The sequence below is a fragment of the Melospiza georgiana genome, chromosome 1 (genome assembly GCF_028018845.1).
Source record: "Melospiza georgiana isolate bMelGeo1 chromosome 1, bMelGeo1.pri, whole genome shotgun sequence".
Lineage (NCBI taxonomy): Eukaryota > Metazoa > Chordata > Aves > Passeriformes > Passerellidae > Melospiza > Melospiza georgiana.
The window spans coordinates 118974581-119262938 of NC_080430.1; the positions used below are offsets into that span (position 1 = coordinate 118974581).

The 288358-nt window shown below is 38.3% G+C and overlaps 1 long non-coding RNA gene across 3 annotated transcripts; it reads left to right on the forward strand.

Moving 5' to 3' along the window:
• The first annotated feature begins 2375 nt into the window (after nucleotides 1-2375).
• LOC131085547 (uncharacterized) lies at nucleotides 2376-182971 on the forward strand. Of its 3 annotated transcripts, XR_009114660.1 has the most exons (5): nucleotides 2376-2843; nucleotides 31458-31667; nucleotides 32885-33001; nucleotides 46282-46375; nucleotides 96834-100018. It is a non-coding gene; the product is annotated as an uncharacterized LOC131085547 (long non-coding RNA). The 3 variants fall into 3 exon arrangements; XR_009114661.1 differs by lacking the exons at nucleotides 46282-46375; nucleotides 96834-100018 and adding an exon at nucleotides 182768-182971; XR_009114662.1 differs by lacking the exon at nucleotides 46282-46375.
• Nucleotides 182972-288358: the final 105387 nt, after the last annotated feature.

Genomic DNA, 288358 nt, shown 5'->3' on the forward strand with positions numbered 1-288358 from the left:
TGGGTCCTTTATCAAGTAATTACTTGAGAAAATACTTTCTGAAATAAGGTAAAAGTGCTTAGGAATCCGGGTTTTCCTTCCAGGAACTTCTGTTCCCAGAGCAGGGGTGAGATGCTGCTGGGTATTACCTCTCATATTCTACAGATTTTACCCTGAGTATTCATGTTTCTTTTTTCTTCAGCTCAGGGTAGAGCCCTTTTGTAAGAGATTGAATTTCAAGAGTGTTGTAATTTACACAGATTATTTTACTGCCACTAAAAAGAGTTTATTATTTGTGAAAGAATATAACGGCTAGGATGGAAAGAGTCCTTTTTATACATTGTGGTCATTGATTGTTACCTGTGCAAGTGCTCATCTAGTTGTCAGCTTTGTCAGGCACCTCTGCTGCCTGTGTGCCAGCCTCTGCAGCAGAGTTCTGGCCCAGAGCTTTGCTACTTAACCAGCTCAGCAGCACTCCTGGACTGCTGCAGGTTTCTGACTCACAGCTGGATCACATCTGGGAAGTTCAAAGCAGGATCAGTTCACATCCACTGGGTAAGCAAACAAAAAGATGCATCTGACATAATCAATGTGTCTGCAATGGGGTTGAAAGGAGAAGATTTGCCTCAAATTCATGGATTAACAGCATTATAGGAAAGGAGGGGATAGGATTTTTGGTGCCTCAGGTGTTCTGTAGAACACTAAACATCCCCTAACCTTCATGCCATGGTTTCATGTCCATAATGTGGACTCTCCTTTATCTAGAAGGGGTGAGGAAATAAATTAATTGAGCATGCAAATACTGTTAAGTTTAACAAGCTTCTTTTGTTTCAGGCTTTCTGACACTTAGTTAATCCCAAATCAGGGTAATTATTCCAGCTCTGTAGGCAGAGTCTGGAAAAAATGCAAGAGAAGGTTTGAGAGGCTGTGTTCTCTCCCCTGTCTGAAAAAGCACAGAGAATAGGGTTGATGTCTGCTCCCATTAACTAATTGTATTCGTCTCCTACCCTCTTGCTTTCCAGTATCAAATACATTGAAGTGACAGGTTTAAATGTGCCAATTTTTTTCCCCTCTGTATTATCAGCAATTCTTGTATGAAAATTGCTCCTTCCAAGCCTTCAGTCTGGAAAGTACTACAAGTAATGCCAGTAAACCAGAAAGATTGTAGCAGCTGGGCCCAGCTTAAAGAAAGAAAGATCCAACTTCTTGCAAACATGAGAGTAAAAAGATTTAATCTGGAGGGAATGTAATACATACATCACTCTTATAACTGTGTCTTTGAGAACAAAAAATTCCATACAAGGAGCCATTATTTAATCTTTTTTTGGACATTCTGCAAAGCTTTTTTCCCTGATACTGGTATGCAGTATCTGCCTCTAAGAAGCTGATTAAGTAATGTATACTTGCAATCTAGATGAATAAAACCAGCCTGACATTCAATGGATATGGACTTTTATAGCAAAGAACCATCATTGTAAGCTGAAGGCATTTGAGAGGTTTGAAATGTGGAGCTGTCTTAATATAATTTGGGCAAATTTCACTTTGAATATTTCAAAAACCCTTTCAGATTTTCTTTTGTCAGATTAGGATTCGATATCTCCAAGTTAAATCTGACATGTTATAAGAATTATCTGTATTTAGATGGGTAGAATTTAAGGTGTGAGCCTAGTTTAGCAAAATGAGAGCAAAGCCATTTCAAGCTACGAGGTTGTTAGTAATAAAGTGTTTGTATGGCTTTACAAAAAATAAAATAAACTTCCCTCCTGTACGTAAATTAGCCTACCATCTCAGTAAAAATGAGCTGGGAAAAAGTAAAAAAGAAAAGAACAGTTGAAATGTAGAGGATGTTTTTATACTGGCAAGAATATGGGAAGACTGGAAATGTGATGGGTTTTGGCATGTTTCCTGGAGGAAGGGGATTGAGGTAGGTGACAGTGGGTGCAATCTTCAGGCAGAGTTAGGCTGAAGGTGTCAGTGGTACCCTGGCAGTTCAAGGAGAAGTTGTCTCTCAGCAGTTTAGATGCATCCTGTGTGAGAAGTGGACGTGGACGGTGTGGGACACCCAGCGCTCTCAGCTTTCACCGCCAGATGAGTGAGGTGACTATTTCGGTGTGTACATCTGTGCTGGGCTCAGACAGGGCTCCACAAATGCACCCACAACTCTGATGTGCAGAGCCAATAGGGAAGGGTTATGGCTGGTCCTGGGCGTGACAGAAGCTGCTTAATTTAGCGCCATGAGAACATCCCTGTGTGCGAGGGATAAATATAGCTGCCGGTCTGAGAGGCATCGGGTTCGGAGCACAAAGAAGACAAAGGCAATAGAGACAAATTCTGTGGCTAGTGTGGAAATATTCTCTGCTGTCATTCCATTGACCTCAGGCACCAAGTCTGCTTTCAGGGGGCACTGAGGGACTGTCACTCAGCCGTGTGTGCTTCTGCCAGGAAGCCCCGGAGAGGGGAGCGCTGCTGGGGGATGTCCCTGCTCAGCTGCCTGCCCCCACACACTCTGTGCCTGGGAGGTGCTTCCACTGACTGCGAAGTGCAGCACTGAGGGGTTTTGCTTTTCTCTTACATTGGCACCTCTGTGTTTTGACCGAGCACTGCAGATTTCTATTATCCTCCCTTTTTGTACATTACTGACAATAAATTATATCCTCCAGAGTTCTTTATTTGTGGGAGGGCAGATTCTGGGGTCTGCTTTTGCTTCTTTTGAGTGACCTGTTGACTTCTGTGGCTTGGAGTTAGGTCTCTGATGGAGTATTTGTTGCTAAACTTCCTACCAAGATGCTGAGAGGCAGACAAATCTTTGTCAGCTGTGTGACAAGACACCCTGATATTGCTGCTTTGCTGCTCACCCGTGCCAGGTAATGACCATTATCTGTCCCTGGGGCCTGGCAAAGTGCGATCTAGAATGCTTGCCAGAGGCAGTACAGCTCTCCAGCTTAGTTAATGTGTTGTGGAGTATTTTCTGTTTTAGCAGAAACATGTTCTCTCTCTGGGACTGTTCCCATAGCTCTGAAGTATTTGTTACAGTTGTTTTGTTAAAGATACAGTTGTTTCATGCAAAGTGGTCTGGCTTTGTAAGAATCAAAATCCACACCTATGCAGTTAAATACACATCAACCCAAAGCTGATTACAAAGATGATAAACCATCTTTAACGTTTTTTCATGATGTTACATGTAGCTGCAATGCAAACATGAAGGGGTGCTACTTATTCCAGCCTTGATAAGCAAGCATTGAATTGCACTTTGAGAAATTTGCTTTTGGATGAAGATTTTTTTTGACTCTTTAAAGCTGGCACGCTGTGTGATGTTGTGAAAATACCACATGTTCACTGACTGGGAAAGGAAAAAATAGTTTTTAAGAGGGATTTACAAATATAATGAAACTTCTAAGACATGACAGCAGAGGGAGCCATTGAGATTTGGTTTATTTGGTTCTGTTTAAAAAGGGAAAAAGGACTTCAAGCTATAGAGCAATATTCTCCTTCACATTTAATTGAATTAAAATGGGGAGAGGGGCGGGGGTGTTTCAATCCATGCTAGGTCAATCCATTTTACTCTAGTGCCACTTGTGGCATTGAGATACTTCCAGATATTTGATTATATTAACGTTCTGGGCACCTTCCTAAGGAAATTCTGGGAACACAACTGTGCAGCAAGCAATAACCTCAGTGTGTCAAATGCATGAAGCCCCCACTGGAATGTGCAGTGTTATTTATTAAAATCTGTACTATAAATCCGTGTTATTTTTAACCTGTGTCACTGGCCTCATTTTTTACATCTACTGATATTTCTTTCTACTGTTTTGTGTTTACTTCAGTCTGTATACTCCCATATGTTTGCACTGTGCCTGAAGCTGTGTGGGCTTTGCAAGAATGTTAACAGAAGTTCCCGAAGGCAAGCTATGTGTGCACAAAATGTTTTTCTGTATTTTCAGAAATCTTGTTAACTGATAGGCTGTGGCAATTGGCTAAGAAGAAAAATGAGTTTAAATTCTTATTATTGACTCTCCCCATTACCTGCTGGAAGCCACAACAAAGAAATGAGAGCTCACAGTGCTAGATGGTGTCTGCACAAACACCGCAGCACGTGGTCCCTGAATCAAAGGGTGCAGCACAAACTGTGGTGTGGGAGGAGAAGTGGAGGGGGGAAGATGAAGTGAGCTGCCTGTAGCAGATTGATGCCAGTTTGGGTTTTACTCCAGGCATCATAGCTGCTTTAAGCCAGAGCTAGGTGATAGTGCTTGTATTAGCACCTGTATTTGCCATCCCTGCTGCATTTAGTTTGCACCAGGACTCTGCCATCATGCAATACTTTTTTCAACATTGTTACCTAATGTTGAATAGCAGCAGCAGGAATTTCACATTACCCTTCATGATGATTCCCATGTAGTTACATCCTGAATGCACATCAGCCTCTATAAACAGCTATTTTTCTTCAGTTCACAGGTGTGGTGGGGTTTTTGTGTTTTGGAGGTTTCTGTTTGTTTGTTTTGAGGTTTTCTTGGTTATCGCTTTGTTTGTTGTTGTTGTTTTTCTTTTTTCTTGTGAAAACATCTAAGATGCAATGCTGATTCGATGTTTGAATCCTCCTCATGTACTTGAGGAGAGATTTTAATTTCATTCTTAGCTTAGTGTCTCGCCTTCACAATTGTTCTGGTGTACTTTCTAAAGCCACTGAATGCTCGCTGACAAACACAGATATTGGAATGGACCTTGGACCTCAACACACTTCTTTTTTTAAGCATTTGCCTATGTGGGCAGGGAGCAAGCAGATTTGTCCTCTTATCAAAGGATGCTGAAGGCTTTCAGTTTTGGATGTGAAGAGTGGAAACTGCTATGTCCCTTAAATGATGGTTCATAGCCATTTTTTCAGTGCACAAAATTCTGCATAGACCTGTAAGAGTTCAGTGCAGCTTACTTCTTTAATAACAATAGATTTAACTGGAGATTGTTAGGCATCTGTGGAAAGAGATTTAGCTGAAGACAAAAACGCACTTGGAACCAAAGGCTGTGTTCTCAATTTAGCAAACCTAGACTCTCACACAACTAACAAAAATGAGAATCCAGAGACTAAATTCAAGTGGAAGTGAGAGTTCATGGACATGCTAGATGCCCTAACTGCAGCTAGGCAGCTTTATATTGTTTTCATGCTAGCACTACTGCTTCTCTACTACCTGCAGAACTAGACCCATCACGAGCAGGGACAAATTTGCCAACCCCATCAGTTCTGTGTAGTGGCCACCTCCCTGCTTGTCAGCGCTGACACTAGTCCCAAAACATAGAAAATCAGATGGTTAGCTAAGCTTCCAGAGGTTTTATACATAATGTGAGCTCTTTGAAGTGCATTGTGTATTCACATCTGCTGCTTGCAACTTCCAGGTCCATGGGAAGCCTTTGTGGGGTAGATGAGACGAGGCATGAGCTGCTGCACAGAGGTGCTGCGAAAAGAGGAGTTTTGGAGTCTTAATCCTTCTCTGCTTTCTGGTCTCTGGCCTTAGAGAGTCCCTACAGCTGGGCTGCTCTTAGAGTGACCTGTGCCTCTGTGGTGCTGTGATGTGTTGCATCTGCATCTGGTCCTGCTCATACCAGTTTGTGAGGTGCATTCAAGTTCTTATCTCTTCCCTTAAGAGGTTAAATTCTTTGATAGCTGCTAATTGAGCTAAAGATCCACGAGAAGGGAAGAAATTCATACTTGCCAACAGGATTCCAATCACCTGAGATGTGTGTTGTTTGGTATGATATGGCACTCACAAAAAATGACTGCTTTCTTTAGACAGAAATAGAAATTCTTCTTATTTTGATGGGTGTATTAGTCCTTGGTCTAAACACCAAAATTATGCTTCTGGAAAGAAACCTTATACATAGTTAGAGCTCTGTAAAGAAAACACAAACAATTAAAAGCAAGATTCTCAGCACTTATAGAATCTTAAGTTACTGTAAGTATGGCACTGACTTAAAAATAAAAGCATAGACTTAGATTTTACCTGGACTTGGGTATTTCCTCGGAAATTGAAACATCAAAGCATGAACTTGTTCTTGCTTTTGAATTTTCAAAAAAAAATTAATTAACAACCAATAGCTTGTGATTTAGGCTTATCAAAATTTAGAGTAAAGCAGAATGAGTATCCTCTTAATTTTTTAAATTTAATAATTGCTACAGTTGTAACTTGATGGGATTTTGCACTGGACAGCAAAGAAGGAACAGTAAGCTCTTGTCCTTTTAAAGACTGATCCTTCTGAAATCTAATAGCAACAATTTATCTCCCTTAGCAGATTTTCCACTGCTGTTCATTCAAATGGATGTGCAAATGTCTGGGGACATTAGATTTTTGGTTTAAAAAATAATATTTTTTTTAACTGCACCCTAAGACACCGTTTGAATCAAAATTAAAAATTTGCATTATGTGTAGTAATTACATTTCAAATTCTATTAAACCAGCTAATTCTTCAATTGAGATTATAAATGTTTTACTTAAATGCATAATGCCTGAATTCAAGCATCTTTTTAGAAGTGTATTTTATTTTTTCAGAAGGTCACTGAGACCTTTTATGAGTCATTACAGATATTCCTAATCTCCTTAATGTTTTTATTTTGAAATTTTTCTGATGTTAATAAAATGAGGTTTGCAAAAGAAAAACTTTTTTTCCTTTTAATCTTATATTGTATGTTTGTGGCATTAGAGAGTGTTTTAAACTAAAACAACCTTCATACAATCCTTATGGTTTGTTTTTCACTCTTGCTCCCACTCACTCATTCAAATTATCCATTTATTTCATTTATTTCTGGAAGGTGGGCCATGTTTGTGTCTTCCAAGAAAAATTATGACCATCATTCTTTGTTTATGGATCCTTACAGTTGATTTGAAACAGCTCTTGAGTTTAAAATGCAGGTATCTATTAATCTGGTGTTATAGGAACTTAAAATTAATTTAAGCATGTAAGTTAAAAAGAAGAAAAAAATTAGGAGAAAAGAAGGCCAAGGACGTTGGATTGCTGTTTTTAAAAACATTTGGGTTAATACGAGAGTTTCCAGTATGTAGTATATTAACCTCTCTTTCACTTCAGTTTTGTTTCTATCATTCTTTCTTTTCTGCAATCCCATAATGACATTCTTAATTCCAAGACACAGCATCAAATGAAAGCAGGGGCGCCCTGCATGTCTGTCCACTGTAATTACTTAAAGATTGCTTTTGTTTTAGCGATGGGTTGACCTTCTGAAGTTCCAGCTGTCATGCAGTAATACACATGACAAGGAGGTATTATATGCTATAGCATCCTTCAGCTTCCCATGGGCACTTGTCCCTCCTGATTGCCATTCACATGTCTGGAGAGTTCTCAGTTACGGGTGCTGAAATGATGAAGTAGATGCAGAAACTCTGTCACTTCTTGCAAATGTAATGTCTGACCTTCATAGCTGTACTCTGCCATTGGGGACCAGAGATAAACAACTCATCCTCTTGGCACTTTTGTTCCTGTGGGCAGATGTGCACTCATGAGATCATCAGGTTGTAGTCACTCTATGAACTCTGACAACTTAACTGCTCATTCGGAAGGCTTTAAAAAGAAACAACAAACCAAACAAACAGCTGAGCAAACCAGCTTGTGGCCGTGCTTGTGACAATATTGCTTGGTGTCGCACACAGAAGTACCAGCCCACTCCACAGAATGGTCCCTCATGGAAGCACACACCTCTCTGTGTGTGAACAGTGGTCACTTGTTGTGGATATTGAGCTGTGGCTGGCTGTTAGGTGTTTGAAATAGATCTTCAGGCCTGAAACAGAATGTTCCTCTGGTGACTGGAGACCTGTGCTGCTCCTCAGGAAGGCTGAGAGCTCCCCTGCGCCAGTGATATCAAAGGTTACTATGCCTGCAACTACATTTCTCAGAGGTTATTACTCAGGCCATGTAATTTTTATATCCTACAACTTTAGTGCTATTAAGAGAGACTGATTGATTGTTACTTCAGGGGCAGTTGAATGAAGTTTGGATCTGTTCACTCTCCCAGAGTGCTGTTAGTTCATTATAGAAATATTTGCTTGTAACCAAGTTTGTATTAATTTGATTCATTCTGGCTTCAAAAATTTTTTTTTTTTTCAACTGGATAATTTATAGATATAAAACAAAGTATAAGAATGAAGTTCTCAGTCAAATGGCATTCAGTTGGCCAAGCACAATATGATACTATCTACCTTCAGAGATCTGTTTTCTTCCTCTGATTAACAACAAACAAGAGATCTAAACTAGTAACTCCTGAGGAGTTTATAATGCATTTCATATTAATTATTGCTGTTATACTTGTTGTGAGAGATATGTTATTTGCTTGAAAAAGGATATGGTTAATATGCAATTAGGATGGCTTCTTCCTGAATAGTTCATGTAGGGACCTTTTACTGTATAGTAAACCAATAATTTCCAAAAAGTGGGATAGAAGATCTCCTCTAGTAAATTGTATCATGTTAGATATCAGGTTATAGGGTTCAATGGACAGAGTAGGAGTTGACATGTCATGAGATGCTGTTTTTACATTAGATTTGAGATTATTACTTCAGTGATTTAGGCCTTAGATAAGCTCCTTTCTAGAATGGCAGCACCTCACAGTTTGGGGAGTGAGCTGATCCTTCTGAATGAAAGATGTTAGAAGTAAATAATCAACCAATAATCCACACTTGTTCTGATGCTGAAAAAGGGTTAAAGAATAATATATTTAATCCAGATAAGTCTTTTTAGTGTTTATTACACTTTTGAGTCTTGTTTTTCTATTAGGTATAGAGCTTGGGAGCCTGTGTGGGCAGCAAGTGAGACGGTGCTCTCCATTACACCCAAAAAAGTCCCTCAAAGTTTTAAGAAGAAAAAGAAACTGCACAAAAGAGGAGGAAAAAAATATAATGTAACATTTTCAAGTTTATATATTTTGAATATGGAAGATAATTTCTGAGTTCCAAGGCATGTTATTTATCACATTCAAATTGGAACTCAGGGGAACTTCAAAAGATACACTGCTTAAAATATTATTCAAAAGAAAGTGTAATAAAAAAATTGAAAGATTAGAAGTTAGTCACAAATAATCAGAAAAACAAGACTTTCCCCCAAAGCATATCTTTAAATATTAACTAGACTCACTTTTGATCTTCATGCTTAATTCAAATTCAGGATAGATTCCAGACCCAAACTGAAAGAAAGTGCTGATATTTTTCTCCCCTCATTTGCAAGATCTCTGCTCAATGCCATATTGCTTGTTTACTTCTCTATGATGTTTCATTTATCTAGTTATGTTCTATAACACACATGCTTTAATATTTTATAATGGAAACTGGGCTCCTGGGTAAAGAGAAGGCTTCATCTCTTGAGATTGCCTAGATCATAGGCCAAAAAAAAGAAAGCCATGCTTTCCTCTGACTTGAATGTGAATTAATACCTCAGATTTCATTTTGGCATCGACTACCCACTCTACATGCTATATGCTCTGTTTCCCTTGCTCACTCTCTGACTGTAGATCATCAGTGTTCATTTCAGCTCTTAGATTTTCTACTTCCCTCTTCATTTTAACTTCTCTAAAATCACTGGAAATCCTACCCGCTGTCATTTTATTTTCTAGTTCTGTTCTAGTTTCCATTTCCTGCTTCTTTCCTTTGTACTCCCTGCAAGCAACTCCCATGATCTCCTGATAATTTCTTTCTAGTTCCTAGCAGGGATAATACTGACTTTGACTACATACCCTTTGGAAATCCAGAGTAGTTTCAGCTTTTATTCCTCTGTCCCTTCTTTTATATATATATTTTTAAATTTTTTCAGAGACTGGTGTTATTTCTATACTTGTTAACTTACTCTCTGTTGTCAAACTGCTTTCTCCTCCCCAGTCACCCACCTGTGGGATATCTATTCAAGAATGGCCAACCATTAATTGAAGTCCCTAAAGGGTCTATATTTTAAATCTTTGCCTTTTTATAAATACAAATTTTTTCTTTTATTCATTCACATATCTATATAAAGATATGAGTAATATATTAAAAGAAGACAAACTATCCTTTCTGTTATATATCAACTATTATATATCAACTGTTCCACAATCCATTTTTATCTTCAAGGGAGCTCTGCTTCCTTACTTCCTTCAGATCTATAAAGGGCACTATATTTTTGGGTACTGTCTTTGCCTCTCCTGCATGTTACAGCCAATTGTTGCAATTTTTTCCTCTTATTTCCAATCCAATTGCACACATAACTTTTTCTAATTTGTTATGTTGTGTGTTATAACGTCTATTTTGGCATGGGAATTGCTGCCTTACTTTATTTGAATGTCCAGGACAGTTTCCAACTTTGTCAAGATTTTTTTCTTCCCCTAGGCCATTGCTAAGACTTTATCACTTCTTTAGCACATTGCACACAAACTCCATTTCACAGCTCCTTCCCAGCCTACCCATCACTTCTTCCACTGTGAGTGTACCAACTTCTTCCTCTGAAGTAACCTAAGGTGCTGATCTCTTTCTATTTTATAATTTAATTTTCTTAAAAAGACCATCACTCGCTTTTCATAGTGCCATCTTATCTCTGTACCCTCCTTCAAAATCTTTATTTTTCTGCCTTTTTACGGTTAGGTGATGTGACCAGAAATGCTTATGCTGACCAGAGGCAGGCAGCTCAAGCCTTAGTCCTACCCCCACCACAAGGTGAGGTTCAGCTGGCTGCTGCCTGCTCTGAAGGAGTCATCCGTGCCTGCTGCCCATGGCAAGGAATGAGGGCAACTTGCTGCATTCTGTGGTGAGAATCACACAGGCTGCTCAGAGAAACTTCTTGCTATTGCTGCCAGGATGATTCCCTGGGCAACTGATGGAGGAGATCCTCCATTTGTGATTTCTTCTTCTGTTATCTTGGAAACTTTGCAGGTTCCTATATTTTCCTACTGCTAAAAGGAGCCTGCTGCATAACCTAGATCTTGTTGTAGCATAAATAATATAGATGTGTCAATTTACAAATTAAAGCTTATAGAGTTATAGTTTACAGATTAATGATTACAGAACAAAGATTTGTTTGGTTTTTTTGCTCGTTTCCTTAGGCACAATCTTGTTCTATTGAAAAATTCTGAAGACTCATTAAATCACAAAATCTACATTCTTTCCTAAAAGAGCATCACTGCATTGGCAGTAAATAGTTTGCTATAATTGCTATTATTATTACTTTGTTCTATCTACAAAGTTTAATTTTTAATCCAAAAATTTAAAAAATTTTAACCGGTTCTAGACCTGTGAAAGATGCTCTGCTTTTGGGGCTGATGCCCGAGGTTTCAGAACTGAATGTTTTTCCTTCTCATCAGTTAATCCCAAATAAATGCACAGGAAAACTCACTGCTGGTGTTCCAATCTGTATTGATCAGCTGACCCACCGTTTGGCTGGGGAAAATGAAAAAGCATTCACACTGTCAATATTTTTGTGCAAACAGCGTAGAACTTTGGCCCTCAAAGAGGTGCAACGAAGGTTTGCTGAGGTGTCTGTGCACGGATTGCTGGGCCTGTCACCAAAGGCTCCTCTGGATTTCATGGAAAACCTAAACTGACTAGTGAGAGGAAGAAAATGATGTGGAGTACTGAATTAGCACGACACTTTTATTTTCGTTTCTTCTTTTGATTGCATAGATTAACTGTCAAACAAAAAAAGGAAAGTATTATCCAGTAGGTCAGTACTTTGTAAATGTCACTTGCAGGTTCCCACCAGAGTCAATGGAAGCTTTTGCATTGTCTTTAATGAAGGAACATTTAGGACTTGATTTTTCTTGTGGCAAGGCAAATCCTTCCTAAAAGGGAGCAGTAACATCAATCAGTGCTGCTGATGCTGCTGATGGAAGTGCTGTGCTTTCCAAGCTTGTGGTGTCTCCAGGGGAACACAGGTGCCTTGCTGCAGCTCTGGATCTTGCACATGCCTTGCTTCCAGCCTTAACACTTCACGGTTAAAAGTACTGCTGATGTTTTACTTACATTTTTCAGAATGAAATGCGTGCCTTGCTGTTTGCCGGCAGGTGGCAGTGGTGTAGGAATGTTAGGCATGACCAGCAAAAAACCCAAGGGCTTTGCTACGGCTGTTTCCAGGCTGCTGTGCACTCAGTTTCTTCCAGCTGCGAGGGGATTATGAGCATATTTCTCCTTGGTCTGCATAAGTTGATTCATCTCATCAGCACTTTCTGATCAATTGATACATTTTTGAAAGCGTGTTTCTGGCAATTGCTTTCTAGTGTGTGAAATGATACCATCTTGGGCATTGATGAAAATGGATGCTAATGAAATAAACAGAAGCACTTTTTACATGGCCCTTCCCTAGTGACACAGGAGCATTGGGCATTCAAGCGTTTTTCCCTCTCCCAAACGGCCAGGAGAACATTTTCTGATTTGTATATTTGTCTTTAAAAAAAATCTGTTTGCATCACAGTGCAGGATTTGAAATCGACTTGTTCTGGTAACTTTTGATTTCTAAGGAAGTGTGGCTCTGCATTTATCAGCAGTGGCTTGATTGGAGGGGGACAGAACGAGCTATTAACGCCTTGTTTGCAAGAGTGGGTGTGGGTCTTGCTTCCACCTGCAATTCTGACTCCAGAGCCTCCTCCTGCTCCGGTCGGGGCTGGAGGGGTGTGTGTTGGCACAGTGTGCTCTGCTGATGAGTCATGCCCTCCAATGCACAGATCCAGAGGTAAGTAAGTGTTTTGGTCTCACACTGAAACCCCCCTGCTCTCTAAATCTGCACTCTACAAGTTAACTGATGTTTGTATGTTAATTAAAAACGATTAAAATGCACCCAATGCAAGGCCAGCATTGTTTTCATTTTCCAAATGCCAGGCATCCCAATACCTTTTTTTGTGCTTGAGCCTTTTCAGGATTCAGAATATTGACTGTTTTTCTGCTTATGTCCCTGATAGTGGGTGAGATGCAAGACTGACAGAATAGGGTGCCTCACAAATTTGGCTGCTGCCTCTGCTCTTCTTTTTACTGAAGAGCTGGAGTCTGATATCATGGTGACACTCTTTTGTGTAACATTTCATAAATGAACCAGGCATTTCTCAAAAGCTCCTGAAGTCGGCAGCTGAACTTCACTATACCTGGTCAGGAGCTGGCTTCCCAGTGGATGGAGGAAAGAGGCAGGTTGTTGGCTCCAGTCATGACCAAGGTCATAAGAACATCCAAACAACTCCCAGAGGCTCTTGTGGTATTGTTGTGTAAAGAAGTTTGGAACTATTGGTCTCTAGACTTTTGGTGTAGGCTTTTTGGTCGGATGACTGAATTTAGGTGATACAGATTTCTACCACCGCTAGGATTTTGAGTGAGGAAAATTAACTTCTGTAGCTGTTTCTCATAGTCCTAGAACTTAGAAAAAGCAAAAAACAAAACTAAAAAAACCCAACCAACCAACAAGCCAACCAAAAAACCAAAAACAAAAACCCAAAACCAAACCAAAACAAATAAAAACCAAAACCAAAACAAAACCCCCCAACTAATTTGAGAAGGAATTTGAGGGTCAAACAGTTGTATAAGTAATTGAATGAAGTGGGATGTCTAGCACAGAATTTTTGGTTTGGAGGGAAGCATGAAAAAAGAGGAGAAACTGCTAACTGTAGATCAAGCATGTATTTCTCTGTAAAAACCCTAACCTGAACCTGTTTTCTGACTGAATTGTAGTAAGTATATAAATATAATTTGCTTTTTAGTATAATTAAATATGAAACAAAATGCTTCTGAGAGACTCCATACTAGCAATGAAAGCCCTAATTTTATTTAAGTTTTCTGTATTTTCCTTATTCCCTGGGTTGGCTTCTCATGGCAGTACAAATCATGGCACTGCTATGTGGCCACAAGATCTAAGCAAAGGGCAACCCACTGAGGGAATATTGAATCACTGGTCCCACTGCTTGCTGGCATCTGAAATGTAAGAATCTATGGTTGCTTCTGTTATTTTTAAACTTCTATCATGTTTAGACAGGCAGTGCTAAGTACCAGCTGACACAAAAATTCCTTTGGTCTTAAATTCAGAATCTTTTTCAGGAAAAGATGTTTTCATTATAATCTTTTTCTTTTACCTGAGGAGCAAGAGGGACCAGAAAGTCTATTTGAACTATCATTTATCAGCTAAAGCCAAACATGTAATTGCTTATGTATTGTGAATTTTATATAGGTCACTGACCTTTCCGGAATATGCAATAATTAGGATTTTCTACTTATTTTGGTGTTTCATCCAGGAGGCATGTGGAGCAATTCTTTCTTCTAGTTGGTAGCCTGCAGGACATTTTGTACTTCAAAATAATTGAAAATAGGTAGAAAAATGAGGAGTTGTCAAAGATTAAATTAGTTCTTAAAGGAAAAAAATTAATTCTCAAATACAAGTCGTGATTTGGTGGTTGTTTGTAAGTGCTGAGCACGCTGGGGTTCTGGGATGGGGATACAGAATATTACTGCAATACAAATAAAGGCTGCTTGCACTTTAATGATTTAACATAGTGCTCACAGGGCCAGTGAGCTGCATCAGTCAATGCTTTCTGTAAATACCCAAAACTGTTCATGTGAATAATCAACATGCTTATGTAGTTCCAATATTGTTTGCTTTGTACTATACCTTTTAATTTTTGATGATGCTGCCATTTTGAGAGCGGATTTATGTAGTGTATTACAGAGGAGGTGTGTTGTACTTAAGATGAAAATGGGCTCACCGTACCCAAAAATGAAATAAGAATTTTAGCATCGTTTCTCTGTTCTCCATTAAAACCTATCCATGAACAAAAAAGGAGGTACAAGTTTGCCCATGGAAGAATATGTGTGTCTCACAAGTATGCAAGCATGCTTAGTCCCCACTCCCATGAAGGGAATAGGGGTGGGGAGGCGGGTAGGGACTGTACTTTTTCTGTCTTCTTGGATGGAAATGATACTCAAAATTCAAATCCAAAGGAAAATGGCTAACAGGTGTAGAAAATTGGGGCAGTGGAGGGAAGAGTAATAACCTTTGTGACTGGTTTTGTGATTATTTCATCTCTGTCTGTGAGGAGCAGTGAGGTCTTACACTTTCCAAATCAGTGAGGGAGCCGGAGGGGGCTGATGCTGTGTGACTAGCAGAGCTGGGACAGGGAAGCAGGCAGGGGGGAAAATCTTAGTTGTTGTTGGAAGCATTAGCAAGCAGACTGTAAAAAGCATGGTGAAAAGAAATGGGTGGCATTGCAAATAAAGGCAGATGTGCTTGCAATGGAATGCAAATATTTGATGGACAAGAAGAGCCTTCACACCATCAGCACAGGGGTCACACTCTCCAGGATGCCACAGGGACAGGGCAACGTGCAGGCACCATCAGAAAGAGCTGCCAATTTCCTTTCTTGGTGTTGGGCAAAGTACCTGCAGACACCTGTTGGAATTTTGTTCTTGCCATGATGTTACAGCTGTGTGAGATATGCTCATGGTTTGTGAAGGAGAGGGGACTTTAGCAGACAGGTAATGTTGCTATGTACTTTGTGTCCTCTTGATGGAAACCAGATTTTAATGAACCCAGTGATGTTTGGGAATGTAATAAACTCTACTAGAATATGATTTTTATGATTACCAGAAATGCCATAACATTTCAAGGTACTAGCTTCTGTGGACAGATTTAAGTGATTGAAAAATCTTTGAGTAGAACAGATGTGAACACTGGAACCAAATGAGAGCATGTATTTCTCACATCTGTCCCTTTAATTTTCTGCATTTTTGTGACTCTGTCTGGAATTGTGGGATGCTATATCTGTCATATGCCAACAGATGGCAACATTATAAGTCCATTTTTAAAGACAGAAATAACCAACCTCTCAGCTGCTCCAAATTTAGTCAGAAAAAAAAAATTAATTGCATCTTTCTATGGATGTAAAATAATTTTGTGTGCCAGTTAAAACCCCATCAAACTACACAGAAAATCCTCACCAAACCCCCTCCCCCCAATCACAAGTACAGTTCCTTATTTTTTAATAATTCTTCCAACACCTCTTGTATTTCATTGTTTTGCATACTTTATATTAAATTTAATATTCAGTGTTGTTTGACCTGGTTTTATTACGTTACCCTTTCATGAGTATGTATGAAACAATGTTCAGTGATGTTTCCTAAGCCTTTTGAGATCCCAGAAGTAATAAAACTTTAACGTAGATAGATATCTCAGGTGTTTTCTATTGGTTTCCTTAATGTGTTTGTATAATATTTTATCAGAAGCAGCAACAGCACCACAGAAGTCACAGGGTGAATTCTCATTGTTTCACGTTATACAGAAATCTGATGAGACGAGCCATTGATCCTGCTAGCTTAAATATGAGGCTTTATAATAAATAATGCTGAATGGGATTCAGACGGAGCCCTCCCAGTTTCTGAACCGAGCGTTTGCTCGGCTGGCTGCAGCTCTCTCGCTCGCACCACTGAGCCGCGCACGCTGCACTGATGGGTTGGGAGGCTCATGGCAGCTTCTCCAGCCTGCTCAGCAATTCAGAGAGCGACTCCAGGGGGTGGCACAGCAGCGCTGGGTGATGAAATGAGGTGGAAAGTAAAGATACCTCAAGAGGAAGACCTTAAAGTGTTGTGGTAGAGGTGTAGCCTAATTGGGGAAAATCTTTGGGGGATCACCATCTTTCTTGAAATTGTGTCCCTGCTTCAGAGCTTATTGATTTTTTTTCCTGTGCATCCATAGTTTTAAAATGTATACTGTAGACCCAGCAGACGTGATCTTTAGTGTATTATTCTAATTTAACACATCTTCATTGAAACAAAATATTTTTCAGGTAAACATCCTTCATCTATTTTGTAAGAATACTATTCCTGGAAATTACATTTGTGAGCAATCTATCTACAGGGATAATCTGCATAAAATCCAAGGTGTAGGCAGTCAGAAATAGGGGCAGTACTGAGAGCAGGGGCAAGCTGCTGTAGATGGGGTAGGAGTGTTGCAGGTGGATCAGCTCCTCCAGGTAAACTTTATGTATTAATATAGGTACTGTTTCTTCATCTTCAGGTGGGCAGATGCACAGGAAAGGTGTTTGTTTGAGGTCACATGTTTTACCAAGAGATTCTGAACATTTATAAATGAAAAATCCTTTACAAATGTGGAAGATTATTGCCATTATACTGCCCATTATTATGATGTGTGTGTAAGTGTCAGCACCTACAGCACAGTATCCTTGAACTGAAGAGTTCAAAGAATGTAATCCAGGCAGGACTCTTGATTTTGCTACAAAGCAAAGACTAATGACACCACTGTTATTTGGCTTTAGGCCAAAACCTGTTGCATTTCATAATTAATTGGCTTGTTAGCTCATGAAGAAGAATGCATATAAGTTGTGCTAAATGGTGTCAAGTCACTCTTAGGAGGCAGCACACTCTACCTCAAGGGTCTGCTCTTGAACTGTGGAAAGTCTGTGGAAAAAGTACTGCATATTTTGGATGGTTTAGGGCATCTGTGATAGCATCTGCTTTTCTTCCTGATGATTCTTAAATCCAGTTTCCTTCAAATATGAAACCACCAGCAGAGAGACTGCCCAAACCATGTAGCTGGCTTTGTCAATGTATTGCACTTAGAAATTAGCTGTTTCACCCACAGTTTCTCAGTAGGAGCTATGGGAAGGAGCTGTGTGGTGCGTCCCACACCTCCTCTGGGCTCTACACTTCTGCCATGTCCCATTTATGAAATCTGAGATGATCCATTCCTATATTCCCCTCCTGTAGTCCAGTTCATTCCCATTAGGGGACCAACAAAGTCACCCTGCTTCTTTTGAGCTGATTATCCTTAAAGTTAATACCTGTAAGTGAGAAAGGATAGTGCCTCTGACTGTGTGCTTGAGGACTGGAAAGAGGAGAGCACCCAGATTCTCTGGCTTCATAAAAAATGTCCCGCAAGTGCCCATTTCTGGGCACGGGCTTATGTTTCTAGCATCTGAGGAAAAGTTGCTGTGTTTCACCAAAGAGCTCTCTCATTCCTTTATGTATTTAAAGAGCTGTGTCTTGGATTTTGTTTGAAAGTGTCAATTTAGAAGAGAGGCTGTGCCATAACCAAGGCTTACTGATGCTGCACTCCATGTGGGCTCTATCTATGACTGTTGAGCATCACAGGGCAACTTCTGGGCAGCCTGAGGAAACAACCAGCCCCTTGAAAAACCCACAGGTGCTGCAGCTGCTCAGAAAAGTATTGATCTCAACCTTGTGAGAGCAGTGGTTCAACTTCATCAAAAGCCTGTTTCTGATTTATTTCAGGAGCAGTACATTATTAGACCCCATGAAGTGTGGGATTTGGCCCTTTTAAAAAATAGCTGGAGCTACTGCTCTGTTTTGGGACAGGACCTGAGGAAACTTGCAATCTGTAAAGGACCAAAGGACATTGATTTATCCTGGCAGGTATCAAGAATGAGATCCTTCTCTGTGGCACCCTTCAAAAGACTTGCTGGGAGAATGTAACGAAAGGTTGCCTGTGAGGGAATAAATTGTGGGTGAGAACTGAGCTTTGTGGCATTTAATTTAGAAATTGCAGTGCCCAAAAATCCACTCTGCTCTGCTTATTAGATGTTTTACTACTATATTTTGTTAGTTTTGGTGGCTCCCTGGGCTCAAATATTGTGTGAACTTGAGGACAGAGGGATGAAGATAGATTTCTTGCTGCTGTGACATGGTATTTGCATATGGTGCACACTAAGGAGGAGCTACTGGTAAATCTGTGATGAAACTGCACCTGAATGTCTGAGTTGTACCAAAGAGACTTCCAGAGCTTGTATTTGGAACAGTCCAAATCAATTAGGTGACCCTTCATCAAGGCCCTTTTACTTGCAAGATTTCTCAGTTGCTACTTACCAGCCTCTCACTCATGACAGAAAGAAGGCATCTCATCAAAGTGTCCCAATAATATATATATATATATAAATATAAATAACACTGAGCTGCACCAATAGTCATGTGAAGAGACCTGCAAGCCATGATAGCAATGTCACCTCAACTTGCAGGATACAGACCGTAGATTTATGCAAGTATTTAATAGTGGCTTGCCAAGAGAATCGGTACTCTTTTCAAAAGGAATCTTTCTTCGTGTCTTTTGATATTTAAAGAGCTATAATTACAATGGCAAAGCTTTGAATTCTTTTTTTTCCCCCATCCTTTTTTACACATTAATTTATGGACCAATCCAACATTACAGACAAGCTAATGAAAGAACCACACACTGCCTTTATAATTTTTTCTTCTTTTTACAGTTTCACTTGTGTGGATGAATGCAAAGTAGTTAATGCTATAAATAAGTTTAATGATGTATCTCTTCTCTCAATTGCTGGTTGTTGATGCTGCAGTCCTGCATAATAGGAAAAGAAAAGAATTGGATTTAAGTCTTTGTCTCTTTCTTTCTCATGCTCCAGGTTCTTCCAGCTACTAAATACAAGTATTGCTCTCTTAGTTCTATTCTATATATTTAACGTTCTCAACATGATTACCTCATCACTTCCCTTCCACTCTCTATTTTGGTATTTTTAGCTTTGTAAAAATATTGAAATTACATAAGGCAATTTGCCTCTGCAAAATCAGCAAAATCTGGAAATCTCCTATGAAATGATGTCTTTTCAGCTGGTCAGGGTTGGTGGTGAGCAGCAGCAGGTATAAAGAGGGAGGAAATTCCCTTTGTGATACTTTTACTACTGCCTCATGCAGCATTCATGTGCTATCAGACATATTGTGGGGAAGCCTGGGACTAGCACTTTTCAGGACTGAGAGTGACATTCAGCCCTGAACAGCAAAGACTGTGATACTTCTAGGTCAAGGAGTTTAATAAAAATCTCCTGTCACCTAAACTGAGGAATGTCTGGATTGCCTTTTGGAGTCTTTCTTTTAGAGTTTCTTAGTTGGGGCGCAATCCCCTGCTAAGAGGACCACACAGCTTCCAGGTTATTTACTTTGCTCAGACTGGAGCATAGAAAATGCTGAAATTCGCCTTGAAACAAGGAAGGTAGGAGTTCTACTGTTCCTAATGGTTATGTGGAAAGCTATAAATAACTTGCATAAAACTAAAGTTAGCCTCACTAACTATAATGGTGTTGATAGGACATGTTGTGATCTCTATGCAGGGAAAAAAGTACTTTGATCAGACAGCCTACATGGATAACAAAGCAGTTGATCTCATCCATCTCACATTTTTGCAACAGATTTGGGCATGATTTACCTCTGATGGTCATCTTGGGTGCTAGGCAGTAATTGCCACATAAGAGACATCTGCCAAGTGAAAGGTCTAATTGTGCCCTTTTATCTAAAGAAGCAACAATACTGTAAAATATATTCCAGGATAACTTTGAAAGCAATGAGCTGTTTTCACAAAGGATTGCAAAAAAACAGATTGCCCAGGGACCTGCCTGTCTGTCTGCAATGCAGATGCAGTGGGATGACTGCATCTTGAAAGGTTCAGGAAGAATATAAACTTTGGGATTGGGGTTGCAAGATGCTGTGGAACCAGGGTGTAGCATCATGGCAAGTGAAATGGAACATGGTTCTTCAAGGACCTGGGCTGACAGAAATGAGCTCTGTCTCTTTAGACAGGCATCCCATCCGGTTCACTTGAGAGGCAAATAGATAGCTTGTGCTAATCTAGAGAGAGACTGCAAAATCCTGGACTGCCTTGGCTAGATTAAAAAATTTTTAGAAGTAGAAGGGGCCAATGAGTGAGACCTGAGACTCCTATCCTTGAAGAGGTCCAGGTGCATCCTGGAGACTACTCCCTGTTGTTATCCATATCCACACTCCCTCTTTTCTTTGTTCCATTGCTAATTATTTCTTCTTTTGTAGTGTGGGATAGCTTCTATGGCAAGGGTGGAGGATGTCTAGACGGTTGGCTTGGAGAGTGATATTCTGCATTTAACACATAAACCTGCAGAGTGAAAGCAACTCAGCATCACTGAGCAGTTTCACAAAATAAGGCTTGTTTTCTCTCCTGCTTTCTCACCCTACAATGTGTTAGAAATTAGAAGTGTTTTCTGTATTCTGTAAGGAAAGGAAGCAGATGCCTGGTCCCAGAATGGGTCCTGGACTGCTGATCATGGGTGAAGCATGGTACTAAAGACCATGCAATGGGCAGAGCTATTGAAGATGTAGTGGAATGCCCTTCATGGTCCTTGAATATACGTGTATATTTGATTCAGGATTCATGAACTACACATCTAAATACTAGCTGCCTTTTGTGGACCTGCCTTGAAAGGATGAAGCATGAAACAGAAAAATAAGAAGCCTGCCAAAAAAGCTGGTTGGATCCTGGAAAAATGCCAAAAGAAATCCCAGATTTCTTGACCTTCTTTGTACGTTGTTCAGACCCAAGATACTAGATGCTCTTGGCCAAACCCATCAAACTGTGAGTCCTTCTGACATTGATGAAATTCTAACAGAAAAGACTTAGAAGCGCTACAAGGTGACCAAGAAGGAAGATCCAGGGAGCTACAGACCAAACCTCACTTTGGTCCCTGGGAATGAGATGGAGAAGCTAATCCTGGAAACCATTTCCAGGCACATAAAGTATCAGAAAATCATCAGGCGTAGTCAGCATGGCTGACTTCTGACTTGATTGACTTGATAAACTTCTGTGATGAAGCAACTAGTCTGATGAAGCCTGGACTTCAGTGAGGCCTGTGACACCGTTAAGGTGTCTCATAGAGAAGCTGCTGCTGCATGGCCTGGGTGGTGAGGTGGATTGAAAACTGGCTGAATGTCTGGCCCAGAGGGGGGTGACCAGCAGTGCAGTGTCTCGTTGGAGGCCAGTGACTAGAGGTGATGCCCAGGTTTCAATACTGGCTCCAGTCACGTTGAACATTTTCTTTTGTTGTCTGGATAGTGGGGCTGCGTGCACCCTCAGCAAATTTGCTGATGGCACCAAACTGGCTGATAGGCTTCAGAATCATGATGACATCCAGAGGGACCTTGACAGGCTGGAGAAACGGGCCAACAGGAGCCTCGTGAAGTTCAACAAGGGGAAGTACAAACTCCTGCATGATGGGAAGAACAACGTCATGCATTGGTACATGCTGGAGGCCACCCAGCTAGAGAGCAGCTCGGCATGGTCTTGGTGGGCACCAGGCTGCGTGTGAGTCAGGAATGCACCCTTGCTGCAAAGAAAGGGAGTGATATCCTGTTAGGTCAAGCAATGTCAGCAGATGAGGGGAGATGATCCTGCCCTCTGCTCAGTGCTGGTGACCTGGAAGGCCAGGACACATCTGGGCTCCCTCAGTACAAGAGACACATGAACATACCAGAGAGAACTAACAAAGGCCCAAAGGATGGTGAAGAGATTTCTCATACGACGAAAGGCTGGGAGAGTGATGGCTGCTCAGCCTGGAGAAGGCTCAGGGGGATCCCATCTGAAGTGAAGGTGCAAAGAGGACGGAGCCAGGCTCTTCTTCTGCTGCCCCGTGCCAGGACCAGAGGCAATGGCCCAAACCACAATGTGGGAGGTTGCCTTTGAATATCAGGAAATACATTTTCATTGTGAGCGTGATGAAGCCCTGACATAGGTTGACACAAGAGGGGCTGTGGATTCTTCATTTATGGAAATATTCAGAAGCTGTCTGGACATAAGCCTGAGCAATGTGGCCCTGCTCAAGCACAGGAGTGCGACCAAATGTCCCCAGAAATCCCTTCCAACTTCAGTTGTGCTTTGATTCTGTGAAAACTTAAATGAACTCCTGAACAAGAATTTATTGAACAGTCTCCTGCTTTGGGAAAAAGGAGCATGTATTTAGACTGTTCTCAGGAGATGTAATTTTCCATCTAATATTTCCCCAGGTATTTTATGGTCTTATGTTGATAATTATAATAGTGATACTTAACTCTTTCTGTAAGTCCAAAATGTTTTGAAATTAGTGAAAATAATAAAAATAATAAAACAACTCTTTCTGGTGAAAAGCAACTTATGGTTTATTTGTCTGAGATTCTTCATACAAAATAGAAACTAGGGAAAGTTTTAATCTGCATAACTGTTATGTTAAATTGTACATTAATTTTTACATAGTGTTCAAACTACTCCTGCTGCAGCCAAGGAACAATGGGAAAGCAGGTAATTAAACACCTGCAGATTTTCATAGATTTTAATGGAAAAGTGTGTAGTCTGGCAGATAATGTGTCTCTTAAGCTGCGTAAGTAGACTATTTGAAGTACTGTTAAAGCAGCACTTTTATTGACATTTTGAACACTTTTTCCATCAATGCCATTACAGATTAATTATTTTCAATTTTCTTAAGTGCCAAAAGCCCCACATTAATCTACCTCAGTTCATGTGATAGAAAAAGAAAGCTCTGAAACTTCTACAACCCTCTAACAGTATGTTATGATAATTATTAAATATTTAATCTTACCTTTAAATTCATCTAGATCAGGTATCTGTTAATTTTTCATTACTGGGTGAGAATTTTTAATCAAAAATGTGAAAATTGGTGGCCTGTATGTGTTCTGCTAAACAAATGTTTCATGAATCATATTCAACAAAAACTTTCCCTGGCTTCTTATGATTTTCTTTTTAGAATGTCATCTTTTTTGTGGTGGAAAATGATGTAAATTTGAGAGCACTTTCTGAAGTGAAAAGCAAAGTAGTTTGGAAATTTTTTTGTAGCATTTTTTTTAAAGCAGCTTTAATAATTAGTCTTAAAGTCTGGAATCTTCTACATATTGAAAGGAACTAAGTGCCACAGTTCTATTGAAATTCAATTATATTCAGGAGCCTGGTCCTTCTATAATCACTTTAACGTATCAGTCAAAATTAAATTGATCAGTTGCAATAGCTGGTATGATAATTTAGGAGAATTTACTACCAGTAAATGCTATTTCAGGAACTGTCATCATGTTCCAAAGAGAAAAAAAATATTCAGTAATTGAAGAAAGTCTTGGATATATGAAAATGTGTTCATTTAGCTCAGATCTTGTCTTAGGTAGAGCTGAGTTTTTTCTAAGTTTTGTCCTGAATGGCATCCAATTTGTGATATTTCAGGCTTCTTATTAAAAGAAAAATTTCCTTGTTTTCTTTCTGTATAGCAGTGACAAACCCAGTGGTTTTTAAGGCAAAGGTGCCTGAGCTGGAGAGTGGAATGATGCTGTAAAAATTTACGTATTTAGTGGCTGACCTGGAATGAACAGGCTGTGCAGTGAAACTAGAAATATCTGCCCATATTTAAAGATCCAGCCAATTTTAAGGCAAGGCTTTGAAGACAGAAGAACTTACTGTGAAGCTACAAGGCTTCCTACTCCCCCTTGCTTACACTTCTGCACTTCCATGCTTTTGTTGAGGTCAGTTCAGAGATTTTTGAATGTCGCCATGCTGATGAAAGTGCAAAAGCATTGAAATTGCAGCGAGCAGTGAATGATGCAGTGAACTTCTCCCAGCTAGCTGGACAGACTCTCTGTCTTTGGATAATATACTGAGGATGGGAAAATTTGGGCCTTTTGCTGGTTCAAGCCAGATGTGACCCATTTCTTTGTGTCTCATAATTGTCCATGTGACAAACTTCCCACCCCTCTTCTATATCCCTCTCTGTATCCATCCAAATCTTAAGGGGAACTTGAGCTTGGCTATGGTTGTGAATGTCTAGTACCTCCAATTTTCATATGACCAGCTTGTGGCAAGCTGTGGGATAGCTGTCACCTTTGTGAGCTGGAGTGAGTATGCTCTGGGCTAATGCTATGCAAAACCTACCTGCTGCTTTTTGTGCTCTGCAGGGCCTGCAAAGAAGCGGGCAAACTTCCCAGCTCCAGGCTCCGGGATGGCGTGTCACACTAGAAATAAAGGTGAGATAGCCTGTGCCTGCTTGAGGTCTTAAAGATGCAAGCAGGGAGATTTGGGCAGAACAAAATGCCTTTGAAATGCCAGAAATCAGAAAGAGCTGTGCTGGCATTCTTGTCTTCCCCTTGGTTGTGCTATGCCACGGGAGCCTAAGCCTGGCAGCATGGGCTTGTCTGGGTAGTAACTCTTGAACTGGTGTCAGCTGTTGGCTTCAGCAGGCCCTGGGAGCCAGCAGCCTCTCCCACGTCAGTAGGCTCTCTCTGTGTGCCGGGAGCATATGGCACAGCTCCCCTCTGCTCCCCATCCATCCTGCCAGAGCTCAGCCCCGTCCGGGCTGCTCAGGAAAAGCTCACCTCAGGGAGAGCTCACCTCTGCTGCCCAGGGAAAGCTCATCTTAGGGAGAACCCACCTCCGCTGCTGAGGGAGAGTTCACCTCAGGGAGAGCTCAGATCCGCTGCTCAGGGAGAGCTCACCTCCGGGAGAACACACCTCAGGGAGAGCTCACCTCCGGGAGAGCTCACCTCAGGGAGAACACACCTCAGGGAGAGCTCACCTCCGCTGCTCAGCTCTTTCTGCATTTCGAGCTCCGCGCATTTAGGTTGTTTTGCCACTACTTCGGCAGCAAAGCGCAGAGAAAGAGTTAAATGAGTCGGGCAGCGCGTGTGTGACCGTGGGATTGCGGAAAGGCCTGGCTGCTCCGGCTGGCAGCAGCTGACAGGGGACTCGGGGGGTGCGGGGCTGCAGATGGCACCGCGCTACCACAGCCGCAGCACTGACGAGCGTTTGCTGCGGAAATCTCTCGCCCTTGCCACGGAGACTGACCTTGAAATGCTGCAGAATTCCTGGGCTGGATTTCTGTGTGCCCGTACCAAAAGCCGGCGCTGGCTGGAGGCGTTTGCTCGCTCTGCCGTGCAGCGGCGTGCATGGCGCTGTGGAAGGGGCTGCTGCAGACTGCCCGAGAGCTGCCCGTGCCGCAGGGCTGTCTGAGGGGATGTGTCTCATTGCACGAGTCCATTCCCAGCTGCGACTGCCAATGTGATATCGTTGCCTTGATATGTTTAAAGCTTGCTTTTATGCCTCTCGATATCTGTTCCTTGACCTTCTAAAATATATCCTAACTCTGAAGGTAGACAAATAGAGAGAGAGTGAGGGTGCTTGTTTCTGCCCACCAAAATGATCCCCCATCCTACTGTTTCTCTGCTTATAACCATTTATGTTTGTTTCTTATTAAGTAGCATAAAAAGTAAAATTGAAAAAACCCCAACAACAACAAACCAAGACCCACCAAATCCCCCACCAAACCCAAAATCAGGAAACATGTTAAAAAAGAAAAAAAAAAAAAAAAGCGCCACATTTATCACTTGGCAGCACATTATAACAAAGACAAAATTTCAAGTCTCTATTCCTTGGTGATTTATGATGCGCTCCCGTACAAACAACCAGGAGCAACTTCCAGGGGGAAGGCAAGGAGAACAGAGTCAACTCAGAAAACTGACTGATAAGACTTCATAGAAAATAAGTCTCAGGAAAATGTTTCTCAGGAGAGACAGCAGACCTTTAAAGAAGTTACTCTGAGGCTACAATTGAAAGTAGAGGAAGGCTAGAGAGTAAAAAAAGCAAGTATGTCGAACTCCTGAATACTTTGATGACCTTGAGCAGAAAAAGGACTTGGGTAGATTCAGAGAACAGACCAAGTTGCTAAACATAAGTATAGAACAATAAAGTTTACCTGAAAGGAAAAAGACAAGGTCAATTAATCAAGATGCATATTGCATAGACTGTAAAGAATAACAGGAGATTATGTTATTAGTAAGAAGACAGTCAAGGAAAAAAAATATCACTGTTCAAAACAGAGAGAAAGCTATAAAATGTGATGAAGTCTGAAACTCTGGAGTTCCTTGTTTTAGTTCTCACCAAAAAAAGATGTTGCTCAGATTATTAATACAGTTAACAAAAAAGAAGGATAAACCAGAAGTATTTTGCAGATTTCAAGAAAGTACTGGTTAAAGAGTATTCAGAAGAGTGATTCATTCAATTCAAAAGTATCTAACATTTATCCAGAGCTCCTTTAGAGTGCAAGATGAAGCAAGTCCCAAAAAGTGAAAGGTTACCTTTGAAATCTCATGAATAGTACTTGGGGTTTTAGAAGTTTGGAAAAGGACAAATAAAATTTCTGTTTTCAGAAGGCATGAAAAAGGAGCCTGTGGGAAAGAAACGAATGTAATTTCAATTCCTGGTAAAATAAACAAACAAGCAAACAAACAGAAATGATAATATAGCTATTTGCAAGATATTAATGAGATGCAATTGAATCATGATGAAGAGTTGTTGGAAACAATGTGCATAAATCAGTCTAATATCTTTCTATTAAAGTGACAGATATTCTGGGGAGAGAGAGAACCATAGATATTCTAACTTTCAGGATTCAAACTTCTAATGTTGACTTGCATGATGTTTAAAATTAAGCTGCAGATTCACATTCTGGGTAAAACTACTATATTGCAGGTGTAAACACTGAAAAATTGTGCTGACAGTAGTTTGTTTTCAAGATAGAACATTGTGTTTTGCATTGCTCTGGGGGCTTGTTTTGTTCCTGTCTTGCGTTTTAGCTAGCTGAATGTTTTAATTCGTTACGTGGCTAATGGAATGAAAAGTTTGTTTATTAAATCTGTAGATGACATCAAGGTGGGAAGACCTTGGAGGAGAGAATTAGAATAAGAAATGAGCTAAGAGAAAAAGTAAGATACAATTCAATTCTGCAAATTCTACTTTTAGGCATGTATAGTCAGCTGCCTAAATACAAGGGGAAGAACAAGCTCATCTATAGAAGAGGATCCACAGGTTGTAGTGGATGCAAATTGAATGACTCAAGCTGCTGTTGCAAAAAAATGCAAATGCACTGGGATTTATAAATCTTGTTTGCTAGATGTGGTCTTGCAAGATGAACAGTCTGTTGTTAGTTTTGGTCAGTGTGTCAACAACAACAACAATAATAGTACTAGTGGTAGTAAAGTAGTAGTAGTAGTAGTATCAGTGGTACAGTAGTAGTAGTAAAGCTGCTTGAGCGGGGTTAGAGTTCCAATTGGAACTTCCTGTATAGATCAAGGAAAAAATAATGATTTTAAATTACTACAAGGGATTTTTCAATTAAGACTCAAGGAAAACTACTAAGGATAGCAAAGCCCGGGCAGAAGCTTTCTTGAAAATCTGTAAGAACTTCTTGTAAAAGGCCTGTAAGATATTGGAAAGCTATCTGTCTGAAGCAGTACAGGACTCTCAGGCTAAGGGATGAACCAGATGAAGTCTGGAGGCCTTTTCCAGGCTTTCCTTTTCAAGTTTTTATATTTATTGCTTAAAAGAAGAAGGGAAAGAAAGACAGATGAGAGTTTTAGGGGCAGGCTTTTCCTCTCACAATATACTGCTATATCCAGTGTTTTTCCAGGAACTGTCTTAGAGTCATCTTACTTGGTCAGACTCCAAGGAATTGCCTCAGTTTCTTCTTGCTAATGAAAATTAACAGTTTCAATAAATGCCCTTAACCTTGACTTTTTATTGAGCAGGATATATTAGAATGGGCCTAAACTTAGGCTAATAGCAGCGGCAAAAAACCTTTGACACTGGGTCTTAGGTGCTGATAAGATTTATAGGTTTCTACTTATTTTTCTGGCTATAAAATAGGACTGAAGTTCCTGTCCCCTCATTGTGAGGCAAATATTGATTGTTGCCTATTATATATGTAGAATATTTTAGCAGGAGTCAATAAATATCAGACTTTTTCATCTCAACAGTAGGAATCTGGAGTAGAAAGGCAATGAATTATACTTGAGTTCCACACCAGACATTTTGGTGATGCTTACAAGCAGGAGAATTTCCCTTGTACGTCTAACATTTTTTCATGAATGGTTTGGATTTGTGTTTTTATTAAAACCATTTAGCATCTATCATTGTTGTTGCTGTGCTATCTTTAAGTGCTTTGTTGCAGAATAAGCCCATTAATATGGCTGTGTTTACAGCCTAACAGTTCAGCTGTAAGATTTGTAGAGACATTGTGGGTTAGATGTTTCTTTGCCTTTTATATATAAATAATAGATGATTTCTTTGAAAAGTACATTTCTTCTAATTTAATAGAAAATAATTCAGTAATTGAAAGAGCTCTGAATTGAATGCTATGTTGACAGGTTTGAGAAAACCATAGTAGACTTCAGGTGAAATAAATAAAGGTACACATATCTTCCATAATGCTTACCATTATTATTCTTATTAATAATACCACTACTCCCAGGAAATAGTATAAGACTTTTTTTTTCACCCACAGTCTGATACAACCAATTTCTACAGCCCTTTCTCTTATCTGGAAGAAATGTCATACAGAACAGCAGCCACACACCTTAAATTAGAGTCCAGTGAATGCGGTTATGTTAAGGAGTTATGAGAGACAGAGGTATTAATTTGTAGAAAGATAATTAAAGAGAATCTACATGCTGCATGTCATATCACAGCCCAGGCTCTCCCTTCTCTTCTACATTGCTGCTTTTCTGACAGAGGGCTCCTAATTTGGGGTTTTAGATGCCTGTAAGAATAGGTATCTCACCTGAGATAGAAGTATCTTCCCTTCAGAACAGGGAAAGATAGTGCCAATTGCTATTTTTAGGGCTGATCATACTAAAAGTCAGTATCCTGCCTTCAGTCCATTCCTGTTGTACTGGGTTCAGCCTGGGTAGAATTAATTGTTTTTCACAGTGGCTGGTATGGGGCTGTGTTTTGGATTTGTGCTGAGCACAGGGCTGATAATATAGAGATGCTTTTGTTGCTGCTGAGCAGAGCCAAGGCCTTTTCTGCTTTTTCTGCTGCCCTGTTGGTGAGGAGATTGGGGATGCCTGGGAGGGTTGGGAGGAGACACAGCTGGGACAGGTGACCCCAGCTGACCAAAGGGACATTCCAGAACACATGGCACCATGATCAGTATATAAAGGGGGGGCGGAGGGGGCGAGGAAGAAGGGGGAAGGAGGGACCTTTGGAGTGGTGATATTTGTCCTTCCAAGTCACTGTTAAATGTTATGGAGCCTTGCTGTCCTGGAGATGGCTGCACACCTGCCTGCCCATGGGAAGCACGGAATTAATCTCTTGTTTTGCTCTGCTTATTTGAGTAGTTTTGGCTTTGCCTATTAAACTGTCTTTATCTCAGCCCATTAGTTTTCCAGCTTTTACACTTCAAATTTGTTCTCTGATCCTGCTGGTTGTGGGAGTGAGTGAGTGGCTTTGTGGGGCTTGGTTGATGGCTGGACTGAAACCATGACACCAATCTAGACAGGGTTTTTTTTTTTCAGAAGACACAAATTATGGGCTGTTGATGTTAAATAAGCTCTGCTTTCATTTTTGCATGCATTTAGTAAACATTCAACTTGTGCATTTTTTCTCTTCTGTCCTAATCTGCATTTGATCCCCTCAAAGACTGGAAAGGAGAGGTGGGATGAGAACAGTTTCAGATTGTGCAAAATGCCAAGTGTGCTGCAGTGAAATGGTCACTAGAAGCATCCATGTGGGCATTGCTCACAAATCAAACTATTGCTTGTTTCTCAGTACCTGTAGAATATTTAAGCTGTGCATTTCTTGCCTTCATATTTATCTGCTACTGTGGCACAGGTCTTGTGCTTAGCTTCGATATGGAACGCAATTTGGAGAAAATAGGTAGAGGAATACACATCCTGTATGGTTGTTGCCTTTTCTTCATTTAATAATGTGGCCAGAATTGCTGCAGAGAGCTACTTTCTCTCTGATACTCAGTTTTTAAACCATGGTCAGAAAACAAGTTGCTGTGAGGCCCCATAGTGTATGGTCTCCCTGTAGGTCAGCTCGTGTGCGGTTAATGCCTGTCTGTGAACTGTTTAGTGCCTCTTCCACTGAGGGTAAGTTGCCTCACATGGGCCACAGGGTAAAAGATATACATTCTCAATCAGTGACTGAGAAGTAATTGGCAAAGACTGAATTTACATATAACTACTGACTTGTTCATAAAATAGTGGCACTCACCAGGTAGGCAATTTCATCAACAGAGTGACCACTGCATATTAAAGGCTTGATGAAGTCACAAATAGTCTGTGTGCCATAGAAATGGCACTTAAAATATGTTTATAGTCTTTCCTGGTTTTTTGTGGTCATAATCAGATGCTAGAACCGGAGGTGATTTTTCTGTATTTCTCTTTCTATTGGCACCATAAAGGCGAACAATAATTTTTTTACTGAACCTAGTCCAATGTAACTGACCTTGTCCATTATTTAATAGGACAGAAACAAAACACAAGACCATAGGCTCCTCATATTTAGTGCTTGAAAAGGATCCAGGCTATGTCAATTTCTCTAAGTAGTTGGATTCTTTACAGCCTTTTAAGAATAATGGCTGCATGACCCACTGTGTTGCATGTGCTGTGCTCATGCAGCTGAAGTATCATAACCTACTTCTTCAGGAGCATCCTATTGCTCTATACTGAAGTTGGGAATTTGGATACCTCAAGGAAAAGCATATGCAGAATTGCTGGGATTTTTTCCCAATAATCCATTTATTACTAAAATCAAGATTGCCATAGCTGCGTGTCAAGCAGGTGATGAGGCATATGGTTGAAAGAAAATGCACACGTACAGGTTTCTCCATGGCTTATTGGAGGCTCTTTCCAAACTATTAATGGGTCTAGCTTGTTGTTTTACTCCACTCTTTTTATTGACAGCTGGCCATTGTACAGACATGGGTGCCAAAATGATGAAAACAACAGGTGAAGGTGGTCTCCACATAGGAACAGGCAAGAGGAAGTCTGAATTACCTGGTTCTGCTCACATATCCAGGGGTGGTTTCTCAAGGCATGTTTTCATTGGAGAGCCTCTTCTACCCAGTGTGAGAGCTACAGGAGCTCTGGGTTGGACATCCAAACCTCACACAAGTGAGTATCTCAGGGCTGCAGGAGAACTCCCAGCATTTACCTCTTCCTTGCCCTGCAGCCTCTTCTATTTCCTGCTCAGGTGTTGCTCTGCTGACTTCAGTCAATCCCAAGCCATGGTTATAATTTCTTGGCCATCTAACTGTTAATTATGGTGGATGTTGCATCCCTGTGTGACTGTGAATTTTTTAAATAAGCCTATGAATACAGGCTCCGTGAGAAACAGGAGAATTTTTTATTACTGTGTGGTAATAACATGTAAACACATATGTAATTCTGAAAAAGGAAAAATAATGCCCCTGTGATAAGTTAGATTTTACTCCCAGTGCTACAAACTCGTCACTGAAAAATGTTTTATCAAGTAGGAAATATTAAAAAAATCAAAATGAAGCATAAAACAATTCTTCCTCTCTTTCATCCTTGTAATCTAAAACAAAACAAAAAAAAATTTAAGGGAAGGTGTCAAGTTAAAAAGGCACGGTCATTTGCATTCTTCTTGGAAGAGAGGAATATCTATAATAAAACTGCAGAAATTAGATTCTTGCTTTCTTTAAGAATTTTTTGTTGTATGAATCTCTCTTCATTATTTATATAATGTGATTTAGTATTTTATATCCATATAGGCAGTTTGGCCCTTGGCCCTACAAATTCGTATCTTTTATATCTTCCATGAGTCTCTTGAAACAATAGGATCTCAGCATTACTGATACAAGGAAATTTATTTAGCAGCAGAACATTCCATAGCTCCTGAAAATCATGGTATTGATTCAAAGTGGAAAAGGAATGTGTCTGCATTAAGCAGATTTAGTAGTCTGGGACTGCATTCTGTGACCTGTTTTCCTACACAGAATTCAGATAGAATATTCTACTTTAGCATTTTAAAGTAGCTGACTTTTTGCATTTGGGTAAGATAACTCAATACTAGAGAGTGAGAACTGAAATGTCAGTGGGAATGAAACTAAGCAGTGTATATCAGTCTTCTTCCCCTATGGATTGTAAGAAAAAATATTATTTTATTCACATTTGGATTTGTTTCATATTGTTTTTGTTGTACTGTTATCAGGACATGAATGATAATACAGCTTTTGAAATTTAATAAAAGATCTAACATCCTCGTAAAACAACTGCTGAATCTAGTAATTTTCCATTTGGCTTTGTGCAAACCTCACTTGCTGCTGTTGTTCTTTGTTGTTGGTTTTTTTTCTGTTCATTTTCCTCAGGCTTTCTAATGTTTTGAATGGCTGCTACGGGAGCTCTTTTGTGCTTGATCAATTCAAGGCTACTACTTTTCTTCCTGGGATCTGATTATTGACAGTCCTTTCTTGCTGGGCTCCCAGGTAACTTGACACCAGCTATACAGTGGGTCTGTCCCAAGGCATCATTTTAGGATACAAATCTCTAGTGACACTCCAGTGATTCAAAGGAGAGAGAGGATTAATCTGGCTGCAGTCTGGCCTGAGATTTTGCAATTACTGCAGACCTGCCTTAGGTAAAAGGCAGGTACAGGCTGTGTCACTGCAGTGCTAACACCTTTAATCCTTTCTAGAGGAAATGTATTTTTTTTCTATTTCTAGATTTTATTTTCCATATTAATTATTGGTCTTCTACATCTTTTGTGATAATTGTTAACATGTTCACTTTTGCCAAACCAGGAGTTAATATAATTGTGCAGGCAACTTCTAAAAATCTCTTGTTATAGTCAAAATTATTAATATTAATTCAACTCTCCTTTCTGCCTCCTAGATACTTCCCACAGTCCTGGAACCTCCATTTTTGATCTTAGATTTTTCCCTTTAAAAATCCAGTTATTGGGATGATTCTTTATGAGATTTTAGATGTGGGAGGGGTTAAATACTATTCAAAATTACAGCAAATTATCAATATCTACATCCATCCAAGCACGAGAACTGTAGCATGCTATTTTTGTTACTCCTGGTCATTATTTTCTCTGAACGAATACAGACTTTCAAGGGCAAAGAGGTAAAATTAGGTCATGAAACACAGAGGAGAAATTATACTACATGAAAGGAGGAAAACAAATCACAAAAATAAAAAGAAATCAAAAGGTATGGGGTGAAAACTACCCACAGTATATGTGAAAACAGTGTCAAAATCTTTGATAAAATAGAGCTGAAAGAACTGTGATTTTTTTTTCCAGGTGGCCATGTGAATTTGTCTATACAGCTTCGTTGTGGATTTTATCTGGTACCACCAGACTTCTTAACACTCTCAGTTCACTTGTGAGACTAAACAGTTCCTTCACTAGACAATGCTGCACTTTTTGTAAGAATCACATCATTCTCATTAATTTTAATGAGCATTTAATGCATCTCAAGTGTGTTATTTTTCCATCCTGAAATTTGTGACTGTTGAAGGGTTAGAAGCATGAATTTTTATTATTATTTGGCCTACACTGCACTGTAGAACTGACTGTTCCTGGCTAAGTGATGGAGCAGCCCTGAGTATGGAATATCCTTATTCCTTCTGAGTGAAGAATGAAAGGTCTGGCACATCTGTGCCTTAACACAGATTAATGAAATATACAATTTTAAGGCAGTCACAAGGCTTTTAAAGTGGTGTCTTCTTTGGTTTAACTAAGCATTAGAAATTCACAAGGAAACAAAGAAACTCAAGTTGTCAGAGGAGTATCATTGCCCTGTCAAAGCACCCAGTCCCATCTATGTTGTCTGTCTATTATGTGATATTTGCCTGAGTTTAGTTATTGTTATTTATTTTCATTTTAGAAAATAAGGCGTCTCTCTCTCTTATCTCATTCAGAGAATTCTACTGATAATATCAGTCTTTTCCCAGAAAGCTGACCACTTAATGAAAATAATTTAAGTTATACAGCTGGACTTCATACCTGTATATTAGCTTATATTGACTTGATTAAATTCTGTTTTTATATGTTTTCATTAGCAGAAATTCCTGCAAATAGAATAAAGAATTTTTAATTTGCCTCTTGCTTGATCAGGGTGTGCTGTTCTCCCCTTATATTCCCCATACTTCCTCTTCTTGATCAAATTCTTGTTGCTCAGACTAGCCAGCCAAAACCTAAATCCAATCAGCAATGCAGATTTTTAAAGTAGGGACTAATATTCCATGGTGGTGGAATCTTCCTTTATTGCCATTTACAGCTTAGACCTGAGGCTGATTAATTACTAATACAGGGTTATTTAATAGTGTGTTAATAAGTTACTCACTCTCAGAGAGGAGTTCAGAGATCCAGGAGGATATCTGTTTTCTGTGAAATATTGTCCCATTTAAGGAAATTAAATAGTAATATGCAGTTTAATTGCAACAACATAAAGGAATATAGAGGAATGAAATTCGAGCATGAAATAATTATTTGGTTTGTGGGGTTGTTTTTAGTCTTATGACTGTTGTAATTAAATTGTCCAGCACTCTCATTGCATATGTCCTTGTTTTTCTGGCACTCTTCACTAGCCTGAGTACTTTGCAGGTTCAAGGTTTGTTAGACAGGTGAAAAAGAAAGTTTCCCTAATGGTTTGTTGCCACTGGGATCCTACTTTATCAGCTCTGACTGTGAGAGACCTCTGTAATAAAAGCCCAACACTTATGACTGTACTATGCAGTAAGGTCAGAGTTCACTAATGCATGTGTTGAGTCTTGTACCGAGCCAGTACTTATTCAATAGTTCCAAAGCAGTGAAAAGTAAGGGTTTTTTTCATATGGGAATTTTTATTTTTCATTAAGGATAGCTCATTGCTGACATTATAGCTATCTCAGTGTGGTGAGGTTTCCCAGCTAACATGCCCTGAACAGCTCTGTAGTTGCCAAGGGTCAAGGTTGGGTTTAAATAGTTGTTTGTATAAAATCCGTAGTCACAGGTGATTTTGAGGATATGTTTTCCAGGTAATTGGGAAGTACTGATTTGTTCCTCTAACATTTTCTTGTGAATGTTCTGATAAACAATATACCCTTGTTTGCAAGGCTGATGCTCAGATGCAAATGAGTACAGAAAGAGAATTCTCTTTGTACTGAATGCAGCAGTCACAGCCAAAGATTATAAAGAATCAATTGGCTGAATTACAGTTACAGAAAACATTTGTTGAATAGTTTCAATTAAGGAGCAGTCTTGTGAGAATCAAAGTTGCTTGGCATTTGAGCAGTGGCTATATTAGTTCAGCTAGGTCCAAGTGGTTACACTGAAGTCCACAGTGGTTTTCCATACATCTCAAATTTGATGTCTCCCCTGACCCTAATTGTGATGTAGTTTGAGGGGCTGAAGGAAGGTTTTAGGGCTCATGTGAGCTCTGATGCTGTAGGGTAAGAAGAACCTCATCTCCACAGCACAGTGAGAAGCTGTAGGATCCAAGCTGCTGTTGCTGCAGCAAACTTGGTTTTGCACCTTGCAGACAAATGGACTTTGCTTGCTGTGGCAGGACTGCTTCTGGGAGAGGGGTCCACATGTGACCACCCAGCAGCACTCCTGGGGTCACCCAGTGCTGGTGGTGAGAGTGTGGGGACAGAGGGTGGGAAGGTCCGTGGGGGAAGAGGGCAATTTCCAGTACCTTCTCTTCCTAGCATGGAGCAGCATAAATTAGATGCAAATTCTAGTACAAAAACTGTACTGCGAATTTAAACTGATTATAATCACAAGATAGAGGTTGGGCTACAGGTCTTTCTAGCCTAATACTCTGTCTCTAGCAGTCAGTGAGGGCAGATACTTAGGGGAGTGTATAGGAACATAAATAGCGATCCTTCCCCTGCTAAAACCTTTCAACAGTCAGTGATTTAGGGATTATCCAGTTCAGCACTCTGCTCAGCAAAAGAATAAAATATCTAGGAAGATCCCATATTTTGAACATCTGTACAGCCTTTGTGGAAAGAGAGAGATTAATTTTGTTCCATGAGAGGTCAGTTCAGGCAAAGCATTAGAGTTTGTCATGTTCGAGAGTGAGAGACTGGGCAATAAATAACTCATTGCTGTTTGATATTTACAATACAGCAAGGTGTAAGTTTTGCAAGGGAGAGAGGTCTGCTATTTTGGGCTGTATGTACACAGCTAGTAGAGAAATCTGTCCCTCTTTCTGGCCTGAGGTATTTTAACATTCCCAGCACTTATCATCAACTGATCGATCTCCAGTCAATCGCAACAGAAGATGCAGAAAATCAGAGCATGATCATTCAAATAAGGACCCATCATAAACCTGCCTTCTCTAGTGAAATAGCAGGAGAAAGATGAAGGGGAGAGATACTTCTATCATTTGTGACAGTCATAGCTATTTGCAAGTGCTTTAATGTTGTGTGCTATAGCTTCAAACACAGAGTGAAAGCTTGGTGCAAAGCACTCTTGCAGCCATCACTCTGTAAGATGCAATTGATAGGAGATGTTATAGGAGACACGTGGATGTGTAGTTTCTGCTCTTTTGTTCTCTTTGCTTGCACATGTGTGGGAAGCTAAGTATTTTTCAAGCTTAGGGAGAAATGGCTGCATTGCAGTCAATGAGAGTTAAATCCCAGCTTTATTGAAATCAGTGGTTAAATCCAGCATGTAGGAAGTTGAGTTTAAAAAAAAAAAAGAGCAGAAATCCAATTTGAGATTTCTTATTACTAACCTTGTGCAAATATAATTCTTCTATATGAATTATCTTCATATCATGTCAAAAGCGAGAGAGTATTGGAATAGTTTTCCCTCAGAGCTCAGTCAGTGTTTTTCCATCAGCTGAATTTTATCATTGTCACTGATATATTTTTCATCCAGGATTTTTCTTCACCAGAGTCTGATAATTATGCTGACTGGTTTGTTGACTATTTCCATGGAGAGCTAGTCTAAGAGCACTGTTATTCTTCTCACTTGCAACTGCAGCATATATTGAACCTGTAAAGGAAATACTGGTGGGTTAAACTAATGTTTCTGTGTAGGGGCTAAGAGAGGAAAATTTGGACCAAGACTTTAACTCTTTCTAGGATATTTGGAGTTCAGATTCACAAGTAAATTGGAACAGTGCTTTGGGGCTTGGGATGCATATTGGAACCAACCTTGTAATATCTTGCCTTGATAAGCTGGGTAGTGTTAAGGCAATATGGACTTGCAGGAGGAACAGCAGTCACTGAGTCACTGAATGCTTGTAGCTTTGACTCCTGGAGGTAAGATCCTGCCATCCTGACTGACCTTCTGGTGACATTGCACAGTTTGGGAAGCAGAATGGCTAATGCTGTTGGGAACTGACACTGTTGTGCTTAAGGAAAGTAAGAGATGATTTCCATGTCAAGTTTTCCTTGAAGTTTCTCTGCCTTCTGAGGCTACTGCCCTTATTATCCCTACCTAGTGGTTTTGTGTATTTTGAGCTCTTTTATTACTCTATTTTTTTACCCAGGCATCTTATTTTTTGCTGAGTATTAAGGACTGCTAGATGCCAAATATTAAGGACACTAATTATTAGGCAGGTAGTATGATAAAACAATAGGAAAATTATTTGTAAGAGAACATGAAGTAATTCAGTTAAGAATAAAAGCTTTAGAGTGGGTGAGCACTAAAATGTTAGTGGATGTGTAGTGATTCATCTGCCTACTTTTAACAGCTGCCATTTAAATTGAATTTAAATACTGTAAACAAAACTCTTTTTGTGGTGTGCTTGGAACTGTGATACAGCTGCAAAGTTCCAGAGGAAAATGCTGCATTGCAGCTCTCCTGTTTCGCAGCAAATCTCTGCTGGCATGTAACATGCGGAGGAGGAGCTTCAACACAAGCAGGCTGTTTTCAGCTTCATTATGCAGATAAGGCATCTCTGTCATCCACATTATAAAAACATCTTTAACTTCCTTTGGGGATGGAGGAGAAAGACAGTAAGGGAGGAATGGGGGAAAAAATAAGAGGTCAGACAGCTTACACACCAATTTCCCCTGGTATTGCTGTTTCAGGGTTTCTCAAAGTGCACTGGTTTTGCCTTTGTACAGATCCAACTGATTTTGACACACACATTGTTTAGTTTCACCTCTTGCTTATCACTGGGATTTAATATTAGATGTTGTGGCAGTGCTCTGAGTGAGTCTGAAAGGAGTATTCTGGGATGCTTTAGCCAACAGGCAGCCCTTCCTTCACTGAATGCTGTGATTCATGTCTGGTTGCTGACACCAGGGAAAGTGAAGACCTTCCAAATAACCTTGAAAGAAAGCTGGCTGACAGCCTCCACATGCTTTTAAATAAGCGGGAAGGGTGTGTGTGTATAAAAAAAGGAGGAGGGATTTAGGAGAACCATATCTACAGCACTCATGTTTAGTACCTTGCCTCCTGAAGAAAACTCCTTGGTTGTCTGTAGCTTCTTGCTGTTTTTTAGGGCAAGAAGGTAAAGCAAATGGTTCAGGCAGTGCCAGACTGAGAGCAGGCCACTCTGTGAATGGTCTCAGAGAACAGATTTACTTAAATGGGACGATTTAGGGCTGTGTCACACCAGGTGAAAAATGGGATTTGGGGAAGAGTTTTGCAATCCTCTTAGCAGGACCCTTCAAAATTTCAGAGGGTAAAGCATCAGGAACCTGCAGGACAAGGAGTAATGTAGGAACTCACAAGCTCCTATCCTACTCAACAGAGACTAAGCTGATTATCCCTTCCAGCAAGAGCAGATTGAAAATGAAAACAGGAGAGCTACTATAAGGCTTTTTAACACACTATATGTTAACAGAGAATATTCTGTTTCCTTCCAGAAAGCTTAAGGTATCTTAAAAAGGTACACAGAAATCTGCCTCCATCGATTTCAGCAAAGAATGGACTGAAAAATTAAACCCTTTCTTTTTGGAGAGGGTAGTAAAGGAAATGGGAATGGAAAGCTTTTATTAAAAAAATCAGCAGCAGCAACAACAACAACATGAAAAACTTACAAAAAAAAACACCACTACCAAACCAAACTGCAAAACCAGTAACACAGTACTGCTGTTTCACAGCTATATTTTCAACCTTGTCATATGTTTTCCCCTCTCCCAGGATAATTTCTCTAATTTGAGTAGAATTAGGAAGGCAATGTATCCTGAAAGAGACAGTTTTTCATGCAGAAAGAAAAAATCAGCAGAAAACAGTTTCTAAAGGTAGGGGGAGGAATTTGCACACAGAGCTTTTGTTCTTGCCTGTTTTGCAGCCCATGCCTTTTGCTGGCCCATGAAGTTCAGCCCTCGCATTTGAAGCCTGATGCTGAATCCATTACAGGGCTCTGGTGAGCCTGCAATAAATTCTAGTCATTCCTAAGAGGATGCTCACGGCTCAGTTAACAAGGTTGAAGTTGCCTGGCCCCGGGCTACATCTCCTATTTTGGGGTGGGAATACTTTGGTTGAAAGGTTGAAAACACTTTTTTTCCTTCTCTTGTCTCTTAACTTTTCATCAAGGATGCATCATTTTTGCTACAGTATTAAAATATTTACAGAATTGTTGGAAAACAGAAGAACCGTTCAGACAAAATATTCATAAACTTCCCCCATAGATTCTGCATCCAAAACTGCTTCTAACAGTGCATGAATTAATTAAAGTACCTGTCCTATTGTTTTTTTAAGTATTTGTCATTGCTGAAGTGCTTCTGCTGTTGAAACAGTAGGTCTGAAAAAACCAAGAGTACAATTATACAATATGGGTATTGTTTTTAGATTAAAAATATGGAAAGAAACTATACTTCAGCCCTCTTGAGAATCAGTCTGAGTGCTATAATTTGGATACAGATCTTGAGTCCTTCAAGCTTTTTACATTTACCATGTAGGAACAGCATTTCTTATCCTTCATCATGGAACTCACTCCTTGTTCAGATAAAAACTGAACTATTTTCTAGAATAGGACAAGAATTGGCAAAAAAATATCTGTGTGTAGAATACTTTCATGTGAAAAATCTGGTTTGGCAAACATGTCGTGTTTGGTAATTGAATGCAGGAGGCAGCAAATACAGTTAATGGCTTACTAGTGTTCAGGAAAGCTGCACGGAGAAAAAGGTGTACATTGTTCCCAGAGGTGATGAATGTCTTTTGCTTGAGTGATTTCTTTGCTGTAAATGTAAGTGCAGGTGAGATGAAACTATTTGTAAGTTTGTGATAAACTTGTAGAATTTTCTTGACAAAAAACCCCAGAGAGAAATAAAAAAATTGAAAAGTTTTTCACCTTTTTCAATGATTTTCCACTTCCCAAGTAAAACTTGGCCATTTTGGCATCATCTGAAACAACTTCTTTTTACATTTTAAATTTAGCCAAGAAGCCAATTGTCAGCTTTTCCATGTTCCTTTAATTGATCCCCATCTGGTAGTACATGTTCTTTGCCAGGAAAGAAGACTGAGAACATTGAAAAGTCTCCAGACTTTGTTTTGCTGCAGAGGTCACTTGTTACTTGAGACATTACTGTTTTCACACTCAAAAGTATTAGATTATTTAATTATCAATAGTAAGAACAAAATGATTCTCATAAAATTTAATGTGAATTTTAAACATATTAAGTTTTAAAACATAGATCTCTTTAAGACATCTTTAACTGTTCAGCTTCTCTGTTCAGCTTCTCTATTTGCTTTTTGCCAAGCAAATAGCTCTTCAGAATTTTCCTTATGGTCAGACAAATCCAGTTCCTGGTGATTAGTTTCCTAATGTTTTGCAAATTCTCTCTGTGTTGTCTATTACTGAAGGTGCAGAAGGCAGGACAGAAGGGTGGTACAACTGGGAGTAACATCAGAGCTTGAAAGAAAACTGATCTTCAAGATGCATTTTGTACCTTGAAGCATCATTTTCTGAGGAGGTGTGGGTCTTTAAGTGTCACAACATAAAGCTGTGGAAATGACAGAAGGAAAACTTAAAAGAGAAGCAATAGATATGATGACTGGACTGAAAGCTTTTGTAAGCTGTTTTAGAAAAAAAAATGCCAAGTTGTTGTCACTTGGTGAATGGATGCGATAGACAAATAATGCCAGTTTGATGTGCTTTTTAGAAGACCTAGAATTGGGAAATCTCAACTCACTAAATTCTTTTCTGATAAAAAATCTCTCAGCTGGCTGTCCTCACTTGCTATGGAAAAGTTAAGAAAACCAAGTATTGTATCTTCTACTGAATTGACAACTTAGCTTAAAACGTTTTTTTTTCACATTCATATTTGTATTTAAACATGCCAAAGCTGCATTTTCTTACTTCCTGTAGTCTGTTCCACATTCCAGTTTTTCTTGTCTACTATCTAGTTACTACCAATGCTATAGTCTTGAATCAAGTGAACAGTTTTTACAGGTCCTGAACCCACAGCTTGGCTTCTTCTAGTCACAGATACCATTTGAAAAACACTGAATTGAAGGAGGAGCTTCAAATGTATTCAATCTTCACCAGATGCTACTTGTGTGGAAGGCAATGGTAGAATTCACAGGAAAAATTGTTGTCTGTGAGACCAACCCAAATGAAGTGCTCTCTGAAAATCTGCCTTCCTGAAATCCAATTCCCATATAAATAAAGTTGAAAACAAGAGCATGAGGGAGATCTGATCCCCTCCCTAGCAAACTAATGTCAGAAACACAGAGCTGAAAGGTCAGGAGGTTTAGAAGTCCACCTCTTATCCATCTTTGAGAAATGGAATTAATTTAACTAAGTAGAAACTGATTGATGAAGTGAGCAAAAGTAAAAGGAAAGAATTTCCAACCTGTCATGTTCTGTTGCAAAAATGTGATCACAATGGCGTGTCTCAGCACAACTGAACTGCAAAACAGAAGCGCAAAATGCTCTGGGTTGGAAGGGACCTTAAAGTTTGTCCCATTCCAACCCCCTCTGCCATAGGCAGGGACACCTCCCAGTAGACCAGGTTGCTCAAAGTCCCCTCCAACCTGGTATTGAACACTGCCATGTTTGGGGCATCCTCTGTTTTTCCGGACAATGTGTTTGAGTGCCTTACCACCCCCACAGTAAATAATTTTTTCCTAACATCTAATCTAAACTTACTCTCCTTCAATTTGAAGCCATTCCTCCTGATCTTGTCACTACAGTTCCTGATTGTCTCTCAGGCTTCCCTGTAGGCCCCCTTCAGATACTGGAACTCTGTTATGAGGATTCCAAACAAACTTCTCTTCTCCAGGTGGAACAGCCCCAACTTCCTCAGCCTAACTATGAAACCATCCACTATGCAAACTGACAGTGCAAAATAACCAAATACATAGCACAGGTGCAAAATAATGAAAATATATTTTAAAAGTGAATAAAGTAGACAAGTCACATTTGAAAACATATTGCTCTTTGCATCATGCATTGGCAACATCTTGTGGTCTTTGAAAGTAGCTTCTCACTTCGAGATAGGGATTTTCTTCAGTATTAGGTAAATAGAAAAAGTCTTAAATATTGGCTAAGGAACTGAGAATAATATACTAGTATTTTAATTAGTGTAGCTAGATCAGTGCTGGTCACAGTGGAATATTAAATATTGGAAATCAATAAAGTAGATGTATATATAGTATGCTTTTGCAGTAATGACTAATACCTGACTTCTCTGCATGCCTACATTCACTTCAGCAAATAATACTGGGTTTAATGGTGATAAACATGTAGTATGAACTGGCTGGCTTAATTAAAACTGTTGGGATAGAAAAGCTTAAGGCTGTGTGAGGACTTAGTCAGGCTTATAGCAGGTTCCATGAAAGTTTGTGCCTGATCATTGTAAAGCCCCAAAACACATGCCACCACTCAAAGCAAGGCAAGGTGTAAGCCAACGTTTCAAGGTGCCACACAACCATCTGTGACAAAACCACCTGCAGCTCTAGATAAAAACAGGGACTGCAGGGGGCTGGGATCAGACCAGGATAGCAGCTGCAGAGCCCCAAGTGTCTGGGGAGGTGGCAAACTCTGGCTCTGGCCGCTGCCTCCCGGAAAGGCTGATCTTTCCCTAGGCCAGCATATTGTCTAGGAAGGGCGCTACATGGAGAAGTTGCGTTCCTACTACCTGTGAGTATGACATAAATTGAAGAATGGAAAAAATGAATTTTGTCTTACCCTGCTGAGGAGCTTTGGGCCAGTCCTGATTTGCCCTTGTCCTCCTGTCTGTTCCCTGTTGTCACAGCATAAGGGCTCTTCACAAGAGCTAATAAATTTTCGCTTCCAGAAAGATATTTTTAGGGAGCTGAGGCACATCAGGACATTCTGAAATGAAGCACAGTGGAATTTTCACTGATTTCAAACTCAGACACGTTCAAGCAGATTCAGAGTCACTGTTACAAGTCCTCTCCTTGACCTAAAGCACTTGCAAAAACTGTGCCAGAACCAGGAATCTGGGCTCTTTAAATATATAAAGACATGGATGAAACCATGCTGCTGAAGTATCCATTGTCAGAAGAATGTGTAGCCAGTATTCATCTGTGGTTTTTGTGAAGTATGACAGTTTTAACTAGGGAAAAATGTTTTCTAGCTGACTTCATAGTTGCATTTTCCAAATGAAATATTAAGATGTTTCCCTAAAAAGTGTCTCTAATTTTTCATGTAAAAAGGAATTTCAGTTTAGTTTTTACAGACCTGTGTAGCAGAAACTCACTGTGCTGTTTCCCTAACACATTAAATTAAGTATATTGAACTTAATAATGGTCATTATTTTGGGCAGCCTACATAATGGAAAAAAATCCAAGGAGAGCACAACCAATTGTTTCCTTTCTGTTGATTAAGTAATGTTTTACCATGTTATATTTTTAAACTATTATATGCTCAGGGTGTTTCACTCTAATGTAAGCCTTTATTAAATTATGCAATTTAATAATTTTCTTTTGCTTTGATCAAACACACTTCCTCTAAGTTTTGGAATGAAATACTTTTGTAGTTAATCTGTGTAGTCTTTCAGTCTACCAGATTATAATGTACAAAAAATAGACTTCTACCAGATTCTCTCAGACTATGTTTTCAGATGTTATGAGTCCCCTGACTCTCAATATCACTGTAAATACAAAATTAAGATAAATTAAAAAAGAAAAAAAAGAGAAATGAGCAGCTGTAGTTATGCTGAAATAACATGTTTACCTAAATTAGATCAAAAATATATTTAAAAGAATTCTCTGAAACAATAGTGCAAGAAAGAGGAAGTATGTATTATTTGGGAAGAGGAGAATGCTGGCGAAATGAGGTATCACAGACCTTGATGGTGTCCAAAGGCTTTTGTGTTGAAGTCCTTCAGAGGACACCTGTGCTGATCTTTTCTGAGTGGCTGCAGACCAAGTAAGGATTGGATCTGATGGCTTTAACTCCCTGTCTGGCATTATCCTTTTGCCAGGGAGTCAAGGTAAGGTGCTATTTCTGCAAACACATCCTCAGCATGCAACATCCCAAAGCCAATGTGAAGGCAGCACTGCAGATACATGGTATTGATCAAAAATTTATGCCATCACTTGCATCACTATTTTTAAAACACTTTGGAATTAAGCAAGAATTTTAGAGTTCAGAGTAAACCACAATCACTTCTCTCCTTACCCTGCCTTCCCTTCCCATCAGCTCCTTGTTTCAGTCCCATTCAGACAAGAAGATCAATTATTTGGTTTCTACTTAGAAAAGCAAGGAGTTTGTCCTTCAGGACAGCTTTTGTTCTAAGTTGCTTGGATTGGAATAGCTGCTCACCTGCATTTGTGAAAGCTTTTTCACTGCTAACTGTCTGCTAAGAAAGTATTCTCTGGGCATATTAATTTTATTTCAGCTCTACCTGAAAGCTGTGAAGCTTTAAAACACTTTGCAGAAAACAAAGTGAAGGTATTACTTCCATATAAGACAGATACAGCTATACTGAAACTAGTCACATGAAATAGCCACTGGATTCATCCATATGGAACCTTTTTGGTAACTGCTTTGTACTGGATCTCTGCAGATGTGCCCAGCTCAAACAGAATGTACTATTTCTTAAGAATTGAGGAAAAATCCCTAAAAACCTCCCTTGACAGAGATTTTCAAGGAAGAGTATTAGCATTGGGATAAAACAAGGTCTCTCACATCTCCTTCCTTCCTAAGCAATCACTGCAGTCTTTAAACAAAAGATCACAGTAAAATGCGGTATTTTATGGTGCTGTTCTCCACAGCCACAAGAGGGAGTTTGAAGAACGCAATCTGCTTCCCACTTCCAGCCTGAGCCTTCCCCTCTGCACATGGCATGTTAGAAGTATCATGAAACCAGTGATTTCCCAAAATGACTGAAATTTTCAGTCATTTTTCAAATGACTCCTTCAGTCACTCATTTGGTAAAATGACTAAAAGTTTCGTGTGCTCTACAAAGTGACTGACGTGCTGCAAATTCCGCCAGACTGTTTGACTGCTTCACCCAGTAACAGGCATATTGTGAAAAGGGATGTTATTGGATAAGGATCCTTTGCTTTTTTCTGCACTGGCTGCTGGGGATGACTCTGGATTTTGAAGGTAGGTTCAGAAATGAACTTTCCAAAAAGTATGAGAAGTGTCCAAAGTGCTTGATATAAAGGAAAAACATAGTACAGTTATCGCTGAGATCATAAAGGCAAGCCAAGATCCCAAACTCAATTCAAGACTTGAACACTACTTGCTTGTAAAGTAAGTTTGAAAAAACAGGTTGTTTTTTTTTCTCTCTCTCCTTTTCTCTCTCTTTTCTTTCTTCGTTGCTTTTTCTTTCTGCTCTCATGGTAATTTGTCTCTTCTTTGGTTATGGAATTTTCCTCCACTGCTCATAGGTATGAAATTCTATGGCTGGTGACAAGAAGCAGCTAATCAAAACCACTGGACTAAAGAAGCATTTCCTACATACTGTGTGAACGTTGAAGAGAGGTATGATAAGTAAGAATTGTTACCTGTCCTTGTTATAAAGCATTTATCATCTGAATATGCAAACACCAAAAGACAGACTGCTGAGCTCTTGAGATTTTTCTGTTTTGGGTGTTAAAATCCTTGACTAATGGCCTTGCTATAAAACTGACCATTAGAGCAATGAATACTCATCAGAGGCCAGGCTGACTTTATTGGTCTGCAAGCTTCATCTCAAGGCAATTTTAAGGATGTAATGGTGTATCAAGACCACCTTCTTAGATTTTGTATTCTCTGAGTCTTTACCTCACAGGGAACCAGAAACAGCCTTTCAGTTTTTCAGTATTTTTCTCCTACTTGGCAATTCTTGGTTGGGTCTTGGTAACCCTACTTGGTTGGGTTGCAGAGTGGTGAAAGAACTGAAATTGCTGCTGAAGTCATCCAATAAATGAAGCTTCTGTAGCCTCCACTTGTTTTGGTGTATGGAAAAGCAAAATATCCACAAATTCAGGGGTGTCTCAAAGGGTATGATAAGCAAATGGTCTTGGCATGGATGTCAGACAATATTCATGGAACTAGACTGTGTGGACCCACTTTGCCCAGTTCTCAAAGCACCACCCAGCAATCTGAAATAAACTTCACACTGTATGCAGCTTGTTTCTGTACCAATCCCAAATGTGGGCATCACTCTGCCTTTCTTTCTACTATCAGGGCTCATCACCCCCCTCCACAGTCAGCAGAATCTGTAATTTATATTCAGTGCTCTTTCTGATGCCCCACATCCCCAGCAGACACACTGCTCCCCATGCCTGATACAGTGCTAGGCAATCAAATGGGAAGCACTGCTAAACTAAACTAAAGGTCAGACCAATTCCTGTAGCTCAAGCTGTCTCAGAATGGATTCATCCAGATCCACCAAACTCTCCACCCACCAATACCCATGAGCTAGCTGGTTCTTCGCTTTTAAGGCACCTTGCCAGCCACTTCCTGCACAATCTTGCCCACGTGCTGCCCTCTGCCCTTGTCAGCTGCTCTGGCCAGCAGGAAGGAGCCTGGGCAGAGCTGGCTTTGCAGGCAGGACTCTCAGTAAAGCACGGTCTTCAGAGGGAGGAAAACACTGAAAAGCAAAATGGAGAAAATACTGATACATAAAATACTGTTACAGTCGTGTTAGTTATGAAGACAAGTTCAGTTCTGGCATGAAGACAAGTTCAGTTCTGGCATGTGAGACTGGAAGATTTCAGGAATAAATGTAGACATCTGTATGGCTTTAGAAGTAAATAAATTACTCATGTGTTGTCTTTTTAAGCTAATTCTTGTCATAAGATATCAGGTATTTCACATGGTGCACCCCTACTTGCATCCCAAACTTCATTAAAGGTGTGAAATTTTCTCTTATTTCACAGAATAACTGAATGAAACAGCCATTTTATGAAATGGCTGAAATTTTTAATCATTTCCTGAAATGACTGGTTTCAAAATATGGCTGTAACATATACAACTCTGGAGTCACCCATTTCAGTTTCAGCAACATATACTTCCCAGGAAGGCACATGGAACAGAAATATTACCATAGCTTCATTTTATGCAGGGCTGAGAGGGGAGAAAAGGAAAAGAAGCATGTGTTTTAAACCCATTAAGACATTTTGAGCTGTGCAAAGTGAAAATTGTTCTTTAATAATACAATATAACATGTCCTAAATTGGATTATAATGTACACCCCCTTTGCAGTGTATAGGTAACTATAAGTTGCCTTTCTGGAAGGAACTTGATTTAGAGTGAAATAGTTTAGAATAAAATGAATCATCCAAGTTGGGCAGTTTTTTTCATGCAGTCCTGTGTCTTTTGTAAAAAATAGCTTTGATGCTTTTTTTTTTTTTTGCATTACACTCTATCATAGGATTGTAAAAACCAGGTCCTCCACCTCTAATGTTTCCCCCCACACTCCCACCTTGCTGTTTTCTTGAAATATCTCATGGGTCAGATGTGAGTCTCATAGCTGCAGCCTATCCAACCTTTCCATTAACACCCCTGTTCCTTGCCTTTTACCTACAGTCTGCACATTTTTAGTTCTTTTGCTTTGGTATTAAATAAGCATTCCACAATTCCACAGAATACTACTAGCTCTTAGCCCCATTTTTCCTGTTTTTCCTGTTCCTTTTTAGAAAACTTAATTGTTGCCTTTTAAACTTGCAGGTTAGAGCAGCAGGGCACAGAATTGCAGTTCATCATAGGTATTGTATTGATGCTGATGCCTAAGTTGCCTGACATGGGATATCACAGACTAGCAAGGGTTCATTATTTCATTTGTATTTGACACATGACCTTGAAAAATGTTATAACTATGGCAATTTGAGAGTTTGCCTGTCATTTAATATGCACAGTCCCCTTTCTCTGCTTTTCTTTTTTCTTTTCACCATAAATTTTTTGTCCCTAAGGAAAAAAAAAATCAGATACATGTTATCTGAATTTCATTACTACTGAAAGGTGATATCTCAAAATTGTATGTTATGGAAATCTTATAAACCAAGAGAAAGATGTCTGTGGAAAGAGCACTCAAGTTCTGTTAGGGAAAAAAAAAAACCAAACCAAAACAAGAAAAGATACAACAAGGAAAACCCCACAGTAAACTACAATTTTCAAAAATGCTTAAGGATGCTAAACACCGGATGTTAAACACCCGATTTTTTGACTGTTCACCTGGAGACATTCTCAGAGGGTCTAACCCAGAATTATTGTGGATTTCCACCACTCTATACACAGATATCTTGCAGGTGCATGTCTGGGAAGCACTGAAGATGTAGTACCCAAAATAATTAGTCACTACTGAAATTTTTGGCCTTAGGCAAATGCTTCAAAAACAACTCTCCTGCTTCCATCAACGTTTTCTGAGTGGATCTGTGTTCAGAAGGGTGTTAGCAGGAAACAAACATGGTATGTGGTTTTGCAGGGATATTTGAATTAAACTGTTTTGTGGCCTTTTGAAGCTCTTTAGGAGTCATTGTATGAGGAAGCAGTTGCAGTGATAACAGCTACCAGGCAATAGGAGCAATAAACAGATTGTGAGCCGCCCATTGGCTGCACGATGCTTCCATGAACCATTTGCAGATTAATGTTTATTGACAAGTAAATCTGCAAAGCTTTGGATCTTTCAGTGAATTATTTTCAAACAAAAGAAGCAGCTAAATATGTCCAACTATTTGGAAGAAATTTAACACTGTTAGTTGCTTAGTTGAGCATAAATTTCAAGTATGAGAATGTATGACTGCCTTACACTGGTTCGTTCTGAATTTGCTGTCTTGTTGAGGATCTGTCAGAAAGCATAAAGTTTTTTGCAAAGTGCATCTAAAAGGTAAGTCAACTTGTTCAAAAATACATGGGAAGGAGAGTTGTAGCTGAAAAATCGTTTTGTACATTCAACATGATGAGTCATAAAATAACTTTAAATACCATAAAACACCTTTAAATACCATAAAACATAAAATATTTCCAAAAATGCATACAGCAGGTGAACCCAGAGCTGTTTCCTTTTCCAGAGAGAAGAATGAGCAATGAGATATAGAAAAAGTAAAGAATAATTTACAGTCTGCTTTGATGGATGCTTGTCCTTGGTATAAAGTGGGCATTAGAAAAAAAGCAGCAACGCTTTGTTTTTCACTCCTTGTAACACAGGAACTCTGCCATGAAGGAGCTGTAACCCTGGCTGTGTACCTTACTGATTTCCTGGTACCATTCTCTCCTGTCACCTCTCAATGTCCCTTTCCAGGCTGAATCCGAGCCAATGTCACACCAGTTAATGCACACGTTCATGTGCCTTTCCCTTTTTTACAGATTTTTATGATCTTAACATTGTGACTGTTTCTTCTACATTATATACATCCTTGGAAAATACTTCATTTCAACAGATGGCCATAAGGGATTTCATAAAGAAAACATGCCAGATCAGGAATAAGTTTTAAAGAATGATAGCCAAGAATAAAGTAATTGTTGTTGACTGAGTCTGAGCAATCTAGGCTTTTTACAAATTACACCTTCTCATAAAGAACTAAATGGAATAGGGATGAGGAAGTATGTTTAAATGTATATGCCATTGAGGGATTTAATTCTGCCAAACTTCTTATTTTGAATGGACTCTGAGAGGTTAGCAAACAATCCTTTAATTTCATTAGCCTGGCACTTTGAACACTGGATAAAGTTGGTTTATTTATTGCTTACATTTAAACCATTTTTATCTCCAGATAATGGGATATTTTTCTCTGTGAAAGTAATAAACTTTTCATTATGATTTGCTGTTTCATACTGGTCATTATTTCTCTGCCCAAACTTGGGCTGCAATGCAATGTATTATCCATAACAGGAGCTCCTGGCTTCACCTGGAACTTGTGGCAATTTCACAGGGTGATGAAGAAATTTTTAAACTTAGGTGGTTTATATCTGAAGTGATAGTTATTGTCATTTGACAGATTTTCTTGTCTAGTTTTTGGGTTTGGGTTTGTATTCTTTCCTTCCCTAAAGCCCTAAACAACTGCTGTAGTATGGAATTATATGTATATAATTTGCACTTATTATTTATAAGACAGCAAGACCAGAAATTATACATTGTATTTTGTTGTTGTTGCTGTAGAAAAATCTGCATAAGCATGGGAAATATCCTGAAGGCATTATTAAGATCCAGTAAGAAAATGGTGTTTTGTTCTCTGGAAAATTCTGTTTCATCAGGAAAAAAAAGACCTTGGTCAGCAAGCTTATGTTTGTGTAATGTGAGTTAACATCTCATGGAGAAAATAGGATCTTTTCCCGCACAAAAATAATCAAAACTTAACAATTTGACTGATCCCAGAAAATGTTTGTTCAGTGTTCTTAAGTTTTGTGAATACTCTTTACAAACTCTGATCCCCCTACAAAATATTAAATGTCTTTTCATGGTGTTTTTTTTTTTTTCTTCTCTCTCCGTTTTGCTTAACCCTTTTAATAAGGATTCCCTATTTTGGTTTCAGGTTGCCTTTATTTCACTCTGTATCTACCTCCTATAAGCATTGTTACAACAACTGTCTGTGTCAGTGAATCACAGATCTGTGTGTTCTCCATGCCTCAGTTATCCTTGCTTTATAAGTGTCTTCCCAATGTTATTGCTCCTGCTCACACTCACACAGGTACATCCCTTCCTAGTCCTGTCACTGTGGAAAATATCAAGGTCCTTTCCATTTTGTACATTTGGTTTTGGGCTGAGCCTGCCTACAGAGTCCTCTAGTCCATCTTTTAACCATATGTATCTGCTGCAGAACATCTTCAAGCTACATCTTTTCCTTGTCCATCACAAATGGGCACAAACTGTACTCTTCTCCAGACCTTTACATGATAATTACTGCAAAATCTTTTCCCTTTGGTACTTGCAGCTGCCAGTTTGGCCTTCCTATGGCCTTTTAAAATTCTGCTGCAAAGATAAAGAAGAATGCCTGAAGAAGAGTACCTCAAGGTCCAGGAGGAACCCTCATGCATACACACCTTTGCAGAGAGGTAGTATGCTTTCTGAACATTCAGTTAAAGAATAAAAAAGCCCTGAATCAAAGTGGAGACCTCAGTGATTCTGGAGCATAATGCTTTGTTGTGGTGAAAACATATCAAGTACAGTCAGCTGAGAAGCTGATTTTCACAGGGCAATGGAGACAAACTGACATGTTCATTCTCACCCAACAACAACCCCAAGCTGAAATGTGCTATAACAAAGAGCCTGAGACAGCCTTCCTGCCCAAGGACCTTTCCATTGCAGAGGAAACAATTTAATTCTCTTTTTTGGAAGACTCTGTGCTCCTCTGTCAGAAAACAGAGTGGACAAGGTATTTTGTGAACACAAGGCTACTGTTTGTACCTGTCTGGACTGGGGGGAGGAAGCCCTGAAATTCCCCCAGACCGTCTATAGGAATCAGCACATGGGTGCCAGAGGGCTCCATAGGGAGCACAGCCCTCTTACACTGCTCCATGGCAAAAGAAATGACTGTACACTCTAAATGCCTTTAGGCATTTGCATTTTCAGAGCCTTGGAGTGTGATTTATTATATTTACATGCAAGGCAAAGTAAAGAACAATACAAAAAAGCTAAGAGCTAAGAAGTGGGGGAGAGCTGTTGTCTGCCTGGCATGTTTTCACAGAAGCTGCCTCCCTTCTTGCTTATAGACTGAAATAACCCTTGCAGCTACTGATTTGTGGATGTGTTTTAGGCTTGGGTCAGAGAGCATGCATGATACCCTGGGGCCTGAATCTGCCTGTGTGCTCCTCAGTACTGAGGCTTGTGATCTTGCCCCTTAGGTACAGCTGATGTTAAACCAAGCATGATTGTTAAAAACGAGAGTCTCTCCTCCACCCAAACCCACCACGGTGGTAGGTTAGGCTACAGTTGTGCTTAATCCTGCACCAGCACAGCAAAGACCTGGAAACCTCTAGAGGTGATGGGAGCAGCAATGCTTAGCTCGGGACAAAAATTAGAAATGTCCTACAGCAGATCTGTCACAACAGAGAGAGTTTCAAGTCTGTTTGCTTCCCATCTTCACATCTCTTCCCCTCCAGCAGTTTGTTCCTCCCTTCTTGGTCCCTTCCTGCAGCCAAAGGGGGTTGTGTGCCGTCTGCTGCCTGCTCCCCTAGCACTCTAGTGGCAGTGCTTCTGCAGAAGCTCTGTGCAAAATTACTCACCTCCAGAGAATCTAATTACTGTAAATTATGTTACACACTCAGAGTAACCTAATGATTTTAGAGATGGCCACTATAGTTCTGGATTTTAAAGTCACGGCAGCAGTTTGAGAGATGAATAATTTCCTTTCTCTCTGAGTACAGGTTCAGCTCTGTGCCATTTAGCATGTTTCCATTCTGCGTAAGCTGACCACACTTCCCAGGGAAGTCACAGCAGCAGCCTGACTGAGTTCAAGATGTTTTGGACAATACTCTTGGGCACATGGTGTGACTCTTGGGGATGAAGCTGCAGGGCCAGGAGTTGGACTCAATGATCCTTGAGAGTCCCTTCCAACTCAGCATTGTGATTCTGTGGCTTCTGAGACCAGAATAGTTTAGTTCCCATATTATTTGCAGGAAAGTTGTTTGTTCAGGATAAGCCACAGAGCTCTTCACAGTGAGATACTCCACCACTGTCAGCACCTCACTGTGCCTCTTGCTCTTCATTTATGTACTCTCAACACTGGTGCACTGCTGCATAAAGCCATAACTGTTATATATATGGTGCTCAGACCCCCCTCCATTTCAGTGTGAATACATAGAACATAACCTGACTGCACTCTAGCAGGGGCTAGAAACTCGCCTATGGAAGTCAGCACTCAATCTTCCAAGAGACCTGCTCTGAACAAAGCCTAGAGGTGTTTCCTTAAAGCGTGAGACAAGAATTGAGCTCATTTAACAACTTTGAATTCCATCACGATCCCTCTTTGTGAGAAAGACACAATATATCTCTTTCATTACACGAGTTGGATTTGTAATTTGTAAACCTATACTTCTGTTTTTCTCAAACTGTAGAGGCAGATAAAGCATTGATTTCAGATGACAGAGCTAATAAATGCACAGTTTGTTGGAATCATATCTATTTACTTCTTTATTTAGGCAGTTTAGACTAACTTAAATTAGTGTTTACTGCTTTTCTCCTCTCCTGACAAGTAGCAGGATGACAAGAGCTTGTGTTCAGGCTATTCATAGTAGAACACTTTCATATCTGTCAGGTTTTTCTCCGCCTTCTTATGACATAATGGTATCATGAAGAAATACCAGTGATCCATTATTTGTTTTTAATAGTAAATCCAGTCCAATGCTTCTAAATGGAAATTTTACATGAATAACTGTCCAGTTGGCAGCAATTTGTCATTGAGCTGAAATTATGCATGGCTTTCTCAGATGCTGTAGTCAGTTTTTGATCTGGGGAGCTCTTGGATGTGCCTTTGTGATAATCCGGCAGATAATTTCATTTAATTATTACATACATTTACAACTGAAAAATATATTTAGGTATTGGTGCCTATGTTGCTGCTTTCCCCTACCACATTTACAGAAATGATTAATGCTGGCAGCTGTTTAAAGTGGCTATTTTCCTGGCTCCTGTTGGCCTTGGAAAAACAGCAGGAGTTTTATGGCATATCTTCAGACTCCTACCCTAGGAAATGCTGTGTAACCCAGTGTCCTCAGTCTATGCTATATTCCTTGTTTCTTTCCAGCCTATAAAATAATGTATGAAATGCAGTGCAGTTAGCTATCTGCAATTCATAAACTTGCAAAAATGTTTAGTTCATCTTGAAGTATCCTAAGCTGTGACATAAAAAAGAAAATCTCAGACCAGTAGCGCCCTTGCATGTGATTTGTGTGCCTGCCCCAGCTGCTCAATGCACTGGAGTTTCTCTGGGCAAAGCTGCTGTCTTGGCTCTCTTAAGGCAAAATGTCAGGCAGTCTCCCCACCTTCTCCCTTCTGAATTTGATAAGAATATTTTTTTTTTTTTTTGGTCTTTTTAGGTGATAATCATTGGAATCCCTATGATAGCCTATGACACCACAGCTGTTGCCAATTCCACTTTCTGAGTTTATGCAAGCCCTGTGGGGCTCTGATGAGGGAACATTTTGAAGCCAGAAAGAATTACCCTGTGTGCATTTGGATCTCAATACATGTTTTTAATATATATCTTTTTACAAGATATATCTTACAAAATATATCTTTATTGTTGGAGCAACGAGGAGAAGAGTGGGAAAATTATCTGTTTTGGGGTAATTTATAGTTTTTCCCTACTATTTAATGAAAAGCACAAAAGTCTTCACATGCTTAGAATAAAGCCAATAGTCTCAATTTTTTTTCTCCATTTTGAACAAGAATGACACACTCTTTCATTTACATCTGTGGTGTCTGAGTTGGCCTTCAACTCCTTTGCCTCAGTCCTAAAAGATACTTACATATCACAATCTTGTATCAAATAGAATTTCTCAAGTTGCCTTCTTTAAGGGAAAGAGTAGATCAAGAGAAGGAAAACAACTGGTGGGAGGAAGAAAGTGTTACAGGAAGTGAAATGCAAATTACAGGCAACTGAAAGAAAAATGCTAACCCATTCCATGTCCTGCTTAAAAGTTGCTGTTGGACTTGGTTTTGTTTCTTTTTTTCTCCTTAAGGATGATCTGTAATGTTCCATTCTGTCCTCAGCTGAATCTTTCCTGTCGAGGTTAAAAAAAAATTCCTAGAATTTATAGACACAAAAACAATTTTCTTCTCAAATCCCTCAGAAGTTCAATAAGCTCAGCCCTTGATTCACAGGGGATATTTTCCAGACCTAATGATATTTATAGCATAGGTACAGAGATGAAGCTGAGGCTGTAAGTTGACTCTATCTGGCTGAAGAAAAAAAAATACACTGTGATCTCCTCTTTTTTCTTTCCCCCCCAAAGTGTGGCATCTGTAATGTAATAAATATACTGTGAATACTATGTGCCTTTTGACTGAGGAATGGAGGTATGTAACCATTTTTAATGTTCTGTAGGAGTGGCCAGTTACCAAGCATGAAAGCATCGGCCAAAGGCTTGCAGCAGATCTATAGCTCCTCTCTGGCACTGCGGGCTCATATTGCTGAAGAACACAAACAGATAACATTAGGATGAAGGAAATAACTCAATTTACTTGTTAGGAATGAAATTAAAAAGACAGTTCAGGAGCTGAAAGCTGTACTCCATGAAAAAGATGAATGAATGTCTTGTAGAAATTTTGTAGGAGGAGACAAAATACCTCCTACGAAAAGAAGGCAGTGCATTATAGGGTTTTCTGGCCAGCTTCTAACACCTTATGTTTCTTAAACCATTGAGGTTTTTTTTTTACACCTAGTTTAAAAAATGGTGCAAGAATTCAAGCTTTGGAATAGGCTAGCTTTTTCAGACCTGAGAGTAGTATAGTTAATTTTCCAACTGGGCCTCTACTGTAACTTGGTGAGAGTTTGTATTTATTTTTTTGCTTACAGAAGAAAATTGGTTTAAATAGAAAACCATATGTCAATTTTACTCTTAATCCTTTTAATAAGGATTCCCTAATTTTGGGAATTTCCCTAATTTCCTTAATTTCTCCATCACTATGATGATTATTTATTTAAGATTTAAGATTTATTTAGATTTATTAAGATTATTTAAGATTTATATAGTTATTTAATATTTATATAGTTATATAGTTGGAAAAAACAAACAGGATTTTATGCCCATAAACCCTATTTCAGGTCTGAAATAAAAACAGTTATCTTCAAAGCTAAATACACATGAAGCAGGGTTATTTTGAGTTAACTTTGGTTGCTAATCTTTTGGAAAATCTTAGAAGAAAATTTTTAGCTGAAATTTCAGTTCTTCCTATGAAATTCCTGAGTGTTATTTCTCATGAAATTATGAAATCTCAAATCTGAAGCACATAAAGTGAAAAGAATTTCTGTACTGTTGTGAGGAAAGATAGGCCTGATATATTTCATCCTTTTATTTGTCTACTTTGATCAGGATTAAGGGACCTTGTTCATTTAGTCTTAATTCCTTCCAGAGACACACTACAAATGCTGAGCACAAAAATATATGGGAGTGAATGAGCGGTTGAGCTGTCAGTGTATGAATGGAATTAGACCAGTAAAGGAAAGCACTGGCTGGGTATTATCTTCCAAAAGCTACGAAGTGGAGGAAGAGAAAACAGTGCTGAAGGCTCTGAGGCTGTTTGTGACTCTCCCTAGTAGAAAGTGAGGCTTGCATGGTCCGTGAAAGACTGAGAAGAGTCTGTCATCAAGTCTAACCCGAGGACTTGTGACTCAGCAGAAGGACCTGCTCTGCTGGTCTTGACTAACTCATTGTTTCAGCATTTGAATCTAATACGTGCCTTCTCACAGCATTTGGACGAGACAAATATAGTCCCCATTCTCTGGACAAAGGAATAAGAACCAAGATGATTCCCTTCCCTCAGGCAAAACATTCCACTTTGTGATATCTGAAAATGCAGAAGTACCAAAATATCTGTCCTCATGTTTTTGTGATTTGGTATACAACTTTCCACACTTGTGGTGTGAATACATGTGTGCTGGATTTTGCTGGAATGTGGAATGTGTTCCCTCCCTACAGTAGTAGATGCTCCCTGGTCTCTTTTCTCATCCGTAGGCTCCAGGCTCTCAACAACACATAAAAAAGGGAACATGACATTTTCCTGCTTCTGCTACCTTGGCATGGATGATCTGTACCAAAGAAATTGTCATTCCAAAGGCTTTTTGTTAACGTTGCTAATGTAGCAAGTAATTTTTATGCCTATTAAACAGCAAAAATCTTGTAAATTCAAAATTTACAGAGTTCTTAAGAAGCCCTAGGTGACTTCTGACTTAAAGGAAAGACCCTGTTGCTGAAGCTCCACTGTTCACATATTCTTTACTTGAAAACCTCTTTTCCCCCTCATAAGACAGACACATAATTCAACACTTCTAGAGTGTGAAGATTCAGTTTTACAAGGCAACAAAGAGGTAGTTTATTTTGTGGCACCTTATTATCAAAGCTTTATAATTACCTGGTGGTATCTAAAATTCTCTATCCTCAGGTTTCACAAAGAAACACCAAAAATCCCTCACAAAACCAAACTCAATCAGGTTTTCCATTGAGATCTGGAATGGAAAAAAAAAAAAAAAACCTTCATAGTTTTCCCTTTTTGATGTCTGTAAGTTTTAGCTTTCATATTTTCCAGATTCTGTACTGCATTAGTACATAACTCTGAACTTCATATCAAGTGTTAGCAAGTTCTCTTCACAGTTTAGTTAGACAAAACAATCCTTTTCCAGCCTGAGAACAAAGGACACAGTTGCAGCTTCAGGCCCAAAAAATGTAAACAATGGTGAATTGAGGAGAGCAATCTGGGAGTATGGGGCTTCATAACCTGAAGCTGTAATTGGACAAAATTAACCCCAATATGTAAATGGACCAAAATTTATGAAAGTGTGAAAACTCATGACCTGTCGTTCATCCTGGGTGGAGCCATGGCCAGGCTCTTGTGCTGCCCAAGGTGTATCCTTTGAAGGCCTTTTTAATAAATACCTACTTTATTCCTTTAGCACTGTCTAGCCTGTGTTCTAGGTAGCCTCTTAAGCCATCATTATATCTGGGGAATGGAAGTGAAGATATCTTAGAAACAGCAATTTTGCAATAGACATTTTGTTATTGTCCAGTGTGTATTCTTGGCTGAAGTACGTCTTCCTTTTGTTTTTCAGTCATGTGTTCTTACAATCCACAAAGCAAATAAACATCTGAAGGTGTCTTTAGTGCAACTCAATCTGTCTGAATAGAATGATTGAAAAGGAATATGTTTTTGTATGGGGCAAAAAGCAGACTGACTCTTACCTAAAAATAAACTAAAATTTACCAAACTCTTACCGAAATAAACTAAACTCAGTTAACAGAAGATAACCATAAAGCACTCACAAAACCTTACACTAACTGAGTTTATTATTTATATAAATTTAAGAGGAGAGAAATGACCCTCTCTTTAAGTCGTATTTGCCAAATTTCTGATCAGATTAATTGGTACAGTAATTCTGCAAAGCACATCAATATAATTAGCAAAAATAAAATGTAAACAATATGTTAAATAGTGAACAAGCATTAGTAAATATTTTAAAGACTGAAAAATAAAACAAATATTGTATTTGGGATTAGCACTTTAAACAATGAAGCCACACAAGAAAATTGGTGGTCTTTGATGAAATTGTGATTTCATTGGACCAATGATTTTGCAAGCAGGGTCTATGCATCATAGCAAGAAAAAAGAACTCTGTAAGGAACTTGTTTTGATTTGAGACATTTTCAGAGGGCTATTTTAATTTAATTAATGAAAAATCATAGGTTAATTGCCTTCTGCTTTAATGTGAGGGTATTATGCATGCAGGCATATTTTATTTATATCTTGACTGTTTGATGTACACAATCAATTCAAAAAGGGATAATGAAGAAGTGTTCCACCCTGTGTGGAATAATAATTAGAGATTCTAGCGCAGGTTTTTTTTAATTAATTGTGCAGTTCTGTAAACATGTTTGACATAATGCTGAGAAAAGCATTTGTCAAATTTTGCTATTCGTCTCTCTTCTTCTTCTTCTTCTTCTTCCCATGCCTTTTACCCCCATCCTTTTTCCCTTGTAGTCAAAATACCTCACATGGCACTAACCCTCACTGCCTCAGCAACAGTCTGTCTTTGTAGGAAGGCTGTAGATTAGTCAACCTGGCATTGAGGAAAAGCTGCCCTTTGAAGAGCTGATGTTATGGGAAGTATGTATATTTATAACAGCAGTGTTAAAGTCTATGGGCTTTGGGAAGGTCTGGGAAAGATACTGATCTATAATAAGGTGCTGTATCCTATAACAGCAACCAGGATGTATTGGGCAGAGCAGTCCCTGGGGCAACAGGAATACCAGATCTTCCAAGCTGAGGCCAAGCAAGCCCTCTGTAGGACACTGCTAACAGCATGTTTGTCTTGCTGAAGGTAAAATGAGCATTGACAGGATAAATCCAGACACCTGATCTTGAGAATTATGAGTTCTCCATAAAGGTCTTTTTTCCTGACATACTTTTAAAAGACAGAAGGTAGAGACAAAGCAACAAAATGAGGACAAAGAAAACAACGTCCAAGTCTCCAGTTCTCTTGAACCATGTAGGGATGAGGGGAGCTGCTGAATTCATTGGTCCCAGAACATGTTGGAAAGTGGCAAAAGAGTACTTGAGCTCACGTGGACACGTACATATGTACACTCACCCTTCCCTTGGTAGCTGGGAATTGTGAGACCAGGAAATGGTGCCTGACCTCAGCAACTCTTCAGCGGTCTTCTTCTGAAAGTGTGCAGTGGAAGGATTACTTCCAATACCAAAGTTGTAGCATGTCTGGATACTTGGGACTGTACTCAGACCTGCACTCAGCAAGGTGAACCTGCACCTCAAATCCTGTTTTCAGTTTTGAGCCTCTCACTACAGACATTGAGGAGCTGGAGAATGTCCAGAGAAAGGAAATGGAGCTGGTGAAAGGTCTGGAGGACAAGTGTGATGGGAGCATCTGAGGGAGCTGGACTTGTTTAGCCTGCAAAAAAAAGAAGCTGAAAGGGCGCCTTATCCATCTCTACAACATCCTGGAAGTTGTTTGCCGCTAGGTGGGGGTCAGTCTCTTCTTGCAGGTAATAATGGCAGGACAAGAATAAATGGTCCCAAGTTGTGCCAGGGGAGGTTTAGATTTGATATTAGGAAAAATTTCTTTACTGAATGTGGGGTCAGGCATTGGAACAGGCTGCACAAGGAAGTGGTGGAATCACTGTCACCGTGTGTGGGAGTGTTCAGAAATGTGTGGATGTGGCATCTGGGAATATGGTTTAGTGGTTAACATGGTGATTCTGGATTAACAATTGGATTTCATCATCTCAGAGGTTTTTTCCCAACCTTAATGATTCTGTGGTTCTATGATACTTAGATCTACGGAGAAATGAAGATTCCTAGAAATAGTTGTCTTCACTTGGAGCCTCCTCTGCCTCCCTGACATCCTCACTGTTTGAAGGCTGAATTAATTGACATTGCCCTTGGGAAAGTTTATCATGAAACAGAGGTCTTTGCTGGTTTTTTGGTGACTGCATTGTGTAGCAATATGATGGCAAAGAGGTTTCCATGGGTTTCTGATTCCACAGTTGTATGTATACACATTCATGCGGACTCAGTCTTCCCTCTATTATCTGCGAGGAAAGAGAAGATAAACAATCTTAGGTTTGTCTGTTCCACTGCTTGATAGACCCACTAGTGGGAGCAGGCAGTCAAAGTATCTTATATGTAGAGGACATGGATGTTGAGATCACAGGCGACTTGCAAACCGCTGTTCTTTTTTCCCAACAGAAAATATATGTATTGTTTGATTTTTTCATTTTGTTTCAACACAGCATAATCAATTCCTCATACACAATGAGCTTCTTTTAAGTACTCAGATCCCAGAGGAAGATCTCCTGGTTTCATATGGCTTTTCTTGGAATAATCTTAGTCCTCACAATAAAATAGTAAAGTCTTGTTAATTCATATTTAGTAGGCTATTGTATTTGAAAGATTTCAGATGCCATAAATAAAGGCTTATCTTGGATTTCTATCTTACATTTATAAGGAAATATCTAAAGCTTTTTATGGAACTGAAGTTTGAAAAATCACTTGAACTAGTGTAATTCAAAGGCTAGACCACTCTTTTGTCCTATGGATAAACAAAGTAAAACATGTTAAATAAACATTATTGGTGAGAAAATCTTATATAAATCTATCAATATTAAATCCCTAGCAATGGGTATTTGTAGGGGAGTTTTGGATGGAGCATGATCATCTGCTATTTTTTGGCTTTAGTTCAATGATACTTCCCTGAAAAAGCAACAAATGATGAATATATGGCTAAAGCAACATGTTAATCAGAAAGGGTTCATGAGAACTAGAGCTCATGCATTCCTTCAGATGAAAAGAGCCAAGAGTTCATCTCAATACAGAGATAATAAAGATGTTGATCAGATTTTTTTTCTGTGTTTCTAGCTCTGCAATTAGAACCATGGGTTTCCTTGAAATTGCTGTCAGGTAAATTAAAGAAGACTGCATATCCATTAAATAATTATTTCAGTATTCTACATTTGAGTTTCTTGAATTTCTGACTGTGTACAATTTACATGATTCTTGCACCTGATCCTTACTGACCTGTATTCTAATGATGCAAATATGAATTTCTCAGCCATGTCCTCCCAGGCCTAATAATTTCCTCTAATAACATAAGTTACCCCCTAAAATTTTAATTATCCATTTTGCCATTGGTAAAATTTCCAAGAGTTCAAGTGAGGCCCATTACTGAACATAAAGACAGATCACTGTTCAGCCACCCCCAAAGGATCTGAGTTATTACTTACTTGGATATAAAATCATCTAACCTAAAATTATACAAAATTATTTCTCTATCAAGTTCTTTAGCTGAAATGTGGTATCTATTTTTGGAGGATTTGCTATCTTGGTTTAAATAAATGGCAAAAAAAAAAAAAACCAAACCAACCTCCAGGTAACTTTTCTCAATTGTTGTTTTTCTTCATTTTAAAATTACCTTAGATGTTATTTCAATACTGCATTGATTTGGCAGAAGTGACCAAGCTCAACCTCTTGCTGTATTTTCTTCTCCTTAGATAAATAAATTTACTAGGTCTGAAACCTATGTCCTCTTTGAGTAATTACATGATCATATTTCTTCTGAGTAACACACACTAAAGAGTGTACGTCAGTTTCTCACAGTGATCAAAATTTTCCATGAAACAGTTCTTGGAGCTTTCCTTTTACATTCACATTCTCACATATGATAAACTTAGAAGGCATTACCAGTTAGAGGATTTTACTAATTATATCACTGTGGTATAAACCACTCTCACTTTCTAACTGATGTTCCCTTGCTCCTTCAGTCAAAGACCGTATCCTCTCCTGCAGTGAAGCACCTTGTTGGTTGTCCTGACCCCAAAGTCCTTTCCTTAACTGCTTTTCTTTCTTATAAATACCATCTATAATCCTGATTCTTAGATTTCATTTTTTTAAAATGCATATTGCTAAAATAAGCCAGTTTTCTCTTTGAAACTTATCTATTATTTTTAACTACTCCATGGATTTTTATACTATAAAAATCCATGGAGATTTTATAAACTACTGCCAAGATTTTCCTCTTGACTGTGGAATATAGCCCTGGACAAAGAAAAGGTTACTGACTGGAAATATCACCAGAAGATGATGCTTCTATTTTTAAAGATTTGTAGATTTACCACTTTTTAGTCCATTTAATCTGTTCCAGATAATGCCCATAAGAAAAACCAGAAAATAAAATGTTTATCTGAAACTCAGAGAGCTTCTAATTTCATCAGAATTGAGCAAGACTGTGTCAGCAGGTTTTTAGAAGCTAACATACATCTATCCATAGAGAAATCTTAGCCAGCCAAATTCAGAGTTTCATCAAAAAATGATACAAACTTCATCTGACAGCACCTTTTTTCTCCATCATACACAGGCATACAACATAAAACTTATTCTCACACAAAGTTTAATAGATGCTTCTGCTGTTTATGCACAATTACTGAAAATATTAGCACATTGGTGTAGTATTATGCTTCATCTTGTAATATTGTATGAACCTAAATGACAACTCCAATGCCAATCACATGGATAGTGTTTGATTTTGGTAATTAGCAATTTTGGTAATAAGAGAGGGGTAAGCAGAGATAGAGTAAAAACCCCCAAATCCAAAAATAAAACCAAAACACATTGCCCTGAAGTGGGTTAGTTGTTTCTGTAGGAGACAACAGAAGTACCAGGAACAAGCCCAGGAAAAACTTTAAAATGCAGCTTTCTGGGGACTGTCTAGCAAGAGGAGAGCAGAAAAAGTCCCTGAGCTGGCTGGGCTGTGTTTGAGGCCTGTGGATTGATGGGTTTGCAAACCCCTCTGAGGGGAAGGTGTTGTGAGCTGTCCCAGCTCTGGTAATTAGATAGGTTCAGCAGCCTTTATGAGTGGCTTACGTTTACTGATTAATGTTCCACTTGTGCACAGATGTGATTTAGCTTTCTGCTGAATAAACACAACATGGGGATGGAAAGGTGATAACTGCCATACTCAGCAAAAAAGAAGGAGCCTATAAATATGCCAGTGGGTCAATAGAAGTGATTTCATTCTGCCTTCACAAGACTGCTGATGAAGTCTGACAGGGAGCTCTACTTCATTAATGCATCACAATGGTGAAGAAAGCCTGAAGGGCAAAAAGAGCCACCTGCAGCAGATTGGAGCCTGGGCTGCAGCTGTCAGAGAACAGCCAGGGAGAAATGAAAAGGGCTGCAACAAGGAAATAAAGAGGATATCATAGGCGGATAGGGTGTGTTTTCACTCCTGCCTGAAACGGCTGATAGGGGAGGCACAGTGCTCAGGGCACTGACTGCAGATGAAGCTGTACTGCTGATCAGAAACAATTCATGCAGGAAGCCCTGGCAGTGTGAAGGATGTTTTGGGTAAGGCACTGGACAGAAAGCTCTAAGTCTAAGGGTGGGTAAATGCAGCTTAATGATTTATTAAGAAATGAGTGTTTATTGAAGAAAAAAATGCTCATGTCACAACAACAAAAAAATTAATACATTTGTGAGAAAGCACTGGGAAAAGTACCAGATAGGCAGTATATAGGAAATGCTGTTACTTGCTCTGTTTCTGAAGGTCTTCCCATGAGCTGCTGCTCATGGCTGGTGTCTCTGCTGCCTTCCCAGCCTCTGAAACTGCAATTCCTGCCTGTCTGAAAGGAGTATGTTGCTGAATAAACAAACCAGTGCAGAGGGTGAAAAAGAGGAAAAAAAAATAAGGATGTAATTGCCCTCCACTAAAAATAAGCTCCCCAAAAGCCATCCATGGACCTGGTTGGAATTGCACAGTGGTGACTTATCACAGGACATGAGAATAATCCCATGGTCACCAGGAGCTATTGAACCTCCTCAACCTAGAACTGTAGGTCAGCACCCACAGGGAAGCCCATGAAAAGGTTCCTTCACTTTGTGGTGTGCTGGGTGGGAAGTGTGGAAATGAACAAATAAGGACAAAAGTTCAGCCATACCTCTGAACTTTGGTCTGACTCATTCACATCTGCCCTGATGTTTTCATATTGTCACAAAGTCTGATCATTACAAAGCCCCAAAACCAGCCCAAAACAGTCTGATTTTCCTGAGATCAGTATTAAACCCAACATTGCCTCTGTCTGCATACCCATTTCCTGCTCCTTGCAGCTGGATCCTGGTTTTAACCGCTGGCCTTACCTGAATCACAAGAGAATCATCTATGCTCTACTTGTTAGGTGTCTGCTTTATTTTGTTGAATTTTTTATTTATTCCCCTATTGTGTTCTTATCCTGTGTGCATGGTGCCAACAAGGAGGTATAGAAAGATTGCTTACTGATCCTTTTGAATGCTTTCAGAAAATCCAAAGATTTCTTTTTCTCCTTTTACCCTGCTGGGCAGTCTTTCTCCATCACTATGGTTTCTACACAGATAATTATTACTTACAGACAGAAGTAAATTACTTACTTTCACTAACTGAAAAGATCTGAACTTTCCACAATGTGTTTCAAAATTATTTTTTCCATCTCCAACACTTGTAACCAGACAGAAGCAAAAGCTGAATCTATCACCTGTGGTACTTCCAATTTTACACAGAAAAATGCCACTCTTGTTACACTGGATTTTAAATGAGATGGTCTGCTACAAAGCTGACTTCCTGAGGTGAAAGAGAAAATCCTTAATATAAAGATATTATAATAGAGAGGAGGCCATTGAATATATTTTTGTAGAAGCCACAGCTTGGGAGATTAAAATTAGAGGCACTTAGAAAAATGCTTATAATCCTCAGAGGGCAGAGATCAGTACTATACAGTTCTGAATCCTCCCCAGCTGACTGTTCCTCACTCAGCTATTCAGTGACTAATGACATATTCAGATGACACAGCTTGAGCTGCAAACACTTATGAGGATGGTGCAGTCAAGAAAATGAACTTAGGAAAGCTAAAAACAGATGAAGAGCAGCCGCCAGGCATGAGGATCTGCCATTTCTTTTGTGGGAGGGAGGAATTAGCTCTCTTTGCAGGGGCATCACTCCCTGGTTTGCTATTGGGGTAGGTCTTTGTAAGGGAGAGAGCTGAAGCCTCTCCCTGAACATGGATTGTTAGGTCTCACCTGTAAGTGAGGCCACCCTAGGTCATGGTAGGAGGGAGTTTGCAATGGGGCTTGTGCCCCACAGAGCAATTCACAGAGCCTCCAGCAATGACGCTGCCTTTTCTGAAGTCTCCTGGGCTTAGGAGAAGGACTGGGTCATATCCTTGACCTCTCTTTCCTTTAAGATCTCACAAGGTCGTGGGGATCCAGGCATATGGAGCCATCCACACACATGGAAAAGATATGGCAGGGAGAGCCAGTGACACAACGGGCGCCCATTCTCTTGTGTGAGTCTTGTGTGGCAAACTAGATGGGAGTGGCTCTCTCTGTTCCTCCATATTAGTCCAAGTGTTTTCCCTTAAAATTCTTTTTGAGGAATGTCTCTCTCCATGGAGCTTCCTGGGTCTGGGATACATGCAGAAATCCTTGGCAGTGTAAAGCAGCATAGTTGAGATTCATATGGACAATAATGGAGTTAATCTGTCTGGCAGCTTCAGTCATCTTTAGCAGCCTTCAAAATAAACATTTTGGACCACAAAAAAAATTGATCAAAAAGCAGCAAACTAAGTTAAGTTACAGAAACCATCAATGACCAAATAATGTCACAAGTCTGGCATCTGGCTTAAGCAGTTGCTCTACAAAGGCTGCTGTCATGGAGATGCAATTGATCAGTCATTCTGCTCTCAGCTTATACCCAGAAAACAACCCAAACACCAGATCCCACCAGCTGCCAAAGCAACCAGGCTTTCCAGTGGGGCAAACACCTTGTGTGCAGTGCAGGAAGCAGCATTCCTGTTCCTGTGCTCTGAGGATGATATCTTACTTCAGCTCACAGCTTGGTGTGAGGGTTGTGCATGCCTGTGCTTAAAGAGCTGCATATTGCTGACCTTGAGGGGCTGTGTCTTCTCAGACCTCTCTCCCATCAAAGCACGAGAATTCTCTAGCCTTGCCTGGAATAGACACGTGACACACATATTGCATTCAGATACTGATGTCTCAAAATACAAACTGCATCCATTGACATTATTTGGCCCCCTGTGAGAAGTGAAAAACCCCAAGACACTGTTCTGGAGGCTCAGTGCAGCATATCAGCATTCCCAGCTGGATTTGAGCTTATGGGTCCCAGGGGCATCAAGTCAATACTCTAAAGTAGGAGCATTAGAGCTAAGTGCCACATTGGCTGCTGCTGCAAAGCCTCGTGTAAGGATTACACCTCAGTCTGCAAGGTACAAAAAATGTTTGGTTTCTGAGTCTATTAATATACAATAAGGATATGGTATAATTAATATAGTTTTGATTTTCCAATCACTCCACATTACTAATAAGAATGCAAAGTTATTACTCCAAAAACCTTCGTAACAAATGGCCATTTTCACTGATTAAAAATGGAGTTTGTGTTTTAAATGATATTTATGGTTTTACTGAAATTAATAACTATTAGATTATTGAGCTACAAGATAATTAAGAAAAGTGGTTTTAGTTAAACACACTTCAGAAGCTACCTCAGGGAGATGTCCTTTAGTTTAGTTTTTGATCTTTTTTTTACATCTAGAATTATTGTACCCACTAGCAGACTAAAAAATGAAATTTTTTTTTGTTTTAATTCAAAAAATCTGAGCATTCCTGATGATTATTCCTCTTGAGGTGTGTTGAGGTTAAGTAATAACCTCTGTATTGTAAATTCTTTTGTAATTTGAAATATCCTTGCAAAGGTATTTTCATTCACTCACTAAAAATTAAAAGTTGATGTACGATAGAAAATGAAGCTAAATCTCTTGGCCAAATTTTGCACATGAATATTGATGTTAACCCACTCTCTGTTGATTTAGAACTGTTTTAAGATTTTTAATTTTAGCCTTCACAAGTATATATGTAAATTAGTACATTACAAAGCTGCATACAATTTGAATGCATTCTTCTTATTGCTGTACTTGTAGAGAACTCAATTCAATTGCTTGTACCTGAAGTTTAAAAAAAATTTGAATTGCTTAATGAAGACTATTTTGGTACTAAACCTGAAAGGGAAATTTTTCTTTGACTTGGACTTGCACGAGGATTTTTCAAACTTCAGAGCAGCAGGAGAAGCTGTCCCAGAGTGATCAAGCACCAATTTTGATTGTTAAGCCCTCAAAGTGCATTTTGTGATTGGTGCGGGAAATTATAGGAACACTGGAATACCACTCTCAGAGGGTATGTCCTTCTCATTTTTCTACCCCATTTTGTGACAGCTTTGAATACAGAACTGTGGGCATTAACAGGTGTTTTGGTTTTTTGTCTTGCATGCAACAGCTGCGCAGTATCCAAAATTTACTGGACCTTCTCTGTAGGGCCAAGTCGTTCCATTGTTTACATGAGATTTTCTGCCATAAAGAACTGGTAGGTGATAGAACTTTTTCATGAATTTCTGGAAAATTTGAAGTCTTCCAATATCATGCCTCATCTGGGGAAGATTACTAGAGTGCCAGGAAAGAAATTTGTTTTTCCAGTAAACTTCAGTGGCAGGGAAGGCTGTCCCAATGAAGAACGCTGAATGTGCATGAAGTCACAAGGGTGCATTTTTCAGCTGAAGTGCTTGTCATGTTGGTCCTGTGATATTCAAGGTCCAGCTTCCAGGCTTTTAGGTCAGGTAATTTCTCCTTCATACCCATGGGGTTAGTGACTACTCAGCTGTAGGGCCTGTAGGCCCGTGGCCTTGGTTGTTCTCTTGAAGCTGCCTCTTTCCTTGATATTGAGGCAACAAAGCATCTGCTCTGAACAGAGTTAATAAATGTGTCAGGGAGAAGTTGAGGGCATCTCAAGTGAAACTGTTATTTCTTTATCTTATTTTAGAATATAGTCAATAGATATCATCACGTTTTCCTCATTAAGTGCTTCCTCATTTACAGGCTATCGGTTTCCTATCCAATCTTGGAGACAAACAGTATCAAATATCAAATGATCTTGAAGTTCACAATTAGGTAGAGTGAAAATGCTGGAAATGGGAAGACCCTCAATAATTCCATGGCATCAGAAAATTAAATTTCTGCAATAACAAATTAGGATATAATGAGGTCACATTAGAGGAATAAGAGGCCCAGATGCCTCAATGATTTAATCTGTCTCTTCCTGTAGGCCTGCACCTAATTTTAATGGATATTTTGATAGATAACATATTTGGCTCAAAATAGGTCTTTAAAGACAGTTGTGAGTGTATTATATTTTAAAGATGCTATGATAGAAATTCATTTCATTAACTGCCTGATAAGAAAGAATAACTCTACAAATGTACTGGTATCAGCCTGACTGTTATGACCCATCTGCTCTTATTGAGTGAAGTGACAGTAATATATCTTTATTGGTCTCTTCCTTGAATGCTTTAGAGGCTCATTTTCTTTGTCTAATGAAAAGCCAAGTGACACTAATGAAACAGGTATTGCATATGCCTGAACTTCAGCAGAGAAAACAGACCATCAAGTGAAGGGCTCTGTAAAGAAAATAATCAGGTGTAGATATATAAGTGAGTGCAAAAAAAGAAAAAAAGAGAGAAAAACAACAGTCATAGCAAGAATGTATATTTATTTATTTATTTATTTTCTATTAATCAAATATGGGCTTTAGTCTAATGGCAAAGACTATAAGAAATTCTGAAACAGAAATTTGTTGCCCTTTTGATGAGAGTTATTTTTCAGTTGGAGAAAAATAGATCTTGTCCACAGTTTATTTATTTATGTCATAGCTCAGAAGCCTTTCCCTAGCTACTGTGCTATTACCTGAGGGCGAAACATAAGCAGATTTGTTCTGAGTGCTCTCAGGTGGGGTGAGGTAGCCTGTCTCATTTTTGCCTGATTGTTTTCCATCCTGATGTAGTGAAACAGTGCTCATCACTCTGATATTCAGCTTGTTGCTGTGTAATTTTCCTGCCATTCCCAAGTCCACATTTTATCTCATGGCACACTTCAGCTACAGGCTTTCAAATATATTTCCTTTTAACAAAAATGGTAATGATGCAGCAGACATGCAGATACACCAAGTTTAGGTAGTTCACAAAAAATAGAGCATTTTGCCTGCCTTCTGAAGGGACATGAACTTCAGATGTGTATCTGCTGAGACATCTGCTGAGCCTCTCTTCCCATGCATATGAACCTGTCATTTCTCAGAAGAAAATTCAAAAGTGGCTAAGGGCAGTCAAAATGAGACTTGTTTTAAGAATAAATTTTGTTGTAGTCTATCAAAGGCTTTGAAAATAAGCTCTGACTTGACTTCAGGGAGAAATAAATAGACCAGAGCAGATGAATAATATTAGTTGGAGCTCTTCTCTTCTTTGGAATACTTTGTCTGAACTATACAATGGTTCAAACCTTTGTATCATGACTAGCATTTCTTCAGATAGTAAAGACCTAATAATGGCACCATGAAAAAAGAATATCATGGTCTCCTAAAAAAACAATGAATGTTTTCTGTAGCTGACATTTGAGAATTTAAAAAAATTCTTCTCTAAATGTCCTCTTAACCTTGGTAATCTGTGAATTTTATTTACTGCAAAAAAATTTAGAATTTTCCAAATTATTTAGATCTTTTTCCTCTATCTAAATTCACATGGCCTAGATCAATTCCTTGTCCATGTAGTGGGGATTGATGTCACTGGTTCTTAACTGTCCATGTAGAAATTTCAGAAATTTACAGGTATACAAATATCTCTGAAGAAAACAAAAGATGTTACCTGGAAAGATTGGTGAAGCTTCACAGCCAGGAAATACCCAGTTAAAGTATCCTACAGTCTTGTATCTGCCAGCTGTGCTCATACACTACAATAAAGACACGTGATTCTCAACAATATTTATTCATTCTTTTGTGAGTGGTCCCATATGTCAGTTAATGCTTAATATCCAAAAGCTGCACTGAACATAAATATATTCCTTTTTCTGAGTCTTTAATCTGATTCTGATATCTGTGTCTTTGTAGATATTGATGAATTTACTTATACAATGAATTTACTTATACTTATTCAGCCAGATAATAGGATGTTGTCTCAGATTTACAAATTGGCAACAAAGCCATTGACACTAAAACCAAAATTGTCCCATATCAGTTCATTTTTAGAGGCTACTTTTCAAGAATAGAGCCTGGTTTTTTTTCTGTGCATTTTGCTGCCTTTTATGTGCTCAAGGCACAGTTCATATCAAACTTTTGCAATTATGAGTTCAATACTTCAGCTGTTTCAGACTGGGCACTCAGAAAATGAAACAGGAGTGATCACAGAGAAAGAGTTTCCACAAATGCTATGATCAGTATCACACAGAAAACTATGATTTAGACAGAGACAAAAATCAGAGATGAAGATGATAGTCCAGGGACTTAATCAGGAAGATAGTTTCTCTTCTGGAAATTTTCATCCTGTTTCACGTAGTAAATTCTGTTCTTAGAAACCAGGCAGAATGGGAGTCCTTCTCATAACTGTCCACTCCACTCTGATACATCCTCAGGCCATAATCTGTCCGGTAAATTGCACAAGGCAGGAGTACTGCAGATGAACACACTGTGTTTATCATAGAAAATCATACAACCAAGTGTACTCTGATAATGGATATGTGCCTGTGCAGGCTGTAGGTTATCTATAGACATGGTTTGAGGCATTTCATAATACTGAGCTCTTTGTCATGCAAACTTCCCAGTAGTGCAGTGGTTCGCTTTGTTGTTGGGTTTTTGGGTTTTTTTCGTCTTAAAAACTGTTTTCCAATTTAAAAAAAAAAAATTTATCTTCTGCAATCACTTTATTCATTTCCCTCTCTCAGAATCAGCAGGAACTTTTTGTAGAAAAACAGAGTTGGGTTCATTCTTTGAGCTATCAGTAGCCCTAGACCATGAATTTAAGTGTTTACCTAGTTTATTCCTCTTCCATTTTTCTTATTTATACTAGATAGACAATTTAATCGGATTCAGAGTCCAATAGCAAGCTCCAAAATGGGCCAGCTGGCAGTATTAAATGCAAAATATAGTTGAAATAAAGGGCACAGTAGGAGGAATATCCTTAAGAATCTGATTTTAGGAGTTGCTTCTGACAAGGAAGTTGCACTCACTTTGATCCTTTCAGCGCCTTCAACAGGCACATGATTCTGCAATTTGTTGTGGCAGCAGAAAAATGACATCCTATGTCAAACACTGCAAGCCTAATTCTGTCATTACTAGCTCACAAAAGCTAATAAAAAATTCAATATTTGAACACTAATGGCAACATTGAAAACAAGTTTACGATCACAGGCTTGTCTCCCTATACTGCTACTGCCTCAAATTATTTTCCTATTCATTGAGATGGAAGTTGCAGCTGAGGACAGGCTTGTAATGTAGTGGGCATTGCTGCTTAGCATGCGAACTTCTTGGACCCTCAAACTGAAGGAAAAAAAGGGAATAACTTTCCTTAGTTTATTAGTTATTTTGCTATTTTGTTATCTCTTTGATTTTGAATCCAGTGTGTACATACTTAAAGTCCCAGACATCCTTCTCAACCAACATTGTTTCTGGTAGAAATTCTTCCTTCATATTTCATTGTATTCCAGATCAGAAACTCTACTTTGAACATCTTGTCTTTGATGCTTGTGAAGCTTGTCATTCATATCTTAGTGATGTGAAATGAAGTTGACAGAATTACATACATGCTTGGGTATGTGCCTGAGTGTGCTGCTTATTTGCCCTGATATCATGTTCATGTTTAGTTAGTGAATTTGCCTTATCTCTTTAGCTCTTTGGTACCTGATTACCCATTCTTGACTTTGTATTGTCTTGAAGGAAGAATTTTTCTCTCTATACGCCGTCTTGATGACATTTAATCCATTCTGGAGCTCCCAATATGTGTGGTCACTGCTTTCTGCTTCCTTGCTCGAGTACGCAGTAGAGACATATCTGATCTGATCTCATCTGTACAACATCTGTACAACAACTCCTCTGCATTTTGATGCATACAGGACTTAACCTTCAGACTTCTGCACAGAAAGTGTGACTAAATCCTACCAACTTGAACTTCAGGCAGAATATACCCATCCCTTTAAACAGCCTGGAACTGCACTTCTTATGGTAGAAGAAACATCCTTTAATTTGATTTCTGAGCATTAGCTTTTTAACTGCATTGTTCAGAAGAGAAATAGACAGCAACAATATGAACAGCCAAAACAATCACTATCAGACCAGTAAAGTGTGACAGCTACTCTCTGTGATCTCTCACTGCTTTATGGGAATAGAAGCACACAATCATCCAGTGCACATATTGTATATTAACCGAGGAGATATTTTTTGAACAAAAACAGCATTCCCAGTATGTGTTTGCACCTCATTATATCTAGGAATGAAGCCACATACCCTGTTAGAGCTGCATCTGCTACAAAATGCAACAGCTTGTCAGCTTTCTGGTTGCTGTGTGTGCTTCAGTCTGGTGCTCTTCTGTCTGTGTTGGACTCATCTAAGGCTCTCAGCCTTGTCAGTTCCTCTGTGGGATGAAATAGAACTGCATAAGAATTTTTACTTTCTGCCCCTCCAGCTGGGAATTTCAAGGAAATTATATTGGACTGGGTAAGAAAAGTAAGACACCCTCAAAACCTTCCTGATTTAGAAAGAAAATGAGATCATTACTGCACAAAGGTTCACAGAACCCTGTCTGCACTGCAGTGTGGCTCCCTTCCAGCAGAAATCAAGGAGGAGGATGCAGGAGCATTCCCTAATCCAAGCCAATGCCAGGATATGCCCACAGAAATGGGATCCTAGAGAAGTTCCTGAGTCTGTCAGTTTAGGTGTGACTATGGTAAAGCTCCATCCCTATGACACTTGTCCCAAAAGGCAAAGATTGCCCTCTGGCCCCCACACTAATGACCCAGATAGTCACACTAATAATGAGGTTGGGCAGCATCTCTGGGGACTTTTAAATCCCGCCCTGTGCTCAAAGCAGGGTCAGCTACACCAGGTTGCTTAGAATTTGGCAAAGAGGGGTTTTGGATAACTCCAACGATGAAGACTTGACAACTTGCCTGGACAACCTGTGCTTTTTGATCACTCTTACAGCAAAAACCAAGTTTACTTTCAATGTTTAAATTTGCTGTTGCCTCTTATCTTTCCACTGCTGCTGTATTACTCCTCTGGAAGACACTGAGTGGTTATTCTCCCGTGAGTACCAGGGTGTGCAAAGCACTTTTCTGAAGAAGACTCACATGTTACTTACTGATCGTGTTTCTGTAACAAATAGCTGTGACAAGTTTGCTCATATGGCTCCTTTACCCATCCCAAGTCAGTTTCACGGATCCCTATTTCTCTCTCATGTACAGAACAGCTCCACTCTTCACCATCCTTCCCAAAGAGCCTTCATTCAGGCACTGCATTGTTCCAGTCATGTGAGCTGTCTCACCACATCTCCATGATTCCAGTGAGACCTGTACAACCTTGTAAATCCTACACCTGCACACAGACCTCTTAATCTTCCTGTTTTCTCCCCATCCTGCATGTATTAGTGCACAGGCACTGAGAGGCACTCAATAATGCTGATTTCCCCCCAATTTCTTCCATATTCTGTAGGTACTTCCTTCCCTGTATGCATGTACTTGGGCTGAACTCCCTTCTGCCCTGTTTTGATGATTAAATTTCCACATCTCTCTGCACTCTTTGATATCAAACCAGTCCACCTCTTCCAGTAGACAATGTCATCATGACCCTCATCACTCCTAGTTTAAAACCCTTACCAGATTGGCCAGCTTGTTGGTGAAGATTCCCTGCCTCATCAGGTGTCCTGTCTTTTCATGCCAGTTCTTGAAGATACCAGATCCTAGAATTCAAATCCCTGTTTTCAATCCCAGTTGGGCAAACATTTGTTAACGCACAGAATTATGGAATCCATCTAATCTTCCCTGGGTTCTCCTTCTCTAGCAGGTCCAAGGGACACCAAAGAATGTCTGTAGCCCTGACCCTCAATCTAGAGCCCTGCAATCACTCTTGGCATAATTCAGACTTCGTCTGTGCTGTAGGCAATGCTATAGGTAGTGTCCATGTAGAAGAACAGTGGGACTTCTAGCATGAGAACCAGATAAGCCTCCACAGTGTCCCATATCCAAGCCCCTAGTAAATGTCCAAACTCCCTGGACACCAGATCAGGGCAGCAAGGGTGCCTTTGTGGCCCACTGCTGTCCCTAGCACTTCCCTTGGTGCTTCCATCAAAGCATCACCAGCTTTGGTCATACCACTGAGATAGTGTTGGGACTTTGTGAAAACTCCACTAAGGTCCAGGAGACCTCTTTCCTCACCTCTGATGCCACACAGATGCTCACCAGTGCCCACCACCAGGCATCCCTGCAGCCCAGAGCTGAAATTTGAGAGCCAGGTCTTACCCGCAGGAGCTCAAGATGAGCTAGAAGATTAAAGTTTGTGTCTTCATACATGCTCACACTATAACAGACCCCAGCCACCTCTTCTGTACACACTTACAGCAGAAGATGTAATTTAAACGAATAAAGCCCTTTCAGATTGCCACACAGATAAGGAGGGTATTTTTGTCCCTAATATGAAGAGCTTGAACAATTGGAAATACATAATCTAGCTAAAAAGTTGTGGGTTTTCTTTTTTTACTCTCTAGAGAATGACTCTATTAGCTGTCTTCAACTCCTGGTATGTAAAACTGCAGATAATATAGTGGATCATTGGTGTTTTCTGACAGATGTGTGGTTTTATCCAGTCATGTTTATTAAAATGCTTAAATGTTTTGATTAGATTAATTGAAATACAACACCAAAATAAACTTGAAAATATTTCCACAAAGCAGGGTGTTATATAAAACTGTCAAAAAGTGAGTTGGCATTGTACTGATTTTTGCAGGAGGACAAGTACAAGTATTTATTTTGAAGCTGATAGAATACAGAAGGATCAGAAAGATGATTTTATTCTCCTCTGCAGACCTCCTTCCAGGTTCCTAAGTCTCTCACAAAGCAGATGTCATTCAAAATAGAAAACCACTAAAAAAAAGAATCAGCACTCTTAAAGAATTCTGCTATTCTTTATTCCCATTTGCTAGTAGAAAATATGTGTCTTGAATGCTAATTACATATTATTTTATGAAGGCAGAGGACTTCATGAGGCAGATAAGAAACAAGCTGCACAAAAGCACCATGGGATAACCTCTTTGCTTCCAGTGGCTGGTGTTTTTCTGTAATCTCTTCATATTACTGCAGCTGTTATTTAGCCATCAGAAGCTTAAATGACACACAAGAAGCCTCAGGAAGAGGGCTCAGTTCAACAAAATTCTATATTTAGTCTTTTTGGTAAAACTGCCAGTATAAGCATTAGGAGCACTAAAATTCTCAGTTTCCGAACCTCTGATTTTGCAGGATGATGGCAAAGAAAGGCAAAGTAATCCAGTCTGCTCACCAAAGAGGTGCCTCTCATCTATGTTATAGCTAGTCTCTACTGAAAAGCTTTTCCATTGACTTCATAAGACTTTGATAGGAGCCTTCAATGGAAAGTGCAGAGGAATAACTGGATGACTTCCCAAGTGCTGCTCTGGAGCAGTGGATGTGTAATTGCTCTGAAAAACATATGATAGCCAAATTTCACTAAGAGACCACACTAATCCTTTTATACTACAGACTGACTTAACATCTTTGTGCCTAAAATTAGGAACCGAACCACCTATTCTCTCTGGTTTTGGGCCCTTTTCTATGAATTGTTAAAGAAACAAGAATTGCATATGTCCTTGTCAAAGCTGATACTTGTCTGATGATATCTCTGAGGTGGCTGGAGTTGCAAAGGGGAAATATCCTTCCAGCTGCAAAATCAATTCACAAGAATGTGCTGGGGCCTCTTGAGGCTAGATGATAGTTTAGGTAAGCTCTATGAGCTGTGTTTTCCTGCAGTAGTGCCAGCAGAATTGCACTGATGCAGAGTTGTCTCTTTGTTTGCTGCACACTTCCAGACACTGAAGATGAGCAAAAATTAGGACCTCTGAGAACATGAGAGTTGGCTGCTATTTCCATGCTGTCATTTTAAAGCAATACTCAACACAACTGCAGCAGTGGTGCCATTTTATAAAAGATGTCATTTAACACTAGACTTACCCCAGAGTCACAGAGTCCCAAGTACCCAAGAGTCCACTTGCTGCTAAAAATTCTCTTAGTGAAGAGAAACAGCAGTTTGTACAGCTCTAGATCTCATCAGTGAAATAAGTTTCATTGAATTTCTTTCAGTACATACCAAGTGTGCATAGGGGAAAGAGATGCACAGATCCCTCACCTGGGGAGCAGAGTTACTTTAACCTTATATCCCAGCCACAGCCCTGACAAGCTTGTCTAGCTTTCCTCACTTACCACATTGAGTGCAATTGGAATCAAACCTGATCATTCCCAAGGGCTGTTGCCCACAACACACTGCTCAGGTTAAACAGCTCACAACTTTGGTTTTCAAAGGCTTTATGTTTCTCAAAGTCAGTAAAGGGAAGATATATCACCAGGTAAACTAAACATTGAATTCATTACAAATTCCTGTTGAACCCTGTGATAATCCCTAGTAGCTATGAAATGAGTGGTACACGTTCTAGGTCCTTATTCCTCATCTGGTCTTTTCTCTTTGTAAAACAAAATGTGTAGGCTGGAAAGCATACATGTAGATTTGTTTCAGCACAGAGGAGTGACATGGGATACACAAGAAAATGTTCTCAAACCACTTATGGGTGTACTGTAGAGCTTGGTGTGGACTTTTTATTCGGTTTAGTGAGGAAGCACACCAAGAATATGTTGAAACTTCTGTCATTATGTCGCTGCATTGTAGCATGTCAAGAAAATTAATAATGTTGGTTTGGAAGATGTTCCTAAAGACAGCATGTGTCTTAGATAACTAAAACTAGCCTCTTTGATTTTATACCTACTGTCAAATACATCCCAAAACATGTTTTTTTGCCAATGGTAGAAAATCTTCACATGGTACTTCTTTGCTGGTTGACCCAACATAGGCTCCTGTTAAAAAATTATAACCCTTGAAGTCAATTCCCTGGAGAGTCCCCAAAGCATTTCCTGAATAATAATGATGCAATAGTTTCCTACCTATTGATGACTGTCCCAGAGCACCTCTGAACAAATGCTCCCATTCCCTGAAAGCTGCTCAAGTACCAGGATGCTGCTATAAATGGCTGAAATGTGATGCAGTTTCCCCTTCAACTTCCTCCAGATCAGCCTAATGGGGATTAAGAGCCATTAAAGGCTCTTTGCAGCATATGCAGTTGCTATTGATCAGTTGTTTTAGCCAATGATCTGATTACAACCATCTTCTCTTCACAGTGCTTTACTGGCAGAAAGGAACATACAAACATACAATAAGAGGTGAAGAATGAAGGTACCAGACCTTCCTGTATGTGCTAAAAATTTGTTTATTTGTTAAAAAGAAATATTGCCATTGTTTTTTCCCATGAGTAAAAGTTGCTATCAGCAAGCCAGTTTGAAACAAAGTAATTTATACCTGTAGAGCTCAGGGGGTTTGTCTTGCCAAAGCGTGGTGCAGTACATTTTGCATTTGCTGCTGAATGGAGGCAGAGCTTAAATGAGATGATTTTGGTAAATGCTTTCCTGCCATTTCACTGCTACAAAGTTTAGGAAAACTTCTGAGAACTGATTCCTGCTCCCTTGGAGTGACAAAGCTCCCTGTGCTAAGTCAGACTTCTAACCCCGTGGCTTTTCAAACAAAATGTGTTACCTTCTTGGACCATTTCTTAAAAGAAGCCAGAGGTAACTGTGCTACATAGAACCCAACAGTGGACTCAAAAACATTTGGACCAACATTTGTACTCTGAAAGCAGGTGCTGATTGAGCCCTGTGAAGGGTAGTGTGGGGAGCACTATGCCAAAGTTCTGACTCTTCTGGGACTGAGCCTCACAGGTTTGTGGAGGCTGTGAAGACTGTGGAGAATGCGCAGAGGCAGATATGAAATAGTCAAAGTCTCATGAGGGAAGGTGAAGCTGAGCAGAGCCTGTCTGGAGAGAAATTATTTAGTGTCAGCACTCAGTCTCACCCAAGTTCTGGTTTTGGTGCCTCTGTTCTTGTAATAGTTTGAGCAATCATCCTCTGAATGATTTCTCTGGCAAGGTGAAGAGGGAAGAAAGGACACTGAATTGCAAAGCCGGAGACAAAAGAAATTCCTGGAAACTGGATCTGAAGAAATCTGAAGATCCTTTGCGGTCCCAGAATTTATTTTGCAGTATTAGATGGCTCTTGGGGAAGAGATTAGGCTTTATTTGTGTGATTGTGACTGTCTTTTATGTAATAGGGCAGAGTAGGGGTAGCATGTTGGCTCTCCTATTCAAAGCAGCAGAACTGCTGACAACCCCTGTTTCAGCATGCAAATTGGCATTAAGTTTAAGAGAATTGATTTAGTAGCTCACACAGATTATTTGAGATGGCACAGGGTTACTTTGCTTTTTGTGACTGGACAGGAAATACAATACAGCTATTTATGCCTTCCTGAGAACATAAATAATACTCCACTAAAAAAAGTCACAAATTAGTTTGACTATGTTGTGTCACTACCTAGATGGGCCCTAGTAGCCTCTTGGGAGAAAGTCCAGAGTAGGGAGATGTGTAAATACCATCCATAAAGTACCAGTACTTACAAAACTACAGTATGAGTAAGTCCAGGACAGAAATGAGATACCTGCCTGACAGTGAAAGGATTTGTTAGAGACTGAATGTGGGTATTGAAACAAGTTGAAGAGCAGTGTCTTCCTTTTTGACCACTGCAATAATTTGGCCTTGATTACTAGAAAGGGTTGGGTGTGTCTTGTGTTTCTCTTAATTTCAAGAAATCCATCCCAGCACAGCTGTTACTCCCTAAAGGACTGCAGAGTTCTCCCTGTGCAGAGGACAGTGTCCTGCTTTAGAAACATGAGCATGAGCAGAAAATGATGCTCACCCACCTTTGGAAGTCCCATCATTTATTGTCAACTGAATGATTCCTTGTAGCATTTTGATTTTTTTAGAAAGGAAAAAACCTCATGGGAAAAATAATTGATCTAATTCCCTGGCACCCTGGTAGAGCAGGTTACAGGCATTTTCTGAGCCCTGATTGGAACAAGTTGTTTCCTGTATGTACAACGTAGATATTGATAGAATTTCATCAGGCCTTTATCTGATTCTTGATTCTCTTTGTAGCAGTTCCCACCTGCATACTTTAGTTGTGATAAATCACCAGTTTTGCTTAACTAAAGCTTCAGTGTCCTAGAAGCTTGACTGAAGCAGGCAACACCAGAAAGCATGCTTCCATGAAATGTCCTCAGAACCCAGTAGATTAGGTTTATTTTCTTCCTAGAGCAGGGGAATTCCATGCAGGCTTGAACTGCTGCAGGTATTCCTGCAGCACACAGACCTCCCAAGAGAAAGAGCAGGGAGCATCAGTGTCCTTGTGGACTGCCACTGGGCTAGAGGCATAACTCCTCAAGAGAAGCAATTGGTTACCCTTGACCTCAGCACAGCAGTGAGCCAAGGGCTGTCAGGAACTCCTGCTGTCTGAGAGGCTGCTGGCACAAAAACTTTCCTCCACCTTGACACATGGTGAAAAGGTGCAGCTGGAGGGAGCTGTCATGAGGATCAGGAGGAGAAGAACACAAGTGACTAGGCTGAGGGAAATTGTGGAGGGCTCTTGCAAACACAGCAAGTGTTTGGAAGGGGAGTGTACTGTTGTAGACCTCTGTGTGGGAGGGAAACAAAGCCCTGTGTGCTATCAAGGGTTCAGGTGATGAGACACAGGAAGAGTGAAGGGGGGATGTGATGCTTCCTCTAGGGTTTTCAGCATAGCTTGAGGGAACCAGGACAGTTACACTGATATGAGACATAAAAGACTTACTCCAGTAAGTTCATCTTCCAAGGCAAATATCCAACACTAGCAGAAAGAATTATTGAATTGTAAGACACCGCTCCTCTAGTCAATTGCTGCTACCTACCTAATTGCTGGGGCTCTGCCTACTTTTCCCTCTTCACTGCCTTGATTTCAGGCACTCCTACAGCATCTGCTTATTTTGTATTTGCATCTGAATCTTATATATTAGGACCATAATAAGCAAACCGTTCTGCCATGCTGACTTGCCTCACTTGCTGCACTTAGGTCACGTGCAGGGCTGCCAACAGCTACTTGCTGTAAAAAGCTAATAGTCCTTCATGTGCCATGAGAGGAATGACAGGAACACAGCCTAAACTCTGCACTGCTTGCACTACCCTTTGATGAAATTATGCCCTGACACCAGGATGGGGAGACCATTTTTGCCTTGTTGCAGTCATTGCTCACCACAGTGAAGGGCAGAATTTTTCACTGTCAATCAGTCATTTTACTTCTGACCTTGAAAATCTGCAATGCTGCCTACTGTTTTGAAAGTGAAAATCATGATTTTAATGACAGAGTTATTTTGCTAATCTTTTAATAGTGCCTGGCAGGATCCTTGTGCTGTTTTATTGTCTTTTCTTAGAATTCTTGGCTCAGAATGGACTATGATTTTCATGATTTTATATGGAAATACGATCTAAGTCCAAGCTGTCTGCTATTTCCTCAGAGAGACAACTTCTATCTCACTACCTTCTTCACTTATTTCATTGGAACTCTGTTACTCAGATTGTGGTCAAGTTATTTCTGTCAGAGGTGATAAAAAATGTGAGTTTCTTCACATATGCCCTTTTTGTTTTGTTACATATTGCAACCCTGCAATTTCTGTCTTAATGCAAGCAAATTTCCAATCCTGGAGTCTCTTGAGCTATCAACAAATTTTGGTTGTTAAGCCTTTCCACTTTTAGAAAGTTGGAATACAAATACTTGAGTTTACCCTAGGTGAAGCATCTGGGGCAGTTATGTCTCATCTAATGCTTAATGGTCCAATTGCTTGGTAGACCCATTCATAATTCATCAGGCATCTGATTAAACGTAGTTTAGTCTGACTCATGTGATCCTGTTTGCAGCTAATTTAAAGGCAGAAAATCATACTGGCACCACTTGCCAGCATATGCCAGGGATGTAGAATGAACTCTCTCCTGATTAAAATACGAACCCTTTTATATAGTTCTATATTCCAAAAATTGCAAATTCCTTTTTTTTCTGGGATAGCAGACATTTCTGTTCATGCTGATAATTGTTTCTTCTTTCCCTTCCTTTTTGCATTTTTTCTTTCTTTGAAACCTGCAAGAAAGGGTTATAATGTAAATCCTCCATTTACATCTATTTCATATGCAGTGAACTACACAATAGATTTACAGGTTCAAGGCTGGGCATGTAAAGGTGACTTGGACAAGTGATAAAAATAATTTCTGTTCTTGAATGTGATGCAAAATACAACAGAAGTACATTCTATTAGTATTCCTCATTTGTTTTCCAGTCATAGCTCAGTGTTAGACCTTATTGAGCAACTTGGTTTAGTGTGAGGAGTCTCTGCCTATGGCAGAAGGGTTGGAACCAGATGATCTTTAAGATCCCTTCTAACCCAAACCATTCAATGATTCTCAGGTCATTTCCCTGGCTTTGTAGCAAGTTGATTGTAGCTTTTAGAAAATGTTAAGTGACTGCAGAGCAGTGCTGTTTTACCATTTATATAATGATGATCTTTATTTCTTTAATAACATAACACAGGAAGAATCCTAACCAGTATATATATCTCTTGAAAAGTTATACAAAATGGGATAACTGACAAAATATTGGAGTGAAATAGCAACTAGTGTCAGCTTCAGAAAAAGAAAATGAAGAGCAAATCTGGCAATTAATAGTATGAACATTTAATTGCCAGCTATCATATTAAATGAAAATGTAATAGTTTTATATAGCCTCACAAGGAGAGTCACCCATAAATAATTGTATTCATAAGGAAATAATTCTTATAGGTAAATGTGATGACCTTTTCATAAAAGGTTAAAGGTTGGATGTGTTGGGGGAATTCACTGTATGTTAATATGGAGCCATCAAATCTGGTCTTCGGTAAAGTCTGAATTTTGTGGTTGAAACAGGAAATCAACTTCTTTTTGTTTGAAAATTATACTTTATTTTTCATTTATGAGCATGAAATACTATTTCAGAGAATTCCCAAGTAGATTCACTAATTAGAGTTAAAGAATCATTTTTAAATTCCCTTTAAGGAAAGACATATCAAATCTTTCTTTGTTGTCCTGAGGGATCTTGATAACACAGACTCCTCAAATTCTCTACAGAAATAAAAGCCACTAGAATATTATGCACATACTCCATTTGAAGATTTCCTTAGGAGCAATGATATCTCCACATTCATAAATCATTTTTGCCTATCATAAGGTTAGCACATAAAATATTCAGAAAAACTAGCAAGAAATTACTGCCTTTCAAACAGCTGCCATTTCCCATTGTTCACAAGCATATGACCAGAGTTAGAACGAAGAAGAGGTGAGCATCTCCACCAGTTTTAGCCTAACAAGTCTGGGGTAATTTGTGTTCATTCTCATTGAATGTGCTGCCCAGCAATGGGTTCTAAACCATACTGTTTTGCAATTATTATTAGAGATCATGCCATTTACAATTATTATTAGAGATCAGATGATGAAGGTAGACTTCCATATTACTGTGTCTTGAGAAAAAGCCAATAACTTTTTAGAGTATGGATTAAGAAAATAACAAGAATGAGTGGATGGAGGTCCGTAAGGGCTGGAGGCAGGGAGGGAGAGAGGAAGAAAGACAGAGAAGAGTGTACAATCCATATATTGATGGTACTGCAGCACAAATGCTTCAGTCATCCTTAGTGGTTTGACATGCACATTTACTGGGGAAATGAATGAATGGAGTCCTGTGCTAGCTGAGAAAGAGGATCTCTTTGGGAGGAGAACTAGCTGGTTAGACTTATCCTGTGATAAAAAGGTGGGACAAGTGGGACTGAGTATTTCCACTGCTGATTGAATGCCAGTAGCTGTAGCTGTATACCAGGCTGAATAAAGGAAAAATAAATGCTTCACTGCCATTTTTTTAATTTCAAAGCAGAACTCAGTTTCGTGTGTGTTCTGTGTTCCTTTCAGTAGCTCTTTGAGACTGGTTGTAAAACAAATGTTTGAACATGCAGATGTTAATGGAAAACGAATTCTGGATAGCTAGATAACAAAAGAGGTGTGATTCAATGGAAACAAGACTTATTTAATTTTGCATCAGACACCTCTGTGGGTGGCTTGGGAGAAGGACATTCTCCAGTGAGAGAGCAGAAAAGGTAGCACATGACAGTGGCATCCAGCTCTGTAAAGGAACACCACAATACATGTGGAAAAGCAATCAATAATCTGAAATGTGCTTCTACAACATATATTCTACTTTTTCTAATAAAATACAGTGTTGCTTGGACTCACTTCTTGGATAGTTTGTCTTCTAATGACAGTTTTTACCTTCCACTTTTTCCACGGAAATATCAATCTTTTGTTCGTACAGCTTCTTTCTCAGCCTGCCAGCCAGCGCCTCTGGAAGGATAGCTTCGTGCTGCTGCATTTGCTTCTTTGTGTGGAAAGAAAGTGATTTGCTTTTTGTATGCTATTTATAGAGAGCTTCTCCACAGAGATGACATCCCCTCCCCCCTCCATGGCTCTGAGCATCCTCGTACTGCAGCTACCCACCACCTGATGTCCTATTTTCTCATTGGCTCGAGCTGTTCCCAAACCTTGTGACTCCTGTGAGCTAACGCCCAGCTGTACCGGCTCTGAGTCTCCTGCAGTGAGGCATAATCTTCACTTTCACTTCTATCATTTGTCCTTAATGTGCCAAGGCATCTGAACAAGTGCTTGCATTCATTCCCAGAGACCCCTGTCCCAGGTTAAGCCCACAGGTCACCATGGAAATTGATGCATTCCTCGTCTTGCTGGGGTGGTAAGCAGCTCTATTACGAGATCATCATAACTTGCTGCAGGACTGTAACTCATCTCATCACACCTGAGACAGAGATCTTATATTCAGATGACCTTTTATTTCCTGAAATTGCAAGTGCTGTCTCACCCTACATCTGTTGTTCAACTAAAAGTCAGGCGACCGATTAACTTTCTCGATGGGATTTCCCTGTGATTATAAAGCCAGGTGACTGTGACAAGGTCACCAGGAAAACCAGCCTTGTGATTTCAAGCTTGACAAAAACTTGGCAGGAAATGCAGATGAGAGAAAGGTCACACTCAGGCAATGATATCCTTAAATATCAGAGACTGAGCTCAGAAATTTTTTTCAGACCATCAGAAGGGTTCATGAAATATGTCTGTTTGTTCATTCCTCCAGGAGACCCTCTCTGTTCTTACATCTCAGTGTGTTATGATAAATAATTCATTGCCTTCCCAATAGCCTTGATAAAACTGCTTCCTTAACCATATGAGGAGTACATTTCAAAAAGAGAACAAGCAGAGCACAGAGATGGAAATTAACCCCAGGACCGCCAGCCTCCATTAGCAATAATGGTGTCTGACAATTTCGGGGTTAAATGAGAAGTAGGTGCCTTTTTACTGAGTTCTGCTCTTTGTTCTTGCTTTAGTGTGTGTCATTGTGGAGACTGTCATGTAAGGTTAATGACAGCCTCTCATTACCCTTGTCAAATATGTAATAATGTGGCCCAACAACAGGGCTGAATGGCTCCTGCTTGTCAGACCCCTATGTTTTGCCTAGCAGATGGTCACTGTGTTTGGAGAGGCCCTCAGATCCATCAGTGCTATCCTGAACACGTGTGTGAGGGAGGCATTTTTCCCTGATGGGACACTTCATGGATGGAATACTAATTTGGCACAGCAAGACAAATGAGGATTTATTTATTTTTGTTCCTGATAAAAATATGTTGTGTTCCAGGGAGGAAAGGGGAGGGAGAGAGAGGCAAACCCCCATTTCTGTTGCTGCCAGCCCCTCTTTCATTGTCTGACTCCTTACACTGTCAAAATTGCTGCATGGTATGCCTTATGCTAAAAATATGGGCTCTTCAGCTACAGAATAAATGGGCATGGAAATTCAGGCTTTGGTCAACTTTTGATTCGGTATTTTAAAATCCAACTCCTATTCTTCTGCCTCTGAAAGAGGAGTGGTTGCTTATTCACTGCAATCTTTAGAGAGGCATCATGTTAACATATCCCCTTGATATTGCCTCCCTAGTTATTAGGATTAAATATTTATATTGTGGTAGCTGACCCTCCTGTATGCAAACAGAAAATATCTGTCCCTTCTCAAGGGAACATGAGCCTCTTTAGCATGAGGCTGGTGCTGTGGAAGGCAGTGGTTTGCATTTTTAGCTGTATCAGTAGTCTGCTCTGAAAGTTGGTATCAGCCTTTGGCCATGCACCCATATCTATTAAACATAGAGCCCTTTGCAGCAGAAACTTACTCTCTCCAGAGTCTTGGGCTGGGGCTGCCCCAGACAGGAACAGAGTTTTATGTGGTTCTAGTTTTTAAATTATTACTTCCCTTTCTTCAGCAAACATTTTAGCTTTTTTTTTTTTTTCTCTTTTTCCCCCATTTTTTTTGCATAAAGATAGTGCAAAGTGATTAATATCATCTTTCCCCATTTGGGGAACCTTGCAGTAATGGAACTCGATTGTTCTTTGTTGAAAATGCCTAATATGAGCAGACTGCACAGCCATAAAATAATGCTTTATCTGATGTGGTTACGTATAATTCGTCTACATCAAGGAGTGGGATTGATGTGACTAAAATTAGAGTGGTTATAATGGTGCAAATGTTCTTAATGTAGACAATACCTCAGTCTGCAGAACAAGAAAAATTTGTTCTAAAAAGAATAATCAGCTCTATTTGTTTCAGAGGGATGTTAACTCTGAAACTTAAATATAGCACTGCAGAAATCAACATGGTTAACTACTTCACTCCTAAACCATATAATGTAGATAATCTCTATCACAAAGAGCTTTTTTATTTTCCTAAGAAGTAGATTCAAAAAGCAGAGTACAAAAATAACGGTGGGAAAATGCACCAGTTGCTTTATGTCATTTTGTATTACAATTAATAAAGCCCTCCACCAAATTTTAGTTACTACCATCAAAGTAATGCAGATTTCAGCAGCCAGGCCAGCTTGTTGCAGAGTTCATATAATCAAGTCTGCTCTGGTCCAAGAAAGAAAATAGAAAAAAAAATAATTATCCTCTGTTTCCCAATCAAAAGATATTAAAAATTCACATGTAAAATGCTAATCAGTTCAGAAGTGTAAAGAAAACAAGGTAGAAAAACTACTTCAGGAATGTCCAGGGGTCTTTCCGGGAGGTTTAATCGATTCACTAAGTCATCATTTTCAAATCTCTTTGATACTAATTCTTTTTAGCAATAAAGTGATTAATTTTCCGTCCATAAATGATTCTGGTAAAGATGAGATCCAAAAGTGCAGGCCTAAAGTGGTAAAGCACATACAGCTTAGTCATCTCATCCTTTGGGGCTGTGAGTGTGCATCTGAGAGACTGAGAAGGACTTTTTTCCATTGCCAGCCTGACAGCAGGCTTTAAAAAAAAATTCTGCAGTCAGCAGACTTTGGTACTTTTTTAAAAAGACATTTACTGTGAATATTACTCAAGTTGGCAGAGTTCCCTTTCCTCTCTACCACTTTTCTCTTACTGAAAGAGCAAAGAAATGGGACAGTTGTGGTTATTAGGTAATTCAGGAGACACCTGCTTCTTGATACTGATGGTTTTCCTCCCAGAAAGGATCCTAAGAATAGAAGATAAGAAATCATGTGAAGCTACTGGGGCTTCCTGAGGGAAAACAAATGAGGACTAGAAAGGTTGCAGCCTGTGAGTCAGCTTTCTATCGTGCCCACACACATGGTGATGCCCTGTGCCCTAAGGGAATGGGGTACCAGAAAAAATAATTGTTCCTATGTAGTACGTCCACCTTCTTAAGTAGACCAGTGAAATACAAAAGTGCAGGCCAAGCCTGCTAATTAGTATATGTAAAGGTGGTAAAGGAGCAAAATTATGTAAATCAAGATGGCAATTAAAGTCAGAGACATCCTCAGCAAGTATCTCTGAAATTAGCAGATATGTAATGAAGTCAACAGCCATCTCTGCTGATTTTATCAGATGGCACCTTCTAAGGCAAAGCAAGGCAAAATGAGCATGGAATCTAAGACTCTCCTCTTTTTTATAAACCCATTTCTAATGCACATTGCAGATTAAGCTTGGAATGTTTGTGTCTCAACAGTCACTTTGCTAATGCAGAGGAGTTCATGACTTTACAAAATCCTGAGAAATAGACAACACTCACGTGGGACCCATATTTTAAAATGAAAGCTCCCTGAATTATACGTAAGAACACAAACCTGACAACACACAAATTTTTTAGCTGACCAGGAGAAGTGGTGAGCACAGCAGCATGTCAACAAAAGCCCAGGCAAACAGTGTTATTTTTCTTTTCTATCAAGTATTAGTAAGAATTGGATTGCTAAAGCATTGCTTTCTCCAGAGAATGAGAGAGAATGATAAGAAGGCAGAAACGATGCAGGAGTGGCAAAAATAAAGTGTAGAGGAAAGCAGGGTAGCTCCTAAGCTCCCAGGCTGAAGGATGGGGTAGAAAGCAGGGTCTTACCAGCCCTTCTGGCACAGAATTAGAGTGGCATCTAAATGTAATTCCAGCAATGCAGAGCAGTCTGACTTCAGTATTGAGATGCACAGCTGGTCACTCCAAGGTAATTAAAATGAATTGGCTGAAGTTGTTTATTTGAAGGAAGCAGGAGGGGAAGTTCTCCTTTTTAGGAATTCGGGTAAGGTTTGCCTCTGCCTGGGAAAGGTGGGGGGATTGATCTGACAGATAGAATATATTATAGTTCACTGTTTCAAGGGTATTGATATGCTGGAGCAGACCACATAACCTGGAGCTACACAGATTATTTTTTTTCCTAAACTGCCTGTCTTCTGAGTATGACATGAGAAAGGCATCAAATTATTTGAGTGTCAATAAGCTAGACTACATATTTATGGGCAGTGAACAAAATATTTTCTGAAGGGTTAGCTCCCTGCACCCTTACAAAGTCTGATGATGAAAACTTTTCCCAGATAACTAAAGCTTACATTTTGAAAAATAAAAAGTTTTGTTTGCTTCTTAACTGTCATTTAATTATGGCTGAGAACAGCAAAGTAATTTGTAAAGGCACAGAGCACTTTTTTTTTGAAGGAACGGGCAAATTTAAGACTCTACTGTACAGCAGCACAGGAAAAAGAGCAATGCAATCTTCTCTATTTGGAATGGCCATGATTTAATTGGCTCCTACTGATCCCTTACTAATTAAAAAATATTGTAGGCTCTTTGAAGCCTTCATTGCTTCCTGTCTGAAAACAAGCTTGTCAATCTTGCCCCCTTTCTGCATTATCATACAGTGAGTATAAAGATTTTAAGAAGTCTTTGTGTTTCTTCCCTCCTGTGCTTATCCCAGAATCCCAGAGCAGCTAGGAATTAGAAGAAGTAGTGCTTCCCAGGTTGCACGTGATTTTTCCAACAGCACCATAGAGCTACAGGCTTTCCCAGTGCCTGTTTTTGAGTATCAAATCCAAGTTTTGTGTATTTGGGATGATTTCACTCACCAGAACTTGATAGACAAAAAAAAAAAGGCAAAAAAGTGCAAAAAAATAGCAGGCCTCTGCCATTCCTAATGAGAACCAATTAAAAACAAAATTCAAATTCACAGCTCTATTTCCTTGTGTGACCTTCGTGTCAGGCGACTGCAAATGGTCATGGTCCCTGGGAAAAATGACAGACTGAGGAAAGTGACTGAACAAAAGAGACACATCTGTCTGCTGTTGGTAGGAAGAAGGCACACAGCCCATCCCCTGCTGATGGTCCTCATGGTGCACCACAGCTTCTCTCAGAGGCAGACAGAAGCAGCATAAACAAGTCTGACTTTCCCTGAACTGCTTCCTAAGTCAGGATGCCCTCTCCTCTGGGAGGAGCTCTGATATGGCTTGTGTGCCAGCTAAACCATTTGGCTCAAACAGTGATGTTGGTACCTCAGTACCTGCATTTGGTTGGGTTTGGGGTTTTTTATGCTCTTAATATTTTGAGTTTTCACAAAATCTCTGCTATGTGTGTGCTTTTTCTGGAAAATATGGATAAGCAAGATATCTATCTGTACAGACAGTTTTTATTTTAATTCCCCTGCTACTGGTAAATTTGATTAGGAGAAAAAAAGATGCTGAACAAATATTTTAAAAATCTGCCAGCTGATTAAATCACACTTTCTCCCTATCTTCTTGGCAGATGAGGTTGACTTGGGCATCATTTTAAATCTTCTAGTTTAGATTATGATCTTTCAAATGGCATTAGGCTTGCTTTGATGTTCTGTGTGAGTACAGGACAAAAGCCTGGGAATTAAATGATTGCACACATTGCAGCATCATAATAAAATAGCTTCAGACTCCAACCAAAAGGTAGCAAATGGATCTTTCCCCGAAATGCTCACGTTTCTTCATTGAATCATGTCACTCATTCTCCCAGAAAAAAAGTAAAAGTGCTCACGGCCTCAAATTAATTTTTTTTTTTTTAACAGGGCTGGGAGTGGTGTCTGGGTCTGCTTTTCTTATCAGTTTCTGGCACTGTTTTAAATTACTATTTTGAGATACACGGGAAAGCTTTGCTTTCAGAAGTTGAAATTTTACCCTTTTTCCTATGGTTGTGCAATTCTGGAGTCATGTAGGAACAAACTTCAGGTATGTAAATCATTAATGGGTCAAACTTTCCCCACTAAAAATTTTCCATCACAGGGATTTTCTTGGTCTGTTGGAAGATAGCTGCTGTGTGAAGTCATGATATTTGTCAGGCCAGATATATTTGAGAACAAAATGAAATTAAGAGGGTTTACTAAACTGTTGCCCATCTGCTGAGCTATAGTAATTTTCCATTCTTGGCCCATTCCAGTTGTGAGATAATATGGTTTAGCATTAACCCCTTTCAATTAACTTTAAATTGAAAGTTCAATTAAGTCGCATCACTTTACACCTGGGATGGGCTAACTGAACACTCACAGCCATCCACCAGTGATTCCAGGAGCTCAGCCTGCAGACAACAGGCTGACAAACTCCTCAAACATGGGCATGCACTCAGGAACCCTATGTCACCCTCATGAATGACCTTGAAGTGTCACTATAGGACACGAAAGAACACAAGCGCACACCGCTGCTCTCAAGGTGAAGAAAAAAAGGGAAGTTTATTTTCTGACTTCAATATTTATAGTTTTCCAAAAGTGACAGTGGTTGGAGGGTGACAGTGCCACTTCTCCAATGACACTGGATAAACCAACAGTCCATCGAATTTCTCCTCCTCCATAAAAGAATGCAAAACAATGAGTTATTTACAGAAAGTGTGTGAGAAAGTTCGTTACAAGAATGTAAACATCAGATGGCTTAGAAAATCTTAAAAAATCAGGGTGACACTGAAGACTGTTTCTTTGATGAAGAAGTCACAGTGTCCTGTTTGGAGCCAGGGATAAGGACAAGGCATAATCGTGACAATTGTTGCTGCTGCTGAGCTTCCAGGGAGCACATTTCTGACCCAGCTGTAGGATTCCTGTGGTCTGGTGCACCTAATCCCTGACTATTTCCATAGCAGCTCTGGAGGTCATCAGAGCCTGGCTAAATTAATCTGAGAGGAGAGATGCAAAATCTGGTCAGCTTCATGAGCAAATCTAAACTTTTCACAGCCCCTTATGGAGAACCCCAGAGAATCCATATTGTTTGTGACTGTTCTAATCAGGCTTCTTTGGAGGTTGTAAAAGTGTTACAGTTCCATTCTCTGATTTTCTTCACATTAAGATAAAATTATGTGCAAACTTTCATGCCCGTGGTTCATTGATTGCAAGCTGATAAAACAGAATGAATATAATCTGTAAATGACAGTAAATATATCAGTAAGACATTTTATCTTTAAGTAAGATATTTTTCCCCCTTTAAATACATTTCTGTGTCATTCTGAAAGTCTCTAGTTATTGATTCATACTTTGACTGGAAGAAATTGCTGTGGATAAGGTGAAGAATAGAACAAAATTGAAGAAGAAATATAAGAAAATTAGAGGAGGAAAGTAAGGGAGGCAATTTAGAGAATCAGGTTACTTAAAGGAATAATTTTAAGAGAAAAGCAAATAACATGTTTTTACTGGCTGCCAAATATGAATTTAATCCAGAAAAAAAAAGTTGTTAGAAACAAAGAAATATGTATTTTAGTTTGTTTTTTTTTCCTGTTAACCACCACAATATGCTTTGAATATGACTGCAGTCCTCCCTAATGTGAAGCATACAGTGATAAAATCTCTTGGAAGTGATTCAAACCCTTGAGAAAACAATTGACAATGCTAGAGTTCAGCACCTTAAAGTAACAGAAATCCAAACAACCCGAACCTTGCGAAACCGGGTTATAGCTCCTATAAGCTTGTCCAGTGAAAGAGATTTCGTTTTGAGTCACGCATCAAAGCTGTTTTGAGATATGTTGTATGTAAACATAGGCTTGTGTTTCAGCTGGTGTAATGTGTTTCAGCCTGTGAATTGGTGGTGGTGGTGGTGGTGGTCTCTGCAGCACCTGGAGCCCATGGAAATGCCTTAACAGGCGCCATCCAGGCGAGGGCAGTGAGGCACAGAAACGCTGCTGTGCACATTGCTGCGCGCTGTGCTGCAGTTCGCTGGCGGCTTGCTTGATAACTGGCAGGGAATTCAGTCCAAAATTGACAAGATTCATGTCTTGTGCAATGCTTGGACAGCAGGGTCCTGTCCGCTCCTCTCCTCTGCCAAGCAGCCTGGCACGGAGAGCCGAGTGCAGATGGAGCGGCACAGCTCACCTGGGTGCTCCAGACACTCATATCTGCAGTCTTACTGAACTCTATTTGTCTTTTTGCTGGTATTTTCCCAGACTAAAAGCTGGAATTTAAAGCACTGCAGCCTTTACTTCAGTCTCCTTGACAGCATAAAAAAAAAGAGGATAAGTATCACTTTGCAAGGGACAGTTGCATTTTATAAGAACAGGATATAAGTGATCATGTAGTAATAGTGTTAATTTATCACAACATGGTCTTAAGAAAAATAACACAATTTATATACCAAAAACAGTCTAAGCAGTTTGAAACATTATACCTTTATAGATATTCTTTATATTGTGTGGATCTACTTTTTCACTGTTTCTTACCTGTGTATTTGGCCCTGCATGTGGCCAAAATAAAAAAAAATTAAAATTAAGGGCTCGTTCCAAAGAGAATAGCAAAGTTAGAGACAGAAAGAAGTTGGCACAGGATAACTTAGTGAATTGGCAATGGGACTTGGAGCTTTCAGTCTGTCTGAACCTTGCTGATGGGAACTGCACAAATGGCTAATAGGGATAAATGGTTTGTGCTCCTCATGAAGAAGTGGAAAAACTGCAGAGTGCTGGAATATGTGGCGTTTTCTGAGGAAGAGCTGGAAGCAGGAAAAAAGGACAGGTTTGTGGAAATAAAGTAAAGAGAGAGATGGTGAAAATGAGATTATCAATGATGATACAAGGAACCATAGCTGCCTCTGCTGGGTTTTCTTTGTCTCATGTTCACTGAACAAAAGATTATTTAAAATGAAAAAGTTGATTTAAATGCCAACTTTCTTTTGATCAATGCAATAATTATCAGCACTGGGTGGGTTAATGGTTAAATATGAATAGTTTCCCTGGACAATTAGAAGGTGAGAGTGTTTAGAGCTAATTGCCAAAATATTTTGTGACCAATAAAATCCTATGGAATAGTTTTGTTTAAATAGGCAATACAGACTGCTACACTTCCCAAGCTTCAAGGTAACTTTAGTTTGTATTTGCTGTAAGCTTTGGTTCAGGCCTATCTGTTGTGATCGTTTTATTTATCCTTTTTCTGAATGTTTTACTTGTTGACAATTTGAATTTTAGGCTTCATGACATTCATATTGTAGCCATGATAGGTAAATAATTTAGATCCTGTAATCATCAATATTGTGACTTATTTTAGTGTTTTGGAGACATGCACTTTTGAAGGCTAGGGCAGTAAAAAAAAGACATTGCTTTGCAACATATATTGATCACAAGTATGTAATAACATCTCTGACTCTGAGGACATTGCTGCTTGCAGTCAAAACCACAGTTTGCTTTTAGCCTTATGCAAACAGCCTATTTAGCTGGCAGGTGAATTGGTCACTGCCCCTCTTTTTGCTCCTTAGCTTCTCAGTGCAGTGTATTAACCTCATGAAGATGTTAAAACAATGTTGATTTCAATTTAAACAAAAAAAAAAAAAGCTTCAGGGAAAATTTTCCAACTTGCAATCTTCTTACCTAAGCTGATGAGAGAAGTCCACAAAGTTTGGGGAGACTGGAAAAGAAAATTACCTGTCCTAAGGGAAAAAATAGTCCTAATTCCTGGTGCAGACACTGCTCCTAGAGCCTAAAGTCAGCTTTACTTCCCCTGTAGAAACTGTGCCAGTTTCTAAGGGAAATAAAAATCATGCAGTAGAGCACAAATGTGCCCTGAAATTTAAGGACTATATGCATTGACCTTTAAGGAACAGGCACACAATGGAAGAACCTACCTACCAAGAGGCAATTATAAACCGCCTGGGATCCGGGGGGAATTCAGCTGTGGTTTCCTGCCTGTCCCTCTCCTCTCTTGGAAGCTGCCATATTTTGCAGCACGACCCTGACAGGGAACACTGTAGGGAGGTGCAGAGGGGCTGAGCTGAATTGTTGCTGTGGTGCCACAAATAAGAAATCTGCAGCTCAGTCGCTGCCACTGCCTGGTGCTTTTTCACTGCATGTAATAAAGAGAATTTTCTTGTCCTCTCAGTAAATTGCTCACTGAAGCTCTGACTCTTCCTGGATTTTGTTGATACTGATGTGTCTGATCCTTCTGAAGCTAGTTACACCCCAGTCTGGGAGAATAAAAGTTTCCAGCATGCCGATTACAGCAGGTTGTGTGTGGAAGAGAAGGGCAACAGAGCAGCACTGCAACCTCTTGGGAGTGAGCGGAGTGATGGCAGGGGTGGGGGCTTCCTCAGAAGGAGGGATGGGCAGGCTATCCTGCCAGGACCTTTCTGCACATATCTGGGGCTGCTTAGTGATGCATCTTGCCAGCCAGTCCCTGTCCTTGTCCCAGTTCTTGGCAGCCTGCTGGCAATGTCTGAGCCAGGGTCATGTCTGCTGAAGCACATGAGCCTTCCTGCACTCAGAGAGGTGAGCTCTGAGCACACATCACACCCAGGTGACTTGATTTAACCTTTATTTGTTCCACAACGCTTTGTTGCAGGGGGTACACCTGGCAACGCCTCTCTTTCATTTTATTCTGGGACAAGTGCAACCTTGCAATGTGTGCTTCATGTTGCCTTTCTTTTTCACAGTTTTAAAATAAGTTCATCAGTTATGTACACAGTCAAACAACTTAGGAATAATTTTGGTATCTTCCTCTGTAAGGTTGTATCCTGTAATTATTTTTTAGAATTATTTTCCTTGTGCATTACAAATCAGAGATTACATGCACTGTTTACATTAATTTACAGACTGGATTTGAGTTTATATTCCCTTAAATGTCACTGTAATTGCATTTCTTTAGCAGTCACACACACACCGTATCCATTCGAATCTGTTACCTGTTCCACTCTGGGCAAAAAAGAAGGGAAGAGATTTAACAAGGAGAGCTGTAATTTTCCTAACAGGGCAGAAATCAGCCAATTGGGAGCCCTTTCCCAGCAGACACTGACAAGACAGCAGAGTAGTCTCTCCTCAGGTGAAGGCAGCAGTCGCACCCCTCGCTGGCGCTACGGCGTGTCAGTGCAGGGGAGGATGGCGAGCTGGAGGCTGCCAGCCTCCCCTATTTATAGCAGCGGGAGCTTCGGGGTGTGAGGCAAGCTGTTTTTAACACAGTGGCATTTTCTTCTGTTTAATCATGGAATGGCATAATTTTTAGAAAGCCATTATTCTTTGTAGAAAAGTTAGGCTTCTTTGCCTCGTTAAATAATAGGTGCTTGTGAATTAAAAAAAAAAAAAAAAAAAATCACTTCTCCGAGACTTCAGATGTTTTAAAGGCCATTATTTTGTCTGGAAAATGTAGAAAGGAAAATCAATATATAGCATCAAAGACAAAGAGGAAAAATGCAATGAGACACATCAGTTTAGCTCCTGCTCTCTTTCCCTTTTTGGTCATTTTGCTGTGCTGCCAAGCAGAGCAGAAGACATCCCATGCCCAGGGAAAAGCAAAGGAACTTGCTTAGACTGAAGCAGCGCTTGCAAAATCTGAGTCTTGCAAGCAAAGTAGTAGATTGGTTTGTTGTAGCAGGTTGGCTTACAGTTCACAAGGACTTATTCCTTTTCTACCTTCCCCCTCATACTTTCTCATGTAATTTTTACAGAGATAACTGAGCACTCAGACAGAAGTATAGCAGGGCTTTGTCTCTCCAAAATAGAATTTAAATAATTCCCACTGAGTCACACAGTTATACAGAGATGCCTGTTAGTCTATACATGGTGTTCATCAATTATTAGGGAAGAAGGGCAGAAAATGTCCAGTGAAGGACTTCTCCTGTTTTGACACTGGTAGATGCCATGAACTTCCAGAGTCACTTTATCTTTGTGTCACACAGAAAGGTGATCAAAAGACATTGGAAATGCATCAACCCAAACTTAACTTGAAAGGAGGCATTACTTCTGTAGATTTTAGTATAATGAATATCCAGAGCTTATTTTAATTCTTGCTGCACAATAGAATTCATACAAGTAAAATAAAAAATTTAAAAACGAAAAAGCTTTTGCAGTATTTGAGCAATTAGATGTTTGTACATAATTTGTACATTTAGAATTGTTCATACTTTTTTTTTTCCTTCTTGCCCACAGAAAGGAGAAAAAAAGCAACAGACATGGAGTAAACAGGTGAAAGAACATGGTTTGACCTTAAGGGTAGAGCATGAGTGACATGAAAGGAGGAAGGAATGACTCACATGAGCATGAAGATGGATGAGTTTGCCACTGGTTTAATATTACCCGTGCAGCCCTAACGCAGGCATAGGACAGACCTCCATGTATCAGATCAACTTCACAGACTGCTGGAAAAACTGATGCTGACTTTCAGAAAGGTTCTGAATTCAGTGAGAACATGACTAGGCCATGTGGGACTGGCAGAAGGAGCCAGAGGTCATGTGGGCTGCCAAAATGTTGGAAGCACCAAACTTCGTTTTCTGTTTTCGGGAGCTGCATCTGCTAAAGCCTTCCCTTGTGACCTTGACCTTGGACTACGTCTGAGCTTTGAGACCCAGGAACACTGCAGGATTTTTAGCTTATATGTTGGATATGGTCATGTCTTAGCTGCATATCTGGGTTAGTCCTTGGTGTGATATGTTCTCCTACCAGTTCCCATTTCCAAAAACTGGAGGACAGGTTTAGCCACATTGTGGCTTCACAGATCACTTTGGTGGCAGCCTAAATCAGCTTTTTTTGCTTTGGTTCTCAATAGAAAAAATAAAAATACAAAATAGAAATTATAATTTTCAACTTTGGATAGGCCAGTGCCATTCCTTAATAATTAAGCAGTAAACACAACTACTTCATAATCCCAAAGTGCTAATCTTAATAATTTTGTATAAATACATAAATAGGTAAGGGGGTCATGAAATCCCACTATGTTGAAGCCAAGATATGGGCAGTTACCTCAGCAAAACCCAGACATATATTAGAGTCTATCTTCCTCCAAAATCTCTTCCTCCCTCCAGCCTGCCCCAAGAAGAGATCCATGAAGCCAACAGCGCCTTTAAGTACTTGGATCTATGTAACTACAAGCAGCAGCTTTGTCATGAACAGGGCTGTGAAATATGGACTGTGAGATACAAATTAGGGGCCAAATCATAAGGACTTATTAATGTTTTCAACATTGGCTGTCTGAGCCAAGAAAAATATCTCTGAAGTCCCCCTAACAGTCCTCCTCTGTAAAGACTTCCTCATTTTAGCTCCTTGCTTTTCTTTGCAGAAACAACTTCCACTCCTGGTACACTCTCTCATCCATTAATGAAAAAAGTAATGCATCTTTAGGTTGCTGCCGTGACTTGGCCTTAGGCCCCTTAATATAATGTACCCAAGGCCTTAATTAATTTGTAAAACTGTACAGAAGATGATGTCCCAAAAACCTTTGTAGAGTCAAGTCAAAATCCTGTACTTATCAAAGCAGAAATATTGAATCAGGGCCAAGTGTAATATATTTGCATCCTTTCCAGAAAATGAAATGTTTTTGAGGAGAACAAAGTGCTCTTAGATGTGTTACAGGTTTATGAAGTGATATTGTGCTCAAATTTCAAAATTACCACTTGCATAAGTCAATTTCAATAAGAAAAATGAAATTTCATACTTGGGGGTTAACACAGACCTTTTCTCTCAGGGCCTTTTGCTAATGCTGTCTAAGTCTAAAAACATCTGCCATTGACTTCAGCTGCAACACGATGGCAGAGCTCCCTATTGCAAAGGAACTTCGGTAGCTATTTGGGGTTTTACCAATAGAGGGCTCTATTGGTTTGATTTAAATCACGAAGAAGGGGGAGCCAGACTTTTTTTGGAGAGGGTGGTGAGGTTGCTAGAGTAAATCCTATAACCTATATAAAAGTGGAGTCAGCTGAAGTGCATTGAAAGAAATGCCTAAAGGGACATCGTTTAGGTGTTACTCTATCTGTTTTGTTGTTGGTTTGTTTTGGTGTTTTGAGATACTGATGCTGGGGGACTTGCTTATCTGCTTTTGGAAAGGCACAGTCCAGAGCACTGTGAGGTATTTTAGGAATAAGGCTATATTAGCAGTGTGATAATTTTAAATGACCTGAAATGTTTAGAACCTACCAAAAATAAAATTTTATGACTGTAACTTCTTTACCAAATATTTTTTAGTCATATTTGCCCTTACAACATATATTTTAAGCATAACACAAAGATAGATGTGCATGTTAGTGAAAAAATGAAAATCTGTGTTAATAAATACAAAGTGACTTAAGGGAAAATATTTTCTTTCCTAGCTAGTTAGAGTTTTTATAATATCCCACTTAAGATTGAACATATTACTGGCTCAGCTGTAGGAGGCCATAAAAATAAAGCGAAAAATAACCTAGAGTCTTTTGGGGTGTTTAACTACTATCAAGTAGTGCCTAACCTCTCTCACTAAACAAGGTCTTCATGCCCTGACTCACCTCTTCACTGCCACAATAGGCATTCCCATTTCACTTTTTAGTTATTGTTCCCCATTTCTCAGTGACTGGAATGATGCTGGTCTCCCAGCATATCTTGCTTTCACAGGTTAGACAGACTGCAGTGGAAATGTTCCACAAAGCACTGTAGACGAAATTCACCGTTATTTTAATGGGGACAGCATGGGAATGAAGAAATGAAACAGTGCTAACAAACATGCTTGCGGATGCATGATGGCAAGCACACACATCTGCATATAAATATTATATATGCATATCTTTTTAATGGGAGACTGTGATTGTTAGGTGTGCTTGCCTAAACACGAACTCTACAGCTAACCAAGCAAAAAACCCCCTCTACACAAACGTGTGTTTACATACATACATACATAAGAAAAATATATATCCGGTGTATCATTTCAATGCGTATGAAAACAGTGCACTGAAGTTCATTTTATTGTCAAGCATAGTTTAAATTCCATTTTTATGCAATGGTGCAGTGACAAGCTTCCTATAAAATAAATATGGGCCGCAAATGAAAATAGTTTAGCTTGCTGGTCTTACATTTTTTTTTTTAGTAATGAATACAGACTTCAACTTGTGAAAATATAAAATGATCCTGCTTTCAGTATAAATGTCCCTCAAAAAATCAATTCCAATTTCATCTTTGTTTTAGTAAAAAAAATGAAAGAACAAAAAGATCAGGACTATAAATAATGACTACCTGTGGTTTTCATAAATAAATATCTCTAAAGCAGTGGAAAGCTGTAGAAATGCATGGATATTTTATTTTCTCCTGCTTCATGAATTTGTTGTGTTGCAGGAATGTGTATAAATAGATATCTAGATGTGGTGCAGATTCAGATTCAGCCATTTTCTCCAAATAAAAACATATGTTTCCCTCTTGATGTTGTTTTTTGTCCTTTGGAATCCATTAACACATTAATAATGGAAAGTCTGCAGTAATGTATGGTCTACCTATGAGGTTTTATAAAAAATCTCATAAATATGAATCTATAGGTACAAGAAAGCTGTATACGCTCATGCCCATGTCATAAATCATCCATCCTTTGTTAAAAAAATAAAATGGAGGTGGGGGAGGAGCAGGGAGTGATGATTTTCTCACTGGAACCATTTCATCTTATCTAGGGAGAGTTAAGAAATACTGCTGTGGATGCTTACCTAGATATTTTCACAATGTCATGTCCCATTCACTGTTCCTCAATACGAAGGATGTTTTCCTTCTCTATAATTTTCAGGAAGGGAAAATCTTGTTCTGCTTTCTAGCCTTGTAAGAGAGAAATGACAGCCTTTCCCCACCTCCAGGTTACAACTTTAACTCATAATCCCCCCATCCCAAGGAAATGAGTAGATAACATGTTATGTGCAATGTGAACTGATTTGAGATGTTTTCAGTTTAGTGTCTCCAGTCAGGAGAAATGGATACAGCTCAATTGTTTCAATAACTGCATATGTGTTTTTATTCTGGGGTCCATGCTATGTTTGCTTAGAGAAAGAAAAATGTACTGACCAAACTTGCATATGCACCAATGAACAGAGTGGAAACTGCATTAGTGCAGTAACTGCATCTCATGGAGGTAACATTATCTAAAAAGAAGTAAAAGAAAAACAGCTTAGAAACCAATAGCTTAGCTATTGGTGCTAGAGTATCTGGCTTTTGAAAGTATCACACTGGAAATACTGGAATGCTACAGCATTTTATTCTTCTCTTTCTTCAGGGCATATTGGTACAGCCAGCACTTTATTCCTGAGAAAATATTAATATTAAATGGATTGCTAGATTTAAAGGTACTGATGACTAATATACTGTTATTCTGTCCTCCCTCACTCCTCTATAATCAACAAAGCATGCACAACAGTGGAGTGTTTCACAGTAATTTTTGGTGATGTTTTGCCTTGCTTGATTTGAAAGTATTTCTGAGGGGGATAAATAAACTTGCCACCAAACTCTCCCTTCTATTTGCCTTGCTAATGTTCCAGAGAGTAGTTCACTGCAAGATGTGAAACAAGGAATGCAGTAGATTGGGATGCTTCAGTGGGAAAAAATTTGCAGCTCACTGGCTTCATCTCCCATCTGTATTATTAGCACCGTATAGATTTAATAATTAGGTGATTGAAGACATTTTGATGATGGAGCGGTTTCTATGATCTGCAAAAGAAAGCATCTGTTTTCCTCATGTACCAATTAATTATTTATACAGCAGAAAATACAGTAGACTACCTTGAGGATGAGCAGGTTGGATGTTTGTGCACAAACAGCAAGGCCTGGCCTGGAAATTATGTCATTCTGACCTTCAAAGTCTCTAAAATTATTATTTTTCAGGCACGCAGTAAACAAACAGTACTCTCTTCTGTCTTCACTTCCACCTTACTGTTTGCCCTCCTGTCCTCACAGAGTGCCTGTCAGCTTAAACATCACCTTTCCTTTTATTTTCCATTTCCTGTCTATGTGTTTTATTAGCACCTTTTTCTATTTTACAATCCACACTGATTCGACATCAGCTTCATCCCTCATAAGCTCTACTGTTGAGACTAGGCAGAGCTATGCATTGTGGGAAATATGCAAAAACACCCAAACCTCTTTTTTTCATGATTGTCAGGCGTGGATTCATTTTGGGAAATATATATTTCCAGAGGCTAGGACTTACCAAAGTTTGCAAATCAAAGAAAAGCAGATCCTTGGATCTCACAAAATGTGTTGCTTTGTATTATGACAATGGTGTTCACATGCCTGACATCCTCATAATAATATTAAGCCCTTTTTTTTTCTAGCATTATGTACTTTATACATTTGTATAAATGTCACAGCTTGTAATCACTTCCTTTGTCATCGACGATTAATCTAAAAAAATCGAATAATTCACTGCCCCTTGCCATTTACATATCGCCTGCTACCATCTGTTCTTCTCAGCAGCAGTAAATGATGGGTAATTAACTCAGTGCCTTTGTCTTTCCCTTGCTGAATGTCTGACACATATAGATTTTCCTCTGTGTGTGTGTGTGTCTGCACGCGTGTCTGCGCGCGCGTGCGTGTGTGTGTAGGAAAAGGAGAGGGGGATAGGAACAACAGAGAGAAAAAAAAAAAGCAAAAGATGCTGTAAGCCTGACCTGAGGAGAAAAAAAAAAAAGTAAGTACAAAAACATTTGCAAAGGAGAAACAGGACAGAAATGTTGGGGCTGTGAAGGGACTCTGTCACGTGGCCTTTTACTCACTTAATGTCAAAAGAAAGTGGGACCCGGCTGCAGACAATAGCAGCCCTGCGCATGCAAGTACCCTTTTCTAAAGCTGTAAGGTCAAGGTCAAGATGCAGCAGCGAGACAAAGCTTCATATGTTCCTCTTGTCAGCCTGGGTGCAAAGGGGGAAGATGAAAATGAGGCCAAATGGAGGGAATACACAATGCCATTTGGCTCCTGGACTGGAAGCCAGAAGGTTCACAATGTGTCATATTGAAACTATGATATAGTGGCTCTGCATATTGCGTCCTTAGACAAGTGAGCATGAGGCAATATGCAGTGAAAAATTAAAAAAAGAGAAAAGCAATATTCAAAGAGCTTTTTGCCCTTCCTGCTAAACCCTGCAGGCCACCCTGCCCCCAGCTGTGGAAGGGCCAGAAAAGAAAGCATTCCCTCGGCATCATAGGAAATATGACATGATAGCCTAAGCAGCATCCTCTGGCATGTCTCTTTGATATTGCTTATAAGGAAAGAGACAAAAAAACCCCTGAAAATGGTTCAAAATACTTTTTAGTGAAGGTTTTTAAGCTGGAGAAAGCATAACAATGTGTCTCGACTACCGTTAAATGACTGTTTATTTACATGTATTTGTTATAATTTATTTGTCCTTAGGTAGTATCTGGAAGCCTCCTTCAGGATTGAGGGCCGCATTGTGCTAGGCACTGTAAACCCTGTAATACGACATAGTGTTGTCACTCACAACATCCTCAGGGGCTGGCCAATGCTGAGTGAGATGTGCAGTGTCTTTCATTAAAAGAAAAACAAAAAAGGGAAGAAGAAAAGTTATTTTTTAATGGGATCCTGTTAATCCCAAGGGAGTTACATTGCCTAGATGGAGCTTCATGCCAACTCAGTTATTCTACTTATGTTATCTCTATGCCACATGTTACCGTGTGTCAAGCTTTGGATTTTTAAACACGGGAGAAACAACAGTTGGAAATAATTTCCCTATGATTCAAGACTTGCTCTTCCCAGCACTCTCCCAGGGATTTTTTCAAGCCTTTTCAAGCAAGGCCATGACATGGGTAACATCTCTTGCTGATTTTACACAAACTTTTTTGAATGGTTTTACATCTCTTCAGTTTCCTTCTATTCCAAATAACCACATCATTTTACTCAAATCTGATTCCCATATCACTGTATACTTCCCAAATGAAATTCCCTGCATATGCAATGGTATTGGAAAGTGACTCACTCTTGTTGAGATATCTTAGTTTGTGTAATAATTTTAATTATATTTAATCTGAATGAAAGATAATTATTTGATCCATCAGCTTCAGAGCTGGGTAGTGGCAAGTGATGTGATGGAATGTGAATAGTAGTACTTGTGAAAGTCCAAGCAGCACCTACACTGCTAGTCCAGCTAGAGTTTCTTTCATGAAAGTTTCCCTGACCTAATAAAAAATATTCACTTACAATTGACACTGGTCACTTCCAGATTCTCTAGGGGAAATAGTGGTGCTGCTATTATTGCCTCTCATTAGATTTCCTTTCAGGCTACAAACTACAGAAATTTCTAATATTTTATTTCCTGGATTTCCTCTAGCTAAAGTAGGGGGGATGTTCAAGTTAGATGACTGAATGCAGCCAACGTGGAACCACAAGGAATTGGCAAATCACCTCAAAAGGTCTACAGGAATATAAGGGCAACAAAAGTAAAAGAAGATAACTAGCAAGGTCCTACCTCATTAGATTAGGTATGAAAATTATAATTTAAGATGATTAGAAATATCCTATTGCTATCAGTGGGATGAGAGTTTTTGCCTTGCTTGTAGTGCATGGTGACTTGTACTCATAAGTTTTGAAATATAAGAGGTCAATGAATATTAATAATTAGTATTTCTATTTTTTATTGAAATGGTGTCTAGCAGCCTTGATTGCTGTCCAGGAAATCAGTGAGGAAAACACCAAAAAATTTTACCTTGTTCCAAAATCCATAATGGCTAAGAGGCAACAGGGGCCATAGGTTGTCAAAAAGTGATGTGAGACAGAGGAGCGTGGGGATAGAGGATAATAAAGACAGTAGTGGCACAAAAGGCAATTATATCAATCAGCACAGCCCTTCTCCCTGCTACCTTTTGTGTGTGGCAATAAAAGAGTGCTTAAAGGAGCGAAATTATGAGGATTTTCTGTTTGTGTGAAGCACATTCCAAGTAAGCTAAAAAGAGGGAGAATCCAGGAAGACAGTAAGCATGAAAACCTTCTAAGAAAATTAATTTGGTGCTGAAGACCATCACCGTGTGTTGATTGGAAGAAAGTGTATCCACTTTCATTGAATGAAAAATGACAGGGTGGCCAGGGCACAGGCTGTGAAAGACTTGGAAGAGAATAGAAGAGAGCCATGAATGATGACATGGATAAAGGGAAACTGGTGGAGGGATGAGGAAAAAAAATAGAAAGAAAAGAAAACAAAGAAGGATACAGCCTCTCTGTTACTGAAGACAAGATGAGACTGAGTAGCACAAAAGAATAAAGTGAGAGATGAGAATGACTTAAAGAATAGGAAACTTCTGGATGTCAAGTTAAAAGTTGAGTGATGTCCATTAGGAAGTGTAATAATCTGCAGCATATGGTGGAAGGATACTTAGCTAGACTTAGACAAACAAGAAAAAACATGATGCAGGCAATAATCTTGTATCGTCTGGAAGATGCACTGGATGGTTGAGATCTTTTCCATCTCCTAATATCTCTGCTACTTGTACAATCTGTACTTTAAGGCAGTGCATTTATACTGTAAAAATGCAGAAGCACACATTGACTTTTTAAGAGACCATGTAACATAGAAAAATACTTTAAAAATCTTTGCATATGAGAGGAATTTCCAAAATCTTTGTGTGTATATACACACATATGTATATATTTCTTTATACAGTCATATATGTACCATTGAATTCCTCTGTTATGTAAGAAGTAGATGTTTCCACTGTATTCAAACCAGGCTTCATTTGCAATATTAGTGTGAAACGAGAAAAATTTAAAATTTAACATTTTTACATAAGTTATGTCATTAAAAGACAATAATTTTAAAAATACTTAACTGAAAACCCTATTTGCTAGTATATGTGTTTGCAACTGTGTAGTTATCAGATTTAAATCTTAGTTTCAAAGCTTCTATCAAGTGAAAGTATAGAGTATGTTTATGTTTTAAAATAAATTATATATAGAACTAATGCAGACAGCATTTCTCCTTCCATTTTTACTACAGATTCCTTATCTGCAGTGCAAATTTCTAATGCATAGCTTGTATTCCACTAGCAACAGAGATCTGCTTTTTGCCTCACAGATGACAGTTCTGACTCCAGTCTTGTGATGTATTCAAATTTTTGGAGGGCTTACTTCCTGAGGCTGTACTCCCATTGTTGATGTAAGTACACTGTGTACATATGGAAAAATGAATGGATGGCTGAGCACAGGGACTTGGACATATGCACATTCTTGATATTGCCTGAACTAGGCAGAGTGTGACTTCATAGACTTGATGTCTGGTTTTTGTTGAGTACTAAAACAGAAGCTTTTTTACTTGTATCACTCACACTCACACATATTGTCACCACACTGGAAACTCTGTTATGGCTTTCTAAAGCTGATATATTCATAGTGATGTGACGTTCAGTGAATTGTTATTCAAGTATATTTGGGAACATCATATTTTTGCTGAAAAATGAGGAAGCTATATTGTATTAAAGCAGAAAATTGTTAAAGCTTCTGGAATTGGGAAATGAATTAGAGAAAGAAAACAACCCTTCTCTTGTAGGGAGCAATACTTTACTTTATGCAGTAGGTCCCTAAGGAAGATTTTTGATGACCTGAAGATTTTAACTGAATGAAAGAGTTGATGATCAAGACCAATGGGCTTCAGCCCAAGACTTACAAGTCCAGGTGTCCCCTAGGTTCTTTGTACACCAGTAGAGAGCTTGGTCTTGGAGTGCGCAGGCTGGGCCATTACAAAAAAGTTTGAGTTAATTTTTCTCAAGCATTATATTGCCTCAGCCAAAAAAACATTCTTGCTTAATAGAATTGTGAGGGGATCTTCACAAGCTCTCTTTCTGTGTACTACAGATAGATGTTTTCAAGAATGTTTCTTAAGATCTCTCATTAAAAAAAAACAATTGCAAGTTACACCTAGTAAAAAAGGTTAAAATCAAATATAAATAGTTAAAGAATGAAAAAGGTACTGATGTCTTGCCACCATTTGATAAAAACAAAGCATTTTAATTGATATGTTCACTGTATCATTCACTCTTGTGGTGCTCTTTGACATTTCAAACATAGATGTTTGAACCTCAAGCATTTAATGGACCTGGCCTACTGTTTTGTATTGATCCACCTCATTGCAAATCACTGGTGATGCTCTTTACTCCCTCCCTGTAAAATGAAAAGAAATCAAATCAAAGTGTCCTAAACTTGTTGATTCAAAGCTGTTTCATCTATCAGTATAGAAAAATTCTATCAGTATAGAACAATAGGTTAACAGTCTTTTTCATAGTTTTTCTTTTGCAATCTGAATTGAAATGGTCTGGCTTAAAGTAACCTGGATCTCAGTCATAAAAGCAGTATGCTGCCAGAGTGGCAAATCCAGAATTTATCACTCATGTATATTTCATCTGCACTTGCCTTTATTATTCTTTAGTGCTCAGAGATAAGAGCCCATGGCATTGCTAGGATATCTGAGAACTGTTTGGCCAGTAAATCTGTGGCAAGTCAGCTTCGGGATTTAGGAGCCAAATTTTTGATACCCTATGATTAAAAAAAAAAAAATAAAAAAAAAATAGTGGCCTCTGAAGGAAAGAAATGTTATACATTTTTTTCCTGTATTCCCTTTTGCTGAATAGTTTGAGCTTTACCTTTACATTTTCACCTTTGACTCCTCACAAAAATGGAGATGTGTTTTCTTAGTCTAAAGAGAATCTTCTAAAGCTCTGAACTTATTTAGGTCCTTCTGTATGTATGAAGAGATATTGAGATATCATAATGCAGCCTGTCCAAGAACTGAAGCCCCATGAGAGATTGTTTACCTGATCTTTTCTGCTTGGCTAGGACAGTGAGTTCATAAATAGTCTCAGTCCTTATCTAATTCAGGATTGTCATTTATATCCTCATTTGACTTTACAATCCTACTGTTCTGTGTGAGATATTGCTTAAACTTTAATCTCAGGAGGGGAAAAAAGGAATTGTAGCATTCCACTATCAATTATTTTTGAAAGACCTGTAGGTTGCCACAGTCTCGAGGTTGAAGATCTTGAAACATTTGGGGAGAAATCTTACCTAAAAATAATTTAAGTACAAAACTGAATCTAGCTGGACACAATGAGAAGTCTAACAAAAACACTAATCCTTGTAAGATAAAGGAAGGTAAGACATAAGATTTTAACTTTGCCTAAGATTTCTTATACCTATTTTTTTTTCCTGTTACAGGAATGTTTAAAATATTTTTAAATATTCTAATTTTTCTAAATTTTCAGAATTACTCCTCATTGCATTAATATGCCATGAGGAGTAAGTCTGAAATTAGTCTACTAGCAAATGACAAAGCTCTTCTGAAAGTTAAAATAATCTGAAAGAACAGAGAGAAAAATCAGAGCACACTGCAATAAAAGTTGGACCCCAGTCAGTGCCAGACTGCCAACTGTTAATAAATTATGTCTTTGGTCTGTCGTATTTGAGATGTTGAACTAAAATGTCAGTAAGAGTGCTCATATGCTGCTATTTGATGCTGAAGACTCATTATTAAAGACAGGTTGTCTATTAAAAATTTCTTCCCTTCTTGTCTTACTTCATGCTTAACCAAACGGATGTATGTCTTTCAACACAGCTGTCCTGGACCACTCACATGAATAAGTCAGGATCTCTATAAACTTCTGCTGCGTCTGAGGATATGATACTTGTAGGGAACATGGCTAAGAAGTGTGGGAAGTAACTAGAAGAACTGAGGAAACTTATTTCAATATCTATTGAAAGAATAGTTTGGCTTTCGTAACCCACATGTAACTGCATTATTAAGCTCTTGGATAGTCTCATGGGAATTCAAAGATGCATCTACCAATTTAATCAGAGCAACAAATATGTAGAGGAAAATCACAAAATAATTTTTCTGCTTGTTGGTGCAGAGAAAATCTTTGCTTCTGAAATCTTAACTGAACACATTGTTTAGAAATTTTTGTCAGGCAGACAGTGTGGCAATAGAAAAGGCAGAGAGTATTATCAGTATATTTTTCAGCATCATAAAGCAGTAGGAAAATAGTCAAGAATGAAATAAGTGTCTTTCCATAGAGTTGGCGAGAAGATTACAAGAAAACATTAGTCAGAAAATACTGACCCATGAAGTCAACCTGAAAGTTGAATAGAAATTGAACTAGAAGTTCTAAAAATTTCCAGATGTTGTCATGGTTGGAGTCACAGAACATGGTGGTACTCCTAATATTTTGGTTTCAAGTAACAATTTGCAAGGTCTCAGTTTTCTGCTTCTCCGTATCCGATCATGCTTGTATACGTGCCCCGGGGAACTTCAGGATGTTAATGAGTGTAAGTTTTAGGTTATTCCCAGCAAAGAGTCTTGTACTAAATGTCCTGAAAGCTTGAGCTGGCATCTCAAATACATTTATTGAGTACTTATAACTCTTGTCTTACACAACAGAATTTTTTCTTTCCATCTATGCCTTTCAGTTCAGTTTGGACTACCGGCGCTCAGTTTTAGGCATTACCCTCTTCCTGTTAAATCTCACATCAGAACGCCAGAAGTGACCAGTCTATCTTCAGGGGAGGAAACTCATTACTGAAGAAAAAAAAAAAACCAAAAAAAAACCTAAGAAAAGTATTTTAATATAGTTTTACAAAGCAATAAGAAAGGAATCAAAATATCACTACCGAACACCTGCAAACATTGTTATATCCACTGACTTGCAGGAGCTGATACCGTGGCACTCTTGTGGTGTCATCCATGTACTATTTGCTTTGTCCAGCACTGACTGAATATAAGGCACTGACTGTCTTCTGTGTTTCTGTATCATGATCCATTTTACTTTAATAAGTTGATAATCTCTTATTTCTCAGTTTGAAATGTCTTGACAATAGAGATTTTTTTTAATCAGTGAGTAATATTTTTTCCTAAAGTGGCTTATGGAAAAATTACTTTTAAGACCGCGAGGAGAGGTTGTTACTGGTGGAACCCAGACCTAGATTCTGTGGCTGCCATGGAGATAGAAAGTGGGTATCTGGGCCTTGCTTTCATGTTTGGAACCAATATTCTTTGAAAGAAATATTGACTTTCAAATGAGTTTTATCCCTTGTGATTTTCAACACTTTTATTTGAGAAACTTGTAACTACCTCATATGTTAGGTTTGTACCTGAAAAACTAGTTAAAGCATGCAAACGTGTCAAGCAATAGTGTTTTGCTTGTCCTTAAATATGTGAATATGTTTAGCTTTGGATAAGGCATGAAAAAACTTCCCTGGAACAAAATTAAAAGCAATCCCTGTTTTTAGGGCAAGTACAGTCTAATTAACAAATTCTGTCAATACTCAGTATGGCTTTTAGACTTGCTTCAATTAGGTTATCTGTATCCTTGCAATTTTTAGTTGATATTATCCATAATCCTGCAATGTTACATTGCAAGGTACGCCTTGGGTCTCCTAGAATTCTGATGCTTTTTATTTGTCCAACAATACTCAAATCTTAAAAGTGAAGAAAAAGAAGGACAACTCTGTGTGACATTCTCTGATGTAAAATGCAGCACGTTTTGTGCTGCAGCCATGTCCTTAAAAATTTATCATATACTGTCCCACCAGGAGATGCCTGATTACTGGGGCAATAGCTTCATTTGTAAGCATCTCCTTTGGCAGCCCAGGAAAGGACAGCCAACTAACTGACAGCAGCATAGCATTTAAGTCATGGCTCTGGTGCAGAATTGAATATAGAAGAGAAGGAATGACTAGCTATTGAACTGCAGTAGAGAAATGATTTGTGCTGCCTGCTGTTATATAAAGCCTACTATGCACAATAAGAGCTGTTTCGTTCCCCTAGATTTTAGGTTTACAGCTCACCACAGTGTTGGTAGAACATAACATACTGGCAAGCTTTTTCTTTCTTATGGCTTGGGCAATTATTTGGCATTGATTTTCTTAAAGTTTTGTCTTGCATGTCAGCTTTTTGTTGGCAAACTTTGCAGAAGAGTTTGAGCGAGTCAGTAAGATTTGAGCATACAGATGAGATCAGTACTTGGCTCGTGCTGGAAATGGATGAGATGGAAATAACAAAAATGGAGCTTTCAACCCTCCCCTCCAGACACACACCCACAGAGGGAGTGATGGACATGCATTTGATTTATTTGAATTTATTCTGTTCCCTGATAAAAATCTCACACTTCTTAACCTTTCCATCTACTCTGCATATTATAACCAAAATACTCTGAATTGGCTCTACATGATGAGGCTGCTTTCTCATTTGCATTTTTTAAGTAGTGACTCTGCTCTTGCACAAAACCAGATGACCAGTTATGCTGAAGTGATATAATAGCATTATGTTGTGCTGAATTAAACAACGGAGCCTAATTATCTGTGATTTAGCTGAGTACTTTATGAGGTATTTTCAACCACACAGAAAAAGTGTGAAGTACCACTGCACAGATTTGGAAGCAGTTTTCAGGTTTATTGTCTAGGTGAGAGTGACATAATACACAAAACTGTGAGGAATCCTAAACTATTGCCTACACACTGTTTTATTGTGTGATGATTGCAATTGGAACCATTTTCTGGTTATCCTGTTCTCTATTTTGAATAGTTCAGGAAGTGCTATTCATGGTATTATGTAAATCAAGAAGACACTTTACTAAATTGGCATTAGTAGAAAATAAAGATCATCCCCTTAAAATCTGATTATGTTATTCTTACCAGATAGTCTTATTCATATGCAAGTAGGAAGAATATTTCCATGGCCTTTTATAACGATTTAGAAAGTATTTCTAAGAAGTTAAAAGTACTCTAAGTGAGCATTTTTGTCTTCTCTTGGATATGTATTGCCCTCTTTATAAGTTAATCTTTAAAACCAGGGTGTCTAAATTTAGACATATGACACAGAAAGCTATGTTTAATGTAGTATTTAAAGTTGGCAGAGATACAGACACCTGAGTTTCAGGCATTGCATTTGAAAATTGTTCCTTCTATCTATAGGTACAATAACTCCTGAGGATGTTAACAGAGCTGTACCTGGGCCTATCAAGAGAGCTGCACTGCCTTTCTTTATTGTGGTCCAATCTTGGCTTCTCAGGTGCATTCAGAAAGCTGTAGGTTCATCTTGCTTTTTGTAATGAGCCTAGTGGGCAGGGTAGTGTGATTTGAACTCACAGAGGGCATTCCTGACAGAGTTCAAATATCTTACAGTTTTTAGACAAAGATTCTTCTTTAAAGTCAGTTGGAGAACTGAATAGATCACATGAAAGGTGGCCTTTATGGTTCAAGTATACAATGCTGCACCAAACAGAGGCCCTGTGAGAAGAAGAGAGAAGCTGAAGTGATGCACCTACTCTCCTGAGGAGAGAGTTTCAAACACTTGCTCATGAAAATAGTCCATTCCTGTAACGACACTTACCTCAGTGCCTAACAGTCACTCACATGAATATGACTGCAGGAACGACCCAGATTTTTTATTTTAAGGCAATTGTCATAGGATATTTGGGTCTGTGTCATAATAAAGGTCCTTTGAGCTGGGTCAGCCTCTGAGTTGACATGTGGTGTAGGTGAATACCCTGTGGAAAGACCTGTTTGCAAGTCAGCTCTTTGGAAATTCCCAGTAGGATGGCCAAGTAGGATGGCACTAGTAGGTCACAAACCAGCTTTGCAGTAAGGGGTCTCAGTTTGGCCATGACCTCTGCATGCATCACCTTGAACAGATGCCAGCCTCCTTCTGCACTTTTGGCATGATCTTAGAAACTTTGCTATCGTGTAGTCTTGTGGTCATATACAATAATCCACTGAGAACCTGGAGACAACAAGAATGATCAGGATGCAACATCCTGATCCATCAGGAGTTGAACTCAGGACCAGTTTTAACCACAGAGCAGCCCAATAGACACCCAGATTACTTCCTTCAAGCCAAACCTTGGAGCTCAGATGGCTTGACCTACCTCTGTGGCTTTTGCCAAAGTCAGACACAAGAGTCTTGTGACCCATTTACATGAGGAAAGAGTAAAAAGAGTAAAGATAGAAAGAGTAAAAGTATAGAAGTTCTTTCAGAAACAGAACCAGGAGATGGTGACAGGTAATTGTGCCTCTTTCCCAAAGCATTTTCCCTTGTGAAATTTTTTGTGGATTTTTCCTTACCTTTCCTCTTCACTATGTATACGAGATTCCTCAGAGAGGTGGTGGGGAGAAGGTATATCCTTAGAGGGATGCAGAACATTTTCAGAGTTTTCAGAGCATAAAAATGTACTCAAATCCCACAGCTTCTCTGTGAAAAACAGTTGTGCAATTCTCTTGGTATATTTGGAAAGCATGTCTGTCTGCTTTTAGCAACAGACTCATAGCTTTCCAGTGTAGATTTTCTCTTTAACAAACCTAATTTATAGTCTTATCTCAGTGTTTCCAAAAAACCAATTTCTGGTTGAAAAGTATGATTCAAAGATCAGACTGAACACTCATTTATCATTAATACATTTAGATTAAGAAGGAAAAAATATTCTAGTGGACTTCCGAATAGTATACCCCAGGCAACAAAAGTAAATTGTTTTAAGATAGATTTTAGAAAGTTTATGAAAGCGCATGACCATATAGTCATGCAGACAAAGGCAAAACAAGAACAAATATAAACAAAATGCCAAGGGCATAACTTACCTGGATCCCAGATGACACTTCACTTACATTGATGAATGACTAGAAAAATACCAAGAACAAGATGGACTTCCTTTCATTTTCCTACTATCCATATATTTTGTATATTGTTTTGTGTTAAAGATCTATATGATTTGTTCCTATTCCCCTTTGTCTACTAAAAAATAAATGTCTAAAAGTCAACCCATTTGCAAGTATGGAAGCAAAAAGTTTTTGTCTTTTTTTCTTCCAGTGATTTTCTTCATTCTGACCTTTTACTTGATAGCAATTGGGCCCATTGCTTCTTCAGGGCATTGTTGATCTTCCAGATATCATAGATCTGCTGCTCTTTTTTTTCTGACACCATTCAAATTGCCATAGACTCTTTGCTCACCTTTCTGCATACAATCCCACTGAACTAAGCCATATTTGTCCCATTATCTTGTCTTCTCCCAGGTCATAATAGGGTAAATCCAAGTTTATGAGGAACCCACCATTGTCCTCACACTGGCAAGACATGTTCTTGCTGTTTATAGCTGATCCAGTTTTGGCGCAGTCACTTCATATCAAAACTGAGGCAGCTGCAGCTACTTATGAAATCTAGCAAATGTTTTAATTGGATGGATACTATTGCTAACAGAGATACAGGATAATTTTCAAACTTTTGATTTTGAATTGCTAAAGAGGGTATGTCAGAAAAATCCCAATGATAATAATTTCAACTATAGGCCTCAAGACCATTCATTTATCCATTATGGAGTGACTGCAGTGATCAGCTGGGGGCAGTAATGGCAACTCACTCGCTCTGCAGGTTTATCTGGCACTCTGCTGTTTCATAGAAGCACAAACATATTACAAAGTAGATAAAGTTTAACTGTGCAGATTAAAGATCACACGTACCAGTGGCTTCCCTTTGAGACAACCAAAACAAACAAGAAAATAAAATTTTCAGCGACTTATCTGCTGTTTAAATAATAACTGTCTTCTATGCAAGACATAAATAAATGTACATTTGTGAATATTGTCTGAATACACTTTTGTACCAGTTGCTGAATGCTTTGGTCCTTTACAGCTGGTGGGTAATGGGCAGTATCTCACATTATCTGTTAAACTAATCCTGGACTTCTGGTGAAAAATCAGCAGAGAAAACACAACAGAAAAGAGATGGATTATATTTTGTCCAACTCATGATTTTTCTACAAGGTATTAAACTGTTGTCCCAGACAACCACTTTTTTCCTGTCTAAATACATTGCATAGTACAAGCACAGTGACTTCTTATAAAAGAGACTAAAAGCAGGCAGTGAGCACTGGCATTCTGATACTCTGTCTCACTGCAGGTGCTCTTCCAATGTGTGATTGCGCAAGCACAACACACTCATAGGGACTTACACTGCTCTGCTGCCTCAGTCGTGCAGAACTGGTGCATGCTTGGTCCCAGACCTGGCTTGGGTGGCTCAGGGGGAAGGAAGGAGTCTGGTGGCTGTCTGCCCTTGCTGCCTGGGTTCAGGGTCTGTTCTGCCCCTGCCATGTACAGTTTGATGGCAGGAGTGAGCCAACAGAGTATGGCACTGTACTGGAAAAGAGCCTGGGAAAGGGGGGCAGTGCACCAAAAGGCCTTGTCTGTGTTGTCTGTCTTCAAAATGGAAAGAGAGGGTAGTTAGTCTGTCTGAGCAGATGGAAAGTCCCATATCCAACCCAGTGAAAACTACATTTCGTATTGTAGGCACTTGCAGGCCTCACTGCCAACAGCATTGGCAGTGTTGGGGTTACCATTACATGAACACCCTGGTTGTGTCTTCAGCTGACATTTCATAGAATCATAGAGCAGTTTGGGCTGGAAGGGACCTTAAAGTTTATCTAGCTCCAAACCCCTGCCATGGGCAGGGACACTTTCCACTAACCAGGTTTCCCAAGGCCCCATCCAACCTGGCCTTGAACACTAACAGGAGTGGGACACACTCAGACTCTCTGGGAAACCCCTCCCAATGTCTCACCACCCTCTCAGGGAAAAATTTCTTCCTAATACATAACCCAAATCTATCCTCCTTCAGTTTAAAGTCATTGCCCCTTCTTCTATCACTACATGCCTTGTAAACAGTCCCTCTCCAAGTCTCTTGTAGTCCCTTATGGTACTGGAGGGCTGTTATAAGGTCTCGAGACCCTTCTCTTTTCTAAGCTGAGACCTCAGCTCCCTGAGCCATCCCTCATAGGTGAGGTGCTTCAGGCATCTAATCATCTTTGGCGCCTTCCTCTAGACTCATTCCAACATGTCCACTTCCCTCTCATGTTGGAATGAGTCCAGAGCAGCTCTCCACAGGGGTGTCACCAAAGCAGAGTAGACAGGGAGAATCACCTCCCTTGAAACCCTCAGTGTGAATCACATGCTCCAAATTTACTGCAATGCAAGTGTGACAGGGCACTCTGGGCACTGTGGTCTCCCTGGGGAGCAGTGGGGGCTCTCTGGGGTGCCATGGCAGGCCCCGGCAGCCCATCCCATATCATTCCAGTCAGGAGCAGGAAAACTGGGAGGCACCAGGGAAGCCCAGCCCTGAACATCTCCCTGGGGATGGGCTGAGGCTGGGACAGGGTGGTTGGTCTGTGGGTTGGGGTATGGATCAGGCCCAGTGAGGATAACCAGGGTCAGACATGGCCCTGGGGATGTGCAGACAGGGCCCTGAAGATGAGGAAGGTGCTCACAAGCTGAGGTACCCATGGATATGCCCCTGTTGCAGGTCAGGGATATGTGTGGGAAATTAGGCTCCACAAAACAGCCTTGGGGTGCAGGGCAGAGATTTTTGGGAGTTTTGACAGCTGCAGTTTTGACACTGAACTCTTGTTGCAGGGGGTTGACTGGCTGCCAAGGGCCCTGACAACAATTCTGTCCTGCTTCAGAAAGATAATGTGGCACTCCAAGCTCAGAGACATCCAGATATCCTGTGCCTTAATGGTGGGTAGGGAAAAAATGTGTGTGGGGAATAAAAATCCACCTATGGTAAATACACTGTCCTTTGATAAGACCATCTGCCATTCCTTTAATTCCTCTATTTCTATGTAGACCGTTATTCGAAATGAGGATAAATATATAAAATAATATTCTTTTGTTTGCAATGACATACTTGTAATATGTGTCATTGCAATGTTAGGAAGGACAGTGTAACAGCTATAGTAATATCAGAGAAAGTGATACAAGAGTAAGCATCTTTTTTAAAAAAAGGTCATTATAGTTAAAAAAAAAAAATCAAGTTTTTTCTCATTTCCTTCAAACCACTGTGACCCTGTTATTGCTCTCACTAAATTTCAGCCCATTATAGATTTACTCCGATTGTCCTTTGTGGCTATGCTGCATTCATCCAAGCTATCAATTTTATTCTTTGTCAGGCAAAAGAGAAGCAGAGCTTTCATGTCCTTCTGGCATTCTTAAACTCAATCATATTTAAGATGCATAATTCTGTTGTTTTAGGAACTTGCTGTTCTTCACATTCTGAACTATCTCTGTCAAAGTTTCTATGCATGAAATGATAGGAAATCTTTAAAAACTCAGTAAGGTTCCAAAACAAAAACAAAAGTGAGAAATGTGGAATTTCACAGCAAAATCAAAACCATAAGGAGATTCATGGGCATTTTCCTGAACCATACACCTTAGATACAGCAATTTTGTCATAATTTTATCTTTGTAACAATGAAATTGTGGCATTACCAGGAAGAAAATAAAAAATGAATAATCTTGTGGTCAGGCACAGCATATAAGGTTTTAGTTTTGCTTGAGTCAGAAAAGTTATTTTTATTTTATACTTATTTATAGGGTTTTTTCTTTGACTTTCTTTTCCTTTTAACAACAAAAATCCCTATCTCTGCTCTCATCTGGGATAATAATCTGAAATTAATATTTTATTCTAAAAATTAGGTAGCAAAGTCTTTATAACCAAACTATTGTTTTCTTAAACTAATCTTTTGCATATTTTTATTAAACTGAAGCAATTATGGATTTTTTGTTCTCTGATGTCATGGTGAGCACTTAATGTCTGTCATTTACTGCTTGACTATTGGTTCAGCTCCATCCCACAATACTCTTTGTTTGCCTTGGGTGAGCATAGGAAACCATTCCAAACCAAATACCTGCCTGAGAAAATTTAAAAATTAAGTGAACATATAGACTCCCCTATGCAGAGCTGAAATTAAGTTTCTGTGAGCATCTGTACCAGGACAGGCCTTAAGTGCTTTATCAAGGCTTGTCAATGAAGCCCATTGTACAAGAAGCAAATGTGCAGAAGGTGTGAAGGATGAATAGAGTAAACCAAGCCAGTCCACCTATAAATATTCCTATATCGTGTCTGCATGTTTCATTGAGCTCTGCTTGATCACACATGTTTAGTGGAGAAGTGGGGATATTAAATGTCATCATTTCTGCGAGCCAGACTTTGCCTGAGAAAGGAAAACAACAAAGATACAGAGCAAGCTTTCCTCATTTTTTTTTTTTTTATTAAAACATTCTTTAATTAAATGCATTTTGGGGGAAAAAAAATTCCTTACATCACTGAATTGAATGTCTGAGCACTATTAGGAATGTCCTTGTGAATGCCTAATTCTTCACTAGTGCCCACTATCTCAAACCGTCCAAGAGGAAGTCCTGGCAGTGCAGGTTGTTTGCTGGGTTCTGTGATTCCTCCAGAGTCTGCTTAGTCAGAGCCCTAAATATTCTGTTTGGCAATGACTACTGTATTTGTACTTAAAGTCAGATTGTGGTCATAGCTCCTTTAAAAATTTCAGCCCCAGATCCTTTCATGTGACAAATAATTTGCTGAAGGCAGAGGGGACAGGGTGTCCTGAGCTGGGAGCACAGTCCCCCGACAGGCTGCTCTGGCTCCAGGGAATTTAGGGAAAAGGAAGAATCCTCTTGACTTTGATGTTTTGGATGTGGTTGGTCATGTTTACATCTATTGAACCAAATAATTTCTTGTGGTGCAGCTAATCAAGTTATTGGTGATCAGCAATCAGGCTGCATGAGGTGAATTAAGGACACAATTTTTCCTGACCTATTTAAAGGAGTGCCAACATTGCAGTACAAGATTGATTTATTAAAGCAGAGGAAAAAATACAGTCTCTTTAAAATTAAAACTGGCATGTTTGTTTCTAAATTATTAGCTATAGTACAGCAAGCTGCAAAGAGATGGTAGGGTGTTGCTGCAGGATATGTAAGCCTCAATAAAAAGAACACATCTGTAATTTCACAAAGTATCTGAGATCATTCAACCTATAAACTGTATTTTTGAGAGGCAATTTAAACTGCCTACAAATAAAAGAGTAAGGCAATCACTATTATCTCCCTAGAAAAAAGTACATGTTTAAGCAAATAGTGAAGATGCACTTCAATCTGTTGGTTTTGGGTTTTTTTGCACAAGCCTTAATAATGAAATATTTGTCCTTTTCCATAAAAGTAGTAGAATGCATTATTTTTCATACACATCCCTTCCTGCTCTTGTTTTTTCTTATTTTTTTAGGTAATGAAAACTCTTCAATACAAAGACATTAAAGGTTGACATAGAAGATTTCTTGATGACACAGTTGTTAATACCATAAATTCAGCAGCTTGCCTTACCCATTTTAAGTTATATATAGAAAATGAGTGTCTGTCTGCCTCTAAATTATCCATACTGAAAATTAACAATTCTACACCTTTTAAAATGCTTTTTCTTATTCCTACATGCTTCCTGTGATTATTTTCTCTCCATATCAGCATTCCATTATTTATTTCCTCCCTGGAGGGATGGTAATACTAATTCATAAAATGAATTTTTTTAAAAAAATGCTGTGATATGCTAAACTGCCAAGTAAAAGAGCTGCAGAATGCAACAACCAAGAAGAATTTTTGAGAAACATGCTGGAACTCCCTTAGAAACAATACAGTGCTTGGTTTTATATTCAGGAACTGGTATAACAGTCTACTTTGCATTCGTGGGTTTTTTTTAACATTATCTGAGCAGCCTAAGGACCAGCTTACTGAAAGAGAAATATCTAGACCAAAAATATTTCATACCCATCACTAGCAATAACTAAAAATAAACTTCCACATATACACATCCTTATGCCAGATTTTCCTGCACTTGGTTTAAAAAAATACTCCCTATGTAGGGAACTGAGTTTTGAAATGCCTTTCAAACTAAATTTGGGGATTTGAATTGTACAAATTTATCTCACTCTTTACATTTCCCAAAATATTTTTTTTTCCAGCCCTGAGCGCTCTCTGTTAAATTTAGCCACATTTTGACAGTTAGACAGTGTTGCAGGGGGAATGCTGTGGGGTCTCTTTTTGGGAATACAGAGTTCTCTACATTTCAGTTGTAGCAGAAATATTTTCAGTCTATTTTACATGAGGCTCACTATAGAATTTGCAGTAACACTCCCCCCCAGGATCTGAACAGTGACTTCATAGCTCTCTGCACATCTTGTTCATTTGGTGGGGATTGTCACCAGATCAGCTGAAGTGAAAAGAAAGGACAGTTATATTCTGAATCTTCTTGGCTGTTTTCTTGTTCTTAGTCTTCTCTTCTACACACAAGAAGAAGAAAACATTGTCCTTGTCAAATGATAATTGAGGCACAATTGGTGACTTGTATGTTTGTCAACATAAGCAAGATCAAATGATTGCTCAGCAGGAAGAAGCCACAGGAAATCCAATGATTTTTGGCTAATTAGGAAAATAATAATAATGTCTGCCTAATGATTACCTTGTACTGGGTTGTGGCCTTTTATCAGGCAGCTGCAGACTACTGCTTTGAAGGGAACCAATGGTTTTCTTTGAAACTGGTGTCATGGACTTGGAGAATTTGTGACAAATCTTCTGAGACTTATTGCTTCTTTGTGTAGTTGCTATAATTGGGAAGAAAAATGAGCCTGTTTCTAAATGTATAAATCGGAAAGTACTTTCTCTCCAGATTTTATTTGGAAAGATTTTTAAACTAGTGGAGGTGTGTGTGCAAATAAGTGTATGTAATAATTTCCACAAGGATGAATGAATCTTTAGGTCAACTAAAACATACAAAAATGATTTATCTATGTTGGGGTTTTTTTTCACTTCGTAACAGCAATAATAAGAAGACGGAGGCTTATGTTCTATACAGTTTTATTGTAAAAATAAAAATCAGGAAAACATTGGGAGTGACGTGAGAAAGAAACGTAACAGTTTGGAGCTTGTGTTTTGTATTTTGGTTTCCCCTCACGTGGATTTCCAGAGCTCTGCTGGAGAAACTGGTTGGTCATGGCTTGAAAGATGAAAATTTCACTGGGTAAAGAAAGAGTGGCTGGATGGCTGGGCCCAGAGAGTGATTACATGGAGTTGCATCCAGCTGGCAGAGAAGTGCTCCCCAGGGCTCAGTCTTGGGACCAGCTCTGTTTAATATCTTTATCAGTGATCAGGACAATGAGATTGAGTGCACCCTCAATCAATTTGCAGATGACTCCAGGTTGGTAGGAGTGTTCTGGATCTGCTGGAGAACAGGAAGGCTCTGCAGAGGGATGTGGACAGGCTGGATTGACAGACCAAGGCCAATTGTATGAGATCCAGCAAGGCAACGAGCTCCAGGCTCTGAGCGTGGGTCACAACAAGTTTGGACAAGAGTGGCTGGAAAATTTCCCAGTGGAAAAGGCCCTGGATGTGTTGGCTGACTAGTGAGTCAGCATGTGCCTTGGAGACCAAGGCAGCCCATGGCATCCTGACTTGGATCAGGAATAGTGTGGCCAGCAGGACCAGGCAGTGATTGTCCCCCTGTACTCGACAGTGCTGAGGCTGCACCTCAAATCCTGCGTTCAGTTTTGGGCCCCTCACTAGACAGAAAGAGATTGGGGTGATGGAGCATGTCCAGAGAAGGGCAATGGATCTAGAGAGAGGTCTGGATCACAGATCTCACGAGGAGCAGCTGAGGGAGCTGCAATTGTTTAGCCTGTAGAAAAGAAGGCTCAGGGAGAACTTATCTTCACTACAGCTACCTGAACAGAGGTTGAGGCCAGGTGGGAGTGGGCCTCTTCTCCTGAATAGGAAGAAACTACAATAGGAAAGGGTTGCACCAGGGGAGGGATAGGTTGGATATGAGAAAATTTTCTTCACTGGGAAAAATTGCCACAAATTGAAGCAGGCTTCCCAGGGAAGTGACAAAGCCATCATCCCTGGAGGTAATTAAAAGACCTGTAGATGTGGTACTTAGGGACATGGCTTAGTGGTGGACTTGGCAACATTAAGTTACCAGTTGCACTAGATCATCTTGAACATCTTTTCCAACCTAAATGATTTTATTGTTCTGATTTGCGTATATTTGCCTGCTGGGTTAATCATGGCTAAATTGCTAAACTTGACAATTTTTCCAGAGTTGCAAACACCAGACAGACTATGCTTTGGGAAATATGGGCCACATATTGCCTCTCAAAAGCTGATTCATTGGCAAAGCAACAAGAACACTGATTCAACACCCTGTGGTTTCCACACCATTGATGCTCTGCCTACCCCTGCCACTGTCAGCATGGCACATTGCATTCAGCAAATGGCAGGCACTGTCTTGGTGCACCATGGATTGAATCTGGTTCGCTTTGTAAAAGATGTTTACCACACAGCTGGTGGAAATTAGCTTTAATCTGGCAATGTTAAGTCAAGAAAGCCCAAAGACTGAGTCAACTGTGGCATGGTACAGGTCAGACCTAAGTATGTTTAACAGAAGCCTGTGGAGCCAAGAGCAAACTGCCTGCCTAAACTGCACCACCAGTTTCATTCTTAATGGACAAAAATTTCTCTGCCTAAAACCCAGATACTGCCTCCTTACTCTAGGATTCTAAACAAAATTGTCTGATTTGAGAAGTGTTGAATATCTGCAGCTCCTACTGAAGTTATTTGGCCTCAATAAATAAATTAAAGCTCAGAAAACTGTAAGCTGATGCTAACTGACCCATACACTGGAGCCAGAATTCATGGGCAGTTGCTACACCACGACTGACTATAGCCATGGGTATCTGTCTCTCAGTGTCAGGAGCACTAAAACTCTCTCCATTAGTTAAATACAGCCCTAAGGGTGAATAATGGAAAGATGTTGTCACAGATAATGAGTGGAAGTAGACAAGTCAGCACATTTCAGCAGTAATGCCAGCGACTAGGTGAGTTCAGCAAAGGATGCCACTGTAAGGTCTAAGCCAAAGGGTCTTCATGTTCCTTTTATTTCTTCCATTTTATTTATCATTATTGTCCAAATTCAGGTCTTCCACTAAAGCTGGGGTGGGGGGGAGGGCAGGGCAAAGCTTGTCTTTGAAGCTTTGAAAGTTTCCCACCTCTGAGTAGATCCAACCTTGTGGTGTTGTCTTGCATGACATTACTCTTTGGATGACATTCACTGTTTCTTGTGCCAGAAAAGGGTTGTGATGCCTTTTTCAGACTAGAAATGAAACAACACACACTTTCCACATAATATTAATGCAGGAGGTAATATAAAAGTGGATCTTCATTGGAGCTTCAGGGGCTGTTGTGAAAGAATAACATGGGGGTACGCCAAAGCCTACCCCCATAGGAGTGAATACAGTTTTGTAAGTTAGGAAAATTAGCATCGTTGACAAAAAGCACCAGTTAAGAAGACAAGTGGTGATGCAATTTCCCCCCCAGGTCACACCCTTTTACTGGACCCCCCTCTTGGTACTATCTGTACTTAGTTTATGAAAATATGTCTCAAAGAGTTGTTATCAACCTTGCTAGCCAGGGAGAACCAAGACAGGATAGGGGCCCTACAGATAGATTTGTCTTTCTGCCTAGGGAAAGGGCATGGAAAATTACTGGGAAAACTAGCCACTAATACAACAGGCTACAAATATATGTATAAAGAATACAGAGAATATATAAGGAAAAAAGGCAAAAAACAAAATGGCATCAGTTGGGTATGCAGAGGGACAAGCTGTACATATGTGTGTCAATATTTAGCTCCTATCATTAGTGTTGCAATTTTTGGAAGAGATCTCCTTCAGCTGAAGTGTTTGGATTATTCTGGGTCAGGAGAAAGTCACAATGATGTTTACTACCTAATTATCTGCTCTGTCTTTGCAGAGCAAAGGTTTGTCACTGACTTTATTTGGTGCCATGGCACAAGGAGTCACATTCATTTCTATCCTGCAAGGACATTCTCTCTTCAGGTTGAGAGGAGGGCATGATCATTTGTGTGTCATCAGCAGAGGCAATGGGCATCACAGTGTCCTTTTACCATGTGGTGCTAGACATGATCATCTCAGATGGCTACTAGGTAATAGATGATGGATGCAAACTACCTGAGAGCATAAACTCCAGTCAACAGTTCCACACAGAGCTCTCAAAATGCCACAGAAGTAGTTGAAATCGAAGCAGTTCTCCAGCAAACCTTATTCCATCTAAACATTAGGTCAATAGGAAAACTGCATATTGTGATGTCCTTGCATACTGTGGGCTCTCCTTCCCTCCCTGAAAACCTCTTTTCCTAGCTCTATTTGCTGGGTAGGAATCATCCAAGTTCTAGTGGAAAGGCAGTGTCAAATCCCACTGCTATGCCAGGCCAGGCAGCTTCAGAATGATCCAGGCGTCTGTAGATGACTTTTCTATGAAAACACGATTTGATTCATGAGCCATTGCCCATAACTTAGCAATAACTTTAGCAACCAGGTTTATTTTCTCCTACAGTCACAAAAAGGAGTGTACAGGTAGCTGAAAGGGAGATAGAGTGATCCCTCAAATGCGCTGCCTTTTTCACTGCAGCCAGTGAAATTGGTCACCTACTAGAGCAGGGAGGGCCTGCAGGTCTGTGCAGAGCATGCAGTGAGAAGTCAGAGAGTGCCTGGTGAGCTGGCTCTTCATACCAGTTTCTTGCTGGTATCAGATGAGCTGAATCTTGCCAAACCATGAAGCACATCTCTGCAGAGAGGACACCTCACTAAAAGCGATATGCTGGACATTTTCTACTCATTTATTGTTAGATTAAAAAGGACCCTGAAAAATGCTTCTTACTGAATTGTATTGCACCTGTGGATGAATGCCAGGTCATTTCTGGGTTAGACTGAGAAAATGTGCTGTGTTCATATAAGAAATGAATAGAACAAATATAAGATGTTGAATTCTGCTGGGCCTCGAGTTATTTTTTCTTCCCTGTACTTATTTAATCCACAAGTTACAAATGTATGATTGATGTCCTGCAAATGAGCTATGACTTGACATTACTTATTTATTTTATTTAAAATTTTTATTAAGTTGAATAACCCTACTGAGGTCACAGTCTTGTTTCAGAGTCGACCTGGATGAAACAGAAGTGAAAATTTCACTCAAATTTCCATAAATTCTGATACATGGAAACACCAGCATTAAATTTTAACAATTGTGTTTCCACAGGCTTTTAAAATGCTGCTAGCATTTCCTTTAAAATAATTAGGTCATGTTGCATGAATTACAGTTCTGCATCACTGTTACATATTTTTCTTCTGTCATAGATAATTTCAATCCTGCCTGGTGTATGATTTCCTTTTTAAACTGCACTTGCTTCTCTTTCATCCAGATGTGCAACCAGATACTCAGGTACAACATGTAAAATCACAGACTGTGCAGCAATAGGCTTATGTTGATTTCTTAAGATACTTCATCTCATGTGTTAGATGGGTTTAGGATTTTATAAAACACTTGATATGCACCTACTGTGGCTGCAATACCTTCCTGTTAGAGCCCTGCTCTTTTCTTATCCCTGCTCTTTTCTTAACTCCTACCTTTATTGCTTAAGCACTCACCTTGTTATTATCCATAGAATTGAACCTTTATCTGTCAAAGATGGAGGTAGATATTTCTTTTACCAGTGCAGCTCTTCAAGTCTGTAAAATTAAGCACATGAATAAGGACTGAAGCTGTAAATAATCAGCTTTTCAAGACAGAGAATTGCTATGCATTGTATACACACAGTAAATAGCCTATCTGTTCTTTGTTGTTGAATATAATGCAATAATGTGAACACATAGAATCAGAATTACAGCCTGAATTACTAACTTACACTCTGGTTAAAAAAAAAGAAGGTTCACGTTTTTGGATTTGAATGAGGAGTATGAAGGTTCTAAATCAATATTTAACATAATCTGATTTTTTTCTACCTTTGCCTTAAAAAAATTGAAAATTTAACTTTTTATTTCCCAAGTAACAGCACAAAAATATTTATTCAGTATATTTCACTGGGCTCTTTCCATCCAGTAGATTTTACTATTGTTCTGCAGCTTTGGCAGATCATGAAAACTTATTTCAAAACGTTTTTAAAAAGACCTGCTTTGTTTTTGAAAATGTCTTTCATTTTTTCCCAGGTGCTCTTAGCAGGCAGCATGGGGTTAAGGCGAGCCTGAAAACTGCACAGTCTTCAATAAAAAAGTGTTTGAGTGAGCTTTCTGCTCTACATTTCACTGCCTGTATTTGGAGGTGCTGCATTGGTTTTGACAGCATTGACACTGGTCTGTCTCAGACAACTCTGGTTCATTGCCTTGCATATTCACAGACAAAAACCACAGAGATCGTTATATTCAATGAAATATTGATAGGGTTTTTTTCTGCCTTCAAAAGGCAATAACAAAATGGTGGCACAAAAGAATTCTCCAGTCAAATATATTCTGTGCTTAAAATGCATTATTAAAAACCTCTGAAACAAAATGACCACATGATGTTTTAGCTCAAGAGGGATGTCCACAAGTGTTTAATAAAAAAGGCAAGATTACAGAATTTGGCTCAAAGTCATGAGGAAAAAAATTAAAATCGATAACACATGATCTAATGCAAACCAAAATCATTAAGTGCAATAGGCTTCTTTAAAATGCAAAAAATAATTTATGGAAGACCAGACAAGGCAAAAAGCCACTACACATTGTTAATATCAGCTTTTGGGATTACAGATTTTATCTGCTGCCTGGAAAGCTAATCTTTTAACAGAAGTGTTGGTTTCATTTTTACAAAGAAAAATTTCTTGAAGAAATTAAGTTTTTATTAGCATTTAGAAGGGAAGACTATATTGTATTTTATAAGCCTGAATGGTTTGTAACATTGTTTCTGATGTATTATTCCATTATTGTTTATGTGCTTTGATTAGCACAAGCAAAACCATAGAGTCTTGCTGCGTGTGTCTCTCCAGGCTGGTTGGCCAAGTGCAGGTACCAGTTTACTTCTACCTTTCCATTTCTCCAAAGTTGCAGACTGATCTGAATGGAACTATTTGGGGTAGAAATCCCTTTATTTTGGGATTGGGATGATTATGGCCTTTATTTTTCTGGCTTACAAGATAAAAAGATCTTATACATTTTCTGTCCCCCCAAACACCCTTGATGGTCCCAATACTTTGAATATCTCATGCTCCCTCAGACAGTTTCTTGTGCACTGCCTTTGGAAAAGTTCCTCCCAGTAAGATCCAGCCAGGGCCATGCTCCCCCACGCCCTTTCCTGCTCCTCCAAAAGGAATCCTTGGTTTGCTGATGCCATCATTCTTCTAGAACTGGATATCATCTGTGACTTACAACCTATATGACTGAAATTTGTGCCAGTGTTTAAAAGTAAAGCCATATGCTTCCCATCATTTGGATGGATGCAAGCAGTGCAAGGAAGAAGAGATTTTTAAGTCCATGGAAAGGCACATGATACCTCTATAAATCAATGAGTCTGTGACATACTCCCCAAACTGTTTCTTCTTGCTACCTTTTCTGTAATAATATGTTTCCTTTAATTTCCTTTGGAAACATGGATATCAGGATACTTGTAGCTGATTCAAAATACCAAATGTATGCAGTGGACAAATTCCAGCAGCAATAAGATTCGTGTGGTGCTTTAGAACACTATTAATTAAGTGTCACACCATCTCAAGACGTAGATGGCAGCATCTTAATTTAGCACATGGGAAACAGCCAGAAAAAGGTGGCTGGCTTTCCACTGCACAAGCCAACAAACAGCACTAGTATTGGAGCTTTTCTGTTGGTGTCAACTTGCTAGACTTGCCACTGTCTTAAAAGGACAGTCTTTGCTCACCTACCTCTTCATTTGCTTCTACACATTGCTTCTGTACATGCTCCAAAACCTCTGATGAGAGGCTGCATAACACCAGCTACATGTCCCCACCTAGAGCCAAATTCAGTTTTGCAGATGTAAATCTGGAGCAACTTTCCTGATATTAACACGTCTGGGGCAACTCACTGAGGTGTAAATAAGAACTGTGTGCAAGACATTTTATTAACATAAAATGTCACAAGGGGACACTGGTCATTGAGATACATTTTTTTCAAACACGTTATTTTGCTTTGCAGTTTGCAAAGGACGCAAATGCCAGTTCACACTGACACAGTTTTTTTACCCAAAGCAAAGGCAGTCTTTTCAAGGACAATGGCTTCAGTTCTCTTCTCAGTGTAAAAGGCATAAGCAGACATTTCCTATTATGAGTAAAAGGAATTATGCAGAGTGAATATCCTATGCACCAACATTAAAATTTCTAACCGATGAGAAGAACGATGGGTGTGCTTCTATTTGTAACACAAAATGATCAGAACAAAAGTCAAAGCTGTAATGCATTCACTTACTTAAAAATGTGTATTGTTATACAAGGCAATTAAAGAGTTTCAGACTATTCTCTGTGTGATCTGCCTTTCAGATGAGACCTCAAATTGAAGCATTTGATTATGAAAGCTCAAGTGGCAGTTATCATTAGAGGAGTTAACCCTAATATGCTCTCCAAATTCTAAATGAGTTGATCATGTTCTCTCTTCCTAGGTTCTCCATGGCTTTTATATGTTAAGATATTCTTCTTTCCCTTTCCTAAAACTGTTCTGAAAGTATTACTCATACCATATGGCTACCTTGCATATCCATTTTGGTAGCAAGTGAAGTGAGTAACCTTTTTATAAAGCCTGTAAATTATTTTAAGAAAATAGACCATTTGATATGCATAACATGTGCTTCTCATCTACCTTGACAGAGAAATCATTAAATAAGAAATCACTTTTATCTATGGATTGATAGGGATAAAACTTTTGCTTGGGAGAAGATTCCAACATCATCATCCTCAACAAAAAAACAACAACAATAACAATACATATTGAGAGAAGGATTCCTTTCGTGCATACCAAAAGCACACCACACTCCCTTCAGGTTTCACAAAAATGAGCTGCACTGATTCTCAAAAATTAGACAAATTATGTTGCTTTGAGGGATAAACAAGGATCCTTGGAACTATTGGCAATTAAAAAAATTTTTGATTGTGTAGTAATTATATTTACCGATACTCTTTTCCACCTTTCTAGTAAGTACTATTTGTACTCACTAAAATGGCACAGCATCTGTGGTGGGACTTGTTTCTTCCTATGAGTACTCTATTTAGCATACTAAGCAAAATCAATATTTGTGAGAGAGGTAAAAAGGTTAAAACAATAGCAGGAGCAATACCTTTCTAGCCTCATTAGCTAAAATTAACTTCAAAGGTTTTAAGAAGTAACAAATAAACACATCTGCAAAACATTGGTTTTAATTTGCTTGTGGTTTAAAAATGAACATTGCTTGAGTTACTGTATATTCTGTGATGCATGCAAACATAGTCATTGATTCAATTCTCATTAATGGCAGAAAGAGAAATTACTGTCCTGTTAAATGTACAGAATTTAGTGATGACTACTGGCATTTATAAAATTGCTGTTTTGCCAAATTCTATATTCATTTTTCCCTTTGAAATCTCAACAGTATTTTTATACATAAAGTGCACTTGGAATGTCTTCACTACTGAAAATCTGACTGTGGGAAAAAGCACACAGTAACAAAAAAGAAGAGAGAAATAAATTTTAATAAACATTTATTCCCAGGGACATATGTATGTACTGTAAATACACCACAGTAGTATCAAAGCAAATCTTCTTTTGAACTGAAGAATGCAAATTCAGTTTAGCTTAGTTCCATATCATTTTCTGGTAATCTTAACAATATATTATTTTCAAAGTTAAGCTAGGTGTGCTCTGTCCTTGTTTCTACCTGAAAACTGGGTCTTACTAATGATTCCAAACTTCCTAGCTGTCAACATTTTTACAAGGTCTGAAACATATTTTCAAGTTTATTAATAAGTTAGCCTGGGAAAATAATCTTATGTGAATAGGGGTAGTTTTTGATAATTTGTGACTGATGATCTTTTTCAACAGCTGGTGCCATGTTCTGCCATCCAATAATAAACACAAGTAGCTTTGTTTTTAGTCTAGGGAGGATATATTTGGGTACCTTAGTGCTGAACTTGGCTAGTAATTCAGCGTGCCTTCTCAGTGAGCAACAAAGTATTTAAAAAATCATTTAGGGTCCACATCTGATCCTTCTGGTGTCAGTCATATAAGTTTAATTATTGCTGGCTGGAGCTGGGTCAGGCTGATGTTACATACAGAACTAAGTTCCTCCCTATGAGTCAGCTTGTCTGCCTAGATTATATTTATTGTCCCCTTGGTACTTTCCCTTACAGTGTTGAACTATTCCTTGTATCTATTGATCCTTTCTTTCATAGATCCATTGATTTTCAGTTTCATCATTTTACAGTACAAGGGATAATGATCACTTCTGGGTCATTCCAAATTATTATTACCTTGGGTGGGTTTTTTTGTTGTAGTTTTGGGGTTTTTTTTGGTTAATTTTTCATCTCTGTTATAGGTTATATAAGATGTTTATATGTGGAAAAATTGAGTTCAGAGTTTTCCACATTAGGAAAAAAGTTTACTATTATTTATGCCTTGCTCTGTTAGTATGTGCAAAACATGGTCTAACAAGAAGGATCCCTTGGAAGGTAAATTTATGTGTGTTTTCAGAGAGGAAGAGCTGTGGCACATGACAGCAAGATGAGAAGGTCATGGAACAGTCAAAGAGTAGTAAGTAAAAGACCCTTAAAAATGAGGGTTCAGGGAAAATTACCCTGAGCATTCATGAGTATCTCCTAAAATGTAAGATCTACTCTTGGCTCTCATCTCCAGGATGAAGAGAATAACTTTCTTCTTTTCAAGGTAGTTTTAAATTCCCATCTCTTGGCTTTGCTGCTGGAAGAAGTCCCCGGGGGTTTTGCATTTTGGCAGGAAATATGCCTTTTGTAAGCCCTAACACCTCTTATGCACTCCTCCATTATTTGTGTGTAGTTCTGTTCACACACCTTTGAAGCAGTGTCAGTACGAATAAAGAAATACCTTGTCAAGCTCTTGACTATTATTTTCTTCACTCCCTTTATTACACTGCATAATTTTTAAAAAAAGCTAGTCTGGGGTTTAACTCACCGTGTTTTGCAATCCTTAAAGTTAACTTAGCTAATAGATATCTCCTGATCATAGTCCATCAGCTGTCTCTAGCTGCTACTTAGGGGTAGGGTGGTTCACGCTCCTGAAATGCTTCCTTACTGTACACTGGCTGTAGAGGAAAAAGGTGATCAACTCTTTGATGGCCACGATGGCCAATGGCAGAAGAGATAAAAGCATTGTGGTTTTTTCCATGACTCACGGTGAAGAAGAAATATCCTTTAAATCAAGCTTGGCCTCAACTTTTTTTTTCAGGTAAATTCCAGAGACATTTATATGGCAAGTAAACAGGCAGTAGGAATCAAGAGCTTTGGATTTTTTTTTATAGAAGTTGTAAGTGGATAAAACTTTTCAGGTGTTGCTTTAGAAAGATTACCTCTCAGACAATCTCTCATACTACTGTCAACAGAGAAAACAAGTTAAAAGCTTGAGTTAAATGGTTTGTACATAACACATGTCCTTTTGAATAACTGAGCTTGAATCCATTTGAATCAACAATACTATCTGTCATAAGGAACTACAGTTTTCAATATCAAAGCATCTTGAATAAAAGCCATTACTCCTTTTAAAATAAAAAGTGATTTAATTTCTGCTCTTAGCAGCAGAACTCCTACTGTTAACTTTACATTTCCTTGCCATGCCTTTTTTGTGCATATTTCTTTGCAACACTTTGCAGCAGCTGTGGCTAAGTAGCATCCCTTCCTAGATGATTCAGTAAGACCAGAGGGCAGAGAGCCCTGGGCATTGCATACATTTCCAGTTTTGCCCCACATGCAAACTTCCTTTAGGTGTCAGCTCAAGACATGCCACCACATTGTGGTTCTGTTGTTTGAATGCTTTGCTTCCATTTGGCTTATTTTACATGTATGAATTCAACAGGGAAAAGTCTGAGAAGGAAAAAAAAAGAGTTTCTGTCAATTCCACTAAATGCAAATGAAAAATTGCTGTTAAATCAGAAGTAACTGCTCTTACTGTGTGACTGTGACTATTTGCCTTTGTCTCCCTATGTGTTTTGGTCTGCAGCCATTAATAGCTTGGACTCCATGAAGCAATAGAAAAGGGGAGTGTGTCAGAGCAGCAGGCCAAAATTAAATTACAGCAACCTCACGCTTTGCATTAAAATCTCCTCTAAGCAATGGAGGCTTGTAATCGTCCGGATTTTCCTTAAAGACAATGGCCCTCCATGCAACTGGCTACACTCAGTTAATTCATGCTGTCAGCTTCCTTTATTGGCTGTGGGGAATGCAATATTGATTCTTGAACTCAAAAGCAGCACAAAGAGCCACTAGTGCATGGTCAAAATGCAGCAATAAAGAGCTGGCAGCTTGAGAAAAGCAGCCATTCCGTTGCACAAACAAGGTCAATTAGAGGACAGTGCAGCATAATATAAATAGCATTAGCAGCCCTCTTCAACCATGATGAGACCATGCTGGGAAGATGACAATAAATAAAATAGGGTTTAATGGAGAGTAAACACAAAAGCATTTAATGTAATTTAATTTAAAATGTTGCATCCCTTTAAAAGTACCATCAATTAAAAAATAGTTATCTTCAAAGACCATTCTTTTCAGGTAAATACCTATATAAATTAATTATGTACATATCTAGCATTGAAAGGGAACTTATTGTTTAATAAATGGTTAATTCTTAAATAACAACTCTGTGATGTTATGTCTCTTAGTTTTTATTAATAAAAATCTTTCAGTGTCATTTGAGGGCAAAAATAGGACAAAAGTGTAACTGCATTTTTAGTTCAGAAGTTAAAAATCTTGCAAAGGAGCCTTATGTTTTTCTTTAAGATCTTACAATTATTATCTTTTTGATGAGACACTTTTTCTTACTATTTTGCCAGCTCAGAATTAATTCCAAGTGTAATATGCATCATTCTGCTAACATATAGAGTACTCTAAGTGAATTAGGCTTTAAAAATAGCTTATGGGCCTCAGACAAGCTGCTGAGAAGCCTAGATTGTATAAGGAAGCTGAAAAAGTTTCAAAACTATTTAGTTGTTTAAACAGCAATAGAAGCATGTGTTTCAAAGCCCTGTTAAATTAATGAATGTGCCAAAAGCCAACAAAAGAGTTAGGTTTACAGTTCTGGTTTATTTCTGCATCCTTACAAATTTTTTTGGCAGTACAAGTATGTTTCCTCACTTTCTTGATTTTCTGAAGCCTTCCCATTGACTTTGAGTGTACTTACATAACTGGAAGCAATTTGGTTAAGACATGTGATGAAGGTTGTGCATGAAGCCATCATCATCATCATCATCATTTGTGTCAAATGGTACCTAACATATAGAACTGTCTTGTACCTGCACAGAGCAACAGCTATATAATCCTACATGCAGTATGCTTAAAAACTTTTAGGAGGGATAGAAGTAGCAAAGTTTTCACAGAATAATCACAGAATAAACTAGGTTGGAAAAGACCTTTGAGATCATCGAGTGGTTTTTCCTTGCAAAACAAAAGGGTATTCCAAATTGTTCTATGTGAAATTCCTTCCTACATTATCCGTGGAATCAGTAGGACTCCTTGCCTCAGAGAGCAAAAGAAATGCCCTCTGGACTGACAGCCAGTATGGGAACTTTTCTTTCAGCTATTAGGTAGAACAATAATTAGAATGCTGCTTTTATTTCTAAGAGATTGAAATATCAATAAAACTTGGGGGTAGTGAGGAAAGGAGTAAAAATTAGCTTCCTACAATTTCTGCTGTCTAGGAAGCACAAGGTAAAGGATTCTTATCATAATATATCCTGGTCTGGTACTTCACTTTCTTGGGAAGTGCAGCTCTCCCTCGGCATTTTTTTGAAGTTGCTGACTTTTTCCAGACAAGGTAAGCCAGCAGACAAAGACAATGGAAACAAGACAAACAGTAATAAAATGCAAGAAGTATTTATGAATCTTTTGTCACAAAAAAACCTAATTATCCAGGATTTTTTTTTGTTCTTTATTCTAGAGCCAAAACAGATTATAAAGAACATTATCAGGTAAATAAATGCATCCAGCAATTTGTGACCAATTAGCTGCTAGCTTTCTTCACCTTGGTTAGGGACAAGTGCATTTTTACTTCTCCTTAGCCCCTTTTCCCTTCAAGTAAGTAAGCAAGTAGACTTTTTTGTCATTTGTTCCTTTTCTGGAAGACAAGACTGACAGTGCAATAGAAATCATAGATTTTAATAAGAGTTTTTGAAGCATGACTGGCTGGAAAGTTTTCTGCATCTTTTAGAAGACATCTTTAAGAGAAATCAATGCATTCTGGAGGAAATTCAGATAACTTATCTGTATATTGCCTAAGCCAAAGCAATAATAGTTGTAGCTAGATTTGTAGGAAGTGGTAGCATTTTTAGTTTGGTATTGCATTATCTGTACTTTCTATTGATTTCTCGTCATGATGCTCAAGAATTACGGAGACCAAAAAAATTTTCCTTTGCACACTTCAGTAATTTTATAAATATATTTCTCTGTTTCTGACTTTAGAAATGCAAAACATTTTATCACAAATGTAGAGGAAAGCAGAGTGTTTCTATGAGCTCCTTGGTATTTAGGAAAATCATGTGAGACAATGTGTCTTGCTTCCTCATACAAGGTAATTATGTTTTACTGATAGCAAAATATTTCTTTCATCCTTCATTTCCTTCTTGCTCATGATTTCTATCCCAGTGTCCCATAAAAATCTATAAATATATCATGGGCTGTAATTATCTCTGAAACATGCACTGGGAGACTTCTAACTTCTGGTGTGAAACTTCTAGAGGTTTACTTTTAACTCATTGGAAGGCACATAGACAGATTAATAAATCTAGTGTTCAGAAACCTCAATTCAAAAAAATTAAAGTAATAATACCATTAATGTTTTCAAACACTTTCTTTTCTTCCCAATACCACTAAGCATCAATTCCCTTTGGGAATGAACTTATTTCCTTCTTCTTCTTCTTCTTTTGGTGATGTGATAAATATCCTCTGAAAAGCAGCAGGTGTTCCACTGCTGATTCTGTATTAATATCTTGTTAGCTAATTCTGGAGAAATATAAGTACTTTTTAAACTTTACTTTTATTTTCAAAATAGGCCTCAGGCATAGATTTTTAAATTCTAAAAAGTTTACCTTCTGTAAATAGGGGGGATAATAGTTGAGAGAGGAATGCAAAGAGATTGAAAGTGGGAACTTCTGACTACAGATTTTGCACCTCACAAGCAGATGAGTGTAAAGGAGAGAAGGATGCTGAATAGTCTAAGAGCCAGGAGACAACTTGGAAAAAGGCAAGTGTTGAGATAATAATATGTTCCTCAGAAATTCAGAAAGCTGCAGGTTTTGATTCAGCTCAAACTAGGAAAGTCTTTTTCCAGGTCTCAAAATGGAAGCAAATGATTTGACAACATACTCCAGAGACAGGAAGAGGAAAAAAAGCTCAATATAAAAATGACAAATCTGTTCTCATTCTTTATTTGTGTAAATTCTAGGGTGTAGAGATGGAGTGTGGCTCTAGGTCCAAGTCTTTCTACAGCCTCACTATGGGGAGATCAAGAAGCAAGAATATAAACAATTCTCATTCTTCTGGGCCATACAAGAGAAGTATAAGGCCATATGGGGCCTCTTCATCCAAACATGTAAAGGAAATAAAAACTGGAAGCAGAATTTGCAAAACAATGATTCTATATGTTACCAAAAGAGACCAGCCTTTGAAATATGTACAAGGGAACATGCAAAAAAAAACTGGGAATGGAGTATATTATATTTTTTATGAAAAGGAAGTAACAGTTGAGATTGTGAAGGTTTTAGATGTTGGGAATTGAGAAGATAGCAAACCCAAGACTCATAACTATGCATTTAGTTATGCAGTATGCAGAGGATATCCCAACTCTAAAGAGAGCCATCATAGCATAAAAGTTTTCATAGGCGCATTTAAAACTGGGTAAATTTTCAGAAAATATTTTATCATGAGCCAACAAGCTGTACAAGATGCATGAATAGAGAGCTTTATGCTTGTCTCAAAGATCTTGTTTGAGGCTTTTATGTTCAAGGAGAGGGAAATACTTGACACTTTATAAACTAAAGTCCTCTCTGTATTCACCCTTAAGAGGCAGAAGAACAGAGTAGTCTAAAATTAGTAGTACACAATCCATTTGTAATATTACTCGAAGAATGGACAGAGGACACTTAAAATGAGTTTGAAGAGTCCAGGTTCTTCAATATTTAAAAACATTTTGCATCTATTTTTTTTTCTCAAGTATCCTTGTTAGATTCCAAATGATACTTTTGTAAAATATATGTTAATGGTTCTGTTCTTCCTGTGGGCTCTTCCTAAAATCTTTCCATCTCAAAAGCTCTTTTATTTTTTGTTTTTTTGCTTGTTTGTTTGGGTTTTTTAGCTGCTTGTACATAAACATTTAGATATAAAAAGAGTCTGCAGTAGGTAAAAGCATTTTGATAATGACAGAAATAAATCTAGTGAGAAATATGCCAATAAGATGATGAACAAATAAACTTCTTAGTAATTTGAATACTGTTTCTTTTGGAAATTTATAACACATTTAGCTCAATAAGATAAAAATAAAAGTCTTGTATAATGTGTTGATTCTTCTTCAAAAATAGATGAAAAGGGGGAAATATTTACCTGTGGGGTTTTTTACATGCTTGTTCTGAACTGATGGTAAAAACAGAATGACAGCTCATTCCAAGTGACCAATCTTGGTACTCTCATGTGTTTAAATCTTGTATTCTGAAAAAACACCCGAGAAGCTTTAGTATCTCTCAGTACCACTTCAGAGTCCTGTAAATAACTTCTCTTTTCCTCCTTTCTCTGCCAAGAGCAATGGCTTCATTTCTACCCCTGTTTGAAAATATTAAATTTAAAAAAGGGGTTTAGGAAAGAAAAAGAAAACAAAAATATCACAATATTCTATGTTAGCTCATATAATAGTCAGTATTTTAGATACCAGACTAGCATGTTCTCTCACTAGAGAAATTTTTTGGACCCATAATGCTTTCCCACCTCTTCAGTAAAAATTTTAAAGACAAATTTTCCTGACACTTTTTCAGTTGCTGAAATTCCCAGGATTCTTTTCAAATCATATTGTTGCTGTTTAGAAGAAAATTTAAATATTTAAAATCACAACATCTGGGAATCAGGATGTTATCAAGGCAATAATTTCCATGGTTTATATTTCCTGGCAGATACTGCACTCCACTCTGAGACAGCATAGACTTCATGAGATTATCCATGAATATATAAGCAATCAGGTAATGCATGCAGTTTATCTAAAGCTGGTCAAACAACACGATATTAAAGAGGAATATCTGTTATAGTTTAATCTAACGGCATGCCTCAATAGTTGTTGGACGGGAAGTGAAAGAAGCAGTGCTGTTAAAGCCCAAAGCATCCCGTTATTGGACAAATAATATATAAGTGGAATGCATTATTATGATTATAAATAGGTCATTTCCAAAGGAAACACACTCCATGCAGACGGGAATAACAAATCATGTGTAAAAAGAAATGACCTTTAACGGAACAAAGAGCAGTAAATAAAAGAGACTGCATGAGACTTCTCTCTGCTGGGAGAAGGAGCAGCCCTTGTTTGCCAGGGTGCTTCTGGGGTAGTTACCTGTCTCCTGCCTGTTAGTTTGACTGCATCCACTCGGCTGCAATTTGCAGTGCATGCAGACTGTCCATGGAATGTGAAGGTTAGGAAGGGCATACGAAAGGACTGAATATCCAATTATTGCCTCCAGCTGTTTATCACTGCTGAGTCTAAAAAGAGAATGGACGGGATTTAAAGCAATATAAGAGAATCCAAGGCACCCTCAAACCCATTAAGCAGAGATAATAAAGATGATTCATAAATGGTGCTGTGCAAATCATCCTTCAGACAGGGGTTTAAGCAGTTGTTTTGGGGATATTCAGCCTCAGGAAGTAAAAGAAAGATGATTTTACTTCACCAAAATAGCTGGAATTATAAACTGGTAATGTGTGTTAGGATATAAACTGAAAGTTAATTATTTTATTTTTTCCTGACTCTCTCAATCCAAAGTTGTATTCTCACCTAGTGATACATGGAGGGGATGGTTACCACTGTTGCCAAGAATGAAGACCTAAAGACCTTCTCCATTCAACAAAAAATTGCAACATTCTGTATAGAAATGTTTTTAAACAAACAGCCATAAAACCCCAGGAAGGATTTGGTAGGAAATGTAAGATGAGAATGCAGAATGAGAGCGAATTTATGAAGATTTATCATCTGCTTTCAAATTAGCCTTTCATTTAACATTCAGTGAGTCAGTATATGAATGCTGCCCGAAACACTGAATTTAAACAAGAATTTGGTCTTAATGCAGAAATTAGTACCGTAACCAGCCACAAAATGAATGTTGACTGATCACTCCACCACTGAATACATCTTCCAAAAGGGCTTATCTGCATATGTTTTATCTCAAAAGTTGCACAAAAGACATCCTTCTCAAAATAGGACCAGTCTGAAATCAGCACATCAAAAATTCAGTGCCATGTAGCCACTCTGAATTTTAGGCTTGGAACTGCAATTGCAGTGCCAGTAAAAGGACCAGAAAGCTTTTGGCAAGAGCTTTCCAGTTTTGGTTCATATGCAAAACCCGTAAAACATTATTTGACTTGAAATGTTTAGAGAAAATATAACAGTTTCCTACAGTGGAATTTTTTTGTATGAAATCACATGTCTATTAATGCATTTATTTACCTATATATATTCTCATCTGAAGTGATCCAAAGGGTTCAGATTTCATTTTTTTTCCTAATACTCCTGCCCACAGAAAATAGCCTGTTGTAGCTACGGTATTAATTCAATACAATCCATTTTTATTTTCAATTTCAAATCATTATTTTAAAAAATCATTAAGGAATATTGAACTCATGAAAGCCTGGGTTTATTGCCCTGGAACTGATGTTCTCTAGAAAGAAAGCAGCCTTTGTGTCAGTAATAGCAGACCAAGGATTCATCACCGCTGTGAACATCCTTTGGCCACCGTGTGAATATTTCTGGTTTATATCCACCTTAATCTGTCAGGTTGTGACCAAGATAAAGGATGCCAATATTATTAATTGTTTCTGAACCAACAACATTAGTACAGTTGAAGAGGTCTGTTTATATGAGCCACTAAGTAGTGCATGAAACAGGGTATGAGTTATCTTCAGCCTTGGAACTTCCATATCAGTTTTGATTATCTGCAAAAATGCAGTCCACAGTTTAATGCTCTGGTAGTTTTATTTTTCTTTCTGCTTCTGTTATATAGCTTTTCTGTATTCTTGTCTCTTGGACTGAAAGCAACAGCAATTGGAAGCTTCCTTGCGTAAGAAACTCTTGACTCTGTCTGTGGAGATGAATTACAAAGGGTTCTTAAAACTATAAAACCAGAATGAATATGTACAAGGAGTATACCGCTAAATATTCAAGCTCTCATATCCATTCGTAACAACTAATGCCACAGAAAAAGATGTTGCAGTTTCAGACCTAGAATTTCCTGTGGCATTGATGTAGCAAAGATGTTGACAGATGGATTTGTAAGCCTGCAACACATGAAAGCAGTGAATAAAATATCAAACATGTAGAGGAGGTACAACGTGAATTCATTGCCTCCTTTCTAATACACAAGAGAACATTCAATAAGGTTAAAATTAAAGTTACAGATTTTTTTTCACCATATGAATACTGTGAAACCCATTGCCACTAGATGTTATCAAGATCAAGAATTCAGAAAAATTAAGAAAGGAATCAAACTTTGTAAGTAGAGCAGTCCAGTCCAGTGTCAGCCTAATTAGCTATAAGCATGTGATATAATGAGGGTTAAACCTTACACTTTGAGATAAAAGCAGTCTTGGTTCTGTTATTAATTAGGAAGAGACTTAGGGTATAAGGCAGATAACTTTCATGAGCCTGCTGCAGGATTTTTAAAATTCCCTCTGGACTGCTAAGTGTTTCCAAATCATATACTACAACAGGTGGAAATTATTCTGACCCAGGATGGCAAGTCACATTTTTTTTCACCTACATAAGTAAACTTTTTGTTTAAAAAAAAAGAAGCCCATGATATTATCATATTTGGCCTTTAAGCTTAAATGAAATGAAGTAATTCCTAGTAAGAATGGCCCAGCTGCAGAAAATAGAATAATCTTAATTTTAGGAAGTTCTGATTTTATAATCTCAAAGTAAAATAAATATTTATCTGCAGATATAGTCATTAATTTCTCAGTGTTTTCAAGCAAAAATCCCATTTAATAATGAAAAAAAAAATAAAACAACCCCAAACACACAATTGCTGACTTTTTTATTATTCCTTTGATTTTAACTCTATGAATCTTGTAACCAGCTCATTAAGATAATGGCACTAATCATACTCATCTGAATATGTGTTGTCCTCTTTGATGTGCTTAGCAATATGCTGCTCTGTATGAAATTAAATAGTAGCACTAACACCCACAATAAGAAGAAAAAAGTGATTGTATGAGAAAGATTTCCTTAATAGCTATAACTGTTTGTGAAGGCTAAAATTTCCCCAGAAAGTTATGAAAAAGGTCACAGCTCCCCTCATTTATTTAATTCCATGAACACAGCCTTTTATTCAGGAGTTTGCCTGCAGTCAAAGCTAATTATTACCACCATATTACATAATTTTTCCTACATGGTATGTAGATGAGTAAATGTGTTGTAAACAACAATCATGCTCCAGGATGCTCATAGCATGAGTGAGGAAATGAGCAGTTACCTTTCAAATCTCATTTCTAGAAGATGCTGTAAATTAAGATCAGGGAGAAATAATGCTTCTGAATCTTTGAACTCAGCTATTAGACTTTTATTGTCTTTACTAATTTCAAAAGTAAACCTGACTCATCATTCCTATTACAGATCTATGGTTACGTGATTGAAGGTTAATGATTTCACAGGCATATTTCATGGTCTCAGGACTCATCCAAGATCTTCCTAATGACAGGATTCAGCATCTCTGTCCATGGGCCCACCAGACAGCACTTCCAAGGGACAGCAAAGCCCTCTGAAAACCAAGAGACAAGTATTCATTTATTTTGATCTCGAGCCATTATTTTCACAACTGCAAGACAGTGCATTAGAAAGACTTTTTCAGTTACAACATAGAAACTTTATTCTTCAAAAAATACGAGAACCATGGCTTTATTTAACAACTGACATTAATAGTTGCTTACCTTCAAGCACTTAAGCAGTTATTGATTGCTGTAGTATTTCTCACATGCTTCAGGTTAAGCTCCAGCTTAAGTGCTTTTACAGATAAGAAAAAAATTACTCAGTGTCTTGCATGACTGAAGAGTAAATTTTAGGCAAGGAAAGAGCTTGCTAATCTTCTTTTCTCTCTAAACTTTAAAATATGTTTTTTAGGGAACCACTGTGGTTCCTATTTATTTTATCATATTCTTTCACTAATATTTTATTGGAAATTACTTTGTGTGCTGCTGAAACCTTTCTATCACATGGTTCCTCTGCATACCCTCATGGTTTAAAAAGACACTTTCAGTTTTTGCTTTAAGCTAGAATTCAATAAATGTAAGAGAGTATCATTGCCCTGAATTGCATCCCTCATCCTTAATAAAGAGTATAGTGTGACTTCAAAAGTAAATCCGGTAATTATTTCACTGTGTAAAATCTGGTATTTTGAAATTTTTTTACATTTGTTCCAGCCTTTCTTGGTTTTTTTTTTTTTTTTTTCCCAAGTGACAGTAAAATAATTCAAAATCTTGAGTTTTCATATCTATTGAAATAACTATGTTTCCATTGCTTTTAGGAACACAGCTTGCAATTAAAAGAATTAAAGATTATTCTATCAAGCTGTCATGCTTATGTAGGCTACTGGCATCCTTAAATAACTTCTAAATGGATAATGGAGTACAGTGACTTTATTAGTTGCCACAACTGTGGTTTGAAGGAATCTGAAAGACCATCTCGAGAGTTCTTCCTGGAAGTTAAATTGGCCCTTGAGACTTATGACTAGAGAACTGTTTCCAACTTTAGTGTGAACCCCATGATTATCCAAAGTAGCTACAGAAGTAGAGGATCTCCAAAGTGAGCAAGGGAAACAGAAAGCAAGGGATGGTCCAAATTATTGAGCTATTCTCTTCTCCCATAACTGCCCTGGTCTCTGAAATACACCACCTGAAATCATATTGCCCCATCCCTGGAAACATTCAAACTCAGTTTGGATGGGCTTCTGAGCAACCAGATTTAGTTAAAGATGTTGCTGCTCATTGTGTGGGGGTTGGACTGAATGGTTTTTAAAGATTCCTTCTGAACCAAGCCATTCTACGAATCTGTGATACAGACTAACTGCATACTGAGAGACAGATTGGTCAAGGCATTTTATCCTTTTATTCTGCCTGATGCCTTTGTTGGCTCAGTGTAGTAGGGAAATGCCTTCTGGCTGTGCTGCATTCCTTTACTGTAGGCCTGTGAATGTCCAAAACCACCCTAGGAAAATTTTAGGAAACTTATACATGACAGTTACTTGGTTTTTTTTCCTTTCATCTTTTATAGTTTCTGCAAAGTTAGAAATTGAGGGGAGGAAAACTTAAACAAATATGGAATATATTAATATATTCTTGCTTGGAAGAATGTGTAATATTAATATCACCTTCAGTCCTTTGAAATGTTTTCTAAAAGTAATAGATATTTCAGTCAAAGATATTTTATTTCAGAACCACAAAATCAGATAATTATGAGTTCTTTATACAAATCTCTTTACTGCTGCTCTTTATTAGAGTGCTGTTATAAGTGTGTTTCTGTGAGTGTGTAAGGAATCCCATTAGTTTTCCTAGTGTTTCCTCTAAAATAGTAGTTTTTTATATCTACATTTTAATATTAGTTCCATGCTTGCACATTGGTATTAACTTTTCCAACCAATTATAGAGCAATGATATCCAGAGTTCTTACTTTTTGCTAGATTTAGTGATAGATGAGAAGTACTTTAGTCAAGAACTTGTGTGGAAGCTAAATGATTCATTGCATATACGTCCTTCTAAAGTTTAGTTTTGATAATTAATTAATGTACGTATTTTAATGTATACCAAAATTGTATGCTTTTTCTGTGAAACTCTTCCTCTTAATTTCCTGGGATTTTATATCTTCTATCAGTAGATCTCCTGTTAATGCTAGTTTAACTGTAATCTGTAATCAGTGCATTATTGCTAGTACAAATTACTGGAAATATGGAGGGGGTTACATTTTAATGTGGAGGGGGTTACATTTTAATGTGAGTCTTTCTTGTTATATTAAATATACAATAAGTTTTGAACAAATGGAGTATCCAGCAAAAAGATTATATTAATGTGTAGGCAAGGCTGAGTATTTTGAGAATTTTTTTTGAGATTGAGACTGAGAAAAAAAATCAATTTGAGATTGTAGTATATGAGAATAAAAACCCCAGTATTTTAAAGAGGAAAATACTTGCTGTCTTTAAATCTGGCATTACACATTTAATAAATTGAAGGACATGGTTCTTAGAAGAAAATCAGATTTTGTGAGGTTGTGACAGATAATGTAAAGCACAAGAGAGGACTTCCAGTAGCTCATGCTGGAACTACTGGTACATATTTTATTCCATCCAGTCTGATGGTGGAATGTCTGTTCCACATTTCATCTTTCCATTTCCTCCTATCTCTGCCCACTCACTACTGCAGATGTGGAGATAATGCTCTAAATGTTGCCATTATATGGGGCAATCTCTCTACTCTGCCTTGTGGCAGTGCTGTGAGAGTAAATGGTTACAAAAATATACTTCACAAAGACAAAAAAGTTTTTAAGTCAAATCATTTAAATTAGGATGACCAATGCTAAACGGTGTAAAATTGTTTTTATGCTTGTGACATTTTATGGTATACAATATCACTAGAATGGAGTAAAAACCAAGAGTGTACCTGAAAATAATATCAATACTGAGGATATTGACTTAAGTGTCAAAATTGTAATGGAAATGTGATTTGGCATGCTGTTTGTCAATCTAGGTACACTTTGTACTTTCCTCACTGACCGTATTTAAAATTGTTACCAAGTTAATAAAAAAAAATCTAGTTACCAAGAGGTTTATTGCTTAACTGCATGGATGAGAACAGGTCAGATTGGCAAACATCCAATGTCCCAAGCATGTTAGAAAATGCCCATTTTACCAAGTCTTTAAAAGCTTATGTGCTGTGTCCATGCATGTGCTCCTAATACCTGTATGTCTGAAGTTCAATTAGAAAAATACCTACAGAAATACAAAGTTATAGCACTTTGCCCACCCTGATGTGCATTTGATAAAGGCTGGTGTTGTTAAAAGCCAATGTACATAAATATACAGTGTATTAATAAAATAATGTTTAGGATTTGAGCCTTAAAAATAATTTCTTTGTGTCCTGTAGGTACAAAAAATAAAAACAACCAATGTCTACAATGCAGCTATGAAGGTGGAATCAATGCTTCACTGTTATTTGCCTGTAATTGGCTTTGAGCATCACAATGCACATGTAATTGGGTCTGTACTTGTATTCTTCAAGGATTCTGTGCTATTTCTACTTGAACCCATTTTTGATATGGTTCAGCTCAGCAGTGCCAGCTACCTCTTGTTATGCAGTTGAAAAACTGTGGCCATTAAAAATAGGATACGGTGTGATTTTGTTTTGCAGCACTGCATGGAAAATCAGTTGCTGTTCACAACAGCTCTGTGGTTGGTTGATTTAAAGCAGGAGGGCGACTTCAAATTGACAAGCAGACAGTTCATGAAAAAGGATATTGTATCTTTAAGGCTTTCTGACTGATTGTGTTTAACTGCACTGCTCAGCAGGCAGTAATTAGGCAGTAGCTTTGCTGAGAAACTTAAAGCAGAGGCTGTGTTGCTCTGTGCTCTTAAATTAAAAAAATAAAAATAAAAGAAAGAAAAGAAAATATGGATTTGAACAAATGGGATTTTTACTGGTTTTTAGCCAGTGTGGGAGCAAACAGAAAGCAGACCCCTAGAGGCTCCTAAAGTTATCTTTCCATGCAGATAGTCTCTAGGGAGCTGTGGTGCTTGAGAAAGGAGGCAATGAGAACCATTATAGAAGCACATGACACTATTGCTGAAGGTCAGAGAGGTATTGGAATAAAAGAGAAGCTGCTGATACAAAATGACATGACTGCTGCATCTTCTGGACAAGTTCACAATTTTGATTGGAATGTAGCTGGAACACATCATGAATGTGATTAATAAATAAAAGTACATAATAATGATGATGGCTGAACCAGCGCTTCCCCAGGCTGCTGCAGAGCACGAAAGAGTGGGAATCTAAGATAAAAGGCAGCAAACAAAATACATAGTTAATGCTACTGCCTAAGGAGAGTTTGGTTTGAAAATGCTATTGTAGTTTTGTGGAGTGGACACAGCAGTGCACAGTTGCAAACACTGAATGCAGAAATGAATTTTCAACCTTCTCCTCATGAGTGTTATTGTAAAGTAACAAATTGTGGAGGGGAGTAAGAGAAAGTAAAGGTACTTTTTTACCACAAATAACATAGGAATTTCATGGAAGCACTTTCTGCTGTCACACCTACATTTTCTATTGCTGCTGGTTGTGCTTGGACATGTCATCCTTTCAGAGCAAACCAGACTGACAAGATTCAGGGTTCTGCAGCCATTGATATATACTACAACCTCTTCAACTATATTTTTAAAAATCTAGTTCATTTGTTTATATGATGGGATTATGCTGCTGTAAAATGAAATTATCCATTAACAGGATAAATTAAGCCTATATTTTGATTTAGCATCAGGTAGTAGATATTGTAAAAGGGTCACATTTTAAGTATGATGAGCTCTATTTTCGCTGCATAGCTTCCGTTTCTGAGGTCTGGAAAATGTCTTTTGATGACTATGGCTCTGATTCTGACTAGAACTGCTCTATATAGTTCTGACATTGGTTCTGATAACTTTGAGTGATTAAAGTCAGTCTCCTTCAACAAACTCTCTGGTTTGGCATATCTTTTTTATTTTATCTTCTTCGTTCACATGTTAATGAAAAAGTAAATTAGCATGTAAGTTGGTAAGAATGCTGCACTGAGCAACATGCATTTTCACAAGACCATTGTCCTGAGGTTTGCAGTTTCTTAAAAAGGTTTGATCTGAGTAAATTAGGAAAGCTTATCAGAATTCTCTGACTGAATGTTTATAAGAGCCAGAATGGCTTTCCAATTATGGCTAGGCTTGCAACAGCAAGAGGGATTCAATGCCACTGCCTAAAATTCACCCACCTTTATTTCCTGTTCTCAAGGTCAATGTGTTTTGTGTACTTCCTAGATGCTCTTTGAAACTGGGATACCAAGAACATCAGGGATTAAATTTGCAAAGTATTTTTTTCCTAAGTGAGGCTAATTTACTGTCAGTTAATGCCAGGTGTTTTTTTCCCCTGTTATTTAGTTCTTCAAAACTGTAGCTCTATAGAACAATATTCACAGGGGCTTAACATAGGGAGGAAAATTATTACTTTAAGTAAAATGAGTAATTTTTACATCACATTTTCTAATTCTGGTTTTAAGCATAAAAACAGTGGTTTCTTTTTCAGCAAAAGGTTTTAGTAGAATTTCAGATAGCATATAATGCAAAACAATAATTGCATACCTAATGTGAAAAACCTACAGGCAAAAAGGGTCCTGCTTGGTGCTTCTAGCTTTTTCTGTGGTGTTTCTATATCTACATTTTAAGGCAATGCCTGTTGATGTCCATCTTCCCTTGGAATCTTCTGGGGCCTATGAAGTGTCTGTCTTTTAATCTGATTGTAAAATATTGCCTCAGCTCGTTACCACAAATTTGAAAATCAATTTTTATATCTTGCTAAAACTACGGACATCTCATTTATTTCTATGGTTATTCTACCAAGAACAAACAACTCAAAGTGAAGAGCCTTTCTCTCTTCCCCACCTACTTGTGCACGTGTGCCTGGACACAGATGCACACAGTATACATATATGTGTGTATACATGTTGGCATGTACATACATTTCTGCTTATGCAATATTTCTGTAGGAAAGAATACAACAGCTGAAACTCATGCATGCTTTTCTAAAGTCATCAGAGATTCATAAAATGGTTACATGCCTTTTCTGACCTGGATGGTTTTTGACTTTATCCTAAAGTTTTTTTGAGTGGTGTGTGTAATGTACTATTATTTGTTGTTTAATTTTGTCACCTGGTAAACCCTCTGTTTTTTTCAGATGGGAGTCCACACTGATGGAAATTTGTTTTTCCATAAGTTGTTTCAGGGTCTCCAAATCAGTTCAGCTTCAATGATGTCCTTATGAGGGCTGATTATTATGCTCTATTCCAGGCTGAAATAATTGTGCACCTGGCCACCTGCTTCTGCCTTTTCCAGCACCTTTCTGAGGACAGCTCTGGAGCACTCAGTGGGGGCCGGAGCAGAATCCTACCGAGGTGTCCACACACTCTTCTTGTGGGAAGGAACAGACTTTGCCAGTGAATTTCAAAGCTGTTTAATTAAGCATTCCTCCTTTCTAAGAATAATAGCCTTTAACAGCCCACATTTTCAACAGCAGCCAACATATAATCTCTGTAAGGTAACAAAAATATCTGCTAGTCATAATTTAAACCCGGCAATGGCATTCTAACCAGTTTTAAAATTTAAATTAGCAAACCACTGATTAATCGCAATGATAAGTCAACTCTAAACTAGATGAAGAAACTTGAATACTCTGACAATAATATATGGGTACCAATTTCAAAGTAAGGTGCAAATATAGCCATTTTGGATTAATGTATATTTCTCAAAATGTAACAGGATTAATTTAATTCATTTCATGGCGTTTGTGGCTTTTAAAAATTATTTTAGTGAATTACTATAGATACTGTATCGTATTCTTTTAATTAATCTTTTATTTAAAGAAAAGTTTTCATCTAAGATACTAAAGAAGAACATTATAAACATGCTCAGGCAAAAGTTAATAGATTTGGAGTTTAATTGTAATGTTCTGTTAAGCATTTTAATGGAAAACCTGATGACCCAATTATACAGCAAAAGCGGAAAATCAGAACACACTATCTGGATTTGAATTTAAAAATGCTGAGATGCATAATACATAGGAGTTTGATATCTATTCTACTTCTTGTCAAGAAGGTAAAAAATTATCAAGAATTAACAGACAGCAGAAATCAGACCCTGGAAAAGAGCTAGGCATTCTGGAGAGGAATATAAATTATAGTTTAACTTGGAATAGCACCCTGCATTTCCATGCAATGCAGAATCAGTATTTTCTTTAATTTTCTTGCATTGACATCCCATTCTTTATGTACTAACACTATTCATAGTGGCATCAGCAAGATCTTCTTCCCAGGGTTAATCCTCCCCACTATTGAAAGATAGCTATAGTATTATATAGTTTAAGAGAGATTTTCCATGATAACTGTAGCTCAGTCAGAAGCTAGGTGTTTCTCTTACCTTGAAAATCTTCCCTTTCCATCTTAGATGTGGTTTCCAAACTGAGGTCCTAATGGGCTATTGGTGAGGCTGGAAAGAATAAAAGAGTGGCTTACAGAACTATAGTATTTTAATAATTTTTTCAATTACAAAAAGTAAATCTAATAATTTACTAGTCTTAACTTGAACCTATAATAAACCCAAAAGTCTACTCTACTAGGACAAAAAGTTTGAGAATGACTGCAGTGTTCATCTATTTTGTCCTCTAGAAGAGCAGATACAAATAAAATTTGCTATTCAGTATGTCACAGAAAATACTGCAAAATGGTGTTTCATTCAGTAAGAGGCACTTTGGGTCCCTAATTTTGAAAGCAAAAGCAATGAAAATGGGACTGTGCAGATGTAATTATTCATGAAAAATGAAGTTGCTATGCAAAGTCCTTAAGAAAAGTACCTCAGGCACTTAAAAACTGAGTAAATATGCAGACATGTGACACCATGAAATTATCAACTGCACTTAATGCCTCAAAAGAGATGACTTTGAGGGTATCTGAGCTGCTACCAAACCGTACCAAACAGAAGGCTGGGGCAGAGATCTTTATTAGCCTGCTGGTGTTTACTTTTTAGCTACCCAAGCCTTGATTTTACTGCCTCTACACACAGACATGTTGATCACTAAGTAAAAGTGAATGCCAAGCATGCCACAACTACAGCTAGCCTCTGGATTGTAAATTGGTTGCTTTATTTTACTTGAATAGTGTACAAAAATCTGTATCATATTTACTATATTATCAGCACAAACCCCATTAATTTATATCTAACCTCATACAATCTTCATTTCTTGCCAATTTCATGGGGCTATGGTAGACCATGGACATGCCAATATTGATTTCATCTTCATTATGGTCTGCATCATCAAGTGCAGATGCTTAAAAATTCATTAACTCAACAATCCAGGTTGTAGCAGGACTCTTGAGGGACCAATGCCGTGGTAGCAGCTGACTGGAAAGCTGGATTTTCCTTAGGAGAAGCTGAGAGAGTTAATTTGTGGCCTTCAAATGTATAATCATTCTTAAAAGCCAAGCCATATTCCGAAGTGTCTTTTACATAACTTTTTGTACACAAGTTATAGGGAAAAAAAGTTTTCTGGAGGATTGGCTGCTCTAGATTTGGTTCTGATCATTCAGAGAGGACTAAGTGCAAATGTGGGGGCTGAAGGCAAAGTGGCAGAGGCAAAGCAATGAAAGAGTTCAAGATCTTTAAGGAAAGGAGACACATGACCCTGTAATATAAAAGTAGTGCAATTCAAACAGAAGCCCTTAATAGTTGCAGAGAAAGATGAGGCGTACAGATAAAGAAAAAAAAAATCTGTAAGAAAATGAATTCCTGTAAAAAATTAGTATTAATTACTCCAGTACAGAGGAAGAGTGGGAACTACACTGAGACCAATCTTGTAAAATTATCAGCTCTTTGGTAAAAATCTAAAATAAAGAATTTAGAAAGTATGAAGTAGTTCAAATGACTGTAGATGAATATGAAAAAATAGCAGAAGGTATTGAGACAAATTCAGAAGTGTCAAGGGACAAACAAAGAATCTTTTCACAAGAAACATGAAAGGTGAGAAGAAAGCAGTTTTAGTAGGAGCAAGACAAGGAAAATTAAGACCATTACTTCACAGAGATTGAAAAACTGAAACTATTTTACATAGTTAATTTCTGCTTATGTCTACACTATAAATTCTGTGACCAGACAACAAGTTAATACTAACACCAAGGAAAGTTATGAAATCTCGGGCTAAGACAACCATTTAGAAACATACTAACGTAACACAGACATTTTCAAATGCCTGGGTGCAATGAATTTCCTACTACACATGTAGCTAAAGCAATGCTTTACAAGTGTTTTCAGAGGGATGGTTCAGAAGAATTGAGGCCATATGTAAAGACTATGACAACAAGGTAAAAAGAGGGTCAAGAAACTACAATAGCCAGCTTCACTTCTCTGTGAGAGATGGTCTCACATAATGAAACAAATTATTTATGGGCACATCAAAGTATATAAAAAGGTGTGCAGTCAGCATGGTTCAAAGACAAACTGTGTCACACCAGTTCAGCTACAGTCCTGGGCAGTGTACTGGATATAAGAGAAACAGCAGACATTACTGCTCTTGACTTAAATAAATGCTGTGTCAGGCATCTCATAAGGAAGCTAGATGAAACTCTTTGACTCCATAAATGTGCAAAACTGATCAAAAATTATTTTGACTACTTACCAGTTTGGTACTACTCCACATTTTCATTATTAATCTGGAAGATGCATAATATAGAAGTTTGCTTATTAAATTTATAGGGAACACTACTGTGGGAGTGGCTGCAAGCATGCCAGAGATGGAATTAGAACTTAAATTGATCTGAAGAAATCAGCTGGAAAGAAATGAACGCTTTTCAGTAAACAGGAATACATAAATCTGCTCTCAGACATGATGAACTGAATAGGAAATAGGAAGCAATAGACTAGGCTTCAGATATGTAGAAAAAACCTGGGAGACATAATGGGTCACAAACTGAGTATGAGTCACCAGTGTCATGATACAGTGAAAACAGCAAATACTGTACTAGTGTACATAGTGGCAAATTAAAGAGAGTAAAGTGGAAAACATAATCAATAATTAATTAGCTGAACAAGAGCATTCGTTTTTAATAAATATTTAGAAGGATGCATAGAACTATCATGCTGCATTACTGTACATCCAAGAATTTACTTAATATGAAATTCAAAGCACCTTAGGTAATAAACTTCAAATAGTACAATCTGTCAAATAAGCACAGCATCATGTGCTGGTTTATTTCCAATTCTGCTGGGTGCTGAACAATTTTCCTGAAAGATGTTCAATCCTCTCAGTTGTTACTAACTCAGCATTTGGCATATTTAAAGTGAGTTTCTTTTTATTTCACTTCATACACAGTAAGGCTTTACAATACTGTCTCTTGGCCTTTGGCCACCAGCACAGAATGGAGCTCTTTGTTCTTTATTGGTTCATAAGGCCAAAGTACGAAAAATAGAGTTAAGTAGATGGCCTATCTTGTGCTGAGAAAAAAAGATCAATATATCTGCTTATAAGTTCTGAAAGATGTGCTTGCTTTTTACTTTGAGCATGTAAATCAACTAAAATCAATGTTCCATGCAAAATTTTGGAAAAAAGTCCTTTTTATTTTTTTTAAGATAGACAATTTTCATTAAACCAAAAGTTTTAGTAGAATAACTAGAACAAAAATCCCTTAAGCAGACCAATTTTCATGCTTGAAGATAAGTATGTGCTGAAGTGCCATGCTGAACAGGAAGACGATTACTATGAGAAGAGCAGTAAAATCTTAAACTGAACTTTATGAATGGACTGCTGGAGAAGAATGCTAAATTTGCAAATGTAAATACAATGTCACATGACTGAAAAGAAAATTGTTGGGTTCTGTGACTGGCTCTGTCACAGATTTACATAACAATGTATAAGTCACTTAATCTCCTTTAGTTTCTCCATCTGTACAATAACACCAGTTCTGGGGCAGTGTTGTGAGACTTAGTTAATTGCACAGAAATTATTTAAAGATTTTTCAGTGAAAAGCTGTATTGATGCTTTCAAAAACGTGACCCGTTTTAAGCTAATGATTGTCTTTTCTCTCCCCATAGAAACAACACAAGCCAAAGAAGCAATTCTTTTTTGACTGGCACTTGATACCCAACTAAATTTTGAAGAAGCATAAAGAATTTTCACACGCCAGATACTCTGGGTCCAGAGGAGGGTGTAAGAGAAGGAAAGGAAGAAAAAAAGAGAGAAAAATCTTTTCCCTTTTGGTCTTCCTGGGATGGCAGAATTTGGTAAAGCAGAGGTACATGCACACAGAAGGGAAGGCTGTCCAGATGTGAGCTTCCCCCTTTCCCTGACTTTAACTGCTGAGTCAGTGGAGCAGACCTAATGCTGCTGGTCAAATGTCCAACTTCCAGTAGGGGTGAAGAGTTGCCATGGTTGCAGAGCAAACAGGAAGGAATCAAATGGGGGAGAGCAAGGGGATGGGTAGGTAGGAAATGAATCCACCTAAGAAGCAATAATAATCCAAGTAAAGGGGCACTCCTGTAGAGTGTTTTGTCAAAACAACAAAGACCGAATTTTCCAACAAAAATTATTTTAAATATTTTGCTTGAGCACCTTTATTAATTATGCTGCCATTCTGCCTGCTGCTATAATAATAGTTTTACAGTCCTTTCATTCTAAAATGCTCTCTTAACTCCTGGCTGAGGACAGATGAATGTTGATGGCAAGGAGAATAGAAATGAAGAACTGACATTAATGAAGATTCAAAATGCATGCATGAATGACAAAGCTTTATCTGTACAACCACAAGAAACTGGGAAGGGTCTAGAAGAGCAAACATCCCAAGCAAAACCTTCTCCCTTGTTTGTACCAAATATTATAATATGCTTGTATGTATTAATACACAAAAAACAGCAAGTGGACACAGTTGTGAGAATACAGCAAGATACCATGGTGACAGGAGACTTCATAAAAACCCAAACAGATAGCAAAGGGCTCCTGAATGTAATGAGCCTCATGGCTGATTAGGCAGAGAGACCACACTGTGCAAGAATGAGGCCTAAAGCAGAGAACAGCCTGAAAGGAAGCCATGAGAGAGAGAGAGAGAGAGGGAGAGAGAGAGGGAGAGATGTGGGAGAGAGGGAGAGGGACTTGGAAGAATGAGATAAGTAGACTTATAGCTAGAGAGAAAGGCAGAAAGGGATCTGTAGGGCTTGAAGGAGAAGGAGTTTGGTATGTGGCAGACAATAGAGGGCTTAGAAAGGAGCAGTTAGCCTTGGGCCCTCAAAGAGTCCCAAGAGCCCAGGGAAAAAGACTTAAACAAGGAAATGTTCATGTGGTAAAGGCATTGGGGGAGCAAGAAGAGAGGCAGTAGGGCAGCTGCAGGTGATGACTGCAAAAGGGGAAAATGCGTATTGGAGAGGCAGCATGAATATATGGGCACAGATTAGAGCTGCCAAAGGCTTCTGCTATGGGTATGCAGTTCCTGTGTTTGGACTCCTTGCAAAAGAGTGCAATTTCTATCTTCCTCTTAAAAGAAGAGCCAAAAGGATTTTTGGTGAACACTATTTATCTGCCTCTCAAGTGCCTGTCTCTTAGTCTTAGGTTCATAGTAGTTGTCTCTTCTTTATGGGTGGGTTTTGAATCTCATTTGGATGTTTTACATGAAGTTAGGGTGAGAATGATCATAATTCTTATTAACTATGCAAGTTACTGTATGTTTTTAGTTTTAAAGGCTCAGAGGTGAAATCCAATCTGAAGTGCAAGGGTTGTATGACAAATATGTCTCCCTCATTTTATGCCTGGCAACTGACAGTGGGTCAATAACATCCAACAGCTCTAAAACTGAAAATTTCATTCATCACATGAGTTTAATCTCACTTAAGCAGGCTGCCTCACCTTCCTACACACATATAGACAGGTGAGACATTTGAGCATCCTGAACCCTCCTTTCCCTTCGGTTATCCTCAGACCGTGGCTCCTTGCTTGTAGCAGAAGTGGGATAATTTGTTCAGAGGTACACATCTTTTTTTAATGTACTGCACAAAAAAGAGGATGATTTTAGCCTCATGCAAACATCACCCCACACAGAGGCCTTCCCATACACAAACAAATCTGGCACAAAATGAACTACAGCCTTAGCCACTGCAACTTGAGTCAATTGCCAATTACAGAAAGATGCAAGACTCATGGGTAAATCTCCTGTCTTTATTTAGTTACTCTAATAAGAGTGAAAACTTGGAATTTAATTTTGTTCCCTTTTCCCTGAGTCTCATTATAAAACTACAGCAATTCATTGATTTTCACAATTTTATCCCACTACTGATGTTGGTGCAAGTGCTGTACTTCACCAGAACAAATACACTGGGTAATTCTAATTAAAAATTAATTTACTTTCCATGAAAACTCTTAATATAAACTTCTATAAATACTGATATTTTTATAATGTAGATGTTTAGGAAAATCTCAGTGATCACAGGTTTAAAAATCCCACTCAGAGTCCATGTAGTTAATGGTTGCATTTCTTTTGCTTTGTATTGCCATAATATAAATTTGAAGTGGAACTCAGAGTTGTCCAAAACCTGGCAGAATGCAGGAATTTGTTGACAAAGACATCAAAGTTGCAGTTAGGTATTCAGCCAAGCTATAGGGTCAATAGTCGGAAAATTTTCATGTTCCAAAACTGCAGGTCAAGGCAGCAGCTGGCCACAGAAAAATAAAAATTACTAATGATTTAATCAGACACAGCAGAAGATTTAAAGAAGATGAAATTTGAACATTAGCTTCCTATCTGAATGTCTTTTTGTAGGAGAGGACTTCTCTCTTTAGCTGAACTTTTCCCTCCTTTGACTATGAAATCCTTTCAAATAATGAATGGTGTAAAATAATAGCTGGACTGAATCCACGTAGCTGAGGAAAAAAAAAAATCATTCTTTGTACTTTGAACATTGGCTTCTCTAAATCAATTTTTGAATAACAACCCAGACAACCCCCCATAGGTCTGTATCATCTTTAGGAGTTCTATTCAATACAGCTGGTAAGGGAGGAGAGGGAAAGTCACGCCATGGTCTCTATGACATGACATCACAGCAGACAAGGTTCTTCCCTGAGGAGTTTGTAGTACAAAGCCAATTCAACCAGCTACTGGAGCTAAAGACTTGAAGTGATGGGAGTATGCTCATACTAATATTCCTGCAGTTGGAAAAGTACTTTGTACAAAACACCATACATATTCATAAGCAAAAAATCTTTGCTAAAGCAATTTCAGATAAGTAGCTTTAGCTAGCCTCAGCTAACTTCTAAAAACAACTTCAAACTTTGTGTCTGTAAACTCAACACCTTTGAAAAAGAGTAAATATGCTGTCAAGAGATTCTGTGTAATTGTCAGTGGCTGTGATAATCTAACATTTATGACTAATCTATCCAATTTGTTTCTACCCTTGATTTTTCCCTTTACTTTGTTCTTGCACATGTATATACCAATTTTAAGGTGTTTCTCTTTAATTATGTAGGAAATATTTTGAAATCTAGAAATTCTCCTGAAAAGGAAGTTATTACATAGATTCTAGACATTTTCTTTTAAGTTGTGATGGCACAAAAATGCTGCTTTTAGCAGCAATGATGTGCATTGTCCCTTAGGTGCCAGACAGGTACTGGCTATTAGGTATTCTTCATTTGTGTAAATGTGAGACCAGCTTTTATATTTCTTAGAAGAGTCTGATATTTAGATGGAAAAAAAATTGCTTGGTACAGGCTTTTTTCAGTAGCTTATGAAATAATATTTAGATATGTTAAAAAAGGTTTATATTGGGTAACAAATATAATCCTGTAGCGCTAGACTGTGTGTATGATAAATGCTGAATGATGTTTTTATAAACGATGAATTACCTGATAGTTAGTAATTAATTGGATAATTCATCCATTAATTATTGATTGATTGATTTATTGATTAATTTCTTTATTCAAGTTAATTTTAATGGACTCATTTCCAGTACTAAATGTCTGAAAATGAAGGTCAGTGGGACTTTGTGTGTCCAGCGCCATAATCTGGTGCCCCATTGTCACAAAGGCAATGTCACCAAGAGCACCATGGGAGGTCCAATTTCACCTGCAAGATGGAAGTGATCCTGAAGTCCTGTATATTTCTTTGAAGGACTGTTGTTATTCGCCTTAAAGCAGATGGGAAAGGAATGATCAAGTCAGTGAAGAAATATGGGACTGCTGGGGGGTGTGGGTGGTTCAAGCTGTGAGCCATGCTCACTGCCCACATCAGCACACTGCTGGACACTGCTGGACACGCTCTCACGCTGCTGTCACCTGGACTGTGTGACAATTACACAGCATAGCCATGAGCAACTGAGTTGGAAAGGTAGATACCGTGCAAGGTCTCCAGCTTGTGTAAATTGGCAAAGCTCCATTGAACTTAGCTGAGGATCTGGCCCTGTGCATTGTCATATTATTTGGAAATGCTAAATTGCGTAAATATTCATATTCTCCGCTGTCTGGTTTTTATTTTGATCTAGCCGAACATATTAAACCTTATAAATTACGTATTAATATACCAGTTAGTGGATTTTTAAAATTATCTGATTAAATTTTCTCTTTTGCTGCTTAGCTTGTTTTGCAGAAAATCTGGTTTCTCCATGGCAGTAGAAAAATAAGAGTTGAACAGAAGGGTCCTTGAAAATATAGTAGAAATCTGAAACCTTTATATAGAATGACACTGCTCACTTTCTTTTATGCTAGTTCTTACATATAAATGCAAATGTACATCTCATTCATTGTTGTATGTAATGTGATTTAGCTCAAATTGACTGGAAGTTGTGGAAGTCTGATTTAGAATTGAATATGTAGATTACAGCTAATTACACAATGTGAGTCTTTTAGAGCATGGGAATATATTTTAAATTCTCAGCTTTTTCCTGAATTCAGAATGAAAAGTACATAACTTTGAGCTGAAAAGTTCTATGGCCTGACCATTGCACAGTGATATGAATATGCAGTGATACTTTTTCACTGGTTTCTTTGTTTTTATTTTGTTGTTATTTTTTTTTTTAGCTGTAGCCCATAAAGTCAGCTCCAGACAGGAAAATTGAATTATTAGCTGAAATCTCATATGAGCTGTGTTGCGGTCATTTCTCTGAGAAGACAGAAGCTTGCAAGGTAAAATTCAGCTAAAGAAGCAAAAGTGTGAATGTTTCCCTTCCCTTTTCTTATTGACTTTATGAATTAATCCTAGCTTACTTGTTTCAATTGGCATTGACATATTTTTGAATACTATTAGCATAGCAATCAGGCCTGTTCTCAGGGTCATTTAATGGTGTGTTGATTTCCAAAATAAATAGATATGCAGTGTGAAGGGTGAGCTGCCACTTTGTGAGAGCTTTGCTGATCTAAACTAAAAGTCAGTTCTAATTGAAAACTGTACTAGAAGGAGGGTTAGGGAAGCAGTGAAACCCTGCAGTCCCTTTTAGGTTTCATGGGCCTGTGATAGAAGATACAGGATGAGGAGGGAAATTGGTATATTATATGCCAAAGTAAGCAAAAGCATTAACTTAGACTAAAATAACCATATCAAAATAGAGTGGTTTTATTACTTTCATTATAACTAATTTTCTCCTGGATTATTCTTCCTTTATGGAAGTCACCTGAGGAAATCTTGACTTCCTGTGAGTTCCCAATGAACACAGTTGTAATTCCAGCATTGAATCCAACTCTCCACTCAATCACCCAGTGGCACGTTAGGCCATTTCTAGACTGAAGGCCACTGAAAAGATTACAAATATTCCCATTTAGTTTAATGGATTTTTTAATAGATTTCTAATGACCAAACAGTACAATGTTTTCCATATTCTGTTAATAACACTTAAGTCTTTCAAGAGAATCTTATATTCTCACTGAGAGACATTTCCAGAGCACTGCTGTAGCATCCCATATCCAGGACTGTGTGGCAAACAGCCAAGTTTGCCACGGTTTTCTCTATTTTCCTAGTTGGATTTTTTCTTCAAACAAATGAGAAAGTTCCGTGAAGGCATTAAAGAAAGTTAAGATTGCAGATTAAAATAGTTTATATTTTATCCTATTAAAACCTCTACCCTCTATCCAGTGCTGTGTTTCTTCCTTCTTTCCCTTCCTGTCCTGTAAGGGTTAACAATTGAGGCCTGTCTATAGCTCATTTCTATAGTAACAGCAAGACTGAGACTTTTTTATGGGCACCTAATAATTAGAAAGTGCTAGAAGGTATAACAATATAATGAATCAAAACTGATAGACTTGTGGGTTTCCATAGAAACATGTATAATTATGATAATCGGTCCCTGGCGTACCCTCAGAATCGTATACATTCAGTTAAATGCAATAAACATTAGGCACTATTTAGTGAGCTGTGATGCAGATTAACAGTGTGAGATACAGGGAGACTATGAATAAAATTGCTGTACAGTTTATCTCAAACTAATTTCCCAGATTGCTTTAATAGATGTGCTATGTGGATGTGAAGAACTGAAAGTGTATTTTTGTTAGTGGTAAAGCTAACAAAGATAATATTTCATAAAGTGGCTGACTGTTAATTTTGATGCAGATCAAAATGTACTATGGCATGTTATTGCATGGGAGATCACTAAATCCACTGAGAAAATGACATGGTGGGGCTCAGCTGAATTATTTATTTTTTGGATATGATATGGGGATATTTGGGTTTCCTGTGCTCCCCTTGGCTTGCTGGCATATTTCTTTCTTTGCTTGACTCACATTTTAGAAATATGTTTGCTGTTCCTTCTGGTCTAATTCTAACTCTATTCTTCAAAGCAAACAAATTTCAAGTGACTTCACATACAGCTGCTCAGCATTGCAAGAATTGTATTCTTAGCTTCCCATACAATGTTGTTGTGTTTTTTTTTTTTTTTGGTTATTTGATTTACGAGTAAAAAGGGAATTACAATTCTGTGTTAGCCTTTTCAGGGCCATTTAGAACTGCTTGTAGCCGTGCATTGGTTATAAAAATATTTAGATGCCAGCACTCCAAGTAAAATCTATTTATAGAGACCTACAGGTACATTATATTTGAGACACAGTGTTGATGGTCATGTTAGAACGTGCCCTGTGCATTAGGAGACTCATCTGGGCACTCCTGTGTAGGCCACAGAAACTACAGAAGTATTTAACTGTATTTAAATGTTTCTTAATTCTCTTCTTTGAAGGCTCAAGTTTTACTTGAAGGATGAATTTGGCTTGATGTAGTTCCTTTGCGAAAGACAAGTTTTGCCCTAATGAGTACTTTGTTTAAAAATATTCATTTCAGAATGCGAGAAAATCTTTGGTGATACAGCTGTTGTATATTAAGAACCCAGATACTCAGTTATCTGACATCATAACTTTAGGATTGGAGTTGATGCCCATAAAAATGTATATTTATCTTAAATGCACTCTATACCCTATGAAATTTCAGGGAAAACTGTTTCTCAAAAAATCCCTCCACTTTCAAAATGAATCAGTTTGGCCTCCTGTGTTTTTGGATTTTTTTCACTGTTAATCTAGATTGACTCAGTTACAATAGTGGTTAATTTATTGATTAATCTGGGATTAATCTGTTGATTCAGTTCTGAAGACTTGGGTTCCCAGGAATCCCATGTGGTGACCAAGGATTCTGGGGCAGCTCACACACTATTAAGCTCAAAACTCTTATTTTGAACATAAGGCTGCCTCTTTGTTAGTCCTCAGGTACTTGTCTCTGCTAAAAAGTAAAGCCTTTTATCAAAATTGTTTCCACATCTGGTTTCCCCCTTGCTTTACTGCTTTCCTGGCACTAAAATGCCAGAAGCTGACAGGGGTTCAGAAAGCTATTAGACAAATTCATGGAAGAAAATCTATCAAAGGCTACTAAACATAGAGATAACACCTCTGGGTTGGAATGTCCCTGAGCTGTGGATTTCTGGTGGCTGAAAGCATATACCCAGGGAGCATCACTGCATGTCTTGCTCTTATATTCCTCCCTAGGCATTTGCTATTGGCCACTGTTAAACACAAGATACCTGGGTTAGATAAACCCTTCATGTAACCCAGAACAGCCATTGTTACATTCTCATGTAAAAATACTTGACTGCTAACACTGATGCGATAAAACATTTTCAAAACCTTTCTAGAAAATATAATAACAACATGCACTGCAAAATCTTTTTAGTTTCTCCTTTTTTTCCTTTTTTTCTTTTTTTTTTTTTTAGAAAGAGGAACATGATTTATTGCTGACATTCTGTCACCTTGAAGCTGTAAAATCAGTTTTTCCTTCCTCTTGCACCCTGTGTGGATGGCCACTGGCTGGGGGAAATATTCTGGAAACTGAAATGTTGAAGTTACAGGGGTATTTCCAGTTATCCCAGTCTATTTCCTTTGCTTTCTTCATGCCAGGATGAGTGCTGCTCTTCTTTTAACATGTTCAGTAAAATAAGAGGTAAATTCAGGCCTCGCACATTTAGTTCAATGTTGGGTTCCACATCCACTGGCAAGCGCAACCCTGGGACTGGGTCAGCCAGGAGCATGGCAATAAATAACAGATATAAGATAAATAAAACTGGAGTACTCCAAAATTAAAGTTTAATAAAGGGAACCAAAAGGCGCTAACAATAAATGCGCATTGAAAAACATGAGCTGTACACAGTAAGGAGCTGCTCACACAGGCCATGAAATGAGGCAAGCACAAACTTATATAGAGGGCAGGGAACCAGTAAAAAAAAGAGAAACAGAAAACATGCCTCATATAGAACACAATACTAAGCAATCAGAAAGCAGGATTCATAACATAACCTTATATGGAATAACTTAATCTGCATAACTGTGCCCGTCGTTCCTTTCTCCTTACCCTAACTCCAGGGAATGCCTGGAGCCTATGGTGTACCCTTCCAGGGCATGGCCTTTGTAGGCTCATGGGTCTCCACAGTTCAACCCATTTTTCAGAGGGGTGCTGTACATTTTTATAAGTATTTTATAAACTGGACTGCTCACTGTCCTATCCATGTCCAAGACCCTCCCAAATTCAAAAAGGAGTATGAGTGCCTTGGCACAGCTGACCAGGTAGGTAGGAACACTGTTCAAGCCCTGTTCTTACTCTGTTGGAAGGACAATGCCAGGACAGAGCCTCTCGACTCCCTGCCACTGGGCTCTTCAAGGACATATATTGCAACCTCCAGCATTCCTCATACATTGCCATTTTGATAAGGAGCTCAGGCAAGTTGATGCTGCTAGCTTGGGCAGGGGCTGGATGCTTTTGACTCACCTGGAAGAACAACAGGCTCTGCCAGTGTTCAAAGAGTATCAGGTGTCAAACCCTGATCACATGTGCCGCTGCAGACGTGGGAGGGAAATGAGGCACACAGGAAGAAAGTCCTGCATGTTTAGCACAGCTGAGAGCAGCTGCTCATATTAGCATTCTTTAACAAATTTGTTTTTCAAAGCTGCATCTCTGTTTTCATGTCTGTACCTTTGTGTCTGTCCCACGAGCTAGCCCATGCTGCTGATGGCTACTGACCTTTTATAGGCTGTGTGCTCCTCAGGGCCTCCCAGAGACCCTGTGTGCTTATGGAGAGCTGTGCAGAAAGGGCTTTTTGTCTCTGTGGAGGGTTACACCTGCTACTGAAGCCTAAAGAATAAATAAGTCATCTTCATCATAATATTATCCCGTGCACTTGCTGATCTTGCAGAGCTGCAGCCATAGTTGAACACACAATCAAAAGGAGGGTTTTTTTTAGAAATTGGTCCATGAGAGCCTGCCAGTGGGTGGAGGATCCTGTTTAATGATTAAGTCTGCTCCAGTGACTGGCCTCCAGCTGGCAGACACAGCAATAACCCCTTCAGTTGTGTTTCTGCTTGTTCTGTGATAACGTAAAACAAAGGTCTCCTCTAGGGGGAAGTTTTCTGTCACTTTCTGAATTAAATTTATTTTAGGCTCCTCGTACACATTGGTTCTTGACTTTCACCTCCTTCCTGTTGCTAGATTTCTTTGTGCTGGCAAGCATCATGTTCCCCTGTGACTTCTTTTGTCATGGCAGAGTGAACTCTTTCTCACAGGCTCACACAGACTGTTCATAGACATATTTTCATTTTGCTTCTTTGTGAGTCAAGAACTCCCTACAGCTCCACTTCTTGTTGCTCTTTCCTTCTTCTTTCCCTTCTTTCTGCTGACATTGATTACCTTTGCATGAGCATGCATTTCTAACTAGTTTATCACATATGTATAGCTACTGACTAAAATTTTCATAATTTCATAAATACAAATATTAGTTTTTCACTGCTAAGTAAAAAAAAAGTTCAACTCATTGTTTAAATGAATAGAACTGGAATGACAGGCAAATTTGTATACAAATACATTATATTTCAATTTTCATTCTTACTTGTATTTATCAGTTAATATTATTTTATTTATCATTTGTCTATGTTGACAAGTAGTTCCAGACACCCACAAATCTTAGAGCCGAAAAAAATTTCATATCTAGGAAATTATGCATTTCCTTTCTTGTAAAATTATAGAAAAAAATATTTTTTCTAGTGTAAGCTATTTTTACATAGATTTCACCTTAGAGTTTTGTAGGAGAAGTTCTGAAATTTATATTTTTTACATTTTGCTTAACTGGAGATAATTCAGGAACTATAGTTTCTACCAGATTCAGGTTGTTCAGGAAGTGCTTGGGATTATGATTGCATATGGCTGGCCATATTGTCTCACTGCTTGTCTTAGCTTGAAAAATAATATAGTAACTGCCTAACCTTAAAATTCCTTTTCTTGTGTTGGGCAATGCTAAACTGTTTTCCCTTTCATTATAGCATAAGTTCCCTCTTCACACTAAGAAAGGCTATGATGCTGGATATGTAGTGACACTGTAATTTTTGTACATGGAAGACAGAGAAGACGTTAGCAAATACTCTATTCTTCCTGATTTAACTACAACATTCAGGTAAAATAGGCTTAAGTCTGATGTGTCCTACCTGAAGAAAGGTTCTTGCCTTCATCCCATAGGATATGAAGTGGCCCTTAGTGCTTAGTCATTGGTGTGCACTTCTTTATTTTCTGGTTTATCCCATCTTTCTTCAAGGATGGGATAGCTCAGAAGGAAGGGAGAGCTCATAAATAGTCTGATTCTAGCCCAGGAGTTTTAAAAGCTTTCCTGCTTTCATAGGTTTAACTCTCTGAGCTCAGGTAGGGAAGACCTGTGCTGACCGGACAGTTTAACCACCAGGCCTGCAGGTTGCGGCTGCACATTCTCGTGAATCCTACGAGAGGCAGCAAGGCGGCAATGAAATTGCCATTTCCTAAACCACCAGCTTGAAAATCTCAAGGGATACCCAGAGACTGGGAGACAGGTTTTTGTCTGAGCACAGAGCAGGTCATTACAGTTTCAAAACGCTCTGAGTGATAACCTGTAATGGGTGACATGCAGGAAATATTACAGAAGGATTTACAAAAATAGTGTCACTGGGATTTTGGCAAGAAGTGTAAGAATATGCAAGCTAAATATGAGAAAAGCAAATGGCCTTACAGAGAGTCATGAGACTCTGAATGTGTGACACTGGAATGCCTGACACAGAGACACATCCAGCCCTCAAAGAAGTGAAATTGCCCCCTTATATTCCCATTAAAGCACAGGAATTTCAATATTCTTGTATGAGTGTACAAACTCCTGTTTACATGGACACATGCAGAACCTATCCATTTTCTGTCCAATTTCACTGTTTGTAACTTTTGTTTAACTAAGATAAGATAGTATAGTAAAATAGATTGTTTTGCCTGTCTGCCAATTTAAAAAAATCTTTGCAAATTTTAAAAGAAAACAAATCTATCAAATGTTTTAAAACATATAATTTACTTTCTCTTTTAGTCTCAAAAATTAGTTTTATCATGTTGCAAACATTTCTTGTACCATGACAAAAGACAATTTTTTTTTTCATTCATGAAAGCCTCAAATTTATTAATTTTAAACTATATTCTTGAATTACCAACATTTTTAATGACAGTTTTAAAAAATAGATATGTAGCTTTCCTAGTTCACACCAGAAGTTTTACTTATTGTATTCTAGGAAATATGTACAGCAAGATACTTAAATACAATTGCCATGGTAAATTTAGGCATTGTATTAAATAAAACCATATAGTTGAGCTGTAATTATTATAATAGTATAGTAAATATAGAGATAATAACTTGCAGCTATTATTCAATATGACTACTGTAGTCTTACTATTATTAGGACTGATTTACTATAGGTTTAATAAACTTAGAATAGTGACAGTGCTTTCAGTATAATAACTATAGATCAGTTGCATTTTTAGGCTGAGATCTGGAGATCTATTATTCAGTAATATTTCTTGAGATGAAAATATAAAGAGAACAACCATTAAAAATAAAACTCAAATGTGATTTAAAATAAGATTTTACTCTTTGCTGTATTTGTACAGTTATATAGAGCAAGAAAAAAAATTATTTCCGATAAAAATGAAATAAATCTCTTGATTTCTTTTTGTTTTTAAAATGTGGGAGCAAAGATCTCTTTCCTGTTTAAAAGTTAATTGAGTTTGCCTTACCATCCTCTTACAGATACTAAATTCTCAAAATTTTATAAAGAACATGCGTAGTACATAACTTATTCTTCTTATTTTTCCATAGAGTTCACTAGCTCAAAGGGAAGCTTCTTGGGAAAGTGTAGTTTGCTTTCCAACTCTTTTGCAATATACTGTGTATATTTGTAGCTCCTTCAGGCTGCTTATTGTTCATAGGTGAGATGTTCACCCTCCCATAGGGTTTTTGCCTTGTGATCCACTTCCAAGGGTGGTACCAGATAATGCCATGTGGGATTTCCTTGTGTCATTCCATAAACATGGTGACATAAATGGGTAGCACTGATATTCTTACAGAGCTGGGTCCTTTGTCCTCACGCTAGGCTGCTACTCAGACCTGTCTTTTCCCAATAACAGTGCTTCAGACCGGTCTTTTCCCAATAACAGTGAGAAGGGATCATCCTATCTCCGAATAGTTACCTTTAGATCAGAGGTTACATGGGGTCAGAGCTAGAGGAAGAACCCCTCTGCAGCCTGAACACACACTGTCAGAATTCCACATGTGGGTCCCTGTTTGCTGTGTTCCAAAATCTACATTTACCTGGGGATTAGCACAGTTAGGGACTTTACACTGGGCTCAATAAGGAATTAAGATGGCCTAGTTGAACACTAGACTGCTCTAGTGACAGGGTGCAGCATAGAATTATTCCTCTGAATTTCCTCTACTTCCCAGGCTTTATCTTTAAAAACAATCCAGATCTCAACCTCACAAGTAGCTGTTTCTCCATTTGTAATAAATGGCTAGAATTTTATATTAAGTGTTTGTATTAATTCAATATGCCAGTCCTACTTATGCATAAGAAAAAGACAATTGAAATGTGAATGAGTGCCACAAAAGGCTATCAAGGTGATTTCCTAGAGCTTGGCATTACCCTATAATGCTCACTGTTGCAATTTTCACATTTCTGTTGTGTAATCACTGACACTTTCCTCACAATCACATGTCAACAATTCATCAACATGACAATTAGCAAAAAGACAGAGAGAAAAGGCCTGCAACTATTGGTTATTTCAAGACCACATGAAGTTTCTAAGCACTAGGTAATAGTTGCAAGCATCAACAATGGCCATCTTCTTGTATTTCTGTATTTGAATGCACACAGCTCAAACAATCAAGGCAATTTCAGGTGTAGAATATTTTGCTCAATGTAGTGGTTGGCAGCCTGTACATTCAGTGCAAACATCCCCAAAGCTGACACCCCTTCTGTGTGAGTGGATGCGTCAGCAGGTGTGAATTTGTGTGTGACCCACTCACTGTGGTTTCATCAAATACAAAGTAAAATACGGGAAAAAAAAATTCTAAGGCTCTTGTCTTTCTGAAAACCTCACCAGACTTCAGTAAAGACTTTACTGTTTGGCAGGGAAGGTGTGCTTCTGTAGTGGCTACCTCATATCCAGGGGACACATTGCACAGATACTTTCGTGCTTAAATGCATTCACGCTAGAAAGGAATTTTCCTAGAAATGAATGCTTAGCTTAGGAACAGACCTGGTCCCAGCACACAATTTTTGTTTTCCCGAGCAGCAGATGATAGCATTACACAGCTGGGCAATGGTCCTTTTACACAAAAAATGGAGTTTTAGCTAGGTTTAGTGACTTGTCTTGGCTACCTCAATAGCTAAAGGAAAAAGCAGTTACCTCCAAAGCATCTTACTGCTCTTGGGAGCAAATCTTAGGATGCACAGACTAATGTGAAGTGGAATTGATCCAGGCCAAGGAGAGTAAGATAAAGGAAATCAAATTAGCACCAAATAAATTAAAGAAATTAAACCAATTACAAGCATTATGGTAATGATGAAGCCTTTTAATTATTCATTTCACCACATATTTTGCATCTTATATAGATCAGGCAAAGACACTGTTGAACCTCGCATCTATCTGTAGATCTTGGCTGGTGTGCTCTGAGACCCTTTGAAAGAGAATTAAAACAGTTAAATACTTCTTTGAATTCTTGTTTTGGACACATATACTATAAACCTTTATATTTAATATTTAATTCAACATACAGAACAACACAAATTGAAGTATCTTCACTGTTCTCGTACCTCAGCTAAGAAGAGTCATCAGCTAATGTTAAACCCTAAATCTCATCTTTGTCAACAGTGTTTCAGAGAAGGAGAAAATAATGAAATTTACCAGGTAAATTCTTCAAAGCAACCTTTCCAAATCACTTCAGCCAAAGAACAGCTGTACGGTCCAGGAATCTGTCTGAGAACTGAATTGGTCATAAACAGAACAAAAGAAAAATTTAAATGAAAGGGGAGAGGAAGAGATTAATAAAGCCAAAGAAAAATGTTGGAATAGGCAGGAGATTATGGGGGTTTTTTAATTGTACTTTTTACCTTCTCTGCTCAACCAGATCAAACTGATAGAGAAGATTTAACCTTAGAAGTATGAAATTCAAGTATTAACTCTATTTGAAAGTTTGAAATTAATATCTTCTTGAGGTTTACATATCTCTGTTTAATAAAGAACAAAGTTTGAGCATACAATATCTGTCTGGAAAAGGAGGACCTGAATTGGCCTTTTGGGAAATGACATCATTCACTTCACTGATTGTTATGCCAATTCTGTTTCAAAGTACTAAGTCCCTGAGTACTCAGAGACCAGCATAAAACTATTAAATTGAAATAACTCTTACTTCAGAACCTTTTAAGTTCAGTGAGTTTATTCATTCTGGATTTAACACAGAGGTTTTTGCTCACACTAAGTTTATGGAAATATTGTGTTCTTGCTAAATAGAAAGCAATGATTATTGAAATTTTTATCAACCTTCTACTGTTGCACAAATAGATTTTAATAATTTAATTTCTCTTTTCTAAAGAGACAGCCTATTTTCGATGTGAGCTGGATTTCATTTTGATTATCTATTTCTACAACAATGCAAGTCCATGATCAAACTGGAATCCTACTTGCCAACATATTTAGTTAAAATTGTTAAGTTAGTTTAAATGTGACCATTTTATGTAAAGGTAATGCATGCAATTGCAAAATCAAGTTTGGCTTGTAGGTTCATTTTTATTCATAACTACATGCAGGAAACAAAAAACAACCAAAGCAACACATAGTTCAAAAAGAATTTGTAGCACCAACAAAATGCTTTCACCTTACATATATTCTGTATAAATCAGATTTTAATACAATTTTAATATGGTTTTCAATATATGCCAGCACTTTTCCTGATGAAATAAAAAAAGAGAATTATTTCTTTCTTTATAGCTGAATTACTTTTATTCACTAATAAATACACCCCTTACTAATTGAATTTTCTTGCTAAATTTGTGTTAGCATTCCAAGCTTAAGAACACAGAGGTGGTATAAGGAAAAGAGAAAGACATAAGAGTGAAAACCAAAGAGATAAAGTACCAGGAAAATAATTTGGAAACATTTGGCAGAGTAAAAGCATCTTCTTTATTGATTCCTACTGCATCCAGGGACATAGAACAGGGAAAATATTCCTTGTTGAAAAAAAGAATTATTCCAGAAAGGAAACATCTACATTCATAAACAGTTTCTTCTTTGGCTATGAAAAAGTTACAAATTCTTAAATTTGAGCAAACTGATTGTATCAGAAAGAATAAAACTAAGGATGAAAGCTGTGAGATCATATCTCTGGCATGTAAGAATGGATGAAATAATTAGGATGCCCTTAGGAATAGAAATGGTCAGAACAAATTAAAACAGGATCTGAAACAGAATTCAGAGAAAAGGAAATAAATCCAGAGTTATTACAGAGACTCACTGAATTGTTTGGAGGTGACCATTAAGTTTCACTGGAGATCTGTGTGAGAGAAAGATGTTATTTTTCAAACAAATTTAAGTTATTCTTAATTAGCACACTAATCACACCCCAGCCCCCCAAAAAAACAACCCAAAATCCAAACCTTTCCCCCAAAAAATGCAGTAAGGCAGTAAGTAATGCAGAAGACAGAACCTAAAATATTGGAGTTCTGTACAATAAATTTGTATCAAGTAGTTATACAGGTAAAGAAAAATTATGAAGTTTTGTAATAAAGAGGTTTTCATTACTTTTATTTTTAAATAAAGAAGGTAACTTTTAAAGAAGAAAGGTGTACTCCACACAAAGTGCAGATTATTTTATATGAAATGGTAACACAGAGCAAGAGAGATGGCGTGGCCTGTGAATGGTGGGCTCGTACATGTTGAGCAGAGAGATGCATTCATTCAGGAGAGAGCTTAGAGCCAATACCCAGCTCATAAGCCCCAGCCCCAGAGGTAACACAGAGACATGTTCTTAAAAAAGCTGCATCCCAGAACTGTGGGGAACATGAAGATAAGGGGCTTCTAAAGAGATGAAGTGTAGGTGTTATGAGCAAAGTTTCAGAAACAAAGAACTTTCCTCAGAAGCACATTTGAATAAGCTTTTTCTGAGTAGCTGAAACAAACAACAAACAAACAAACAAAAGGATAAGACAGAAGCCACAAAAAATATTACACTAGGGATAAATATGACTTAACTTATTGATGGAAGATTAACTGACAATAAAATGTAGCTCTATCTTATTTGTAAGTCTTCTTTTCTTTTTGTTTGCAGTGGGTCTTAGCTAGAAATGTATTTTTATTCTTAGGATCAGTTTTTAAACAAGGCTATATGAGTTTATAAATTTCTCTTCACCATTGCCTGAAATTTCATCTTTAAGTTGAAGCAAATCATACAGATCATCAGCCTGTACCATCCAAGTCAATGCAAAAATTCCTGTGTGCTCACGTGGTAACAGTGCTTGTTTTCAAATGTGAGCAAATCAGTACCTTTACCAAATGTTATCATCATACAAGGAAGCTGCTGTATAACATGAATTATACAAAATCCAGTTATCTTTCAGTACAAAATTATACAAAACCAGTTATCTTTCAGGACATGTTCCAGTCTCCCAGTTGTGAACCTCTGCAATTTGCTGGCTCACTTTGCACATAGCAGTTTACACCTGCAGTTTAAGCCCTCTGCCATGATCCAACAGATATGAGTTCCATGTTTGAAAGTGTCAAGGCATCTCTCCTCCTTTTCCCTGTGAGGCTGGAGCCACAGTTTAGTGTGCAATAAGCATTCCCTGCAGTATCCTTCCATATGAAAAGAACAATAGAGTCTGGCTTTGTGGCTCAAGAAGAATAAAACTCCAGCTAATTCAGTAGTTCACATGCTTTTTTTTGTCCTATGCTTCCAACATGTAATTAACTCAGACAACAGAAAATTCAAACACAACAAGCCCAATCAACACAAGCTATTTACAGCAACACCACAAGGAAATTCTGCTGAAGTTGGATCCCGTGAACTGACATTGTTACTGAAATTCCAGTAGAAGCAGCTTTCACTCATGAATTCTCTTCAGAAAAAGATAAGGAGATACCAGGCAAAGGACACAATCCATTGTAGATGCTGTGTGTATCCTGTTTTCTTTTTGACTTCTTTCTTTTCAGAGAAATAGAGATCTTTTCCTAATTATGTCCCCTTTTCAGAACACTATTAGAGAATTTAAAGACTGGTCTGTAAAGTGGGTATTCTGGGGGGAAGGAAGCAGAGACATTTTGCATGCCCTGAGGACTTAGGATGAAATACTAAATGCTTCATCTCAGGGAAGTAATAACTGAAATTTCTCACCAGCAAAGGCTATTTAGTAACTCATGTAAAATACACTCATACTTTCATGACACATTTTAACACAGACAAATTTTTACTCTTTGTAATTGACACTAATGAGAAGACATCCCATATGTGAGAGGGCCAAGCCTGAGTGTGTGCAGAAGCAGAGCTGCTCTGCTGTCATTCCCATCTCTTAACCTCTTGCTTAGCTCAAATAGACTCTTACTGGAATTAGGCACGTGGTGTTGCCTGTCCTGCCACTCTCTTCACCATGTGCAACTGTATGAACTACTCTAACTGAGTTAACCAAGAGTAGGCACTGTAAAAGTTTAAAGGTAAATGAGCAAGTAGTTCTCATGTAAAGCAAATTAATTAAGCACATTAGTAAAAAATAATTAAGAAAGCTAGTGAGACAGTGATAAATTAAGCATTTTAAGAATAGTAGTTTGGAGAGGTGGACAGAGAAGTACCATCTGAAATTCAATAAAAGCAAGTGCAGTGTCCTGCACCTGGGGAGCAACAACTGCATGCACCAGCACAGGCTGGGCGCTGACCTGCTGGAGAGCAGCTCTGCAGAGAAGGACCTGGGGGTCCAGGTGGACAACATCTGTCCATGAGCCAGCAGTGTGTCCCTGTGGCCAAGAGAATCAATGGTGTCCTGAGGTGCATTGGGAAGAGCATTGCCAGTGGGTCGATGATTATCCTGTCCCTCTCCTCAGCCCTGGTGAGGCCACATCTGTGTGCAGCCCTGGGCTCTGCAGTGGAGCTCTCCAGCACAGACCTGGAGCTCCTGGAGCAGGTCTGACTGAGAGCTGCAAAGCTGGTCAAGGGACAGGAGCATCTCTCTTATGACAAAAGGCTGAGGGGGCTGGGCCTGTTCAGCCTCAAGAAGAGACAACTGAGAAGGGACAACTGTGAATACACGTGAGTGTGTATGAATATCTCAAGGGAGAGTGCCAAGAAGATGTATCCAGGCTCTCTTCAGTAGTACCAAGCAAAAGGACAAGAGGCAAGGGGCAGAAACCCATGCATGGAAATTTCCAGCTAAACAAGAGGAAGAATGTCTTAACTGTATGGCTAACTGCACTGGAACAGATTGCCCAGAGAGGTTGTGGAGTCTCCCTCTCTACAGATATTTAAGAACCATCTGGATGCAATCCTGGGCCAAGTGCTCTGCAATGACCCTGCCTGAGCAGGGCGGTTGGACCAGATGACCCACTGTGGTCCCTTCCAAACTTTACCCATTCTGTGATTCTGTAAATACATAACAAAAATAAAATCAGAATATAATGAAAATACAAGGGAGCAATTTTTTTTGACATTGAATAGCACATTTTTGACACTTGACATTTTAATAGTTGCAATGAAGAGTTACTAAAAATTAAATATGTCTCAGGAATCCACTTCTAAATCAAATCTCTATACTCTGTGGAAACCAAAGCATTATTATTTTTCTTTATGAAACTGAATAAACAACAAGACATGGAATCCACAGAAGAAAATTGGTAATGACTTTAATAAAACCTACTTAATAAATTCATTTTATCTGAATAGAAGTATTTGAATTAATGGTTTGGGATACACGCTGAAAGACAAGTCCTTGCAGCCTTGATTTTCTATGTTAAAGAACCCAAAAAACCAAAAGATTCATGCTAACAAGATCAGTCTTATTCCAGAAGCTGTAAAATTAGTTTCTGTTTGTTGTGTAGCACTTTTAAGTCTTACAGAGTTTTGATAAATGACAATTGTGCCTCAAGGAGGAAAGTCTAACAAACTGAAAAATACTTGAGTGGAGGAGGAGGTAAGTGGTAATGAGTACAGCAAAAGTCAGAGTACAAGAATAATTATCATTACTGTAGTTCAGAGTAAGAAATTATTTACAGCATGAATTGGAGACCAGTTCTGTTGTCTGACTAACATCTTGTGTGATCCCACTAAAACCCAATCCTGCTAAGAGCAACATTAAAAAAAAAAAAAAAAGATAAAAAGGTAAAAGGTGTAACCAAAAGAGGAAAAATATTTTAAGATATTAAGAAACTGATTCTGTGTAGTAAAAATTAGTTGGCACTCTCATTCATTAATTCAGACTGTGTTGGAAAACACAGAGTTCAAAAAGAAAAAAATGGAAATATGTAAGTGATTTCAGTGCAATTGCTAATTGGCCAGAAAAGCAAAAATTGAGAAAAACTCAACTGCCCTGCCTGTTTACGAAGCACTTTGAAGGCCATCTATTGCCTTTCATGATTTTGAATTAGACCTGTGTCCAGACAAGTTCTAAGCTACATTTTTTTTAATCTGGAATTGAGAATTTGAAGTATTTGGCTTCCACAATTACATCAAGTTTTGAATTGTTCTTTACTGAAAAAAAAATTAAGCAAAAGATTTTCATCTGAGTTTTCCTAAGATTTAAGATCTTTCTCCTGTTGTTTGAAACTGGATTTAAACATAGTATTAATCTCTTACACTGGGTCAAATAGGATTTTTTATGGCAGTAATTTTTATTAAGTATGCATGAGGATCTCTGTGAAAAAACATTGCACTCATCTTATAAGTAAGGCCAGGAACAACAATTTCCAAAACCAGAAACCAGAACTAGAGACCCACCATAAGGCATCAGCACTGCAAATTATGTTTTCAGCAGCAGGCAGACTCCAGACACAGCTGAGGTATTCCTAGCCAGACACTGAGAGTCGGATGCATGGACACGTCTGCAGATCTGCTGCTCTGTGTAACTTTTTAATCTGACTCTGTTTGCTAAGTTATCAAAGCAGTGAGCATTCAGCAGAACCTTCTGAGCCTGATAAGAACACAATGCACTTTTGTGCATAAAGTCACTTGTTTAGAGATTTGCAGCAGGGTTCAAAGTGTATGCCCTTGGCTAAAAAGTCTGTCCCTTGCTCTGCATATGCTCACTGTCTGGTTCATCTCTGCCCAGTTTCTGCAGCTGCCTTTAGGTGTAGAAATACTATTATAGTCATTTCTTGCTTTCTATCCCTTTGTTTTCTGCTCCTGCCCTTTTCTCTTTCCATATAGCTCCCTATGTCTCCTTTGTTTAGAAAATCAAGTAGCCACTTAAGTTCAGGAGCGCTTCACGCTTCAGTGAGTTTTTAAAAGAAAAATAATTCCTGATGGGAATTTTCTTACTAAAGCTTTTGTTTTCAGCCTTCTTGGTACCTAATGGTGTGATTAAGAATTCCTAATTTTGTTCTCTTTTAGTGCAATTAGTTTATACTCTTTTGTCTGGTAATTTTATTTTCTGTCTCAATTTTGCTCTACAGTATTTGTGTGTATTGTGGGATACCCAGACCTCAGATTCATCGCCCTCTTTTCTGGGAGACTGTGCCTGGTATGATGCCATAGTCTCAGCATCTGGCACTGTCTTATGGACTTGTGATTTTAGCTTTGATTTGTAACAGGTTTATCCGGGGATGCATCTCTACCTCTTGGTTGAACTCATCATTGTGCCTGAACATTGAATTAAGGGCTAAAAAAAATATTATTTTTCAGCAATTTATAAATCTCTATTGTGTCAGGATGCCTCAGTTTCTTACCGATTAGAAGATAACTCTTTCCTTTTGTTGTTTGTTAAAAACACAATTTTGCTCTTACCATCAACAAATTGCATTTGCCATCTATTACTCCTGGCACTTAAAAGTTCTCCGTCTTCCTGTCCTGGACTGCAGTACTTCTCATTATTTGCTCATTTTCTCAAATCAATATAATCTTCAAATATTGAAGGGGGAAAACGCAGAAAGTGCTCGCTAGCTTTTGTTTGTGTTTTGAAACAGAAACAGGAAGAGTTGTCTGTATATCTGTGCAAAGATATAATGAAAGAGCAATCAAAGCACAGATAATGGCCTCCTTCTGGCCACATATGCACCCATGCTGCACAAAATATGTGTTTCAGGGCACAGTGGGGTGCAGTCTCAATATCTGACTCAATGCCCAGGAGCAATAAGTGCATTCTACATGATTCAGAAGCATATTTTACCAGCCTGTAGAGTTCCTATGATAATACAGGTCCAGATAACATCAAAGTGATTTATGGGTTTCATGTAACAAACCCACGACATTCCCGTGGGACAATGCACACAAAGCCTGATTCTCATTTGATGCCACTCAGTAGGGCTCCCATGAAATCAAGTGCATTTTGGAGAATACAAAACACTAGCATTCTCAGCTCTGCTAACAGACCTGGCTTTCATTACCAAATATCAAATTCTGCAGGGTATATATGATTTTTTGCAAGCTTGTATAGTCTGTCTGAATGAGAGGTGTTGCATGACCAGTAAAGCAAACTACACAATTGTCAACCTCTAAATATATAACCCTCAGTGCTGAACTCCTTCATTTCCAAACAGGACTGAGATAACTATGTGAGCCTGGTGTTTAATAACACCTGCAGAAATTATGTAACAGTCAGTCAAAGCCATTTTGTGCAATATGTTCTCAATTACATGCAGTATTGCATAATTAAATACAAATATAATTTCCCAGTGAGCAGCATATATTGTAGACTCCTTAGGCATCATTGATTCTTTAAAAATGCACTATGAATGTTATTTGACCCACTCAAAAGAATACAGCACATACATTATTGCACTACACAATTACACTTTCAGGAATAATATCTTGGTAATATTAGAACTCCTGAAAAGCAAGATAAACCACAGAAAACTACAAAATGGTAAAAAAGAGTTTGCCGACCTTCTTACCACATTCAAGTTAACATGCTTAATTAATGCTTCAAGTGGATTCCCAAGAAGAAAATGGAAATAATTTCTGTCTTTTTTTTTCCTCGGTGTGTGTGAAAATAAATGAGGAGGAGTTTACTTTTATATTTCTGTAGCTTACCTGTGATTTTCTGATTATGTTTCATTCTGTTTATCTGTTAGGTCACAGATAAATCATTAAAAGAGCAAAGAACTAGAGTTGGTCGAGATATACAGTTACAGAGAGGTGACTCCTTTATGCAATTTTATCTCATAGGCTATAAATTTAGCCTGTGTGGATCAAAACCAGAGTACACAGACTTAAACATCTTCCACTGTTTTCAAAAGTCTTTGACCCAAACCTTGAATCAGACACTGCATTTATTTTGATATAGATTGACTCATTTTACAGAGAATTTCAAAATTTAGCAATCTGATTTCTTTTAACTAGGATAAATACAGTAGACACCTAATTCACTCAAAGAGAAATGAAAATAATAATGAAAATTTCAGGTTGTTTCAGAGTCTTGTATGAGCTTTTGACAACTTCCTATCATAACACATTTCACATAGTAGAGAATGAGAACCTTCAAACTGCAAGTGGTTTCAAAAGGAAAACATGCCTTTAGCTTAAACATAAGTTCTTTTTCTTTGGAGTTTTGCTCCAATGGTCAGCTCTGAAGAATGGTAATAATTGCTGGAAGTGCATGATTTTAGAAGAGATGATGCTCTCATAGGACTCAAACCCTGGAATGCTGTGATGCAAGGAAGTAAATTGCATTGCTTTTTTTCCTATTATCATCCAATTTATGTATCTTAAAGGACATTTTAAAAGTATCTGTATTATTAGAAACAAATATATTATTTTAAAATTTGAACTTCTTCAATATTGAAAAGTAAAACTTTTTCTGTTACCAGGACTAGGTGAGTTTCTGGAGCATTGCCTAGAAGAAGCCCAGCTGAGAGAAGCTTTTCCCATCCGTTCCTATCTTGCCTTAAGGTCAACAGCCATCTGGTCTGACTCACTCTGCTTCCCTCTCTTTTGCATTTGAGGCTGAGCCATTTGGCCACTTGTGCTCCTGAAAAAAGCTGAGAGTCGAAGTATAGAAAATTTGGGATGATATTCCTAATAACCATTTTAGTATTCTAATTACTAAACAAATATGCTCCTGCCAGCTTTAATGTCATAAAGTTACCCACAAGTTCATGAAAGGATCATGGCAAATGAAGAATTGCTGCACTTTCAGAATGAGACAGCTCTGCAAAATGCTAAGCCCAGTTTTTGAATACAAGCAACACATGTACCATAATAAGATCTGCTGATATATGCTCATTCTTGAAGCCTGTCTTCTCTTCTTCCATTTCTAATGTAGAGATGAATATGTGTATATATAATATGTATTTTGACTGTTCCCTTCCATGAACATACAAAATGTGCACTACATATTCTACACCACATGGAGAAAACTTGTACTTATGCTAACCTTTCTACTTTGTTGGCAGAATAAATTTTGAGATCTCTGAAGTATTCTTCTAGGAAGAAAAGACATGTATCATTCACAATATCACAATGATGAAGCAAAGCATACATTGTGTACCCTATGACATGGACAAATGTATTTTTCTGAAGATGGTTTCCAATTTATGAAATGCAGCCTTGTGCAGTGATGTGCAATGGTCTCCATAAGAAAGAATACTTGCTATAAACAAGTATTCAGAGTACATCGCTCTGCAGAGTTGTCTTCAAGGGCTGTTTTGTTCATCTCATGTCTATTCTCTGACTTCTCTATGTGGCTTTCATCGAGGTATTTTCTCTTCCCAGAAAATTGCTACTGAGGGATGAAAGTGGAAAATTATTCTTAGGTCTGTTGTGGCCCCATATTTGTTTTTTGTTTTTTTAACCACGTAGTCTTCTCAGGTTTCTTTATTTCCTGCTGATAATCTTAGTTGACTTTCTGTCTTGTCTTCCCCTTGCCTTGCTACTTTCTCAGTTACGTGAGGTGGGTGGCTAAGAAAGGAGACAGGATGCATAATGAGTAACAACCTCAGATTTGTGAAACGAGCAGTGCCCAGGTCCTCTGACCAACTTCTGCATGGCTTCAAACAACCAGCCCACCCTTTACTTCATGCAGAGGATAGAATAAAACATCTTGCTGCACAGGATGGGCTGAAGGAGCCAGCTGGAGTTTGTAAGCAGTACAGTGGGAGCAGGTGATGGAACCTGGTGAGTCACCTGGATGTGTTGTGGATCCAGGTGAATCCACCCAGCTGGATCAATGCACAGATGCAGCTAAACTGCTTCACATCCCCCACAGCTAAAACCACTGTCCTCTGGGGACAGCTGTGTCTCAGGTCAGCAAACTGATAAATCAGGTCCTTCTTCAGGTTAAGAAAATTTTTGAAATACTTAGACATTATGATAACAGAGCTGTTGTAAATACTTGAAATGCTTTTGTGAAATGTGATTAATTTCATTTTGGCAGAGAGACAGAACTGAGCTAGAGACAAGCACTGGATTTTCACACACCTTGAGGATGCTTGTATGTTGCTATAGGACATTAAATAAAACAACACACATGCTGGAACCTCCAAGGTAAAAAGAAGGGAAGTTTATTTTCTGACTCTAACATTTATAGACTTTCAAAAGTGACAGTGGATTGGAGGATGAAAGTGCCACTTCTCCAATGACACTGGACAAACCAGTAGTTGGTCTCAAATTTCTCCTTCCTAGAAAAGAATGTAAAACAATAATTATTTACATAAAAGTGCGTGAGAAAGTTCATTACAAGAATGTAAACATCAGAAGGCTTAGAAAACCTTAGAAGAACAGGGCAACACTTGTATGTGGAAAGTGGAAGTCAAGTCCACAGCTGATTTAAATTCTTTTGGTTTTGATAGTTCTTGATATCAGATTAGCCATTGTTAAATGATGAGCAGAACTGTGAGATTGGATATTAGGCTATATATATATTTTTGCATATATAAACACACATTAAATGTATCAATTCAGATGTATGCTCTTTTGTGTTTGGTATCCCTTGAGGACATTACAGTTATGCTGTCCTAGATCAAGTAAAAAAGTATGGAAAACAAACTGTTTGATTTCTTTAGTGAATAGAAAATCAGCCAGGATTTTTCTAATTATTGGACAACATGAAGTCAAGAGAAATCAAATTAATTGCACAAAAACTGTGTCTGTATGATTCAGCATTCAGTGGATGAAAACGTAACAGCCCCTGTTGAAGGGTATGCAAATTTAGATACTCAGCTAAACTTGCTAAGTGAACACCTTTTTTTCTTATGTGCTTAAAAAGTCAAACAATTTTTTAAAAAACCTGTCAGTTGTAAATGGTAAATCCTCAAGTAAAAAAAGTTTACCTGGATCTGACAGTTTCTGAGATTTATAGGCAATAAATGAAAATCACCTCTTTTCAGATTGATTGCTATTTTTATAGCAATTTTCATGAAGCTAGATGAAAGAAAATTGAAAATCTGCAGCATATTCTCTAGTTTTGTGAGATACCAAAAATGTTGCATTTTGTATTTTCATGACTTTTTTTCCTTTGTGTCAGTAGGGACAATTTCTCTCACATGCTTAATCTCAATCTTCTAAACAGAAGGCAGATAATTTATCTAAAAGGCTAAAAAGTCTTTGATTAATAACCATGGGAATTGCAGGTATTAAAATCACCCCCAAGTGACCCCATATTGTTCCACGAATCCATTAGAAACTTATTCTGAATTACAAAGAAAAATTAATTAAAAAGTATAAGGAATACAGAGCTCAAATAAAGTATGCTCCCCTGAGTTCACATGAAGATCTATATGCATGCAAAATGTCATAAAATCAGATTTAATTTACAGTATAATTTTATTCTTCAACAACAAGAGGAATACAAGAACAGCAATTTTTGTATTTTTTTATTACTATTGAGTTCTTCATAACAAGCCTACCCATTACAATGACTCTTGCATTAATGTCAGAGAAAGAAGGATTAGAGAGAAGAGACAAATATACTTTGGGAAGTTGGAATTGTAGCAATGGATGAATCCCATCTGGTTTGGTTGAATAGAATAATAATCTGTAATGTTCTTGTCTTGGCTTCGGTGGATGAGCAAAACTTTAAATGAGTTGTAAGGAGCTTTACAAAGAATTTTTGCAAGTTTTACTTATGTATGTTTTGTCCTAAAATTATAAATATTTTGCTTATACTTGTTTTTCCCAGCCTGTTCACTTTTCTAAGTAGGTCATGACAATTTTCAAATGTTTTTTAGATGTTTGGAAAACAAGCTAGGTGCCAAAAATGGGCTTGTGTTCCCCATCTTTCCTGTGCCTCACACCTCAACATTACAGAGGTGTGGTTCTCAGCCCTGTTCATTTTCAGGACTGTTCAATCAAAGTGCTTACCATGCTTCCTATGAGCCTTACAGGTTTTGCTTAGGGTCTTGCTAAAAATTGCAGACTAAGTGTGATTTCTAATTTGTAAGCCTCTTTGAAAATCCTGGCCAGACACCCATGAGTTAAATCACTTCATTTTGTAAGTGGCTGTGATGGTCTTACTAGGGAAAGAGCTTGTTTAAATCCACCCTGCTGGGGCATTTCTAAGTGTGAGTCTTTCAGTGCTGTCCTGCACAGAAGGTGGCATCTTGATTCTTGGTCATTAATGCCTCAATATGGTTAAAGCTACCCAAACCCTAAAGAGTACTAGTGAATAATTAGTTTGAACACTAAGAGCAAAAAATGTGTCTGGTATTTGCAGACACGTCAGAAGTGCAAACACAAACCAGCTGAAAGCATACTGCTGCAATATTTCTGGAGTAGTGTGAAAAGTATTGTGAAATCACAGAAGAGTTGAGGTTGGAAAGAACCTCTGAAAATTCTTTAGTGGAACCCCTTGTCACATGCAAGGTCAGCTACAGAGGGTTGCTCAGGTCTATGCCCACTTAGGTTATCTCCAAGTATGGAGACTCCACATCCTCTCTGGGTTATCCATGCCAGTGTCTGACTATCCCCACAGTAAAATAGTTTTTTCATATATTTCAGGGGGATTTCCTTGTATTTCATTTTGTGCTCATTGTCTTTTGTCTTGTCACCGAGCACTCATAAGAAGAATCTTTCTGACTCCTCATTCCCTCCCATCAGATATTTATGTATGCTGATAAGACTGCCTGCACTGTCTCTTCTCCAGGCTGGCCAGTCACAGTTCTCTTATTTTCTCGTTGTATGTAAGATGCAGAAACCCCTTAATAAGTTTTGTGCATAAGTTTTGTCCACTGGATGATTCTCCAGTGTTTCCAGTGTCACATTTGCACAGCAGACAGCAGTGACTAAAGAGGAAGAACCACATGCCTCCACCAGCTGGCATTCCTCTGCCCAATGCAGCCCAGGATACCTCTCACCTTCTTAGTGGCAAAGTGGCAAGGGCACAGTGCTGTTCCTGTCCTGGTGTCCAACAGGGCCCCCGGGCCTTCTCTGCCAAACTGCTTTCCAGAGGAGTCGCCCCTCGGCCTGTGCTGGTGTTGGGGTCGTTCCTTTGCACTTCCCTCACTGAACAGCATGAAATTATCATCATCTCACTTCTCCAGCTGTTGAGGTCCCTCTGGATGGTAGCATGACATCTGGGGTATCAGCCACTCCTCCTGGTTTTGCATTGTCTGAAAACTTGCTGAAGGTTCACTCTGTGGCAGTGACTAGGTCATTCATGAAGATCTCACAGCACTGGGCCCATTATCTACATCTGAGTACTCAACTCCTGCTGTGGATCACAGCCTTTGGAGACCCAATAAGCAGATATTTGTCTGCTGCACTATGGCTGAAGACCAAGCAAGTGTGCACAGGTTATGGATGAATTACTGGATGAATTCAACAGTTTCTTGCTGGCAAAGCTTAAAGGTTATAAACATATACATAGTAACAGCCTGTGGTTTTGGGGTTTTTTTTGTCAATGCTGTCATTTATGTTATGAAAAAATGTGGTACTTTGGAAGCATGCTAATTCAGAAAATAAGCATAAAAAATTTGTCAAAACAGGTGCTATTTATATAATCAAGGATTGTGAATTCATTCTCTTTTTTCGTTTTTTACCAGACTGCTCTGAACCCAGAGCAAATTTATTTTCATTCCTTATGGTACATGTTATAATTCCTATCTGGATCTGTTGGAACCATGCTTAAGAGTTATATGGCATGATGCTTTCATCCTTATACTGAAAATTAATTTGGAGATGCAGCCCCACTTAAGCTAGACTAAATTGCTTGCAGGGTAAGATGTTAATCAGCAGGAGGCAGAGTGCCAGAATCTGGGTCATTCGTAATAATTTAGGATTAGACTGTGTGGCCCATGTGAGTCAACAGCACATTGTACCATCCCAGAAAAAGGAGGTTTGTGTGCCTTAATGAGCTTGCTCCTTGCTGCTGAGGTCAGCAATCCTTCTGCTCATGTTGTTCCAGACACATACTGCTGGCTGGCTCTAGCACACCAAAAAATGGAGGAAAGACTGCAAATTTTACCCAGATCACAACCATTTGCTCTGTACTTCCTCCCATCCCTGACCCCAGAAAGAAAAGTAATGTTATTTTTACTTGGAGCCATATGCTAAATGCCCCCAGGATATGACACTCTGAGAGTTAGCAAGGCTTCCAACTCTCGGGTGTGAGAAGTATCAGAAATGTGGCCGGTCCTGGACTCAACCTTAGTGCAAATAAATGGCAGAAAAATCTAGCTGTACCTCAATTGTTGAGCTGGTGACATGCTAGAATGTCAATTATCCTGAAATCCATCAGAATGTACAGTCCACATTTCTTACATCCAGGAAGGCATAGGAAGTAACACTTGCATTCTGCTCACCATTACTTGCCGAGGTTACAATTACAAGGTTTTGTAAGGAGTCCTCATCAGTTCCAATGAAGGAAATTCTTTCTTTAATTTCCTCAGTGTCAACCCATGGCAGTGTTTGATTGTTGTAACAATCCAGAATGGACCTTGGATGACACTATTTCCCAGAATCTGGATGTGTGACACCATCCTCAACAACATCTTGTGATCTGTGCTCTACTCCAAATTGACTGACTCATTTTATATTATTTGGAATAGGCCAGTAAGGAGCAGGGAGTGAATGTGAACAACATGCAAATCAGCCATACTTCCTCTTTTTTCACCTTGGCATCAAGGGACAATGAAATTACTGCAACCTAATGGGTGCTGCTTTTAGGACTGAGAAAATCTGTGTGGGGAGAAGGAGGCAAACAAAATTAAAGCTCCATGCATGACCTCCCCTATATTCTCCCTGTCTCTTTTTTTTTTTTTTTTTTCTTATGTGAGAAATCAAACTCAGCTTTCAGACAGATAGTCAAGTGCATCAGACATTTGGCCATCTCAGACACCTATGAATTGGGAAATGGTTCTGGGGCATCTCCTCCTCTTAAAAAGTTCAGGCTCCAGAAAGTTGTGAAACAACATGAACAAGGACAAGGACAAGGAAAGTTAAAAGGGAAAGGGAAAGTTCCACATTCTGATGACTGAACATCAAACTGACAAAAACCAAATGTTTACTCAAGACAGAAGAAATAGTAGCTGCCTGGAGCATTTTGCTGGGGTTTTCTAAGAGCTAAAAATAATGCTGTATGTTTTTTAACACCAAGTTAACTACAAAACAAAAACCCATAACTGTTTTAACTGCTTTGCACATGCTCCCTCCTCACTTTCACAGGCACAGCATCCCCCTTCAGATTGATTTTTAGCTGCTTGCAGACTTGGCTCTTGAGCAGACTCTGTTTCTTGTCCTCCTCTTAGTCATGTTTGTCAGGAAACTTTGAAGTTGTTTTGTGTTTCTGCAGCACCACTGCCCATTACCTGGCCCCTGAACAGGCTGCAAGGACAGGCAGCATTCTGAGCCATCTGGAAAAGTAAATTCCAATAGAATAAAGCCCAGGGCTTCAATGCGCAGAATAAAAAAGCTTTCCCTGACTCCAAATACAGCCCTCGTTTCTGTATGAAGTCTGTTCCTCTGCAGTCAATTCTTATTATATAACAAACAGTCAGTTGAGTGTTTATCCTGTATATCAAACTCAGCTTTTAGAGAACTTTGTTCAGATGACTCTGAACAATAGTTATTTACTGGATGTGCCTTGGCAGCCTCCCTCTAAATCAGCAGAAAGAAACAGTTGCTCTTTTTTCTCAGTATGGGCACCACTGTGCTTAAGTACCACATAGTCATTTTCCCTGCTTATTTTATATTGCTTTTGAATGAGTCTGTGAATCCAGAACCTTCTACCCTTATTTCTTTCTGCAGCATCAGCATTTTAATCTATTGCACTGACAGTAATGTGTTGGCTTTCATTCCAGGATCCTGATTGTGAAAACCCCAGATGTATGAATGAGGGCAGTCACCTTGAGAAGTGTTCCTGAAGTCTGGCAAGGACAGGCAGCACAATCTGTGCTGTACCACAGCGGCTGAAGATTTTGGCTGCCATCCTCTGCAGGGAAACGAAGGCACAGAGATGCTAAAGGACACATCCCAGTTTTATAATTCTCTACATGTTGGAAGTAGGACAGGTAAGGACTCCTTGTAAAATGCGTTCACTTTTAGCAGTGATCTGTTTGAATCGTCCATAGTTTTAAACCTCAACATCTCAAAAATCCTTTATGTAGGACCCTGCCTTAGGAGACAAAGACATTATATCTGAAAGCAACTAAATCCAGGCTGGTGCCTGGCAACCCTTTTGAAGCAGTAAAAGCTTTCAGTTCAGTATCAGCTAGAAACAACTTGCAAACTTAAACTGCAAGGTAACTGTGATATTCAGTACTCAAGTATTGACTAGGATGGATTTGTCCTACAGTGGGAGCTGCACGCTTTGAAACTCTTCTTTCCTAGAAAATACCGTAGCCATGTCAAAAGCTCCAAAAAAATGGTATCATTGTGCCCCAGAAAATTATTTTTTAAGAAGATTCTTTCTGTCTACTTTGGTGTCTGCCCTCAGAGAACTGAAAGGTCTGGGTCCCACCAGGTAGCAAATTATTTGACTTTGAATGGGAGGCAGGACTTTCACATGTACCCCTGTGTCTGCTGTTTTCTGTTCATTGATGGTAGGTGTCAGGTTAAATAGGGGGTATGATGAAGATGAAGATGTAGGTGGATGAAGGTGACCCTGCTGAGGCAGTCCACAGCCAGACTGTCTTCCAGGTTTTGTTTTTTTATGATACCTTGTTAGGGCCAAGGTGCTTCAAGTGGAAGGCATCTAAATAATCTCTCTGGATTTTCCCAAATGGTGTTAAACTTAGGAAAAACAAGAAATGCACTTATGAACAAAGCAGCTGAACAGACTAATTTCATTTTTCAAAAATAAACATACAACTGTAGTCTGATGCTGCTATGGAAATGGGAAGGACTTTTCTTTCTGATTTTGCTTTTCCTTATGCTTCACTGATTTCAATAATACAGTGAAAAGAGAAAATGACTTTACATTTGTCTGCTATGTGGTGCTGGCTGTCTGTGACTTACACAAATACAGGCAGCATTAAAAATTATCACGAGCAGGGCAAAATTTAGTGTTGTCTTGAGCTTTTGCATGATGCAGGTTTTACAACTGTTTGATTCACTCAGACAATTACCAAATGTTTTGGTAAACTGTGTATCATGTTTGTACATAAAAAAAAATGACCAGGCATAAAAGAAAGAGGGGAATGAATTACATATAGAACAGACTGAGATGCTGCTGTGGAATTTTCCAATGCAGCATGAAATTACTATTAGGATATTTATAGGAGCTGAAATAATACAACTTGGAGAGTTTTCCACTGGGCAAAACAGTCATTAGCCTTGATTCCTCTTTTTCATGTATTTAACTTTGAGCAATCCCATTTCTGTTCTTCAAAGGAGGTGTTTTAACTTGAAGTGTGTGAGCAGGAAGAATTGCATAACAAGGATGTAGTCTTTTAGGCTCTAGGGGTTTTCAGGGGGGGTTTGTTTGTCTAGATTCTTTTTTGTCATTGTTACTTTGTTTTGGTGTTCTGATGTTCTTAGTGCTTTGCTGACCTAGAAACTAATTCAGGGGACTAACAAAACTGAATAGCCTTGTTCAGTGAACCAGGCTTGCATAAACTCATTTCACACAAGAAGGAGTTGAAGATTGTACAGTACATGTGGATCCCCTAGACCTTTGTTTAAATACACTCTATGCAAATCACAGACTTTGGCTTCCTAAATTTGAACTCATGCTAGACGATTGGACAAAGAAAATGGCTTTGTTTTGTGTTAATCCAAAGACAATTTTTGAAGTTGTCAGCTTTTAATGACAAACAAGTTTTACTTAGGCAAAAGGTTCTGAAAAGTTAAAAACAACCAAAAAGTAAACAACTGGGTTTTGTATTACTTTTTGTTTTCCATGGAGAACATTCTATGGACTAGAGTATGACAAGAGTTGACTTTAAGAGAAAGAAATATTTAACCACAAGTTTTAGTTGGTTGTTGAATAATTTTTTCCTACCCAGTGTTTTCTTCCTTATATGTGAATTCTGGTGATTTTATATTTGCTTCTACTACTTTTGAGAAGCAGTTATACAATCTAATAGATGGTTCAAGAGTTTGCATTTTTCTCCCATACAAATAAATATTTTCAGAACTGCAGAATTCCCAAGCATCAGAAGTCAGTCTCTACATCAAAAATGCCAGCCAAAACAAAAACTTGAAAAGCTCATTTTTATAAGGCTCTCTTTTTTTTTTTTTTTTTTTTTTTTTTTTTTAATATTAATGCTGTGAAATGCTCAGCATCACTTTTCTTGGAAAAGAAAATGAAATTCAGGAAGGTAGATCAGGAAAACAGCATTCTCCTGCCGCAGGTCTGTATGTCCTGGCATGTATAAAGCTGGGACTGAGTGTGATGTGTGCTGTGTAACAGTGATACAATAGTGTAAAGGACAAAAATCTTCTGTGGTGCTTTCTCATGAGATTTTAATGGACAATTGGTCTGGCCTCCATACTGAAGTCCGGCCTAATGTGGACTCCTCTGAGTGAAATACTGTTTAATTAGTCAGGTGATATATCAGGATAGATGTTCTCAAGGTACAGATGGACAGGAGCACGCATCCCTCATCAGTCTCACTGCACATTAGAATCCTGTGCCTATCCATCCTTGCTGCTCCCACCCATGCCTTTGAACTTCCACCATTAATACTTGTCCTCAGCTCCAGCTGAGCTTCCTTGAAACTTATTGCCTAGAGCAAATGTTGCACCTTGAGATACAAACCCAAAATCAGCTTTTGCTCTCTTAAATCATCTATGCACTGATGTATTTATAAAATCAGACTCCGGAGAGTGAATTCTGCAAATTACACTGTGATATTTTTGATGGCTGTTGAAGGACCTGTTTGGGGATTTATTCCTTATGAGCTGTGTAATCTCAAATTAAATAGATCCTGTATTAAGGCATCAAAGCAACAGCTTTAATCTGCTTTCCCCATTTCTATAGTTTAAGACCTGGGCTTTATATAAAAGAGCTGCTGCTAATGACAGCCTAACTTTCACTATATATTTTCTCTTGTTTTTGTCTTCTGTATTTATCCCCCATAACCTATTTAACCTGTTTGTAAAGAGTGACAGTTTGGCAGGTGTCTAAGAGAGAAGAAGAACAAATTCATTTGTTTTGTACAGCCAGTCTACATATCTGAAAATCTGCATTGTGGAATGGTATATTGGCGGAAAAACTAACTGATGTTTCCCTGCACTATGGATCAGATGGAAGTTAAAAAATACTTTTGTAAGTGCATTTGAATGATTAAATGTGTATGTGTCCATGTGTTAATTTATAGGTCTTTTTTCCAAGGTTTGTGACAGATGGTACTGAAATTCATGTTCTTGTAGCTGTCTGTAAAAGTGATCTTTATACTAATATGATTTTCCCCTGCCCACAGAGCTGGCAAGTTGGGAACTTTGCCCCACAGTTCTCATTTGCAAGGGTGGCAAAGGCCAAATTCCTTGCTTTATACCTTCCCCTGGTACATAGCAAGTCACATTTTAGAACATTTACTGCAAAGCTCCTGGAGCACCTTATATTCTGCCAGTTTATTTGGAGAAGGTTCTAGGGGGCAGCATGCAGAGCCTTGGCAATGCAGAACACCTTATGGGTTGTGCTTTATGCATAAGGTTTGAAACAGGTGAGTGAGGATAACATGTGAGGATACCATAGGAGGATATGTGAAATGAAAATTCATGGAAGAACAAAGGGACTTCACCCTTATTTGTATTTTCTTTGAGACTTATGCTGATGTATTTCAAACCCTAGTATCATTTCAAGAATACAAATGTTGAGACTGTGTTTTCTTGTGTGCAATTTTTCTTGTGTTTTGCTTGACTCTAATGAGGGTGAACTTTTGCTCATTTTGTTTTGAATCTGTTTTGATGGTGTTGTATAGTACCCCAAGCACCTCAGCCACCATGCCAATAGGGCTTTATAAATAAGTTATTAATTATTATTTGCATGTATTAAAAAGGAGAACATCTTCAGAAGCAAAAAGAATTTTCCCACTTAGAATTGCTTTCCTAGAAGAAGTCTGATTAGTAAAAGGTTTCATTAATATTTAACTGCTTTTAGGATGATTTAACAGCAGTAATCATAAAGAGAAACTATCATTATGGTATCTAGCTCCTCTCTAAAGGCTCTACTAGCAAGTTCTCTGCAGGACACAGATGGTCTGTGGGCCAAGGTTTCAGAACCAAAGTACCAATCAATTAGGAGAAGTGAGGCAACACCATCAGTCATTTTGGAGAGCTCATTCTTTCATTCACAGAACTCTGACACTGGTTTCTCTTTAAAAAGAATAGCCCCTTTAAGAAATACTTTTAAAAGCAATCATCAATTCTCACTGGGACGAAATTTTATATATCTTGAAGTTTCTGGACAGAAAAATTGGGGATTTTTTGTTGTTTGTTTGTTTGTTTGTTTGTGAAACCCAGACAGGAAAACAACGAGTGGACTTTCTGCTTTATGAAAGCAGAATAAAGTGCTAATCAGCTCAAGGCACCTATGTTGGAAAGCTTCTATGCAAATCACTCTTTGGCTCACTAATAAATAAAAGGAAAGATTTAAACAAAAATTTGACTTATCCATTTTGTACTAACCCCCCACAAGCTGGCTTATTACAATTATAAACAATGGGTAAAATAAAAGAAAAGGAAAGAAAAAGTAACAGAAGAAAAGCATAAGGAAATAATAAAGAATTCTTAAGAAAATAGAAAGCATTAAAGTATTCATATTAGAAAAAATGCAAGTAATTTCTTTCAGAGATTAACCAAAGTATTTTAAGACTCTGTTTTCAATGGCTTCCTTCTGTTTGGCTTTCAGTTTGTTCCTGTAGACATCTCATGATAAGTTGCAAGCCAATTTGACCTTACAACATGGTATGGCCCAGCATCCTATGGGATCAAGGAGTTATAAATTTGTTTCCACACTGCTGTTTCTTCTACTTGTGTGTGTATCCAGATTCCTGCTTGTGGTTCTTTTACCTAAATTAGAGTAGATTTGAATCCAACAGAATATTATGAAGTTTGGGACACTTTCCATATTGTTTTACTTTAAGTGCTTCTTGCTGTCACAATAGGCACAGAACGTTTAACATTGTGCTTTGTCATGCAGGAGCCTATCCATAAAGTCTGGATTGAGAGCAGGATATTTTTTTCCAAGCCTGCCTTAAAACAAGGCAGTCCTGCCTGCCCCAAACTGGCCATGGAGGATGATTGCCCATGGCTGCTTGTTGCACAGACTAATGTGCTGTTTTGGAGGGAGTCTTCACTTTTCTCCTGCTGGATTCTCCTCCCTGCATTGTACTGTGACCTCTGACAGTCAGCAGGACTAGGGCTCAGGCAGCCTGTGAGAAACCCACACAGGAAGGGGAGAGTTTTCCAAGCAGCTGTCTTTATACCTTTCCTTCCTTTGGGGAAGAATCAGCCATCCTTCTCCAGCCTAAGAGGAAAAAGTTGAATCTGAGTGTCCACACTAGAACATAATATTCAGGCTGTCTGAGCAGGTGATCTAGAAAATTACCTCACTAATTTCCTAAATGCTCCCCATAAAGCAGCATCAGTTACTCTCTCTCTCTCTCCTTATCTCACTAACAGTCATGTTTTTAACTGCTTAATAATTCAGCCCCATTTCTGAAACATATGGTATCTTAGAAAAAACCCTACACTATTAGTATGCACTTCTGTTTCAACAATTGCTAATGCTTTAACTCCTGCTTCTGTCATGAACTGATTTTTCTTTGGATGCTGAAGATGTTCCTCAATTTCATTTTTTAATTTATCCCTATCATTTTCACTGGCAAGACTCCAGGGAATAGGATGACCCCTCTAGAAGAAATGGTGTTGACTGTCTCTGAAGTTTTCTTGGTATTATGGTCCAAATCCCACATTGGCTCTGGATCAGCTATTCAAGGTCAGGAATAAAGAGTACACAAGAAAATAATGGATATTAAACATTTTCCTTGGCTTTGCATGCAGAGGGATTTTGCTTTCTGAAAACTAAGTCTTGAGTCACTTTAACCTGGTGGGATTCTGATATCCCAGAAAATTTTCCCTGGATTTGTTGTCCAAAAAGCTTTTTTTCAGGAGGAATTAGTAATCTGAATCTTTCATTTTTACGTATTTCACTTGCCTAATCTTAATTGCCCATAGCAGAGTTACAGGATGTAGAAGGAAACCTTTGGTAGCTTTCCTGGGAGAGCCTCAAGAAGAGGGAGCTGAGCTGTGCCCTGCAGCCATTGCCTGCTCCTGTGTGCTCCCAGATCAATAACTAAAAAGGTGCAAAGCCAGTTGGCCACCAGGGCAGCAGCATCTCTCCCCACTAATGAGGGTGACCTTTCCACCCACGGCTTCACATGACTGAAATCAGGGGAAATCAGTTTACTCAGACCAGAACTTATATAACTGGTGATGCTCAGGCTGAAATTCCTGCTCATGGTGTGATGAATGCATTGTGGATCTATTTGAAAAATTGTAGAAATCAGACTGAAGATAAAAGGGCTGCAACTGAACCAGCTAGCTCCTCTGTAGTTTCTGACAGATAGGTGAAGAATAATGATGTCTCCAAAGCATCTGTCCTTCCGTTTGGAGAATTACACATTTAACTGCAAAAAATCACTGCTGCTGAACCAAAGGTCCTGCTGCTTACACCATTTACAAAGGCCCTTAAAATCATGGATGAGAACACAGTTCTGTGAAGAAAGGGAGACCGCTGTGTGGGTTGAAGGGTAACATTTGAAAGCTTTGCTCATCCCAAAGCAGCCGCGTCACTTCTCATTGGCTGCTATACTCAAGCTTAAAAAGGGACCTTGAGATATTAATTATGTATCCAGCTAGCTATTTAATCAATCCATTCAGTACTAAACTCTTATATAGTAGCTAATATATTTATGGAATGCTGTAAATATTTTAAATAAAAATAAAGGGAAATTTTATGCACTTTTACATTACCTTATGCAACAAAAATGTATCATCAAAGAAAAAAAATCAGTTTAAAGTGTTACATTAAGTTACAAACTGAAATGCATGCTTTTTCTTCATAGGACTACTGCTTTAACTTGAAATATAAATGAGCATATTATTTATTATAAAGGCAAAATGTAAAATAAAAATAGGATTCAAGGAAAAGTGTTCCTTTATCTTTTTTAATCCATGAAGTCACCATTTTTTAAAGGTAAGTTTTAAAAGGAATTTTTCCATAACTTGCCTTTCAGAAGTTATCTTTTAAAATTTTCCATAGATAGCAAATAGCCTTAATGTGTGTAACTGGTAAAACACATTGTGATGATTTTTCCCTTCAAATACTTTTTTAAAAAAAACCCTGCAGGAATGCACAATGCAAAAGAACTAAATTTCTTTAACCCAAATGCAGTTATATCTGGAACGATACAATAAATGGCTTTTTGGTAACTGCTAGAAAAGTTTACATTTTTTGTTCTATAGTGTTAATTCCCACAAATGATAATTTTAAAAAAATATAAGAAAATGAAAGAGTCACTATACTTTAACAGTAGTGCCTTTATTTTTTACCCTTAGGATCTATTGAATCTCAACAGCTTTAAATACTTCAAGTTTTCTACATATGGTAAATCTATGTCTGACCTTCTTGGTTCATGAATAATGAGAATACATAGTATTCTTGCCTTTAAAATTCACATCTTCTATGAGTTCAACATAACACTGTGTTCAGGGCACTAGACTGCATTAAGGGTTGTCTTCAGGTGAATATGTAAAAATATATCCTTAGTTAAGAACAAAATGTATTGTTTGACTAAAGTATGTCCTAAAACTCATTGTTAAAAAACAACACTAAATGAACAATTCAGAACTGAAAATTTTCTTGGATCAAGAAAAATAAGAACAGGATTTTTAATTAGATGTTGGTATTTGATGCTTCTCAGAGTGACAGACTGGAGGAGCCAAAATCCAGCTTCACTTCAATCTACCATTGCCCAGCCACAAGGTCTCTTGAAACAATGATCAGAAACAAAGCTCAACTCCCTACATGTGGTTTTGTGTCCCACTTCTTTCTTGAGAGCTTTCTGGGCTCTGCAGCTTTCTCTGACCAATACCTGCTGAGATGTTTCTGATAAACTCAGAAACTCCAAACATAAGCTGATAGACTATAACTTAGAATACTTTTGGTAAGTGGATTGTGTCCTCTTGTATTTCCAAGACCTTTGACCTGGCCATTATGTCTTTTTCAAACTTTAGGTGAACTTCTTTCTCAATAAATCTTATATTTAAATAGAGTACATTTTGGTAGCTTTTCTTTTCCCAGATGTCTCAGACTTTGGGGCTTTTCAAGGACAGTAGCACCCATCAGTCTCTTTCTGAATCTGCCTCTTATCCCAAGGACATACTGGTTTCCCATCTTGCATTGATTGTCTTGTCCTCAGACTGTTCCACCAGGGTAAGAACCATTGAAGTTGGTCTTTACTGCCCTTGCTCTAGATGAAGGATGCATCAGGTCTTCAAGCAGATACCTTATCCACTGTATTGTCCACTGATGTAGGAATTTCAGACCAACACACCTAGAATCCATAGCTTCTCTGCACACTGTATCTATTTTACATTTATACTTGGTTCCTCAGGCTGTATTCTAGTGATTTATTATTCACAGGGAAATTTGGAGACATTAAAAGAGATGATAGGTTACAAGGATACTTCTCACAAGTTATCAGTAAGCTTTGGGCCACAGAGGCCCAACTACAAAAAAAATTCACAATGCTTGGCTGGCTGCATTTAGGACTGATACAGAGGTCTCTTGAAAGCTTGTTAATTAGGTATAGCCAAAATCTCTAACAATCTCAGATCGAAAGCACTGGTGTGTATGTTCAAATTAAAATAAATGTAGAGTACATAACTTCCATACAAGAAGATCAATTAAACAGTTGTGATTTTTTTTCTGCCCAGTGAAATCCATAAAAAAACTGAAAACAAAATGCATCAAACCAAACAGAAATTCAACTGTAAATCCATATCACAACATGCCTTATGAGAGAGAAAAGTATAGCAGTAGTGTGCAGATGTGCCACCAACAAGAGGTTACAATTGCATTTCTCCCATAGAGGAAATGGCAGACAGTGAGTGAGGTGCAGAATTCTGCTTATCTACCGAGTTTAGTGGGCACTGCACAGTGACCCTGCAGCCAAGATCATCACCTCTCAGCCTGGAATGTTATGTGTGTCATGTGGGAACATGGACCTTTGTTCCTCTTGGCTTGACCAACACGGTTAGTGTGTGGGTTGCTTGGTCAGCACATGACATGTAACAGAAAGGCCAAGCCTGTCTGTCACAATCCAGGAGGCGTGTGGACACATCCAGGAAGTGCAGCATCAGTGGAGTGTCACCTCTCTCTGGTGGCTGTACTGACCCCTGTCACTCTGTGTGACCAGCAGTGTGTCTGGCAGTGTGCTACCCTGCAGCTGGGCTCAGGTGTGCAAGGTCATTGAGCAAGGGAGGCTGAGGACACCTGGTCACAGACACCCAGCAGGACCACTCTGGTTGTATGGAGCAATGGCAAAAGCCAGCAATTCCAGCCTTATCAGTATCCAAAAAGCTTTGATAGCTTCATCAAAGGGTTTCTGAGCCCCAGACAAAAAGATGACATCCCATCACACACCACGCTGCCTTCAAGGGTCAAGCATGATGTTTAACGAGTCCTGCATTTTGGCCACAAAACCCCCTACAACATTATAGGCTGGGGACGGTGTGGCTGGACAGTGCCCAGGCAGAAAGGGACCTGGGGTGCTGGTCAAGAGCTGACTGAACATGAGCCAGCAGTGTGCCCTGGGGGCCAAGAAGGCCAAGGGCATCCTGGCCTGCATCAGGAACAGTGTGGCCAGCAGGAGCAGGGAGGTCATTCTGCCCCTGTACTCGGCACTGGTGAGGCCACACCTTGAGTGCTGTGTCCAGTTCTGGCCCCTCAGTTTGGGAAGGACCTTGAGAGGCTTGAGTGCATCCAGAGGAGGCAACGAGGGTGGTGAGGGGCTGGGAACACAAACCCTGTGAGGAATGACTGAGGGAGCTGGGGGTGTTCAGCCTGGAGAAAAGGAGACTCAGGGGTGACCTTATTGCTCTCTGAAACTTCCTGAAAGGTCTTTGTAGTCAGGTGGGGGTTGCTCTCTTTCTCCAATCAACGACTGACAGGAGGAGAGGACACAGTCTTAAGCTGGGCCAAGGAAAATACAGGTTGGATACCAGGAAAAAGTATTTTGTGGAAAGAATGATAAAGTACTGGAATGGTCTGCCTGGGGAGATAGTGGAGTCACCATCCCTGGATGTGTTTAAAAAAAGGTTGGATATGACACTTGGTGCCATGTTTACTTGAGGTTTTAGGGCATGGGTTGGACTCAGTGTTCTTGGAGGTCTCTTCCAACCTAATGATTCTGTGATTCTGTGATTCTATGTACCCCTTTGGGTATTTCCCTGAGCATCAGCCAGTGGTGAGGTGTTACCTCCTAAAACTTAAGCCCTAATATAGTTTACTTCACTTATTTCTCTTCCTTATCTGTAAAAGCAAAGCAAACTAAAGGCAGCTGACAGCCTTTATTAAAATAACCATAGAAATCTAAATTTATAATAAATAACTATTTAAATATTAATTTAAAGTAAACTTTTAAAATTATATATGAATGCTAGCATAAAAATTAAAATTATGCATGATTTGGGAGTAAAAAAAATTATCATATTTTTTCTCAATTATTTTTTTCAGGATGAAATTAAAATATTAATAAAATGGATTAAAAATAATAAAAACTCTTTCTACTTATAATATTTTTTCTTTTTTGAATGAATGAATAATAAAAAATTCTGAAATTTGAAACATGGAATAGATAATGAAATAGCCCTTTTAGGTTTATAGTTGTTGCTAGATATGAGGATATTTTTCCTGAAAATCAGCTTACTTTGTAAGTTTCTTTATTCAGACCCCATTATGTTGCCTTTACTAGGTTTTGGACAACAAAAGAAAAGGAAAGCAAATAGCACAATTGCTCTCACATAAACAGGCGCTTATGAAAAACACTGTGTTTCCATTCTAGCTGCATTAATATGGTACAGTGCTTTTCCTCTTTACATACATTTAAAAGGGAAAGTAAAGTCATGTCAAGGATTTTTTTTCCCCTTGCTGTGGAAAAGTGACAACACAGCTGACAAGCAGAACCCACCACACAGTTGACGACTGTCAATTTTATAGTTATCTTCAAAAATTTCTACCATAGCCCTTTATCAAGAAGTCAGCCCTTCTATCTCCCTGCTCTGGTGTATTTACAACTTAAAAAAAAAATTCTAAAGTATTACAAAGAGTCCTGTAATGACATTCATATGAACACTAGTAGTATATTATGAACTGAGAAATATGGGGAATGTCCAAAGTGTAATCCTGTTTTACGGTATGCGTGGTACAGTATCTTTAATTATATGCGTTGATGCAGAAACACTATTACAATAAAACAAAATGATGTTGGGATTGAGGCAATCCTATGGCATCTTTTAGACTTCTCTTAGTGGAGCTGCTTCATCTCAACTGGAGTAACTCACTTAAGAGGCAACAGTCACAGATGGAGCTGACAGCAATGCTGATTTACATAAAAAACTGTGTGTGACACTGAGCTGGGGATACTCTGATAAGAGGAATTGATTTTGTATTAGTTATTTGAGGAACTTTAACAGGACAAGCTTTGCAGAAGTGGTCTATAAATCACTAGAAAAAGAAGTAAAGTCAGCAAGCAATCTTCCTTGTCTTCATATTTATTTGTTATTTATTTAATACTTTAGGGAATTCTGCAAATCAATGGACTGGTGCAGAGTAGTTCTCCAAAGTCCTCTTTGAGATGAGTAAATAGTTGTCTGGGTATAGCTCCTGAGATCTTTGGTCCTCTTTGCAACAAACATACATACACTAAGACCAGAATTTGGTCGTGATTTGAGATCCTCATAGAACTTAGACATTTATCTTTAGTCATTAGGTACTGTATTTACAGTAGGCACCCTGCTTGCATCTTTAGGTGTCAAAGCGCTTCTTCAAATGTGAAAATACTTTTGTAAAGGTTTTCAAGGTGTAGTTTAGTGAAGTTCAACGAATATATTAACTGATTTTGATGTTCATATCCATTTGTGCTGACCAAGTTCATCCCATCAATGTTTGTGGAATAAGAACCGCATAAGGATATTTGGGTATTCATGTAACTTTGAAAAAAAGCAAAAGTGGGACAGCCTATTTTTAGTGTGTTATTTCTTGTTATTAATTTTTTGTTCAGGTTACTAAAAGTCATTCATGTATAAAATAGATGTTAAATTATTATACATACTCTACATACTCACAGGCCTTCATTTATGGTCACACTCTGCCACATACATGTCTATCTCATGTCCCCTCATGTGATCTTCTGACAGGACAAATTTGTGTTGGTGCCCAATCTCTCAGTGAGCGTCTGCTCTGTGTATGTGCAGGAAGTATCTGGCCTCAGGTGCTTCAACATAAATCACTTTTCCCACTGACTTGGTCACCAACCTATCTGTGAATGAATAGGCATATTTTCAGTTGGAATTAAATGAGCACAGGTATTATGAACCAAGAAAAAGATGTCTTAAAGTGTGTTACTAATTATTTATACACTTCATCAAAGGCTCAGGGCTCTTGCTGTGGAACTCATAATCCTTGTCTAGCCATGGCCATATCTATTTTAAACTTTTACTTTATTTTTCATAATAGTATTTTAGATTAAAATAATTGGGTACTTAAATATTTCTAAAGCTAGCAATTAAAAAATACTTTCTTGCATAACCAATATATCTTGTGATGAATACATTATGGCAAAAGAAGACTGCCAAGCAGTTCACAAATTAGAATCCAAATACAAGTGCCTTGTTCTCTGCATACTCCTTAAAACAGCCCAAATCTCTTTATTGTATTATTGAAGTCCCTGATGAGACAGTAGAAACATGGTCATTTACTATGAATTCCATGTTCTGTTAATCCCAACCAGAGGGAAAAATGTTTTTAAGCTGGATAAGTCTTTATAACAAAAATCTAAAACTGTTTTCATATCAGGGGAACCAATTCTGTGTCTACAAGGAAGGTAAGGAACTGTGGTACTCTACATGAAATATACCTATTCCTTGTGGGTCCCTTCCAACTCCATATATTTTGTTATGCTATGACAAAGACATTTTTGTGTTATATTTTTTACTTGCTGTATTTATTATATTTGTTATTTGAGCCCACCAGTTGTATCATTATACATGCATAGTTATATTCAGCATAAGCTCCTGACCTGTAATGGCTGGGTTATTTCAAAATGTTAAGGAACAAAACTTACCCATCAGTGGTCTAAATTGCTATCAGAATGAAAGAGTAATTTGTGATAGGAAAGGATTTTGAAACAAGGTGAACTCACTCTCTCACCTTCTGTAAATTGCAGTGGAGCAATTACAACAGACCTAACTATCTGAGGACACAGTAAGGATTTGTGAGAGATAATTAGTAATATGAAATATTCAGACTACATAATTCCCACTTAAAATACCTCAGGTGGTCTGCAAAACTTTTTGGAAAGGCCAACAGCTGAGGGTAGTTCTCATTTAACCAAGTCTGCACTACCCAGGGCTCTGTTAAAGGGCCTTGATATGTAAAAGACTAACCATATTCAGTCTGATGATAAGAATATTCAAATGCACTGCAAAGATGGGGCATGACTCGGTATCATAGTTGCAAGAGCACTCAGCAGGTCAAAACTTGAGTCTGACAACTGCTTTCAGGATTACTAATGCATTTTTTACCACGTGTGGTACATAATAGATAGGAGCTGTCTTTGAAGCCTGGGTTGGACTCCTGTTCCCAGGCCCTGTGTTTCCCGACCCTGTGACCCTTATTTTCTGTGGAGCAGATTTGGCTGAGCAGAGAGGATGGAGTGTGTTTCCCTGCAGTATTTCTCCTCCCTTCAGCATTACCCCAGCAGTAGCTCTCTTTAGCCTGATAACACTGCTGGCTGATGACTCTTCAGCAAAAGAGGAGGATCAAGCCTGACTCTCTTCCCTTCTCTTGGCACAAACCATAAGGCTGGGCTGAGAAAGTAGAGCTAAAATCAGCCCTGCCTCCCTGATCCTGCATTGCAATTGTAAAAGTCACTTTTTGGACTGAAAACAGGCATCTCCCTACCTTCAGGAGGGTAGATGAAGTATTTCTCCACAGCCCTGAATAAGGGGAAAACATATCCTTTTGCTTAGAATTTTGAACTGGCAGATTTTGAGCACCACACATTGCACAGTCTGTACATTTATGTGATATTGTATCTTCTGAGCTTAGCCTTAAGGGGTGTTTGAGTTCTGTTCTAATATTCTGTGTACCCCTGTGCACTGCCTAGAGACCTTAAATGCCTGTTGGGGAGAAAGAATTGAAATACTAGAAAGATAGATATACCATCTGAGTTAGCAGCCAGAGCCACATCCCCAAGAAGCAGCATAATCCCAGCTGCTGTGAATTCACTAGGAGTGACTTCATGAGGTTGCACACCTAAACATCAGCTAAGCTGATGCAGTTTGTGCTTTAAAAAAAATAGAGAGGCTGGAGGTAACACTTAGGTTTTACTTAAAGTGTAAAGAACTCTGAAATGTAACTACCTACCATGAAAAAAAGGCTAACTTCTGGAAAACTTGCTCTTTTCTTATGTAAAACATGAGAAGGCTATTAGATTTTTCCTCTTCTTTTTTTTTTTTTTTTCTAGTCTCCTTATAAAAGGAGTGACGTGCTTAACTAGACACACAACGCGTCAGCATTAGAGTTGAACTGTGGATATGGCTACTAATTTTCAGAGATAAAATTCTGAGGGGAAAAAATTTATGCTAAAAAGGAGAACCCATTAATATAAATATATCAGGACCTTAGTATTTCACAGGAGAAATTTTTTCTGGGTTCATTAGAGGTTTTTATATTGGCTTCAGCCTAGTTTCCAAAGGCTAAGCACAGCTTCAGGTGCTGTTTAGGAGGAAAGGCAGTGCAATGCTGTCAGAAGGACTTCCAGCATGATGAACGATTTTGGCAGAGGAGGCAATGACTCCCGGAACAGCCTTGCTAAACATCCTGACACAAAAACATTCCCTCTTGCATTTAAATATGGTTTGGTTTCCTCAGGTATTACTCATCACTTCTTCATGCATGTAGTGGTCTTATTCGAAATGATAACATTTACGATAAAACATTATTTCATCTCACTAAAGTATATGTCGATGAACTCTTCACATTCAATCATATGGAGGATTATGATTAAAAATTTAAACACATATTTTCATTATTAGAATCTACTTCTCTCTTGAGTACTTACCAACTATGTGACATTTTTTTTATTACTGGGGAAAAGAGCTTGCCACTGGAAACAGAGAGTGCTCTAAGGAATCTTCTGGACATCATTTTCTTTCAAAGTTTCTTAGTCAAGATATTTAGCACATTTCATACAGTTAAGGAAGAATTAAGCTAGTACTCCTGGCTGTCCACTTACATTTTTCTTGACTAAAAATCTTGTGGCAGAAGGTTATGCTAGTAGAAGATCTGTCATGAGTTATTTTGACTTGAGTGAATCATTGGTATGAATTCATGGATGGAGTGTAGTATGATGGTCTCCACCTGTCACATGCCTCTGTATCCAGTTTCATTTCTTGATGTGACATAGAAAATAAGAACTATTCCAAAATCCTCTAAGAGAAAGCCACAGAATTTCCATCACAATAAAAATCTGATTATGTAAATTTAACGGTACAGATTCAAAATATGAACTCCTGTCTGGACTGTCATAAACATAACACACACTTGGAACATGACGGTTAACTGAACAGTTTGCACAGCATGTATGTATTTTTGTTTGTTTTGGGGTTTTTTATGTAACTGAACTGTTCCCATTTTATGAGTTAAATTTTTAAAATTCTTTTATCTTGAGATATCTTTGTATTTTTTGAGACTGGAAACAATTTCCATCCAACTGAAAAACTGAGTTATAAATAACTAAAGATCCAGTAACGTTTTTTTGTTTTGTTTTTTTTTTTAATTAAAGACTCATATATAGACAGGTCCAGTGGAAAAACTCAGGCTTTAAATAAAATATATAACCACAAGCAATTCTTTATGCTTCTGATTCTTTGTGCAGGGTGGCCAATTAGGCTTCTTGTCTGTATCCGAATGACGCAATTTGGAATGCTGGAATATTACCTTACTTCCTGATGACTGAGAGTGAATTTTCAAAGTGGTGCATGAGACACAAGGGTAAAAATCCAGTTAGTAGCTAGTGGGATTTTTCTGCACCTCCTGTTTGCCACACTGAGAGACCCAGCCTTGATATTTTCAATATCTGTATTTGTCCAGGGATGACGTTTTGTAAATACAGATCCTTCTCAATTGGCCAATGACCTGTGTTTGATGGGATAAACCCATAACTACTGAATTGATCTTTCCAATATCTAGCGCTGTCTCCTAATCCTTTCCTGTTCTCTCCTCTATTCCTCTCTCATAAGAAAATGAGACACCTCCATGCATCACCATGAACATCAAAGAAAGTGGGACACTGACAGATCAACTTGAGTAATTTCTAATTTCCCTGGGTAAAGAAACTCAGGATATGCTTACACACATGCTTCCCTCCAAGAATACAAGTAGTCTTATTCAACTAGGTGGGATAGGGGAGCATGACGGAATGTATAGAAAGGAACAGATAACATTTCAAACCCTTAAAATATTTCCTGTCATGATAGACCTGATGGACTTTACTAATCTGGTTGCTTACCATAGGTATTTTCATTCTGCATTAAATTCTGTCTGTGTGACTCCTGCAGATGCTACAGAAAATTGGCTGAGGCAAATAATCATTAGCATCTATGTCTTCAGAGTCATCCTTAAACATTTTCTGTTTCTTATTCTTCTAATTCTTAACATTCCCTTTGCCACAGGAATGTCAAATCTCTTATTTCTTGAAAAAAACACCACGTCACAAAAAGACCTTGATGAAACCAAACACCGAGTTTCCAGCACAGGAAGGACATCAACCGGTTGGAATGAGACCAGGGGAGCCTACAAAGGTGGTTGGAGGGATGAAGTATCCCTCCTACTGGGATTGTTCAGGGTGACCTAACTGAGGCTTTCCAGTACCCGAAGGGAGTTTACAAGAAAAATGCAGAGAGACTTTGCAAAAACGTTTAGTAACAGGACAAGGAGGAATGAGTTTAAACTGAATGACAGTAAGTTCAGATTAGATATCAAAAAGAAATTTCTTACTTTGAGGGTGCCGAGGCAGTGGAACAGGTTGTGCAGAGAAGTTCTGGATGTCCCATCCCTGGGGGTGTACAAGGCCAGCCTGGATGGGGCTCTGAGCAAGCTGGTCTGGTGGAAGCTGTCTCTGACTAAGGTGGAAGGATTGGAACTAGATGATCTATAAGGTCTCTCCCAGGCCAGGCCCTTCTATTGATTCTATGAAATAGTTGCCATTGGATAATTAATATTTTAGAGAAAAAACAAATCAAATGTATTTATTTTAGAATTATGTACAGCAAAGACATATTTGGAACATACATAAAATTAATGAGTGACAGTTATACCTTGAAATATATGTAGGCAGGCTTCCTTCATAACTTCTTATGAAGGACCTAAATTTTCAAGTGAGACTTGAAAATTTCCCTGAACCTGACCAAGGTTCCAGATCTAAAAGTTGAAATCAGTTTTGTTTGCACATTCAGAAATTTCTTCTATTTTTTTTTCAGAGTAAAGCATCTTTCTTTAAAGTATTTGCATATTTATGCTTATTCATAATTGCTTCTTTTGAGGAAAATACAATTTGTTTGTTCTAATTTATTTTAGTTTTAATAGTGCAGGGATGTTTTTTTGCAGATTAGATATCTGAAAAAAAATCGTGTCCACTATGTACACTTAGTGTAACAATAACTCTTCTTAAGAACTGTTTTGCTCATGCTTTAGAAAATACTTTTTCTAGGAATGTGAAGTAAAACCTATTCCTTAACAGTACAAAGAAAGTATAATAATATCTTGATGAAACTTGCAACCATAGTGTTTCCAGCAGTGAAATACTTTTTCTGGTTAAATCACTGTGGTTGTCACAACTCTCCATTTTTCAGGTTGGTAAACATTAGATCACTCTTTCCATCAGCAAAATTATTGTGCTGACTCATAGAATGTATTCCCAAAATAATTCAACAAATCAGTGTCAGTACCACTTGAGATCTCCTGGTCCTCAGACCATTAGCTCATCTTGACTAGACAAAACTTCCCTAAGTTAAAAAAAAAAAAAAAAATTAAAGGAAAAATTGTTGTATTCTTCCTGAGTATCTTCTTACAAAAGTAATGAAGTAAGATGACTGTTGTGAAAATTTTCTCCACATTTTCACTCAATTCTTTAAGGTTATTTGCCGGTAGCTTAACTTCTTATGACTTCTGTTTCATCCAAGGTTTGAAGAGGTGGTGAAAACATGAGAAAAGAGGAAACAGGGTGCAAGCAGCTTAGAGTAATTCGTTGAAATGATGCCTCTAATTACAATGATAAATGAAAATACTCAATAATTTTGAGACATCTGTCTGGCAACTAGGTGCTCTGGAAATACACATGATTGCAGATGTTGCTGATGATTACCTAAAAGAAAAAAAAATAAACAAAGATTACCTAAAAGAAAAAAATAAACAAAGGCAGATAACTTGGGGGAGTTAAAAATTATTAGATATTTTCTGATGAATCTCAATTTTAAAAAAGTTTATTTAAACTCTTACAAAGGCTAAGCTGAAGAAAAAAAATAATTGGGAAAAATGGGTTCAAACACTATAGATGGTTTCTGATCAGTCCTGTTCAGTTCTGAGGTCTCAGCCAAATAACCAGAAGCTGTTTCATGGTTGTAGACCTGCAATTACAGTATATCTTGTCAGAGCTCCCCTTGATATCAGTACCTCAAAGTTTCAGGCTGAACTCTGCCTCTTTGGGCACAAATTTATGGTGATCACAAGTAGCTCCTCTGAACTTCAGTTAAAGGACTATAATGGTTTAAAAAGAGTGCTTTTCTGAAGAAGCAAGGTCTTTGAATAATTATTAGACTGCAAAAAGTAGAAATGAATCAGCCACCCAAATTCCGTAGCATAATACCGGAGGAGATATAATTTGAACCACTGTTTAAAACGTGGTTTGTTTCATGTACCATTCAAAAGACTATGGAGGGACCTAAAAATTACTTTTCTAAACTTAGATTATAATATTCTGGTCTTCAGTGTGTAGTAATAAATTATTGAGAAGATTTTCACTGGTATGAGAGAATAATTCTCATTTACTGGAGACGTCTGCTGTTCTACAATGATGCAGACTGCTTTTGGGAGCTGTGCCGTGCCTGGTGTGATTTAGGACACACCTCAGCAGTGTGAGCTGGGAAGCTTGGGAGCATGGAGTAGCATGGAGACACCACTGCAAGCTGAACAAAAAGCAGACTCAATTATTGTTGACAGATGATTTTATTATGCAGATGGCAGACTAGCTTAATAAGGAACTGTTATAACAGAAGGTGACTGCCACTTTATTAAGCAGGACAAGACCCAAACCTGCAGATACTCTGGCTGCAACTGCTTCCTAAATCTCTTTTAGTCTGAAAATTCTCTGTACCTGTCCAAAGGGCTTAGCTTCTCTGGAGGTTTCAGCTAGGTTTTAATGTCCCTCAGAGAATCTCTCTCTTTAACCATATTCTAAGTGTACTTAAGACTTTAATGTGCTGTATGATTAGTTTAAGAAAGAGTTGAAATTCAAAATATTTTACCATTTGAGTGATAATTGGAGCAAAAAAAATGGGAGCGCTTCTTTATGTATTGGTACCTGTTATGACACCAGACCTGTTATGTCCTGTCTATAGAAAGCAATTTTTCAAAGGGCTTTGACTTGTTATTGACCTAGAGTTGCCCTCCAAAGGTAGATCCTCTCTTTTTGAAGGGCACGTAAATATCAGCTGTGTGGTGAACACAGGTAAAGTGCAAGAGTGATCCTTGACTGTAACCAGACTTTCTGTGTTTTCTGGTATCATCTAGTAACAATTAAAAAAATCAGTATTTTAAGGAAGGGCATCTTAAACCTCTTCCAGATCATCAAAACAAAGGAGAGCATCCAAAAAGTCAAATAAAAAAGGCAAAGTGAAAGAAACTTGTCAAAACAGTGTAGTTTACCCAAATCCTCTGCTGAAGGTGTAAATTGCTAGTCTGACACAACTGCCAGTCTCAGCTCCCCTGGTTAACAATTTTAATCATAAAAATAACTCTTCAAAAGAATAAGAAAGATTATATATATATATATATATATATATATATATATATATATACACACACACATGGATATGGATATGGATATGGATATGGATATGGATATGGATATGGATATGGATATGGATATGGATATGGATACGTATATGTATATTCTGCCCCAAAAATAATCTGTGACCCTTAAGAATATAAGAAATATTTTTTTAAGTGCCAGTAGAGTGGTAAAGATATACCTGTGAAGTGCTGGAAGAATATTTTGACTTATTTTATGGACTTTTTTATTAAGCTTGTCTTGACAAGAAGATATATTTTAAATTCTAGGGAAATATTTTAAGAGCAGGGTTAGTTATAAATTGAAATGACTGCCCAAGGTGGCTGCACTTTTAGGAAGAGACAGGCTTAGCAAAATTAGTCTTCTCACATGTAGAAGTATCAAATACAAAAATCCCTGAAGTCTTTATTGCTATGAATTCCCCCAGCTATTGCTATATTATTTAAACTATTGAGAAATAGTTGAAAATTATTTGGTAATGGATTTTTTTTTTTCTAAGTGTTATGAGCAGTTGACTAGTAGGACAACTACACTGAGTCTTCAAGATTTCAGCCCTAGCTAAGCTCCAGGATCTTTTCAGCACTGTACGTTCAAGTCTCTTAACTTTTCTCAATACTTTTTGAGAAAATCAGCCAAACCAAATCTCTTATTTTATTTAATTTATTCCCAAGGTAGACTCAGAAAGCTGCTCAGAATTTACAGAGATCCTGTTAGTTTGCAAAAAAACAACTACACTCAATCAATGTGGATCTGGTTACCCATGCAAACATGAACTTCCAAGTAATTTGTCCTGGTAATTAAATCTAACAAGACAGGCATCACAACTCAAAAACGGTTTATCTGTGCCTTACAGACTGATGGGTAGGGAGCCACCGGCTGCTTTTAACAACTTCAAGATTTCCCTCTGAGAAAGAGATATTTTCTTGTGCACCCTAAAATTGTGCTTAGCGGAGATTCTCCATCCTGCAGGGAAAGTATGATGATTGTGACGATAGCAGGAAGGAACTTGTGAAGGCAGATTATATCTAAATGAGAGAGGGTTGTTGGATGGATGGAGTTTTTTATAAACTTTATTTTAACCCCTGTATATGCTCACTGTGTTTAGTCCCTGCTTATGAGGCTGGAAAGGAAAAAGAATGAAAGATTGCATTTTGCTGAAGATCATATTTAAAGAAGAAAGAAAAAATTTCTCAAACAAGTTCTACTTTGTCTATTATAATTGTAGAAAAATCCATTCTGTCTTTGATATGGCTCATTTCAAATAATAAATAGTTGTTTTTCTCTGGAGATCTAGTCAATATACACTTTCCTTTGGTTGTACAATAAAGAAGAAAATGTCATGCTATGAGAGTTATAGTTTTCCTAATTTTCCACAGTCCTGGCAGATATTGATTGTGCACATATTGATATTTACATGAATGTAATCAAGCAAATGTAGTAGCTGACTAGTATTTCTTACTGAATATGTCCCATGTATGTGTTATTTGAAGTATGTGAATTGCTTCTATGATTAATCTGTCCATAATGATTTTTGTTGTGCAGTTCTGTGAAGAGTGAAACATAGCTTGTGAGGTGAAAAAAATGAATCCAGGATTAAAAATCCAGAACAGCTCCATAGGGAAACCCATGATCATCCATAGAGCAGTAGAACCCCCAGTCACCCCCCAAAATGTCTGTGTAGGGCGTGCTTTGTGAGGAAGGGGCCATGTGCTGCTAACTGAGTACCACTGCTGCAGAGCAGGCACACGTCAGTGGTGGAAGTGCCCTGAGATGATCCCTGGCCCTGTTTTCTCTCATTCTAATGCCTGTGGTAGGTTTCTACCAATGAAAAGTAGAAATACTGTTTGGGTTGGCTTCCTAAGTAACAGCCTCATGTTCTGAGTCTCAGATCAGTATTTTTGAATGGTCAGCGGGTTTTTTTCAAAGCTGCTGATCCTAGGTTCAGGTATTTTCATGGACACAGAGCTTTCACTTTGTAAACTTCCAGCTTTCCAGGCGCTATAAAGAAAAGCAAATAGGATCTAGAAGTTCAAATAATACCATAAGGCAAGAAATCTTTCATTTGCACCATTTTTTACTGCTTGTGATACTATTTGTTAGAAATCCACTCTTCAAAAATTCATATGCAGAGTAGCTGTGGCTGTAGTCAAGTTTACAAAAGCTCACAAATGTCTTTGAATATCAGTCTAACTCTCTTTCATACAGGCCTGTCAATTAATGGACTGTAAAGACACATAGTTGTTTCATGAAGAACATGTCTTATGCAGCTTAAATGTTTTGCAGAAATGAGAACAGCTCCAAGTATTTTTCATGTCACTTTGCTGTGATGATCAGTAAACACCCTTCAAGAAACCTGCAAATGTTTCAAAAAAATAAAGACTATTTCTCATCACAAACTGTAATTACTTTAATTATAGGATAATTATATAAATAATGTGTTTGAACACAGCTTTTATTTTTTCTTTGTTTTCTAAATATTATCATCTTTCTGTATTTTCTGATGTGTAAACGAGGAAACATTCAAGTTTAAATGAAGAGTGGGTGAACTGCCTGCAATACAAACTGAGAAAATAAAATTATGATTAAGCTATTGAAAACTACAAACTAACAGATAATTTTTAAGAAAGCAGGTGTACTTAGCCATCACAACTTCAAAATGGAAAATATATTTGAATTACATTCTAAAACCTCTGTTAATTAAGAGATCTGGTCTATCATTGACAACCATGTCAGAAAGTTCTCTATACAGTTAGAAATCCATATTTTACTTTCAAAGTGTCAGTAGAAGGGTAAAATACCTGCAGAGATTTTCATTAGAGCAGGGATTTGGGATTATATTACTATAAATACACATCTCTATATATGAACTATTTCCTCATATGAAGGACCAGGAAAAAACAAATCAATGCCCAGTTAATGAGAGTGGATACAGATACCTTGCTTTGTTTTGCTTTGTTTTCGACACTCCATTTTTGACCTTGACTTTTAATGATCCATACACCACCTAGCATGTTAGATGTGCAAATGTCACATATTATGAAAGCCACAGTCCTTAACATCATCATACTGGGGAGATACACTTACACAGCAAATAAGTGAATAAATCCACAGGTTTAGTTTCACAGGCCTAATAGTGGTTGATAAGTGAACTCCAAAGGATCTAAAGCAGAAATAGATAAACTTTGTTTACCTGCATTTAGCTGCAATTATCCTATGAGCTCAATGTACAAGAGAAATTATATATACTGCTGTTTCAAGCTGTCCTGTATAATATAGTAAATTCTCAGATGGCTCTTATACAGTGATGCCAGAATTTCCTGCAATCAGTTCCCACTGATATTTAAATTGCTCATATTAATGAAGATTTTGAAATGGTCTCTCATTGGTTGTTCTGAAAAATCTGTCTGCGTAGTATGCTCAATATCAATGAGCTTTCCTAGAAAATAAAAGATTCTGATCAGTGCTAAGAAACATGAAATTTTTTTCAAATAAATTAATTAATCCAGCTAGTGAGTAGATGTTAACACTACCAGCATAGCTACAGTCCTCATTATTTTGTTCTTTAATGTCATCAACAATATTTTATAACCTAATTGCAAAAGTTCTATGTATTGGTCCTAATTTCTAAACTGAGAAACACAATTTTGCTACTGCTGTCAATATTCATATGAGTTATATGTTTCTATGCTTCTGGACACATTTTTGTGAACTCAGTTCTATCCTAGATGCAAAGCTTGCACGCCAATATATTTGAAAGTCTTTATATATATGTGTGTATATATTGGCAGGGAAGTCATTTCCAAATGGATAAACTCACAAGTTACATTCAAATTTAAAAAATTCTGGCTTCAAATCTGAGCCATAAATGATGGCTTATTGCTTTTTACCAATGTTTGGAAATCTTAATGCCAAAACATATTCCTTGCTACATTCTGTTTTATTGACACTCCTTCAGATTCACAGGGGCTTCTGCACAGTCACACCAATGCGAGTTTCTGCAAATCTCTGCAGAGATCACAGTTAGATCCCACAGTGACAAATCTTCAGTGTGTGCTTTAGAACTGACAGCAGACCTCAAGCCAGTCTTCCTTTACTGCAAAAACAAGGGATTTCTTCACTTGTGAATGGAAGCTGTTCGTGTTTATTATGGAGAAGAGACTGTCATACTCCAGGCATGCTTTTGCAGTTCATTTGCATGGGTCCTCTTGCTAAGAGCCTTAAAACTCAGATGCAAGCAGTGATTTTCCTTACTTTTCATTTTAGGGAAACATGGAAAAATGCAGAATGGGTCAAGGTCAGGAGCCTTCCTTGGCCTTTTGGAACATGCCCAGCTACTGAAGGCATTGGCTTTCACCATGTGGCATTGCTGGCATAAACAAATATTTACAGTTTATGGAGCAAAGAAGACAATCACCTATGGTGTCCTTCTGCTGCTCTGGGTGCACAGCCAGCCATGCTTCAGGAAACTCCAGTATTGCCACTAACATACAAGATAAAACAGCGAAAAAACAAACCCATTTCAACAGCAACAAGAATCTCTTCAGTAGCTGAGATCTCTTCACTTGTGAGTAGAAAGCACAGTGAAATAAATATCATAAGAATGGCGCTAACGACAAGATAGACCTATTTATATTTAATAGTACTTTGTAGACTTCTGTGGCAGTGACATGGTGCATAAATGATATAATTTCATTAGATTAAAAGGAGTTTCTCACTTATCTGGAGTTAGCCAGAAAAAGCTCTGAACTCACCAGATTGTACCAGTATTTATTGGGAAAATTCTTATTCTAAACATCTGAGTTTATCCCTTCAGGCATGGTTAGGACATATGTAGTCATAGCATTTCAAATTTTGCTTGGAGCATAAATACGAGGCTAGACAATTGAAAGAGTGTTTTTTATACATCCTTACAATTTACGTTTTAGTATATAATGAGCAAGTGTTCCCATGTATAATGATTAGGTACTTATTTCCTCTGCAAGCCAGTGGTCATGGATTTTCTCATCATAAACTGTGTACTATCATTTCCTCTCTTGTTCTTTGTATTCACCTCTCCATTGTTAAACAATTAAGTAGTAGAGTATGTTAATATTATGTTTAAAAAATTCATCATATTTCATGGGTTTTTTCCAGTCTTGTTACACTATTTTCATGTGAAAACATGGATGAAAACACTTAGCAAAACAAAAGACATGCAAAATATCAAAAGTAGCTCATTTGTAGATAATCTTCAAAACCTATTGCCATATGAATTAAAGAATGAAAAACATCAACACGTTGTAGCTTCTAAGAATTTTTTCTTGTATATATAAGAACATTTGTTCTGCTTTAAAGGATGTATGTGTATCAAGCATTTCTCAAGAAAAAGCATCAAAATCATGCATGAAAGGTCACTCTGAGCTCTCTTAAATGCATGGTATCATCTGCTACATGAAATTAGGAAAGCTAGAACGATAAGCAGTTTCCTTTAATGGGAAAAATTGGCAATTTCTCCAACAAATAGCTCTGTATGATGGCAGTAGAACTCAGAGAGGGGGGAAAATTGATGAGAATTACACTGCAGAACCAACATCTTTTCCAGCCCTATGAAAAAGAGCTGTTCATTAGACCAACTATTCTCACTGGGTCTAACAAGTGTATATGCATGCTAAGGATATTTTTTCCCCTTCATATTTCGGTAACAGGTGAATTGTTTATCATTTGCAAGCCTTCACTTAGTACTACTCTCCTTATTTTTTCTTTAAAAACACTTATTACATTGTAAATGCAACATAGCAAGCAGTATATGTCGTTTATAGCTGAAAAAATAATTCTGCTCTTAGTTTGTTCTTTGATGCTCAAAAAACAACTTAAAATATCAGTATTATTCTGGTATTTAATAAATAAAATAATTCAATTTAGTAAATCATATTTAATAAATTGTTGGATGTTCACATAATCTATAACAGTAATGCTGTATATTCACATGTAAAGCAAGAGGTTTTTTACCAGGATATTAGTAGATATCATGCAATAATGACAGCAGGTGTTGTCCTCCCCTGGCCATAAGTTTGATTACATTTATGGCTTCTCATACCTACAGATCTCCAGATGTGACAAAAAAAAAAAAAAAGAATTCTCTTTCTCCGTAAATAATGTCAATATCTGTTTAGGTAATGTTAAAAGCTCTTGGGTTTTCTTATTCCAACAATTCTGAGTTAACTATATCTCCTGGCTCATGCAAAATGTCATGTCTGTATTTATCAGTTGGAAGAGGATTCTCAGAACATCTCAATGTACCTGTTCTAGAAAAGGAACTACACAATACATTATGATCAGCTTTCTCATTAAAATAATTAAGTATAACTGGTTGAAACCATATCTTCCGCTGTCATTTTTATTTACTCAAATTGCATCTAATTCAAATTGGGGCTCCAAAAATCACATAATTCAGAGATGATGATAAGGTCTTGGAGAGCTTCAAGGTAAATTGTATATCTTTACATTTTGCTCAGGCTTTTCAGAACATCTTTAAATTTAACCACTTTCTTTTCATATGCAGTATATAATTTGGCCATGAGCCTGACTTGGAGTAGATAAACCCTTCAACATATTAATGCATTGTATAATGGAACTACCTTAATGCAGGGAATGCTGGTCTTTCAAAATGATGATGCATAGAGTGCTGAAATATAGTTAAAGGATGGAAAAATTATTCTTAATCTGAATTCAGACAAAAATGGTAAATTTAAATGTGTAACTAGAACAATGATATGGGGGGTCACGTTCTCAGCCCAGAAATGTCATCATTCAATCAACAAAATGGAGTTTCTGCTAAAACTGTGTACGAAAATGCCAAATGGTGAATGAGACCCAAGATGAGACTATAGAAACAAGAAGTTACAGTTTTTTACAGAGAAAACAAGCCAAGGAAGCATTACCTAAAATGTGCTTTTAATAAAACACATAGAGGTGCTAATCCTTATCCCACAAAAGACATTGGCAATTCTACAGCTAACTGTAGATTGCCCAGTTCATTCTGCTAAGGCATGCAGAAGTAATATTTAAAGAAAGGGAATTATGACACTTAAATATGGTATTTTATGTCAAAACACTAATTTACTACTGCTATTAGGAAACCCAAATTAAATTGGCCGTTGGTTCATGACTCATTCACAAACCCCTCTTGATTGGTGTAAATACATGAGTATTTTATGTCTTTGATAACTGATTTAGCTGAATGATTTTTAGTCACTCTGCTCTTCAGGAACTGCTCATTTTACTTAATCATTATTTGTGGGATGATGTTGGTCGTACAGTATATTTTCTGCTTCTTGATTAGCTGACTGAAACTTTAACAAAAGATAATGAGTTATGACTAACAAATGAACTGTGAGTAATGAACAATGCATTCCAGGTACAAATTTGGACAATATTATGGAATCACAGACTGTGATTTGAATACTCTGAGTATTGGGCAACAAATATTTGGAAATACCTTCTGTTATGGTGGTAAGAGTAGCAGTAAATCTATGGTTAGTCATTTGGGACTGAATTGCAAGTGTATTTCTTGCATCATTCTAACAACTCTAACTCTGAAGTAGGTACATAAACTAATTCAACCTCTTTAAAAGATCTAGAGAATCTCAAATTGGAAGTGCTTCTAAATAAACTGCTGAGTGTCCTTCTTAGTTTGTTCTTTTACATCTAAAGTCTCCCATAATTATTCCTTTTCAAGACTCAATAAAAAATAAATTTCCACCAGTGAATAACATCAAAATCAATTTCTAAAAATGACACACAACCCATTAGTTTTTAACAAAAGTTGCAGCTTCTCTACTGGCTTTAGTCTTCTGAGATTATATTGGTGACATTCTGGTATGTTTGCAATAAATACCAAATAAAGAGCTCTTTTTGCTACAGTAGTTAGCTGCTTGCAAAATCTAATTAAGGCTTCATACTCCTTAACCATTAACATTATTCATTTAATAAGCACTAAATTAGGCAGACATATGTGTCATATATCATCAGGAAATCAACCACAGAAGGTCGTGACTTTTATGACTTTCTGTGACATTTGAGTTACAAAGACTAAATCCCATACACTCAATTATTTTTCTCCTGTTTTTTAGGGCCAAGGAAATCTAAGAGAGTCTCAAATAAACTTGTTGGGGTACCCTGTGTTAAGGCTGAAATAAGAGAGGGATTAACTTTTACTGAAAGCAAAACTAACTTGAGCGTTGTGCTCCCTTACAGGATCAATCAGAGAAACAGATGCAGACCTTGCTGCAGTTTCATAAAGCCCATTAACAGGTAGTGAAATTCATTCTATTCCTAACTAGTCATTATGAAAGATGCTATACCTGGATTTTCTGCACTTTTTTTGTTATTTTACCCCATGGGTGCTGCTCTGCAATCCAACCATTATAAGTCAAAAGGAACCTCGAGGCATGCACAGAGAAACTTCTCTCATTGGAGTGGGAGCTGCAGTGTTCATTTATTTAGGAGGTAAATTTAGGTAGCACTATTGCAAGAGTGAAGTCAGAATTGAAACCGAACCCTTCCACTGTCTGCATTTATTGTGCTAGGCTTTGTTTAGTCAGGAGGATTTCATTCCTGCTCTTCACAATCTCTGATGTTTAAAATGGTCCCTAGAAAGACAAATCAGTTTCTCTTTTCATATAAAAAGTTAATACAAACACCAGATAACTTCCAGAGGCTTCAAAGGAAAATGATAAAAAAAAGCTTTGCAGACATAGAAGAAAACAATCCACAGCACTCTTCATCCTCTCCTCATTTCCTCAGCTCTACAATGAACAGGCATGCTTAAGTAAATTTGGCTGAAAAAGCCCAACTGAATCTTCAGAAAGCATTTTATGTTCAATTCAGTGCTGGAAAAAATAAGAGTGGACATTTTTCTAATCTCAGCATCAAAGCAGTACCCTACTGTTTCTGAAATGTAACCCTGAAATTCAATGAATATAAATACAAACTGATAAAACACTCTTATTTTGAAAGCAGACTTGAATGGGGTTTTCTGTATCTAATTGAAAAATAAAATTTATTTTTGCACAATCATGCAGTTCCCAAACAAGGAAAACAAAAATCCAGTGTGATGCATCATTTCTCTGTTTAACCAAATGACCTGCCTCACTTGTATGTCTCATTATAGAATTTATCATTCAGTTTCTTAGGCCTACTTCCACATTATGGTGAGTATTTTGCATTTTTCAGCAAGGTACAGTTAGTAGTGTATTTCTAAAATGGTCCAAGAGCAACACTCTTCAGCCAGCATAAAGCAATCAACCTTAAAATGACACAGTAGAAAAAAAAAAAAAAAAAAAAAAGATTAAAATTATTCTATGACTCAAAATGTGACTTGGGTTAAACAGTCTTTTTATAAATTAAGTTTCTGTTTGCAAGCAGGAACCAAGACTTTTAGAAAGCAAAGTGGGATATATAATGTTGCTCCTCAATAACTAGAAATCACCCTGATTTTGGATCCAAGCTACATTCTGAGGCTCACCCATTTTCTGCATGTAATCTGAGTGTTCTCCCCACTCCCAGAAACTTTCTTTGAATTGCCTTAGGGCCAAAGACCTGTAGGTGGGGACAAAGCAGATACTGAGACTTCTTTTCCATTACATCTTTTGTAAATCTGAAATTACAAATTATACCCATTATCTCTTGCTTTTATTTTCTGATCTGTGCTCCTCTTTTCTCAGGCCATCACGCAGCTCCAGTCACGCAAGAGGAACAGGAATGTCTAGGAAAAAGTCCTAGGAAGCACAGGCAATGATTTTTTTTCCTTCACTCTGGCAAAGTCTGGCAGCAGTCTAGAGAGAGCTGCTACTAGATCTGTGTGCTATTTATGTGTGGTGGGCTGACCATGTCTAGACAGCAGGTACCCCCAACTCGCTCTGTCTTTCCCTCTTCCCCCTTCCAGCAGAGAAAAAATAAGATTAAATTTTTTAAAGTTGAGATGGGGCAGTTTACTAAAGCAAAAGCCAAAGTTTGCACACACACAAGAAAAGACAAAAACGAATAATTTTATTCTCCACTTTCCACCAGCAAATGATGCATGGCCACTTCCCGAGGCAGGGCCTCAGCACTCCTGGCAGCTCCTCCAGAAGGCAAGCAGTGTAAAAAACAAATATCCCTTTCTCCTCCTTTCCCTTTAGCTGTTGTGTTTGAGATGATGTCATTTAGCATGGTCTATCCCTTTGGCTAATTTGGCCCAGTTGTGTCCCCACCCAGGATCTTGTCCAACCCCAAGCTGCTGGTGGGGTGCAGAAGGGTGAGCGAACAGCACTGATTCTGTGCCAGCTGCTCAGCAGTAGCCAAAATACTGATGTGTTATCAGCACCTTTCCAGCTACCAATGCAAAGAACAGCACTGTTAGGGCTGCTGGGGGAAAATGAACTCCATCTCACCCAGGTGCAATGCATAGTGGTGCTGCTGAATGGCTTAAAAACAGACAAGTCATAACTGTTTGTACAGCTCTGCCTGGTGTCCCACATGGAAGGGAAGCTGCAAATTGCTCAGATGAAGGAGCTCTCTACTGTAATATGCTTTGCAAAGAGGAGGTGTAGAAGAAAGGGGGTAGAGCTAGAACTCTCAACCATTTGTTTTGAAGAACCCAGAGGACAAAAGCCCTGAAAAAGTGACTCAAATGTGACTTTGGTACTGCAAAAGTCCACTCTCTATCCCTAGTATTTTTCCTTTCTGTCTCCAGATGTTTGCTGAATTTTGCTCCAATTTTAGGATGATAGTATTAATTTTCCCATGCAGAAGAGTTATGATGCCCCATTTTATTAATCTAAAGACTTAATTAAATTAAGATGTGATCCTTACACCTGCAAATACATTGACTTTGTGGTACGACTCCCCAAAGAGTCTAACAGGGCCCTACATGGACAATTTGCATTAACAGTAATGGTCATTACCTGCTCAAATGTCTCACAGATTAATAGAAACTAGATTCCTGAATGTCTTAGAAAGTTCCTCCAAAATTCTGGTTTCCAGTGACACAAGGACTCTTGGAGCTCAGGCCACTTGTGGAGTAGCTTTTGCAATGAGGCCAAGGCTGGTGGCCCTTTCTGACACATGTAGACCTGTGAATAGAGATGTAGAAGTCATTTCAGCTGCTTTGTTTCTCTTTCATTAGCTTTCCATGTATACAAGTACCTATATCTAAAAATGTGCTTACAAGCATATTTACATATTTACATCTCTAATCATACATGCATGCATGGGAGAGTCAGCATTTATATATATATATATATGAATTCACACATTATATATTCACTGTCAATGTGACCATTAGCTTAGTTCAAAGAATGAAACTTTCACTGATGTTCTGGTCTGACATCTCCTAATGACATATTCATGCATAACCCAGTGGAGAAATCAATAACTAAGTCATGACTTACATTTAAATACACTTTTCTTTGTATCCTCTTTAAAGCTGATTTTTTTTTTTTAACCTTGATATAAATATCATCATCATGCATTATCTTGGTTGTCTGTGTGTGCTGAACTTGCTGAACATAAGTCATATTGGCAGCATTTGCTCCCATGTGTTTTATATAGTATGGAGTCCTGGACCTGACAAATATTTGAGCTGGAGACTATCTAGCAATTTCTGGTATTTCAGAAATATCACACCAAATAATTAAGGAAAAATATTAGATTGAGGAAACAGTTGGAAAACTCAATTTGAGAAATGGTGGATGAAGAAAACATGGTGGATCAAGAGGCTGAGGTCTAATTGTGAAGGGGAATACATAAGACTTTCTTTTCAGGTCTAAACTGTGTGATCAGGGAACAGCTCTCAGCTCAAAGGTCCTGCATTGCACTTCAGCTGCGGCCCATGTGGGTACGGGGATGCCTCTAACTTGTGCACTGTTCTCTCTGTTCAGCTCTCCTGAAAGAGGAAAACCAAAAGCCAGACAACAAAAATGGAAACTTTCACAGAAAACTCTTGGTCCCCAATTCTGCTGAGCAGTACCAGCTATGTAATATACTGTTGCTTTCCATTCTTGCATGTCTAAGGAGAGATGTTTTATAAAGAAAAACCTCAACAATTGAAGAATTTGTCTGAAATTCACATGGTGACATGCTTTATTTTCACAGTAGCTCTCTGTTTGCTGGTGCAATGATATTTTGCTGTTTTTAAAAAAACAACCTATGTTTTTCATGAAAAATACATGCCTCTAGATAACGTCCTTTTTTTTAATATATGTTAGTTAACAACCTATTTGCCATTCCAAAACTGAAATTAAGGAAAGAAATATTGTTACATATTTTTTACATTAATTAAAATATTGTTACATATTTTGAGAAACATTAACATATCCATGCTTTCAAGTAAAGTGACACCTGGCAAGAAAGCATTGTCATGTCAAGATGAACTTCCTACAGATCTCCTAAAAAGCCCCATAAAAACAAACTCAGACCTGGAAAAATTACATGCCTTTGAAAAGCATACCTTACAGCCTCTTTAAAGATCATTTTTGAAGATTTTATCTTTAATAAGTTTTGAAGTACCTGTAAAAAAACCTACATATGATCCAAACTATATATGCTGCATCATTGCAAATCATCTGAATTTTGAAGAATGAAATATGGCAGAGAAAGGCTGGGAATATCTCTAAAGACCATATTAAGTGAAGCACAGATGCATAGCATTACACAGTTTCATTGAGAAGGGACTTTTAAAGAATGCCTCCTGCACTTTCTCCTGCAGTAAGCAGGGACGTCTTCAGCTAGGTTCCTCAGAGACCCATCCAGCCTGACCTTGAAATTTTCTCGGGGCGGCCCAAATACCACATCAGAAAATAGTTTAGATCAGTAAATAAGGTGTTCAGCTCCTCGTCAAACTTGCTCCATTAGCTGAAAGAGAGTTCTTGAATCTTCATACCTCATTTTGCACAAATACGGTGAAATTTGTCTAGTAAGGATTGCATCTGAGATTGGTGATGAAAAAGTCTTCAGTTAAAACAGAAATTACAGTAACTCAAAGTGGCTAAATAAGTAGACTCTATTCTGTTATGAAGGATTAACTTCTAGCAACAAAAACCTCTACCATATTACCATTGTGAAATCAAAATGTAATTGCACAGGATCATAGTGACCTCCATAAATAGTGTGCTGCATCACCTAAGATTTAAGGACATGGGAGTCCTAGCGAAATTAAATTCTAAGTGCTTTTCCAACACTTATCAAAGAAGAAAATTATATTGGGGTTTGGCCAATGAATTCTTGCTGCTCAGACTCTTTGCCCAGCAAATCACACAATAATTCTTTCCAGACTGTGATGAACTTAAGAATAAGCTGCAGCTCACTGAAAAATTTATATGAATTCTTACACTTTATAAAGAATTCCTTCAGAAAATTCTGGCATTTCTGACATGATGCAATCTTTTCATTGGCAGCGAGGGCACAATGGCAGAAAAAATGTACCACAGGCATTTTTGTGCTATGTCAAAATAGCAAACAAGGCTGTGAATCACTATACAGAATATGAGCTTCCAGTAAGTGTTGTTAATAAGTCAGTAAACCTCTGTGGTATTGTGGTATCAATAAGAATTCAAGGGGTAAAATGTATGAGATAATATCAGTCTATCATGTTTTTTACACTCTTGGGTGAGAAAAGTCCTGGCCTACTCATGCCCCCAGAGCTGGAGTTATCAGCATTCCGCTTCTCACCTCCAAGGTCAGGATTAATTTCCTTTTTTCAATACTTTTACCTATGAAGAATGAACTAAATAAATGGAATCGACAGATAAAGTATTTTATGAATAAATTAGGAAGTCTTTCCCTCCTGTCATTGTCACCTCTTGAAGTGACAGATTAGCTGCTGATCTGAAATCTATCAAGTGAATTCTTGAGCTAACGCCCTCCTGCCCTCCCAGGAGAAAACCCTAGCTAAATAAAAAACAGCTATAAAAAGATCTTTCTCATAGAAAGCTGAAGACACAATCTTTGAGCTGCAGGTCTCATTCCACCACACAGATTCAAACCTTATATAGGCATTTTCTCCTGTGAGCAGTAATACTTATCCTTTCAGAAAAGCAGGATTTGCAAAGCCTGACAGACTCTACAGACCTCCTTATTAGTTGACATTCACCAAGTTTTAACTAAGATCTAAATCTATGTTGTTTATTCACACAGAATGTGCCTTTGGTCTTTATTGCTAATTAATTCTTTTTGCAAACTCATCTGCCTAACGTTTAAAGTTGTTTTACAAACAGGAGGTTCAAAGTTGATGCTGCCTCTTCATCTTCAGTGTACCTAGCTTGGCTTACGTGTTGTGGCACATATGGAACGTAGCATCCTTCATTGATCTAACACACTCAAAATGTGTAGACACCAGGGAACAAATTAAGGGCAAAATCCTCCTCTCAGATCTGTTGTGCATGGATCAGAGATAAGCAGTACAAATTAGAGCTTTTCTCAGCTGCAAAGCACAAATGTTGTTTCATGAGTTCCCCTCTAGGCTTCAAAAAGAGGTTGTGCCATTTGGGCAATAACATCCTCTTTGGGCCAGGCAAATCTCCAAGGGTGTGTGGTCTGGCCAAAAAAAGACCATTTTATCTTTCAGGTCTTTGCTCCCATTAGACATTTGCACACACACACTTCACTGAACATGAGATCGAATCAATACAGGCAGACCTGCTAAGGAATGAAACATGAGCACTCAATAAAATAAATTAAGAAGGAAATATGTGTACAGTCCCCAGCCTGATGAAGAATTCAAATTGCCTCAGAGTGTTTTTACAGGTTTACACATAGAACTTGTTTAATTTTCTGTTAATTCCCTGTGTTGTGTGCTTATTGCAGTTTACTTTTACTCTAATTAAAATAAAATATTAGACAAGGTTGCTGTGTTTATCCTTCGTCAGTATAGCCAGGAGAAAGCCAGTGCATAGGTTAATGATGGATTTTCACCTCCCTTTAATGATGACAGTGGCTGTGAATTTAGATTTCTGTATGATTAAAAGGAAGGTTTTACTGCATGCTGAACTACATGTGAAACGTGTCTGCCCTGTCCCAAATGCTCTATCATACTTGGCTGGTCACTGAGGTAGGTTCTCATCAGGGTACTCTTGCCTGGGATCCAGGGCATGGCTATTCCTAGTGAGACAAATACTGTGCTATTTGTACCCATGATAGGCATAACATGTTTAGTCGTGTCAGCCAGAATATTCTATCTCACTCACTGGGGAGAGCAATCTTGTTTTTGTCTTTAAAATAAGATGCTCTGAAACAACCAAATACATTAACTGCATTTCCAGATACAGCATCAGTGATTGGTGCACTGCTAGGGAGGCATTCACAGTGTTTATGCTCCAGTAGTCTGTTCCCAGGAAGAGATCCATCATTTCAGTGCTCTGAGGCATCTGGGCTCCAAACTCTGGGAGGGATTTGGGACTGCTGTCTTGGAAATGGGTTTGATGGATATAGTGCCTAAGATGTGGGAATAGTGACCACTCCAGTTTCTAAAGAAAATTCTTCAGCTCCTGTGAATATTAAAAATAGCTGAAAATCAGATCATAAAGCCAAGGACATGTACAAAGTACAAATTAGCCTTTACACTACTGCCTGCTTTAAGCAAAAGGCATTTCTTCTTGCCTCTTTGAATGCTCCTCATTGAAATCTTCACAACTAATATGGCTTCTTGGTTTGTAAATGTAGGTAAAATTAATTTGGATTCTAAGATTTGCATCTTCTGTATTTACGAAAGACCCAAAGCCAGTATTTATTTTTAACATGTCACTATTGTCCTGTACTGTCAATAGAAGATTTTTCAATACTAAGGCTTTTGCATTTTTCTCTTTCAGCTTTTGAAAATCTTTTTTTCCACTGGGACAAGTGCATGACTAGATAGTGTTTTGATGCCTTTGCACGATAAAATGCTCCTTAGCTGAGAACAGAAATACACCCTTATCTACTGACGTTGCTTATGAAAGAAATACAACCATCCAGAAAGATAGTGTCTTTTGTTTTTCTAAATTGTTTAGTTGAAAAAGAGACTTGTATATCAGTGATCCACTGATATATGAGTAAATGTCCCACCCTAGCCTTTCTCTGCCTAGCTATCTCTCCAATTCTGGAAATTACTGATCCAAAAAACTAAAGGTGGAAGGCACAGTTTCTGTGGGTGAAGCACGGCACTTCAGATATCATCACAGAGCCCATTCACCGAATTACTGCAGATAAGAGACTTTTCTTTGCATAAAGGGCATTTACACTCTTCTCAGAATTGCATTTTTATCCCCAAAGACTGAACAGTATGATTAGGAGTTCAGTATTTGGCATACCAAAAAGCAGAGACACAGTCTCATTCAAATGTACTTCCAGAAATTTAGAGTGCTCCTTTTTTCGTGAGTATGCACTCAGACATTAGATGAAGAGCTACAGATTTTCCTTTGCTTGTAAACTGTTCAGAAAATGGTGATCATATCTAGTTCATACTTCTTCATACAAGAGTATTTTTGTTCAAAATGCAACATATATATGAGTTCAGGAAAATCTCTGGCCGGGTGCCAGTGAGTGAATATTGAGTCTTCAATATCCTATTTTTATAACTGGAAATCAACAAGGTTTTATATAATTTGAAATACTAACTTTTTCATAGAAAGCAAATGTTTTGAAAAGAGGATGGCCTGAACACTGAAAAAGGATGTTCACTTGGCCATATTTTAAGTTGTGAAAATTCACCAAACCCCCTTCAGTTTGAATGTCAGTGGGCGAATAAGGCAAATTCTAAGTATTTTAAGAAGTTTTTAGAATGTAGAAAGCATTTTTAAGGTGTTAGAAGTGCAAAGTACATGTTTTTAAATAGTGAAATCACAGGGACATATTCTCACTCCTGCAGTCTCCAAAGCAGCCCTCCTTTGTAGGGCAAGCTGGATGTGTATTCAAGTTGACAAAGGAGCTACACACCAATGAATAACAAACATTTGAGACTGAAAGGAAAACTAGAGAAAAAAGACTGCAAGTCTTTCCCAGTCACAACAGCTTCTACAGGAATAAATTTCTGTACTCTATAAGTCTCTATACTAAGTCTGAGGTCCACCAGGGTCTAGCACAGCAGGTCTCTACTCCTAAATATTGGGTTTGAGGACAAAATCAGCACCACATTTTTTTTCCTCCCTCTTCACATGAATAGGTGTCCAAAGACAAGAAAGATGCTGATATATGGCGATGAAACTTTGGACCATTGTAAAGAAGAAGCATAAAAAAACAAGTAAACATCAATGCTAGCAAAATAAGACCCTTAGGAATTATCTAAAGGTCATAGAAAATGAATAAATATTAATGCACTTATCGTGCAGAATCTGAGAAATGTGCTGTTATGACTGAAATATTATTCAAAGACAAGTATTGTAATTAAGGTTTTTCTTTACCCTAGGCAGTGATAAAGAAATGCTGGGTTTATCCTCAGCCTTTAGCTAGCAAGTGTTTTTTCTCCCCTCCTTAATTCTAATGTGAGTTCTTAATGCAATAACCCTTTGCAACTGAATGAACAGCTAGTTAATACTTCAAAAGTGTGGCATTTCTGTTGCCAAGCATTTAATTTCCCCCCCTCCTTTTCTCTTACTTCCGGGTGCTTTCCTGGACTCCAGTGCTTGCTAGTTTGTGCAACCCTGTGATGTCAGAAGGCTTAAGAGCCCCTAGAGCTAATACAAAATGCATGAGCAGTGCCATATCTCGAAATTCCTGCTGTCGGAAGTGCCGGCTCGGAGGGGAGACAGGAAGCCTGAAGGGGAGAGCCAAAGAGAAGTCCCAAAGGAAAAAGAAATGGGGAGAGGCAGGGAAAGAAAGGAGAAAGACAAGACAGCTGAGAGCATAAAGAGCACAGGGGATTGGGAAGACTAAAGATGCCTGGAGCTAAGGGCTCAGCGCAGAGGCGCTGGCTGCAGGGAGGCAAATCTCACTGAGAGATGCTGACAGCGCAGGGGGCACTCACAGCCAAGCACTGATGGTGAGCAGGTGCCCATCCTTCTTGTCATTGGTCCTGGAATCCTTCCTCTTTCAGAGGAAGAAGTCTGAGCCCACCAGGGGATGGAGTGAAACAAGTGCAGGCATAATGACTTTGTGCCGAGGGGCCAGGATGGCAGGAAATGGTGCACAAAAGGCTGTCCCTTCCCAAACACAGCCCTTGCTCAGAGGTGGAAGTCACACATGCAACAGGAGCTGTGGGGCACACACAAGAGATGAGCCTTCTGACACAAAGGCATCAGCAGCATGGTTGTATCAAACTATCCCATTTTGAATGACAATGAGGACAAACAAGTGCTCTCTGCTCCAAGTCTGGGCAGAATGATGTGGCACACACTTGGGGCTTGCAAGCCTCCAGCACAAACTGGGCCACCCTCACAGCCACAGGGCTGCACCTGGCAGACTCCAGTGCTATCTTCTGCAATTTTTGCTGTTTTCTTCAGTGCTACTTTCGCCTGTCTTGTTATAGCAAGAGAATTAATGCTGGCTGTGTGTATGATGTGACCTGTAGGAATGTTCATAGAATTGCAGAATGGTCTGGGTAGGAAAAGACCTCAAAGTTCATCTAGTTCCCACTTCCCAGCCATGGGCAAGGACAACTTTCATTAGGCCAGGTTGATCAGAGCCCCATCTAACCTGAACTTAAGAACTTAAAGGCATGGAGCCTTTCACAATTTATCTGGGCAACTTGTTCCAGTGCCTCACCACCCTTGCAATAAATTATTTTTTTCTGATGTCTAAACTAGACCTTCTGTCTTTTAGTTTGAAGCCATACCCTCTTGTCCTACCACTATATGCTTTTGCAAGTGTTGTGTTGGGGGATAGTGAAACTGTCTGGAAGGGGCAGAGGCACTTTCAAACCTATGGTGCTTTTGAAGGCTTGCAGCATTTCACTTTCTGAAGCTGAGATAAAGCTCAAAATTGTGCTGTTATAGCTCAAATATTCCAGTGAGCAACCACAGCAGAAATGCACACATAGATACACTTTTGAAATGCACACTTTCTGCACATTTATATTTGAGCAAGAGCTACTTCTGTGCAGGATGTGGCTCTGGGATGTGGCTCTCTTTTACCACATTATTGGCAAACTTGAGGATCACTTATACGAAAAAGAAAGGAAAAGTGAGACAAAGAGTAAATTGTCTGTTAAACTGCTGATGCTCTTTTGGGTGGCTGACATGTTACAGGGGGATACTCAAAGATCATGTTTAGCTGTGTAAATGCACTGTTGCCATTAGTTCCTAGGAAAATTATTTATTCCATTGGCACCTTCTTTCTTCTTTTCTTCATCCACTTTCTGTCCTACTTTCTCCTCTGTTAGTTGAATGTGCTTCTCAAGGGTGGGCTCAGAAGCTCAGTAGTAGCAGGAGCTCTTGTATATTCAGGTAAGCCTTTTTGGCCTGCTCTGCCTTCTCCTAATTTCTGAAAAAAAGACCCAGAATATTTCAAAATAGATGGACCACCCCCAGGTAACTCTTCTATTTTTTATGGGACATCTGCCATTAGCTCCTCAGAATAATGAGAAAACTGGGGCCCACAAGGTGGTAGCAGGACTGTATCACAGGGTTGTTGCAGAGGAGCCAAGATCTGCAAGGTTTTCCAGGGCCACACGGAGATGTGTGACACCCACACATTGAGCAAGAGATGTCTGTGTGCACAAGGTGCTTCTTATTTGGGCTGTGCTGGAGGTAAAGCACGTTGGAGGAGGATGCTCTCCATCCAGCCTCATGTGGGCTGGGTGATCCCCAGATTTGAAGGTGCCACAAGACCTGAGTACTCTTATAGGTCTTGTTACAAAACAATCAGAAATCAAGGCCTCTCTCTTGTTTCAGTGGCTTGTGAGGAGCCGTGCAGTGCCAGGTTTTTAGAGGCAGAACTGTGGGGGTCTATATAGCAGAGTTTGCTTTGGATGGTACCATTTCTTCTCTTCATTGCAACGGGCCAGAAGGAGCCATTTGCTTTTACAGCAGGAGTGATGTGATGCACATAAACAGAAAACTCTTTTCCTTTGCCAGAGCACATGGATGAAGCCCATACTCTAAAAATGATGAACATACTTTTTTATTCAAGTCCTTCTTGTCCCAGATTTGCTCAGCTGCTGTCTTTGGGATATATGATGCATGCCTTGCTACTCCCTGAGCATCTGCTATGGGGGGTTACAGGAGACAGAGAAATGGACTAAAGGGACCTCTAGTTTGAGCCAGCATGTTCTTATGAGGCAGCTCCTGCTTGCACTGTAGGTATTCCAGCATTTTGCTGCCTGTGCAGCAAAATGAGGGCTCAATTAGAGCATGAGAAAGTATATTCTGCTTGGCTGCCAGCACTGGTATATGTACAAAGAGCACTGATGCCACAGCAGCACTGGCTCTATAAAATACAAATCAGCACCTATTGTTGCTGAGGACCCTCTCAGTATCTCCTCTGGCTTTTAGCAAAGCTAATGCTCATGCCACTGTGTGTCCATTGCTACCACTCCTCGTCCACTGTGTAACTGATGCATGCCTACATTTTCATATACACCTGCACCCTTTCCTCAAGATCTGTGGGTTCCTCTCTCTTGCTGGCCTCCTGGTATCTGCATATCTCAGGATCAGCCATCGCTGGCTCCCCCAGGCTACATTTGTACTAATAAAGCAGACAGACACATGATGTGGCCGTGTGTGTGTCCATACAGTCAAGTCACTGACAGATCCCACTGCTCTTTTGGCCAGGTTTTCTCACCAGTAATGCTGGACACAGCTGGGAGGTAGCACAGGCCAGAGATGATTCCCATGTGACAATCTAAGGCTATTTTGGAGTGTGAGAAAATACACAGGGTTTTCTGAGGTTTTTTTGCCTGGCTACTAAGGGAAAGAGAAAAATGCACTGGCCTTTTCTATCTTAACAGAAGGAACACAGTCTGGGCCTGGATCTGAAAGAACAGTCAAACTCATAGGGAAAAAAAAGGTTATCTGGATTCTCTGAATTTTACAACTTATATGCATGTAATGGTACATGCATATTGCTTGATCTCTAATATTATAGAAGACACCATTGATCATTCCAGAAATTGGCATAAAGTGTATGATTCTGATAACTATTAAGTTTTCAAAACACTGAGAGGGAGAGTGAGGGGGAATGTGGATTGAGAAGTAACTTCATGGAGTCTAGGAATTGCCACTTCATCCAATCTCATAATGTGCAGACAAAACCTACACTCTACATCTAATCATGAGCCACTTAGCCATCCCAAACCACTAAATTCTTCCTAAAAGACTACAGAATGTCACGTCCTTTGGTACAGAAGAACAAAACCTTAAAAATCCCAGTGTGCCATAGAAAGGGAGACCCTGGATGGGAAAGTGCCCAGATGATCTGCAGAACAGTAGTTTGGTGCAAAGTATGTGAGGCAGAGGATGGGAAAGTCACAGATTTCAGAGTGGGAACTTAACAATGTGAAAAAGGCATTCTGCTTGCATAGTTGGAGTTGTTCAGCCCCATATAGTTATCAAAGCTGCCAGTCTGTAGTTTTTTTCTTTATTTAGCAATTTCATTTGATGTTTGGATGTGAGACTGTCCATGCCTCCCTGCTGCTGAGTTTTGCAGTCCCAAACTATCCTGCCTAGTTCAGATATGCTCACCTGCTTCTGATTTCTGGCTCCTCAGCAGCTGCTCTCTTCAGGAGGAAGAGTGGTACTTCCCAATAATGTATACTATGCTTTAAAAGCAACACTGGGGATGAAGACAGAGGTAACTCAGATTTCAGGAGTCTTCTGATTAACAGCAGTGCAGCATGCATGTGATGGCATCCCTGGCAGCACAGCAGCTGGATGCTGCTGGAAATAGCACAAACAAGACAGCTTCAGCTACAGTGGAACTGATCCTGCAAACCTACTGCAAGCAGAACTGCTGAGTCACAAACCAGCTGCACCCTAATAGCTCAAAAATCTGGATGCAGAGCTGATGATTACAGTCTGAAGCTGAATACAGCACTGCCTGCTCATGTAGAAAAGCAAGCAAGAGAACAGAAAAGGCTGAGGAGTGAGACTACATGGCTTCACCTCATTCAGCCCACTGTGATTTCAGGTGTGACATAAGCCATTTCTTGGTGGAGGGCAGCGTCACCCTGGTCTTGTAAAGTAAAGCCATAAACTCCTTAACAGAGAAAAAAAGGAAAACATTTTCCTGTGCTATATGCATTACCAGTCAGCATTATATGCATTATCAGTCAGTCAGCAATGACTGTCTCCAAGTAGCAAAAGAGAAGAAAGCGAATGAGATGCTGCTAATTTAGCAGCACTTTATATAAATTTAGCCTAACACCCTATAGGACAGTTATGCCATGAGCAACTTTTTCCTCTGTGTCCTTACCTTGGTGGTAGGGGGGTGAAATTGCCTTTGCAGTTTGAATTGGATGCTGAATTGTACCAGCTGTAACCAAGGTCGTGATATCTCTGCCAAACATCCTCCGTATCGATTCTTCATTTTGTTTTGTTTTGGAAACATAACACAGGAATATAATGAAAAACAGGAGGGTGTCAGGCAAAGCTGTTTGAGGCATGCTCTACTGCTGCTTTAAGCGACAGCTGTGCAGTGCAGAGAATGAGCACTGTGCACAAGTCTAGAATGAGCTGGGCTACAAATAAATTATTAAGCTTTTCTAGGAGATGGACAGGACATTTTCACCTAGGCTGAAATGTGTGTCATCACATACAGCAAGAGGATAAACAGGCCTGAGCCACCTTGATGAAAATTGATAGTGACTTATACATCCTTATTCAAAACCAGTCATATCCCCATTAAGGCATCCTCAGACAGCAATTTTCAGAATAATCCTACATAACTCTTTCCAAGCCTTCCTAATCATTAGTTTGTGTTGATTGGAAAAAGGCTTTATTGTGCTGAGTCAGAGATTCCATGTTTGTCTGTTGAATAATAAGAAGGGAAACATTTTCAAGTTTTTCTTTTCATAGTCACATGGCTGTGTAGCCTATGAAATGTGGAGATTTTCTTGTGGCAGATCCCTGCAGTAGAAAGTCATGCTGTAAATTTTAGCTGGCTGGTTTGGCCACCTTAGGTTGTTTGGTTTTGGGTTTTTTTTTTGCATGATAATATGATTTAATCTCATGGCAAAGTTTTCCAATTCAATAATTCCATAAAAACTATTTGGGGGGAGGGGAAAGGGGTGGGAGGAGGAGTGAGGGGAAGAAGTCTTAGATTACAGTGTGAAATGTGAAAAGTTCGTGCAATTCATGCCCCAATCCTCTCACAAACAACTGACATTATTTTTTTTTTTGTTTCCTATTCAGAACAGTAAAAGGCAACATCACAGCATCAGGAGATATTTTTAATTATTGTTTCAGATAGAAAAGGCAATCAGGAGGAATTCAGACTCTCCGATTCTAGGGATATGGATTATAAATCTCTTCCAGCTCTTAACCTTGCAGCATTTGTTGTCCTGGTTCAAATTTCTTGTCAATCTTTATGATGCCATGAAAAGAGCCAGCATGTTTGAGTCACGCATGGCAAAAGATCATTTTATTTAAAGTTAAACGTCTGTCTTTACTTGCACCACCTTTGAACCCCCATTTTACAGCACTGTACATAGAAATGGGAAGGTGGAATTCACCCTTTTGAAGTTTCAAAAAGTATTGGAAGGGACATTTAGAGGTCAGCTTCTTCATTTCCCTTCAAAGAACAAGGTTCAGTTACACCTAATCCCCCCCCCTAAATTGTTCTTAAAAAATCTTCACTAATTGAAATCTGACCGGTATCTTGTTATCTTGCTGTAATATGTTCATAAATCTTGTGACTAGATTGTTCTCCATTACACATAATTTAAATATAATATGTTGAGAAGCAAGCTTATTTCTTCTGGGCCTCTCTCTTGTGGACTCAAGGGATGATAGACCACTCCCTTTTTTACAAAAAAAAAAAAAACTTTTACAAGATTGGAGGTCATTATCAGCCTTCTTTCTTGCTTTTCCGTTTTATCAAAGAAATAAGGCTACTTCATTCAGCCTTGCCTCCTTGGCTGATTGTTCCTGCTGCTTTCTTCTACCTCCACTTGGTATACATCTGTCTTTAAGTGCAACACCCTAAATTGGATACAGTACTTCAGCTGAGGCTTCTTCAGTGGCAAGTAGAGCAGAATAATTTCATTCCTCTGTCTTACAGCCAACAGTGTTCTTAAAACATCCCAGAATGCTATTTGTTCTTTTGAAGCAGCTTCATGTGCAATTGTGGCACATTGTAAACTTGAAATTATTTTTCCACCCACTTTCTACCAGACCATTTTAAATCCTCATCCCCAGTTCCAAGGCTCCACTTGTCCTTTACAAATCTCTGTTTTTCTGCTTTCAAACTGCAGATGCTAACCTGGCTTTGAAGTCTTGTGTAGTCTTTCAAATGCTGAACCTCTTAATTAATGTAGGTGCTCTCCCTGCTCCACTGGCCACATCAGCAGTGAGAGTATTGAACAGAACGTGGTCAAAAGCAAATTAGACTGCTTGAAGTGCCTCCCCAGGTTGACCACAAACTATTATTAACTACAGTTCTTCTGAGACTTTTCACTGCATTCAAGTACTAAAAGGAAAGGGAGCTACTTTGACAGCAATAAATAAATTATAACTTCAGTTTCAGTATGACTCAGTCAGACTTGCTACAGATGGAAGGAAATTTCACCCAGGCAGTTGTATCTCAGGTTGCACTAGTACAAGTAATATTTTCAATACATCTGCTGCTTCACTTCAGCAGAAGAAACATACCAGCTTTAGACCGGATAAGCTGCAGTGCTTTTAAAAGACATAAATGCTTTTAGGACTGTAAGTGTTGGAAAAACACATGGATTAATTTTTTGTGTCAGTGATTTTGAAAATCTGGACTTGGAAGTGCCCTGCGAGGAGTGAATGCACAGTGAAGATATATGTCATGTAGTCTATCAGGAGAGAGCATGCTTCCTCTTTCTTGAGAGGTACTTCCAGAAGATTTTGCAAGACTTTGACTCTCAGTTCAAGTCAAAATGAAATTCATTAATTTTTTGCAAATGAAAATGCTGGTCACTGTTGGTGAACACTTGACTGAGAAGAAAGGTTACGAGCACAAACCAGCTGCAGTTTGGGAACTTGGGGGTAAAAATCAAGGGCAGAAGCAACAAAATGTACCTTGTTGCTGAGGTCTGCTACAGCACCTGACCAGGGGGAGTTGCCAACAAAGCCTTCTTACTGCAGATACAGGAGGCGTCTTGCTTGCAAGCTCTCTCTCTCTGGGCATTTTAACCACCCAGATGTCTGCTGGGGAAGCAACACAAATGTCTGTGAGCAATCCAGGCACTGGAACAGGTTGCCCAGAGAAATTGTGGATTTCCCATCCCTGGAAGCGTACATGGCCAGTCTGGATAGGGCTTTGACTAATCTGGTCCAGCAAAAAGTGTCTCTGCCCATGGCAGAGGGTTTGAACCATGCAAGCTTTTGGGTCTCTTCCAACCCAAACAATTCTGTGATTCTGTGATAATATATTGCTACGTATATTGCCCCTTTCCTGATACAACATTGTGACTTTAGGCTGAAGACAATCTTTGTTAACATTGAGAAATTACTACTTAGTGTTTCAAGGTACGAGGCAATGTTAGGACATCTCAAAAGGCTTTACTTCCTTGGTGAGTTCTTCCTTGGTTCAGCAAGACCAGTCCTTCCTCACCCTGTCTTTTCCTAGAAATCCCTCCAAAGACTTAGGTAAAACCTGTGAAACAGGAAACTAAATAGTATTGTTGAGTCTTGTTCTAGAGAATATTTTGATTTACTCTGGAAGGGGCTCTAGAAATGCAGCTCTAAGACAGTGTATGCTAACAGAGAGGTAGCCTTCAAACAGCAGATTAAAGCCTTGCCTTGTGTAATTTTTTCTTAGTATTGCCACTGCTCAAATCTGCAGACATTTCAGTCAACACCTTCCCTCCTGAACCCTACTGTGAATGAAAATAATACAGTGACCGTGGCTAGTGAATCACCTTCAGTGGTCTAAAGCTACCTTGGCTCCCCACAGCACATTATAAAAGCACTCAGAGAGTCACAGACAAGAGAAACTGCTGCCCAGGTTTTTAAATGTCCACTCTTTAATCAATTCCTGGTTTTGAGTGCTCATTTTCAGGGAGTTGCTGATGTCCTCATTAACCATTCGGTCCAATTGGCATTGATGCTTTCCAGTACACTACAAATTCAGGATGAAAGTACTTACTTAATCTGAGTACATAAAACCAGTGACCACTTCTGACCCTGGTACAAATAAGAAGTTGCATTATTATGAATCGTTATGCTTGCAGTTAAAGGCAAGGGGAGCAATTTATTAACACAAAACCATCACCTCTTCAATGGTACTTGTAGGAGCTGAAGTACTGTCCTTCTCCAGAGCAGAGGTTAGACTGGTGCCCGTGCTGTAATAGCCAAAGACACAGGGGAAGTTGTGACCATAGGCTTTCTCACTTTAAAGAGAGGGCTCACTCTTAGTTCAGGTAACCACATCAATATAAAGCACTTAATAGATACCCCAGGCTGAGCAATGCTCTCTAATATCAGGTATGGGGAAAAATCCAGTCCAGAGAAGATACGTCTTATTTTTGCATATATATTAGGTAAACCAAAGGTTATTTCTCAATATTGACTTCTAAAAATGATGCACCCAGCTGTTTAACAAAAAACTGCACTGAAAAAGAGCCTCTCATCAAGAATGAAATGCAACAAGAGGAGGATCAGGGGGCTCAGAGCTCCCCATGACAAAGTGTAGGAGAATGAATCCAGCTTGGTTCCTCAGGGCTGGCAGATCTGGAATTCCCTTCATCATACGCACTGTTTCACTTCACCTCAATGAGTCATGCTGGTGAATCCCGAGGTTAATTATTAGATAATTCTAATACACTTCAAAGGCTTTTGGAGGCTCCTGAGTCTTCACAGTTTAATATGTTCATTTATCAAGTGCAAGTAGGAGAAATGAAAAGTAATTAAATGCTTTTTTTTAAGACTTTTGAAATTATCTATTATTTTGTAATTCCACTCATTGGACCATCTCTGTGATGCTGCAGAAACTGCAGAGTAGTACTAAAAGGGATAACTAGGTTGAAAGAGTTTAGCTTTTAAATCATGGTTGGCATTTGAATTTATTATTTGAAATCTTATAGCATCAAAGTTTATTTGGATATTCCTCAGGATAGAGCAAGAATGCACTTAGGTCAATGGTTATCTTTCCAACCAGCTTTAGAATCACATAATGGGTAAAGTTTAAAAGAACCACAGTGGGTCACCTGTTTCAATGTCCCTCTCCAAGCAGATTCTTCCTAGAGCACATAACACAGGATTGCATCCAGATGGCTCTGGAATATGTCCAGTGAAGGAGACTCCATAACTTCTCTGGGCAGGGTGTCAACCAGGCTCAGTCACCAGTCACCAGGTTCTTCATGCTCAGGTGGAACTTTCTGGGCATCAGTTTCTGTCCATTGCCTCCTGCCCTATTGATTGGCACCACCAAGAAGAGCCTGGAAGTGGTACTATATTTCCAAGAGGTCAGCTATCCTCACCTTTATTTAGATAAAAAATATTTTCTGATTTTCTAGTCCAACATCATTTCACAGGTACAGACCTTTTTCTGAGCATCAAGATGCCTCGTTAACCATTATCTGACAGTATATACATGGGCAAAATTGAGGAATAAAGAGAAATTACATTTAACAATAGGAACAAAAAATGTTTCTCTTTTTCTTCTATTACGTCGTATCAGTGAGTGGTTCATCCCCTACGGTCTCATTCATTCCAGGAAGAAAATGCAGTTAAAAGAATGAGTAAGATAAAACAACATCTTCTACCAAAATACAAACCACAGGTGCATTCCTGTATGCATGTGGTCCAAAAAATAGTGAAGAGAATTACCAGATCAGTGGCAAGAACCAAAGAGGAGGAAATTTGCTTAATTTTGTTTTAGCAGAGTGACACAATGCTCTGCAGAGCAGCAGCCTGTAAAAGGAGATCTCAGGGCCTCACTTTAGAACCCATAGTTCCACAGAAAAATTTGGTCCAGTCAGAATTTTGCTGAAATAATAGCCTACAAATAGAGAGAACCACAGTGGTACATAGCACAGGCCTCTCTGTAAAAAGCCCAGGAATTGCAATAGCTTAGAAGCCTTCTGCCATCCATAGAAGGCTACTGAATTCTTACATGGTTTTTTTGTTTTGTTTTGTTTTGTTTTGTCTTGTTTTAAATAAAGAGCTAGGTAGAGGAAAGCAGTCCTTGGGGAAATGCAATATAATTACATTTCTTCTTGTCTGATAAGTGCAAAATCAATTCTGCAGTGTTTTACCTGCATTCTGCACTGTTCTTTAAAATGTCAGCAAAAGGTTTTATTACTATTTATTACTAGTTATAGAGGAGGGAGTTAGTTCATTCACTAACCTAGCAAGGACACTGTACAATCTAATTCCTTGTAAGAAATGTAGTTTTCATATTTACTACGTCAGCAAGCAATAGTGACATAATAATAGAGTGCAGTAGCTCTGAGGGAACTGTTCTGAGGAGTCTGTGAACTGAGATATCCCCTCAGCAACAGGTGATTGTAAAGGGAGGCCTTTACAGGCAGATAGAGAGATGTGGGAAGAAACTATTGGCTTGTGTTCAAAAGAAATCAGGAAAGTGGCTGAAGGGCTGAGGATGGATGAAATCAGGAAAGAGTATCAGCTCAGATTTTCCAGACACTGAATAATTACAGCATTTCATCTTGTACATCAAAAGTCAGTACTCATTGTTGAACAGTCTGTGCTTAAAATAAGAAGTGAAATCACAAAAATTGGATCCAGACCAGAGTTATATATTATTTACAGCATAACTGCTTTGCCTGGATGCATCATATCCATTGTATATTTTCTTTACTCCAATAAGGGATCTGACTTTTAAGAAAAAAAAAACCTTGAAGTCCCCTTTCACATGCTTCTTGCTTTATTCCTTTAGGCATTTCCAAATGATACTCTCTTTTCTGTGGAAGTCTAAGAAATGTTCACTAGTTACAAAGCATATCAGATTCTTAGATTGATAAAGTATTCCTGAATGATGCACCACAATTAAGACACTGAGTATGTTCCTTATATTGCACAAGCACACAAATAACATTATAGTTTTGTACTCAGTGGACTCCTTTCCTTAGCTGAGCAGACATAAATATCCATCAATGCCTCAAACACTTTCTGACTATTATGCTTCTGAGCAACTTTAAAATTCTGGGTAGTACACAGATAAGCACTTTATAGGCAGGTAGGCAGCTCTAAATTACTAACATATGATTTCTACTGATCATACCAGCAAACAAAATATGCTCCTACTCACAGCTGGCAATCTACTGCCTGAGAGAAACATTAAACTCTGATTCAGTTCCTTAGTGTGTATATCTCCAGATAGAATTCCTTTCTCTCTCCTTTACTCTGGTAGATATGGCAATATACCCCATTTTTACTTTTAAATCTCTCACATTTTGAAAAGTGCTTTAGTTATACTGAAATAATTTTTTTTTCTGAAAAGTGGACTCCATTATGACTTTGTGCAGTAATCTTTGAACTGTGGAAGGCATTGCTATTGCTCTGACTAATGACATAAAGGCTTAGCCAGAAACCCTCATCAACAACCACGTCTGTGCACTTCTTCCCTTGTAATCACTGTGAAGGAACATCTTGAATAAAGGCCCACAGTGTTCAAAGGCTCTCTGCTTTTGTACAAAAATGAACAACAACTGGGGATAAAGCTACATCTCAAAAGTAAATATGTTATAAGTGCTCACTGACCAGTAATAGTAACCTGGCCCTCACCTGGCATCTTTTGATTCATGTAGAAACTAAACACCAGAAAGTACCTGAGCTTCTCAAAACTGCTACAAGCTTATATTGGGCAACAGTGATCGGAATGACATAACAAATGATCTACAGCACAGGGAATCAGACTGAATGCAGAAGTGTTTGTATCACCAGAAATTGATTTGATGATTATGTCAATTACTTTTGGCACTAAGCTTCCTGTAGGTTATTTTATGATTGATCTTTTGGCCATCTGTGACTGTTGCCTTATCTATGCTTATTTTCAGAGAGATTTAATGAATGCTTTGTTTATCATAAATCATTCAAAATTTTACCCCATGTGGAATATCTGCTTACACTGTTTGGGTCAGCTTTGATTATTCCTTCTCCCTCTCTGGCAATAAATGCTGTTGCTGAGCAATAACTTTAGTCACAAAAGAGCTCTCCCAAACCAATCTTGATTTGTGAGATAACAGAAGAGAATGCAATTTGCCAGAAAAACCCAGTCCTATGCATTTTTTTGCAGTGTACCATTTTTTTCTCCTGGAACATGTTTTTTATCTCCAAGTTTCTTTCAATCCTGTTGACTTACTCATGCTAAATAGGCTGCTGTAGCAACTTCTGCATGCTAATGTGTCAGATATTGATGCTATTTACACGATATCTCATTTAAGAGCTTAAACACACATCTTTTAATGTTGCAGCATTTACAGATTCAAAGATGGCAGAGAGAATGGCATTATGTCACTTACCATCATTCCTTGTTTTGCTGTGTGACAAAACAGAGTGGCAGCTTCACACTTATTTTATACTCTATTTTTTTTTTTTTTTTACTAAACATACTGGTAATATCAGGTTTCATTTTATTTCCTGGGAGATATCTGTGGAGTACACAAAGAAATGGATTAGCATTTTTTTCTGCATTTGTTTGTAGAACTGGAAGTGCTGAATCTTGAAGGAGATAGAAGTAAAACCTCTAAGAAAGGAGCTTGGAATTAACTAGCTGCTCCCAAAAATATGAATTAAAATACCACAAAGAGCTCAATTGTTTAAATTTAAAAAAAAAATTGTCCTTTTCTCTCCTAACTCAGTATTATTTCCACGGTATGATATGGTATCGTAATTATACTTTCCCTCTTCTCTGTTATAGAATCCAGGAAAACAGATCACATAAGATGTGAAATGTGAGGAGGGGTAGAGGCTTTCCAGCCTTCTGTAGTCATCACATAAAAAGTGAAAATGGTACAACTTCCCCTCACTTTTTTTTTTTTTTTTTTTGCCTTTGCAAATCACCTCTAAAGGTTCCTGTTGTCATCCATTCACATCAACTGTGAGCAAGCTATTATCTTTATGGACTCAGGATGCTGGTTTCAGACTTGACATCCCTAAGCAGTGATGCACATCAAGTACTTATTTATTTATTTACTTGAATGCTTCATCTTCTGAGACTCAGGCCTGCCCAACGTTCTGACAATCAGGGTTAATTACTGTAATGCTTCTCTGGCAGGTCCTCCTTAAAACATCTTAGTAATATTGTAGCTCATCCAGGATAATGTTGATTGCTACGTGCACAGAACTTTGTCAGCATATTACTTCCACTTTGTGCAGATTGGGCACTTGCAATTTGAAGTGCTCAAACCAATTTTTAGCACAGATAAGCAGCTTGAAAGACAGATTCTCCAGCAACAATCAAACCTCTGATCCGTGGCCTTCTCAGGTACCTTCCTATTTGTTTGGTACACTGAGACTTCACTGAATACCTTGCTGCTCCATCAGTCTGAAGGCAGCACAACACAACGTCTTGTTTCTCATTTTGAATATTTATGTGAGGTAAGCCTCTGTTTGACTAAGTCTGTCTAATTTAAAATACCCTAACAAAAAACTTTTAGTCCACTGTCAGGAAGAGTCTTCCTATCCTACTTACTCCTTGTTTTCTGTAAGGGTGACTTTGCAAAATTCCTGTACAGAACCCAGGAGACAGTTCCTTTGCTATCTCCACCTCTTGGTTTGTCCATGCAAGATCTCAGATCTCATGACAAGACCTTTAGACTAAGACAAACCCTGACTGACTGTAGACAAAGTAGGACAGATGTAGATCTCTTAAGCACTGACCTACTGAGGGATGTAGTTAAAACATGGGGGAGTCCACCTGGTTTCAAACTGACCCTCTGAGAAGTGCTCAGAGGATGCTCTCATGTATCTTTGCCATAGCGTGGTTACCTGCAGCCAAAGAGTAGTGTCACCTAAACATACCACAAGATTTAAATCATCCAGGTTTCATTCACCTTGACATCTTCAACATCTTTAGATTAACAGCTCCAAATTAGACAGCTTAGCCTTCTACAAGTGGGAATAATTAAACTTTTCAGCACAGCATGTCTGTAAGTCTGTAAGACCAGTGAAGGTCTGCCTAAGCTAATCAGTGGGGAGGGCTGAGTAGAAGCCAAAGAAAATCAGGCTGTCACAGGTTAAAACAGCCCATGGGCTGCTATAAACTGTGAGCTATAAAAGTAGGCAGTTAGGAAACTCACCCAGCAGCTGGTAAGAGCTAAATTTATCAGTGATTGAAAGTAGAAGTAAATTATTGTTGATTGCCTTAACTTTTTCTAAGGTAGTCCCTTTCATTTAGGGAGATTTCCATCTATTTTGTTGCCTTTTTGAGTGCTTTCTGTCAGCAGTACTCAAACAAGGACTGAAGGTATCATCCAGAAGTAGCACCACTTTACAACTTCAACCTTATGCCCACATATTCAAGCTATTGACATGATTACATGCAAGAAATGCTATAAAATATTAAGTTGCAGCCCAGGCAGGTGACATTCTTATGCTAAGCTCTTCTTACAAGCAGCCCATGAGTAGTCTTTGTACTTAATTTCCTGCTTATAGAATTCAGTTCATTGCATCCAAATCAAAGTACAAGAAAGAACAGATGACCAGCTGACTAAAGAGTCAGTGTTATGTAGCCTTGCAGTTATGCCAGTACACTAGATCAAGACATTAATTCAAGTGGTAATTTTACTTCAACAACACTTAGCTAGTTACTTAGAGGCATGGGAATGACTCATGATAAATGACAAATGTCTAAATAAATTTATGAAGGCAGAAGAATTTAAACCAACATCTCGGTCCAAGGCAAATGGCTGTACCTGTGGATTTAATTGAGAACTTGAAGAAAAACTTCATTTCATGATGCATGTCCATTTCATAGAAATTGAATGTAATGATGACTCACTGTTATGCAACAACAGCCACCAAAAAAAGCTTATTTTTGACCATAGCTGTATTGTGGGAGTTGAAGATTTCAGGCTAAAATTCTCAAAATAAAAAAAATAATCCCAAACACAATACTGTTATTTCAAAAAAAAACCCAAGGGCTGTAGATGCCTAAATCCTGTAATTTACTTTGAAAATACTAATTTCAAGTTCAAGAGACAGTTTTGATATATACTAAGGAAAAGTGGTGTGAACAAATCTGATTTGTACCCAACTGCAGGTAACCAGAACTGTGCTGGGGAAGTACTTCACTATATTTTAGACAGTACAAGAGAAAATGTTAGAGTAGACTTAAGGAAAGAAGGATGGCCAGGTGAAGCATCTGGGGGTTTTCTTCCAGTGTTACGTTGTGAGAGGTTAATGATTCATACTTTTTTTAAAATAGGGTACCATTTTATGGTCAGCTTCTCATAGCATTTCTTAAGTCAGTTCCCTACTCACTGCTTCAGGTCCACCTACGCTTTTTGTTCTTTAATCATTCACAGTTTTAACACAATTGAATGCTCAAAACAGCTTGTACATGGAATATTCAAAGACTTGACACCCAGCTTATGCTAATGTTGTACAATACACACGAGGATATCATGCATGAAAGTAGCATTACATGATAAATGAAGTTAGATACATTTTAAGTATATAAATATTACAATTAATAAGGCTGATTCTATCAAGTGTCCTTACCAAGGAAGACACTAATATCAGGAGGAATTTTCTTTCTTTATTCCCAATTGAATGTATATCATATTTGCCTGTTTAGTGTCTTACAGTTATGCAAATGAAAGGTGTCCAGAAACACAAACCAAGAAGTTCTGCCCTAAATCTTTACTGCTTATCTGCTGAACACCAGTGCACATTCTCTTGTTCATTGGAAGTGTGAAACTTCAGTTTCCCCAGAAATGTAAGAAACATAAGCTAATAGGCTTCTTGAAAAGTTTGCAATGGGCTGAGAGTTTGTAATCTGTTGCTGGAGATCAGATGGTGTTTGGTAATCCCCCAATTCCTGCCCTTGTGTGTATTTTTGAATCAGTCTGCTACAAGGAATTTCAGTAAAAGAAGTTTTATGTACATATAATGGGGCTTAGAAATAAAGGAAAAAAATCTTTTAAGAGAAGGAAAATGCATTTGGAGAACTAAGCAGTGACAAAGGACTGAGTCCTCCTCATGGTCCTAGAAGGCCCTGCTTTAGGCCCCCCAGAGCTTTTCTTTCTCAAGGACAAACAAGTCCAGGTCCCTCAGCCTCTACTCTGTAGGGCATGTGCCCCAGCCCCTGACCGTCTTGGTGTGCTTCCACTGAATTTTCCCACTCAATCCATGTCTTTCTTGTACCAGGGTCTGAAACTGGATACAGGACTCTAGCTGCCCTCTAGGCAGTGTTGCAAAATGGGCTATGATCACATCCCTTGATGTACAGGCCACACTGCTCTTCATCCAGCCCTGGATGCTGTTGTTGGCCTTGCTGGCTGCACAGGCACACAGCAGGCTCCCAGCAGAGATCATCTCCCACCCAAGCACCTGCGGCTCCTATCTCTGCAAAGAGTAAGCAAAGTACTGGTGGCCCTGTTTCCCAGCCAGTAATCCTGAGCTCTGCCCAGAATTCAGCTGATAGCTCCAAATATGCTACCTGGAGTCCAGAAAAAAAATTTAAAAATGCTTATTTTCTTCTAAGTTGTGCTTCCTTAGCTTAATGCTGGGACAAGAAAGTGGCAATTTCTTTCCTCTGACCATATTATACTTTCTCCTAATTCATCCCACCCCTACAGTGTTTTTCCTGAACTAGCAAACTGTAAGCAAGGCACATTTAAGAAGTTATATTACACAGATTCTACACCCAGGAAATGTTCAGAGGTACCTGAGGCTAAAATACTGTTTGTTGAGCTCCCAAACTGGAAACACATGCTGCCCTGAGAATACTGATTTTTTTTTATTATTATTTTTGGAAGAAACTGGACCCTTTTCATAGATTCAGCCACAGGAGTTACAGCTAAACCAGCTTTGACTCAGCGATAGTCTGCCTGGGATGTAAGGTACAATACCTCACTCTGAGCTGTCACAGCTCCTGGTGCCCAAGCTGTCCCTACAGCTCACTGCAGTCGCTTCTGTGCAGTGTGGGCACAGCAGCAGTTTGTATGAGATATATCTCAAGTGTGCTGTAATGCCTTCTGGGTAGCTGCTGGAACTAAGAATGAGCTAATATACTCTCTCTCTCTCTGCCAGACTTACTAGTTTAGAATGAGTGTTGTGAGGACTACAGCTACGTGTCTGCCAATACAGAGATTTGGGTTTTGCAGTTGGCTCAGAGAAGAGTGAGATCAAATCTGCCTGAAATATTACTCTGTACATGTACCCTACCACAATCTCACAGCTCAGTTAAGCTATGTTGCCTCTACTATTGTTTTTTCCTTTCCAATTAATTTTAGGGTTTTGTTCATCTTAGAGGAACAAAGTGAGTTTTCACACTGCGATGTGTACTTTGTTAAACCAGAAACTTATTCTATATCACAGCTTCTCTTTCTTCCTTTTACAGACCTTTAAAGAGATAAATCTCTGAGCCAAAACCAGAGACCCCTGTTAATCTGAACAAACCTACACCAGAACTTACACAAGTTGCCCTCTGGAGACTGAATTCTTCCTGCGCTTATATTCACACAAGTATTGTCTCCGCTATCTCCCCAAGTCCACAAATACCCACTCAGCTGATATGAGCTGCTGCTTTCCTTTCCTGACACACACAGGGACGTGTCTGCCTCTTGAAAGCTGTTAGACAGATTGAAAGGAGGTGAGAGAGCTAAAAAAGGGTCTGGGTACAAGTTAACTTGCTACAGTAGGTCGCCTACACCACACGAGGAGGTGACTCATGAGTAAGCAACTCCTTCACAAGGAGTCATTTTTTAAAGTATTTTGCAGAAATGTTTTTTCTGCATTCTGTTCATGATGGGGCAGATCCTTGTGGCTCACACCAGTGCCACATCCACACAGGACTATTTATCCCCTGGAATATTGTGTTTAGCACACAAGCCTGATGTCATTTCTAGAAGTTGTATGAACCTACTGGAACATAGCCACAGCCTTGTGTGAAAATAATGCAATGTGTCTCTATTTCTAGGAAGAAATTCTGTTGTGGATTTTAACTAAAACCAAAAACATTACTGCTTATAAGCAAAAAATCTATGGCTACCACCCAAAATTGCAAAATTCCTTTCCCCTCAAAGCATACAGTTTCCAACAACAACAACAAAAAAATCTAATGTTTTTGATGAATTTCATTCACAGAAAATGCACTGCAAATTTCATGAACTCTGCTTTCTGTTACAGGAGAAGAGCTGTAGGTTAGCGTTGGTTAATGAGAAAGGACACGTACTGAATAAATGCTGAATATTTAGCTGAATAAATGTTATTCCATGACCATAAGATCTAATTATGTCAACACAAATATTTTAGCACCATGTTAAAAGAAACCTAATAAAATTTAACCAGCTCAATGAAAATCAAGTGACATTGAAGCTAAGGAGCAGAGAAGTTGAAATAAATAAATGACAAAAAGCTATATATTTCAATGCAGTTTCCTTTTGTTTTTAAACTAGCTATTATTATGCATAAAATAAGTGCAATTTCAGATAAAAATAGATTTTTGCCTTTACAGTGTGCAGGGCACACAACAACACTTTCTAAAGATTTTTTTGAAAGCTGCTACCACATGTGAAATCATTTTTCCTCTTCCTAAGTAAATCCATTGGTTCTGGAAAGTACTTGACGGTGTTTAAAATCCCACTGCCACTGGGTCCAAAGAGAATTCTGACAACAGATTAAAACTTTATTTTCCTTCTGAAAATCTTTCCTATAAGAGCAACATCCTTTTATCCAAACATGTCCAGAATCAACTGCTTATTTGAAGCAGAAAAAAAAGAAAAAAAAAAAAAAACAAACCCTGTACAGCCACAAACATTTCCAATTTTTAATTTCAAGGGCTAGACTGGGAAGATGTTCTAATCAGTCTCAGCAACCTTCCTGGTTTACATCCAATCATAAGCTGGATGCTGAAACACTGAGGGTTCACAAGAGATTGCTGAGAAATGATTGAAATATTAAGAAGTCTGTGTAAGGTGTTTTTCAAATCAACAAGAAATTTGAGAAAGCCATAATGCATTTGATGAGCCACAGCAGACAGATGAAGTTTATCAAGTGAATTTTTCTGAATTGTTTCATTAGCTCTAGACATGAACAGTACCAACCAGAGTCTGAAAAACTGATCTTGTGATTGGTGGTAAGTTTTCAAAGATTTTGGAAAGACGGAGATGATGTTTCCCATATAAACAGAGACATTAAAATATTTTGAAGAATTACTGCATAATAAAGATATGACCAGCAAGCAGCTCTTTCCTGACAATGAGAAGGTTTTTCAGCTTTTTAGGGTTTTTTAGCTTTCTTTTTAAGATTTAACTTCCATATTGGCATATAAGTAGAGAAGTTTGTTTTGCTAAAAGCAGTATTTAAATAAGACTGTTCAGGAAATGGCAAGACTTAAAGCACCCAGGACTCACTTATGAATTTAAGATATTCCCAGCATCAGCATATTTTGATCACAGCTGATTCTCTGTGGCTGATTAAACAGTTGTTAATCTGTTTTTCAATTTGGGAGGACAAGAATTTTGCTCTTGTTCCCAGATGATATTTCTTGACTCACTCAGTGAGTGTCTTTCTAATTTTTCCTCAGAGAGTGCTTTATATGATAGGGAGCTATATACTATGTGTTTGCATCCACAACTCTTCCTTTTTCTGTCCTCTACAGGTGCTGTTAAGAATTTCAGTGGCTCACTTCAAATTCAGTCTTGCTTCCAGATTTCATAACCTCAGTAGGATCAGGTGTAGCACTCCAGCAAGCTTAAATTTGTGTCTGAGTCAGCACATGGAAATTCCCTCCGAACTCTGGGATTCCTGCCAGCATTTTCAGTATCACTTAGCAGCTTCCATCAAGCAACGTCAAATACAAACTTCAGCTTCTACAGGCTCTACCTCTCCCAGTTTTTGCAGGATTTACTATTGCTCTATGCAGTGAAGGAGCCCATGAGCTATAAGAGTTGATGAAACAAAACTCTGGAGCAGACACAAGGTCTGTGTTCCTAACAAAGTGAGATTTGCATTTCTGGTTTTCCCTCTAATGCTTCTCTTCATCTTAGATCACCGGCTTTGCTTTCTGTCTCACCCATTAGTCACACTAACTTGGTGTTTCTAACATGCTCCTATAGGGACAAACATTCCAACTTCCTTCAGGGCTCATCCAACCTCTTTATATGCAGTGATAACTGCTGGGGGTAAGCAAGAAACAGGATTCACCAAACAGTTTTCTTCCTTTCCAGAGAAAACTCTCTTGTGAATAAAATCTGCCAATTCTTTTAGTAATGTTTGCAGCCTCTATTATAAGCAAACCAGCTGAAAGCATTGTTATTTGAAAAATATTCATGGAAAGAAAAAAGCATCTACTTTTAATGGGAATAAATAGTGAAGAGATTATTCACTCTGTGTTAAAAAGCCTGTTTATTATTCTCCAAATAAATCGGGGGTAGGAAAGTAGGGAGCAAGGACATGGTGCTCACAGATAACATGAATGTAGTTCATCTCCTAAGTATGATGCTTAGGTTATTGTGACAAATAGCATCATGTGATCACTCATATGATGAAGGCAAAAAATATCTACCATGGCTATGAGTTTGCACATTTATTACAACTTAGAATTTACTTCTGTTGAGACAAATACAGACTGTGTGTGTCAATCTAACATTGTCTGACAAATAGCAGTTGTATTCAAATATTTGGCACAGGGGGCATTAACCCAGGAGTAGGCTTAACGTGTGTCCATTTGATTTATATGGAGCTCCATTCTTCATTCTGGCTCCTGACAGAGAATTCCCAAATGAAACCAACTAAAATAGCACCACAGAGAAGTATTATCCCCTGCTCAGGTGCTGGTTCTCCTTCATCACAATAATCAAGCTATTCTCAGAGGGTTCATCTAACAAAGGTTGGAAATGAGATGTGTATCCAGTATTCGATTCCCTTCTTTATTAAATGGGACTCAAAACCATCCACCTCAGAAGCTGCACCCCCAGAGCAGGATCATGGGAGAGATACTTTCATAATTTTTATTCTTAGGATGCCATAAATAAAGCTGGAAAGTAAGCCAGCAAGTATTACTTTCTAATCTAGCGATCATGACAGAGGACAGAGTCTATGAAGAAGGGAGGGTTGTACCAAATGATTCACATATTCTACATTAAATTGGTCATAGGGCAGAATGCATTAAGCAGGTCTTCTCCTCCATCAGTTTTGCCTCCTTAGGTCATGAGATTATGGGCTTCTTACTCTGTCCCTATAAATTTTCAGTGATTGCATGGACATGGCAAACAAAGAGAACTGGAAACAAAGGGAAGCACTGGATAGTTCTTTTTATTGCCCAGGAATATATTGTAGATGTGAGAGGGAAGGAGGGAGCCCCAAACCAAAACACTCTAAACTTCCACTTCTGCTTTCAGTAATGGTTTTAAATAAAAGTGTTCTTGGTCCACTGTCCCTTTGTGCAGTGAAAGTCCCCAGAGTGCTGAGGTAGGCATGTAAGTTTTTGAAGAGGCAGAATTCAAAGGTTGGATTAGCAAAACTCTTCTCATAGGCTGCTTTTTGTAGTCTAAAACATGACTACATACATTAACTATGTAGTCATCACTGCCAAAAGGCAGGATAGGCTTTTTCTGTGGCACATCACCAACAAAATAATGCATTCTGGTTGGAACTGAATGGAAAAACTACAATGCCTGAACCCTAGAAAAATCCATGCATATCTGCCCAGGTCTGATAATAAATAGATAGTAGTACATCAGTGATTCAAGGGACAGAAAACTGTCAGAAGGATCTTTTGTCTTTTGTAATGAAAACAAAAGTGAGTTCCCACTGGGCTGGAAAGTGAAGAGTGAAGAGTCTGTAGCAGGAATTTGGAGGAGTGTGAAGATTGTGCCAAATCAAAACGTTCTCAACAGGTTGCATGGCTTGATAAGGTTATAACTGAGATGCAGAGCAAGATCTCTGAATGAAACAGCCCTCTCTAAAATTGCCTACCTTTGTGTCAACTCCTGCAATCATTTTTTGTTTATATGTCTATTATATTCTTTTAGCTACATGGTCTACCTCTTCCCTCTTCTTCTCTCCTCTAGAGATGACCCCTTCTCTAGTCCAATATTTTAGTTTTCCAGACCCAGAGACTTCTCCATTAAGACTATATTCCTGGCTGAAGGATATCTGCACTGGATGAAGCAGCTGTAAGATATGTAAGAAATGGTCATCACAGGGAGTCTAATCACACCCCACAACATCTCCCTTCACTTGAGCTTATAAATATTTTTCCCCTTGACAAGTTTTGGGTTCTTTAGCAGCAAGAGTTACTGCCTGGTGCTTGTGTCCAGGCAGATGTTTGCCATTACCTTGAGCTGGGGAGCATTGAGTTTACTCAGTTATCTGGAAGAGCAATACAGCAGCCTGAAAGAAAGATGGGGGGGAAAAATATTTTGGCCAGAAGCTACGAAATAGAAATTTCTAAAAACACCATTTTAGGAAAACATTCACACAAAATTGACTTCCAGCTGTATGAATCCTATTTGAAGACGGGGCAGTGATAAAAGACAAGGAAGCTTAGCCACACTAAGTAAACCACGTAGGACCAAAATAGCATCAGCCATTTACTACCTTGAGTAAAATGGGCATGACACTTCTATAGCCCACTATTTTTGTAGTGCAGCAAAAAAAGCTGTCAGGAATGTCTCTCCCTCTCTTTCTCCAACTTGTTTACAGGCTTGTTTACTGCGTGGGTTTGCAGCTTCTGTCCTTTGTAGGCCTCTTCAGAGTTTGTGCAGAGAAGGGATGTTGGCCCCTCTTGGCTCTTTCATCTTCTCTGGAGTGAGGGATTTTCGTGCTGTCCATGTTGTGGCACTGGTCTTGTAGAGTAGTAGCAGAACTTACAATACTACTTACTCTTTGGATATGTTTTTAACATTGTAAACTATTGTGGGGATTTTATCTCTGCAGCACCTGCTTTAACAGGTCCTTGTCCACGCTGGCATTCCCAGGTCAGTCAGTGCAGCAGAACCAGTCAATTCACTGTTTGTGGTTTCTCCATAGTTTCTGCCAGGCTCTCAGCATAGCTTTTATAACTTGAGGATATGAGATCAAAATAAGAGGTATCTGCAACTACATCAACAACATTTAAATGGGAAAATGCCATCAGTAGTGTCTCAGAACATTGTAGGTCACTGAAGCAGACAGAACGCTCAGGATATGAGTCTGTCATAAGATGTAGAGGGATAGAACAAAGATATATCAACGTGGATATTTAGGGAATGAGCACTACATGCAGAATACCTACAAAATTAGCATTCACAGTTTCAGAAATCATTCTTTTAAAGACCCTTTGATTCAAATAGCAGCAGAACGGATCAAACTAGGAAAAAGTACCAAACATCTGCTAACATGTTGGCAACTACTGTTTTTTCAGTCCATTTCTAAAATTTATTTTTGTCCCAAAATGTCACTCCTTTTTTCAAAAGAAGCATTCCAACTCTTAAAAGTTCTCTAGTTTTTGGTGGTTTTAGAAAAACTAAAGATGATTGAAATTAGAAAAATTTTAATTAAAAAAAGGAAAAACCAAGCATGAGAAAATCTATGTAACTAGTCCATACAGCAGCCCTAAATACTTATGGATACTCTCAAAGGAAAATTAATCCCATTTAACTGAGAGGTGGAAGTTTCTTATTCGTTTTGCTCGTCTTGTTCGAAATTTGCTTTTAGCAATACTTGATCTCAACAACTCAACTCACAGGAATGGAAACATGTATCTCTAGGCTAATACAGCAAAACTATGCTGTGGTAAATATATTTTGTCAAGTAGTAGGGGAAGGGAAAAGACATGCACTTCAGATGAGCCATAATGCAGTTGCATGGGACACTTGGACAGGCAGCAGTGGCTTACAGGTGTGTTCAGGGTAGCCCTGCATACACATGTGTGCAGGGAAGCCCCAGCAGCCTGCCAGCTGTGCAAAGGCTTTGGGCAAAGAGGATGGTAGGAGATGCTGCTGACAGGACATTTTGTTTGACACAACCAGGGGTCTTCAGCTCCTCACAGACTATTGCATTTACCTAAGCAAGGTAAAATGGCTTAGTTAAAGCTACCAGAGCACACAACCTTGGCTCATAAAATGATCATTAATCCTTCCAGAGTCTCTCTGCTGCTACAGATCAGCAGCTTCTTAAGATATGCTAACTCAACCGCTTGAGATATTATGTCTGCATCTTTAATTAAAATATTTCTAACATGACCACTGCTAGTGTTTACCTATTTCTTTGATTATAAAGGAAGAAAAGTAAATGTCCCTGAGTAAATTGCATGGCTGTCTGTCTCCAAATCAATCTCTTTCAAAAGAACTAAATAGAATTATTTTAGTAGGACTCCAAAAGGAAAAATATTGGATGCATCTGGAGTTTAAGAAACAACTCACAGTTCATGAGATATTATAAAATTTGTTCACTCCTTCTTGTCATATTATGGAACAGTTGTTGCTCAGATTGAAATTGGAGGTCATATGTTTATTTTAAATTTGAAAGGGAAAAGCAGATATTGAATGAGATCTGAATACCTGTGTTTGAAAATTCAAAACTTTTGCCTTTAATATTATATTTTTAAAATTAGCGATTGATGTTTATGCCTCAGCAGAAGACCAAAAGCTGATGTGAACCATGGTGACCTGTTTTAACACTGCCAGACAGAGAAAACACACACTGTACATATTTTATTCTACAATTAAAGGGTCTCATATAGACGATAAGCATAGTGGTTTCATTTCAATCCATCTGCTCATTGATATATTTTCTCATCATTTTGGAGGGAAAAAATAGCAGTTTGTACTAGACAAAAGTTTATATTTTTTTTCTTTTCCATTGAAGAAATTCATGTTAATTATTCTTCTGCACCTGCTTAATGGGGCTGAAGTAATTCAATTGTCATATTGTTGTAGATTGTTGCTTTGTGTAATGTATCACCCCTGCTGTTTCACTTGAAAAAAATTCTTTACTCCTTCATTATTCAGCAAGGCCTAATGATTATTCCAGCATTTGTACATGCTACACTGTTGTTTTGATTTTAATTGACTTCACTTTTTTAATTAAGTACACTAGTTTGAACGGTGTTGTTGACATGCATGGTTTTGTCTTTACCAGTATGTGCTTCCATTTGCATTCTGTATCTATTGGCAATTTATTTAGGTTCATTGTATGGGTGTATATACATAGGCACTTTGCAAGGTTCATCATCTCATTTCACATATTATATGTATCTAATGGCCTGAAACATTTGAAAATATTCTAAAAGTATTAGCTTGAAATATACACTGCTTTTGCCAGTGCTTTTTGCTTCTAAACATTATGTTCATAACAGAAATTCTCTTAAATGCTAGGATGGACCTAATTTATCTTTTATGCAAGTTGACTACATTATTTTAAAATTTTGAGTTTACTATAAAACTTCACTAATATATTTTTGAAATTCACTTGAGCTGGCTTTACATCTTAAGAAAAAAAGAAACAAACCCTGTATCGCTATAAGAAATTAATGCAAATACTACATGTGTTTCTGAAACAAGACCAGTGTTGCTGGATTCCTGCAATGGGGACATTTTAGCTTTCCAAGGGGTAATTTTTCATCTAAACCACAAATAAATTTTTTGTTCATTCCTTGGACATTTTTCTTGTACTCTTTTATAACACCTCAGGTAACTGATTTGTCATAAATACCATCCTTTATAAGCATTGCATTAAACAAAGTTTTCCCACAGAATTAATTTTCTTCTCCCTCCTCTCTAGTCTCAAGATTTGAAAGCATGTTTCATCAGTTACCACAGCTCAGGGTGCTAAAGAAAATGGACTGCAGAGGAAATAATTTCTAATTATGATATTTAAACAAAGGTGTTAGACTTTTCAGAGGCCGAGAAATTGCTCAGTTCAAAATTAAAGGAACCTTAAAGATCACCTAATCCCAACCCTTCTGCCATGGCCAGAGACACCTTTCACTAGACCAGGTTGCTCAAATCCCCATCCAGCCTGGCTCTGGACGCTTCCAAGGATGGGACATGCACAGCTTCTCTGCCCATTCTGTGCCAGTGGCTTAGCATTCCCAGAGTAAAGAATTTCTTCCTAATATCAAATCTAGACCTGCTCTCTTTCAGTGTAAAGCCATGAGACTGTTGCACTATTTGTACAGGTTTTAAAAACAAGCCTGGCTTAGTCCAGCTGACAGATGTCTTATTTCAGTGAGGAATCTGTGGAAGAGATAACATGATTGTTTTGCTTTTGAAAACAGCACTGAGCATGCCAGAGAGAGAAGCAATCTCTCTTATGTTCTTTTCTGCAAACCCATTGACCAAGCACTGGCTGTGAATGTAACATGACTTCTTTCTCCCTGGAGCTGTGTTCAGACCTCGTGTCTCACAGTGTGTGCCTTGGTGCTGTTTGCTGAGCTTCCATCCTAGAAATGGCATGACTGAGAGACAACCCAAAAAGGCCCCACAAAGTGTCTTGTTAGTGATGCAAGAAGCCAATTTCTATGAGTGCACATTGAGCCATACACCACTGACCACGAGAATTAACAAGAGAGGAAAAGAAAGGAAGAATTTCCCTGTAAAATAAAATACAAAGCACACCAGTAAGCAAAACATAGCAGCCACTGTTTCCAGACAGGTTTTCTTCTCCCTTTTTATGTACATTCACCATCATATTTTTCTTCTGAGATGAGCTTAGTGACTCCAAGTATCTATAAGTCGTAATACACTTCTTTACAAATGGCAAGATTAGAACTCTCTTTGCTCTATACATTTGCATTCCACTTCCTTGGGATCCCTCTCTTAAAATGTTTGTTTTGAGGCTTCACAGGCTTCACTAGTCTAATTTTTAGCTTCCTATGTCACAAAAAATTTTTTTAGGTTTTTTAAATTTTTTCCAAAATTTTTCAGATTCTGACCTCCTCAGATTTGTAAGACCTGGTGTTTTGTAAGAAATGTTAAAACTGATGAAGCTAATGACAAAAAATTGATCTTTTGATGTTGTGTAATCACAAACATGAGGACTTTCTAGTCCTATTTCACTTCTAGTCCATAATTTCACTTCTACCTGCAAAACAATGCATCTTTTAAAGAGACTCATTTGTGGAGTGGCCAATAATTAAAATGAGCCAGTGACATTTTACACATCCAACACAATCTAATACTGCAAGACACTGAAACAATGACACACAGACAACAATGGGAGAAAAAAAGTCTCAACTATGAGTGATTGCTAACTGGCCAATAAAAATCAGCTTTTCTCAGCAAAGGCACTAATATCTACCCTGGGAATTTAGGGATAAAATATTATGTATTTAAAGAAGGCACAGAAGAAGAATGGAAGTGGAGCTAAACCATTCTAAGACTGAGGGAAAAATCGCTGGGAAGAGCAACATGTTGATCTGTGAAGGAGTTAGAAGACTTGAGCAAAACAGAGACCCCAGTTCTGTTGAAGGACAAAAAAGAACAGAAATTATTGGCTTCCACTGAATCACAGGAGTTCAGTTTGTCTTTGGTCCTCTATGCCAAGGTGCCAAGTTTTCCAGGGGCATGTAAAAGAAACTTAAGCATTTTTCTTCTCCTTTCTCTGAAAGAGTAAAAAGTTTGTAAAAACATCTCAGTACCATCACAGTGCTATTGCAGGACTCAGCTTTGCAACCACTGCTGTGCATTTTGCTCCAGGAATGCTTTGAGAAGGAAGCATAAACAAAAAGTCTAGTGTCATTGTGCAAATATTAGGGAAATGCTGGGATTTGATTTAAGGCTCCTCCTGGAGCATGTAGTCAGGCATCAGTGATAGGCTGCATTAATTTCTTTTAGCTAATGGCTTTGCAGTTTCCTTGGCCTAAGGAATCTAAAAGCAAATATCAAATATTGGCCTGCAAATCCAGACATGGACCTGACAAGTTTAATTATGAAAAAAAAATTAGGTAGTCCTTGTAACAACAGCAAGAACAGGACTTCAGCCTTTCTCCTTGAAAGGCTGCTCCTGCACCAATGAATCACATCAGGCAAATAAAAATAGAGAGCACACTGTCAGTTGTCAACAACTCAGGTTGTTGCATTGATCATCTTGTGTTTCTGAAACATTTCCTCTTGTCCCCAGTTCAGCAACTGGACAGGGCTATCATACTTTCATTTCATTTTCAATCATGTACAGGAGGAGGAGGAGGAGGAGGAGGAGGTGTGGGGACAAGGTGAGTGGGATCTGCTGCTGCAGCACCCCACGAGAGCTGTCCCCTGACATCCAGTGGCAGGGCTGGGGGCACCCTGGCCTGGCTGGGGTCTCTGCTTTAAGGTTCCTGCCAGCAGACACCAAGCTCAGGTCAGCCTGCAGCTGTCCCTGTGGGGGGCAGCAGGGGTTGCTGAGGTGCCAGAGGAGGTGGGGATCCCAAGCCCTGCTCTCCCTGTCCAAGCAGCCCCTCAGGCACCAACTCCTATGCTCAGAGCTGGGCTGCTAAAGCTGTGCCCGCTTGGACACTCTGTGGTATTAAGCCAAACTCTGGGGGAGCCAGCTGCCACCTGAGCCCATGGAGCAGAGGAATCTGCAAGTGAGATAAAACAATCCTTATTGTGCTTTATCTCAGCTGAGTCAGACTGCTCTCTCTCTCTCTGCCCCTGAGAGCAGTGCCAGCTCTTCTCTGTCAGGCGTCTTCTACCCTCATAACAAAGCTGTCCTCTAAAAGGCTGAAAGCCACTCTCAGTCCTGTGAGTCCTTCCAGTCCTCCCAATTCTTGACAAACCCTCATTTTTATAAAAATCTGTTTTAAAGCACGACTTGCCTTCTCTAACCTCCCTGTGCCACCCCTTGGATTTCTGGAGTACTGCAGCTCTCCCCTCAGCTCTTTATCTACATTCCTCCCCTTCCCTTCACCATCCCCTTCTTCTCTGGGGCTCCCAGGGAGCTTGGCACATGCAGTGCCAGAAAGCAAAGAGGAGGAAGGCCCACAGCTCAGATATCACACAATCACAATCACAGGATATTCTGATTTGGAAGGAGCCCACCAGGATCATCAAGTCATCATCCCACTCTTAGATAAATTGCCTGCATGGTATCAAACCCACAACCTTGGTGTTACCTGCACCATGCTCCAACCAACTGAGGACAAGCCCTTCTGTGTTCAGTAGAAAAATGTCCAAGTGACTACTGGCTGAAATCTCAATTCAGTGAGCAAGAGGTCTGGATCATGGGTACCTGTCCAGATGGACATGTCAGGAAAGCAGAGCAGCAGCTCAGCAGCACAGAGTCATACATTTTCAGTCAGAAAAAGCATTAGTAGCTAATTAAAGGGGAAAAAAATCCTATCCCATGCTTGCTGGACTCACAGATGGAGTTCAGCAAATGCAAATTTTTAAAATTATTTTAATGTTTCTTCAGGTTTAAATTACTGTACGATCTTTACTATGGAACTCCTCTTGATAGCTACACAATTATAGACTATTTGCATATCTCATATTTTTGCGTGTTGATAACTTACTACTGTTTTGTTGTAATCCTCTCCATTTCCTGGAGTTTTATTATTTAGAATTTATAATGTTTTTATTTCATAGAAAAAAATATTATACTATTATGTTCTGGACTGAATAATATTTTTAAGCTTCAGCAATTTTCAGTGCTTACAATTAATTAAATACAGCATATTCAGATAGATAAATTTCAAATGGTACTGAATGATTTTTTAATGTTAACTGTGTATTTTATGGACTTTTTTCCCCTGTATGCACTTAAATATTTTATTGTTTTCTTTTATTATTGCTTTTTATGTGATTTCAAAACAATAGATTCCTTGTCCTGTTGTCTTATAAATTAGCTTGGCATACTCTTGCTAGAAATATTGCAAGTAAATATTGTATCTCTGTTAATATAAATGGATCAGCATTTCATTTATAGTTTACAATTCTATTACCAGCCATCAGACTTCTAGACATGGAAAATTCCATCTCAGATACATTTTTTCATCCATTCAACTATGGAAATTGTATAAGTAGGGCATATTCTTCTACACTATGTTTAAACAAGTAGGTTACTATTTTTTAAAAGGAGTCAGTCTGTTTGCTGTTTCATTTTTATGTGTTTCTATAAGTACTAGTACATTTTATAAACTTTCAAAATTTACCAAATCCTTCATAACTCCTACCACTTGCTCTACAATGCATCCAGTACTATTTCTAAAGAGAAGTAGATACAGTACCATTGAAAGCCTATGTCTAATTTTCTTCAAGTCTGAATCACACTTTTACAGGGATTTGGTATATAGAGCTTACTTTTCAAGAGGGCCACACAGTGAGATTTTGGAGGACCACTCCTGGTCCTTCCTGCCAAAGTCAGCTTTTCTAGAAACCCCCACTGTATCCAGGCACGTCCTCAGCAGGCACATTCTCCGAAGCACTTGGGTGCATTTCCACATCAGTCCCTTGTAAAACTCTCAGGCAGAACACATTTCGTACCATGATAGCATGCGTGGCTGTCCTGGGCAATGAGCTCATCTGGCTGCTTATTAGGGCATCTGAGAGCAGCTAGGCTCGCCTCTTATGTTGGTGAGGTCCTCCAGGTCACCGTTGCATGTTTGTTTTCTCCATCCAGTGGGTAATTTGGTTTTTAATAATGTTTTTGACCCCATTTGCAGATTGCGCGCCATAACTAGGAAGGGATGGGCCCTGCAGTAAGTAATTAAGTCTGCAGGAGCAGGGCTGCTTATTTTTCATTGCAGCAGATAATCAGAATGCTGTTGCTCAAGTGTAAAATGCAGAAATTAATGATCCTATATAATACAGATTAAAGCTTTCATTTTAAAAACTATCAGTGCAGAAGAACAAAAGTAGGGAGCCCTGCACCCACACTGGAATTTCAGCATATGATATCTCCAACATACTTGGAGAAGCTGCCTGAATACAAACCAGAACAAAATTCAATCATGTAATAGCTTAAATAAATGATCAGATCAGAAATCAACTATGCAGCTGTCCTCATTGCTACTTAGAAAAAGGCATTGTTGAGTGCAAACATTCTCCAGCAGGTTTTGTAGCCTTCAAGCTTTTATGGGTTTAATAAAGCAGAAAGATTATTTTCTATGAAAAGAATAAAACTGTGCATTAGGAAGAACAAAGACAATATTTCTAACTCCTTAAAAAGCTTGGCTTCAGAGAAAAATAAGATTTTTCTAGAAGAATACCTTATTGCTCTGAATCCCACAGAACTTCTTTATGTATGTGCACAGGCATCTAGAAACTAAATGTGTTGTTGCCGCATTGTAGTGAGCATTCTTACAGCCTGAAAGCAGATTGGGATCTCATTTTGCCAGGTGCTGTTCAAGAAGTAAGGATGGCAGTAGAGTATAAATAGTAATCTTATGAACAAATAGATCACACCGTAGTTCTACTTGTCCTGGTTTGAGTGCAGACAACCTACAAAGGCTGTCAGTGGTGGAGATTGGACAAAGGTAAATGAGGTACACAGACTACAGGGGACAAAGTATTCAGAAATTGGAATATTCTAATTTCTGCACCTTTTTTTGAAGTGATGAAGAAAAAATAGAGAATTTGAACTGTTTTCTTTACACAAGAGAGGCAATATTCTCAAATCAATAAAATATTCAATCAGTATAATGGAATGTCTGTAACATCCCTACAATCTGGGAAGGAACCCAAAGAAAAAAAGGATATTTCTTCATACCCTCTATTATTTTAAAACCAGTAGTCATAGACTGCTTTTCTGCCTCTTTTTCATAGTTCTCTTTCATATTTTTAGACTCTTTTTTCCTTCTCTGACTAGGCTTATTGAAACTGGTTTCTTCTATAAAATCATCATCTTTTTATTTAATTAAAAAAAAAAAAGTGTGACAGTTTCCCCTTTACCAAATGTCTCTGGATAGTCTTTAGCCTGCTTGCCCTGGGCCAAAGGGATCAGACATGATCCTGCTCTGAGGCAGCATCACAAGGACAGGCCCAACGGGAGTCCCTCCACTTCTTTGAGTAACCTTTAAATAAGAAACTTCATTCTTCTTCCAGTCCCTCAATTTTGTGTGAAACTACTTAGAGAGGAACAAGAGAATGAGACAACCTTAAATAGAAAAATGGTTTGTAAATGACAGCCTATCCTTTTGCCATGTAACAATTTCTCAGTCATAACAACAGTACACATCTTTTTTTCTTTTCCACCAGAATAACTGCATTTACCTTGCCATTAATAATTCACTACATAATCACTGTGGATTTGAAGAAGAGAGGATGAACCCTACCAAGAAAAGAATCTGACACCTACTGTCATATACATTCTTCTCACCAGTAGACCTCATAAATGGCATTTTGTGCTACTCTGCTGCATATACAAAGGAGGAGAAAAACTTGAAGGATCTAAGAAGTAATTTTCACATGCTTCCAATGTGATTTAATGCATAATTTGACCAGTTGTTTTTGCTAGAGCTTGAGCAATCTCCCTGTCTCTGAGAACTTCCTATCTCTAGCAACAAACTCTCCTGCAGCAGATCAGATGAGTAACACTCAGATAGAGTCTAAATCTGGAAGCAAGGCAGATACATATATGTTTAAACCATTTTTTTAAATTTAAATTTTCATCTTTCTCATCTACTGATGATTATTTTATTTTGCAGTTAGCTGGTGACAAAACTAACAGAAAGTGATTTCTCAGAGGGACTCTCTTCCCGGCCCCTATGCAGTGATCATTCTGTCACCATAATGACTGAAATTTATTTTGACTGAATTTATTTCACTATAATGCTGAAATTCAGCAGGTAACCATTGTAAAACATCGAGGATGGTGTATCTTGCACACAGAGGCTCTATTTATCCATATACTCAGGATAAGAGCAGACATCTTTTCCACAATTCCTGTATCCATTTTGCTAGTCCTGAAAGGTCAAAGTATTGGTCTTGGCTTATACATCGAAATGCTGAGAGTTTCATTATATGGTCTATCATGAGCTCATGATTTTGCCATGGTGAACTTGGTAGCAAAAGAGCGCCAATAACCTACTCTTCAATTTTCACTCTAGCTACAAAACTGCAGCAGACTTTGCTTTGTGTGCTGTGATCGATTTGAGGGATTTGCTTGTAGGGTTCAGTAGGTCAAATTCGATTGCAGAAATTCCAGAGTGTTGACATGCCCGAAAAACTGCAAACGGCATCTTGAACAGTATTAATGTACTCACCCTGAACATCAGGCAATCAAAAATGTATGGCTATTGGAAACACATTTTGAAATTATTATTTCTATACAGGCAATTTAGTGAAAAGGCTAAGAAGGGTTATAAAACAAACATTAGATATAGGGGTACTGAACCAAATTCAGTTTTAGGTCAAAACTAACACGTCACAGAAAATGTTTTTTGTAACAATGATATTTTCAGTCAAATTCAGGAGGAAGAAAAAACAACATAAAGACCTGACTGTCCTCCAATATCTGCAGCTGACACAGACTCTCAGATATAGAAGTTCAGTCCTGAGCAAAAGCAGTTATCATGCGCCTCAGAGAATAGCTTTACTTACTCTGAGAGCAGGCTACATTATCTCAAAAATCTGAAATATCCAGAAGACCCATTCCTGAGTAAACCATGGTGACTTCACAGCCAGCATGTAGCACAGATTGAATGACTGAATGGTCTCAGCACGTGCCTTGATATGGGACAGGACCTTCCTCTTGAGGGAGGATCAAGATGAAGGAACTCAGCACCGTGAAGGAGGAAGTAGAGATTTGTGAAGAAGGAGAGGGAGGAACACAGAGAGGAACTGAGACTCCTGTAACCTAAGGCATGAGCAAGGGAAATAGAATGTGAGGAAGAAGAGGACAGGAGACCCCCACCCATATTTCTCTGAACCAGCACCACAAGTACCTTTAATCTTACTGTTTTGTTTGACCAGTAGCTACCCACCCCACTCATATGGACCTTACCAGCACTTTGCCTCCAAATCTGTCACTGCCCCAGGCACTGAGAATCTGCTTTGGAAGCTAGTTTTACCTGTAGTACTGAGAAGCCTGGAAGAAGCTCCACTTGCAGGGAAAACTCCTTAAATTCCAAAGGCAGCTATAGATTTCAAACACTGAGGAAATTTCAGGAGACTTTTTTGAGAGTTATCTGTCATAGAAATTGCTGAGATCTTCCATTCTGGGTACTCCCAAGTCTGCAGTGTTTGGACCCACTTGCAGTTGTTCCCAGGGCAATTTAAGTCTTAAGAGTCTCAGAAGAGTCCAGACAGGCTCAGGCTTTGAGTCTCTCAGTACAATTTTGTGTGAGGCTCTCAGTACAATTTTGTGTGAGGAGGCAATTCAATAAAACCTTCTTGGGAAATGAAATTCCTGTTTCACAATCTGTCCTGGACCAAGCGCTGACCCTGTGGACCACTTTTTGATTTAACGCTGCCCCTTCCCCATGCAATGGTGAAGGCCCTCTGGGACTCCATCCTGAACCTGTGCACACACCTGACAGTGTCCCTGGGCATGAAACCACAATTCTGCACAGTGTTTTTAATACCTTCTGTGGAACAAATACCCCTCAGCTCTGCTCATCCTTCCCTGGTGGTGTACCAGAGATGATTATTTTTCCAGGAAGGCACATTGCTCTCTGTTTCATTTTTCCCCAAGGTGAACAGTACAGGTACCACTCTTTGAAAGCACCTGAAACTAAATCTACTGCAGGATTCCCACCATCAGCCCCCTCAGGTGGCTCATATCTGTAGCTGATTGTTTCCTTATCATTCCTGTACAGACCTGCCTTGGTAAACCAGCTTGTTCTGGGTGGAAACCATTTACTTGTCCATCCACATGAGAATGATTAACAGCCTTCTGCTATTTCTCATGGGTTAGGGTTAATTTGAGATGATGCAGGGAAACCTCAAACAGACAGAGTTTGCAGACCGAGACCTAAATCACATAGAACCCAGGCAGAAATCTTAACCTGCAGGCAGCAACTCCAAACCTCTCACAACCAGCCTTGCAGGAAAAAGGGGAAAGAGATAAGGAGCCTATGTGCCTACTCAGCCACCTGCTAAAGACCCTGCAGGCCAGAAGTTTCAGAGCCAAACATGGACAGTGGAGGCTTTTGTCCGTGGGACAGACTAGGAGAAGAGACTTGGAGTTTCATTACTAGACATCATATTAGATCCATACATTTGTTTTCCTGTTCAGCTAATATTAATTTTTTACTGGCACTGAGAATCTCAATGTAAGGATCTGGCGGCCAAGGTTCCACCAAAAAATGTGGCCCTTTCTTTCATTTGATTTCATTTGGTTTCCTTCTTAGCAGCAGCTAAGATCCCACTGGGCTCACTGCTCTGCCTGCAGATAGCTCCATACATGCTGGATCCTTCATTTAAAAAATACATGTATTTGCATGTGTGTGTGTGCGTGTGTGTATGAGGGAGAGGGAGAGTTCAAGAAAATCCCAGAACCCCTTTATTATTCTTCTTTCCCTTTCTTATCTTTTAGTTCTTTCAAAGGAAATTCAAAATAATTTACTCATTCCTATTTCTCACCATTTCTTCATCAACAATAATGTAATTCTCACTAGACCCATGAATTGGAGGTTATATGAGTCTGTATTTCAATATAAACAGAGGCTGGAAAATGAATTTCTTTCAATTTTAGTTGGAAATGCAAGTTAAACAGAGGGTTTCAGTTGTTTTTCTCTTAATAATAATCTTAATTTTTAAAAAACTCATCATATTTTTGTACAATGGAAAAAAGTAAGCTCCAGTTGTTAGCTTAAATATATGGATATCATTTGCAGAACTGAAAAGGAAAGCCAGTTCATTAAGCTCACCACCATTCACAGTCATTCATAAAGTAGCCACATTAAGAAGCCCTCAGTGTTTTACTTTGGTAAAATATCATGCTAGCAGTCACGCCATATATGAAAGGGATTTCCAAGACAGAAGACATTCCCTGTGCACAGACTAAAATTTAACACCTTTCACAAACATTTCAGGTTGTTTCAAATTATTCCAATTTCCATTATCTTGTATAGTCACAGCAGTTAGAAACAAAAAAGACTGAAGTAAATGCGCAGGAAGTTAAAATGTCAGAGGTCTCCAAAATAAAAGCAGTGTAATATAAAGAACACCCAGCAAAAAATTTCAGTGAGATTTCTTCTCTGTGGTTACATATCAGGTTTAATCAGGCAATTTATGTAGTCAGAACTTCTCTTATCAATTCAGTGGGGTTTTGTTTTTATTTTTTAGTGAGCCAAAGAAAAATACTAATTTTAACAAAGCTTTAATGTGCATGTGTGCCAGTAAAAAATCTTGTGCATTTTAAATTTCTTTCAGGCAGTTTATTCAGTCTATTGGAGCAAAGACAGAATTTCTAAATTGTCAAAAAGATGCCAGTTTCGGGCGTCCTTAGGATAAGCCAATCTATTCAATTCGGACAAAACCCACCAGTACATAATAGTCTTTACAAGCTCATAAACCACCATACCACCCAAGATGTTAACAAGCTGGCATGTTTTGAGCATCAAAGATAGAGAGGAAACTGTGTTTACATGTTTGGCACAAAAACTAATGAGGAAAGTCAATTGGCCCTTTGTCTTGAGGGTCTGAAGAGCCGCGCTCTAATGTTTGGTTTCTTGGTTGGCACTTGTTCAAGTAATCACTCGTGGCCTGACAAAGCAGCACTTGTGTTTTATTAGTGGCCATGCTGAACTCTCCTGCCTGGGCTATGTTGTCTCTCAATAGAGCACTGCACCAGAGGGCACACTTATTTGAAAACACTAAATCAGAGCATGATGATCTTTGCCCGACAAATACAACCAAGAGAGGAGAAAAAAATGTGACAACAGATCTCCTTTTGTTAGAGAAAGTGAGGAAACAACAACTGGTGTGTGTGCATGTAAGAACAGTCCTGAAACACCAGTGACAAAATGGGAAAAACTTAGTTCCCACAATGACATGCTCAGAGCCAACTGGATTTGCTCCATGCTTGGGAACAGGACGTTGGCAAAGCTGAAAATCATGTTTCTCTCAACTGGGAGAGCAGACATAGCATTGTTAATGTCTTGGGTCAGTTTGGCACCAGCAAAAAAGCTACAGGCTCAGGAAGGTGTCGTATGGTGCAAAGAATTTGAAAGTTACTGATTCATCTACTTAAAACAGGTAAAAGTCAAACCCTGGAGGGTCGGGCTTCTTTATCGGATGAAACTCAAACCTTCAGCTTTCAAATACTTTAAAAAGCACAAACTTGTCAGCAAAATTGGGCTGAGATTTGTGATTTGGGAAATTGGACTTTCTTGTGAAACTGTTGGTACTCCTTGCCAGAAAGATGATGAGAACAAACTTGCAAACTCTGACTCACGGCAGCAGATCCACTGACTGTAGGAAATAATTGCACGTAGACAAATTAACTGTTCCACTTATGATGTCTGTATGTAAGAACCTTCACCAGTCTGGAGGTGGGGGAAAAAAAGCCCAGAGGGATACAAAAATGAAAAATAATGACTAAATTGAAGATCCTTTCTCTCATGCTATTTTGTTTAAACCATCTTTGCCTGTCACTTAGTATTTCCTACACAGGATATATAGAATGTATTCAAGTATTGTAACAAAATTTTATATGCCATCTCCACTTAGCTTCACTAATTTAGCCAGACCATTTACTTTTAATGCAGTTACCTATAGACATGTTAAATGTATGCTTAATAACTTCCAGTTTTGCAGCTCTAATCTCCAACATTTTCCAAACTTGTGTGGGGGTGAGACAAAGAGCAGGTGGGTCCTGTTTAAAATGAATATTTAAAGGACAAGGAAAAAATCCTAATAATTTTTGGTTTAGTGCTAACTGAGTCTGAAATTAAATAAATGTAATATTAAAGGCTTATGTATGAAGAACTATTTTTGTTTTGATAGGTCAATATTTGAATGAATTTTGGAAGTTTTTCTGTACTATGATTATTTACAATTTAAATTATATAAATTGTAAAGGGGAAGGAAGGAAATAAAATAGTGCAAAACCATGCCAAGTAAAAAAATCCCAAAACCAAACCTAAAACCAGTCAAAACCAATCAAGAATGCATCTCTGAGGTTTTTTAATTTTCTAAAGATGGAATGGTTTTCTGAAGTTCAAAATATAGCTCACAAGACCCTTTCAGAAAAAAATCAAATCAAACCAAACCAAAAACACTTTTGACATTTCAAACAAACTGAATATTATATACATTAGTATTCACATTAAATTCTACACATTATAACTGAACCGTTTCCAAACTTTTCCTGCCACCAAAATCATTAACTGATCTGTGAAACTCTGTAATAATTCTGAAATCATACCAGAGGGACAACAAATTGTGTATTCAGTAACTGTGTGTCTGAAGAGTCACCCTTTCGTAATTTTTGTATAAGATTCTGGGCATAATTTTTGGCTTTCAAAAAAGCTGTAGTTAATAAACATTGTCTCCAGCTCAAGATGATCACTGAATTGCATCAGGCTATATGTGGCAGATAGTACTGAATTGCTTGTCTGATAAAACTGCAGTGAAGTGGGTATAGTAAGGTATTTCTGCATTCAGTTGTATCTTGGTAGCTGCTGCTTATCTGTCCTGAGACTAAGCCCTGCCTCAGGAGAATGAATACCTCATAGGATTACTTCAGTGCACTGCAAAGGATGTGCTCCTTTGACACAAAATATATATTGTTACTGGAGTCTAAGGCTCCTGGGCACTCTGCTCCAACACCCTCCCTCAGGAGATAACCCACGGTGAGTGCTCATTTGCACTTTTTAGCCTGCCCTCTCTTGAACACTTAGAGAGGCTCGGGACTAAAACCCAGCTTTAGCAAGAGCTATATCTGCCCAGTGAAGATGCAAATAAAAAATTTCATAATTTTTATGAACAAAGTCCAATACACCCCCATCTGTATATCCCTTTAAAATGTAAAATGATAGAACTTTGGTATTTGACTCTGTTTTGGCATACAAAATAGGCATTATTTCTCTATTATGCAGCAAAGTTTCTTTCTGTCATACAGGTCAGAAATCAAGCAATCCCCTTAAGAGTACTGTAGGAATGAATGAGTAAATGCAATATATAGCTGACACAGAACCTTTTGAAAAACAGTCTCTATTAATTCAGACCTGTCAATACCTAAGTTTACCTAGGAGACCAGCAGTTTCTAAATTTTGATTTTGTTTTCTCTTCTAAAATTTGCCATTTATTTCAGCAACACATTTTTTCAAACATTTTAAAAGACTTAGCTTGTCTTAAAGGAAAGAACATAGTACTTCCACTACTTTAGGGATTAATGTTAACTTGTGCATTGTAAAGATGTGAATTACACTTTAAAACACAAATAAGGTACATAGCAGATAGAACAGAATAAAGAAATTTTCTTTTCTTCCTTCAAATTTAGATCCAACTGGTAATCAATTTCTTAAATTTCTGCATTATTTGTCCTCACGATTTCTCTGTGTTGGATGATTTTAAAATTATTACAGCGGGTTTTGATAACTATGTATTATAGATACTGTTTGTTGGTTTACAAAAGACTAATTGTATGGTGTTTAGATGTATTTCTTCTTATAAACAGGAATTACACATTGATTATTGTTTCATTCTAACAATAGCAGTCAGAATTAAGTCATGCATCTAGGCATTCTAGAGAGAAAGCTGCAGACTAGAGCAATCAAAAAATTAAATGCTTTAACCCTAGAATTAAATTTCTTCCATGAAATAAAGTTATTAATTATTTTCCTACTGTTTAACTTTTTTCCATATATTATAGGAAAAATGCAAGGTTTCTAATTTTTTTTCTTGAAAACCAAATCTCCTTTTTTGAGGCTTGTAACCTGATAACCTGGTATGTGTGCAGACAAATGGAAATTGTTTGCTTTGTGAATGAAAATTTTACAAAATATAAATCTTTGAGAGCTGGTATTTGTGGTGCTTGTGTAGCATTCTTATAAAGCAAATTCAGTAAGGGCAATGTCCTCAGCACTTACACCTTTAAACATTTCTTGCTAGTAGAAAAACCAAGTTCCTTACCTATAAAAGAAGAAAACAGAATCACACCATTTCAATGTGCAGCTTGGAAGTGAATGTAGCACTTTATAATACAAGTTATTTCCTAGAAGTTAAATTTATGACATGCTGAACTAAAGCGAGCGAAGAAGTGATATCACACTATCACAATGTGGCAGATACCTATAAAGGATGTGATTCTACAGCACTGCCAGCAGAATTATGAAGAATAGGAAATGTTTTCAGGAATTTTTGCCATAAGCCTTCATAGAAGTTTAGAGACACAGGAATTTTAGAGCTAAAAACGTAAATGTGAAAAATATCTATTTTATCTGTGCTGTCTATGCCAATGGAAAAATACATTCACCGTGACAGTAGAATTATAAAAATACAACTCTTTCCTTAGACTTTCTTTGTTAGAAATATCTCTGTGCAGAAGAACAGATAAAGTTAGCATCAGTATGTTTCCTAATAGTGAATCTTCTGCAACAGGGTTCTATCCATTATTATAAAGTATGAATGCTTCTATGGATATATTTGTTCTTGGACACAGTTGGCAATATATTGCCTGAATCAAATGAAAATAGAAATAAAATATTGGTGTGTCATTTGAAAATTAAAGATACTTATATGATACAACAGTATAAATCTCTGGACTTGAAAAATGGAGGTATTAATGAAAATACCTTCAGTACAAAACATTTTCCAAGTTCATCAACTTCCACAAATATACTATTTAGTCCTTTATTTTTCAGCAACTTCCTATAAGACTTGGAAAATCCCTCTGCTCTTCTAAAGTTACATCTTTTCAAAAGAAATACAGAATGCTAATCTTCATCTAACCTTACTCAGACAAACCTCTCATTTTCTTCATGGAGAATTTACCATTAAACTAAGCATCTAAACTAATGTGCTGCTTTAGTACCTGGCTAGGCGACTAAATCCAAAGAGAGGCACCTAACAACAATATTTAATTGATTTCAAACTGTGCCTGTCCAGAAATCCTACTGACAAAATAGAAAACAGAAGTCTGAATCTTTAGATGCCTATGTTGTAAGATTATTTACGGTCCAAATTTCAAACACTTCCTTTTTTGTCAACAATTTCTGTGTGAAATTTCCCTTACATGTTTTTATTAGCTAATAATTTTTCTTTGGTCCTTAGCTCTCAGCTTTGCAAGCTCAACACGTACCCTTCACCTTGGCAAGTTATTTCTCCAGTGGTAGCATAATGAAGAGTCCCGTTCTTAATGCCAGGAAAGCAAAACAAATTCATGCAGATAAATTACATAGCCATACACAACTGGTGAAGACATGGGAGACAGACTTATTAAAGTACCTATTTAAAGCAGTTTTGTGTCCATATGGCACACTCAGTGCTTTTAAATTGAACCAAACTGTGGATGTGGCATATCTACTTTGTTCTGCCTTGAATTTCCAGATTATGTGCTAGTAGCAAATGAGAGGTATGCATGCATTTAGAAATATAAGCATTTGCTAGAAAGACCTGTAGCAGTGGCTTCTGTTTCCTCCTTCTTGCAAAAGGAAAGGCAATGGACTATATTCACTCTGTCTCTGAACAGACCTGGCAATGATCTCTTGAAATTAGTAAAGAGAGCATCCAGTAAACATCTGGTCAAGGTGCTTTTGCAGAGTTGTGAGGATGGGCACATTCTGACCAAGGCACTTTCCTTCCACCAGCAGCTGCTTGGCCTTCCCACTCCTTCATCTTAATCACCCTGCCCGTAGAGCTCCTCTCAATGCAAATCCCATTGCTATAGAGGAGTGTGACATGGGCAGCTGAGGTCTTTCTTCCTTCCCAAAAGAAAGAAGTCTGTTTGTGGAGGGTCCCCTCCATGCTTGGATGAATGGATAAGCATCATCTTTGCACACATACTGCCCTTGCTGACTGAACATCATCATTTCATTGGTCTAAAAAAGTGGGGACCTGAAACCACAGCAGTTCCTCGGTCTGTCTGAACAGAGGCTTATTAATGCATCACACATGACTCTCGTGTTGAAGGATTTTAGTCTAAAATATAAGCAAATCAAACACAAGCACAATAATGTGGGTGTTACATAGAGCCTTAATTTTTGTGCTCCCAAAGGTGCTGTACACTTTGACAATAGCCCCAGTGGACAAAATCTCTAACCAGGTTTCTGAATAGAAAATCCACTTCCTGCAAGTTCGATTAAGCTAGCTAATTTTCAGTCAAACACACTAATTTCGAGACAGGTTCTTCTGATGTTTTCCCTCTGTTTGCAATTTGCATCTTTAAACAGCTTGGTGTTTCAAAGCAGCAGCGGCAGTAAGGTCACAAGGTTTTATGTTAAATAGCAACATCCTCAGCTTTTTAAAGAAGAAACAGAGAGCAGCTGATCTGATGGCACATAATTTTCTTTCTTTCTCTTTTTCTCTTTGGGCTGAGAAAAAGGAAGGATTGGAGCTTCTTATGGATCACAGACATTTTACTCTGGAAGAAAGAGCAGATCTATAGGTCTTTGTGCTCTCTAAAGCAACACAGAATCACAGGTGTCCTTGATTATCAAGAAATCTTCTTCTTTTCTAATGGTTTGCCTTTCTCTCCCTGAGAACAGCAGGTCATCTTTCGGGCATGAATATATCATTTTAAGGAGCACAAAATTCAATCTTAAAAGGAAAATTTTAAATAAAGTATATGCTGAATTTGAAGATTAAAAAAAAAAAAATGCTTGCCAAAATTCAGTATGCCAGAAATCCAGGCTGTGCTGACTCATCCAGAGTAAACAGTTATAGTAAAGAGATGTTTCTCAATCAATTCTGCCTGTGCTATGTTTCCATTTCTGAGGAACAGTGGTAACAGCATAGCAAATAAAGTCTGACACAATGACACCTTGCTTCAGCCTTTTTCCCAGTAAAATTTCTTCTCCCCCCATCCCCCTTTTTTATGGTCACACAAAATGAATTTGTGGGCTATAGCTACCCTGAAGCAGCTTTTTGTGCCTTGGGAGACTGGCTGGTCACTGGGATTGAAAAAGCCTGCATCTCATAGCTCCAAGCAGTTTTGACAGTTGCTCAAGAAGTGTATCAGTAAATACTCTAACCTGAACTTAGCGCAGCATCAAAGGCTCCCGAGCCGAGCTGCCTGACAAAGCTATTCTCAGCACATCAGGGCTCTGGGACACGCAGCCTCACGCTGGAAATGCTGCTGGCTGAACTACTCTATGGCTCTGCATCCATCAGAGTTAAAATCAATGTGTTTTTATCTCACAAATGTAGATGCATGTAAGTTTGAGAGGGGTGCAGGATATCATTAAAATAATTGCTGAAAGCAATGGTTTTTGTTATAATTACGTGTTTGTACATGTAGGTATGAATATATAGATGGGTGAACATGGGATGTATATCTCCACAGGTAAAACTACGAGTAATTGCAGCGCTGCCTATACCTCATATATACTGTGGCTGATATATCTAAAAGCTTTGTGTAATCCTAAGGTTGCCAATTTTAAGATGTTGATACATAAAAAATTATCAAGGCATTCCTGGTGACAGGGCAAACATCCTTTGACACATGTGCAGAGGAAGATACAGATATTCTGACCTATGTGGAAAAAGATAAACAGAACGAAAAAATATCCATTTTGAAGCAAATATAAAGTTAATTTTATCACTGAGGCCTCTTTGGGGAAAAAATGCAGTATGCAATGCATTGCAGTTTTGCTTCACTTACAAGTCAGCAGCTACAATTAAGACAAGACAGTCGGAACATTTAATTCAGTTTAATTCATAATATATTTTTCCCTTTCCAGAGAACCATGTGATGTGGTAGAAGATAAGAAACTATGTCTTGTCATTCAGTATTTATTAAGTGAACCAAAATAGCCTGTTTTGTAGAAAACAAATTTCATTTTGCCTGTCATACTACAACCTAGCGCCAGCCTGATCTGTTGTGTAGTTTCACTGAGCCCGGTGACTTTGAAGTATATTGTGTATACAAATGTCTTGCTGTAAGCAGTCCTGTGTATCAGCACATGTGGAGACCAGCATGAACTTGCCATTCAGAGAAATAAAGGGCTGTGAAGAAGGGGAGAGAATTCTGTTACCTTTTCTTCCTTATTTAGGTGCTGCAGAAGAATATGAAAGTAGCAAATTATACAAGAGCAGTTCTTTTCAGTATGTTCTGATGTGTGCAAACATGACATATTTAATTAGTATTACATTCTATCTCTTATACGAAATACAAGATTCTAGATAGGATAATTATCTTTTAACAACATACAGCTGCTAAACTTCTCAGGAATATGGTACCCAACATTGGTTCTTAGAGCACGTCACAAATAACCACTTTCACGGCAGAACATTTATAAATGTCACGTCATGGAAGACAAAAGCTACTGTAGAAAAAGGGAAACATTCTCGTTCTTATAGATAAAGCAAGGCCTCAGAACCTCACACCTGTGCAGCAAGCAAATGTGATTAAAGGCAGAACAAACAAGCAAAAACCTTGCATTAAATAGATCATGAATTTGCTTGTGGGTCTGTAACAGATGTGTTACTAAGGATGCTTTGTTTATCCTGTTGCAAGACTGTCGAAGAGAATCATTCCAGTGATGCTGCTTATCACGCTTTTAATTCTGCTCAGGCAAAACTGTTAGCTTTGAAAAAGCAATTTTTTTGGCCCTACTCTATCTGGCTGCACAGAATTTTCAAAGCACCACAATGTTGTAAAAAATGCCCTTTTAATCAGATTACCCTTGGCGAACGTCCCAAACTCAGGCTGAAGTGCAGTGCTTGTGGTTTCTCAACAGCTTACACTAAGCCTGCACCATGGAAATAATCTACTTTTAAAACCCAGGAAACAAATCGACTGCACTAAGGACATAAGTCGCTGTCATTAGGGAGTGATTAAGCTAAACATTTTTATACACTCTGGTAGCCCAGTTTCATATTGTGTACCTCTGTGCTGAGAGAAAGAATGGCACCCCAAATAACTGCTTGTTTGATTCAGGCACCCCAAAAAGATCTGGTCTATACACAAACTAAATTTAATTTTCCTCTAATAACCACTAGAGGAAAAAAGAGGGGAAGAAAGAGAGAGAAAGAGATTGGCCTTTAATGAATTAGAAAATACAGTAAAATCAGCTTTACAAGCAATAATTCAACTGAGGATCATGAGTTTGATTAAAGACTGTACACGATATTTTTTGACACACATTAGCCTCTCCTAAAAATCCTGTCACCTTATATTAAATTACTGCTACTTGTTTTATACAAACATATTTCCTTTAATACATAATTTATATTGGAAATTCTGTGTGTTTTTGAAGAGGCAGCTCCCATTTTTACAATTTCCCATTATAATGCTAGGTCTTCATCTTTCTGTGATGTTGCGTTTTTCATAGCGGGAAAATACGACATGGAGAGATTTGAACAGAAATTACTGTACCTCCCCAAATTTCCCTCTAACGAAACTGCAAAAAGAAAGGATACGGATCTGACTCTAATCAAATTATCTGGCGTCTGAGACAATCTTGCTATTTCAGTGCTTGCAGATCCTAAAGAAGAAAGGATCTAGATGTCAGATCCTGGTTCATGAAGGTGTGTTTGCAGGAGAGAGGGCTGGTTTTGTTTTGTACCTAGGTCTGAGCTCAGGTCCGACATAGATGACATGTTCAACTGGTCTAAGGTACAAATCAGGTCTGTTCTTGATCCCTACGTTGGACATTCTGCTGATAGTTCATTTCTAATTTATGAAGCATGTCATTAATCCTCAATCTGTCAGCCTTTTTTTGACAATAATTCAGTCTGACAGTTGAAGGATTAATATTTATTAAACACCCCGTACTTTAGAAGTCAAAGAAATGCTCAATTTATTTCCACAGCCATATCTTCCAACTCATAGCAAGCACTATCCCCAATCCCTTCGTGCTCCCTAAAATAAACCCAGTGGACAAGACAATAGGAACAGCAGATGACCAAGAGAAGCATAAGAGAAACAAAACAAAAAGAAAAAAATATGTAATTACAAGTAATCCTTCAAAAGACTTGATAGTGGATTCATTTAAGGTATTCCTCTGCCCAAGCATATGTTTTCTCACTCTTCCTTCCCCTTCCATCCCTCCCCCTCCCTTCCCCACTCATAAATTATTCATAACCTGATAAATATGCAATTTCAAAAAAGTGCAGACACGGCAGCACTGCATTAAAAAAAAAAAAAAAAGGCTTGTGCTTTTCACACAGAAGACCTGAGCTGCACTTAACGGATGACAGATTTTCCAGTATTCAAAAGCTGTATTATATATATGATAGGAGTAAGACAGTATTTCTGGTCTGATTCCTTGCTAGACATGTTGTGAATTGTCTGTGGAAAGCTGTAACATAAAACAAATGGTGCTGTTGGTTTGGTTTGGTTTGGTTTCTTCTTTTTCTTTTCTTTCCTTTTTGAAAGACAATATATGGTGAAAAGCAATGATGTTCCCACCATTTAAAGTTTGGCTCAGCGCATGTTTTCAGGTCATTATAAAATTGGGGAGTGAGTACTGCAGGGGAAGGAGCACGGCCACACATTTTCTCACGTAGCCAGTGCAGAATTTGCAGGTAGAGCACGTGCTGTACGTAATTCTCCAGTGATCCCACTGGGAAGGTCTCCCTCCTCCCAGAGTCCCCCTAAGCAGTGGCCACTTATGGGCCATCGTGTGAATGCTCTTCAGGGGCCAATTTCACAGGCTCAGCAGCAAAGTGCTGTGCCTGCTGCTTGCATGCAGGTAAAGCCCACCAGAAGTAAGATGCAGGATGAGGAGCGGAGTACCTCCATTTTGTGGACTAATTGCTTGATTACCACACTGAAACAAAATGGAGGAAAGATTTCTTTTTTTTTTTTTTTTTTTTTGTGGAAGGAGCCCTGGGCAGATGTGACAGGAGAGACAAAGTATCAGGAGAAAAAATGGTGCTTAAGGAGCATCAGTCATAAAATCACTAATATGAAATGGAATATGAGAAATATAGATAATGTGTACACACTCTTACAACTAATAAATGCACAGGACTCCCGTACAGTTGATCTTTGGGTTTAGCAACAGTTAGAACATAAAAATGATTTCAACCCATGATGTGTAACCTTTTGGATGAACATTTAAATTGGAAACACCATGGGTAAGAAATAGACCTCAGCATTTAATTTGGACTGGTTAGTTGGAAGCCTGTATTTACTGTAAAATAATTTCAGATTTAATTAAATAACACTGCTGATGCCAGTCACATCAGCACTGTAAAGATGATTAATTGCATGCTTAAATGAAATATAAACTGCCTTTAAAGTAACATCAATGAAGAGTCCTGCAAGCAGACACCAAATGATAGATTTAAACACATGAGCCTACCTGTACCCCTCACAAATATGCCATGGTTAAAAAAACAGGCCCTGCATCTAAATTTAGCTGTTGTACCAAAACCAGAGCCTTTAATGTGTTTCTATTTTTCAGGCAAGCCTAATCTATTTTCCCCCCCTCTGGAAATAATTTTTTTTATTTTGCAGGAGAGCTTTCACATGATTTGCATTGTCATCTCATGGGCTGGCTATCGAGAGGCAAACAGGGGCTGAGGCACTGTAATATGAGGCCACACTGTCACAACAAGGCAGCTGGACGGTTATATATTCCACTTTGTTTCCATTGTACTTCAATCCTCAGAAGAGCAGGACAAAGGGCCTGACAGAGTTAACCACGGATTGTCACCTTGATTTGTCCAGCCTAGCTGATACATAGAAATGAATGGTATTCTGCTTATAAACAAAACACAGAAACAAACAAGCTGGCAAACAGCATTCTCCAAACTGAGCTATCTGTAAGACAAAAAAAAAATAAAAATAAAAGAAAAAAAATATTTTCAGTATCTTTATAGATGCTACATCCTCCATGGAGAAAATAAAAGCAGGAAAAATCCTCAGATTACCACACAGAATAAACCCTTCCCGTGTAACGCTGTCTATTGAAAATAGGAGAGGAAAGCTCCCTAACTAAGGGCTGGGTTCTCTTCGACTAATCTGCATCATGTTGGTTTATTTTTCAGGAATGCTATGACAATACTTCAAAACAGAAGTTTTTATCATAAAGGCAAACAGTTTGGGGCAGGGAATATTCCCGTGTATGATAAACTTGTTTGTGGGACTATACCCTTAACACTATCCAGGGAGATGCAGTTATACACACGTGGACTATAGTAAACAAAGGATTTCCTGAAGAGGTACCAAATTAAAATCTAATTATTTTTAAAAAGTAAATCCAATGAGTGCAATTGAATTTCTACTCTTAACATAGCACTGAATTAAATATAAAGAGTGTCATATTTAACAATTACTACTTAGAGAGATGAAAAGCAGGCAATTGCTGAGGAAATTCAGTGATGAAGCAAGAATTATAATTAAAACCCATGACTGCTTTTTTTTTATTTTTTAATTTGAAAAGGTTCAAATTTTAATAAAATCATGTACAAAAGAAATTTTTAAAATACAACTTAAAAAAATTAAAGGAATCATTTGTCTTTTGCCCTCATTTCTGAGTATATGAGAATTCTGGCTTATGCTTCTGATCAGTAAGGCAAATTGAACTGAAAAAAAAGGGAGATGACTCAACCGAGCAAAGGTCAGTTCTGAAACACCTTAATTTTTTATAGAAGATGAAAACAACCAGCAAGAAACCTCGTTGTGGTTTCTGACAACCACATGTTTATTAACTACATGAAAGACATAATCAAACTCTCATTTTGCTTATACAACATACCTCACCAGAATGGACAAAATAGTTGCCTCTGAAGAAAAAAACGTTTAGAAACATGACATTTATCTGTCTTTTTTATTTATGAGATAAACCTTATCAGAAGATGTGGTATTACATATCACAATAATGTATTCACTTCTGAGCATGCAGTATTTTAAACAGACATAAAAGACTAACTGCATTTATTATTTTAGCATTGCTACTACTTTTAAATAGTAGATTGGAGGATTTTTTGAATTTGTGTACACATTTCGTAATTTCACTTGATGTTCATCAATTCTTTTAACAGTGCAAAAACACACACTAAAATATAACATGCCATAGTACAATTGTAAGTATCTACTTGAAGCTATATTATGCATCACAAAAAGAAAAAAAATATATATAAATCTTACCCACATACTGGAATGCTAATGTGCATCCATCAAAGGGATACACATTCATAGTAAAGGTTTCAGCCCAAATAAAGCCCCTTGCATTACCGCACACACGCAAAAATATGGAAAAAAAAAAAAAAGAAAAATTCTTTTTTTCCTTTACCAAAATTGTTTAGGAAAACCTAGGTACGCCAAAAAAACCCATTTATTGTCCAAGGAGAAAATTGCACAGATTTGTCTTTCCTTGGAATTCTATGCAGCCAACCGTAATAGCTCTTTGACAGTTCACCTGACTGCAGCAGAAATGGGAATGTGATGGTTACAGTGGATGACAGAAAGGGGCCATTTGAAGTGCTATTATGCAGTTTACATGAGAAGATTTCCACAGATTTTGGTTTTATTTAGTTATGTTATGTACTTTTTTTTTGCCTTTTTTTTTCTTCTTCTTCCTTTTTTTTTCTTTTTTTTACCCTTTACCTAGCAGTGTATGCCTTACAATAATAAAGAACACATTCTTTTCTGGAGTTACCATATAGAAAAGAAGACCTTAAAATTTCATTAGTATTTCCAAACTGGCTTGGGAGAGTCACTGTTCCTCACTGCTAAAAATGGAAATGCTCTGTTCTCTCTTACCTTGATCACATTTTAAAAGACTGTTATATATATTTTATTTCACCCAGTTTACCCAGCAATTTTAGATAGACTAATATAAACCAGGTATTGTATGTTCATACTTTAACAGAAGCATAAGTGGAGGAATAGGGTTTTTTTAGTATGCACGTTTGTGGGAAGACTGGAAACCTTTTGAATGTTAAGGACTGAAAAGGATATCCTGTATAAATCTTACACCCTGAAAAGATAATCTTTGACCACCTTTCTGGAAGGACCCAAATCTGCAAGCCCTCATTAGGATAAATGGTCTGACTGAAGCTAATAAGTCTTCTCAGAAGAGTAAAGCCTACTCACATGAGTCAGCACTTCCAGCACCGAGCCGTGACAGTTAAGCATTTTATGGAAAGAATCAAGGTGTTTTTGCTTTATGGGATTGCTGTGCTGTGCAGGTCTCTCAGTTCAGGGGCAGATGAGCCTAAACCAATGAACAAATGCATACAGTCCTTTTTGTGTCCGGATAACACACAGAAAAACATGATGGTGACACGCTGGTTGCTTGACACTGAAATGTTTAAAAGAAGAAAAAAATCACTGTGTAAGATAAAAGGATAAAAGTGATAATGACTAAGCTACACTGTCCTAACTTACTATGCATTTGCATGTGATTTATAATTTTATAAAGGAGAAAATACAGGGAACTGTACCTTTGATATATTGTTAAGCAGATCTTCTATGTTTGTATTTTCTGCATAAGGTCAAGACTGTTGACATGGGATTAATCAGCTGTTCCTCCTAAACCATGAATCAGGACAAATTGTTGTTGGTTTCATACAGTACAGTTCTTGAAAATAGAATTAAACATAGAAAGGAGAGAAATATGTGAAACCAAGCTGAAGTTACAGGCAGTAATTGCAACACTGGTATAATGACAGATCCTTTCTGCTTTTGCATTTTGAAGAATTTCAGCAGTAATTTCAAAAAACATTGCTTAATTTTCTGCCACCTTCTGAAAATGCAATGATTATTTGAAGCATATTGTTCTGTCAGAGCATGATATTTTATTGAAATGCAAAAATTTTACACCTCTTTCTATAAGCACATTTCTTCCTATGTGTATTTTGTCCAATTCACAAGTAAAAAAAGATTCAGTTATCTTCTGCATATCTTCTAGAGAACATACACCTACACATAAATGTAGCCTGCCACCTGCATTGTTGTTAGCTTATTTGTCAGGCTGTACCATGATAGGATTTGAGAATATTGGGTGCAAAGTGTCTTCAGGAAGAGGGAGAGAAATCATTCACCATTAGAGATAAGTATGACAAGCTCCCTTTTACACTAGGATACACTTGTATTAAACAGAATGGCAGGGTGCCTGAGTGAGATAGCATCAATTACCAATGATGACATGAAAATGGACTCTTATTAATCACTGTTTTCAAAATAATTATCCATAGCTTTATAAATGCTATAACTAAGGCCGGATTCCTTCCCTAGGTGTTCCCTTATATTCAAAATACTGTTTTCTCATTACAGTTAGAACTTAAATTATTTGGTGAAGCAGATGTAAAAAGTGAGCAGCAAATATGCACGTTTTTAATGATTAAGATATTGTATAGCTTTTTTAGAAATAAACAGTCTATAGGTATTCAAAATAGGTCATAATTACTCAAAAACAAACACTTGATCTGATCTCTGTGATATTTTATAAATACTTTTTTGGAAGCTCAAATATCATGTAAGATATTTGAATTTTTACGTACAGAATGGGATATCTGTGGGTCACAAACAATATTTTCCGTTATATGGGATATTTCACTAAGAGGGATGTAAAACGAAGATTATGGAGGGAAAAGATTTGGAGGACTTTTGCCAATGAAAGTACTTTTTCTGATAAACAGCTTTTATGTGTTTTGTGTTTTATTTATTTTCAGCACAATTCATTGTAGAGGTTAAGCCTCTCCCAGATTTGCAATCAAACCATTGTATTAGTATGAAAAACTTCCATAAACAGCTCAGACAATGTAATGTCCTATATTCAAGTACTTCCCATGCACAAAGTGTATCAAAACCATATTTTGCCTCTGGTACTAATTATGTGTATATTTTTTATTATATCTATTTGCATACATAGTGCTATATGGACACTATAGAAATGTTTTATTTAAGGGACTCATTTTGGAAATATCCATTATCTTTACTAGATGTGGACATACAGCTTTTTATTAGGAATATTTTTATTTAAATTTAAAGTCAAGTTTTGAAGAAGTAGTTCTAGTGATGGGATAACAAGTTAGTATTCAAAAGGAAATGACCACATGGCATTATGAAAAAAATCTTTTCAGGTTCAGAAAGCACACATGTATGGATGCATTTGAATGGCTACTGTGTTTTAAAGCTTTTTTCAAAAGCAACCATACGAACTCAAATGCCAATAAGTTTAGTTCTTGTGCAGCACCTTTTTTTATGTGATAGCTAAATTTTATTTTATAAAGTTACTCTAAGTTCTCATTGGCTACAATAATAATCTGATCTTTTAATTAAAAGAATGCAGAACGTAGCAGTCTTATGTTGCTGCTTCCAATCTGCATCCCAACACCCAGTAATTCTAGATGGAAAAAAGTCCTTTAAAAAAGTCAGTAAAGAAATACAAGAACATTGTCTGGATTTGGAATAATAATTGCATAGATATGTCTAGGAAATGTATGCATTTCTGATTTAAGTAAGATTTTGGAGGTAATAGTCATTTTACTAATAATAAAAAAATTAATATGGCAACAACTATTTGCTCGGTGTAAATATAAATTATGTTTACCACAAGCTCCTATAAACATTTTGACAATGATTTATAAGTATGTCTAATAAAAATGTTATATTTTTTCCATTCTAGCAGACAGCTAAATATTTTATAAATATAATTCCAAGTAATGTATTGGTTTATTTTGAATACCTCCTCTTTTTTTCCTGTTTTTTTTTAATTTTTTCTCTTAATAAAAATGCCTCCTCTCCTAAGAAAACTTTAAATTAAAGCAGCTAATTTATTTTTGTTGTTGTTGCTGAAGTAGGTTGTTCTTCTTTCTCCCCTAATACTAATTTGGTAACTTAAGCAGCTCTTGAACATTTGCAGTATATGTTATTAAGGATTAAGCCTTAAATTTATTTGTATAGGTAAAGAACCTGGTATTGCACAGGTCAAGTGGTTTCAGGATGAACAATAAAGCAATATATTTAAAGAGGTGTTAGTGTCTCCTTTCTGAATCCTTTTTTATTTCAAAGTGCAAATATGGTTATAAATCACATTACCCAATGCATACAAATGATTTGAATTACAAAACAGACTGGAATATCTGCATCTTCTGTTTAACCTGTGGAGATGACTCACATAATTGAATGGGAATATGGATACTATACTTATGTATAAACTTTGACTAACTTGTTTTAAAGAGAAGTGCTTCATGGAGGAGTGAAGAATGTGTCTGAGATACCAGCAGGATTAGCTTTCTGTATGGCAACTAATCCACTAAACGACTCTCCCAAATTTCTCACCTGATTCATTCAGAACAGACTATTCAAAAGGATGTACCACCTCTGCACTTCTCTATCAAATTGCCCTTTTTTGTTTAAGAGAGAGAAAGTGCTACTCGGTTAAAGTATAATAAGAAGTATAATTAGGAAAAAGAACCCATTTTAGAAAGGTTATGGTCAGCAGAGCACCCATTTTAGCACCCATTCAAGCCCCCTTTTTCCTTTGTGCATAGTTTGTGCCCACCTCTGTCCAGAGAAGCATCCCTTTAAAACATGTCTACGAACATTAACCCCCAAGCTGGTGGATGCAGCCAGAAGATTACCCTATTCCAAAAACTCCACTTGCAGGGTTGTGCACAACTTGGATGCTCGCCGGACAAACGCAAATCTGCCATGGGAAAACCAAGCACCCTTTTTCTGCAGGCAGTTATTTCATGTGCTGGATGATGAGATCTGGAGGACAATCTGTGGTGGTGACCACTTTTTGAAATGTGTACTCTCTACACAAAAGACTAAAAACAAAAGCATATCCCCACTTCATCCATGATTTTTTTAAAAATGCATTTAAACTGTGATTTTTGATACATGGTAGGTAACACTTCTTACATTAAAATCAGATGGAAGCCCAGACATTTTGATGCACAGAAGACAACCATTCATCTTTGGAAAATTATACTTCCCCACTGAAATACAGGTTCAGTTGCAGGGAAGATCATGAGCACCTGACTATTTGGCAAACTAAATGCACTGTAAGATTTAAGCACACATCAAATATAAAAGAGTTGTGTAGCAAGTACTCAGCTTGACTCTGGTACTAAAGGACCGCCTCTGCCTACTTCGGGCTCTTGCTTCCCTTGCCTCCTGGAGAGCAGCAAAAGTCCTGGAGAGTAATGGCCTGGAGACCGCTCAACACCGCTAACCAACCCCCTGTTTGTCAGTATCAAAGAAACCCTGCCCTGTCATTTGAAGATATTTTATCATTTGTTGGCCGGCCAAGATCTGGCGTCGTACCCCACACTGCAGCGTGTGGGACTGACAAGTACCTGAAGCAGCCTTGTGGAGCCCTGTTAGAGATGCTCCCTCCATGAACCCCCTGCTGAATTCAGCAGTCAGGGACAGCATCAGGTGGGTGCTCTCTGTCACCTTGCGGGCATCAGGGTGGAGGTCCCCAAGGCAGGAGAAGGGCTGCTAGGGACCCTGCAGTACTGAGCATATGCCTCAGGAGCTGCCTCTGCCTCTTTCAGCCTTTTACCTCCTCTTGCCTTTATGTGCAGATCCTACTGTGCCCAAACTGGAAAGAGCCAGCTCTCACACCCTGTCTGCCTGGTAATGAGTTTTTTAATAGAGTGGCAAAAAGGAAGAGCCTTTCCTTTGTGGAATGGTAGGGGGAAAAAAAAGGAGTGGGATCGAGCTTCATAGGAAGAAGATATAGTAGGAAATCTGCTTTGCATCCAAAATTCTCCCATATTAGGCCCAAACAAGGTGATATTACAAGTGTATGCCACAAAAGCAATCAAACAGCAGGGAAGGAAACACACCCGAGGCTGTTTCCATAACAATCTTGCATGAATTTCATAGCCTTTTTAGAGGGAAGAAAATCAGGAGGCCAGATAGTGTCCTGGGTGTGACTTTGCTGAGGCATAAACACCTGCAATCTGTATGTAGATGTGCCTTTAGGCACAAGTGTGTGTGTGAGGGAGAGTCAGGTCAGGTTCTTGTTTATGACTTCTGAGAGATAGAAACAAGTGTATTTACTTGCAAGTCTGTAAAGGACATCAGTAGAAACAGGATTAGGCCTGTAATATTATTCCTTGGCCAAGATCTACTCCAGAGAAGGTCACTTAGGTGAAAAGTATGTGAAATTGTTGTGACAGCTTTTTTAGTGTTAATTTGATAAAAGAGATATGGTGCAAATAAAATGGTACACACTGTAAAAGGCTCCCAAGCTGACTGAAAGTCCTTTAGTACCAACTTGAGATTCTCTCCAACACCAAAGACCAAATAGTTTAAAATTATTCTCAGAAAGGAACATGGTTTTTATTTTGAAGACAATTTTTTGAGCTATTGAAGGAAGTCCCCATGTATTCCAGCTGCCTGATATAGCCTTACTATTTAAATCTTGAAATGTCATACCTATTCAGAACCTGGCAGGATTTACCCATGTTCTGCAGCAAAAGAACAGATCAGTTCTGATGTCTGAAAAATTATTTTCTCCTCATAAACTTTAATACTGACTTCTGTTAGTGAGAGAGAGAACAAAAGGATATGTTGGGGACAGTGGAGGCTGTGAAGCACTTCTAAAATTGCCTTGAGATGTACCACCACGCCCTCCATGCCCCACTTTTTGGATGCTGAACTTGATATAATTTTCTAAGGGAACTTAATTTCAGAGGTAAGTACTCTGCCCCCTTGCTGAAAGTCACATCCAGCTACAACCCCAAATCCAAAATGAAGGCATTTTAAATAGTTAAAGATTTCTGAAAATCTCACAAATATGAATTTGTTCTTGCCTACAACAAATAATTCTGCAGTGTCAGCTGTTCTGAACTGTATATAAACATTCATTTCTGTGTTTTAAAACACTGAAAACATCAATACATACAGAAATACAAGCTTACCCAGAGATTCAATTCTATTGCTGTAGTTTTTCTTTTCAAATCACTGAACATTGGAATTCTTTATTATGAAAGCCTCACACAATATTCTTTAAACTACAGTATATCAATGCTTTAAAAACAACATTTAAAAAATGAAAGATTTTGCCTATTTTGTTCAAATGAATATGCCCTAAGTTATGCTTCTCAGTTGTCCCAATTTATTTTAATATGAAAAAATCTAATCTCTGCTTGTAAAGCAGATTATGCATGTATTAAATTCTTTAAAATTAGAATATACTTAATGCCACATTAGTTCCAGGCATGCAAAGCAGGAGAAAGAATTATACACCTAAACAACAAGAATGGTTTTTAAGCTTAAGTTTCTACTTTGCTCCAATTCTCATTTGGCAAAATAAAATTATGTACAATCTACCATTTAATGAAATGCACTGATGAATTAATATTTGCCAAATAAATCACAAAAGAAAAGATTTAAAACAGCAATATTTTTAACTGAGGAAAAATCAAGGCGAATGCTTTGTTTCAGCTGTCTATAAAATTTGCACATCCCCCTTCTTTTCCCTTCCTCATCCTCTCTTGCCTCCAGTTGGTAAGGTACATTCCATTTCGCACTTCTAAGCCTGCGTTCTGGTTATGCTCTCAGAATAATGCTGCTGACTTCCCTCAATGCAGGAAGAGGTCAGAGCTCATTTGGACTGGGGCCTAAAACATACGAGAACTGTAAGTCCTTTTGTCCTCCAGGTCCATGACTACAAGTTCATTTATGGCAGCTTGCCAACAGGGGTTGTGCTTTGGGGTTGTTGCTCCTGCTTTCTGCCATGCCATCAGAGGACTACTGCCTCCACAGCTGCAAGCGTGTCATCTCCCACAGGCATTGTTTTTCCTATTAAATCCTCCACAAATCTTGTTTTCTCAGGACCTGGGATATTATAGGTTTGTTTCTCTCAGTTATTATTCTTGCTATCTGAAGACAACGACAGTTTGTGATTACTAAGTGCTGTGGGGATGGGTGCATAAACTCTTAATTCATCAACACAATTTAAAATATTAAAAATAAAAAAATAAAAAAAAAGAAGAAGGGAAATGCAGTGGAACTCTCATTCATTCATCAGAAAGGGGATCTATTACTGCAACAACCCTCACAGGCTGTGGAAGAGACAATGGATGAGACTCAGCTAACAAAAGTAAAAGGAAAGAAAGAGGAAGCAGAGCATCATATACAAAAAAAGACTAAACTCAGGCATATAGCAGAGGCACTCCACCTGTGCTGCCCATCCAATATGTGCAACTGTGGTTGGATGAAGTGCTGCACGTTGAGTAAATGTCAGTGGATGCAGCAATTTTAGCTCACGTAAATGTTTAAAGGAATTTACTGCTGAGTGCACTGAGGTTTACACTTTGCCTGGAGAAGCACAGAAGAGAGATGGCATCTGCTCTTCTATTTTACCATGAAGTGTTCTTGATGTATTAGAAGAGATTTGGCTTCAGAGAGGGCAGCCTTGCCCTTGAGGCAAAGCTCCTCCTGACCCCAGAGGAGACATGATTTGATCCACTCACTAAGGTCTGTTTTATGGGATAACGCTGGGAAAGTTCTTCCCATTAACCTTGCTGGAGTGGTGAGGTTGTGGCCTTTACTTCATAATTGATGCAGTGCCAGCATTTTAAAGGACAAACTAGAGGATAGGATATAGTAAACAGACAACTCATCCTGAAGGGAAAACAGAAAGCTTTCTTGAGTGTTTTTTGTGTTATCCCTTATTTGAAATTCTGTTTATGTTGCTAAAATTTGCATATATTCTTTTTAATGAATACTACTCAGCTGAGAGACAGTGAAAGATGCAGAATGTGATGCTTGTTAATACCAGTTCATTAAATTAAGCCAGACCTGATTTGCAACACAACCCTATGTTCTTGAATTTCACAGGCAGCTTGTGAAATAATTTTCTCCAGACTCCTCAAACTATTAGATTGTGTCCATCTATTTAGATGAAGTACTTGGGCAGCCTTCACTGTCAGGGTGTTTAGCTACCTCACTGACTGCTAATAGTTTTAGTTGCACTATGTCTTATTCATCAGATTTCTCTGTCAGCTGCTTCGGCCCTCAGTGCCTTTGGCAGGGTTCAGCATGGTGCTTTTTAAGGTTGGCTTTTTCTGTTGCTGAGGCAGGAACTCTGTGTCCATGCCCAAGCTACTGCCCTGCACCTGCTACAAGTGCCTGCTTCTCTACAATCATTTACTAAACTCCAAGGTGAACGCCATAGAAAGGATATAGAAGGTGAGTATTTTATGTCTGAATATTGTCTTTTATGCCAAAGCCTACTCTTACACATTCCCAGAAGGTGAGTATTTTATGTCTGAATATTGTCTTTTATGCCAAAGCCTACGCTTATACATTCCCAGAAGATTTGGTCCCCTGAGTCAACAGGCACAGAGATGGAATCCAGGACTAAGCTGTCAGGACTGTCAGGACATCTCTTGTCACCTCAGAGCATCATTCATACTTCACCTGACCAAAGCACTAAACCTTAACTTTGGCATGATTAAGAAGCAATGGCAAAAAAAGTGGAACATTTACTTTTAATAACTCCCTTCCTTTATAACCTTTCCCTGGATAAAATGTATCTGTCTACCTTTAAATAAGTTGGCAGCCTGGAGTCTTCTAAATTTTAATGTGGGATGTTTGGTGGACTAAGACAGAAATAGAAACACAACAGTTGCTTGTTCAACCAAATTTTGCCTAGGTGTTTTAAATTCTTTTGATTATTGCACCTGATTATGCCTATGGATCAAACCATCTAGAACAAAGGAGTTCTCCATCTACAAGAATTGAAACCCAATAAACTAATCATGTTTTTCACCATATTACAGAGTTACAACTGGGTTTCCTGCCCCTCTACTCAAAACCCTCTTTCTGTGACCATCATCTCTCTCGATGGGCACCTTCTGCAGTAACAGCCAATCAGCACAAGAAACGCATGCTTGCTAGCAATAAAACTTTAACTTTAGAATCTGAGCTTTAAGGATAGGGATTCTCCTGCATTTTGGACAAGATTGACCAAAAATCTCACCTTGTTCAAAAACTCTCTTTGAGTGTTCTCCAAACATTCATCACAAGACACCCATAGACGTTTCCCTCTCAACAGACAGGAGATAACTGTGTACCAAGATTCTCACAGGTCCCTTCGAACTCAGGATATTTTATGAACCTAAACTTCCTAAATCAAAGTTCCCTAAGATGTGGAAATTGATGTCTATCCTAAAATAATTTCTATGTTTTCAATCATAGCACTTCTAACAGATATTTTGTAGTGAAAGACAAACAAAAACAATTTTCTCAAGTGGTAATTATCATATTTTTTTCTTTCATCACAACTTATGAAAACTTCATCTAGAAATTAAGCAGTCACCTGATACAAACATGCACACACCCCTGGCTCCCTATTTCACTTCATAAAATTAAATATCTGCACTCCACCTATCCATTCTGAAGAAACTGTAGGTGAGATTCAACTTTCTTTTATTTATGTTTTCAATAAACCCATTTAGACATATAAACATTAGAAACATTCTATTCTGCAAACTGAGGATATCCAGTTTTATATCTGCAGTGTCACCAAAGGCCAGTTCTGCCTCTGGACTGTACCATTCTATGCGTCCATTCCTAAAGTGTAAAACAAAATAATGCTGCAGTGTAAGATGGAGAAACAAATTCAGTCATTCTTTGGGAAAAAGTTTTAAACAGAGGTAGATGCCATATGCCTTTCCAATTACTAGCACAAACAAAGAGTATTGCTGGATTCCATTACTGCAAACTGCTCTGAAATTTGCATTCCATGCATTAAAAAAAAAAAATCCCTGTAATATGAGAAAGAGCTTTTTTCTCTCATTCCTGCTACAAAATCATAACAAACTCAGTAAGATCGTACACTATGGCAAGATGAGGTCCTTATATCAGCTATTGGTACTTATATCAGCTATTTTTCTAATTTCTATGCATTTCTTTGTGTGCTTTCATATTTCCTATGGTTCCAGGAACACCCCTATATATAGCCATAAATGCTCGCCTAACACAAATTCTAGAATTTGGGGAAGCAGCCTTTTGCTGAGTCAACTGCTGTAGTGACATCCCAGAACAACATTGCAATTTAATTCTAGCTATTTTTAAAACCTTATTACCTTACAAATTTAGGTAACATCAATGAATTATAAACATCAAGGGAAAAATAAGATAGTAAAAAACATGCCAGCTGTGGACAGCAACAGAGGAAGCTACAATGTACTTCTACAAAAGCAAAATGGAAATGTCTCAATGCTGTTCTCTAGTACAGTCATCATTTTAAGAACAGAAAATCTTGGTAGGATACCTTTGCTTAGATCTGGGTCAGCAAGAAGATATACATTAACTTGATGAATGTCCTGCTGAATTCAATGGGCTATTCAAATGCACAGTCACTTTACTTCAGATGTGCTTGCCAACCAAAGCCACATGTAAGGGTAGGTAGTGTAGGTAGCATTCTTAATGGTCTGGGTGATTTAAAGCCTCACAGCCTTTTGACAATGACAAATCCTCAGGGAAAACAACAAAAAACAAAAAGAAAAAGCAAAAAATAGCAGCTCAAATTATCAAAACATTCAGTGATTCCCTGAAGTCTTCAGCCCCAAAGTATGAGCTTCTTCTACTCCCAGCTAGAGCTGAGGGAAAGTTAAACCCCTTGGCAAAGGCAGTGCAGTAAGAGCTCACTGGGGGTGGCAAGAACTAGCAGACTCTGATGGAGAGCAGCTTGGGCACTTACCTCTACTCAGATGGGTAATTCCTCTTACTCCATAGGGCAAGCAGGGTCTGTAAAAAAAACATAAATAAATATGGGTTTTGAGCAGCAGTTTTGTGCGTGTGCACTAAATGATGGGCTTAGGCACCTTTCTGGAGATCAGTACTAATGCCTTTGTGCTAATTATACCAGAAAAAGTCTGAATTTCTTTTGCTGTGATCCTTTCTCTGACTTTAGGAAAAAAGCTATCATCTGATGCATTATATTTAAATACCCTTTGCATGAGATGAATATAAAATGAATAAAATAACCCAGCTCTGAACTCAGCCTTGTTGTCATGCTGTGTGACACACACCTTTGCTACTTTCCCTCTCATAAGAAATGTAACAGACTTCTATTTTTATTTCTGATATTTTGACTCTGTTAATAGACTTGTTAAAGCAAGTGCATGGGACTGGACCTTTCAACACATTGAGGAATAAGTCAGATGAAGAATTAAGATGTTGGGTTGTTCTTTGTCTCTTAAACAAGAGAGGTTAACATTGAATTCCTTGTTACTTAAATAAAAACATGGGTACTGATGAGCATCACCCATGTAAGGACAAGAGTCTGTTCTTGATGGAGGAAGTAGTGCAAAATATCTTTTGTCACTTGCATTGGAAAGAATTGACCTCATAGCTTGATGGGAAACATGATTAAAAGACAATCCACAATCACCTTATGATCTTAGAAGTAGAATTTCTATACACACACACTCATATGCTCATTTTTAACTAGTCTGCTAGCTCATTTTTAACTAGTTAAACTAGCAGACTGAACTCTAGGGAATTCCTGAGGACCACTGCAAGATTCCTTGATTTAGACTAGGTTGTGGCATTTAGGAACTACCTGACTTCCTTGCTGAAGCAGGCACACATAAAAGAGAATAAGAATAACATATAAAAACATACATATATATTTTAAGCACCAAGATAAATGCCACCTTCACCTCTGGCTAATGTCATGTTTTCAATGGCATTTCACTAACGACCAATTCTGATCCTATACATTTATGTCGTGTCAAAGTGCCAAATGTTTGTATAGCACTAGATTTCTACAGTATACACTTCTATCCAGAAGGGAACAAAGTGAACTATTGTACTTGGCATGTATATTAACTTCCAGTGAGTGCTCCTCCATTCCTTCAACCCAGCCACAACCAGCCTGCTTACCCAATACCCAGTGCTGTAGTACTGGAGCACCTTTCTCAAGTTAAAATGATGCCAGTCCCACCTGTCCCATCACCTTTGCTCTTCTGCCAAGTGCTGCAAGTGAGCCCCCATTAGGTATGCCACATGCACCACCTATTTTAATACACTGTGTATCATTTCAGTATTTACTACTTTTTAAATGCATGTAGATGGAAAGGTAAATAATAAAAGAGGCTGACTCCTGTCAAGTGAGAATGATGAGAGCTACTTGATGAAAGAGAGATGAGGAGATGAGTGATGATGAATGGGAAACCTTCAGCCAACTTTCCAGTACTAATAGCTTGCCTGTTCCTTGAGCCCACACATTTTAAAGGATGGCTTGAGAATAAAGGTTGCTTCATTTTTTCTCTTAAGAAACTGAAGCGCAGAGAGAGAAGGATCTTTTACCAAAACCTGTTCAGTACTCTTGCTGTCGAATTCAAAGTTGAGAAGCCACTATGAGAAGTCATTTGGGATAACTATAGTATTAACCAGTGCTACCTTAGACAGCAGAATATACTTGACCTGTCTGTGCTGGTTTTGTATGAGGTAGAGTTTATTTTTTTTATAGCAGCCAGTATGGAGCTATGTTTTGCACTTTTATTGAAAACAATGTTGGGAACTCAGGAATGATTGCTGAGCAGTGCTTACAAAGTATCAAGGCCTTTTTTGCTTCTTATCACATCCTACCAGCAAGATTGATGCTCATGGATTCCATAGATTCCAACTCTATTTTTGGATACATATTCCTAAGGTAAACGTATTCCTCTCCACAGCCCCCAGGTCTGATCCATTGATGGTCCTGCTTGGTATTAAGGACCATAGTCAGCAATGTGACATGACTTCTTTCTGGTCTTTGTGTCTGTGTTTCTTGCCACGGAAACCAGGATTTGGGGAAAGACAGCAAGGTAACCTGTTCCTTCCTGGATCTTGCTCTATTCACATATTTGTACTCACAAGTTAGGAAGTACTCTGAAGATCTGCAGTTTAAATACACCACTACTGAACATGAGACGCATTAATAGAGCACAGTTGTGTCTTTACTCACAGTTTCACAAACTGTTTCCTAGCCTGAACTAGCAAGAAGCCAGGGGCTCCAGACACGTGTTGGTCCTTGGCTTTTCTCCCCACAGGTTGTTCCCATGTGAAGCTGGGGCAGAAGAACTGGGGGTACAAAGTGCAGCAAAAATGTTCCGTGGAGGTTGAGCCCTGCAGGCACTGATTCATTTGACACATATTGAAGGCCCTCGACAGGCTGAATATAAATCTATATCTCCACAGGTGTGGTTCCTGTAGGAAGGTCTACAGCAGTACTAAATCTCCTTGGCAAAATACATCTAAAACAATCAACAAAAACTTCTTTAAATAAGTAGGATTGAGATAGCTATCCTCCTGAGACTTTTCTTTACAGGCAATCTTTTTGAGGTTTTCCTGTTTTACTAACCTTCATCTTTTATGTTACTGTACATTAAAAAAAGCTGGAGATGTAAAGAAATAAGTAAATACCTGCAAATTTTATCTCACTGCTTAGATTAATTTCTCACAGCCCAGCTATTTCATTTCAGCAGTCTCAGTTCTAACAAAAATATGGGTTTTTTATTGGAGAGCATTTATTCCTTACAGCAGTTGACTCTTAAATTCTTTTTTTGTAACAATAATATGGAATATTTTGCTGGTTTGTACATCTGAGAGTTATCTCTCCATATAAAAAAGCATTTGCCTGTTTGTACGTATAGGTGTGTATGTATGTACATAAATTAGAAAGCTGCAGCTCTAGATAACAGTTTTATGTGGATTTGGATTACTAGATCTAAATCTTAACATATAAATATGTGGGTATTTTCATATTAAATATTTAATGCATTCTGGAAACAGTGTTAAAATGAATAGTATATAAAGACAAATATGTCAAGTTACAGGCTAAAAATAAAATCATTACTTTCTATCATTAGACATGGTTACTTTGTATCTCAAAGCAGTATGTCACACTTGTATTTTCAAAACTGGTTTTATTCTTATCATAGGCTTATTAAGAAAAAGGAAGTAAAAGTGCATGATTACTATCCAGAGGTTTTATCCACACCTGCGTTCTTACATCAAAATGGGTTCTATTTTTCAAATACGTCTCTCTAATGCAATTCCAAAGTCCAAATTTAATAGAAATGAAAGGAAGCATTTTATTTTCAGCCTTGAATAACTATGTCTTCGAACAATACTAAAAATTTTTAACTAAACAGGATAAATACCTAATAATTTAGAAAACACAAACTACCCTGCGGCCACAAAAGGAACGCATTTCCCCATGGCACATCAGAATAATTTTTTTTTAATTAATTCATAATCAGTGCAGCACTGCTGTCCAAAAGAAGTTGGCAGATTTTTGTTTATAGTTTCAACAAAGAGTGCATGTTGTTTTCATCAAAGGCTCCTCAACACGTAGAACCAGACAGTACAGCAGATGCTACTGTGTCTTCATATTGAATTTATATTTTGAAATAAAAGATGAACTTTGGTTACACATTCTTTTGTGTCAGAAATCACCCCTAAGCTCTTCCTCTGAGCTTCCCCTCCCCAGCCCTCCTAGAGAGGTGCTCACTGTGGGCCTGTCCCAGTTAGCACTTGCTGCTTGATATGCATATGAGTCACTGCCACCTAAAGTAGCTCATTTTAATATTAGGAATTGGTACCACAGACCGTTTAAAAGAAAGAATTGTGCTTCCACCTGTCTTACAAACAGAGAAAAGATAATAAAAATGTGCAGTCCTGTGTATTTCATCAGAGACTTTAAGAAGACTGACATAAATACTTTAAAATGTTAATTCACTGGGAACTTTATAAACCAAAATACAGGTATTTTCCCTTTGTCATCTATCCAAAGAACACTGGAAAGAATGTAGAAGTAACACATGGTCAGACATTTCTCCAAGTACAATCTAAATACTGTTCTATATCACCCCAAGACCTACTTTGGACAGTGGTAAATATTACAATTTGGCCTAAAGGGAAGAAAAGGGATGGTAGGGATGATCAGTGTGAAAGAGCAAGGCTGAAGTTAATTATGTCCTGTTTGATCTGCAGATCTCATTGAGATTTCTTCCTTTACTTCTTGCAAGTCAAAACCTATTATGCACTGTGCTGTGAGTTGATGAAGGCTTGGATCACAGCACGGCTGGCAGTCAGGTAGCCAATGCTGACACAACTGGCCAGCAGCTACAAGCACCCTGTGATTCCAGGGTGGAGCTGGGTCCTGTGCAGAGATCTTTCCAAAATCACCATTTCCCTCCTTTTATTCTCCTCAGGTCCCAGACACATGATTTACGCAATATTTGGGGCTGTATTTGCCTTTACTTCTACCTGTATTTACTGCCTCAAAGACTGGGAGATGTTGTTTGCTCTCTCTCTGCTCAGAATTCCCCCTCCAGCTGTGTTTTCTTAAAACTGTGTCTCACCTTCCTGCCTAGCTTTGTGTTCTCCTCTCTTAGCTCACTAAGAAACCCCTTGATGGGTACTCTGCAGTAATGGTTTCAGAACATATTCACAGGCATTAGACAATGGCTCCAGAAGGTGGTCATCTGCCCAAATGTGGGAGGTTTGTGCCAAGAAGAGACAATATCTGCTTAAAATGTTAGGGAAATAAGCATCCAATTAGAGAGCACTCATCTCTCACTTTCCCTCTGTTTCTCCCTTTTGATCTAAAATAGAGACCTGAAGAGTGTATTGTACTGATTGAGGAGAAGCAGAAAGCACATCTCACCCTCTCTCTCTTCAAGCAGAAGGATGATAATCAGCAGTTCTGCTGATGCTCCCTAAAAGTACTTACTGGAACAGAAGCATGGCCCTGGCTGGGTTGCCTGTTTTCTGAAGTGTTAGAATGTGTGCACTGTGCTGTGTAAGCATTCTGCTAAATAGATAGACCAAGATACAGAAAATGTTCAGGAACGTGCCCAAGGCCATATGGCAATTCAATAACAATGTTTTGAATTAAAAACAAGGTTGAAGGATTTCAAAGAGAAATATTTTCTCACAGGGAAATAAGGCCTTTATCAACAGTCCTGGGGAAAGTGGAAAATGGTGAGTTCTTTAAGTGCTCCATTTTTGTAAAGTTGTTCCTGAGCAATGCTCACCTGTTAAAAAATTACTTGTTCCAGAACTGGAAATTATTAGCTAAAAGTGGAAACCTACTGATAATCTGTTCAGAGGTAATGTGGATGAAAAAGCAACATCTCCAATGATTCTCAGTCAATTACTGAATACAGCACAACCTGAAAATATTGAAGCTTTCATGGAAATATATTTTTGTTACTGGTGTGTTGTGTCAATAATTTTATTTTTTTTCTCAAGAGCATATCCCAAAAACACAAAGGCCACCTTCTGGCTTGACTCAAGAAGTGGACACAGAGCATGTTTCCTCTGGATGCACATGTGGCCTCAGCAGAGGTGGCTGGAATTTGTCCTGTCCAAGCTTCCTCTGCCACAGCTTCAACTTCTAGTTTCAATCCTACACATGAAGCTGAAACATCTGCCACCTTACTGATTCATTTTTATGACTCATATTTATAATGGCTATTTCACAAAAAAAAAAAAAAAAAGGTTAGGAAAAGCTCTCTCTACATTAAGTTTGTCCACACAAGGAAGAATTCCTGTAGCCACAGCAGCAAGCTGCTGGGTATGTAAGCGTGGTGCTTAAAATTTAGCACAGTGACTCCTTCCATTCTGGGGCACACATCCCCTTATGAAGCTGACAATTTCCCACAGCCATAAGAGGTTGTTCCAGACAGATGTTTGATAGGCATAGCCACAGCTGTGGAGCTGTGGGGTCTTAGGAAAAATCTCCATCTCTGATCCACTCCAGTATGGGAGAGATGTGATTTCCTTCCAACATGAGGTCCATCTCCCTAGTAAAACTAATGAGAACACTTTGTGGCTGAACTGATGATGATACAGAGTTTGTCCTTCTACTAACATGCCACGTAAAGGAAACCAGAGCCTTCATCTTTCTTGAGTTTTGTATATTCACAAAAGTTCTGGCTAAAGAAACTTATCAATAAAAAAAAAT